Raw genomic sequence first — 266690 nt, 5'->3', positions numbered from 1 at the left:
AAAGGCATCGAGTACGATGAAGTGGTATAATACTGTTGTATATTTTAATTTGTTTAAGTCTCTATGAGTGAGTTAAGTACACAGTAATCAAATATATTTGTTTTGTTTTTTTTGTTATTGCGCCACTTTGACGCGATTGACTTTGATCAGACATCAAATGATGCATTATCTCTGTGGTATCTCGTCTTATACATCTGCCGCAAGAAATGTCGATGGATGTTATATTCTAAGGACAGCGAAGACATGACGATAGCTACAAGTATAGATGGATATTCCGCGGTTGCGTTGGCAGGTACGACCGTATTTTAGAAATATAGTTATATGCGTTGTATGGTTTATCTCTTTCCCTTCAGATTCTCCACTAGAGTTCAGTATTTCGGTGATGGCCAATTGATTAGGTCAAAGATATTTAACACCAATTGTAATTAGTTGAGAGTCCGGGGCATGTGAAAAGGGTTTCGTCCCGTCCAAGGCAAGGAACTGGTTCACTTGGTACTCGCTAAAAATGAAACATTCAAATTGATGTCGACGAATGAAAATTAGTAATAAGGTAATTGGTGAATTACCCCAGAATTTGATAATCCAAAACGTCGTTACAAATTTGCTGAAAAAAAAATCAAAACGCAGTGAGATCAATTAGTTAAAAATTTTGTTTGCGGATGAAATTTGTTGAAAGATTTACTTGGGTCAGAGGACTCGAATTGGAGGTAAAAATACAGTGGAAACCGTTGGACTTGGCAAGTGCCAGGGTTTCTCGTTCGACGCATTGAACCAGCGCCACATTTTCGGCCGGAGTGAGCAGGGCGCTGTCTGTTACCACCTTTATTGGTTTCCCGCAGTTCAATAAACAAATAAAAAAAGTTCCGGCATCATTTGAACCATCACTTCGTTAAATAACTTTAAATTTAATTTTTTCTATCCAAATCTAAAATCGATGAGCATAGCACTTGACATAATTATTTCATGAAGTGTACGTATGTGTATAACGAATTACCAGAAAATTTTGTAGAACGTGGCCCTTTTTTCCATTCACCAGAGCCTCCCTATTTTTACAATTGCGTAATGTAGGAAATGATTGCAACTAAATTAAATTGCTATAATAAATCAATAAAGTATAATAACGCAGGTATTTTTTTTACAGATCACCACCACCGAGCACCATGCAGCTAGAGTCATCCCGCCGAGGCTTTTACCAGCTGATATGATAGATATAGATATTATAGTGCTGGGACGGTCCAGCAGTCAGCTCAAAAACCCGCTGTGTATACAATACAGAATCAAGTCCAAGGTCAAGAGTGCTTCTCTCATTCCACACGAGCGCTCAAGGGCGATCTGGTTTTGGCCGCTGTGCACACATGTCGTGAGGGGAGGAAAAAAAAAGTGACGATCGCGGGAGCAGGAGTTTGTGGACGACACGGCACGCGCGTGTCCAACCAAATGGATTGGCGCCTTGCCCGCTTGGCAAAGCTGTTGATGTTGTGGCTACAGTACCCGCGTTCATTCCTGCACCGCAGCAGCACTTTTTTGTTTATAAATATTCGGCCGGGGGTTATACGTGGAACGTGGCCCAAAAAACTGGCCCGTCAGCATGGAGATGGGAAAAACGAATGGCGCGTTATTCAAGTCTCTATAGATGCCATATATAAGATTAACGACAGATATCTTATATGATCTTTTTTAACAACTATGTGGTGCTGGTGGAGTGTGACAGGTATATATATATGTACGATAACATCTCGATGGACTTACCTAGCTGGACCTTTGGCGTGCTCAAGCACTTCGAAAACGTAGCCCAGCGCTTTGGCTCTAGGGTTTAACTTCGGCACGTCGAATGCATCACAGTTCATACCGCAAGCAACTGTCCGTCCTTGAATATTTTTAACCGTGAAACTTTGTCCGTTATGTACAAAATACAGAAATTAAAAGATACTCTAATAATGGACTCACTCTGTGAAATTATAAGTGTAATATACCTGAGGTTAACGTCTAAAAAGTGTTGCCACACGTCGTCAAGGAGAGGTTCGTAATCTTCGTATTTGACTCCGGTTAGCAATTCCAAGTCCCCCTTTTGCGAAAAGCACTCACAAGTTATGCTAAACGTTTGAAACGATGCCATCATAGTTAATTTGATTGAGAGTATAGCTGTACTTTAGGGTCGCAAACCGTTTGACTTCTTCTTTGACGGATGGATTCAACATTTCGATCTTGTAATCGGAGACGGACGGATTCTGTAATTGCTTTGCGCACGACGGGAAAGAGTCTCGACATTTGGATGAAGCCTCCATCTTGATGACTACCTGATGAAAGTTATCAGCCTCCAGAAAATCGCCGAGTTCTACCAGATAATTAGGTGGCAATGACTTGTATGCTTATTATGGCTGTATTAATTTGATTTTCGTTATGTATTACCTAGATAGAATCCTTGATCTCTCAGTTTAGTGACGACTGAGACGGCGTTGAGCGAGTTCCCACCAACGTAAAAGTAGTTGTCCGTCAACGACAGCGGCTTGTGCAGCGATCCGCCCAGCACGGACAAAACGGTTTTGAGAAGGGCGCTGGCCACGTTGCGCTCTCTCTCATCCAAGCGGTTCAGCTCGTTTTCATTCCACCTGCAGATGATCGGCTTGCCTTTTGTGTCGAAACCGAAAGCACAGCAGACAAGTGCGAAAAATTGAATCCCGATTAACGACGTGATGAATTCCTTCATCATCAAATCAGGTCAATTATACTTTTGAAATTCTTGGCGTAGTCTCTCAGCAACAGTTGTCGGTCGATCTTGCCGTTGACCAACAGCGGAATCTCACCAACGACGACAACCTAATCGTTAACAGTTTCGAGTTAACAGCGCAGCTATTAATCATCAGCCAACGAAAGCTATTATATGCTTCTCGCATAGGTAGCGAAGTGTACCCTCGGCATTGCGTAAGAGACCAGTTTCTTCTTCAAGCACTGGTGGATGGACGAAGGGTTGGAGTTTGTCACAACAAAGGCGATGATTTCCTGTCAATGGTTTGCCAAATAAATGTTCAATACATTGATATTGATTAATAGGTTGGCAATAAATGAATAAGAAACCTGTTCCGGCTGTCCTGGTTTGTAGCAAAGGACAACACCTTTAATCACTTGATCTAATTGAAGAACGGCCGCGTTGATCTCCGTCAAGTCAATGCGATGTCCACGAACTTTGATCTGCGAATCAGCCCGACCCTCGTAATAGAGTTGGCCGTTGACGATCCGGCCGTAGTCACCCGTCCGGTACATTGTTTCGTGTCCTAATTGTTTACGTTCATACCGGCGCTGATCTCTCACAACATCAACAAGCATTGGTCAGATGAAATATATGTGTTCGTACCTTTTCTCTCGTCGGCAGCGTTAGCGACGAATGACGCTGTGTTGCCCGTCTTGGTTCCGTTGATATAACCTTCGGCTACGTGCGCTCCGGAAACAAACACCTCGCCAATCTGTCCAAGATCCACCACCTCGCCCAGAGGGCTCAGGATGTAAATAGCGCAGTTATCTAAAGCTGACCCTGTTTTAATGTTTTAATGTGTCCAAAAATTATTTGAGTTGAATTATCAACATTGCAGACGGTTGGGTTCAGAGATGTACCCAGTGGAACTCGATTGTCGACCAGTAAATTCTCCACATCTTCGCTGTTGCCAAAGGTGACGCAAGTCACATCGCCCGTCACTTCAGTGCTGCCGTAGAAATTGCAGACCCGGCCGTCGAGGTAGTGAAAGAATTGACGCAAGAGTTGAGGTGACAGCACTTCGCCGGAGCAGACCCAGAGTCGCAGTTGCTGCAGAGAGCGGCTGCTGGCTGACGTCTTGTTGTTGCCGCTGAAATGAGCCAGAATGGCCGACATGAGCGACGGAACCAACACAAGCCGAGTGACACAGTGCGACTCGAGAGTGGCAATAAAGACCTCGGGATTTTGGGTGATGATCTTTGGAATAATGACGATCGGAACGGCTCTCAACAGCGGGGCCCAGATTTCGGCGATGGAATCCACAAACGTCAGAGCCGTTTTGAAACAGCACACTTCGCCGGCGATGAAAGGAAAGGTGCGCCACTGCCAGTTGAGACGGTGGTAAATATTGCGGTGGGTCAAGCGCACCCCTTTGGGTGTTCCCGTGCTGCCGGATGTGTACAAAACCACCGCCAAATCCTGATGCCTGGCCGGTTGGACGGGCGCGAGTTGCTGCTGGCCAGCAGGCTGTTCGTTCTGATCATCGCGATCGTAACGATACACGGCCAAATCTTGAAAGAGGTGGCCAAAATGGACCTCGTTCAGGACGGCAGTGGAAGTGATGAGCAAGGCCGGCTTGGCGTCGTCAAGGATGTGGGCCACTCTGTTGGATGGGAAAGCAGGATCCAGGGGAAGGTAGGCGGCCCCGAGCTTGAAGATGGCCAAAAGTGAAACAATCAGCTCGGTGCTGGGTGGCAAACAGACGGCCATAATCCAATCGTCTTGACAACCGCTCAGAGTCGAGTCAACTCCTCTGCTGGCCCACAGTTTTTGGGCTAGCGCCGCGGCTCGTTGTTCCAGCTGGCCGAAAGTAACGTGGGCCTGTTTCCGTCCAGGAACAATGAGCGCAGGAGAGTCTCGGACAGTGTCAACTGGCAACTCGGCCGTCGTTAGCAGCAGACGCTGCCACACTTGATGAATGCCGAACGGCTCGCTGAGTTCGTACTCGCAGCCGGCCAGGATCGATTTGTTGTTGTTGCCATCCGCTTCCATCCCTTCCATCATGAACTCTGATGCGGCGATGTGAAGTCGACTTTTTTAAAACACCGCACCTGCTGAGAGATGGACGACGACTACGGTCTCCGCAAGACTCCGGCGAGTAAAGTGAGGACTGTTGCCGGTTGTTGGAACAGCGCGTGAGAGAGGTATGTTCCTTGGCCAGAAAACAAGATTACTTGAAACGCGGCCAACAACTCGCCAAACTCTCTGTGATCCTTTGCCACCCGATCTAATAGCTAGTAGTATAAATATAACGCGCGCACGGAGCAGTGCGTAAATACGCGCTGCCGTAAGGTACGGAAGAGATCGTCAGATCGCATCTAAATCAACGGATTTTGTCCTGGAATTCGAAACATAAAGTGAAAGAAAATTTGCCGCTCTTTTCAATTGATTTTAGAACTTGAAAAAAATAAAATAATAAAATATTTGAATGATGCATGGCTTATTCTTTTTCCCGCGACGCGTTTGAGCTCTGTATAGTAACCGAGTGTACTATTTTTATCCCGTAAAATGACGACAGAATATATAGCGTGTACTATTTCTAATCCTCCGGCTGAGAGTTAGAAACTTGACATAAACTCAATCTCGGATTGCGCACTTAACGCCATTGTTTAGAACTGAACGCTGGAATAAGCTTAAAGCTGATATTTGTAGATGTCCGGCATCAGTCATTTCCAATAACCATCGGAGTGTGTGTCTTGTGTCGAGAATGGCAATAGAATCACGAAATTATTTTTGTTTTTTTAAATATTTGTTTACAGTTGTAATCAAGGACAACCCCTATTGCCCTATCTTTACGCTACAAAAATCTTCGAGAATTATGCACAAACTTTGGCATTGCCATACCCATTCCTCTCTATAAATATATACAGTTCTGCTGAAGCAAAAGTATACGGTGTGGATATACATTGAGTGGGTACATTTATTTGCCGGCTGCCTGCGTCTCTCTAACTATACACACATTATACATCCAAACTATTTTTGAAACCGATGGTGTACGTTTTTTGGCCGTCGAGCGTGTTGACGGGATACAGTTTTATTATACCCGGCGACAAGATTGATTGTACCTATTGTCCAAGATTACTAAAATGATATACTTGTACATAATAACGACAACGCTAATCTATAACTATGACTATATTAGATTTGCATACGTACTGTTGCGCTTATAGATTTTCAGTCGCAACCCCGTGTTGCATATACAATTACAAATATATTTAACTAAATGCAGAAAGACGATAATGGTGTTCTGATGTTCTCGTTACTACAATTGTGATGATTGCATGTGAAAATGATTGCCCGCATCAGGGAGATGAGAGCGCCGCACCCCTTCGGACAACATGCAGCAGTAATAATCACTAGTGGGCCTAAATCTGCCCCCATAGTTAATATACTCTCACAATACTTAGCCGCCAATGATTTCAATTGATTTTTCTAGTCGCGTTTTTCTATTTTCCAGATTTCCCCAGGGGAGTCCTCATCTCAGCCGCATGCGGGTTGCAGAACTCGTTGTTATGGGATTATTGGAAGTTGTGCTTTTTCTTCCAGTTACATCATAGGATGTGTGAAATTGCTAAAGTTCGTTAGCGGTTCGTTCGGATAAAATAAACTGGACTTTAAAGTTAACCCCGGTTTTATTTCCAAAAGAAGGTTACCTTATATAGGCCACGTGTTTGTTTATCTCATTATCTGAGACCCTAAACCAATGTATAAAACCATAGTTTTACCATACGGTGATTAAGTTATTAGTAACACAATCGCATTAAAGGATCAAACATGTAGAAATGATGGAATAAGATACAAAGTAACGCGAAGGATCGAAGAAATAGAGAATGAAGAGCCATCAAGTCCTTCCGGATCGACCAGGTCTCCTCCCGGAACCCGTAAACAAGAGAAAACGTATGAGAAAAGGAAAAGAGGCGGATGTCAAACAAGCTCAATGGTGGATACATATTCTCTGGGTAATTTGATCGGCCGACTTGCTAAAAAGGAAATACTGGGCCCATAACACAGTCGGAAATTAGTGCAACCCTAAAGTACATGTATTTATATTGAGAGTGAGGCGAGAGGGGCGAGGCTTTGTATGTCACACTTGTTGCCCTCATCCAGGCTTCCCAATCCTCCCTATAGCTGTTGTAGCTGTTGCTAACTTGCTACTATATGTACTCGTCGCTCCACTTGAGACGATTAAGCCATGGCAACGTCCTCTCCCCCTTTTTTTTCTCTCGTCACGTATTGGCCGTCTCGTTGATCTGGTCTTGTGTATAAAAGGCGCCGGATGGATCCAGCAGAGCATAACAGTTGTCTTCTCTCATGAGAAGGACGGACCTTGGATCGCTCCTTTTCTCTCAGTAAAAAACCCCGGACAACTTGTGTTTTTTACTACGCTAGCTGGAAGGTAAGTTGGTACCATTTGTTTGCTGAAACTAACTTAAATACTAGTAGGCAGTGTCAGACTGTCAGTGTACTATATTTGAAATTTTGCGCAATCAAGCCTTAGCCTTGCATTTTGTCAGTAGTTGAAAACGTATTAATTGCGCTTTTAGCACATTTAAAGATGATTCCTACCCCGTTCCTAAGTACTCGTGCCGCAGGAGAGATGTATTAATCTGCAAGTTCCTCCTGCTGCTCAAGTTCTTAACCAATGGGTGGGAGAAACCTCCAAATTGTAATGTGTTGATTATAATCATGTTCCTCTTCTGGTTAGTACAACGTGAAGATGAAAAAGGATATCCTCATTTACTTTCTCTGATTCCCTGGTCAATTACCCTCTTCCTGTTTGAAGCAATCATAGCTTGTTTCCTTTCATCTCCACTCCATTTATTCTTTCATTCAAAAACCATCAAGAGCTTCCAAGTTTTATCAAATATATTGGATGTTGCGGCTATAGATGGTGATTAATGACCGCTAATCAAGCGGGTACGTAACTTGAAAATCATATTCTAAAGAATGTAGCACCGCCGATGAGAGCTAGCACTGTCATCGCCAGATAATTTGGGTTGATTGCCGCCGAACTAGACGTAATCTTTTGTTTTTTCAACCAAGTAATGACTTCGGAGTAGTGCTGTTCCACCCACAGTACGTTGGATTGAGCCAGTTCCACTCCTTGTTTGACTGACTTGGAAGACCCCAAGACGTCGAAATGGTCATCGCGTAATTTGATCAACTGTTTTGCGAATGTAAATCAATTGGTTAATATTATAATTACAGCCTCTGATTGTAATAAGCGCACCTTAGTTAATTGCTCGTTGGTATTGACTCGATCGCAGAGAGAACGGAATAAACCGGGCATGCTAGATCCTCCTCCAAATCCTACATACCCGCTGAAGCTGAATTGTAAATATGACATAAAGGGTTTAAATTGATAATTGTTAAATTTCTTCCTGTTATGTTTTTATCAGAACTTACTAAGAATTGACTTCATCCCATCTAGTTATCAGAAAATCCAGAGCCACTCCGTGACCAATTGGATTCGACGCAATGCTACTGAATAAGGTATTGGCATCTTGCAAGCGTATTCCAGAAGTATCGTCAATCATAAGTTCCAGCATGTGGTAAATGATGTCGGGGTCTTTGGCGCAGGTCATGGCTTTAAGTAATTCCAGTTTTTCATTGGCAAGCGTTGAAGCGAGGTACTTTTGGTAGCCGAAATTCCACTCTGGATCGCCTCCGTTAGAGATGGCCGTACACGAGATCAGTCTCAGTAGATTAGGTGAAATATCGCTAATTTTGAATGTCAAAAGAAAAGGTTGTTGTTGAACAGCATTGTCGAATTGACATTTTTAAAAAGAAAGAAGTCATTTACTTTTCAGTGATAATACTACTCATCCAGGAAGAGTAAACATCGTCGGCGTGTTGAACGCAGTCGGCATTGTCAAGCTTGAAGCAAGCCCAATGAATTGCGTGGGTGCGCGTGTAGACGAATAAATGAGTGTCTTGTGCACCTTCATCGAAGCCAACATACTGATACAGTGGGATGACTAAGCCACTCATGTAATCCTATGCGTAACAAGGTATATGCCGGTCGGTTAATTCCGCAAAGTTGTCAAAAGCGGATCAGTTATTATTTTGGCAATAGTTACTTACTTTCCATTCATTGAAGTCTGCGAAACCGTAAAGCATAATGTCAATAAAGTCGAGGGCGTTTGCGGCAGCTGTCCAAGGTGCGTAATCACGTTCCAGGGCTAGATATTTGGTCAAATCCATGGCTTTTTCGTAAGAAACAATGTTGGCACGAGCAATCGTCAGTGTGTCGTCCAACAACTGGGCTCGATTTTTAGGTGGGATCGCCGTGTAGTCTTCTGAAAGTTGCTTTAGAATCAAACCGTAGTTTGTGTCGTCATAAGACACCCGGTAGTATCCTAGAAATAACCGAGTTTAACTATATAGTTTTTATGAAATTTTAATCGATCCTACCAACTTGACCGACGTTAAACACGACCCATTGGTCATCTGCGGCAAATAGGTTTGCTACTGACATGCTGTCTTCGGTGTCAGATATCCAAATTGATCGATGGGGTAGAGTAAAATCGTTCGTGAAAGTTAGTGGAACAAACCAACGATAAACCGTCGTGTCTTCAGTTGAATTGGCGCTCTTCCGCAAGAGGAATCGACCCTATCGGAAAGACTGAACCCTTTATAACGATGCATCAAATTAGAATTTAAGTGTCTTGCTATACCTGAGTGATTTTACCACCGACAGACCCACCGTAATTCCTCGCAACAGTTATTAAAGGGTAGCCCATTTTAATAGTCCATGGATCCATGATGGCTTTCACAGTTGCAGGCAGTGTGAGACCATCAATGTCGGCTTGTTCTTGAATGGCTTGCCATAAATCATCTTGTACGGCATTTCCATAAGCTCTTTATTCAAGAATTCACATCATTAAAAGCAAATTCTATTTCACGGAATAGTAACAGAATAATTATTTTGTTTTTACCTACTATGGAGGTAGCGAGTCATTGAGTGTCGGAAAGACTCGTGCCCCAAAAAGTTGGCCATCATCCGAACAATAGAAGCGCCTACAATCAAGAGAATATTGTATGAAACAAAGGTAACATGGGGTTTTTTAAGTTAAATATCTATTGTTTCACCTTTATCATAAACGACGACATCAAACAGTGTATTTAAAGAGGCGGAGTTGTTGACTCCGAAATCCAGCGGACGCGAGGACTCCAAACTGTCAACCCGAAATACTGACTGCAGAGTAGCCACACCAAATTGCTCGTTCATTAGGAAACCAGGCTCCACCTTGAATAACCATCAAGAAATGATTGACATTTTACACATATAAGAATAAGTTCAACAATAAAATACCGAATCTGCTCCAATGTACTGAAAATACCGACTGAATCCTTCCTTTTAAAGTACGAATTTCCAAAATTTAATATTCAAAGTTCAGCCGACATTCAATATTTTTTACCTTTAACCAAACCAAATTCCAGAAATCGTGCGTGACCAAATTACCAAACCAAAAATGGGCCAACTCGTGACCAGTAACTTCAGCCACTCGTTGTTTGGCCACTTCAGATGACCTCTGTTCGTCGATGAGAAGATCTGCTTCCCTATGTGTGTCGATGGCGAAAAAAAGATTTCCAACCATTAATAAAAGGCAATTTGAAAAACATTTATATTGCAATTCAATCTCATACTTGAAATTAATGTGACCCCAGTTTTCCATCGCACCTGTTAAATAATACGTGGAAAATGAGATACAGTCAAATCTACCCTTTAACCATCAACGGAAGTATATACCAGCGGCAAAGTCAGGAATAGCGGCCATATCAACTTTTGGCAATGGATAATCGATCTGTGTGTAATACTCCAAGTATTTCATTATCTGAGGTCCAATATTCCCAGCATATCTGTCAGTAGATGCGAAAGTAAAAAAACACCTTACATTGTATACGGATAACAATAATAATCACTCTAATACAGTCTCAAGAAAATACTTAGTTAGTTTAGTTAGACTAGGTCGAGTCCAAATGGTAAACGGGACACGACTAAGCTCTGATTCCGACGGGGTGCCAGCAAATTCCGACACCATCATTCCAACCAAGTAAGAAGACATTTTCACCGTTGTCTGATAGAAATCCCAAACGTAATCCTCCATGTCTTGCCTTATTATATTTTTAAAAGAATTTTCAATTTTCGCAAAGTCAAAGAGGAAATGTGAAATAACATTCCGGTACTTACATGGGCTCAGTTTTTATTCTGGGCATGTTGCTGTTGGACGACATGGTTTTCTTGCGTCCGAGTGTAATGGTGAATTCGGCTTTCATGTTTGGTTCGTCGAAACATGGAAAGGAGCGACGCGCATCGGGAGCCGAGAATTGCGTGACGGCCAAATACCTAGAAATAATTCACACGATACGCATTACGAGACTTTTACTTAGACTTCCGTTGAATTTTTTTTTCTGATAATTACTTTGTTACACCTTCTTCTTCGTATGTTGATCGATAAAATCCTCGCAATTCGTTGTTGAGCACCGCCACAAAATTCATGGAGATCTTGTACTGCTGACCGGACAAGATTTGAGTAGCAAGTTGGATTGTAACTATTTGCCGATCAGGTTCGAGAATCAAACCCGCTACTTCAACGATATCTTGCGAGAATAAGTTTGTGACCTGTACGGAGAAATTGCGTACAGATTTATTGCGCTGGCCTATATTAATTAGAAATATAATAGTTACCAATATTGAAGGCTGGTTGATGGTGATATCAGCACTATTCATCGATATGTTGGACGTGGTTTCCAAACAGTCCACCAAAATCTCTATGTATCCGATTGTGGTAAAGTTGCCTTCTTCAATAATTGGAATCAGTTTAATGTCGTAAGAAATTGGAAGGAAATTCTTCGGCAGACGCATGTCGCCTTCGTCCGCCGTCAAAGCCGTGCCCCAATTTTGAAAAAAGATGAGGAGGAAGATAACGAAGGAAATAACACAGTCACGTTTAAACAGGAAATCCCACGGCTGCATGTTGATCTAGAGCCGTTCCTAATAATAAGTGATCGCGAAAACGCAGTTCGTAATAATGAATACGTCTATAAAAGCACTGGACGATAACTTCATTGAATGTTCAGTTAAACCGTACAACTATAAGCTAGAAGGAAAAAAAACTTGAGCTACCGTACTTATTGGATGTTACTTTTAATTATGAAGTCTTAACAAGCAGAAATCTATCTCGAGCCAGGAATCTACTTCAAGTATGCGTTCACTTGTTGCCACAGTGGTCGCTTACAGGTTGTTTGCCAAAGACAATGGGGTTGTGCCTGTGCGTGCCGTTCCCCTGAATTCCTAACAATCAGATTTCATTAAATTGATTTCCAAATATTAAAGAGGTTGCAGGTACATTTGGTACATTACAAAAAAAGGATATGGACATAGGCCTACTTGCAAGCTGCGACTCAGGCACTTATAGCGACATTGAAATCTCTCCCGTTGTGAAAACGCATTCATTTTTAAAAACAACATCTCAAAGCAATACAAACATACATTTAACTAGATAAGGGGTGATTGTGCCTTGGCCCTTGAGACAAAACCTTTCGCAAGATAAGATTACTTTTGGTTTAAAAAAAACAGACAATACAATTATCATCTCTATTCATAATAGTCATGCACACAATGTATTTAGTTGAGTTGTGCACCGTGAACCCTACAGACACGTAGCCTTTTACTAAAACTTAATAAGGACAATGGCTTTGTACCTATTCTCAACCTTTCTTTCTCTTATAAATGAGACTTTTAAAAGGAGCGGTACGAAAGCGCTTCGTTTCATACAAGTAGTACTTCAAAATACGCCCCTTGCCGTACGTGCTTAAGAAAAATATTTTTTTTTTATCCTTAGGTTTCCACGAATGATTTTTTTGTGCTTTAACATAATATGAATTGAAGGAAGCTGTTTTAGAAATCGTGCCCTTCCCGCTGCCGAAAGTTAGTTAAAAGAATTGACTAAGTTTTTTTTTCCGTTTAATTATTTTTTTCTTTTTTACACTTTCGCCTTTCGTCTTATACTTTATTACGATTAAAAGAACACAAAAATACAGATTCGTGGAGCAGTAACAAGTTTCTACCCCCTAAGGGAATGTTCTTAGTCGAGATAAGTAGAAATCCCCGCATCTAAAAAAAAACAACAAACAACCTTGTTATTCGTCTACATCTTTCAAGGACTTTATGACGTAAGAACAGAAAGGGATATACATTTGACACCATTTTTAATTTCGCTAAGGAAGCGGTACGTTCACAAGTCCGTCCGACAAGTTCCACGAGAAATTTCTCCCGCGAAAGCCCGGCTCTTCGGGTAGTAACGTCAAGTCAAGTGCAGATGGAGTCTTATCCATTTCCACGTCCAGGGAAATGGTTGAAATGGTCACTTCTGGCAGCCTTTTGTTAAGGTCTTTCTCCTTATTTCCTAAACTTTTTTAAAAGAAATTTAAATAATTACGATCTCGATTTCTCTTTGCACTTTCGTCGCTCTGCATTTTAAAAGACTTACTTGGTTCTGGCAAATTTTGGCATGAACACTCTCCTATTCCGCGGTTGCGTCTTTTGGGAGGATTGGGGAGTTTGAATTCCATTTCCTCCGTGGAGATGCTCGTCTTCCATAGGAGGGCACATTCCGTCAGTGAAGATATTCGTTCCAATATTGATCACCTTTGCGTGTCGGTTGAGCAAGAAACTCAAGTTAAAGTCTTCGTCATCTTCACCGTGCGGATTGATCATATGTTCGGCCACCTTTAGAAATTAGGCAACCATTTAAAGTGCGCATGGCAACAGGGTGTGGTGTATCTTTGACCGTTTCACCTTGAGCAATCCCAGATAAAAGAGAATTTGCAGCACAGTCCAAACAGGGAAATAAACGTCGATCAAGATCTCCTTGCTCCCATTGTCTAAGCACTGTCGAGCGAATATACAGGCAAAACAGAAAGTATAGGTCGATACCGTTACAACCTGTTAAAATCAGGATAAATCGTTAAGTATACTTTCTTTTACATATTATTTATAGTGCGCTTCATTACCTGTGTGTAAACTGCAAAAATATATGTAAAAATATTCAAGGGACGCTTGTTAATTTCTAGATTAGTACTGAAAATATTATTAATAAAACAAAAATACCGAGTGGAATTGAGACCCAGTCGTAAAGCCAAAGAATGCCGCATTTGGAACGAAATTCCAAAAATTCCTGTAATTGATTCAACGGCATATTTAAAAAATTAATTGCCATAGCGTCGCCTGATGAAAACTAAGATATAACCTTCATGATAAGTTGTGCACCAAACGAATCGAGGATACGGCCTTGAAGTTGAGCTTCTCGAAGTCGTTGAGTGAACCATAGTCCGGGTAACCAAAACAAGTTTACGTCCGCTTTTACAGCCTTGAAACACTCCATTTCCGCACGGGTCATGAAACCTTTATTGGGGAAATGAATAATTAATATGTAATCAGATATCAATGTGATAAATAAGAATTAAAAAAGATACGAAATAAGAAACCTGGACTTTTAATTCGTACCTGCACGAACTACGTCCTCCAGAGTTCTGAGACGATACTCGACCGACTCTGAAATCGATCGGAAGACGAGAACTGCCATTAATTCACAGTTCTGCACAAGTGTTTTACGCAACATCTTTGATTCCGTATCAGAACCGGGAATGTACATGGTGATCGCCAGCATTAATCTCCAAAAAAAAAAGAAATTTAATTAAACTCAAACTAAAATTTATTAAATTATTATTGAGCAATTAAAACCTGTCGGGCCAGGGAAGTGCCAAACACTGCGACCACCATCTTGAAGCTGTTGGATGAGAAACACTCATTTCAAATAAACCAAAGACAAATTTCCTCGTTTCATTGAAAAATACATACCAACGGTTTTGACGTAAAATCCAAGAATGAAAGATAGTGGAACCATGTTCAGATATTTATCACAGTAGCGTACAATTTTTCCAAATAATCTAAACACGACAATCCCGGCAAATAAATTCAGTTCAATAATAAAAACTTAATCAAAATTTACTCTTTCTGTTCAGTGTTAAGCGCCGCCTACAACGATCGGGGAATTTTTGGAATGTTTAATTGTGATGTAAAAAAATACGCAAATGACAGTGCTTACCTGACGATAAATGGTGCTGACAGTCCAGAAAAGGACAAGAAAGCAGGCCAGTTCCCTGAAACATAATTTGTACAAAGAGCCTCTCCATTTCCATAGAAGGGATAAAAAGCTCCCCGATAAATCCAATCCTGGAGTCTTCTTAAGATTCATGTAGCGTTGATGAAATTATAAGCGGATTACACGAGACTCTACTATAAGCGCACAGCAAATATTATAATGGCGGCTCGCCTAAATATGCTAAACGATCATAACAATAATTTGCGGTACAGCACGTCAATGTCCTAGACAAGTCGCAATTACTACTGGAAAACAAACTAACAAAAGATGCGACTAAATTTGAGCAGGTCGCTTAGAAAATGTAGCGACCAACAAAGGTGTTGTCAGTTTGTCAAGTAACTTCCTCACTCAAATGGACGCAACTAGTCTGGGTTTGTGGATTTTAATTCCTTTCCCCCCGGAGCTAACGTGACACGATATTACCTTCGTGAAACAGGTTTACTTTCAAATTAAAAGAAAAAAACATATTGCCTCCGGGGCCAACGCTTTACAAATGACTTTTATAAAAACGTATATCCGAGTCACGTATCACTTGTGATTATTTCCACTCAACGGGAGCATTGCCAGGAGAAAGAAGAATCGAAGCTGATGCGGTACCGCCGTACCGGTAGATAAGAAAAAGGAAACACATTAAAAGCAGGGAGAGACATTGGACAAATCCAAATGACGACGGTGGACGACGGGTCTTTTCAATTAAAAAATTAAAATTTCTAAATTCTTTAGTAAGCGATGAATTCCTTCTCGATACAAACGGAAAAGGTATATGCCTCGGGTACACTATAAGTATGAGGAACAATATAGCTCAAACGTGACAGCAAGGAAAAGAGGAAGAATTAAGTTTCAGACAGTTTGATAATCATCTTAACCTTTATCCACGCAACAAGTTCCAAGGTGGTGCCGGAGACATTCGTACCCATTGGTTGCATATTTTAATTCAGCATTTGTTTTACTATTTTTTAAATAATTGGGCATTCCGATTCTCAGCTGCTAACAACAGCTATTATTTTTATCCAAGATTAACATTTGAGCATCGGCGTTACCCTATATAAGATGTAGAACAATGTATAGCGTTAAGTTATACCTTCATTTGAAAATTAGTTTTCTTATTTAGCGAGAAGAAATTATTATGTTTGGGACTTGTCAGTTGTCACGCTCTCTTCAATACAGTTTTCATAGTTTAGTTCTGATTTAATCCATATTGTTACGCGGCAGTATGTAGTGAGATAAAATAGAAATTCCGCGTTTGATTTTGCTGTCGTCTTCGGAGCATTTTGGAACTCTGAACTTCGACTGATGATAATTTCCTGGATAAGTGATGCTCGCCAAACTACCTTGATCTTGTTAATGCGCATGTTACATGACATGTTACATAATTATGAGGTTAAAAAAGCGATAAGAAAAGGGGAAAAGTAAAAAAAAGAAGTAAAGATTGAGTAACCAACAATTTTGTCGACAGCATATTAACTATAATAACGAGAAAAAACGTTTGTTTACTTCCATCATTTTAACGAAGCATTTAAGTATTCCAAAAAGTAGAGCAAATTATCATGGGATAGTTGAATAAAAATTAAATGACTGAAACCCACTTCACTAAGAGAAAAGAGCTTACATGTTTGTTGCGGTATTATGGAAAATATAATATCCCATGAGGCATTTTGAAATTCTACAGAACTACGCATAGCTCGGCATAGCTACAAGTCAAATAATAAATTCTTAATTTTCATTAGAACTAAACGCAAGTGTTACCATTCGTATAATTTAAGTCTAAGTCGAAATAGACGTGCAATGCATAAAACGCAGTCAGGAAATATTGTTTAGGTGATACCCTTTAGCGAATCCCAATTCCTCGAACGACTAGACACGTATAGAGAGCGGCCCGCGTCATAGATGGGTGCTTGGAACTTTGAGTATTCGTAAGACCTCAAAGAAGATGGTCGGAACTTAGGCCCGTCTCTCTTGAAGTCACTACTGTCACTCAAATAGCTGAAAATGAAAAACAAATAAATAAATAATAATTAATATTTCAAATGACATTGACTTAAAAATTATATTTATTTTGGCTGTCCATTAATGGATTCGGTAAATTTACCGAGACGGGTTGTAACGAGTCAACTTCACGTTGGACGCCTTAACGGGAGTCAAGCGGTTAAGGACTGACGAAGCCGCATAGCGCCAATTTCGTATATCGTCTTCGATGTCCTAATAAATCAAAGTGAATATGAAATTTCAAATAAGTGAACACACACATTCGGTAATGAATGAAGCAAAAAAAGGTCAAACTCACTTGTATAGTGTTGGAGAAGGTATCCTTCAAGGATGAAACCGCATTGTATTTTTGCCCCTGAGTCATGATGCGCTCTAGATCGTCTTCGTCGTCATAGAGAGCCGAGTATCTTAACAGTCGCTCACGGGTTGAAGCAGTCGGTGACGCATTCAAATTCCACCAACGCCGATGTGCGGTCCTGGGTATGGCCGTATGATACGTCAGTATCTATACATATCAAGATAATAGTTTGCAGCAGCATGAACGAGTTTAAATGAGGAATAACTAATTTACCCGAGGAGTTGGCGTGACTGAATAGATTGAGACGCGTGGGTACGAAGAATAAATAGACGGATGATACGTGTTCCAATAAGTCGTCTGAAAATGAAATGAAAACGGCACATATCATTTTCAGTTATTAAAGATCACAGTTTCTCTATTGCCAACTAAATTGAACATGCGTGATCATTTTGGAGAAACTTTGTGAGACTGCTTCCTCTTTCTTGCACATGCATATTGCGAATGATGGCAAATGGAAGGCGGGACCGCTATTACCCCAAAGTAAACAAGCTCAAAAGCCAAGTTCTACACAGCAGATATCCAAAAAAAGCCAAGAGGAAGTTTCAACTGAAGGCAACTAAAACAAATAAGACGGAAAAAGGGGAAAAAAGGAAAAGAAAGATCAAACGATGGTCCCGTCCAAAATTAGATTCCGGGAGTGCTGGGAACAGGATATATACTTTGTAGCTATTAGCTATAAGGAGTTGCCGTAAAAACAGCTAGCTCACGCCTTTGCTCTCTTTTGGTCTTTTGCGATTTACAATACGTATATTTATACGCATAGCTATAGCGTGTGTACGGGAGTGCGACACTTGAATTATTCATCCTCCTGGTACCGAAGGAGATCGGTGAGAATATAATAAACAAGAAACCTGAGTAGTACACAGTTTTAGGCAACAGAACACGTATAGCCAACAGAACTTTACTGGCATGTAGATGCTCCGAAGTGATGACGTGTAAGGCGATAGAGAAGTATCCGTGCAACCGTAAGAACTGTCATAAGAACTCAAGTATCCTCGGTGACTGATGGGTCGATCGTAGTAAACATGACCTGTCATTGTAATCTCTTCTTCGTGCCTAAATTAGTATGAGGCTATATATAAACAAATCAATGAAAATGCTCTTACCTGGTTTCTTTTTCCAGCTGAAACGGTGAATCCAAAGTATGAGGTAATTATATTCCAAGAACTGCACGAGGAGCAATAAATATATCGGGGAACAAATTTGGTTTTTGAAGGTTAAAGTTTTTCTTCTCGTTCGGCTACTGAGTCTACAGAGTGCGTTAGGGAGTGTGCGTCGTGGGCTGCGTTTGTATCGTGACTAAACTGAACTAAATGGCAAAATGTTTCGAGTCCTCAACCACCAAAACAAAACTCATCCCTCGAGCGTTCGCAAGCGAGAACTTGAACGGACGAAACGGATGCAACTCGTGGATTGCATATCTTCCAAACTTTGACGATGACCAACGGTGGCTGGGTAATGGGAAAGTTATTTCAGTTGCTTAGTTGCCACTTCGAATTAGACTTGAAAAATCCGTTGATCATTTGATCAACCTACGGATTTCCATTGAATAAGGAACTGAAATACTTAAGCAGATTACAGTCGATAAGTTTGAATTTCAACACAAAGCCAGACTTTAGTTGTATAATCAGGGAAATGACAAAGACAATCTCCACGCGAAAAATGTAATTATTAAATCTGTGTTTTCCCCGTTTTCTATAACCAGCGACATCAAGATGTTGTGTAAGATTACTTCAGTAGGAAACTGCAAATAGAAAATTAATTGTGAAAATAAACGCCATCTATGTAATGTGTTCGTTAGTCGTTACCTATAGGGGTAGCCACCGGCTTTGGAACGGAAAACAGAGAGAATCAAGCTGAAGAAGAAAGCCATAAGGCCCAGACCGACAATGGACATAATCCTTCTCTTGCGAATGTCACCCTTTCCTGAGGCTGCTTCAATTATAAGAATCATGCCTAGCACGGTTACGGCAGCTAGATTAATACAAACAAAAAGAAAACAGAGAAAGTCGGCAAAGAGGAGAGAAACGGTAACAATTTAAAAGAATATACTTATTCCCATCACGATATATGTTTCCAAAACGAATTGTCCTTGTGAAGATCCATGGACATATGCGATATTGCCAGCATTGGTACGGTGGACGAAAGGCGGACCACGGATGTGATTCCACATTTGTCCAGATGTCATGGTAAATACAAAAAACTGCAAAGCAATATACACATTCATTAAATTAACAGACAAGAAATATTGCAGTTGTACGAGTGTTACCAGCGACATGACAGCCCACATGGTTTTGTTGTACAAGAATTCCAAGTTATTCCGCCTAAGGTACAGTAATCCTCCAATGACTGCAAAAAGTGCGACAAGAGCAATAGTAGCGGAATAGTTTGGTGGTCTAAGGACACGGATCTATGAATTGATGCAAGTATATGTGATTAAAACCAGCTACAGGAATCAAAATCTTTTTAAATTTTACTTGGATTTCTGTTTGTTCTCCAACCCAACGAGCCACTGCTTCAGCAGCAAAACCTACTCTTTGGATATCCATAGTATCTGTCTTCTTGGGCTTCCCTTTGGCTGGGAAATGCATGATTACAGGAGCAGTGTTTAACTTAAGCTAAAAATACATTTATATTTCATTAGTCAAATAGAATATCAGGTCAAATATCCTTCAGACCGCAATTCTGGAAATAAAAAACTAACTTGTTGAAAAACATCTTGAGCTTCATCAAAGTCAACTAAGGCAAAGAAGAGTTGATTAGTGAACATTTGCTGGTAACGGAATGAATTTGCCACTATGGTGTACTCATCTAACGCATGTCTGAAAAAAATTATTAAAATTTGTTTTAATTTCATTTGGGAAGAAATGGTTATCATTTAACATACTTGCAGATAGCACATTGGCGTTTTGGTGACAAAGCTGTAAACATCACTGCAACAGAATAATTTCTTGGTGATGTTCTGACTAGCTCACGATATCTGTTTGCATTCAATTTAATTACGGTTCGTTTCGAACTCATATCCATTATTTGTTGGTAACGGTCGTTCAAACCCGATGCCTGAAAGCCAACACGAAAGAAGCGAGCATTATAGTATTGTATTTTAAACCAATTGATTTACACGATCCAACTTACATCTTGCTTCTTCTTTTGACCCTCCGAAACACTAGCAATAGTTAAAAGGAGGAAAATGAGGGCTAGCCCTAATGTCGTAGGCTTAAAACTCATTGTTTATCGTTATTGCCGGCTGTCAAAAAATCTTTACTTGGATCGACTGTCAGTCTACGATCCTGCGTCTGCCACCTCAACAACAGTTCTCGTAAACATTGACGACAAATTACATTCTACATTGCAAGATCAGTGCCACCTACAAACATTTCCGGTTTTCACAGATATATGTGTGAAAACCGGAAATTTTTGTTTCTGAAAGATAAAACATTTGGCCGAAAATTTGATTATTTTCTAAAAATGAATAGAGATGATGTAAATTACTTATTGCAATTTTTTATTTTATTTTAAAATACCAAGTTTTAATAGGCTCCAGGTGGCGGTAATTTCTTGCGAAGAACTTGATTTAACGTAAGCAGCAGAACACGAGAGAAAAAAAAAATCGACATAAAAGAGCTAGGCGGGAAACACTTGGTCTTGACTCTTGATAGCTAGATCGTTTTTCTATATATATTTTCAGAAGTCGTTGCTTTTAGAAATCATCATGCCTTCTTTGGATAATTGGATTGAAAAACCTCAAGAGATCATTCAGAAAATCTATGGTAAGTTTTTTTTGTTAAATTATACCATAATATTATGGTTATTGAATATTAAGATGTTTCAACAGAGAAACATAGTGGCAGTTCACCTTGGGAAAAAGAAGTAGATGACTACTTCACATCAAGATTGACCAATACAGAAACTTGGACTTCTATTCCATCGCTGAATGAAGTTTTAATTAAAGATCTCAGACATGGACAGTTGGTCAGATTTCGTGGCATGTTTCAAGATCAACTTGGTCCTGAGATGTATGGCTCTGGTGCTCTTGTAAAGAACACAACTTCAGGAAGTCAGAAAAATGTTACTGGAAAATTCAAGGATGAACTTTGTCTTGGAGTAAGAAATATTCAAAGTTGTGACAGTTTGCAGTTTCTGATTACTTAAATTAATGTTATTAGCTTGATGAAGAAGTTGTCAACTGGAACACCACAGAAAGCAGATCTTGCTATTACTGTGTACCAATACCTGGTGAAACTCCTTGGGTCAAACAAATATCCTTTTTCCTATACCAGTTTTTGCTGTCTTGGTCTATTGAAAATATTTCCCCTTTTTTTCCTTAACTAAATGTTATACATCTTCAGAGAGAAAAATAGTTTGTCTGGCCTGCAGCCTTCTAGACCTGTATCGATTGGGAAAAAGCGGCCCTTGGAAGAAGAAGATGACAATGAGATGATGGATCTAGGTGAATCCAATAAGCGGCCTTGTCCTTTAACAAACGCCAACCCATCAATGAGTGTTACCAATGGAAATTTGGACAAAATTCTAAATTTTCCTCTTCCGTCATCCGAATCTGTAGGCTGTATAGTTAAAATATACAGCGAAGATGAGGTGCCACTAAACGATGTTCTAGAAGTGGTAGGTGTCCTTTCCTTTAATACCCCAGGCGTCTCTGATGATGAAGAACGCGAAGATTTCCAGCCTCCTTCGTCGATTGTCCCACGAATTCACTGCATTGGTTCTCAAAAATGGCAACATAATAACCCATACATCATCTCATACAGCGGCCAGAAATGGAATGAAGGTTTGCAATCATTATGAAACTATTTTTTTTTCTTTAAATAAATCATTAATATTTTCCCAGAATCAGCGGCTGTGGTCGAGTTGTCCGCTACCATTCGAGATGAATTGCATGGTTTGTTTACTGAGTTCTTCTTGGGGGACAGTCTCGCTGCTGATTATTTGCTGTGTCATTTGATGTCACGCGTGTAAGTTGACCCTTGTTTTCTTAGATATTTATTATTCTGGCTCAGTATTGCAGCTACCGACTGACTATGCCGTTCATTTGCAATACTATAGCCTAGACTAAAACTTGTCTAATCAGGTGGAGGTCAAACGAAAGAATAATTTGCCTCTGTATGCTTGGACAAACAATCCAAAGATCTTACATTTATTCAACATACCATTACTAGACCGAAAGATTAATTTAGTTCTTGTAACAGGTACAACCGGAAAGATTCGTTAGCGCTTGGCAAATTGTCATTGAATTTAACAAACGTCCCCATAGACAATGCGGTTTTACAAGAAAGCTTTCCTCGTTTTTTGTTCAGTTTGTTAGAACGCTTAGTTACCAAAGCGCATTATTTGCCCATGTCTCTTGAAAATCTGAATACTCTGCGTATGATCCCTAAGAAAGATTACCAGGAAAATCGACTGATTGCCGGTTGTCTTCAACTGAGTTCACAAACGCACTTAGTTCTCGATGAGACAGCAATGACAGAAGGTAGTCCTAGTTTGAAAACAAATTATTATTAGCTTTCATTAATTCTCGGATTGCACTGTATTTTCTTCAGGTCAACTGATAGCAGATGGAGTGCGTAATGTAACTGCGATTGGAAACATATCTTCATGGCAGAAAATCGAATATGATTTCAATTATCATCAAGTGGAATTTCACACCGATATCCCCGTCCTGATACTATCCGAACGTCGCTCTATTGTTGCCACAGATGTAAACCTACCGCTAAGGTTGAACATGTCACGTGGCCGTCCGTTCGCTGAACTCATTGAGAAATTGGAAACTAATGCTGAACTGCTCATGCAAATGAGAAATTATCTCACCGTAACCAGACTTTTGCCTTTCAAACTTAATGACGCCATTCAGGAGGCGGTTCAACAAGATTTTATTCAGAGTCGTGCTCCAGGTCAAGCTAATCCTATGTCCACTGAAGATTTCCACTTGTTGCTTGTTTTGTCTCGGTTGTTGGCCCTTACGTACGGTAAAACGGAGCTGCTGGACGTGTCTCTTTGGCAAAGAGCGAAGGCAATGGAAGCGGAACGTAAATCTCGCTTATCAAATTCCAGTCGTTGATATGCTATTATGTTGTGTATTTTTGTGATTTCTCATTTGTCTTAAAGGATTAAAAAATGGATGGATTTTTCATATGAGTCTAAAGTAAATTGCGCAAAGGCTACAAAAGTTTTATAATAGAAGTTACAGATCCTAAATTTTATCCGGCAACTATGCTCACACTAGCTTAAAGCGTCTGCTGTCTAGTGTCTAGTTTAGTTTCAACTACCTCCTACACGTGTGCGATCATTAGACATTAGTACACGAAGTAATAGTTGACAGTTGGCACCCTACTCCAATATTGGAAATGGTTTTTTTCGTTTGCAATGGATGTGGTACATCTGTAAAAAAAAACCAAGTGGAAAAGCATCAATATCAGTGTAGAAGGTCTCAACATCTGTCATGTGTAGATTGTTCTAAAGATTTTATGTAAGTAAAAACCAAATACAGTTAACAATTAGTGTCACAATTTCATTTAAAATATTTGAATTGCTTCAAAATTCTAGAGGAGAAGAATATAAATCACATATCAAGTGTGTGTCAGAAGAAGAAAAGTATTCAGCCAAAGGTTTTGTTCCTAAACCAAATCAGAACAAAAATGAAAGAAAACAAACTGAATGGGTGGAAATGGTAGATTCTGACTGTTTTTTAGTAAATATTAAAATGTATTATAATTTATGATTTACTAGGTGCAAAATTTGGTTGAGACTGTCGGAAACACAAATGATGAACTGAGCAGTGCTCTTCAACGCATTAGCCAATATGAAAATATCCCAAGGAAAAAGCCCAAGTTTATTGTAAGCAAATGTTGAGTTTTAAACCAATTGCAAAATGTTTATAATGTTATTCCTTTTCAGAATTTTTTGAAAAATGTTTTGGGAAATAGAGTACATCCAAGAACAATTGGTATAAACAAAGAAAAATTATTCATTATTGTTCATGTCAAAACTAATTTAATTTATAAATATATTTAGAACAATTGTGGGATGTAATTTCCAAAGCCCTCGAGGAACTACGTTTAAGCAAAGTGGTACCACCGAATACCAATATCAAAGCGAAAGCATTGGAAGAAACGGGAAAGACCTCTACTGAAGAAAATGGAATCAAAAGGAAGAATGATATTGAAAATGAAATCCCTGCCAATGGAAACAAGAAAAGAAAGAAGGAAGCTGTGCAATCGCAAGAGGATGAAATTCGCAAACAAGCGAACGATACTATAAATTCCGTTGGGGAAGCCGAGCAATCTGCTAAAGTTAAATGGTGTACGATTGGCAAGATTATTCTGCGCGCCCAGGATGACAAGGAATTGTCGTTGAAGAAGTTTCAGAAAAAAATCATTGGAGAATATTTACAGCGAATGGCGGATGCACTAAGTGCTGATGAGTCTGTTGAGGTCTTGTGGTCTAAGTGTCAAAAGAAACTTTCAAAAAATCCAAAATTTAAGATTCACAAAGACAAAATAAAGCTTGTCTCATGATGCAGTTGTCTGTGATGACGAGATCGACTTACCAATTAAACGATCTATTTACTTGTTAGCCAATATCTTTTTTTTCGTGGTAAAGTCCTTATAACATTTAATCTTTCTTATTCTCTTATCTTGTCTAATACTTCGAGATCGATTAACCTCATTGGTTCCCCGAAACCGAAAAGGCCGAAACAAAAAAAAATCTCCTGTAGAAAAAAAAAGGCGGAATGCAAAAACTTATCATAATCTTGTTTTTCTTTCAGCCTCGTCAAATATTTCGAATTTCGAAAGGATGCTGAAATAAAAAAAAAAAGATAAAGGATTTTATACTTGCGTTGCGGTTTTTGGTTTTTGGCATACAGCAAGATAAACTTTCTGTATTGCAATGACTAGGGCAGCTAGGCCGTAGGCCCATTAATTCAACGATCGAAAATTGACGAATAGAAATTTATAAATTTAAGGATTTATCCTACTCTCTTCGTCTCATCACAGATAAAGACCACTTCTCTTTTCTTCTTTATTCCTTCTTTATCCTTCTTTATTCTTTACACCACTTGTCTTCTTTACCTATGGTCTCATCTCATGCTCATGACTGAATCAGTCGCAACCTCTGGTCGCACCGTATTTCTTTATAACTAATTAACTATATTGCATTTACATGAGTTATACCATAGCTCTGTCTCTGATCACTTGCACTGTTTTTTTAAATCATTATTTAATCACTTGGAATCACTTCAAATAAAAATAAAATGATAGGCCTAAATCATTAGTGGTTCGAATATGGCAACTTCGCATACTAGAAAATTCTGATGTAAAGTTGTCTGCTGTTCTTTGGCATTACCACGTGCATTTAACGTCAAGTTTGGTTCTTGTTCTTGGCTTAGTCTTGCAAGTTGTACCGGAGTCCAGAGGTAGGAGATAAAATATTATATTACAATGTGATGTTTCTTACGCTTTTATATTAACTAGTCTTTGAATATACACGTTCTATTGATTCAGAATTCTACATAGTTCATCATGGTTCGTCATGGAAAACACTCACACGCAAAACCTGACCAAAGCGCCGAAGAAAGAAAAGAAGTATGGGTTTCTATGGTTGAAAAATTAATCAAATCAGTTGGTGATTCTGATGAAGATTTGACAATCGCCCTCGAAAAAATTTCTCGAGCGAAAAAAGTTCCAAGGAGGTGGTTAAACTTAAACAAACCAAAGTTTGTGGTAAAAGAAAAGTGCTTTTTATAGTTTGGGAAATAAGTTCCTAACCAAAAGATTTTATGGGTTTTGATTTCTAGAGCTTTTTGAAGTATCTCCGATATAAAATTACTCCAAGTGTTGTTGACCAGCTGTGGGAATTGTTTTCCAAATCCATAGATGTGGAAAGGAAAAAAGAAATCAAGAGAAACACTAAACCAATTAAAACAGGAAATACAGATGGGAAAATTGATGAAAAAGAAGTTACGATTGAAGAAAAAATGGAAAATTGATACAACACAAAATTTCATAAGAAATGATTGAATAATGTCCGAACTCTGAAATGGAATTTTTTTATGATTTGGTATGACAATATCATGCTTGTCTCACGTCTCACGATGCTCTCGTCTGTACTGATGAGATCGGATTATCTAGTAAACGACCAATTTACTTGTATTTGTTTTTTGTTTATTACTCCAATAGATTTTTGCGATTATCCACCTGAATATCTTAGCAAACTCACGGGGTTTCTTGCTCAAAATAGTTGAATTTTACATACAGTTGATTGGCAATTCTAAAATGGGTGTCCCTAAACTATGGACTTGGACAGTCCATTTTGGACTACTAAACTATGGACTTCGATCGAAAACTATGGACTTCACCAGATGGCGCTGCCTGTCCGAAACTATGGACTTAGGGACCTAAAATATGGACTTTAACCTGCAGAAACTATGGACTCCATCAGATGGCGTTATATCCGAAACACTGGACTTGGCGTCTAAAGTATGGACTTTAAATGTATAAACTTGGCTTAGATCCGAATATTTTCGCTTAAGTTTTAAACGGTTCAATGAATATATCTTTTAATTAAATTTAAGCAAACCACAAATTCATTCTGAATGGTGTATTGCGAGTATTGATACACGATTTACAAGGTACATTTTGAACATTTCAAAAAAGGTTTTATTATTCTTGAATTGACATTTGAGAAAAGAAATAAAACAAAGTCATTTAACGTTTAAATGCAAGATGAGCAATACCAGAGCACTTTTTTGCACTTGATGGCAGATTCGGGTATGTTCTCGCATTCCGGATGGAAATTTTATTTGCAAATGTTGCACTGTACCATAACGTGAAATTTTTTAGGAAGGAGTTTATGAAATCCAAAGTCGGGCATCCGACACACACAGAAGAGGGGAATGGAAATTTGTTTCTTTGGTCTCCAATTTGAACGCGTTCGGAGTCCTTTGGTTGGAAAAGGAATGATTGCGCCGTCGGAAATGCATTTCATTAGATGGGAGCGCATTTGTGACCCATCAAACCTCAATTCAGATGGATTAAATGAAAATGCCAAGGCTGTCGCAAATGCGATGGCATATAGTCCGCAACTTCCGCTTTCTTTTTGGCTTTCGCATTACCCATTATACCCATTATTTTTATCCCTTTATTTTTTTAAGATATGGTAGTGGTTTTGTTAATAATGGAGCTATTGATCTTTTAGGTACACAGTATGAACACATTTCTCAAAAGAGGGAATTAATTTTAAATGTGCTGCAGAACCGCTTATGTCTCTAAAGACTGCTCTTGCCCTATACGTTGTTTTATATAAAAGCAAAAGTCAATTTTAAAAAAATGAGATCTTAAGTATGAATCGAAGATATAAAAAGCATAGCTCATCATCTGATAGAAAGCTTAAACCTATTAATTAAGCACAAAAGATATGTAGCTCATGCTTCTCTTGCAGTTGGTGCTTTACTTGGACAACCCGAATTTTCAATTTTATCTTTAGAACCGGGTAAACTTAGTGAAAGTAATGTGGATATAGCCATATAGGAGGAAGGAATATTAGTTAAATTCGCAAATAGAAGCTTAAAAATGTATAAGAGATTTTGCCTTTAATTAACTCGGAAAAACATCTTGTATTTAAACCGTTTTATAGATCGGATAAAGCAAGACAGCGAATTAATAAAAAATAATACTTTAGAAGAAATTAACAAAATAATAGAATATTTTACAAAAATATATCCTACCGCCGACGGAATTCTACCAAGCAGTGTTTTGGCATTTGATACCAAACAAATTTTGGCTTTAAAAAAGTAAGTGTCCCGCCAGCTCTAGAAAGCTCGTGGCTTCTTGCAGTTTATTGAACGGACGTTAAATATATAAAACAAAAAAATGATAGAACGATTCGTAGTTTATGTTTTATGTTGAATTTGGATAAAGTCCATACTTTTCAGGAAAAGTCCATAGTTTAGTATGGTCATTGGTGGAGCGTTCAGGTTCTAAAATATGGACTTTGACAGGCAGCGCCATCTGGTGAAGTCCATAGTTTTCGATCGAAGTCCATAGTTTAGTAGTCCAAAATGGACTGTCCAAGTCCATAGTTTAGGGACACCCTTCTAAAATGGTATTTATAAAAGCAGTGAGGTGCTGGCTGAGATGAATTGCAAATTCTCTTTGCAATACAAATGATAAGAATCAAAAGAAATGCGTGGTGTAGAAATTAATCAAATTATGTAGAAAAAATTGAATGATTCAGAAAATAATTCCATTTCATTAGATTAATTCAGATTTTTCCGGCAACTACGCTAATGTGTTAGTCTGCTATGTTATTTCTGTAGAGTACACAACCACGTGAATTATTTGGTCACAAGCAAGCTACGATGGTTTCTTTAAGTTTTGATAAGTGTGAGTCGCCTTTAATAAAAAAGGAAATGGAAAATACTTTGACTAAGAAAAAATTAGCCCAACCTAATTTGAATAAAAGGCGAGCATGGACGTCGATCGTTGAAAATGCGGTTAAATCTGTAGATAGTAACGAGGAATTGAAGACTTCACTCCATAGAATTGGCCAAGCTGAAAAAATCCCCATTAAATGGAATAGAATGAAAAAATCTGAATTCTTGGTATGCAACTTGTATACTGTGCTAACTTGATGAAATAATCATATATAACAAAATTATTGACATTTTCAGACATTTTTGGACAACATCAGTGGTTATCAAGTAAACCCAAAGATCGATGGTATGCTTCATTAAATTAAAACTTTTATAAATACCTAGTTAACGTTTTTTTTTTGTATGTATACATAGAACAATCATGGGAACTCGTGTCTAAAGCTTTGGAAGAACAGCGTAATAATAGAGCTAAGAATGACAAGAACCACATTGAAGTAACCAAGAGTGTAGTTGCAGTTGGAAATGAAAACAAAAGAAAAAGTGATGACAAGTTAGTTGGTGGAAATAAGAAAATTAAAATTGAGACAGAAGTAAGGGAACCACAAAAAAAGGAAAAAGGTACATTTGAAGAAAACGAAAAGGCAAAAAAGTTAAAAATCAAGCTGAATAAATCCAGAAATGAAAAAATTAGAAAAATGGAAAAAGCACAGTGGCAGAAAATTATTCAAAGTATGATACCAGAAGCAGGAAACAATGATGAATTAGTACAGAACCTTCAGAGAGTAAGCAATGCTAGCAATTTTCCACAGAAAACAAAATGGGGTTTATTAAATAGAAAATATTTCATGGTAAATAGTTGAGCAATTTTTATATTTAGTAAAAATAATTATGATTCATTTCTCTTTCAGTCTTTTTTGATGAACATGCCTGGTTACACTATGAACCCAACAATAACTGATCAACTTTGGACTATGGTTTCAAAAGCCTTGAAAAAAATTCAAGAAAAAAATCATGGTGGAACATCAGTTGAGTCAAATAAGGTCCCTAAAATATTTAGCAGAAAGGAAGCCTGGGCTGCTTTGTTGAAAAACATCATTATGGAAAACACAGATAGTGATCTGACAAGTAATCTTGAGCGAATAAGCAACGCCGAAAAGTTCCCAAAAGATCCGAATAAACTTAACCAGAAGAAATTTATGGTAAGAGTTTATATAAGTGAATAAAGAAAGTTTCATTACAGTAATGTGTATAAAAAAATTATTTAGAATTTTTTGAACTGCCTTCCTTCTTATCCAACAAATCTTGCAAAAGATGAGAAATTGTGGAATTTGTTTTCAAAGGCTTTAAAAGAGCGAAAGGAAAGCAACGCTCTGAATACTAACGCGATCAAAGATGAAGATAACGGAACCCAAGGAGATATTCCAAATGAAAATAGAAGCAAGAAGAAAAGGAAGCAACAAACTGAAGAAAGCAAGTCTCAGGTTAAAGGATCAACTAATCAAGCTGACGATAAACTGAATCCTCCCGAACAATCCATCAAAGTGAAATGGTGCACGATTGGAAAGAAAATTTTGCGCGCCCAAAATGACAACGAGCTACCCTTGAAGAAGTTTCAGAAAAAGATTGTCGCAGAATATTTAAAACAAACTGGCGGCAATAGTGATAATGAATCTGTTGAAGCCTTGTGGTCCAAGTGCCAAAAGAAACTGTCTAAAAATTCAAAATTTCAGATTGTTGATGACAAAATCAAAATGATTTCACGATGATGACGTCTGCCTGTAATGACGAGACCGATGAATCCATTAAACGATCCATTTCCTTGTTAGCAACATATTTGCCCTTTCCAACAGGTGGTTAATCTACTCCGGTTCCCTTGCGTGGACGATTTTCGAAAGAAGGTATGAGCCCAATTTAAATTCTTAGTAGCAATTAAAAATCTTAGTACAACTACGTAAAGTTTACTCGCTTTGCAGCACCGTAGATGCTTTTCAATATTATTTAGCCGACAAACGAAGGAAAAAGTTCTCGTAGGGAAGCCCAGATTATTAAATACGATTATTATTACGCCTTCGCCCCGTCTTAAACCGATGAATTTATTTCTTTCTTTTAAAGAAATGTCGCAGTCTACAAGGATTACGTGGCTGATTTACAAAGCTCTGATTGGCTAGTTTGGTCTGTCGTATTTTGTGTTTACTTAGCCCTGTTGCACTTGATTATTGTGTGTTAGTCCCCACAGCTGTTTATTGAAACGTGGAGCCACCAGATCGCAGCAGAAAAATAAGGGGGGATCTACGTGGCGTTTGGTGAGGTGGCCGTTCGTGATAGGTCGAGTATTTTTTCCGAGCTACGGGACTTGAACGAGAGTTGGTGGGATGAAATGGAACGGACGATAAGCTGCCGCCGGGACGAACAAGCGGAGAGAGGGAGAAAACAAATCAAGTTTTATAAGAACAAGTGATTCTCTGATAAACTGAAGGGAGAACCAGTAAGGGCGAACAACCGAAAAGAAAGGCAATGGGAAGAAGAAAATAGTTATATAGCAAGTTCTTGTGGGTTGGAAGAAGGGAGAGAGAAGCTAGAGGTTCTGTCCTAACGGTACATTTCAGCTGTTAGCTGGCGGCAGTGAAGCTTTCGTGCCGAGATAGGGTATAACGTATACTATACACAAGGGCAGAAACGGTGACACGGGAGGAAAGCCGAGAAAACTTAGTCTTATCTCAACAGGGCAGACATTTTTGTTGTTGTGTTCACTCCCTTGTTGGTTGTTTGTCTCTCTCTCTCTCTGCCGAGTGTGTGGCAGCGTTTGGAATCGACGGGTTTAGGTTAGCACAGTTGCGGTTCTACACAGTCTGACGGCCGCAGTGCCAGGAGAGAAGGAGACGGGCCCCACACACACACACAACACTCGACAGGAGAAAAGAATAACAAGTGTCTTATTTTGCTATCCCGGCAGATCGACACGTCCCACAAACTCACGCAGTAGGTACGTTTTTCCATTTTGATTGTATTCGTTTGTATAGTGTGCATAGTATATCGAATGTGGTTTCCCCATTTCTTTGCCACGATAACCAACTCGACAAGTGTTGCTTCACCGTATTGTGTCCAGCTTTTTTGAAACCAGCATTGCCTTTTTTCTCTCGTTCACTCTCGTTCGGCTGCTGCTCAAGGAGCTGCAACTTTGACGCGACGCTCGATCAATATATTATATAGTGAGAGCAAGTTTGCTTCGTGCCTGCGCCACACACTGCAACAAGCGAGAGGCACAAGAGATCTGGTCACATACTATTTTTTGTTATTCGTTATTTTTCAGAGTTGTGCATTGGTTTTACTGCCGGACACACACACAAAAAGTGATGGATATTTTTTGATTGTTTGTTTGTTTGCTATTTGGTTTAACACCCTTGTTTTATGTTTTGTTTGTTTAACTCGTTATTTATTTTTATTTTCTTCTTTCTCATATATCTGTCCGCCTCATTTCTTGGTCGGACCAGCTCGCCGCAATCATGTCGGATCCCACCACAGCTGAGGAAGCGGCGGCCAAAGCCGCTCTCGACAGTGCCCAATCGAGTTTCTTCCTTTCGTCCAAATTGATTTTCCTGCTGGCTCTGATGGTTCCGGTCGCCCTGTTAGGTAATCCACATCTTGACAAGACTTATTCTCTGCTATACAGGCCGCCGGACATGGACGTCCAGTCTAAGCCAAACAATGCCCGTCTTGGACTAGAGACATAGAGCGTGAGACTTTAGAAGAGTGACAAAACGCCACTCCATCTCTTAGCAATATATAAGACGATATAGCATTTAGAATAGCGTATAGAGAATGCGCTATAAACCATCCATCTATTTGGCTTCGGCCCGTTTAATTACGTTGTGGCCAGCTATTACTTGCTGGAGGTCTCACCGTCGCCTTCGCTTGTATAATCCAAACGCAATTAAGCCGTTATGACGTCAATGCCATTCTATTAGTTTGAATGTGTAGTACAGTATAGTGCGGTGCCGGATGGGTTGGCTGCGCTATTATTATTGTTAATTCTGTAATGGTATGGAATGAACGCATTCATTAATTTCGACATTTTCTTTTCTTCCGTTGCCGATCCATCCACCGTGGATATACGTATGCAGGACTATTTGCCCGGAAATTGTTGATGTCCGAGAAGGAGAAGGAAATTCGACGGATGGAGAAGAAGAAAGCCAAAGAGCAACGAAAGAAGAAATGAATAATCCCCATCAGGAGCAACTGACGAGAGAACACGAAGAGAAGAAGAGCATATAGAAAAACGAAAGGGATGATGATGAGAGAGCGACTCTATAGTTGAAAAAAGATCTTTGCCCGAACACTCCACCCCGGGAACAACAAAACCAAAAAAAAACGTCCAGGCTGCTGCTGCTGCTAGCGAAGGGTTGCTATACGTACGTCTCTCTTTTTTCTTTCGTTCCATTTTCTTGATCTTTTTTTTCTTCTTCGTTCTATCACAAGAAATAAAAAAATAAATCCCAACATGGTCGTGGCTCATACTATATTCAACACCACCCCTTAAAAACAAAATGGATTTTTTCGCTTGCTTCCCAAGAAATCCTCCGGTTTTTGATGATCGTCCACCACTTGTAATAAAGCGAGCGATCCGTGCTCTCGTGACGCGACTGATTAACCACGTAGCTGCTTCTCTCTCCCTTCTTTATTTTTATTTTTATTTTGAGTTCTTTTTTCTCTTTGATATACATTCGTTACGTGTGCAAGAGCTCCAGCCAGAAACCCGTCTATTTATTAGCCCGGAGCAACAGAGCAGAGCCCAGGGACGGAAGAAGACGACGATAAAGCTAAAAAGTTAAAAAAAGGGAGAAAAAAGAAAAACAAATGAGATAGGAGAGAGAGAGAGCTTGACGTCTAATCATTGAAGCTAATCGTGAAATGGGAGTAGCCTTTTACAGCGATAATGCGAAAGGACAGCACATGCACCAAGTTGGAAATAAGGAAAGAAAAAAAGAAAAGACTCGTGAACTTTTGAGCTTGCCGTCGTAAATATAAAGTGGCGCACTACTGTACAACTTAACTTGCAAACCGTTGCAGTGCAGCGTTTGTTTCTTGTACTTTTACTTTTCCGGTTTAGAGTGAACGCGGGAGGGTAAGTAAGATTTAATCTCTCTGAAAACGCTATCGTGACATTTTCTGCCATCAAACAGTAACACTCTATACGCGCTCAGTCACTCTGTATTCTGATTGGGCGCTCACGTAAAAGACCTTATACTCTTTTATACCGCCGCTTTTTCTCTCTCTCTTGAACGCTCCTCTTCTTCCCGTTTTTCGCTGTCTTTCTGCCGTTCAATTGGATTGCCACCACTACCGAAAGTGTTGGTCGATTTGTTGGGTGGAAAAATAAAAAAGGTAAAAAGGGAAAACGAGTCGTCGCGCAGAGTTACTTTTGATGCTGCTGCTGCAGATAATTCCAGCGGCGAATCAAAAAGAAACATCGACTGTATAAACGGGAGCAGCGCGCTCCATTAAACTCGGTTCCGAGATGGAACAAGACAGGAGAAAAAGCTGATGTACTTTTTGGTCCGTCTCAATCTATTCCTCCCGTTTCTGACTTGAATTATCGCGTATATGGCTGGGATGGAAGCTATTACATCCCCCCTGCTGATGACGTTCGAATGCAGGGAGCTGTCTAGCTAGTGGAAAGGAAATAATATCACCAAGCGACTGCACCAGCAGCGTCCCGGGAATAATCAGCGGTTTCACCAATTTTTGCACATGACAAGAACCCGCCACGGATGGCTCGGACGGTCCCAGGACGATCTGTTCGGACTGTGCATTCGGCTCTCGACGCTATGACGTAAGCCAGGACCGAACTAGATACCCTCAATGAACGGAATACGCAGAACTATCCACGGTTACATTTTGTATAGATGCTGTGTGTACATAAAAGAAGAAGAGTTGGCATTCGTTTTCACTATACTGTCTGATTCAGCGTCAAGTTTACCATATCGTTGTGTCTTTTGTGGGGCCGACCGCAGAATTTGAATTTGAGTTACATAATCCCCGCTGGATATATCTACGATTTTCGTCATACTGGCACAGATGTGTGTGTGTATAGGCTATTTCCAGGAACGCCAGTTTTTGGGCAAAAGTCTCTTTGATCAACCTAACGTTCCCTTTCATCACCGATTCATTGGCCACTGCTCCCTCCCTCAATTCCCCCCCCCTTTTTTTTAGAAATAAAACGAGCGGGAGATTTAAAAAAGTGAACAACATTGATGAAAGAGCGCACTCACGTAGGCTTGTCACGATTCGACATGGACGCAATCCTTCTAACATTTTTAGCTCGGGAACAAAAAGATAACGGCAGCACAAAAGAAAATATATGTGTGGATGGATCTCTAGTAGAGTCAGCAATTATGAAATAATACTGAAGACTCAGCAGCTGTGTGCGCCAAGGTTTTCAGCTTCCGCCGCTGCTGATCCATTCCTGTCTAAACACATATCTTATTTAGACTTCGTCTGATGCCCAAATTAATTCTGCACCGATTGCACGATTGGCCCTTTCCTTCGTCGCTTTTTTATTTCCTCGGCATCAGTTGTTATACTCATTTTTATGCGCGACGATTCTATAATTTACGTCAGAGAAACGCGCATAAATCGCCCGAGTGGCGATCAATTCAGCTTCATAGAGACGAGAGAGTCTCATCTGGCGACGATTTTATCTAAACATTTATGCGCGTCTCGCTCATTCTGTCTGTGAACTACTGAATAATTCTTACTGTTGAGCTTATAGACTGTCCAAGTAATGGCAGCAGCCAGCAGCCCGATGATGATGGGGGAGATGTGTGGGTGCCGTTGACGAACCAGATCGGCTTATATATAGACATTAATATCTAAAGAAACAAGAGATAAAAGAGAGAACTAAAAGAGATATGGAGAACTGGGCTTGCTTTTCATCCACTGCCACAATAGAAGAAAAGGTTCCCCTCCTCCTGCCATAGACGAGCGTATCGTGCAGCTTCTGTGCAGCTGCGGGAAGGAAGGATGTGGCAACATCATATAGTCTCTAGCATTCTCTTTTCTCTTCTCCCCGCAATTCCCTTGGTCTCAATCAAGACAGACAAGGCGAGCTGGAGCTTTTAGCTCAGCACAGCAGCACACAGCGGCACGATATGTATACAGCGGGAAGAAAAGTCATTTAGGGAGCCACGCGTCTGCTATGGCACGACGGAAGACGTAATAGGCTACCACCAGCAGACTGTTGTCGGCACGGGGCGTCGGCTCTATCTGTCTATCGTGCAGGGCCACCACCACCACCAACAACAACGCCGCAGAAACTATTCATTGAAAACTCCCGAGGGCTTATGCGGGACAATGAAATAAAAGAGAAAAGAAACGCGCGCGCGCCAGTCCGCGTGCAATTTTTTGTTTTTTCGCGTTTTTCTTATATCCTGCACGAGCTGCATATTATCAAACCAAGTCGTGTCGAGTTCAAACAACACAACTCTCGTATATATCTAGTCGAATTTCGGTGAGTTGATGACATTAGCGCCAACAGCTAGCCTCGGGGTGTCATGTCTATCCATATTGAATGCTGCGCTATTCCGTAGATGTATACTGCACGCGAATAATTCTTTTCCGTGGTGTTAAGTACACGCTGGTACTACTAAAGCTTCTTATGTGATTGACTATGGGCGAATTCAATTTGGCAGTGCCACTAGATATAGTATACAAGCTATACATCATTCAATTTGAACGTAACTTAATTTTTAAAAAGGCTATAAGCATGCAGGTATTTCATCTGAAATGTTGATATTGCGCTTTGGTTTGTTTTCTGTCTTATTGCGATCGATATCATAGGATATGCAGCGGCGCAGCATAAATCTGTAATAATACAAACAGGAAACGAGGTCTACAGTATCGATAAATATATCTGTCACATTGAGAACGAGTCCAATATTATTCCACGTCAAAGTTACGCCACCAGACGGCACGTGCTATAATATAATATCTAGACGTTGTGCAATATATTGCAAATAATCCAAGAGATATTCGTTTGGCTGTCGATCCTTGTTTCCCAGTTCAGTCTGCGTTTGATTTCCTATTCCAATCCGAATCCTTCGGCATTCGATAGCGCGATGAACAGTTTCTGCTGGAGCGTCTCCCTGTCCGGGTAATCAGGTAGAACGAGTTGGTTAAAACAAGTGTGAGCTTCTGGTAGAAATACGGGTCGATCCCGAAGTCGAGTGATCTTGAAACTCTACAAAGAGACACGCACAGCAGCAGGAGCCAAAAATAACAAATGCGCAGTGACAATTGGCATATAGTATTACAAACTTAAACTAGCCTACAAGGAGGAAAAAGAAAGGCACTTTCACTATTATTTATGAAGATTCGTAACAAAATCTCCGGCGGTAATATACAATGGATAAGGTAATATAATGATGGAAAGAATATATAGGATGCTGTGTCGTACCATTTCGGCCATTCCGCCCACTGGAACTCGGTCGGTCCCGGTAACGAAGCGCAAAAATCTCTTTTGCATCTCCGGCGACAATTCAAAGAGCACGTCCCAAAAGTCCCTAATTAGTCGGTCGGCCGTGGCGGTACACCCAAGACGTCAAGTTGTTCGAAAGAGTTTTTTTTTTTTTCATTTGTTTTTGTTTGTTTTTTCAAAGTAACATTCCATGTGTACATAAGAATAAAAAATAAAAAATAAAAAGAGTCCTTATCTGTACTATTGCATCTTGGTAGGGTACAAATTACTTAACGGAATGCTTTGAACAATAAAGTAAAGCAAAGGAGGCTTGGTGCAATAGGATTTTATGCAGATTAATTATTATTATTCATGCAGGGTCGTACAAGGACAAATATTATTTACGTAATGTTGTATACAATGTTTGCCTTAGAAATGATGTTTGCAGCAGAACTGTTGTCACTCTTCTTTATAGGGGGTCATGGGTGTACGTGACTCTTTTCGTCTCAAAAGTCACCGGAATATTTGAGTGCTACTGTTTCTGCATTGTAAATCTCCGCCCATATGTTATGAAGTCATGCTGTTGTCGTACACACAAGGACCGATTTCAATGATTCCCCCTCAACCCATTTTTCTTGGACATCTTATCGTCTAACCCAACAGCTTAACAAACGCAGGCACAGAGGACGTTGCTGTGCACAGACGAATAAACAGCTTATTATTGTTATTGTTGTTGTTATCTCATGCATAGTTACACACAGGACTGCAACTATAGTACGTAATGCAATAGATGTACTATAAAGTTATACTGGGAAAATCATACTTGATGACGCGATCACCCGATTTGTAGCCGTCGTATTCCGTGTTCTTCTGCAACTCCCGCAAGTCCAGTTTTGGAGAACCGCAGACGAGAATTTCCACCTCTTCCGGCCGGAGCATCTGGCCCCCAAGATATATATATAAAATAAATAGTCTTATAGAAGACGTGGAATCGTGATGTAATTGAATAATAAAAGAAAATCGACTCGTTACGATAAGAGCATTAGAGGCGCAGACGGAGTGGAATCCCAGGTAGAAAGCGCGGAACTTTTCGTAAATGCCTTTGTTGAGAATCCAGTCGAGGTAAAGACGGACAAACTCGTTACGGTTGGCGTTAGTCACGGGCACCCGGTGGGCGTTCTCCATTAAAGGCACTGTTACCACTTCGTTGTATTCCCCAAAAGACACCTAAAACAATACACAAAGAAAATGGAACAATCCACCTTTATTTTTAAAATATAAAATTTCAGTGAAATAATTGGATAATACCTGGAAAGTTAGTGCCATATCTTCTTCGACGTTGCCCTCGTAGGCGAGCAACTCTTTCAGACCGAAAACTACTTCCTTCGCCATGTTGATATTGTATATATAGAGAGAGAGGAAAATTATGCATGGAAAATAAGAAAATGTATACGCCTGCCGGATTCTCTTATTATCTCGCAAAGAGCAAACAATTAAGGCCGGAGCGGCGCTGTTTGGCCAGCATCAGCCAAACAGCTCATATCTACACACGTCTACGCAGCAGGCTACCTTCACGAATAATTGTATGGTGGGGCGGGGGGGATCTATTTATGCGCACATAGAGAGTGTCAAATGCTAACGAGCTTTGTATAAGACGTGCCGTATATATAGAGAAGCCACTAACAACATTCGCCCCGCTATATATATGTTCCACTTGGGAGAAGGAAGTACGAGACAGCCAGAAATTGAAGTTTGCCACAGCACACAGCCAGAGAGAGAGAGAGAGAGATGGGGAAGTTGCATGAGCCAATTGCGTCTGGTATTTGCAAGTTGATGCGCAATGATGCAACTTCTGCCGTACCTATTCTAATGAGATATATAAGCCCATGTGTGCCGTTGCTAAATGGGAGTGATGATGGATTTGACCCTTTCAAAAAGACGGAAGCATCCGCCGTCTGGCACGTACTTTGACTTATTGACGGCTTACACTCGTGGGCTTCGCTCCATTCCGTGGGCGGTGGCGAGGAATAAGTTTCAAAACTATTATTATGCAAACAGGCTAGACTTATTACGTCATATACGTACGGGCATGAACTGAGCCAAGTCGTCCAAATTAAAGTTCCTCACGACACCCACCCGGGCGCTGTTGTTGGCCGGAACCACCGGTGGTGAAAGAAGTTTCCGGTAGCAAATGGACGGGAAATGTAGATCCAAGATGATACTAATAATAATACAACACGTCGACACAAAACATAAGAAATGATATCGTGTGTGTTTTTTGTTTTTAAATTGTTTCACGCACACGGCGGTTACGATCATTTGACCGACACACCCGGTAATAGTGTCTTAAGGTATTACGTGCCGGGCTCTATACCATAGAAACTAGCGTCATATTATTCATCTTTTTTATACTATAGGTTGCATGTCTTTGGTGATGTTCCCTACGATCGTCTGCATATACAACAAGAGAGGAACTGTGCGGGAGCGGACCCAGCCGGACGTTGTAGAAAAAGGAATAGCAGGATGCATATAAGCAAAAGGGAATGGGGCAGCTGCTGGACGAACGGACGGACACAGAGAAAAAGGAAATGGCGAAAGAAATGAGCCTGTGTAACAAAAGGCGAATCGACATGTGTGCACACCAAGAAATAAAACAAAAAATAACGACGAGGTGGGTGGGAGATGCAACATGACAAGGGGAAAAAAATACTCTTCCAGGGAAACTCCCAACACATCCAACCGGAAAGAAAAACGAATCCAATAAAAGGACATGGTGACTGCAGAAAAACGACGAAGAATATAAAGGCCAAACCGAAAGGGGAATCTCAACTGACGTGAATATTTGCCGATTCCTTTATTCTATTGTAATAAACTACTTTAATTTTATGAGATGATCCATTAATAAATAGCCTGACTAGCGGAATCTATATGGATTATCGGGCATTATTATTTATAGCTCGTCTCTATCCGACCGCAATATCAAAAGAAAATTATTAAATTAATAAGAAATGAATCGACGTTTTCAGACTGTATACACTCTAAAGACACTCAAGCAGCAATAAATAATTCTATTGAAGTATTTCACTGTCTGACTCACTGACCTGTTGTAGACAGCCAGTCCCATGAGAACTCCTATGCTGCACACACACATCAATATTTTCGAGCGGTTGGTTCGGTCACGCCAAAAGTCCCCGAGCCGTCGGAAGAAATTTGAAATTGGTTCATGTAAAAAAGGAAAATTAGATTCGATCACAGTGAGATTTGATGAAATCAATAGAAGCGAGAATACTATATTTCGCGGTAATGTGATAAGGAGAGGGAAGAAAGGCACACACCCAAATAGTTATCATAATAATGGAAGCTGTAGTATACAGAGAGAGAGCTAGAAATTGGGACTTACAGATTGTACTCTTTTAGATTGGTTTCCGTCGACGTGCTGAACCAATAACAGCGAGCGTTCGGATAGTAGATGAACATGCCGTAGTCAGGCTGCGATATTTAAAAAAAAAAAGCCAAAAGAATAAGGTGAAATATTTTTATCGACAAAAATGTTACTCAGATATTGAAATAAGTTTTGACGATCGGCACACAACTTTTCTCGTTTTGATTCCCATCAACGTTTAACGACAAGATCGCTGTACGCCCGATACACTGCTGTTTTATGTGCATTATTTTAGCATCTAAAGTTGTCATTGCGCACATGTACGACCCTGGTAGAGTCAGGCGAAACTTGACAACTTTGGTTGATTGAAAACTCTCAACGCCGGAAAGGACTCGGGGCGTCGGGTTATTTTCTTTTTTATATGTATGCAAAGAGCAAATAAAAGATTGGGCCGTATCTAAACGTATATGCATATAAAGTTCATTGAAGAGCGATATAGTACCAGCAAACTTTGCCCCCCCACCAGCAGAAACCGTTCCAACACAAAAAAAAACAAAATATTTACATCGTATTTACTCTTATTTCTCAAATCACAAATAATAACGCGCTTTGCTTTATATACGTTTCAAAACTTTTGCTGTCGTGCAACCCCTTCTACCCACTTTCCTTTTGGGGGGGAAAACTGCGTTCAACTTTTTTGTGTGGGTGTTGTTGTTTGTTGGCAACACTGAACTCTGCTCTTTTTTTATCTCTCTCTGAATTGTTGAGCAGTTGAACTGAAAAGTTTCCCGTCGAGGGCGGACCCTTTGATTCTCATTTATGCAGAAAATTTAATGAATGACGTTCTACCACGTTACGTGACGATGCTCAAGATGCGTTCCCAGGAACCATAGTAACCTATACTACTATTATTTTGTTTTAACTCGGTGCAAGTTGATGGGGAGTGTACATCGTTCCCTCCCTAACGTGATAGTGCATGTGTCGAAAAAAAAGTTTCCCGGAAACAATTGAGCGCTCGCACATAACACACAACACCCAATATAATGACGCCCCAGTGCAGAAGTGCTGGCAACAGCTACGTCAATTTGTTTCCCTGAACAACCTGGCCTCGTAATCAAATCTACAAACTTATTGAATTAATCATATATAGAAGCAATTTGTTATCTATTCACCTGAAAGATTTCCCGGATAAGAAGTTGGAACCACTCCTTCGTCAGCCCACCCATATCCTAGAAGAATCGGGAAATTCAATAGCTCAAATTACTTCCGGCTGAAACAGTGCAACTTATAAGGCAAAGGCTGGCAACAAGATATAGCCTCTTTTATTATTTGATATGAATTCTATAGAGGTAGTCAAACTTTGCGGTCTGGTGTGCATGTAATACCAATCCAGGTTCGCCGACGAAGGACACGCGCAGCTTCTTCTTCAAATCCCGCTGTTTGATCGATATCTGAAATGGGCATTCAATGGGGGCAAAGCAACAAAAGTCAAGTTACTGCATCGATGGGAAACTATTTACTTTAGCTACAGGCGCACGTATTCGCCGCCCACACGCATAGAAATCTGACCACTATTCTGCCTTTATTCAGCCACCAACGTCTATACACTACGTGTGTGTAAATGCACCTACAAACGGATGTGTCACTCATGCTCGATCGTCAGCAATATGAAGGGGAGAAAAAAGCGTGGATTCGGAATTGACGGTCGACTCTTTGATCAGCTTTCACTAGCACATAGGGCATTCTGCATCAGCGGCGGTGTCTTTAGCTTGCCGGCCATAATGCTTACTGCCAGTTCAGGGCTGTAATAGATGTCTGTGTGCTATACACGGGATTCTCCCTGAGCTGCAGCTGCTGGTAGCCTTGTGATAGTACATATACATTCGAAGCTACCGATACACACACAAAAGGACCTTGAGTCAGCCTACAACAGGGAAACGAAGACGAGGCACTGGAATGAGCAGACCCCCGAAGACTATAATTTATCCCGCGATTCATCATCCTGTCCCATTGATGGGCTACTGGATTATTTTCTTGTTGTGTTGTATACACTGCAGCAGCAGCAGCATTGCACATAATATCTGCGTGTGTGTGTGTGGATAGGCTGTACACAGGCCCTATACACATAGAAATGCACGACGATGCAGTAAAAAAGACTATCGATCCTTGCTGTTTTGGCTATGATATCTGCGTCCTATAGAATATTAGGCAAAAGTGATCGCTAAAATGAGATGCCAAAACGGACGTTTGCATAATTGAATTGATTGGCTAATTTCTAACTTGTTATCACAAATACGTATAGGCGTGGTTGATGAATGATCTTATTCAATATCGTCTGGCTGGCTGGGATAATTGGTGATCAAGTACTCCCCCCTTACGGCATCAAACATCTGCTGATATCTATACACTTATTGAGTTATTCTAGTCAACAGCCAACATGGAAGATAAACATGAAAAGATACATCACCTATTTATATGGACGCAGTTCGCTTTGTTTCAAGACATACCTCGTTGAGCGAGTCGAGGACAAAGTGGGAGCGACGGACGTGTATGTTGAGGAAGAAGAGTTCCAACCTCGGTGGCTGATTACGTGACATTTTCGAAACGAGAGAACGTCTGGCCGTCAGGATCATCTGCTGCTCTGAATCCTTTGCGCAAAATTGATATACATGTTACACGTGCGGAATGTTTGGTATGATTCACAAATTCCAATATGTACTTTGGTGAGGATGAAACGTTTAGCGGCGATGCTCAGGATGAACGGATACTGACAATATGAGAACTGTCCAGGCCGATCGGGACTTTGCCATGTCAGGTACTCTTTCATCAGGTCAATGTGGTCCAGCGTGCTGTTGTAGAATTCCGTGTAGGATACCAAGGGCCCCGATCCGCTCGTGTTGTTATTGCTGGCATCTAATAGATTCAGTCAGTCATCAATCGAAATCAGTCTGGTCTATTATTTTGTTGTTGTCCAATTTCATCAGCCCGGCTTCATTTCTAGTCGATGTTTGACTGATTTGTTCATTCAACGTGTCGAGGAAAAGTGAACGCCTCGCCGATCATCGATGATCGTTTATCCATTGCCCTTGACTATGTCTATCGAACGGGGATGAATAGCGGGACATTGAGGAATGACTTGACTGCTGCCGGGTTGTGCTGTGCATGTAATAAGAGGCTGGAGCTGCAGATCCGCCCGTCTTGGTGGCAGCATCTAGAGCAGCAGCAGCAGCAGCTGCGCATCGATTATTCAGCATCAGCAGCTCCGGCAAACAGCGGAGTAAAAAAAAGAAAAAAAAAGGGTGGCCGGATAGGGGAAGTAGGAAGCGGAGCCTATGGTCGGATGGATGGATGGATGGATGGTGCATGCGGATAGACAAGTGCGTACATACTAGAAGAGAGGGGAGAGGAAATCATAAGGGAAAAGGCGTCGGGAAAGCGCAGCCACCATACAAACGGAATGAAACGCGCGCGGCATTTATAGGAATTCTGAACGAAACGAGGAGAAGCAAACAAAAGAGAAATGGCTAGACACGAGGACATGAATAAGAAAAGAAAATCGGACCGGGTTCTTCTTCTTCTTTCCATTTCGCCATCCGAGAAGGAAGGATCGAGCTAGAAGAGGCTTTTCATATAACATTGACAAGAAAGAGCGTCATGTCAAAAGAGAGTGTGGAGGAGGGAACCGATCGAGTCCCAAAACTTCTTCAGCTGGAAAATGGGGTTCCATATAACGGGTTGTATAAGATAGCACTGACTGACGTGATGATATAGTGTGAAAGAAAAAGAAACGGACGGGGGAAAAAAAACCTAATATTTATACCAGAGTCTCTTGGTATTTGCGCGGGATCTACTAGTTATAACAGCGCTTAAGTGGATGGGCCTGATGATGGACGACTGTTTGCAGCGCCACAACAACAAAAGAGTTATGTGGGCTGGCGCTGACTTGACGTTGACGTCCTTCCCTGACTATCTCACACACATCCCTTGTTCCTCTGGTGGTTTCTTTTTGGTTTGTGTGCGTGTCCTACTTCCTGCCATATTGCATTATGTAAGGGAAAAAATACGAAATCGTAATACTTAGCAAGGCCAAAATCCGGACGCCTGTGGGGATCCACCAACGGGATCGGGTAGGAGCCGGAAGACCTCTCTCCCCAGCCGGAAACTGGCGGATGCTGATAAACTGTAGCAAATGGCGTACGATGTTCCGGAATCGATTGGCCTCCAACCTTCAGCAGTGATTGAATTGACGCATTTGTTAAAAATTATGCTTAGCTCTGATGAGTGAAATACGTTTTGAGCCAGTAGACAAAGAGGTGGTGATCGCTGTTGCTGAGGCCGAGGATTTGGCGCAGCAGGTGTGAGTAAACCGAGTAAGTCGACGGGCTGCTAAACAGCGGACACTGGAGCAAAACGAAAAGAGCCCGGACGTCGTCCTTTGAATACAACCTGCAATAATAATATTATTATTAAATCATGTTTCAGTTGGTCGAATTGATTAAGATTAGTAATCCAAGTTTAGGTACTTTCTGCCTTCCTCCAGCAGGGCGTGGACGATGGACCTCAAGGCCGTCTTGTGAACTGCGCCCGGCTGCCAATGAATTAATAATCACAACAAATGAAATTACGGACAGAGCTCGTGGCTCCTCGTAGCAGTAGCAGCAGCCGCACGAGATAGCCAATGAATTATCCATGTGGATGATTGTGGTGGTGCAGAGAGTACAATGCCACCGAAATGACGTCACACCCTATCCCAAGTACAATATAATTCAAGATTCTATGTAGTTCTTACCATGGTGGAGAGCGAGTCGTAGACGCAGTTGAGAAAGTCCATCCGCAATTCGGGGTCGTGCTCGTTGTCGCCGCCATTGTCGGGAAAGCGCTATAGTTGGCGGAGAACCGACCGCACACGTCATATGGTCCCGTATTATTTCGGACAATAAGTTAGACCCGGCGACCAAGGCGACAAACCGTTGCGCCCCCCCCCCCCAAAAAAAAAACAGAAAAGCGGTCGACGGAGGGAATAGACAAAAGACGCAAACAAACAAAAGGAGAGATGATTAAAACATGATGTATGTGCTGGTGACGCTAGCAGACGGCGGCGTGTGAATACGCCGCGCGCGGACAATAAAAACCGAAAAACAATTGAATCAAAATTGAAATAGCTGCTCAAAATGGGATCAAGGGTATTGGATGGAAGCCATTTCGCCCGCTCTCGAAATTTCCTAGAAATACACACCCCGCAGGTTCTATATATCCGCCTCATCATCTATTGCGTAAAAACTAAACATACAAGTCGAGCCGGCTCTCCAACCATTCTCAGCAACTCTCTTTATTATCCCGATGTTAATTCCCCTTTTACTACATTGTGTGCGAAATATCGGTAGCCGCTCTATAATCATTTGCTACAGTTAACTAACCTATCGCTATTATAACGCCCAAACGTCCGATTGGTAAGCGACAAACGGGGGGGAAAAGGCAAACGGAGAAAAGTGGTAGCGGCAAATAAAAGGGAGTGATCCTGTTCCCCATTGACGTCACGACTGCGAAGCGAACGGCAAAGTTTTTCTTAACATAACAAGGGAAAGGAAAAACGAAATTGCCTTTTTGAATTTCTGCGGCTTTGATGTCGTGCAGCACACAACCAACTACAAACGTCGCTCTTTTTTTTCTTTAGATTATTCTTTTGTGTCTGTTGTGCTGTGCATTAAAAGTGCCAAATGCGTCACATTTCATCCGGTGGCTTCCAGCATCAGCAACAACCCGCCAGGAAGTGCCTCAACAATTTTCCTTTTTTTTCTCCCTACTGTTTCGCGAGAGCGTTTAGATACAAAACCGCAACTCAATCACGAAAGGGAAACTTTTTTCTTCACTAGAGATACACACACACAATCCTGAATCTATGTGCCTGTCAGCTTGTCTATTGACGTCATCACAAATCTCCAATAACAGAGGTCTCTCTCTCCCGTAATCTGAGATTATTATTGGAGAGGAGACCGTATAGCGTAGAGTTGCTTCGGGATACAACCACAAGAATCACTATTCGCTGCCGTTAAATAAATATTTGACTTGTGGGATCGAATGATAGTTTTTCAATTGATTATTACCTTAAAGGTGGCGCAGATGGAGGCGTACGAGTGGAAACAGGTCAAGAAGAAGGTCCGCAATTGCGAGTAGTCGCCCACCTGATTGCTCCGCTGGGTTTCAGACCTTTGGAGAGAAGCATCAGGATTAATTAATTCATTAAACAAACAGAGAGCCAAACTTTTGAACGACTTATTATTCAAACAGTGGAAAGTGCTGCTGTGTGTACACGACACAACTACGTATTATTGAAATATTATCAAGCTCTTTATTGTCATACACGTTCTCGGCAGACACCACAAACGCTCCTTTGTCTTCAGTAACTTGCGCTGTGCCTTTTAATAACCAATTAGTTGAATTCCAGTTGCAGTGATGCATTAAAAGCCCATCATATTGCCGGGATCCAACGACAAAACAACTTTTATATTGTCTAGGCGAACATTTTGAAATAAATTTGCCCAATCAGCAGTGTTCGACAGAGTACTTGAATATTAAGACGAACTTTGTCCCCGTTACACGGCAATAAAGTCTAGATGTGATGAACTTACACGTAATCCTCCATGTTCATTTCGATGCTGGGATACGAAGGCTTGACGACAGTCAACGCCATCTCGCCGCTGTTGTCGAATGGCTGATGGTGCAGTAAAGTCGTCGTCGTCGGGGGATTGATGGACGAGTCATTGGAATCGGATATACCGGCACCAATGCTGCTGCTACTGATACTATGGGCGGTGGTCGGTCCGATCCGCTTGGATTGCTGGCCGTTGACGTCCACTCCCCCTGCCAGCAGCCCATCCTTCAGAGTCAAGATTCGAGTTAATCCACATCGTTCACATTATTGCAGTGTTGTTGGTTGGGAATCGGCACCCCCCTCATTCCTTTCGCCGGGTGCCGACTCTCTGTCAGTGACTGATCCGGCTGTAACCAACGCGGCGCAAAACAATATCCCATGGAAATGGCCGGAAAAGAAACAAGAGGATCCAATTCGACGTTTTGTAGACAAGCGAAAAAGATATCCCGTGCAAGTAATACATGTATAAATACTGCAGTATTATTATTAGTATTGTGATAGATATTCGGGATATATAATAGACCGATATGGTGCCCATGGGAAATTGTACAAATACAAGCGAAAAGAAGAGCCGAAAGAAACGAACACACATCTATTATTTATAGTTATATATATATCGGCTAGGGTTTTGACGAGCAATGAGCTGAAAGCTCGACAAAGACGGGCACAAAAGGCGGAGCCCCACATCCATCATCCATTCAACATCCATGGATGACTTTTGTGCTTGTTTTTATAATAATAATAAAAATAGAATCTTAGCATCAAAGATTATTGGACAGATAAATGTTCTTTTTTTTCGGCCTCGATAAGAACTTGAACAACATCACGCAATTTCGTGCCCAGCCCAAATTGTCATTGGCAACGTCACGCAATAACATGAGCAACGCGGAAAGCTCAATAGTGTTAAGCCATCCGTGATGAAAAGCAGAATTCCCGTGAAAAATGTTGTGATTTCGCAGACTTACTTGATTGATTGGTGGCAGATTGGATGTTATTGTTGTTCTTGTTGTTGCTGCTGACGGACGCAATAGGATCGAGCCCAGTCCTGGCAAACTGATGTGCAAACCACCAAATCGGCCGGCCATGTTTAATATTCGTCGATTTCGAGTTTGAATGGAAATGCAATTCGCCAAAACTCTCGACTCGTCTTCAAACGATTCGTGCAGGAAACGCTTGAGATGCGTCACTTGAGAATCACGCAGTTATATCGGCTAGTAGTTTGAGACTCATCTGAAGTTAACGGGATCACAGGGAAATCTTCAGCCACTGTCCGCGGCCCACACTCTAGTTGCGTCGTTGGTTGGTCGTCAAGGCAGCCGAGGACAAACAAATCGACCATTTCACCGTGATGCAGGTTCATCAGCCTTTCACGGCCGTAAGTTTATGGCCGCAGGTCTTTCGATCGATCTCTATACGCCAACTCCCACACATCCATGTTCCAACCTCCCACGGCCGTCAAATCCTACATATAAACGAACTTAACAAAACATTCTTTTTGGATGGGAAGGATCTGCCTCATTTTTTTACTTTTCCTGTTGCTACTCCCGCCAGCTCATTTTGGCAAAATTTGATGGAAGCAGCCGGTGCTGTTTGAACGACACAGTCAGGATCACTTATTAAAAGAGGATACGGACGAGAAAGAGAGCCTCATATGTTCATAATTTTAAAGCCTGCGAAAGCCCACGAGCTTTAATCGTCTCGGATCTTCATCAAGTCTTCCAGGAAATTAATCGGCGTTGGCCGCTGGCTGGCCGTGCAGGACCAATCGTGGGCAACTCAAATTAGATCCTAGTAATTGCTTGATGAAGGCGGTAGGCGTCTAAAGTGTACGTATATGTATAAAAGGCAATTATCATCTTTCAGACGCACTGAAAGACGGGGAAATGATGCCATAACCATTTCAGAGAAGCGATATTGAACTAACCACCAATTTGGTTTGATGGCAAGTTAGTTTGCTGCTACGATCCGCATCTGCGTCTGAGGGATTTCAAGTCAACTTTTCCCTATCGCCAGCTGCAACACGTTAGTCTCTCGAAAGGTTGGACTCATTGCCCTTGTTTATTATCTGATCAACTTCTATTTGCCTTTGGATGGGAACGCAATAGACAATTAGACATTTGACGAGCGAATGGGTTGGAATCGTACCGAAATGTTTCCAATAGAGCAGCCTACTTCTACAGATGCCTCGGCGCAATTCCTAGGAATTCTCGTCAACGCCCCTAACGTGCCATTGGCAGCAAATCTTCCGTTTGTTCCTCAATTTCCCATTAACCTTGTCTGATATGTACCGTAATAACGACTGTGGCAACCCAACGACAGGTCATTAGAACCAAAGATCAAAAGTTTTCCATGACGTTTCAACGGATTTTGGGCGAAATTCCTCGGAGGATTACCCTGACCTTAGTTTACATTAGGCATTCCCAAAACTTTGAAAAATAGCTGAGAACAAATGGCGCTTCAATTGATTCGCCGTCGTCTTGGTTACGTAACATTTTCGAAAGAATTTGACGAGGGAAGACAGTAAAAAAACAACACCCGGATACAAAAATCTGCCTTCGCAATAAGTATCACCAAGAAAAACCATTTAAAAAACGAAAGAATATAGTTACTAGGAATTGCAGGACTAGTAGAGTCACGTAAAAAAGAATTCCCCCGGCGACGACGAGCCGATGCCGGATGTCCTGCAAGATAAAAATGATGATGCAATATATTACTGAATAGATAGCTTTCTATATATACATGTGTCATCCTATTGATCCAGTTGTCCCCTCTGTTTGTCTAGTATACAGAGAGAAAGGGCAAGTCTAACAACAATAACAACAACATCAACGAGCGAGTAAGGACGCAGGAGGAATACATGATACGCATGCGGAATCGTTGGCGGGAATCAGTCAGGATCGTCCGGCTGGCAATATAGATTCGACTTTGTCTGTGTTTAACTAAGGGCATTGCTCACGTTATATTGCATCATTCCACCAGGATGATTGAACATTAAAGGAAGTAGATAGATCTGTATAGTAATCGGGGCTGAGCTATATAACTCGGGGCCTAACATATCATTTGTTGCTGCCAGCTTATAAATACGATCGCTGCTATACCGGATAGACCGGAGTCGAATCGATCTAATTGTCTTTTGTTGATAACCCCCCATGGTGACATGATGCCAACGTGTGTCAATAAGTGACGTTTAATCGCTTATCATTCCCATCAGTCTGGATTAGAAAACAACAAGTTAAAAATGCAATTTAAGATATAACTTGGGAACAAACTTAAAAGATATACAAGAAAATTGGACTTTATTTAGTAAGGAATACGTTTCCTATTACGAATGTGATACACCTTGCATACTGTTGCGTGTATGTACAGCCGTTGTCGTCTTGGGCAATCGTCTAACCATATGGAACGTAACAGAAAAGGACGTGGTTGGGGCTGGGAGACGAGGCAATCCGAGCGTGATGTAATTCCAATTAGAAACCAGGAGGGAAAAATACAACCCCACCTAGCAGCCAAACATCACGGCGTAGCTAACTCAGCTCAGCCAGCACGAAGAAAACACCCCACCAAACGCTGAGTAAAATTACATCACACTCCCTCATCAGATGCAGCCTTCGTGTAACTGTATTTCTATTTCTATTTGCCCCTGCCTATAAAACCCACCAAACTCACGGAGTATCGGGCCGTAAACGCGTGTTTCTATGTATTCGTAAGCTTAGACATGTATTAATATATGGCTTCAGGCAGGTGGAATTAATCTGATCTTTATTATACGTAACAGCCCCGCGGATGAAGCAGCAGTCGACAGCTAAAAATCGTGACATTCACGTAGCAAAGGGAAAAGCAATCTCAAACCTCCAAGACATATTCGCAAAATTTTTTACTCTTCTATTTCTTGTTTCAAATTGGCCAACGTCGACCACGACAAAGGAGGGAGGTTCACAAGTACGACGTCTTATCATTTGAAGACGAACATAATAACTTAAACAATAAAACCCACACTCAAAACGTTAAAAATGGAGAACTTACTCGAAATTGCCCGAACGATCCATCCAATTCCTCACAGTCGTGATAAAAAAACCCGCGAAAATCCTGTAAAAATCTGCAACCTGCTCCGCCGACGAACGATACAGACAATGAGAAGTCTCTGATCAACCAGAACAGTGTTGCAATTTCAACAATGATTAAAATCTATTTTTTTTTTCGAAGATGATTACCAGAAATATTTTTAAATAAAATTCTTTAATCTACTGACCATCATTTCATAACTTTTATTCAATTATTTCAAAAATTTATTTAAACCATTTTCTTTCTCAACCCCTCCGTTTCCAATTTTCAATGCCCACGAGGCCACGATGCATTGAATTTCAAAGAATTTAGAATTCATTCAGAAATTCTGGAAGGATGTTTAGTAAATTAAGGAATTTTATTTAAAAAAAAATTGGTGGCCAATTTATCTTGGAAAAAAATTATTTGAATCATTGCTGGAATTGCAACAGAGCTTCGGCTGGTCGGTGACTTTTCATTGTTTGTATCGTTCGTCGGCGGAGCAGGTTGCAGATTTTTACAGGATTTTCGCGGGTTTTTTCACGAAAGTGTGGATCTGGATGGACATTTTGAGTAAGTTCTCCATTTTTATTTTATCATGCATTATTGGTCGGATTATTCGAATGTTTTTAAGAAATGTGCACTTCAAATAAGGTATAGTGAATAGAGGTTGAAAGTATCATTAGCAATTCATTTCGCCTTCGAGATGATGAGAGTATAGTATGATGAATAAATAGTTCATTAGTTCCTTGAGTTTCATGGGCTTTTGCCTAAGCGTTTTCCATTCTATAATAGCCTTAGCCTATACATAGCAATGGCGGCGGAAGAGAAAGGTATGGCTTTTATAATTGGTCTGTCATCTTGAATCCACATGTGATTATTTCACTCGAAACACTGGCATACAAATTAGTCACATCTTTATCTTGCCTTTGTTCTTCAAATAGTTTGTGGGCTAGTAGAATCTTTGGCTGGTAGAATCCATTTCGGGAAATCCTGAATACTTTAAAACTGGGTATTAAACCGACTATCACTCACCGATGTTTGTTCTACCATCACTTTCTGGGAATGCTGGATGATCGGCACAAGTCTCATTTCTGGGAAGCTTTCTGTAACGATTTCAGTCTTATGTGCTTTCTTATTAGCTAGATTTGATGCCAATAAAGACGGACTGTTATTAGAGAGATGAGACTAGATTTGTATCAATTAGGGAGTAATGGCATTGGTGAACAACCTCTGTTTGCCGTTTTTCACTCTAAAGACTACTGCAGCATATAATACGATGCGAACGAGAATAGCAAGTTCTGGTTAGCTTATTAGTCCTATCTGTATTTTGTGGTAAGGAGAGCTGCTCTACTGAAAGCTGGGGAAACGTGAAACTATAGCGGGAGTAAAGAAGAACGGATAGATTCTCAATTTCCCGTGGGGTATCCCTGGGTATTACGTATCGCCTTTTATGTCCATGTACTTGTGTAAGTACATCCAGCAGCGAGTGCACACAACGCAACCTCGTTCGATCCTTATCCCTTTTGATGGCATGAAATGCCAATGAAGAATATCACTAGTAGATGTATACTAAAGGCCATCCGCATCACTTTCGATAGATATGCTCGATCCGGAAACAAGACCGATGGCCCATTGGAAATATTGTTGTACATGGACATTATCGACAATGGCGTTATGTAACTAACCTCACGTGGAAGTCACGTAGCAAAGACATGGTTTCATATATACTCTCGTTTGTTGTTATAACCGGATATTCATCACTGGGGGTTGTGCCATCTATCCATGGTGAAAGTACTTTATTATCAGCGATATTCTTAGTTTATATGATGTATTCGTTACATCATAATGAAGCTCCCTATAGCCAGCCACATCGAATCATTTTTCCCCCCAGAATTGACAGGTTTTTTGTTGTTGTAATAACTATATAGATAGACCCAATATAAAATAAGAAAAGGACGACCAACTTTCGGGGATTATCCGGTTGATTTACGGTCCGTGACTCGAGTCTACAAAGTCAAAGAGACGGTAGGTATAAAAAGGCTATTGTATATATTTTTGGGACACAAGTGGAGACAAGTTATTACGCCCCAGCGAATCAAGTTGAATCAAAAGGCAGCTGGGGAAAAAGGGAAAATGTATTTTTAGAAAGGCCAGCAACATTGTGATGTTATCCGCGGAATATTATAGTTGGACATGACGGTGACCTTAGATTGTCATGGCCAATGTATGACATGACAGTCGGAGATGATAATAATTTATGGCCAACCATAAGCTCGGCAAATAACTTGCGCTTATACCAACGTCATGAGCTTTATTGCGTTCCGCGAACCATTTAAATATCGAAGCAACACAAAAGACTAACCCAAAGTATTTGCTTGTTTTTCATCAAGGAGACGCAAAACAACTGGGCTCAATCCCAAATGATTCCAGGAAAAACATATTGATTGATTCCCCAGTCTGCACTGCATCGAATCGATAAACAACAGGCGGGCGATACAGTCAAGGTATACTACCACTGCATGAACTTTTTATTCTTTTGTGTATGTGCGCCTGTATAGATTCTCAACGACGCAACATACGAATAACAATCTACTTTTTGGTGATGGAATCAAACAAAGACCGACCGAGTTTAATGGTATAGTCTAGAGAGTCACGCGGTACTACTGTGTGCATTTATACTTTCCCCTCTCTATACTTTTGATGACTGCCGACTTATATGCGAGCGCCTGTGTGTCTCATCAGCTTCTCCCGTCTACTTATATATACCCGAAAAAAGCTTTTTGTGTCCCCGTCCGTATATATATTTTTGATCCGAGATACTTTTCTAGTCTGTCAGCCAGGCGCCCGCCGTGCTCTTTTGCTCCTTGTAAATTCCTGTAGACGGTACTACAATGGATGGGATGTATATTATTGCGCTGCGACTGGCAGCCGGAATATCATGACAGATATATACGCGGTGCCGGCCCTTCTTCTTCTTCTTCCCCTTTTTGCTTTGCACACACTTGAAAGGATTCGCGGCGCTGATCGGACCGGCAGCAGCAAAGTCCCGTCTTCCATCTAAGCTTATATTCCTCGTTGTGTGGTGACACACAGCTTGTGTGATTCCGCTGCGCTGTCGTCTTTTTCACAAGAACATTTCCGTTGCTGTGCACCCACATTTACAATGGAAAGGGGGTCTAGACGAACGTCTTATTGTTGTGGCCTCTCTATAGTATGGGAAGCGCAAACCTAGAGGCTGGCGCTACACCCAGATCGGATTCAATTGCTATTCCCACTTCTGGCCACTCCCCTGTTCAACTTGTATGTTGTACTATATACCTTCCCATTTTCTCCTCCAGCTCCTTTTCTCCAAGCAAATCCCAAAGTCGCGAATATCTAATGCCATCAATTCCTATATGTATTTATGGACAGTTCCTCCGTCCCACAGGAGATGGAAGGCGAATAGGTATCTTTTGGGGGGAGCCAAAAAGGATAAAGACTGGACGCCCTTTTTTCCTGTCCGGCAAAGTTATAGAGTACATGTATTAGGTTTTCAGCAGCATTGATTCCCAGAAACGACTATATCGCTTTCTCTTTTCCAATACCACGAAAATAAGTCGCGATTGTCATTTATTTTCATCGACCTTTATTTTGACCATGTCATTAGACCCGATCCGACCTCTGCCAACGTAATTGCCGCACCAACTATTTATGGCCCACTGTAATGATAACAAGCGATATAATTTTGTTACGTCACGACGAGGAAAATTTAGTGCTCCCCGGAATAACTTAGTGTTTCCGGACTCTGTTTGTTATGTGTTTAAGGACTGTGTGTGTGTTTCATCTTGTCATATTAGAACAGAATTACCTTCCGAGAATCAAATAGAAACAAATATTGACAAGATTACTTTACTGTTTATAGAGAGCGGAGACCTTTTGACCGGTGGCCAGTCATCCTTTAGTTCCAAGAGAGCCCATGGGTTCTGTTTTCGACTGCGCCCAAGCTCTTGAGATATCATCAACTCCTCCTCAAGGCCGGCTGGGATCATTGAACCTGGATCTCCTTCCAGCTGCTGGTGTGTTCTCATCGCCCCTTTATTGGTGGTAGAGATGCGTATAGTGCTGCTCCAGCTGGTGAAATGGTGACAACAATCCGCAGCAGCCAACTCTTGGTGTTGGTTAAGCCCAATTTGAAGAAAGTCAGCAACAGCAGTCACTGCCTCGCCATTTGTAGGAGCAGTTCTCCCCGGCAATAACACCAGACAATGTTTTCTGTTAGCGATGCTCTGCCTGGCCCAATCCTTTCTCGCTCCCCATTCGCCGTCCACCGATTCCTATGGCTGTTGGCCATGTCAGCTCTGCACCAGGAATTATCAGGTACTTTTTGCCATCGAACGTACATAGTACATGTACGACTCGCTGGCGTCGACTTTCTTTTTTTTTTGCCATTCACTTTGCACAGACTTTTCCTTCTTTTCTTATATAATACTTTCATGTCATCGTCTGTTCTGATAAAAGTCTGCATCCTATTATACGCTTGTATTAGCTTCCCATCTTCCCGTTTAATCTTCTTCTCCCTCCCTTCGTGATTGTAATCTCTTCCGCCGGAAGAAAAAGTCAGGAAAAAAGAGGGGGGGATACTTGTCGCTATACTGTAGGATCGGATGTACAATGTCTTCCCTTGTAAAGAGAAAAAACAAAACAACGACGACGACGAAATGAGATCGTAATATTGTTGTTGTTGTTGTATCTAAGGGCTAGGATAGGAGAAAGGGACGTAGATAATACTAATAGACTAAAAAAGAGAAAAAGGAAAGACGGGAATATTATATTTCCCCCGAAAAATAAAGTGCCACGTGTGTTCCCTACGGCGGCCAATGCAATGCAATAATAGACGGGATGCGCCACGGCGTGTCTTATATTGCGATGGCTGTGACTTGCTTGCCCAACTACTTTTTTCGAGGTGATATTTTCTTTTGCCTCTTTCTTTCTTATATTGACTTGATCTAATGCCGGACACAAACGACAAGTGGATCCTTATATCCCTCCACGATCCCTACAGTCTCGTTCGATGGCCATGTGTCGTGCGTCTTTTTTCTTCATTTCTTTTCCTCACTCCTGACCGTCGTCCGTCTCGTTTCACGCGTCCGTTTCTCCCCCTCCCAGCGGTTGTTTGACACTCTGAACCGGGCGGCGATAAAAATAAAGGCGGACACACATGACATTTGTGCGAATGACACAAGGAAATTCATCCAGTCGGCTGCTGCTGCCCGAATCAATCTGCCGGCCGGCAGAGGCCTGGTGAATGTCGGGAGGCTGATGAAAGGGGGCCTCCTCCTCACTGTGTAATGTCTGCCCATTATGTACAAGCAGAGTCGAGTGCTGGATCTCTCCAACACTCGCAACATCCCATTGAATGACTTCCGCGCGTATTAGGACGACGCCTAAAGGGCTTATTACGTTATCGGCTGTTTGTTTTCCTACCCGACGCGTATAGCAATCAAGGAGCCCGCGTTCGGCCGACTGATGTTTTATATACTATAACGGGGCGCCTGTTTATTAGCTTTGATCTAACATTTGCAGCTTTCAAGATCCGATAAAAGATCATCGCGTATTTTTTTGTTTCTCTTCATTCATCATGACATTTGCGATGAACCCGGTTATTATACGCGGAACACGGATAGTTTTTTTCTCCGACATCGGGAAGATATATCTTGATGTATAGCCTAAAGTGAGTTTGTTTTTTGCTTTTGTTGACTTTTGCCAGCAACAGCAATCTAATAATCTTCGAAATATAATTGGAAGGGCGCAAGAGAAACAGAGCCCTCCCAGCTATTTATCGTATAGCTCTTGATTTTATAGGCTATTTCTTTTTCCGTTTCTCTCCCGTCTTGTTATTGTCTCGATACATCGCCGTGGGCAGGCACTTAGGCGGACTCTGTTACCCATTTCGTTTTGCTTTTCCTCCAATTGCGTCATTGTTTTCGGCATTCTTGTACACGACAACTTTTTGTTTTTATCCCCATTTCTCTCCTTTTTATTTTGTCGGATTATTTTCCCAACTCTTAGCATCGGAGACGAGGGGGGAGAGAAAAAAAGGGTCGAGTTCATTTTTCACTTTGTTGGTTTACTTCTGCTGACCTGTTTTGGCTTTATTTGTTTGTTGACGTTTTCCCGCAAAGTCCAGTACGTGTACCATAGTCCGTCCGATCCACGTCACGGGAATAATAACATATGGACAACACGCACTAAATGTAATTGTTTCAACATGTTTATTCGGTATGGCACGATCTGCCGTGCCACAACAACAACGCAGCAGATCCGGCTGGGCTCTCTCTCTAAACATTTGGAATATCCATACCGTTTGAAAATAAACATGTTGCAGTTTTGTAAGTTATAAACATTAGGGGGTGGGAATGCCGTATTGATCAACGCTGCTGATTTTGCTGAATTTACGGAAGTTTCCGACCGGTCGTCATGGCTTTTCTCGATTCACTTGCTAATTTTCAAACTCCCTGCCAGAAGCTATTAATAACTTTTTTTTTTCCTTATTAAAAGAAAAAAAGTTTCAGTAGAAGCGGCAGGTTCGAGACTACTAATCAACTTGATGCGATTTCGCCACATGGCCCTGCGCACACATCCTCTTATTATGGCGCGCTGCTGATCGATTTGCAGATCTTTCTTCCCTCTGGCCACCTGATCACAGAGTAAAAAAGAGTGGCGGGGCTATGCAACCGAGATCATCGATTTTCGTTATCCCCCGTCCCCGCACCATGTGCTTACACAAAATCCCCACGAGGTTTTGCTTCGACATTTTCACCCAAAAGCTGCTGCTGCTGCCAGCTCTGATTGTAGTGGGAAAAATGCGGAAAACATTCCGTCTCTAATGACGCACTCCTCACATTTCGTGATGTATCACATCCGCAAGTGTTGCCTGCGGTATGTCTGGTGCTGCACCTGTTTTGTTTTCATTCAAAATACCCTAATGCGCGCTAATAGGTAGCCGGAAAGAGCGCATTGGGCGCAGTCAGGGGGGCGAACTCGAGTCTCTTTATATCTTCCAAGCTCGTAAGCGACTTATCGCTCATCCTCCGCGTCCAGTACTATATGTATGTGAGCTCTTACTCTGTCCCTTTTATTCGCATTCTCTCTCTACACTCTCATCCATCTCCGTCCAGTTTTTCTTCTTTTTCTTCTTTTTTATTCGTATTTGACGCTCAATTCTTTCTCGTCGCCAAGATCCGCTGGACCGTGGCACAGCAGCACACACGAAGGGTGTTGAAGCGAGAAATTCGTTGAAGCAGCTTGAATCAATAAAGAAACAGAAGCAGCAGCAGCAGCATTGAATGTTCTCAATTTGTTTTATTACGTTCCACATAGGAGGAGGAGGATTAGCGTGGGCGGCCATTACGGGCGTCGGATTGGCGGTGCCCAGCACTCCGCTGCAGATCCAGAAAGCCACGCTGGGCAGCGTCCAGCCGGTCAGGACGGTGGAATTGACCCAACGCCCCTGCGATCTCAACGCCCTGTCGCGCATCCCGGACGATACGTATTGCGACAAATATTACGTCTGCTCGGCGGGCAAGTACGTCGGACTCTTCTGCCCCATCGGCATGGCCTTTGACTACGGGCTGCAAGAATGTCGGCTGAAGCATCGCGTCGATTGCTCCAAACGACCCCTCATCTGTAAGTTTTAATTGGCTTTCTTATACTTGGGGGGACAAAGTTGGGAATCCCAATGGACAGCAACGTCGGTTCCTTGAGTACGCCAGACATGGGCCGCCAGCAGCTGTTGTCTAACTTGCGTTCCACCAATTATTTCACGTACTTCTTCACCAGCCAAAGAATGAACCCGATAAAGTTCCCTTGTCACAATTAAAATCTGTTGTCGCACGTGGGAGTGTTTACGTCACATTCAGGGTTGGGGGGGGGGGATTGAAATTTCTCTCTCCTGTTTTCACATCCTGCGAAAATGGAAAATTCCGGATTTCTGCTTCAATGCTCTAGTTACCCCAGTTGATTGAAATTGATTTCGAACAACGGCCGTCTGATGTGCCGACTGTAATTAGCAGCTCAATATCATTAGTGCTAGACTTTACAGGTCCGTATAGTTAACAAAACAAATCAACCAAAGGATATTTTAAAAAAGGAGGCTGTCCAACATTTATTTAAAAAGAAAAAGGTCGGATTTTTTAAATCTTGAACGCACTACCCGTGCAAGTTTATTCGTTGGAATTAAGCCTACAGTTACTGTATGCGTAGGCTAGCCATTAGCGACGTCTTATCAATCCTCATTAATTCATGACTTGTAACTTTGTTCCCCACTTAGTCGGCAATAGTGTCTTGCCGGGAGCTACAACTTCGACTGTGATGCCGGAATCAACAACAACAACAACTCCTACGCCCCACTGGACGACGAGTATGCCCGGTAGAATGACATCCCCACCGATTACCGACGCCCATCCACCTGGACACGGCCAGCAGCACACGCATGGGAGCGTTATGACTCTGCCGTTTGGTGCCAAAGTGACAATTCCCTTCGGGTCGACCCTATTCCTTCCGCCCGGAACTCAAGTCGAGATGCAACAACAGCAACAACAGTTAACACCGTCCTCATCTCCAGCCCCTTCATCGCATTCGCATCACCACCATCGGTCCAGTAGTTCGATTGATGTCATGAGCGATCCTGTTAACAAGGAAACTCGATCAGCTGTCGGCAATGTCGACTCCGACTATTACTTTGACGACGAAGGTGCCGTCGATCCTGGAGTTACCGGCGGTGCTGAGTGACGATAATCAGCCAAAAACACGCGGAATCCTTTGGGGGAAGGCGACAATCCCGTTTCACATCGAGTGATGTCCCACGTACGGTAATGATCCTGATCAAGATGTATCCTAAACGACAATAATACACTTTGTACTAAATTTACAGCTGCTGCATCCAATATTGTCAACAATTTTCCAACGTGTTTTGGGTTTAGACAGTTGACGCCGTTTGGTATAGCTCCAGCAGGGCCTATAGATGTCGGTATATAGGGCCTATCCAGCAACTTCAGGGAAAATGAAAGGGACCGTGTGTAATCGATCTGAAAATGCTGCAACCAAATTTGAAATTCCCCAATTTCATATGTATGCAGTAAGAGCGACAGAAACGTCTATATAGACAACAACATTTGATTAAACCTGTCGATTGGACCCGGTGCTGTTCCTGTTCGACTCTCCTAGACAAGAATTTATTAGATTGGCACGTCAGTCCTGCACTTGCAGACTCCACACCGAACGATATGACTAGAATCCTGTCGAGTTCTATACAACCGGAAGAAAAACTGCATTTCACGAAGAAGAAAACGGGAATGAAATTAAACATTACCCCCGTATATGCCGACGCCATTGATCAGAGTATATAGATCCCCCCCATCGTATTGGATGGCATTTGGTGACCTTTAAACATTGGGTTGAGCGTCTCATGTTATATATACCCACCACCACTATACCGTATATAATGTCTCACGTGGCTCAATCCAGGTAGTGCAGCAGGAGCGACAGCAGTCTTATATAGTTCTTTGGAAGTTCTCAAATGGCCTGGAGCCGATAGTTGCTGCGTTACGTGTGTCGTCGAGCATATTGGCCCCCGACAGACTCTGATGCGGGAGTTGACGGGGCGTGATCGGATTTCCCAATGACCCCCGTGTGTGTGTGCTGTGCACATTCATGTCGTCCTCCTAACCCCACGTGTTGGGCTGTCGCCGTTGGCATGCTCGTGTTGCCTCCCCACCCAAGATGGATCATCGACGAGTCATTTACACGGCAACACGCACATCAACTCGAATCAGATAGGATGCTGCTCTCCTTTTATATATATTTAGAAATCCCGCACTGCTCCTTTGCTGCATACCGTACAACACACACACACACACATCAAAACCCACAAGAAAAGGCGCGCGAGTGTGAGGATCAAGATTGATCTGCGGGAGTTGACTCCGTCTCATCCGTCTTCCTGCCGTTCGATCTGTGACACGATGAATGTGCCATGCTGTGTGTGTGTCAAATACATATCCAGATGGAAGAGAGCGGGGGGAGTCAAATTGCGACAGGACGAAAAAGAAGAAAAAGTTTAACAACTCCGGATGACTTTTCTTTCGGAAACTTGACGGCCCTAATGAGATGGGACTGCTGCCTCCGACGGATATGGATAGATGAATTTATAGGTAATCAGTATGACTAGCTACTATACTATTCGTTTGACGTCAAGTCACACATCAGTGGAGCGCCATCAGTATATATAGGTATACGAGGCATCCGCGTGAGTCGACAATTTGCTGATATACTGTATAGACTTTTAAATGTGATGTCGCTAGATGCCAAGTGACGTCAGCAGGCGCATCCCACCTGGTGCTGCGCAATTTCGCCGAATATGAAATATGAGGCGCTGGGTCTGTGTTATAAGAAAATGCGGAGGCAAAAGACAAGTTGATGGGGCTTCAAAAGAGTAGGTACATATAGTACACGTCGTCTTCTGTGTTGTCGCTGATGGCGTAAATAGGACAACAAAGCCAACACCGTTCATGTATCATCCGCTCCGGTGTAAAAAAAGAAAACCTTTTGATATTTAAAGAATGATTTATAGCTCACACGGCAGATTTTCGTTTGAAACGAAACGATACACACGGTAGCAGCAATTCTATACAGTAGTAGAGCATTTATACAGCTCGTGAATTTTCTAGTCTGATGTATAGAAGCCTTTATAATGTATTTTTTTTTTCTCGTTTGATTTGAAATTCGTACGTGATTTTTCACTTCGTTTACTCTAAGGCGGTGGATATGCATAGGCGCAGCATGAAGTGTATATAGCGAGCGCAAGAGCTCCAACCGCACAGGATAAATAAACTATAACGCTGCCTGGCAACCGCAGCGCAGCAGCAACACATCGCAGCTAGCACAAGAGGATCTCTGCGTGATTCCCGTGTACAGCTTCTCTCTCGATGGCTGCTGCGGTATACAATTTTCCTTATTTTCCTATATAGAGCAGGCGTCATTCATCTAGAGCGATTCTTAATGCCCCGTTTCAATCTTGCGACCTGTCGGTTTACTACAATTGTGTACAGAGCGTGTAACACCGCGCGTATTTAGAAATCAATGTAGACGCTCTAGTATTAGTATAGGCTATATCCAACTATATACATTTATAGATATTCGTTTTGTGTGGGCGGTATCATAAGCCTTTAACAACGTACGTAATAGACAGCAACTCCTCCCCGATACACGTTGTATAGAGTAGTATAGCTACATATTATTTGGGTTTCGAAAGAACGCGTTGCCGAGATGGAAGAAGATATCCCAAGAGTTACTCGTCGTCGTCTACCATGTGTATGTATATATATATCTTCCGTATATGTACATATATCAGCCTTAATGGTGGCTACGAGGCTTTATATTTGACAGATGAAAGCAGCCAATGAAATCAAAGACTCTAGGTTGTCCTAGAAACGTCGTCTTTTATGGTTTTATCTCGACGCACAAGGCCTACTATACAGCACGTATAATGTCAACCCCATTTCATTCTAATAGTCTCGCATGTATAGGCCAATAATACATAACCGCGCTCATTTCTTCTTTTTCTTTCAGAACCAGCATAGATAATCTAAGAAGATGCGTGCGAGCTATTAGGCTGGATGCCTTGTATTATTCGGTTTTTATTTCTTTTTTGGTTTGTCTCAAGATTTCTTTTGTTGTCTGACTCTCTTTGCTTCTTGTTGCTGCTGCTAGTCCGCCTGTCGTGTTTTTGTTTGTTGCTTGGCCCTAGAGCGACGAGACGGGCCGCGATCGGCGGAGCTATATTCCGCCTCTTTGTTCACGAGCTATAGCCACGTTGGCAAGAAAGAAGCCAAAGTTGTGTGCTGGATATAGTCGTGACTGCAAGAAACGACATCCAGCAGCAGCAAAAAGAACACAGTAATAAGAGTAGACGTTGGCTATTTGTTTGTTCGCCGTCACAACCAGCACGTCACACGGAATCTAACCCGAGGAATCGTTTTGTCACATCGCGGGATCAGCTGATGATGCTGTTCTCAGTCACTGACCAATCAGCAGCTTTCTCCCCCATCTCGATGCATTACCCGAGGACGACGATTCTCCCACAATTACGTAATGTACCTACTTATATATACTGTATAGAAGTTAAAGGGACGGGGAATAAAAAAAATTCCGGAATCGACTCGCGGGATCGCCGCGGCTCACTCCCGGAAAATGGGCGAGATATCATCGGATTCCGCCCAGAGACTTATAAGGTGTGTGCTAACTTACGACCATCAAAAAATGGAGTGTCAAAATATTATGACTCCCGGTGTCCTATATATACAATCAATGCAAGACAAGAGATGCAGGAAGCTGGATTGCGCAGGCAAAAGAATTATGGGCCAAAGTTAGGACTCGCGCAGTGTTATATCAAAGACTATTGAACTTGACAGTCTTTGAACTTTTCAAAAACTTTGGCCAAACTCAAGATATGCTGGAATGAGGGCAAGCGAAAAAGCAAAGTTTTTACAAGAGAGATAATTCATCTCTCTGTACATGTAATACTATATATAGACGGTCAGACCGAAACTCCGCTATATGATTTGTTCCCTTAATATAAGATATATACCACCTACATTTTTTAAGTCTCTAACTATTATTTCCTTGAGACAAAATGTTGGTGGCTCTTTCAGATGAAGAGATCAATATGAAGGGTTAATGAAGTTGTTAGCTTCGGATAAGAAAACGAATGATGCAACAAAGCGTCTGTAGGGAAAAACTTCGACAGAAAGTTTCGAGGAAATATTATATCTTTAAAATCTTTACTATGACGTAATAGTCGTATACGTGATGACGTACATCATCCACGACTTATGAATTATATATATATCAGGGCATACAAAAGATATTCGACTTGAATTGTTCTAACTGTGCCAAAACTGAATTGGCAAATTGTGAAAAACAACTGTTCGCTTTTATATTCGCAAACAATAGAAAATCGGTTGTAATAGCGTGACTTGTATACAAGGACCAAAAATGAACCTTGATGTGTACATGTTGAGGGCACACTATATATAAGATATGTTCAAGCACAGCAGAGAAAAAGCCCCCGGTCTACTTATAAATAAATGTTTTGCGACACGAATATTATAGTCCCTTATTGCCATACTGTTCTCGGAAAATTGAAACGACGACATTCCATACTATCGATGACACAGACAACAGTATCGGCCATGCAGCCGACCCGATTTGACTGCATATTCCGTTATAATATGTATAAGCCGCCGATACTATACACCTGCATCTGTCTGGAATATAAAAATTTATATAGAAACCAAAAGTCATCCAAGGTTCATTTTGCATCGAACGCGACGCCCAATTATTGACACGGAACTCTTCATCATCATTTGATCAGCGTGTACTACTCTTTATGTGTATCTGCAGTTTTGTTCAATTTTTTTTTGTTTTTCTCTTTGTTCCCGGTGCCTTTTTTTTTATTATCCGCATGTAGTATATACGTACACATATATTTGACGACTTGTCTTATAAATATTCTTTTCGCCGTCCGCTTTTCCTCCTTTTTTGTTTTGCTCCTCTCATGGAACAACAGACGAACCGGCAAGGGCTAAAAAGCAGCAGAACAAGTGCTTCTGTGTGAGTTGCTGCTGTCGTCGGTTGTGTTGATTGACAAAAGGCCGTTGGGGGAAGTAGAGAGAAGAGGCACAAACACAAAAACTCGGAGACCCCCCCCCCTCCTCAGAGGGTTTAATTTCTATTTGATGATTTCAAAAACACTTGACGATCTAATGGCGTCGCCTATATCTAAACTAAAATAAAAAGAATCAAAATTGAATCGCGCATAGTACGCGCCATCGTGAATTGTTTGTTTTTTCGGCGACGGAGATATCCCCACAGACGTTCAAAAAAAGCTTTCGGTGATGTGATTACAGTTTGATTTATATGGGGGGGAAAGAAAAATGTTGAAAAGATCGGGGTCATCATTCGACACCGCGCGGGAGAGCGAAAAACAGGAAATGGAGGGAGGAAGAAAAAGTCGCCAAGTTGTACATCCGGCCAATAACGACAGATAAAAGAAAAAGTGAATCACAGAATGATTGGGAGGTGATGCCAAAGGAAAAAAAAGCTAATAACATTTTTCGCTGTGTGCATACAACAGTCATATCGCTAGCGGTAAATATAGAGATAACCTTCGAGACCCACCAATAGGATCAAAGTGATTTCGATTATTACGCTTCTTTATATGCTGCGAATAGCAAGCTAATATTTAGATATTTAAAGCCCTCCAACTAAAGTGGCTGTATAAAGTAGCTTGTTCATACGCAGTTGAATCTGTATTATATATACTGTATAAATGCGCGCCCAGCCGAAAGGGAGATCTTTTCAATTGCTATTCCCCGAATTCGAGCCAGCGCATCAGCATCAAAACGCCGGTGAAAACCAACTTCCCACAGCATTAGACGACCCGTCTGCTGTGGGTGTCGTTGGAACTCTGGGACGGAACTTTTGGGTGAAACAATGGGCACAGCACATATAGAGTTGATACACATTTCCTTGATCTTGTCATCCAATTCTATCGAAAGAGATATACATCACAGCCCACTCGCGTCAAATAGAGTTCTAAAGCATTCTATATAGGCTAACCATTATATACCAGCATCAATCCCAGCATCCATTAACTGCCAATCGTCAAAGACGCTTTCTTCCCACGTAATATACAGAATAAAAACAAAAATTGCCCATATAAATGGTTAGGTCGATGCAGTTACAATGTCTGATGTGATGGTGAAAAGTGAAAATCGCCGATGGAGAGAGTGGCTTTTTATTGATTATACCGGCGGCACAAGTGCTGCAACACGCTAATCATAAAAATGACCGGATTCATGGCTGGCTCAATAATAGAGTCACCGGGAACGTCGCGAAGTTGTACTTTATCGAGGAATTGCATTTTATTTATTCGCGAAGACATTCGTACATATATAAAAATCCAGCTGCTGTGGTTGCCCGAGAGACTGAATGTAGCGTGCTGCTTTTAACGAAAGAGTTGCTGGTGATAATAATAAGGAAATCACTTTCTACGTCACTAGACACGTTGACGACCCTCATAGCGATGGCGGATTTATTTATTTATTAATGCGCACTCGGGTTTTTATTTTTTGAAGGACCGACCGTCACAATTATGGGATTGAACAGAAGAGCAAGTCCATGTGTGTGTGGATAAGCAGAATGGCGGTTGATGAATCCATATAATATTCCCAACGAACGGCAATCAACTCTTCGATTGATATATCAATTTTCCAACCGGGAAAAAGGAAAATTCACTTTCAATGGGATGCTGGGACGGACGACGAGCTAGGAAGAGCCCAGCAACGAAATGGGAAAAAAGGTCTTTTTTTATCTCTGTTGGGTTGCCGATGAAAAAAACGGCCCAAGTGAAAAGCCACGACGGGAAAATGCGCGACTATTCAATATCTCTTGGCGTCTAAATATTTTTAAATTTCTTTTTTTACCGTGTGATTTCAATCATGCCGATTTTTTTGCAACTCAAGAGGATGAACGCTGCTGCAGTTGCTGGTCGCGCGGCTGGTTGACGATAGATGTGCTGCCAGACCCACCCCTCGGGAGTGTTTAAAGGGGTCTCTCTTCACATTTTAATGTCGTATTATCTGATGCTCTTGATCCGCACGTCAAACCACAATGGATATATCTCACGTATATTTTTTCCGTCCCGAAACTCGATCGTATCTTTTATGACCGCGCGTATGGGTATTATACAATACAGTATAAAGCTGCACATGAGTACGGGGGGCAGCATCAGCAGGGAGGATTGATTCGCAAAGTAAACGATCCCAGCGAAAATAATCGATGCGTGAAAAAAACTGGGGAGCATTTCTAATTCTGCTGCCGTGTATATGTTTTGGCTGCTCTTTATTGATTTCTTTGTTGTGCTCCTCAAAATCTCTTTGTGGTCGTTTTCTGTCGTATTATTATCGCCCTTCGTTTCACATTATCAGCAGGCCGGAAAAGTTTGAATGTACAAAACTGTGGGAATAAGAAAGGCGCGTGTCTGCCGTGTTAGAAATTGTAAGTTGCAGCTGAAGCGCAGCAGCAGCACAGGCAGCATTTTCATAGGTATATAGTCAAAGGAATGCAACTTTACAGAATAGACAAACACCCCCCAGCAGCACACTGTTCTCTCTCTCTCTCTCTGTGCGTGTGTATTGACAGAGAAAGCTCTGCCGCTCTGTAACAAGTTGCGCCAACTCAAGGAAAAAGAAGCTGTTGTAAAAGCCTTTGGAGAACAAAAAGTTGGGCGTGTCAAAAAATAAAATCGCGGCTCACAAACAAATAAGTAAAAAGGCTGCCTGTATATGCATCTCTATATCTACTATATACTGTATACGTGGCTGGCCAACTATTTGCCCAGTAATACATAATAATACATATATTATCCGTGCGCTGCGTCTATATAGTTAGTACTATATATCATGTGTGCATACGTATGCTGCTGCTGCGGCTGGTTTGAACGCCGCGTGAAAGATATGAGGAATGTCTTGTTCGATGCTATATTCCCGCGCCTGCGTTCTGCCATAAGGCGTCGCAAGTTGAGACGGCACACGTTAGATAGGGCGACGCGGTTCCGCCCGGACGACAAGGGGGGATCCACTTCTTCTCTCTCAGTCCAACTTATACTCAGCAACAGCCAAAACCTCCCACCACCCCTTTCCGCCCTTTTCCGAGTCCCGCGTGTGTGTGCACATATTCCACCCAGTTCACCCCTCCGTGAGCGGCGGCGGCTGCTGCTGTGCGCGGACTTTTCGTCTCTCTCGCATCCGTCACGGAGCAGCTAGTGGTGAAAAGTCTCAACCGGGCGGCCGATGGCAAGTAGTTGGCAGCCAGCAACGCGGACGTGCGCTACTCTATATAGACGTGTGGGTTTTTATTGTCACCAGTAATATTAGTAGAGAATTAGAGAGTTTTAGACAGCCTACCCTACCCACCCTTATCCCTTTTTCTTCATATCAGATTTGTTGATTTTCAGCAGCAGAGCGCAGCAAAAGAGAAATCGCGTTAATGTGATTATATGCTGCTGAAATCATCTCCAGGCTGTTTATTATTGCGCCCTATTATTTATTCTTCGCTACGTCGTAGTGACGCTCGACCATTAAATTATTCGAGGCATTGTTGATTGTTAATAACGACTTTGATTAGTTGCCCATCAAAAGTGATCGACATGTTGTTCTGTGCCCAGTGTTAAAAAGAGGAAAACTCTGATCGTTCATCCGAAAGTGGCTATAAAAATAAAAGACCCGGCAATTTATTCTCGACAGTGTCGTCTATTTTGCAAAGTTATTTCTCCGAAATGGACAAACGCCAGGAATAACAACAACATAAACATGAACCCTATATATAGCCAGCATCAGTGACCGACTATCAAGCCAACAGTCAAATTGTAAGTGCAGCACCTCTATAAAAAAACAGTTTCATTATCATTTGGCTGATTGAATCATTACATAAAATAGCTTGCGCATTTAATCAACTGCTGATGTATACATATCTTATCTGAACAATTTTCACTTATTGCCATCTGCTCCTTTCAAATGGGAAAAGCGGCGGTATTATATTGTATAATACAATTTTAAAAACCCAGCACGGTGTGAAATATTGGATGGTAATGTAGATCTCTTTTTTCTTTCAACGTTTCCACCGAAGCGGAATCCGTCCTGGAAAAACCAAACAAAGGCAAACTTGCTAGGCGTCACTTCTGGAAATTATTAAATCATTCTTTCGAGCTACGAAGCCTTACACGTAATATAAGAGAAATGCGACATTTAATTAAAACGGAAAGACGATCTCCGGAATTTGCATATGTTCAGAATATTACGTGCTGTCGCCTTGGTGACGTAATTTTGTAATGTAAACCGACTGGATTGCGTTTTCCAACCAAAACGCTCCAACGGACACATACTAGTTCAATTTGCCCTGCCAATTTGCAAGCGATCAATTATTGAAGTACCAACAGAATTCAATTATACACGACTTTTACAATGTAATAAAGTTGCTTCGTTTCTTTTCACGGCAAGTTGGACGCCCAGATCAATCGGACCCTTTTGTCTTTCATCTGTCTGATATTCCCGTCATTATTGTCACTATCGTCTGACTTGCATACGAAATAAGAAAAGATGCCGATGAAAGACACTGTGTCCGTAGGTGCGTGACATTTCCACCAGTTTTTAAGAAACTGGGCGTCGGCCAAAAGTTTAAAAAAAAATTCTGCGTCTAAAATAGCCACGGTCTTCAACATTAAAAAACTAAAAAAGGAACACAAAAGTCGTTGACGGACGGCCAGGTCAACGAAAGATGACGTAAGGGCATCTAATCGATTGATCTTTTTACCTATTTTTGTTTTTTTTCTTGTTGCCATGCTACCCCTGTTTGTTATACGCCAATGTCATCAGATGCAACAAGCCTGTATAGCCTACGGTGCTAGATGTTAATCAAAGCGTCGATTTATTTCTTTATTTATTTGTTTATTTTATTTTATTTTTTTAGAGTTTGTTGGTTTTATTCAGGGATGACGTCGTCCAATCGTCGCTCCGGTTACCGTTTCCCTAATCGTCATAGATTATTTGCTGTTGTTACAACTGCTGGCCGTGTCTTGTGTCCTTTGGAGAGTAGTATCACTTCTGCCGCTAATGAACCGACTGCTGCTGTTGCCACCGCCCAGACTGGACCATCATCAGAGTCTGACGCCCCGGCGGCTCCGCATGACGTCCATGTTGACTGATGTTGACGACTGCCGTGGCAGGAGGATGAAGTCGGCTCTAGCGCTGGTGATGGTGGTGACCTTTATGGCGACTCTGGTGCTGGACGTCTCTGCTGCTGCCGCTCAGACGGCCACCGACATCAGGTCCAGCAGCCGAGGAGAAGCGCTTTGGAGCTGGTCAGACTCTGATGATGCTGCTGGCCAAGAGTTGTCCGACTCGATGGAATTGTCGCCGTCATCCGAAAACGAGTTTCTACTCCAATTGAGCTCTGACACTAATTGGACGTCGTATCTGAACGAGACGGAAGACGACGACGACGACCAAGTGGAGGAGGACCAAGACGACGAGGTAGAAGACGCCGTCATTTTCGATGAGGCCGATGGCGATGGCAACGGGACTAACTGGTGGACCAGTCCCGTCTACCCGAGCGGTTACACGCCGCTGGGTCTGGTCATCGCCTCCATTTTTGTCACCTTCATCATGATCATCATCGTTGGCGGCAACATTCTGGTCATCATCGCCATCGCCACCGAGCGCTCGCTCAAGGGCATTCAGAACTGGTTCATCGGCTCGCTGGCCGTGGCCGACTGTCTGCTGGGCGCCATCATCATGCCCTTCTCTCTGGCCAACGAGATGATGGGCTACTGGGTGTTTGGCCAGTGGTGGTGCGACGTCCACTCGGCCGTCGACGTCCTCCTCTGCACGTCCAGCATCATGAACCTCTGCCTCATCAGTTTGGATCGTTACTGGTCCATCACTCACGCCATCGAGTACCTGCGCAAGCGGACGCCCGAGCGCTGTGTCATCATGATCACCACCGTCTGGATCCTGAGCGGCCTCGTCTCCATTCCGCCTCTGCTCGGATGGAAGAAGGAAACGCCCCAGGGAGAATTCCCCAAATGCGAGGTATGTGATGCCGTCGTAATCCTAGCTGCTCCCGGTTTCAGTCATCCTCCATTTCATTTCTTTTAAATGAACTCGAATAGATCAGGCGCTATAAGACACGCGCAACAGTCGGAATCGTAATGTCTAGAAGGGTACCAGATCATTCCTTTGATATATTCATGTATTCCTTATTCCAAGTGAAATCAAGGCTGTGCGCAGCAGCAGCTTTCCAAGTCTTGCGGATTTATTAGTTCCGGTTATTTCTTTATATGATGTGCGCTTTGCTGTGCTGCACGGTCGTTTTCCTTTGCAATTCAATTCCCCAGCGCTGCTGGATGCTGGGCTCCGCCGGCAGCGCGATGGCGACAACCCGGCCATTTACTGATGCGCGGCGGTTGTGCACTTTTGGCTCTGCTGGTTTTGGCTCTTGTGTTTCATGTCGCCCGCGCGCAGAATTCAAATTATATTCCGTAGCGAATTCGACGCTATATAATACATGCCGCCGTACTATTTGCGTAATATTACGCTGCCGTGCGCTTGAACCCGACCCGCGCCCGCGTTCCTTCCCGGAGCAAGAGATATTCGCATTCTTGACGGGATTTCCTTTTTTGCCTCTTTGGAGATGGTAAAAGTCCTTCCGGTTATGGTGGGCGTTGCTGGAATTGATGGAATCAAGAAAAAAAGGGGGGGGAGACCCTCGTTTTCTTTATATTCAAACAAATCGAGGCCATACGCGAGTAAATCATGTGTCGTTTTTATTCTCTGGCCAAACGACCGTCGACTTATTGCCCATGCAAACGGCCCAAAAATGAACCGGAAAAAACAGGAAGCGCAAAAACGGCCTTGTCTAAAAATAGGAGAGGACCGTATGCAGGATGCAGGCCTACCCAAATGCTTATACACACAACCATGACGAAGTAAACAACAAAGAAAACCTTGAACCGAATCAGAAAAGAAAAAATCCTGAAAGGGTGGGGCGGAAAAAGCTGCAAGCTTTTCTGCTCGCAAATGTACATCAGGGCATTCAATAGCCTGGAGCACTATACAGTATAGTCTAGGGAGAAAGAAATAAAAAAATTTTTTTTTTTTCAAAAAATTCCACCTAATCCTCGTCTATATACGGCTGCAACCTTTCCGCCGGAGTGCGTGGCCATGCAGCACGGCGATGGGTCTTGAGTCGTGCTTCCCATCATTTCTTTAATAGATCCTTACAACGTTTTGGTAGAGTGCATACACACACTGACCAACTTCTTGCAGGTCCTTCAAATAAGTTGTACCAACCGATGACTTTAATTCCAAGTTTTTCAATCCATTGTTATTCACTTTCGCCTTGTGCCCGTTCCGCCTCAACAGAGAGTCTCTCTCCTCGCTCCTGTGATGTCAGATGGACGCACATTCAAATCGATAGGAGGCGCCAGCGTCGAGTATTTTCTTTTTTTTTTCCGATGTGATTTTGAGAAATAGGGGTACGGTTATATAGCCTACCTGCCAGTCAAGTGCGTAAAGCTGCCGACTCGGTTGACCAGCAACAGCACATGACGACCTTTGAGACTCTTTTGCTCCTGGTACAGTAAAAGGATTGACTTTTGGCCGAGGACATGTATTATATAAAAGGCGACTAGAAAAGCTATTAGAAGTTGGCAGAGTGTCTCTCTAGCAGCTCCACAGCACCAGCTCAAGAAGTGAAACTGGATCTTGTTAGACTTAATAATAGATATAGGAATCACCACTTTGGTCATGTGATATTGGCTGCGATTCTGTGACGCCAGCACGACAATACCTTGGGGTAGTACATTAAAGGTTAGGTCGGTTTTCGTACGGAGAACCATCACCGCACCCTTTGGACTATTTTTTGGTGGGGTTTTTCAATCACGTCGTCACTTGTGCTGCTGTCGCTCGACCCTTAATGCTGTTTCGGTTCAAGGGCGTCGGCCTGTCAACCCACCAGAGTGAATCGTAACTTGCCTTTTGGGCCACAGCATCACGTCTCTGACGCGCTCCCAAGTTCCTTCCAACTGGCCAGCTCCACCGCCCTATACTACATTAACACCCAAAGTCCATTTTGCTGCGGAAGAAAAAAATTGGGGGGCGGCGGAATTTCGCTCTTTGAACGCCGGCGTCAGGAAATTGAAATTTGGTGCGGGGGATCAGTTTGGGAGCAGATCGCAACCCGGCCTTTCACACACAGCACAAAAGCAACTGTATATGTGTGTATAGACTTGGGCTCATCTCTATATATCCAGCTATAGTATAGTGCTGTGGAGGGGGGTTCCCAATCGATTTGCTGTTTGGGAGGGAGACACGACGACGACTAGCATTTCCGCCCCGGCAGTGTGCAATATCCCATCATTCTCTCTTGTCTCTCCCTTCTCAGCTTCTCCGTCTTTTTTCTTATTTTCCCTTTTCCCATTCTCTTATTGTCTTCGGTCGGCGTCGCCTTTTGATTAGCTTTGGGTGTGCCCCAAACAATTAAAGCAAATCACCCAGCGCAATTGCGGCGGCACTGCACACACACACATCTATATACGCCTGCTATCCAGCTCTACTTCATGATACGCTGCAGCTGCTGGATGTACTATATAATAGAGAGGGAAAAAAATCCCCTTCCCCTCCGCTCAGATATATATCTAGTGAACTCTGTGAACTTGAAAGATGCCCTCAAAGTTTCCTGGTTGCTGGGATGTAAATTCTAAAGGCCATTTACCCCCGATGGCCAAAGGATTGCGGTGGCAGGATTTTCTCTCTCCAACTTCTTCGTCGTCGATGTAGAGTTGTATGTTTATAGGGTCGCGCCTGCTGGAAAGCCTCGATCGTATATGGGCCCCCACGTATCAAATGCATTTGACATATAGGCGCCGGGCTGTGATCTCGATCCACTTTGGGAGCCTCTAGACAGGAGCAGCAACGGGCCCAAGATGCTCTTCGATATTCTTTTCCCCCCTCTTGTTGTCAAGGGAGAAAGAGGTTCCGGTTGGAACGGGCCGAACGGTATAACAACAGACGTCTCTGGCGCACCACCACCGACCCCGGGAGTAAATCTAAAGCCCCCGGTGTGCCATTCTTCGTTTGCTGGTGCTGCTATGGTAGCTATATCGAACCGGCACTCGCAGTTAAGTTGAATGCGACACAGACCAACAAATACACTCCGTTCCACGTCGTGAATCGTTTCACGGTGAACACTCACATGCAGGACCGGCACGCATCATCGCATCCATTATGCATGGATATGTATGTATAGTACGTGTATATCTAGCAGCTTTATAGATGGCACTTATTATACCATCAGCTGGCGCTTATATTTTGCGCACCTCAAATTCTCCCACGATCGTCCCATTCCGATCTCCGTTTGGCGGAATCGGAATAGTTTCCCACTTTTCTTTCTAGTCCAACTTTTATTTTTGCCCGGAAGGCTGCTGCTGCTGCTGCTGGATGCTGTTGCTGTGCGTGACGGCTGCATCCGACGGATGGCCGAAAGATGCACACACACAGCCCCACAAGTTTATAGATATGCGCTTATATATCTCTCCGTCCGAGTTGCTGCCCAGCTCTCACATCTTTAGACATGTCGATGTATTCATTCCGCCACTCATCGTGATTCCATCACACAATGCTGGGCTGCCCACTCCCGCTGTTCCCGCTGCTCCTGCGATGTGTCATCCGCAGTTGCTGGGAGATCTAACTTTGTTTGTTGGGACATTTCCCAGCGGCCACTCACGCGGACTCTGCGGGACCGTTTGACGTGTCTCTCCCTCCTATACGCGCGCACACCAATAATGCGGCGAGTGGCTAGATCCAGGACGGATAGAGACCAGAGATAGAGAGATAGAAACTGGCAGCATCACTCAACCACCGAATGGACATTAAACCAATTTCGAGAGTTGCTGCTATTCCGGACTGCGTATGCAGTCGGAGGAGTCGTTATCAAATGCCAAAGTTTTGCTGCCGGGCAACATTATGGAGTAGCAGCAGCAGCCGACAAAGTTACTGATGTCTATGTGTCTGTTGCTCCGACTAATAGCTGACGGAGTTATTCCCATCTCTGGTGCGCACTTAGGCTACTGGCTACTATACCCCAGCACTGTACACACACACTCCTGATGCTGTTAGATCGCGCCCCAACTAGCCAATTAAGAGCCCGAGAGCTGATAGGGAAATAAACGGGGCCACCATCGCACCCAAACTGTGCCAAACTTTTCACGACGCCAATCCGACGGTGGACACACATCAGCAGCACAGCAGCCGAGGGCTTCCTCTATATGCTGGAAATATAGTTTCATTACGGTATACAGACGATGGATAGACGGACTCGGCGGCGTATTATATAGTAAGTATCATCATCGGTCAGCTCCGAAGCGCGCTTATTATGAATGCCTCCAGACTTGGACATTATTCTCTATGATATTATATCCGGTCTTGGTGCTTCCGCAATTTCGAATGCACCGCCCATTTGTGTCTAGATGCGAAATAACGCGGAGGTAATAGCAAAGCTTTACTCTATAATATTGCATCTGCTGGGGGTAATAGCAGAGCTTTACTCTATAATATTGCATCTGCTGTGGCAAGACAACTTGCTGGGATGATGGTGAGGCACCCGCTCTCTCCTGAGGAGGGCCAGCGACTAGACGCGGAGTTCTATAATATTCGGGATGGGTTTCGTACTGCTGCTGGCCAGCCATGCGTTGGCGGTTTTGCGGAAGAGTAGGGCGAGCTGGACGCGGACAAGTCATTTGGGAAAAGAGCCCAGTTTCCCCCTGCTGATTTTCGCCATCTATATCAAATGTACCCGAATGTATACCAGACTATACTGGTACTATAGTCCAGTACAACTACACATGTCTACGGTTTATAGACGCCGGAATGTATATTGAGCGTGGCGTGCGGAATACTTCTTGGAAATCGGCGGACGGACATGCACGGCCATCCCACACTAAGCGGTGGCTGCTGGATTTATCCGCGACAGGTTTGCAATTTATGGGAGGCTGAATGGAGCAGCGATATCCTAATGCTCATGTGAATTGTGTAGTATAGCTAAGTCTAAACCTTGGCTGCGTTTTGGCCAAATGTCGCTAGAGAATAATTAACCAGAGATTTATTTATATTGTATGTATTAACTGGTACAGCTCACTATAACGTGATGATAGTATGTGCTGTAGTCGTTTGTGAAAGGCTATTTTAAACCAAAAAAAAAGGATGTCGCTGGTCACTTTGACGTTTTCACGAAAATATAGATATAAGACTAATAAGAGCCAATCATCGTTGGAGATGGAAACGTAGACGGATGACTGGGAATTTCAATGACATCACGTACGTAACCTTTAAGAAAATCAATGACAATAGAGAGCAGAGACATGTATTAAGCGCGGCGTCAAGTTTCCATTTGACAAGAGAATATAATAATTTAGAAAACAAGGAAAATGAAAAGAGGCAAATGGTTGGAATGAGAGTGGAACATATAATAACAAAGGGCGCACAAGAATAAGCCAATATCTCCCGAGATGCAATTAAGTGCTGCGATGTTTCACCACCTTGCGATTTTATTATGAGGGTGAGCTTAACAGTTCAACATGGATAGCTGCTATGCAAATGAGCTGACACACATAAACACAGCACGGAAACACAAAATCTTGTCCATTCCGAAAGAATAAAATGGCCAAATTTAAAAAATCAAAACGCCATAATCGGCGCTTCGAAATCAAATTGACGATTGGATTTGAATTCTTCCCTCGTTCATCAATTTTCTTTAAAAAAAAAAGTCCGTCACATATTTTGTATTCTTTTTTTATAATAATAATATTCCCTTTGATAACTCAATTATTTCCCCATTTCTTTCGGGCTGTTAAATCCAAGACGACGTTTGTGTGTTATGTGACCAATTATGCAAGCAGATGGATTCTGAAAAATCCCTCCTTCTTTTTTTTCCAGTCTATAATAAGTAGTAAGATAAAAGAGAATATAGTCGAATAGTTTGATAGAGTAGGCTACTTTTATGGCCACTCAATGTTTAATTCAAGCCGCGACTCGTGGCACGTCTTTCCGCCTCGTTATCTTTTTTGGGGTTTTCTTTTATTCTGTGGCAACAACCCGTGGCACAACAGCTCACTGACGTCATTGCCACACATGTGTAAGAGCTATAGACATCTTCTACATATAGGAGAGCCTTTATTCGGATGTACATAAGTCCTGCGTGTGTGTCTATAAAAAGAGAATCCGACCGTGGCAGTTAGAAGACGAGAAAAGGAATCGCTGGGGACCATCAAGGGAGAAAACCGACCGAGCCCAGTATATAAGCATTTCAGACGGACAGCATCAATATTACAAAACGGGCAAAAAAAGGGAGGGGGGCGACCAGAGCGCGGTCAAGGCGATAACTGGGCGATCACAGTAGCAACATTCGAACCTATCAGAAAGAAGTAACAAGAGAAAGCGAAATAGAGAGCACATAGAGAGAGAGAAAATAACAGCCCAGCCAAGCCCAGCAGCAGCTGAGTCCCACTTCTGGGAAAACATCAGTTGATTGGCTTTTATACGCCCAACCAAGTTCCGTGCTCTCAATGCTGCCAACCTACGTGAGTTCGCAGAGTATCATCACGAAAAACAAGCCAAGTAGAAGGAACGCTGATGACGCAAACGTCCTCGTATAGTAACAGCCCGCAGCATATATAAGATTGCACATGAAAATCATATCCTACATATTATTATTACACATCAAACCTATATATATGTATATGGCCCTGGCAAGTCTGAATTAATAGACAATTCTATCTATACGGTGATGTTATGCATAGGTCATTTAATCCTATACGCCAGCACTTCCGAAATGCGGATGTATACAGATAGAGACCCGATCGGACGCGGGACAACTTTGCAGCCAAGCACTCAAGAGCTTAGGTTGAAATAACTATGCAGGAGCAGGAGTATACTCTAGACATATATAAGTCTAAAGCTTAATACAGGCTATATACGCTTATAGTTTCCTTTTCTTCGGATATGACCGCGCGTCCGTCGTCCTCCTTTGAATTAAACATGTGAACGCGTCGGGAAGGAATACAAAAAAAGAAGAAGATGTAAACGGACGTTTGGCTGCTGGCTGGTGTGCTGGACTGTGCCAGGGATTTCGATCGACTGAGGAAATATATAAACGCATTGCCCGCCACACTATTTTTTTTTTTTCCATCCACATCCGCACGGTCTCTCTAATGCTCGTCGTCTCTTTTTGCTGGCCGGAACTACACAGCAACGGAAAGGCCCACAGCAGCACAATCGATCCCGAGAGTTTTCGATCAATTTTTTGTTTTGTTTTGTTCGGAGGGGTTTTGCAGGTTTTCTTTCTATTCTTTCATTCCAACTTCCTTCCGGCTATTTTAAATTTCCCTGGATATATATCTCTCATTGCTCAGATGTGTGCTGGTATGTCATCCAATGAAGAGCGTGCGGGATTCTGTTTTTGATTTACAAGGCGGGAAAATTTTGAAATTTCGATCGTGACAAACGAAGTATGAACCAGTAAACCCCCACACATATTACTATGATTGCAAATTTGATTGTGCCAAAGCGCGAGTGCCAAAATCGCTCAAGGTCGACGGTTGGGGACGAGATCACGTTTAGACTGTCGTACACTCGAACACGTATATTCATGAATTCCCGTGAAAAATAAATAAAAAGGTTCCTGTGCGCTTAATACCTAGCGGCACTATAACCGCGTGACTCTAAAAATCAACCAATCGAGTAGATACAGTACGTACATGTACGGATAGATAGCTGGAAGGCTAACAAGTCCAGGCTGCTGGGGAGATTGCCGGCCAAACTCAATTGAATCGTCCCATTTGTTGATTCAATCCATCGTTGCTGCGACCGTCGTCGTCGTCGTCGGTTGATGATTTTCCCCGTACAACCCATACAAGACATCGCCAGCAGCAGCAAAGACACAACGACGCGTACACAAACACACAAAAAAAAAATTCAAAAGTGGCGCCCGAACAAATAAAAAAGGACATTTCAATAATTGCGTCAAATGTCAGAGAAAATAAGAATGACGCTGGGCAGAAAAGAAAAGAAAGAAATGAGATTATTCATTCTTCTTGTGCAGTTGGATAGATATTATCCTCTCGTCGCCGATCCTGCGTCTCTCGTCCGTCTTTGTCCTGTATACTTTGATGAACTTTTATATGCGCGTCCATGTGTATCCGTCGCTTGTCGAGAGTCTTGTGACTCTGCTCTGCGCTCTCTCAATCTTCATTAGGGCCGTCTGTGTGGACACTGTGGGCGCATCAGCAGCGAGGGACGAGCACAATCCAGCAAAGAAAAACGCGGGGACACATTCCGCCCAGCAGCAGCTGTAGAGAGCTGCAGCCGTTAGATTGCTTGAGATATATAGATTCTGCTGGCCGCTGACTCTATACATCTGCGTGCGTGACTGGTGATGGGACCCGCCACGGTGAAAAGTTTCATCCCCGGCACGCGCTCACCGTCCGCTGCTGGACGAGCAAATGTGATGGAGCCGAAAAAGGACAAGAAGAAGAAGAAGATGGGCGACGCGAAAGGAAAAAACGTGCCCAACTAATGTGCTCCCATACACGAACGCACGTTATACCCAACGGAGGGGGGATCCCGGAAAGGTCAACCATTCGTTTGCTGATATACAAAAAGTGTAGAAGAAAAATATAAAGGTTGAATGATATACACACAAATGCTGGGCAAATATATCAAAGAGAGAAAAAAAAGAAGAAATTCGTACCCAGGAAATGCTGGGCATAGAATAAAAAAAAGAAAAGGATATTATTGACCAACGAATTCGACGATTTAGAAACCGGCGGCCGCCAGCCAGAGGAGAGAGATTATATACTGTACTGTGCTGCTCACATGTGGCCCAGCAAATCGAAGTCGGGGACGTGCGGTGGCTTTTATTGATAACAATAAGGGCTGGGTTGTGTTTTTTGTTTTGTTTTCTTTATTTTTTAAAAATAACAACGCAGAACAATCATATCAATTTTTGAAAGTCGTATCGATTTCGGTGATGATTAGCTATGATATTCTTTGCATAGTCCTTCAGCCCAGCCACATCAGCAGTGGCTTATTAGATCCTTCTTTTTTATATTTCCCAATTGTTGTGTCACATTTTTTTTATTTTTCTGTGCCTTCGTGACAGCCAGACACCGACTGCTGGAATTGATCTTATTAGTCAATATAGCCTTCAATATTATGCCAGACGCCCGAATCAAATGAAACTCGGAATATAATATCAAGAGGAGCCGACCGGGCCATGCAGATATCTATTCGCCATTTACATGAATAATAGAAATTCCAGTCTAGACAGAATCATACAAAAAAAAAAGCTAAATAAGCCCATGGAATATATAAATAATATACAATACAAGATAATGCAATAAGTCTATATATATAGAGCCATTCTATATATAATATACAACACACCGGGAATGTTGTGTTCTATTATTACTGATGGAATGATCGGGCAGCATCCGGGGTAGGACTGTCGCCGACTGATAATTCGCTACACTGGGATATACATGGCGGTTGAGACGATGGGATTTCACTCCTCCCAGCTCATCACATATATAATACACCACGCGCTGCCTCTATATAATATATACCCACACATCATCACATTATATGTATATATATATAATCATCATCATCGCGTAGAATAATATGAGAAGGGAGAGTGGGTTGCATCCAGCAACAGCAGCAGCAGCAGCTCTTGTTCTCTAGCGAAATGAGAAAGGGCTGAACTGCTGCTGCTGTCGCTGTTGAAGCACAAAACTCTTCTTCTTTCTTTCTTTCTTTCTTTCTTTCTTTCTTTCTTTCTTCCTTCTCTCCTTTTCTTCTCTTATTCTTTCGGGCCGGTGGGGATGAAGAGGAGAGCAGAGACTGGATGAGATGATTCGCTCGGGCGGGAGGGGGGATGCTGCTGGACGTGCTGGGAGTGACGGTGCGCATCATTATCCCGTCGGATCCCGCCGGCTGGCTGAATAAATTAATAATTCTTATAGTACTACTATATACACACCCGAATATAACAGGAGCGCAAGCAAGTAGAAAGAGAGAAAGACGGGCACAGGGCCGGGTGCTCTGCTCCTATGTATGTACAGCACAGAGCGGCGGCGGTGGCAGATGGGCTGCTGCACATATCTTCACGCCTGGTGAGCGCCCGTCAGATTTCTATCGTCGTCGTCGCTGCTGCTGCTGCCCGGCCCGTCTTCCTTCCTCTCCTCTGCGAATTAGAATATTCAAGCGCAAACATCAGACATATACGGCGGCGGCCCTAAACTACATAAAGCTTTTTAATATAAGACGAATCTATACGACAGCACGCATTTCACAGTAATCGTCATCATCATCAAAGGCCCGTCAAAGACCGACACTGCTTTTTTCATAATAATAATATCTTAGACATTATAGGCCAGCAGCAAGCGGCTTCCGCTCTTTTATATTAGACTCGCTCTATATCTTATACAGTTCAACCAAGTCCTATATAGACACACAAGTTTGATATGCGGAGCCCAGCAGCAGGTCATGGGAGATGATGCCATAATTCCGGATAATCAATACTAGAGCTATTTTAAATGGTAGAATTGATTGAGGAATCAAATATGCCGCAGTTCATCCCGTTCAATCAATAACACATCAATGCTGTGTGTACAGCAACAGCGACTATATGTTTCATATGATATAGCGGGGGAAAAGGTCGACGGGTGATTATAATCCGGTGCGGGTTATTTATTAGATAGGCGCACTGATGACGTCGTCAATTCGTGATGCCCTTGAACTTTCCCATTTATAGATCCTATACGACCTACGACTTTATTTCGGGTCCATTTCGCCGCGTCACGCACGCCACCCATGCTGTGCTGGATTATTCCGACTGTGATGGCTAATTACTCTACATACTGCAGTTGGGTGCGATGATGCAACGACAGTCAACTCAAACCTTTATACTCGCATTTATGCCCAAGAAATGTAGATGTGTAAGTGGACCCCACCATCTAGTTATCTACTTTGAAAAATACGAAATTGTCACGCACGGAAAAGTCAAGTTGGCACAAACTCTACGGCGCCATTTTTGAAAAAAAGAAAAAAAAAAAGAAGATTAGAGATGACGCCGTATATGCAAAGCAGGATAAAAAAAGCACACACACACAGACAGGTGTTGCTGCCAGCTTCTCATTTCCATCACACCCAAAGTTTCTCTAATATGTCGAAAGAAGATTGTCGAAACTATTTTAGCCCGAAACTTGATTCTGCTCAGACGCGCAAACTTGTGTGCCCTAGTTAGTTTATAATCTAAGCCAATTTCAATTGCAGATAATCTAAGCGCAGTCTTATGTACAAATGGCGCCCATCAGTGGAGTAGCCAAATATTTGGGATGTCGTCATTTATTAGCCACACGTAAATGATCGTCTATAGAGTGTCAATATAATCCCTGAGCACTGCTATATCAAGTGGCCACCGTGGCCTTGCGGCTTTTCCCTTGCGCGGCTGTTAAAGTCGAGCGGATTTACGGCGTCCATTAGAGAGAGAGAGGGAGAAAGAAAAAGAGCCGACCGTAATAATAATATAATGCCAAATAAAAACAGCCGGCATATAGCACAACAAGTGCCAGCAGCTATAGACATTGATAGTGGCGCCGTTTGAATACAGTCGGCACACACTTGCGATCGTCGTTATCAATTGTTGAAAAAGGTCGTCGTCGCATTATATGACATCAAATTGGGTTCGCCGAGTGTGTGCGCGTCGTAAATATTAGGCTAGCTATACTTATCATCATCACCAGAACAGGGCCAAGAATGGAAATGGATTTCAAAAGAAAAGAAAAGAAACAGCCAGTACTTTGTGTGCCTTTTATAGGTCACAGCCGGAGTGAGCTATTACAAGTCTCAAAGGAGAGAATACATCTAGACGGAAATTTAATGCAAGTTGCTAGAGAGAATTGTAGAAAAGGTTAAAAGCTCATACGGCAGTAGAAACACACCGTGTGAGTGATAGTTATATATTGAAACAGAGTTAGGCTATATACTATACTATTATATGGGGATTATTTACTTAACTCTCTACTGTAGATCATTCGAGGTCGTTGTTTTTATTTTGGAGTATATAGACTGTACATTATAGTAGACGAAATAAAAGCCGGCGGCGGTGGCACTAAATAAATTCCGTCGTTTTTATTTGATCCTTGATCCCTTTTGCTGCCGCACAAGACCCTCGCCCTTATACGAGTATCTGGCGGATATCCCCCATGGATATCGCGCGCGTCCGTGGCATCAATTCGTCATCCATGGCTGTGGATGGCCTCGAGGATATGGCATATAGCGTGATGGGCAATATAACAACATTCGGCGGCACTCACAGACCAATAAGTTGACAATAACTCTCTCTCGCATAAAAAGGGCAAAGAAGAAGAGTCTATTATTTGATACAAGAGCCTCAAATGTGAAATATAGATGGGCCAACAAGTGCGGCGGGGCGACTGTATATAACAACGCCCGCGGGCGGCCACACCCTATATACAGTATACATATTTGAGCTTCAGAGGGTTTCTTATAATTCTTATTATTTATTTCTTTTTCGAAAGAGCACATCAGTGATAGCTTTAGATATACGAAATCGCACACCCCCCGCACCACACACTATCTATAAATAGAGTTAAATGAATAAATATTCTAGTGGCATGTTAAATGGATGATGATGCGGCTTGGACCTGCCTCTTATTCACTCTTGCATCAGGAATGTTATTATTCGGCGCATTTATTAGTTTTTCCGGGAACTAAGATGATGTGCTGGAGAAAAGAGAGAGAACCAGCGGCAGCTGCTTTATAACGACTCGACTCGATCCTTTTAAATAAGAAAACGAGATGGGAAAAAGCTGGGCTAGCACAACAGCGAATCTAGAAAGAAGAAGATGGATTGGGGCTCCAGGACTTTCCCTGCTGCTGCTGCAACAGCGTTCAGCCAAAAGGAAAAAGAAAAAGATCTAACGTGACTGAACTATATAAGCTATGCCTCCTATATGTTGACTCGGCCATCGTGCACGCCACATCGACGTCATCCGCTCGTACTGTGGCTGAGCTTTGGCTGCCATATATTATTATACAAGCCCCAGACCTTTGTTTCTTGTGGGGGCTCATCATTCTTACAAATAAATTAGTCCTGTTGTATATTTTCACTATATTCTACTGATTATGGATCTACTTATTTCTCTCATTGCGTTTTCGTTATAGAGTTGGGTCTCTATTTGTTCGACGCTATCCAGCGGTTTGTTTGATAGAATAGGCCGGTGATGGTTGGCAGCAGTAGCTTCAAGTTCGAACGAAGTGAGCTAGAGAGAGAAAATAAGGAACTTGTTTCATCCGCGGGAAACTTATATTCTCTCTCATCTCCCTTTTATTTCTCGCAGGACTGTAGATTGTAGAGCTTTTCTTCTCCTATCTCATTAAGAAATCCTCGTTTGGGTTGGATAGCGGCGCCATCCCAGTATATACATAGGGAAATCTAATAACAAGGCAACGTTGAGAATATATCTATCCAGCCAGATCGACTAAGTTGATGATAGGGAAAAAGGGGGCCCTGTTAAGCAGCAAAGAAGAAAAAATAAAACTTTATTTTTTCCCCCGGATATTATAGGCGGATAGATGTTATACGTATTGTATAGACAACCAGTTGTTTATAGCCCATAAAGGGAAGCCACTTATTCTGTAAAAAAAAAAACCCGCTGGAGTTTGTCAAACCATCCGCTTTTAACTTTCACAATCTATATACAAGATCGTTGCTGGTTAATTGGCTTTTCATTAACGGTATAGATAACAAATAGAACATTGAATATTACACAGCACAGGACCTATACTATCTTTTTTTTTTATATCCGGTCGCTGCGTGTGTGTGTGTATAGTAGATTGTCTCTATTTCATTTCCAGACAGATAGAAATCGATATTATAATGTATATAACATCGACCATCTTTTATGTTTCCCTCCTTTTTTGGGGGGGTTTGATTTCCCGCGATGTAATAAAAGTCTAGACGGACGGATAGTGAGCCACTGCGTGCAGTGTGCCATGGCTCTAGAGTATTGGACATTGAGAAGCTGATAAGGAGATGCGCGCGGGAAATTCGAACACTTCCGCGCACCGCGCCGTCCCACCATTGATGCAATACGTTGGGGGACCGGGGGGAGCGGCCGCGATACGATCCCGCGATGTTGCTGCGGGTTCAACGGGTCCTATAACACCGAAACGGACCTATCTCATAGCCATTTGCTCTGGCCATTGCCCAGCGTGTCTAGTCAGGGAAATGCGGACTATCTTACATTTGATCCCATCAAGGAATATTCAAGCGTTACGTAATTGGAAATCCTGTTTCCAACTGCAATCAAAGAATGTGTGCTAGCCGGATCTCCCAAGAATCTGGTCGTCACGCTATCAGAACTTTTATACTTTAAATATCATGTGACTCTATAATATGCATGGAAAAGTTATGGTTACGTCACGTAGGATATGCAGGTGATTTATACATCAAGAACGTGGGTGTCTATTTAAAAGAGACGAGCGCATTCGAAGAAAAAGGAGCGACAATGAGCGCTAATGCGATATTGAGAATTGGAATATGCTATGGAAGAAAAGGATGACGATAAAAGAGCTTCTCTTCTAGTATGTGTAGAATTCACGTTATAATAAGAATTTCTCATTCCCGATCGCCAGATAAAATCACGCAATAACAAAGTAGACTATATCGAAATGGTATATATTTTGGGACGTATTAATACCGAGAACTATAAATATGTACGTCAAATACTTTATTATGGAATCATAATAAAAATGTTTGAAGCTGCAACGGATAAAAAGTAAAGGCGCTGGAGTTTAAACAAACAATTCGCTAGACAATTCGTCGTTGGTATTATTGAAACAGGACAGCTTTGAAATTTTATTTCCAGGGTTGGGATCGGGAGTCTGAGTAAGACTCTCTCAAACAAATAGCGCGTCGACTTGTATTGCCTAGAGCACATAACGCGCTTCTATAGACAGAGTAATACCGGCGTGCTGCAAGAGCGCGGGAAAGTTCAAAAGTCTTTGCTGGAGAGCTCACGTGCCTAGCTGAGACCACTCGATGTCTCTGCTGTGTCAATATAACCTTTTAATATACATATAGAGGCTACGTAAAAGAATGTTCACTATTGATTGTTTGGTGGCCATTCCGGCTGTAGTATGTATAGTACTCGACCTCATATATTGGGCCTCTCGCGTCCCGCGCGATCGATTCATCACAGCTCAGTTTCAATTTCGTGATTTGCAAATTACATTACAAGGGGCAAATCCAATCAATTTTTTTGTTGCGGGGGTAGCAGCTCCGCCCATCGAATGTTTCACATTATATTAAAACATCCGCCGGAGCCGAATATCTACTATAAGCCGGGGCAAAAATCGACAAATTATACTTTTTTTTTTCAAATTTCTCATTATGTCTGAAACAACGAAGGAAATAAAAAATATAACGAGAAGAAGAAGAAGAAAAAAGAAAGTGAAAGAAAATAGGCCCGTTTCTTTGAAAAAGAATGAGAGATGGGAGGCACAATTACGTATATTCTCTCTCCTATTATTATTATAATTCATGCGCCAAGCATGATGTACAGTATATGTCTACATAGACATGGTTATAGGTGTACAGCAGCTAAGGTCGTCGTAGACATAAAAGGAGGCGTCGCTGCGTGCCGAATACATTCACAATAACGAGAGATGTGTCAAAACAAACAAACGAATCAAGGAAGAAAAATAAAAAAAAATAAAATGAGGAATTCGTCTTGTTGTGGAGGACACAACAAAGGCGCGAGCAGTTGACAAAATATCCATCCTGGAAGGAAAGACGGGGGAGAATAGAAATGAATCTCATCAACGATGACTGTGTGCTGTGTGTCCCCTTTTCAGCACTTTCCTTCCGCTCTACAGCAGCAGCACCGACGTCTATACCTACAGGGAATTTTCCATCAAACAAAAAAATATAAAAAAATTGTTTTCTTCTTCTCTTTTTGGGTGAGAGGGGCCGTCCCTCGACGTGTTCCCTCCGGTCCTTTTCTCATCAAAAAACGACGACGACGACGACGTCGGTAGGGTGAAGTATATAGCCTAGCTACTCTCGTATATGTATAGCCCACCCCCATCATACACACAACAGGCACGTGCGTGTAATATATGCAAGCTCCCCCGAAAACGGCTTCATCCCGGAGTAATACAACAACAACAACAGCTCTGCTGCTCTATATAGCTCTGCTCTCATCCATTGCGCATTGTGCCAGGCTGCCTGCAGCAAATTCTTCGAGATCCGCCAACTTTTATTCACGCGTCTGGCGTGAACATCATCGCCCAAGAAAAACAATTCAGCAATTCAGTCGCTTTATTTATTAAAAAATTTAGTTTCAAGACAGACGAATTCGTATAGACAATTTGTTAATGGATGTGCAAATGCTGCTGGGCGCACAACTGCGGAGAAAACTATATAAAACGAATAAAGCAATGTTCATAATAGTACAAATATTATTACTGCAGTATGTAGAAATTTAATAACGTCTGGGCAACAGCGCAACACACTTGAGGGCTGTGAGAATATCACGATTAAGTTTCGGCGGCCGCTGATGGCTGTGGATTATATTGCCATACTCGGTCACAAGGCGGAATGAAATGCTGCAGGTCGTTGGAGACGTGTTGTTAAATCATTGATCAGAGTCTGTGCACGCAGCTCAGCCATCCGGAAGCGACGAGAAAATATCTCTAAGGGTTTGATTGGGCACGGCAGTGAACTGTACATGGATCCGTTGACCCCGCGCGCGTGTTCGATGTTGTATAAAGGCTATATAGATATTTATATAGCGGAGATTTGTTTATTTATTAATATTCCCTTGATTTTCACGTCTAGTCAACAGATGCCGGTCACGTTCTGGCGTGAGCGGAACGTGTGAGGCTGCTGCTGCTACTACAGGGAGGCTATAGATATTCAATTATCAAGTATACTGTATGTCCGAAATTGTCGCGAATCCTCACAAGTATATCGTCCGAGCCAATTGTATGTAGGAAGAACGTCGCCTGGGGGTTTTCCAGCTGCCGGGTGAGAGGACGTTCTGTTTCGGCGCATTCGGCAGAGAATAAAATAAAAAAGTGCAAAGAGTTTGGCACGGACCGGCACGTATACTTGACCTTATTATTCGAATGTATAAGATATAGAAGCAGTCGCAATTCCGCATGTAGCCTACTAATAGCTCGTATTTTCATTTCTTATTTTAAAAAAAAAGGAATAGTCGACATTAAAGCCTTTTATAAACCACTTGGAAATGATGATTTACATCACCCGTCTCCGGCTAAATATGGAACTCTATATAACGTCGTTATTCATCACGATCGAAATACAAATATAAAAAGATCCCGCCCTATATAGATAATACAACACACTATATGTAATTGATCGGTGTGTGATGGCGACCCTGCCAAGTCTTATGCTGGCTATAGCCACCCTCCCGCGGTCTGCTCTCTCTGTCTCTATTGTTACGCAACAATATAAAAAGAAGGACGTTAGACATTGTATGTCGCGCCTTTGATAGATCCAGGTCAATCGTTGTTTATATCTATAAAAGCCGTCCTTGGCAGAGAGTATATATAATATCCAGCAGCAGCTTTGGTATAATACCTATTTTTCCCATATAGTTTTGGAGATATACGTCTAATACGTATATCCGCTGCCTGTCGCGTTACGTTATGATAGGCCAATACGATATAAACGAACCAATCCAACGTTATATATCAAAAGGTATTTATATAGATGTATAGCTATAAAACGCAACAGTCCCCTTTAATATTTCGTTGCGAACGCGTTTTCTTTTTTCTGGTTCCGCCATCTCAGCCGCGGATCGATCCAATTCCCATTCGTGTGCTTTGGCGCTCATATCAAGGGCAATCGCTGGCGATGGATTTATGACCCACATATGATTTAGCCACGGGCTCAGCAGCCACGTAGATATTATAGTTGCCATTATTCCCTATATAAGAACTATTATTATAAATAGTGGATCGGGATGCGAGCGAGAGCGCAATGTTTCCGTCTAGATGCGCCTACGTCATCATCATCATCCGGCAGCCTCTAAAGTGTCTATAAATACATACTTGATTACTGACGCGCTATAATAGCAGCGGGCGGCTCGTTATGAGCCAAAGTATCAAAAGCAATTTAGACATGAGACAGCACAGCAGCTGAGCTTTATAGCTATAGGAGCCAGGAGCCAGCCGGAGGCTCAAGGAGAGCCGTGACTAATTTAATGCCGAGCTGCCATTCTTCATTGCGTCTTTTGCTTCCACCGTTCTTCTTCACGAAACAAAAAAGAAAGAAAGAAGAAGAAGAAGAAAACAAAAGGATAACTGAGATGCCCTATACGCTAGAGCAAACACTTGACGACACAATAACATCAGCGGGAGACAGCAGAGTTCAAGTTCGTTGCTGCTGCTGCTGCTCCTGCCTGTCGCCCGTATAAATGTGCCGTATAGGATACATTCACAGCATGAAAGACACGAACGTTATTTGTTGCCCGACTGACGGCCCTATAGAAAATAGAGGGCAGCAGCTCGACGGGGAGATATGCGCGACAAATGCCGTCACCTGTTCAACCATCCGTGGCCGGCAGCAGCAGCGGGTGCGTCTTATATGTCTACGCACAGGTCCTTGATTCCAATTACGTGACAGTTCAAGGGACTGCAGCACAGCTAGCGCTTATTAGACACAGAGAAAATTGAAAGCGTCGGAGAAATAATAGTATTAACCCAGCAGTCGAAGAAATGTGTTTTCTCCTTTATTACACCCATTTGAATTTGCCGCCGTTTTTTTTGAAATGATAAGTCATTACCTGTTTTGTTTTGTATTTCCGGAAATGTATTGCAGCTGAGCGAAGATATCGGCTACGTCCTGTACTCGGCCCTGGGCTCGTTCTACATCCCCAGTTGCATCATGGTGTTTGTGTACATCCGGATTTACTACGCGGCCAGGGCCAGGGCGCGCCGGTCCCAGGAGAACAAGATCAAGCGCAAACTCTCGCAGACCAAGGAGCAACAGCTGGAACAGCAGCAGCAGAGGCGCCTCAGCAAGCAGAAGGCAGAGATGCAACAACAACAACAACAACAACAGCAAAAGGAAGAATTGGAGATGAAGCCAATCAAAGTGGCCGTGCTGGCCGGCACGGACGCCGTCGGCAAAGATCATCAACACTCGACGCAACAGTCGGTCATGGCTAATAACAACGGCAACGCCCAGGGTGACAGGAGCCTTCCTGCTCCGGTGGCTCCATCATCCCGCGGATCGCTCACCAACATCAAACCGCTGCCGGACGGCCAACACCACCAACAGCACAGGACCATCAGCGAGACGGCCGACATCAGGAGGCACAGTCTGTCGATAGGCGACGTCGGATTGAGGAATCTGACAACGAATTGGGGCCCGTCGCTGTCGGTGGACCGGCTGAGCGTCTTTGACGGATGCCGGACGACTAACAACAAGCCGAGAAACGGGTTCAAGGTCGATCAATCCTTCCGCCCGTCTCCCCAGCAAAAGGCGTCGTCCAACGCCCCCTCGGCGGCGCCCAGTCTGACGGCCATCAACGAATCCTCATCCACCGGCGACGATCAGTGCCAGAAGCAGCTGCAGCAGCCGACGGATGACATTCCGGCGGAGGGCGTGGCCCTGCCGCCGGCAGCTCAACGTCCGTCGTCGCTCAAGAACGGCGGCGATCGAACGACGACGGCGACGCTGGGAACGAGACATTGCGTCACTTTCGAGTGTCTCACGGTGGAGAGCAGCAGCGTCACTTATTCGACTGTCAAATGTTTCAGTGGCGACCACCAGCCGCCGCCGATCCTCAACAACAAAGTCGAACCGGAACCGACGGCCATGGCGACCATTTGCGAGCAGCAGGCGGCGGCCCCGGCCGCTGCTGTTGTCCCGCCGGTACCCAATAAACGGACGCCGCTGCTGGGCCAGAAGCCGCGGAGTCGGTTCGAAAAATTGGCCAGGCGGATCTTGGCCACCGGATTGGCGGAAGGGAGCGCTCCGGCCGAGACCAGCAAGATGAACTCGTCGTCGACTTACGAATGGTCGTCGGCCACCAACGACGACGACCACCACCTGGAATCTCCGTCGCCCATCAACGCTTCCGACAACGTCAGCATGATGACCGATCCGGCGCCGCCGACCTCCGGCGGCAAGACTTCCGCTTCCGTTTCGGCCTCCGCCGCCTCGGCCGCCAGCAATCACAAGACGTTGCGATCCAGCGGGAGTCACGACCTGAACAACGAGAACGACATGGCCAGCGACGGGGGACTTGATCCTTCGTCGTCAGATTCGGGCACTTTGGCCCGTTGCACCGTCGTCCGTCCCCTCAAGATCCGCTTCTGCCGGCCCAATTCCGGCAGCGTTCACAAAAAGTCTTCCAAAGCCAAACGACAGGTATAAATTTGCCACTTTAACTCACTCTATTATCTATATAACTATTTATATGATGACACCGGTTTGAATTGTTGCAATTGTTGGCTGGGCACCACCAAATGTTGATGATGGCGCGACACCCATAAGCTCCTGATATATTTCCTGCGGAATAACCAGAACCCAAAACAAAGAGGGAAGGGGATATCTTTTGCGGTAATAGGAGCTCAGCAGGAGCCAAACATATTTATTGATCGACTCAACCCAAAAGAAAAAGAAAAAAGTAAAAAGGAAGAAATCTGGATGGAAACGAAAGCCAGCGGAGCTGTTTTGTTTTATATGTTGTTCTATCGACGCCGACGAACGAAAAAGAAATGGAACGCTTATTACATTATGATATAGGCCGTCTCTATCGTTTGCCAATGGATATGCCAAACAAAAACGAGAAAAATCCTCCGTGCTCGCCGGGGGACCTCACATCGTCGGACTGACGCCTGTACCAAAGGAAACTATGCAAAACGCTAACATTTCCCATTTCGATCGTCATTCCGTTTTAATTAGAATAACGCAGGAAGCAAAAAAAGAGAGACTGCCAAAACACCATCGTTAGTGCATGCAAGTATATAGGAAATGTCGCAGAGTGCAGATCATATCGTGGAGGCGTTTATTAACTAGAACAAACGGCGAGGAAGTATAAACGGAAAGATCGGGAGTTCCGTTGTATAATGAACCGTGTCTAAGCGTGTTATATGTATGTGTTTAGCCGAAGGTGTGTGTACGGGGCACGGCCAACTCCGTGTATACATAACTCTTCGTCAATTAAGGATATATCTCCGATACATCAATATCCAGTATTTTCCCATTTGCTGAATAACTGGCGGGTGCGCAGTTGATAGCAAATGAGGACACATGTGTGAAACGGCCTGGCTGGTTTGAGTGCCGGTTGGTTTACCGCAGCCGCACACTTTCAAACTTTTTGGTTTGAATCCAGGAAAAATAAGAACAACAAATATGGCGCTTGGAAAACACCGGGCCTCGCCATATGTTTCAATATAAACACGGGCGGGCGGGTGTGCGCCATTATAAGGAAGTATATAGACATGTATAATGCTCCGCGTCAGCAGCAGTGCAAACTCTGCAAATGAAACCCAAAGTTCTGTTGGCATAAAATCCGCCGAGAGTCAACGAGAACTAGGAGAGGAACAACGAAATATTAAGTGAAAAAAGGGGAATATTACTTAGGGAAACAAAAAAAAAGGTTGAGCAATTATTATTGCAGAAAACGTTTCATCAAGGAAAAAAATCACGCTCCAATAAACTTTTTAATAAAACAACCGAAGCAGGAAGATGAAAAAGAAAAAAAGGAAATTATATATGTTTTTTTTTTCCCTTGTAGTTTAGGAGACTCTGTTGAAGCAGTATCTGTTTTAATAGATGCATACACTCTATATAATGATTGATGTTCGCATCTAGACAAACAAAGAAGAGAGTTTTCCCGCTATCATTTTCCGTTTTGAATTGATGATTGATCTCAAAATCTAGTTTTATCGGATTATCCAGTTTTATTTCCGTTTTATTTGGTTTTAGTTTTTTTTAAATTACCATATTAATTATTTGTTTTTTTTTTTAAAGACAAATTCATTAAAAAAAACTCGATAATTAAAAAATTCTCTTGAGTTAATTTTCGCAATCTGGCAATTGGCAAATCCCAAACCGGGCAATCCCAGATTGCAGACTGCAATTTAGTAAGGAGACACATGAAACGTCTTTTCTTTTTCTTTTGAACTTTTGAAAATGTTAGAAAATACTAAAATCATAGATATATCCTACAAGAGAATACTTTGTGCACAACGGCCATTCTACGATTTTGGCAGGTATGTTTGTCTTAATTTTGTAAATCTGGGTGCAAATTATTTTGTAGTGTATAAAGCTGGCAGAGGCATACCTGAGATAGCTTCCTTTTATTGTCAGCCTCAGAGGAATGGTGGAATTAGAAAAAAACTTGTTAGAACTTTATGATGAAGACATTTCAGGCATCTCAGAGTTTTCTTGTCCAACATCATACATGTGTGAACAAGTCACTCGGTGGGTCTTGTTGGTGAAGCAACTCTCAGAAAGCTACGTTCAGGATTTTTCACATTGAGGACTAGAAATTTATTTATTGATTTTTTATTTAGTTTAAAAACAAGATAAAACTGAATAACAAACCAAATATTACTTAGTTTGTGTTTAAAGCAACAAAAACGATTTTGATTTCATTTGCATTTTTCGAAAAACTAGATTATTGATTTTAGTTTTGCGTAGTTTGTTTTTAAACACAATTTGCAACGCCGATAGTTACCCAACAACTGGATAATAGCGAAACGCGATGGGCTGGTCTTAAAAGCGAAATCCTGTACTAGTACAGCAGAGCCAATATATTTCATTGTTAAGTACTATGTGTGTGTCTATATAATGGCAGTTGTCAAGCGAACTTTTTGTCTACATAAATACAAAGCGCATTGGAGGCTTTTGTGTTTAGATACAGATGGATTATAGGACGCAGGCTGCAGCCGTTTTGATTCACTGGTGTGGGAAAATGTACGCAGTAGCTAGAAGCCCTATGTAACGATTGTAAATAGCGTCTGACTCGTTTGGTGCAGAAGCAAAGTTGGGAGCAGACACAAGTTTTGCCAGCATGCTCGCTCTTTCTCTATAAAACACAGACTGTGAAACTACCGTCTACAGCACTATACTACTGGCCTGCAGAAAAATAGTTGTCTCTCAAGTTGGGAGTTGGGGATCGCCATTATACAACCAAGTTCAACGGCCGGAAGATATATATGCTATAAGCTCCAAGACTCTTGCAGAGCTGGCCAATTATGTCTAGATGGGGGGCACATCTTAATATTTTTATAATGACACTAATGGTTTAATGCCTCCCTGTCATTGGTGATGTGGATGTACGTGCGTCAATGAACGGCCACCGTATCAATGGTATCTACTGCAGTTCCGGTGAGGATTTGATTATATAAATAGACTCTTTGGTCGTCGGTATAATAGTGGACATGAAAGAAGCCGCACGTATGTATCCCGCCAAAGAATATGGGTTTTTTTTTTTTTCCTTTTATTGTCAGGGCGTGGCTGCTTAATGATAATAAGAATCGCTAATAACAAGTCAATGAACGGGACTATAACGAAGCGGGTGAAAGAAATATGAGATCGTCTCTCTCTATACTCTGCCCACACTCTATATCCTTGTGCTGTGCTTCATCCCGCAGCAGCAGCAGTTCGTTTGTGCAATTTATATTCGGCGGTTGATCATCAGCGACTGTTGGGTGGTTCGTTCATTAAACGGTCTCTCGGATTTGTCTTGTGGCAAAGCCTTTGCTATAAAAAGCCACGTTCCCCCTCATCCCACCCCATACAAAAGCTGGCTAATCTATACGCGATGGAGATCTTAGACACTGTTCATTAGTGCGGAAAACGGAACTAATTAACCGACCGGAGAGAAAGGGGGGGAGACAGAAGAGTTGGCAGATTGACGAGAGAGACGAAAAAGAAATCGGCTATATACTATATGATATAACACTCTCCGATTTTTTGATCCGACTCCGACTGTGTAGCTGGTTAGATGATTCAGAGTTGACAATCTAAACAGACGTGGCGCATCCATCTATGTAATAGGCGTTTCGAAAGAAAAGCCTCGCTCACATTAATTATTATATGCCTTTGACCGATCTGAATGGAGAAATCTATGGAAGCATAAACTCAATAATAATAATAGATACAGGCGCCGAGAGATCTGAGCTTTCACGTTCGACAACAGCAGTCTTGTTGGATCTACGTATCTTTTAATCTTCTTTGTAAAAGCAGAAGGGGAGAAAGGGAACGTGTAGACACAAACGTGGAAAAATATAAGGCCGTCGAGAGTGATGGGAACAGACAATGTTCCATCCCGCGTCCTATCGTTTCTTCGCCATCTTCTACTACACGCTGTGCGCTGCCGTGTTGCCTAGGTTCTCTTTTATGCGGCAGCCAACCTAATCACACGACTACCCGCATCCGGTTACACACGAGATGGGATTCGTGCTGGCAAGACATAAGACCCAGGCACGGGAAACTGTCACGATCCCACGAATCAAAGTCGATGAATCGCGGAGAATATGTCGCCAAATCCTCGTCCGGCAGCAGTAGCAGCAGCTCACGGGGATTTGATTCTCTTCTTCGCTCGGGCGTAAGAAACAACCAAACAACAACAACCTTGCCGGTAGTTGTATATATGGGAACATTCGATTGCAGTCGTTTCTTTGCCGTCTGCTGCTTCGTGAAAACGGCATTCATCTTATTTCTCTTCTTTGCCGCCTTGTTTTTGGGTCGGATGGGCAAAAACTAACACGGATGGTTTACCTAGAAAAGCTAACAGCATTTCTACATGCACCGCTGCCGTGGGAGGAGCCATCAGTGCACCTTTTTTCACCCAACATGTATATTCCCCAGTTGGTCTTTTTTCTTTTCTGAGGGGGTCAAATATATTTCCTTGCGAGACGTGAAGGCTTCCCTATGACGTCCGTTGTCATAATTCACGTTTTCTTTTTTGCGTTTATTGTGAGAGAGAGCTGCGGGTTTGTGGCCACGACGCGTTCGCCGTCGGAGCGCCAAAGATCAATATCGAACCCGATCCCACCACCAGCAGAAAGTCGGAGAAAGAAGAGCACAAAGGGAGAAAGAATTTCGCGTGAATTCTCATGTTTTCGACCCGTTTTTATTATTATTATTGTGGTTTTCTTGCCTGTCGTCGTGTGGTGTTGGTTGATCCCATTTCATTATTTATTCCATTAAACCAGAATCAATTCGATATGCCATCTCTCTCTCGTGGAGGAATGAAGGGTTGATATTGAAAATTCCTCCCAATTATAATATCCATTGAAGTTGCCCTCTCGGTGTCTGACTGCCTGTGAACGAGGATCTTTTTTCTAATCCATCATCTCTCGTTCATAACCCACTGATGCGACGAATCTGAAGCCAACACGTTCGAAACGAAAGAAAACTGAACGTAATTAAGTATAGTGCTGCTGGGTTACACTGTAGAAAGAAACTCCGCTAGACGTTTCCGTATCCGACGGCCAACATCGCCACAGATTTATCGCATACTAACTTTCCGGTCTTCGTATATACGTTTAGACGGTAGACTTCGGTAGACTTAAAAAAGTAAAAAAAAAAAATTCTTAATACGTTTACGTGAACTTTATGGCCGGGAAGTTTGTCTTTACGACCAGGTTGTTGTAGCAACACCTGCAGTTTATTTTACGCAGTGACACATTATGCTACATCAAGCATATTTCTTTTCTTTCTTATTATAGTTCCATTAACTTTAATAAACAAAGCGTAAAAAAAAAAACAGTTTAAATGTTAACTGACATTTCCTTTTCTTGTATATTTTTTAAATAATGCCACCGACAGGTGATCGACACTGGGAGAGTGGTTGTTCGAGAGAAAGACCCGGCCCGTGAGCGGAGGAGGATCAGCCGTCAGCGGGAGAAAAGAGCGACTCTCATCCTTGGACTGATCATGGGAGCCTTCATCGCCTGTTGGTTGCCCTTCTTTTTCCTCTACTTGCTGGCTCCTGTCTGCCCGTCGTGCAACATTCAACCCTGGGGCTTCGCCTTCGCTTTTTGGCTCGGCTACATCAATTCGGCCCTCAATCCCGTAAGCCATTCATGATGAAATAAGGGCCCAACAGTCACATGCCTCTCTCTCTGCTAACTGACAGACGCGTGTGTAGCAGCCAAATCGATAAAGGAGAAAAAGAAAAGGGCAAATTCATTGCTCTCGTGAATTCGACGAATAACTTGCAGTTGGCTTTAAGAGTAGTATTGATCGAATTGACGTACCAGGGTTTTTCACCGATCTTTCTTTTTCCCGATGATTTCAGGTCATTTACACCATTTTCAACAAAGACTTCCGGCGAGCGTTTCGTCGCATCCTCTTCCGCTGCACCATCGCTCACTACTGAGACATTTCGCTTTTGCAAACTCCAAAGCGAAAATTGGAGAAAAATAAAAATTGGCGCAGTCCGCGAAAAATAAAAAAATATGTCCGCCGTCGTCGTGGAGATGAAACGCAACAATCAGGGCGACAAATTGGAGGAAGTTTGGGATTAATGGAGCGACGATGATGAGCGACCTCTTTTTCGCGTTACGTTTTGTCCCGTTTTGATCCAATGCTTTCCTCGATTTTATTCCTACGGATAAATCCCATCCTACTCAAAATCCAATTCTGGTACAATAGTACGTAATGCATATTACATATACTATTATTCTATACATAAAAAAATATAAATATAGATGTCATAAATATTTAAAAATATCAATGTTTACGTGTGGAATCAAGAAAAAACGTGCTACGCTATTATATAACAATCCTCCTGCTGTATATCTTGTGCATAGAATTTTTGAACTTTGATCAACGGCTGCTGAATTGTTTCTGCTGAATACCCTCTTTTTCTTGTTCGATCATCATTCTATATTTTCCAGCGGACGCATTGGATCGTCACTTTCTCATCACGAATTGTGTCCAGTTTCCACACGCAACGGTTGATCCGGAGTGAGACTCGACAAAAGACATCAGAAAAGTTGAATTACATATTGGGTCACGTGAAATTTGATCCCATTTCTTTTCGAAATTTGATTTCTTCTTTTATCATAATTCTGAATGTTTTCATCACGTTGGGCGTACAACTCTTAACAATTCGTTTCCTATACATGCATATATACATACATCGTATTTGATTTCTTCTTGTTTTCAATTTTTTGGGTTTGTTTGTTATAACGAAAACAAAATATTTTTTAAAAAACGCTGCTGGACTGGAATCAAAGAATAAAAAAAAGAAAGTGCGCAACTCGTGTTCCCGTTTATTATATTTCTTCCGCGGGGCCTAGTGTACTTCGTGCTTTTGTCAAACTTTGATTCCGGGAAAATTCCGCCGAGCTAATACCTACTCCGGCCGACGGCGATCGAGAAGAAGTAGACGCCCAGGGGCTACGACAACCAAGAACAAGAAACACGCAGCAAACCTTTGATAATTATTTTAATTGGAGAAGTTAAATACACAAAGGGATGATGGCAAACCGTGAAGGCTAACATCAAAAACAAATAAAATGGAAGGAAGACGTGAGGGAATACCCACCCACCTACCCCCCCTCCCCCTAGTAGACGATGCACAATCTCCGGAATTCTCCAGAGACAGCCAAGACGGAAGGATTTTTCTGTCCTTTTCTTTTGTACATAGTTATGCACATGTCGGGATCCGGCGTGTGTGTGAATTCACTGAGACTAAAGATCGGATCGAAGGTATAAAGCACAGTAATGGAAATGGAACCATTGTCGTCTCATTTTACTTTATAACTTGTCTGTGAGTATCACAGAATTGAGAGCGACAGGGAACTCGAAATAGTAAAAGGATCGTCGCTCTTAGAATAGTTCAGCCTCTCCCCGGGAACTGGGGGGATTTCGAATCAGTAGCTAGATTGCCGGTGACAGCCAAGGTAAAACTCGCAAAACACTCTGCTATAATACATTGATTTAGGTTATAGTATCTATTTAGTTATAGAATAGTATACATCGCTTTTAAAAATATAGTGCGTCCGTGTCGACGCTGAAGACACCGGATTTCGAAACATTACCTCTTAAACTTTCAGAAATCCCTCGATGGAACTTGTAAATCAAATTTCCATAATACAAAAAATTTACTTACAAGGCAGTTTGATTAGCTTAAGAGTAGTACAGCTGCATAGCATCATGAATAGGCTACCATTTTAAAGGCGTGAAAGTCTTTTACGGAAACGACGCCAATGATTCCGGATGTCAAATTGTCGATGCATACAAACAATGTTACCCTCAAACTGGGTGACATTGGATACTAATTAATTGCATAGTTTTGATTATAGACGATAATTTCCTCAATTAATATGAATTTGGGGTAAAGAGTGGCTTGAATTAGAAACAACAGAGGAATAGTAATCGCAAAAACAAATAAGTTCAACATTCAAGCATCCTCGTGTACCCTAACCCTAGGAATACAATCAATCTTTAAAGGAGGTGAAATCACGACCAATTTTAAGAACATAATGACTTACACTCATAGTTGTTGAATAAATTTTTTAGAAGCCTCTCATGCAAATGATTTTTTTGTACTACACCCTCACTCTCAGGCTCTCAGCAGGAATTTAACATGCATCCCTCCTACAGATCCAACTATGAAGGTAGTTAGAAGCCTATTAGTTAAAAATCTTTGAACAGGCTACCTGAAATAGAAAAAGAAACTGCATTATTGAACAAAATTGTTCTTGTAAAGCTATACTAATTTTTCTATTTCAATTTTATCATTGCTTACTTCAACATAGAAGCAAAAGTTCATGGGACATGAGTGACATGAGTGTTCAACAATTAAGAATTGATTTTCCCCCAACCGACAGACCAAGAAAACAATGTCATTATCGTCATTATGTAACCCAAGTCCCAAAGTCAAAACACAAATAATAGCAGACGAACCAAATAGAGACATCTACCAATAAAAATCTGAACGTTGTGTTAATGGAAGTTGTAGCAAAGTAAAAGAAAAATTATAAATTGAATTGAAGGATGAAGGAATCTGAACTGAATTGTAATATCAAGAGTTCCAACAGAATTACGTCACCATTTATCAAATTTATTTCTAATTAGATTTTTCGCTAAAATGGATATAAACCAGTTTGCAACAGCAATGTCCAACGCCTCCTTAGCTCAGGGGCAGAGCACTAGTCTTGTAAACTAGGGGCCGTGAGTTCAATTCTCACAGGGGGCAAATATTTTTTTTCGATAATATTTATCGACAAACAGAGTCAATGTCAGTTGAAAGTAATAAATGTTATCAAATTTGGACCATGGACGTGCTTTTTTCTCAGAATCTCTTTTTCTACGGTCGATTAGACGATTACCTGTGTAATTGAATGCTAAATCATTAATCTAGGATGTGAATGTTTATGGGTATACTTCATCAAAGAAAAGGAAATCGTGCTTGTGCTTAATTACAACTGGGATAATTCAAAGACGACACCAGCCTTCCATTGCGTTTGAGTATAGTGAGTATAGTAGTATACGTGTTGCTCGGCATGCCTTCAACGTTATACATATATCCAGTATACCCACTGCTGAAAGCAACGGCCTTGTAATCTAAATTTAGCGCTCGCTTGCACTGTGAAGTTTGTGGAGACGTTTTGTTTCAGCAGTGAACGACTCGGGTTGGTTTCCGTTCCAAAGTTCTCTATAAACCAGTAGGCAACGAACTCTCCACGGTAGCCGGACGAAAGAAAAACCTTCCCAGTCCATTTGTTTCTCCACCTGAAACGAGTGCCGTTTTCATTTCTATTCGAACTCGACTACACAAAGGGAACCTGCTGGTAAGTGACATATAGAGATACTATTGCTATAATCGCCTAACCATTCGATTACCTTCTCTATTGGACGCGATGAAGATTATTACGATGGAGGGCTCAGGCTACTATTACGAACTACCAGTTCCACGAGGAAATGTCGCTAACTACGGCGGTCTCAATGGAAACATCTACGGTCCTCCTCCGCCGATGCCCTACACCAATTCCATGCAGGGCAATTACATGCAGGTACGCTCTGCTTTTAATTAAACGAATATTGGAAAATGACAAAACTGCCAACCTTAACATATTGAGATAAGAAGGCCGTTTTTCGATTCCGATGTACGTTTTTTGAATACCACTCACACAATTAGCGACAATTTGTTGTGCGAATATGTAAAGCGATTGCCGAAAAATCAGGTGACGGTTCTGCGTACAGGCCTAATGGATTTGGTAAGAGATTAGTATAAGGAGATGACCGATGAGCATAGAGAGAAATGTGTCGACAAATTTAATACGGAATGTTTATTATTCAACTCAGTCGCAAAAAAAAGGAACATCAGCTATGTTTACTTTAATTTCCTGTTGGCGTCGTCTCCTTCTCTCATACCCCCTCCTATCCAGCCAGTCTAATTTTGAACGCTCATTTTTGTGTTAGCTCCTATCGGTCAAAACCTCTCATCGTATCTTGTTCAGATCCCTTCTTTTCGGAACTTGGGCGTGTAAAACTTGGATGAGAATGCGGAACAGGTAAATTAAAGAACCAAAAATAAAAAAATAGAGATAGGGGGTGCATATGGAAAGAAGGAAATGCTGGTATAGTGGCGACTGGCCAAGTGCTAGCGCGGCTGGTGGAAAATAGAATGTGTTTAGGCTGTATGCGCGATTTATTTCCCAACCAGTTTGCTGATATTATACACGCCTAAAGCCTAGTTAGTTATTTTAATAAAAATTCCTTAAGCAAAATTCATAACGTTTTTATGATCAAATTAAAAAAAAAATTTCAATTACTTCTTCTTGTTTGTATTTCAGGCACCGGGTTGCCGAGGAGCCGTCCCGAGAGTTGCGAATCATTTTCCGCAATCGATGTTTGCTCGAGAGAGAGACGGATATCTACGAGATAGACTTGAATGTGATGAAGACGATGATGAAGACATTGAACCTGTCAATACTCAGAAAGACAGACCCCGTCGTAATCGAGCTTCGAAATTGGATGATGACGACGAAGAATTTGAACCTGTCAAAATCCCGGTTCGTTCGCGCCACACTCGTGCGTCGTACTTGGATAGTGATGACGACATTGCACCCGTCAAGACTACCGGTACCACGACCAGGGCGCGCTACAGTGCCGCTTCGTGTTTGGATGATGATGCTAACGGAGAACCCGTCATGAAACTAGAGGTAAATTTATTTGAGCGCTTTGTGAACCACCCACGTATTTTGCATAGCGTAGCATATCTTAAAAATAGTTTTATTCTATAGCTGATAGAATAAGCTCAAATTATTAGAAATTACCGTTGGGTTCTAAGTTTTGATTCTATAAGTTGACTACATTTTTGTTTGATCAATTAACAAACCATTAGCTCACTTTCAGGATATCGAAGAAGATTTACGCAAATTGCGTGAGGCGACTTCGTCAGTGCTCAATCGCTTCGCCACGAAGACCAACACCCAACCCTCTACTCGGTAACGAACAAATCAAATTTTCACGCAAATGAACCAGATGGTATTTAATGAATATCAATAGTTTGTCTCGTTTCTTTTCGAGCTATCTGAACGATGATAAGGATTACGAGAAGAGAAGCTCAAGTTACAGCTCTGATAGCTACAGTCCTAGCTACAGCAGCTCGTATGCCAGGCCGTCGTCGATAAAGCCGGTCGACTCTTCATCTTACGATCCGCCCGTCTACGATAAGCGCTACTCAATGTACTTGTCTAGCCGTTCCACTAACAAGGATTCGGATTTGGAAAAAGACGCAGCAGGTAAACCACATCCTCTACCAATTGTAATTTTTTTTGTTACCTGCAAATGAACTTCTTAATTACAGGAAAATCTGATCGAGGACCGATCCCGCAGGCAACAGCAGAACCGGAGTCGTATTCGAGACGTAGAACACCAAGGGCTTCAGCTTCAAGCGACGATAACAGCAAAATCAATTCACGAATTGCTGTCATGTCCAAATACATTCTTTCAAAGAATAAGACAAAAAATTAAATAAATGACAAAGACGAATACATTTTTTTTTTCATAGATGGTTCAGTCTCAGGATAAATGCCCCATTTATTCTCTCTCCTCCGAAAGAAATAATTTACCCATACATTACATGTCTGTAAAATGCTGACGTATTAGTTTAGTTCGGACTGTTTGATACGCCGAATATACTTCAGCTTATACCGTAAGTATCGCGCTAACATCCAAGCTAACTGTTTATATCGTGTACAGTTACTGTGTCTAACGTGTATGTGTTATTTGCCTCAGAAAAAATAGAAATATAAAAACTCAACAAATTCCTTGAAATACTATTGGAAATAGGATTTTCTTTTTTTGAGAGGAGGGTGTTTATTGGCTATCAAAATAATATTTAATTTCTTATTATTTACCTTTACCCTATAATATATGTCCGTTTGTTTTCTAGAAAAGCGGTTTCGATTTGAACTGAATTAAACTGAGAGACGGTGGCGAGACGGTGGCGACATCTTGCAGTAAATTTTAAAAATAAATAAAAGCAGACGACACTTTTCACAATAGTCATTATTTGCCAATTTTTCCCTCGTCCAGACACGTGTTAAAGCTCAACGGAAAAATGAGTAAAAGTAAAGTTAAATATTCATCAAGCAAGGAATACATTGATGAAAGTAGGAATGAACTCGTGCTGACAGAATTCGAAGTTCTTAATGTAATACTACATAACAGAAATCTTCCTAAGTTCAACCAAATTTAATAATAAAAATAACTATTTAGGCTGAAGCCACAGACTTCCCAGGAAATCATCATGGGTTTGACGACAGTTGGAGTTTTGAAAAGTTCAAAAAGGTTCTTCTAAGAAAAGTTCTACACTATAAGTAGATAAAAAGAGAGCATTACCATTTTTTCTGATTTTGTAGAGGCTCAAAATTAACATTGTCCGCATGGAAAATATGGAAATGGAGTTTGATTTGATTGGTGTTGATCCAGCCATACCAAATGCTTTTCGTCGTATTTTGCTGTCTGATATTCCCACCATGGCCTTCGACAAAGTCTTCATGTTCAACAATACCTCAATCATCCAAGATGAAGTCTTGGCCCACAGACTGGGACTGATACCATTGAAAGCTGACCCAAGATTGTTTGAATTCAGAGCTGAAGGTATACTCCAAACACCCATTCTTTTCTTTGTCACCTTACTTCATATAACTGAATCTTTGTTACCCCATCTCTCATTTTAGATGATGATACTGGGACTCCTGAAGATACACTTGAATTTGAGTTAAAAGTGAAATGTTCGTGGAATCCTCAAAGGACTAAAGATCATACAAATCCTGAACACTTGTACAGGGATTTCAGAGGTAAGAAGGGAAACTCAAACCTTTTTTTTTCGACAGAATGCTGACCTACTTTTTTCAGTTTTGACATCTCATTTGAAATGGATTCCACTGGGTGGCCAAAAAGATATCTTTACCCCTGATGCAGTTGGACCAGTTGACGATAACATTCTAATCGCAAAAATGAGACCTGGTCACGAACTTGACATCAAATTGCACGCAATGAAAGGGACCGGACGAGAACATGCAAAATTCTCACCCGTTGGTTAGTTTTATTGTTTTTTTTTATGATTAAGAATTTTTGGACCGAGATTTAAACAAAAACTATTTTTCTATTTTCTCAAGCTACCGCATTTTACCGTCTCCTACCACAAGTGAAACTTCTTAAGGAAGTGGAAGGTGAAGCTGCCCAAAGATTACAAAAGTGCTTTTCCCCTGGGGTTATTGATTTGGTCGACTCAGGTTTGCTACATACTATATTTTTTCTTCTAGCTTAATTAGTGTGAAGCACTACCTTTTTATTCTATTTCAGGTGAAAAGAAGGTTGCCAAAGTCAACGATGCCCGATATGACATCTGCAGCCGCAACGTATTCCGTCACGAAGATCTAAAAGAGGACACTGTAAAGCTGACCCGAGCACGCGACCATTTCATCTGTAAGTATTGTTATTGGATTTTTGCTTATTCCTTACTTTAGCGATGCATTTGAAAATGTGTTTAGTTTACATCGAGTCTACTGGAGCACTGGCGCCGGAGGTCCTCTTCACTGAAGCCGCCAAGATCCTGTCACAAAAATGCCGTGTATTTTTGGATGAATTGAAGAATGGACTGTAGGAATGGTATCCTAAATAGACGCGTTGATTCATGACGATTACGCATTATTAGTTCACCTGGAGGCGTTTGTGCCGTTGATATAGTTATCACCCAGGATTCCAGCCGAGTGACCCAGAACTGCATTTAGAAACCGAAACCGGAGCTTTTCAAACGGAAGGAAGGGAAGACTTATTTAAAAAATTTGAGGGGTGGAGGCGAGCAACTAATTCTTCCTGGTTTTACGGAAGGATACCTATCCTTTTTCATATGTTCCTTTCCATCGCTATTTTTATTTGCCTTCTGCAACAATGGCTTCTGTTTGTTTCGCTACTGGTTTTACGAAACGTTGGCGCTAGACTTGCTAGATAAGCTGTAGTAGCCTCTTATTGACCTTGGATCCTAAGGTTTTGATTGTTTTGGATGTGAACCGAGATGTTCCTCCTTCTAATGTTCTTCTTCCTTCCTTCTCACATTTTGTTTACACCGCCAATTCGTTTTAGCCCATTGTGGAATATGCGTAGGTGGTGCCAAGAAAGTCTAGGCAGATGAGATGAAGGAAATGGGAAGAAGAACAAGAAGTGTATTCTGTTTTGTTTTTTATCTCCTCTCCCTTTCTCTTTCCCTTCTTCTTCTTCCTATTTTCTTTTCTCTCTTTCTCTTAAGTCTATTTCTCATTGACCGTGGCATCTAAATTTAGTGCTCGTGGAAGCTTGTGGAAGCTTGCGAGCTTGTGGAAGAGTTTTGTTTCGGACGTAGAGCACTCGGGTCGCTTTCCATCTCCACGTTCACTACAAGTACAGTCGACGACGCACTCTGCTTGGTGGCCGGACGAAAGAAAAACCGTCTCCCTCAATCAAAAGACCCCTTTCCCCCATCTGGGCCGATCGTGAAGTTGTTAATTAGGGAGATCTTTTTTCTCATTTGGACTTGGCTGGACAACAGAAATTGGGTAAGAGAATGCCTCATATAAATTTATGCCTATGATTGTCTATTCATTTTTATTTCGGTTTTGAACCCCTATCGTTTCCTATTTTCATTCTTCGGATCCGGAGAAGACGATTACGCAATGGCAGGCTACTACTCCAGTCAACGAGGATATGGTGGCTCCTACGGTAGCTCCTATGGCGGTTCATCATCGTCGGCCTACACGTCATCCCTGCGTAGCAACTATATGCCGGTAAGTCTCCCATTATTGGGGCGGTTGAAATCCCCTCAACTGTTTTCTTTTCTTCGTTCATTTTTTGCTTCACAGCCAAACCAAAAACAACAAAAAAAAATTTTTGTTTTTTGCTGTGATGACAAAACTAGAACGTCGCCAACTAAAAACGAGTGAAGATATTAGGCCGTCTTTCGTGCAGCGTCAAGTTTTAGGAGCCAAGTTATTAGAAAATGCAAAAGATAGGAGGATATCTCGTAATGGGAACAATAGAAGATGCGTTTTAATGTGATTGTGTGTGTGTGTGTATACGTGAGTGCTCCTGACGCGAAGACAAAAGAAGAAGAAGGAAGTGGATCTCGGTTGAGTCTCTGGCATCGCAAATCACAGCCAAAAAAGAAAAAAAGGAACACAGCTTCATTCCTCCTTTTATTTTTGTGTTTTTCGTGTTTTCATAGCATTCACAGCTGACATTTTGCGAAATGGGTGGGCAAGCTATCAGTAAGATTCACGTTGGCACGAGGGAGAGAAGAGTGATGGGTTGATTGCTAAATGTCACAAGCACATATCCCGCGATGTACTGTAAATCGCGATCGCAAAACGAGGGAAGGATGAGCGTGGGCGGTGTTTACGCCAACTTCCTTCCTAATAGATCCTAGTAATCCTGCGCTCCCAGCACCTCCGGGGTCTAATTTTGGATGGACCAACACCACGTGATCTTATCCCGAACTTTTTTGTGTGAGTTGATTTTTCTGATTTTTTTTTTCGCGTCCAGTTTAAAAGTCTCGTGTTGTTTGTGCCAACTCATATCGGCCAAAAAGTCCCGTCGCTGTCTTATTTGGATCCCTTGCCGTACGTAGAACTTGGTCGTTGATCTTGTTTACCTTATGTTTTGCTTTTGGGGAGTTTGTTTATTCGAGTCAATGTCTTCTTCAGCACGTACGGTGATACTAGGGTCTTGGGCTAGGACTTGGAAGAGAATGCGAGTTGGGTACGTCGGAACGCCAGAGACTTCCTTCTTGGATTCGATCCTTTTGGTAACCGTTTCTTGGCAATCAGATCGAGTACGTCACGCCAAGTTCAGCCAAGAATATGTAACACACTTTCTCTCGTCAAGTTCTTTTGTTTCTTTTCTTATATTTTGCCAGAAGTCGATTCTGGTCAACAATGCACGAGTTAGGAGACTACGGCTGGATATAGAGGCTGGTGGGTTGAATGTGCGGAAATGATTTGGGGAATGGTGTCGAGTCTCGGCGACCGGGAGTCTAAGAATAACAGAACGAATCATAGAGTCCATCAAGCCTGTCAAGTGAGAAACAGCGGCTTCTTTGACTGCACACATTTCCTTTGTAATTGAATGCCTTCTCGCACAAAGAATAATACGAGTGGTTTGAATGGAAGGAGGGGGGGGATAGAGAGAACAACGATGGCTGGTGCGATAGCGGAAGGGAGACACGGAGAGAAACGGTCGGGCGTGTCAAAATGATTGCTTTTTCGGTGTCGCCAAGCAATGGCCAAGAAAGCAGGCGTTATGCTTCGCGTTCGCGCCTACCAATTGTTATCCTTCACTTCCAATGTCCGCCCTTTTCGCTAGCCGCAATCGCACGCCGTCATTCACGTTGACGTCCTTTTGCGGATTTTCACTGGCCTTAATAGGCTTTCAGAGCCCAGCTCCAGACTATTACTGGTGTCTATTGCCACATGTAGTGTCTCGACAGAGTTAGGAAGTCGACGAGTGATGGAAGAAGAAGAAGGGACGAGCGAACCAGATGAAGGCGGAAGCGAAAGAAAAAAGAGAGAAGCGAAATGACGAGTTTGAAGATATTTTCACTCGAGCGAGCTTTCTCACTTACTCACGAGCTTTGCGACATGGAGTTTATTTGGGTAGTGGCCGCCTATCCCGTGTGGTTAATGACGTTGAACCGACGTCTTATCTTATTTCTCCTCATTTTCTCCCTTGCAAACGCTTGATGACGGACACGGCAGAGTCGGTCGGGCCTGGATATTGGAAGAGAGGCTCCGTCTCCGTGACCCGTTTGCCAGGCAATACACGCGAGATTGTGGGCCGGTAAAAAAAAAAAATGGCGTTCAAAATTCTCCTCTTTCCCAAAAAGAAAAAAGGTGGGATAACAACAACAAAAAAAATCACGCGCCCGACGCTTTTGTAAAGAGTTTTGAGTTCTTTTCGGCCCCGTGCGGACGGGAATAGAAACGGACGCCGCGCACCGTAGGAGAACCGGACGGTAGCGGCGTCGGCAGCGCATTGGTAAAAACAACAACACAACAAAAGGGTGTTCTGCACGGCCACTGGCTTTTGCAGGACCAAACAAAAAGAAACGAAAAGATCCGGACTAAAATAAGCTCATGCAAGAGGAGGTAGGTAGGTGTGGGAAGGGAGAGTCTTGGATCTCGAAAAGAAATAGCCAACTGGAAAACGTATGCGAACAAGACAGGAAGGAGATGCCTGGAATTGTTAGCCTTGTTTATGGACGCTTTCGTGTAATTCAACATTCTCCTCTTCTTTTTTTTCTTCCGTCGATTTGATCGTGATTTAACAATTGCGTGAAACTTGTCCGTGAAAAGCGACGACAACAAACTAATGAATACCGTCAGCTTCTTTGGAAACAGTTTTAATGAACAGAAGAAAACTGTTGTGTGGAATTTGTCTTGTGTTTGATTATAGGCGTCGTACTGGAGCGATTATCATCCGCAAATGTATTCGTCATCGTATTCGCCTTATTCGTCTTATTCATCGGCGTATCCGCGCGCCTCAATCTATTCAGTGTCGTCGACTCCTCGGGTAAGTTGGCCGTCCGTTCGCGCCCGCCCGTCCGCTTTTTTTTTGCCTGCCCGTTGACGGCAGTAACCGAAAATAGGTTCTTGCGCCACCACTCACACACAAGCTATACTACTGGCTATACTTTTATCTCGTTTTCGCTTGGCTCTTTCCATCTCGGCTTTTTTTGTTTTGTTTCACTCATTACTTATTTCTTTCACTCTCTCTCTATCTAAACCTCGTCCGCCGGTCATTTTCGCTAACGGCTTTCTGGCTTCGCTAAAAACCCCGGATAGTTCCGGACATGTAGACCGGATGTGAGTGTGCAGATTTATCGTCTTTCCGCTTTTTCGTTTTCTTTAATACCGCTGACAAATGCCTCGCCTATGCTCGTAAATATCAACAACAGCCAAATCCCTTGGTGATATGCCGAAATATCCATTGTCGCCTTCCATAAAAAAAAAAAGAATCAAAATAAATTCAGGAGCTAGTACTACTACTACTACTAATAATAATAATAATAATCGACTAATCTTACTCACGACAATACATCGTCCCTCTCGATCGGGATTGAAAAAGTGGGGTGGAAGGGAAAGTAATGTAACGTTGGTCGAATAAAACAAAAACGATCCCACAATCCTCCAGCCAACTCCTTTATGGACTGGAGGCTATTAATAAAATCCACTCGGTCTTCTTTTTCGGCTACTACTTGTAAGAAAGTCTTGACATCCCATTTGGGCATCTTTCGAAATTTATCCGATTGCATTAGACTGTAACAACTCTGATGATTTACATCATTGAGAGGCATTTTTTTTGCACTCGTAAAATGATCACACTGTTTATTATCTTTCTGCCTCGGTTTCTTTTTGTTTCCTCCCCCACCATTTTTCTTTCTTTCTTCTGTGGAATTTTACAGAAACATGTTCATGTCGTTTGTGTGGAGCACAACGAGCGTAGATCCTGTCATTACAATGTCCCAGGATTGCCTTTGTTCTAAAGCAAAGATAGCCGAGGAGCAACGTACTCGAGCAATTCAATCCAGCTAATGCCTGGGAATGCGGAACGAGTTAATTAAGGACCCACAAATAAAATCAAAAATTGGATATGTGATGGGATTGGGTCGTGAATAGGGGAGTCTGTCGGTGGCGGCGGATTGGCGATTGGCCAGCAAGAGACGGATCTAGTGGAGGAGAAGGTTCTGCACAACGGCGTGATAATAATTAACGATAGACACGGACGTCGGTTAATCCAGATTTCGATGATCGATTTGATTGCAACTACATATTTGAAATTTTCGTCCATTTAGAGTTTGAGTATTTATTAGCCAGTCATTTTATTGATTTTTGTTGTCGTTTCCTTATTCATTCAATTATTCATGACCGATTGTTTTGAATAATTACTTGACGTAGTGATAATTTACTCCCGAGTGGCTTCGCCATTTGGCCGACCTGGACTATTGGAGGTTAGAATTGAAATCCCATTTTTTCTTATTGAGCTTGGGTTAAAGATGATTGAATTTTGTAATTTGATTGGTTTTTCATCTTTTGTCGTTTTTATTTTATTCTTAGCCTTAATTATAATCCCAACTTTGGATGATTGGAACCGCATCTTATGTATCACTAAACTAAGCTTTATCGATTGCCAGCAACTACCAGTAGGAAAGCCATGCCAATGACCCACCGAAATTGGCAAAAGAAAAAGTGGGATTTGCTGAACAGTAGTTTTGATAAGAGCCCCTGATAACGAATACCGGAATAACGAAGTGGAGTTTTGTCTAATTAATTGTTTCGTGATGGCATCACTCGCTGCGAAAGCTAATTACTGCGTGGTGGTATAAACGTGCGTCTGTCGCTCACGTGAGGGATGCCCCCGTCCACCCTCATTGTTCACGTGACCGTGAGACACAAGTTAGTTTATGTTTCACGACGTTTTTTCCCCGTTTCTTATCTGATTTGTTTCTCTTCGCGCGTCATCAACTTTTACTTTGAACTCCCGGGGCGGGCGAAATGATCCTTTCAAATCCTGCGCTCTACCGTTTCGCCGGATGCGACCACCCTCGAAGGGCGTGTTTTAGACCACCGTCGCCGCCGTCGCAATATATTGTGAATGTCTAGCAGAAGGCCTGGGCGTGTACACATAACGCGCCGTTGCCCCCAACTTGGCACGTCCACGACCACCAAGTCCACGGTCACGTCGGTCACATCTGTACACAGAGAAACGTGTCGTGCTGGGGAATCGCGTACATCCTTTTGTTTCTATATGCACCTCCTCAACTTCTTCTTAAACTATTAAAAGAAGACTCCGACAGTCTACAGACACGATAGTTACACAGACCCGCTGTGCACTTTGTATAGTCCGCGAACACGCACCGACGTCGACAAAGCTTTCACCAGCTTCGTTTATGATGTAGGAATGGATATTGTAGAAGAGGGAGGGGGTGGATACGACGAAAATCCTCATCCCGCACACATCCTTTCTGTTTTTACTAGCCTTGTAGCTACATCGCCAGCTTGTCTTTGCTGTTGTAAGGGAAAGGCAAATAGAATTGCGGTCATAAAAAGTGAAGAAGAAGAAGTCAGCACGTGCCGTCTCAGGTTAATCCTGCGAGACCTTTAGGCAATTTCTTTTTTGTTTTTCTTTGGTTTCGCCTCAACATCTTCTTTGAGTTGGAATTTTGCACTTGTATCCGCCTTGCTACGGGTTTTTTTTTGTAACGCCATCCATCAAACCTAAATCCAACGCTGTCCCAAAAGTTTCTATTTCAAATCGTTTCGCTTTCTCCCATTCACAGCGTGACCTGCATATGATTGCTGTGTGTAGAATTTCTGTCCTCAAGGACGCTGTATCTATTTGGTAGTTACAAGGCTTTCAAATCGGCTATGGCTTAATTTACCAGATCTCGTCAATTACTAATTACTCTTGCACACTAAAAAAAGTTCTAATTTAGACCTTAAGCTTATTGAGAGATACTGATTCGTTGATATTCGATAGATTTTTGTGAATAAATGATTTCCACCAGCCAACGTTTGAAGTTGGTTTTTATAAATTTATGCTAAAATCAATAAATTGCTCCGTTAATTTAGCAGTAAATAGAGTCCAATTGCAATCGACACCGATGATGGAATATTGATTTGGTCTTCCATCAACATGTCGGTCTTCATCGTCATTATTTTTCAATTAAACGAACATTTTAATTAATTAGCCAATTGGAATTCTATTTAGAAAATATAGTTTCGTTTGCTTTAGGAAATAGTTTTAATTATGGAGCTGTCTTCATTGCAACAAGACCGAAAATTGATCACCTATTGATCGCATATGTCCTTTTAATTTCGTGCGAAAGGTCACGCGTTTTTTTTGTGTGTATTTCTTTACGTTTTGGAACACGCACATAAATCGAGCAGCACTTAGTGACAAAGATGTCCTTCCACCATCTACCAGGACTAGGCAAGGTACATACACTTACTCTACGTACTCGTATTTCTGTTGGAAAGCTTTCTATCGAATTGGGTGGTGAATCTAAACCGATCGCTTGACGACTAACCGCCGTGCCAACCGTTAACGAAAATCAAACCGAAACCAGATCCGCTATTCTCAAACGCTATTTACTGCATTCCCCGAAAAGTATTCTGTACTCGGTTTCATATTTATTGGTTGCCAGGTAATGAGCGACAGTCTATTCCGATAACCTCGACTTTCAATTAACTCGCTCTGTTACCACCTCGGGGAGGAAAAAATTGTGCAGTTACATAACCAACGATAAGGAAGCAGAAACGACCGAACACTGCTGGCTTATCTAAATTTACCTGAACCTAGCCCGTTTTAGTCCTGACTCTTTTATGGCCTGTGTGCAAATATAAAGCGCGCATTAAATGGCTTTTTTTTAACCACCTGATCGACTGTTGGGTGAAGCTGTATAATAACTCTATACCGGTTTCGCCACTTTTTTCCTATTGTTATGGGAGGAAGCCTTTGTTCGGCAAACGACACACAACCTTCATTCATTTTTGAAAAATGCCAAAAAAATGTGCTGGCGCACGATCCCATTGACGTCATAATATACGTGAAGGTTCCATTTCACTCTCTTTCTCTACTCTCTTTTTTCCTTTCAACACATCCTCAATTCCTGTGGGCAAGGGTTGTCTGGCATGACCTCGAATCGATTGGCGCAATCAAGCGAAAATGATTTGGGAGGAAAGAAGGGCAATCGAATCACGGGGTTTATGGACGAAACTGATATGCCAACTCATTTCTTCTTCTATTCTTCTTTACACAAAACGCTATATTGAGGCTAACCAAAAGTTCTTTTGTACATTTCACATAGAGCTCTTTTGGTAATGATTATGCACAACCTTCTATTTTGAAATTTTATTCATCGCCAAACAATATATAATCCCCCAAACAAATTTCTTGTTTCCATTACTCAAAATGGTGAGTCGAAATAATAACAGGCGCGGCTCGTTCAAATCGCAAAACGATTGGCAGTATCAATGGCGAGAAAGAGAAATCGCCCTTTTTTTTATAATAACATGCGCGCATGGTTGTTTTCTCTTTGTTTTATTTGTGCTATTATTCTCTTTCCCGAAAGAGGAAAAAAAATCCAATCTTATTCGTTACAAGTTTTTTTCTCGAGTGCTGTTTCCTTTTTTCTCTTCCCACGAAAAACTTTGTTGTCCTCTTTGCTGTGTGTTTCTCTTAGCTTTGAATGGGCCCGTTCGGTCGTAATTTGTTGCTCCGCTGGGCGGGAGGGAAACCTTGAGTGGAAACGAAACTGTACCGCCTAAAAAGAAAGGAATGTCAATAATACAAATGCTTTTGATGCGCATACTATACATAATTTAACACGAAAATTAACAATGGCTCAACTCAAAATGATAACCAACTCCTTCTTGCCGCTGAAATGCCAAATGCTTTTCGCTAATCAGATCATGAATGTTTAATTGTTCGTCGTCGTCGTCGCTCTAATCGGCTTTTTTTCTAGGCGCAAACCTATCACGGATCCATCCCCAGGATCGCCCACCAACGCTTGACGCCCTCGGCCCCACCGCCCATGTACTCGGTGCCGATGTCTGCCCACCGGATGAGCGCTCTCTATACCGACGCCATGGAGCCCATCATGATCCAGGTCGTGCCGAAATACAATCCCGCTTCCTACTTGGAGGATACTTTTGCTTCTTCTATGCAAGTAAGTCGTTTATCGCTTTTAAATCTCTGTGCCGGGTTTAATGGCTCCAACATTGGGGGAATTTAGAAACTTGGAGGAAATAAGAAGAAGAAAAAAATCCTTGTTGAACGATGTCGTTTTCCGCCATTTACCCTTAGAGGGAAAAGGAGGACAAAAAAAGATAGGACTGATGATGATGATGATGTATTGTCAGGCTGTATGAGTCTACTAGATCTGTAAGGTCGTTGGGAATAGTCACGAAAAAATGGAGGCAACTAACCGTTCGATAATGTAATCCATCTAAAATGTTATGGGAAAAATGGTGAAGTAAGGGACGAGAAAAAAGCGGGAGCAGCTAAGGCCGGGCTGGTGCAATTTTTATCAAGAATAAACCGGGAATTGGGTTGGCGGTCGATATGGGACGCGGGATCCGCATGATGCTGAATGACGGACAGTTTTGGCAGGTCTATCCATTCACGAACGAATCAATAGTAAGGTCACGTTTTCGCCGTCGTCCGTCCAATTCAACGTTTTGTTCAAAGAATATGGAGGAGGAGGACGCATTCAATGGAGTAAAGGCGGCCGCCGTTTCGCAAAATGCGGACAAGACAATCAACTTTCCTGGGAAGCGAGAGGATTTAGCGGCGGCTATTCAACTTGTCTATTGGAATGGAGAGCTGTTTATCGCAGCGGGCCCAACGTCTGCGGCGGACTTTGTCCGGCACTCAAAAAGATCAGAGAAGAGGAGAACTCTCTATATATAGAGTTACTTGGATACATCTTCTCCATTTTCCCATTCTCGTCTGCCGGATTTCTGGTGAATTATTGTGTCTTTCAATTGACATCTACTCAAACAAATTCCCTATTGCAGGAACTTTTTTGTCTATTCTTCTTCCCAGATTTCCTAATCGAATTTTGATACGATTCACGTGCTCCTGTTTTATTCTCGTCACTAGGATATCCAAGAAGATATGCGCAATTGGCGTTACGCGGCCTCGTCCGTGCTCAACCGCTACACTCCGATTAACAATTACCACATGGAACCGTCTCAATTGGCCAGCCGCAACTCGGCTCGGTAATGAAGCAAAATGAGCAAATCTCGACGTGAAAACTAATATCATCCATCATTTGTTTCTTTTCTTTGTTTGTCTTCAGGTACCTGAGTGGCAGTAGTGACTACGACAGAGCCAGCTCTAGCTCGTACTTCCGGCCATCGTCGTTAAGGCCGTACGAGTCGTCGTCGTTCGAGTCCCCCAGTTACGACTCCCGTCACTCAATGTACTTGTCCAGCCGTTCCAGCAGGGATTCGGATTCGCACAAGGGAACGATCGGTTAGTGGTTTGGCTTTGCTTTCAATTTCAATGAACGTTACGAATTCTTTCTTTATATAATCGAAAATAGTTTAGTTACAGTCGGAAAAGAGTCAACTTAATTCTGTACACGTTTTTAAAAGACTAGAGAAAATGTGTTTCTTTAATGGCCTTGTTTGTTAAGTCCAAGCTTGACACCATCGTTCATGTCCGGGTTGGCTTCCGGTCGACATTATGGGGGAACTGAAGGGACTCTTTTGTTCAGTCTTACAACACCTTTCCAAATTTCAGGTGTCGTCGGATGTTTGTGGAGCACGTGCAGGTGCTATTGCCCCTCACGTGTAAAATTATTGATCTGTCCCGAAATCGATGTGAAAAGACGTCATTGTATTCCCTAGCTCTTGTTTGTTGTCTCACTGTTGCAAACGTCATCCTAATTGTTGTTTTTGTTCTCTCCTTTTTTGTTTTGTTTCTTTTTTCCTTTGCGTGTCGCTTATTTTTAACTCATTAATCACGTAACATGCGAATTATTAACAAGGTAAAGGTCATTTGGCCTGCATCTCCTACGCAGGGCATTACCCGCAGTCGAAGCGCAGCGTTCCAAAGTTCTCCGAGGACGACAGCAAAATCAAATGCGGAATCTCTTTCCTGTCCACTTACATCCGGAGTTCGCGACGGGCCCACAGTTCCGGACCAGGTGTGTTAACGTCTCTTCCGCCTGTCCTGATTTATGAGCGAAGGAAAACTTTCTCGTTTGATAATGAGACATTCCCAATTCCTCTGCTCGTCTTCCACATAACCTTTTCATTTCCTTCACTTTCATACCCAATAAACCTCGTCTCTTGCATTCAAGGCAAGGATGCGAAGCGTCTTACCCCCCCAAAGCGGGAAAATTTCAATTGGCCCAAATTGATTCGTTTAATTAGAACAAGTCTGAGGCAATCCGCACGAGCATGCGAATGAAATTCGGGAAATGTTATGCGCTAATGACAAAAGGCCACCCGCATTTTGCCCCGAGGGATTTCACTGTCGGGAGAGAGAGAAGCGGATCGCGCTCGGATGGTGTCTCCCCTCATCCGTAATCCCATCCTTGCCCCCGATGCTAATCTTCTCGTAGTGCCGGAGAAATTGACTGCGCGTGTCGACTAAATTCCGCACGTGTCTCCATTTCAGTTCCATTTATTTGCCTGTGTTTTGTTTTGCTGTTTTCAGTCGTCTACACGACCAAGGATCAGCGAATGGCTCGGCGAGTGGATGCCAGGAACCGCATCAACGAGAAGAGGGATCCCGAACGCATCGTCGTAAGTCCCCCCCGTCGATACACTTAAATGAGCCTAAGCTATAGATATTGTACAGACCCTTATCAATGTTTCAATGGCTATGGCTCCTGCACCTCGTCCTTATTATTTACCTCCTGGCTTGCTTGGCGGCCATTGCCAAGCAACGGATCCCCACCCACCCAGCACTCATCGATCCCGCTGGCGACGGCTTCTTCTTCCTTCCTCGACTCGTCTGTTCGTTTATTAATGACGGCGGCGCTCCTTCATGATTGACGCACCGGCATTCTTCAACCTGTCTCTCTATTGGCATACCGAAAATGCTTTGCCTATATTCTCCAGGCTCCCAAAACTCCACCCAGCCCCACCCTATGACATGCCAGACTAGACAGACAATTTATTCCATCCAAGATGGATGGACGCAACAATCGTTCACCGTTTATAAATGCGGAATGCGCGCGTCCTTTTTTTGTTTTGTTTTCCAACAACAGGATCGCGTGAATAAGAAAGTGGCCCAAGCCAACGAGGAGTTGGCCAGAATTGCGGCGGAGGATCGCAAGGCCCAGATGATCACCAAATACGAAGATGAGCCGGAGGACCCGTGGGATTTGCCGGCGGAAGAAACGAAATCTTCGACTGTTGCATTCGCCGATGACGAAGTCCAGCCGGAAGATAATTACTACGCAGCGGAAGCCGAGCCAGAGCCGGAAGCTGAGCCTGTAGAGGAAGTCAAAGAAGTCAAGAAGAAGAAGAAGAAGTCAAAGGTCAAAGAGCCAACCCCCGAGCCGGAACCAGAGCCCGAGCCGGAGCCAGAGCCGGAACCTGTTGTCGAAGAGGAGGAAAGTGCCCCAGTTGAAGAGGCACAGCCGGAACCCGAACCCGAGCCCGAAGCCGTAGGCTATTTCACATCAATTCAATTCGATTTCAGTCCATTAAGGTCATTTAACTTTTTTAAAATTTCAGGAGCCGGTGGTAGCTGATGAGGAAGTCGCCGCTCCCGAGCCGGAACCTGAGCCCGAAGTGGCCGAACCGGAACCGGAACCTGCAGCTCCAGTCGAAGAATCATCCGACGCCGTTCCCGAGGAAGTCGCAGTAAGCACCGAATAATAAAACAAAAACAATCAACACTAAATAATATTAATATTAATAATAATAATAATAACTGGTTTCGTTTAATTAAAACATCTTTTAATTAACAAAACATCACATTACAAACCAAATTTTTCAAATTCAAAACTGACACACATATGACATATGCTGAATAACCCAACGGACGAGTTTTATTTTTTTTTTTTTTTTCTCTTTTTTATTTCCTTAATTTGACTGGGCATCAGTCGTCCATTAGAGAGGGAAACAAAATTACAATCAAAACAAGTGTCTTGCTCTGATGTGTTCCTCCCTCCACTCACCGGGGCGGTCTGTCGCACAATTTCATTCAAACAAATAACCGCGCGAGCTGCTTTGAAATTTACTTAATTATTGGCACACACAAACCAACACACACACATCCATTACACAAACACTTGTTATTTCCTCACTGATTGATGAGTGCCGAATCGTTCACACGAAGACAATGCGCGCGTGTTGCAATTCATTTTTATTTAATTTCTCTTTTTTTTTTGTTTCGTTGTTGTGGCTTCTCTCTATTATATAGTATAATATTATTTCATGCTCCTTTTTCCCCCTTCATTAATATAATCCACATTCAACGGGATCGCTTCAAGAGAAAAAAATGAACAACATCAGGATCGGTTGTATTTTGATCGCTATTTGAAATAATTTTAACTATTTCACCATGTTTCCCAGCGGTAGATTTTGTTTTTTTTAGTGACGATATGATTTCTATCCCCTGGTAGTGCATCACCCCCACTATCCTCTCTAATGATCACAATCACAAAAGTTTATATAACAAAGCGCCTTCGTTTTACTATCATATTCTTCCTTGGAAATATAATTCTTTCAACTTTCACTCTCCTCTCCTACACACTGTTTTATTTTTCCCACTCGTGAAATTTTTCGCTTGGATTGGACACATCATTTATTTAACTCTCTAGGAAATATTCATAACCCCGAATGGCTTTTTCTTTTCCTTCCTAATTCTGCGAGACGTTGACGCCATCCAACACCAAACCAACAACAACAACAACAACAACGGACTGTTCAGATTTCTTTTGATCGATTTGTGTTTGGAATCGTCAAGGCTTCGGAGGACATTTGGGGCGGTGAGGAGGAATTCACCTTTAAACGAAGCAATAATCCAGAAGTTGAAGCTGCTGCAGCGGTTGAGGAGGAGGTGGTGGCGGTGGAAGAACAACCGGAAGCGGAAGTGACAGACGTAGTCGAAGAAATCGTCGAGGAAGAAGTTGTGGCGACAGAAGAAGCAGTCGTGGAAGAAGAGCCACCAGTGCCAGAACCGGAAGCGATCGAACCCGAACCGGTGGCGGAATTCACCTGGGGTGATGAGGAGGAGCCCATCCGGAGGAAAACTGAATCCGCCCCAGTGGAAGAGTCCATCGACGACGAACAGCCGACGCCAGAAAATCCTGTCGATACCATATCGCCAGCTGATGAAGTAACCAACGAAGAAGAAGAAGAAGTAACTACCAGCGTTGCTCAAACTCACGAAGAAGATGAAGAAGAAGAAGAGGAAGAAGAAGAAGAGGAGGAAGAAGAAGAAGAATAATTGCAAAAAGACCTGGCCGAGTAGTAATAATTGAGTTCAGCCTTTATCGGCCAGATACTGCAATTGGCAATATTATTTTCATCACACGTTTCTCACTTACATATTCTTTTGACTTCCAACAAAACAAAACAACCCCCCCCCAAAAAAAAATCTTATTAATATTATTATGCCGAAATTGTGAATGTTTTATTTTCTCGTTTGGTTTTCCTTTTTATTTTTTTTTTCTGAATCGGGCGTGTGAGTATTTCTATTGATGCGTTACTCGAGGCGCTAGGCGACCAGTGTGTAACAATCATTAATATTCTGTTTTGTTGTTTTGGCAGCAGACGCACATACATTCACTTTCACGCGCTGCACGCAACCTGGACCTCCACACACACACCTTCAATATTACATGTGGGTTCTTATAATGTATTCTCTCCTTTTTCTTTTCTTTTCTTTTCTTTTCTTTCTTTCTCTCTCTGCCTCTGTATTTGTTTCTTCAAGTCGTTGCCTTTTATTGCCTTATCTCATCTCTGGTTTTCCAGCACATAATATGACCGTGTTCGTGTTCCCGCCTCTACATCACTTTTTATTTTTATTTCTTTGCGTTATTTTTTGTTGTTTTTTCCTTCTCGATGACTACGCGAGAAACACCACCATCGTCAGCCAGCGACGAAAAGGGAAATGAAGAAAAAAGGAGATTAGCTTTTGCACGATCTGGTGGCTCCGTGCGAGTTGCTCTACGTTCCAGTGTCGGTCGGTTCTGGTCCGTGCGTAAGAGGGGGGCAGCTGGAACAGGGGAAAGCCGAATCTCATCGATAAATGTGTCTGTGTGTTCACCTTTTATTTGATGTCTCGGTGAAAAAGACAATAAAACAGTTGGCGAGGAAATAAAAACAAACAACCGAAAAAGGGAGGGATAAGCGAAACTTTCTGCATTTCTCGCGCGATTATTTACAACGAAGAGATGGTACGGCAGGAGGAGCGACTATTAATCAAAATAGCCAAAAGAAATAAAAGACAAAAAGAGGAAATAAGAAGTCGCCAGACGATATATACAGTCAGCAGGAGAGATAGTATAATAGTGTCGAGAGAGATCGGTGGATGGGCGGGAGTAGGCGGAATGCCAAAGACGTCATAGACGTCGTAGATTTCCCCTTTTTTTCTTCTCCCCCCTTTTGCGCTCTTTTATTATTAGACTGGCGAAGGAAGGTCGCTATATTTTATTTTATATTCGTGCGAATAAGAAAATTGAATTTCCCTTTTTTTCTTTTTTTCGTAGTAGATATGCAAAAAAAAAATAAGGTGTCTGTTCGGCCTGGCAGAAAAACCAAATTTTCACGCTCCATATAGCTCGTCCACAAGGCCGCCAATAAGGGCAACGCCCTTTTTTTTCTTTTGACTGTTCGTGTTCTCTACTGGATCCTACTAATAAAGCTACACACCTTCCAGCAGAGTTGAGTGTGGCTCGTGTGTAGTAGCGCTTTTGAGAGATGATCATCTCCTCACTAGCGACAATTTTCGCCATATGTATGATAACCGGGCACTGCTGCTGCTAATAATACGAAGAGAGACGCCAGTTGGTTCCACTATACACTCAAAGGGGGGGGGGAAATAGAATCTGGTCGCCTCTTTGTGTGTTGCGCTGTCGAGTCTTTTATCTCTCCTCGCTCCTGGATAAGGAGCTATAGAGAACGAGAGAGAGAGACTATAATATGCTGCGCTTCAATCGCATCAAATGGTCCGGTGTTTATCGATCAGCGTCACAACCGTCGGGAGAAGAAGAAAAAAAAAGGGAGGGGCGCGGCATAATAGAGACCGGGGAGCTTAGATACACACACACAACACAGAGTCCTGGAACGGAAGTTCCTTATATACATGGACAAAAGATACTTTATATTTCTCTCTTTCTTTTTTAGTAGATCTCTTTGGCTCGCGATTGAAATGGACTTGTCCACCTCCTCTTCACTCAATCCTTTTTTGGGTTGCATTTGCTCGCGATCGTCCATCTTTCTCGGTGTGTGTGTAATACGCCACCCCTAAATTCCCGCGGGAGTGAACGAGGAAAAAGAAAAAAAAAGAAAAAAAAAATCGTGTGCAGAATAGACATATATCTCTCTCCTCCGCTGGCTATATAGCCAGCCCGGTGGCGTGTGTGGTAGACCTCGGGTGAATCGAAGTGTCGATTATTCTTCGTTCTATATATCGTTCCATTCATGAGCCGGTCCCGCCCGCCACTGTGGATATGTCGCGTAACACACCCTGGGACGTGGTTTCCGTGTCTAAGGAAATCTTTGTCAACCGAGGTGACTCTGGCACTCACAGCAAATGTATAGAACTGGTGGTGGTGTTGTTGTCGTATCTAGACGTGTATGTGTGGCCCGGCAACACTTTTGTGAACAACGGGGGGCACGCAGCAATGTCATCGCTGTTGTGCTGTGTGATGTGGTTCACATAATCAAACAAGAAAAAGGTCGGAGTAATATTGGATTCCCGTTTCAATCGATTTCAGACGCGGCCAATGATTTTCTTTGCCTCCGCGCGGCAGCCGGGCGCGTCTTATTATCATCTCTTGTCCAGTATAGTATCTATTCACTCGACGTCTTAGCAACGGGCTCTGTTACTATCCTCTCTCTTATGGCTATAGACTCTCGTTTTTGTTTCTCCATGGCGACGGAGGGTTGTGTCATCATTGTCGGCTATTGTGTGTGCCAACCTCCCCCGAAAAGCTCTGCGCCATGACATATCGCCTCTTCTTCTTCCCGTAACATATAAAAGAGAAGATTCTCATAACGCAGTGATGTCCTTCAACCTTGAGGACCATCTCCGCGACGTCACCCAAATTTACCATCCGGGAAACGCGCACCGGATCCATTCTCTTATTCCAGATTGGCAATACTCGGTACCGGATATCTCCTTTGCTGTTACATGACGCGAATTGCGCACACAGCAACAACGATCGCGCCATCAAATTTGACCCGAAAACACATTTTGCGGAGGTCGTTTGACTATAGTACAGGCATTCTTACAACACCAAATATACATCTTGTTTTTAAATGCTATTATTTCAACAGTTTTCTGTTTATAAATTTGGGTTTGCTGGGCGTGTGGTTTTCATTCGATTGGTCACTCGGAAATATATTTCACTGTAGTAGTTTTTATTCACGTGTGTTGCTGTCTAGTTTTATTATTCACTTCCCGGGATGTAAAAAAAAAAGAAAAAAGAACAAAAGAAGAAAGTGAATGGAAATTTTTGAGTGGGAGGGAAAAGACGCCTTTCCCCCCGCGTCTCTTTTCATTTTGTTTTGAAACAAACAAACAACAACAACAACTGCAATAGTAATGATTCCTGTGGTTACCCTATACACGTCGCCTTTGCTAGGCTTGTTTGAGTTTTATTATTGACAAAATTTGTTGTCTTGCGGTGGGTCTCTTTTCTACATTGTGTCTCGTGTTTCGACATGTCGTCGTCGTCTCGATAGTACACATAACCCCCCCAAAAACCAAAGGTAGCAGGAGCCAAAGGTGACGCGTGTCTCTTGTGGTTATGTATATGGTGTATACAGAAACGAGCAGCAGGAGCACGCGGGACCCCGGCTGGAATATTTTATCCCATTATCGATATTCGATAATGAGTTTGAAATGCGAGCAGCACCATCGTAGACTCTCTCTATATAAGAAAGGAAACTTTTCGGTTGTTATATATATATCAGGAGCCAAGGAGTTTTGATAAGGAGACACAAGTGAACAACCGTGAACAACACTCTGTGTAAAAGAAGAAAAGTGTGAGAAAGAAAAACTGGTGGGGGGGAATCAGCAGAGAGAGAGAGTATAGACGGGAACGTCTTTTTGCTGACGTCAAAGGCGTGACGACGTCGACGACGCTCCAAAGTTTCTCCAAGGACCCAAAAGCGCTTTTAGACATATATATATATATGGTGTACACACACACAGCCGAGTTGGATGGAATTGGGTGTCTCACCACCACCTCCCCCTTTTTCTTTTCTTTCTATTTTCACTTTCTCTCTCCTGCCACCCCTCGACGCCATGGAATCGACGTCACTATATAGTTGTCTTTTTTCCTCTATAAGATATACACCATAAGAGCACATACGCTTTGGCGTCTCTTATATGTTATATTCGCCTCTTTCTTTGGCTGCTGCTGCTGTGTTGTCGTCCGCTCTAAAGTATTATGTAGTCAAGTTAAGAGGAAAGGGCCGGATAGCATATGTAGTGTGACGATACGATGACGTAAATGGGAGAGAGGGCGGTGCCACTCGACAGCAATATTAGATGCGGGCCGACAGTCTTCACTGGTAATAAGCCTCGTCGTATATTCACAGGGTTTCGAGTTTCACGGGGCACAGACAATGGGGGAGGGCAAGAATAAGGAAAAAGGCCCCATATCTTCTCTATTCGTATATTATATGCATAATAAAAATACAAAACCCCAGTCCAGCAGCAGCGGCAGCTGTACCGGAGTATAGACTACTTTTTAATATATAATTCAAGCCGAAGAGAGAAATATAGATGGATATAAGGAAACGGCACCTGCGCCCACACCCATAGATGCGAAGCCACATCCCATATTTTTTTCTCGGGTCGTATCTCGTTCACATTGAAATAAATTTCACGCGAGGGAGAAGAAGAAGTAGATCCGTTTCGCCAGCACACACGAAATAGCAATCCATATAGACTGCCAAATCCGGCGGATCAAGTTGACAAGAAACTGAGGTAGCAGCTCACCGCGAGCGAGTGGATCAGTTTCCTCCATCATTGGCAACGCATGGTTGAAGGAATAAGACGATGATGATGATGTGTGTGACCATTAATACACAATGTTGTGTAGAAATCCTTTCCTATTCGCCCTACCCTTTGTGCACCCAAAGACCTGGATGAGAGAGACCCAAAGTCGTTGATCCTTTTTCCTCCCGACTCTTGTCGAGTGGCACAGTGCTCACACGCAACAACAAGAGGGTTTTTCAGATGTGTAGCCTCGTCATATCAAGGGAAATGCAGTAGCAGTCGTAGTAGCGGCGGTGAATCTTTGGAGGAGGACTCTCATCGTACCGACCGTGCTGCCACCACCGTCATGCCACCTCCCACCTATCCTATCGTCTGCTATAGTCCCACCTCGACCCAACAGTGTAGAGTAGAGCTCACGCAACGTCTAAGCTCTATACAAGTGTGCTACTCCCTCGGCTTTCTTTGTCAATCGTTCACTAGACTCGACCGAGTCAGGATCTCTTTTCTCTCTCTCACTTATTCTGTCATTCGCTGATTTTGGAAACCTTTTTCTCTTGGTTGCCATTTCCTTGTCAACTGTCGACTTGCAACGAGTTTATTTCTATTGTTGAATCCAACTGATTTCAATCGATTCGTACGACGAGTTTTTCCAAACATCAAAAACACTTGACCGCCGCCAACAGCAGCCATCATCAAAAGACAAGGAGGAGTCTGGACATATCAGAGAAAAACGACAGACATCAGTGCCGCCGGTCTTGGCCAAACTCTTTACCCACGTCACTGACAATCATCATTTCTCGTTCCAAGTTTTGAACACAACTTTCTCGCGGGCTATTTCTCATCATGACGACCATTTACTTGACTACCGGTAAGTCCAGTCCAGCTCTCTTCACTTTTTCACGGCTGTTTTGTTGTTGTTGTTGTTGTGACGTTGGGTTTTGCAGTGGGGGCATCATAAAAGACACCGGATGTGAGACGCCCGGATGTCATTTCTCCCCCTACTTGATTGCGTATTTTCATCTCGCGCTCTGGTGGCCCCCCTCTTTTTAATAAGTGTCGTAGTTGCGTTTGACACTTAATTTGTAAGAAAAAGAAAAAAAAAGAAATGATTGGGTTCTTATATTTTGTGTTGTTTTAGTTTCGCCTTTGACGTCATTCCATTTCATTTGTCGCCCCTTTTTTTTGACATTGACATCGAAAATTGTGAGTGACTTGTCGCCAAGGGGCTTCACGTTGTTAATGTGGGCGGAAGAAAAAGGGAGGGCGAGAGAAGACCGACAAAAGAGAATATTTTATATTTTTTCATTCCTATCCTTATGAAAACAAAATTTCTCCCCGACGCCATCGCGCCAACCTCCGCGCCGTTGCTCCCCAACAGCTTTGATTCTCCAGTCAGATTTCGTGCGTTCACAATGGCCCCCGTGTCGTTTTCTTTTTCCCTGTTATAGAAAATAGGTAGTAGACATATAATGCGCGAATATTTTCGTCGTCGTTTGCAATCCAATTTCTTTCGTTTTCTTTCCATGTTGTTCGGGGCCCGTAACACTAGATACTACATTTTCTTCTTTGCGCTTCATCTGTTGTTATTTGTTATTTGATTTGTTCGTCGTTTCCTTTTGTTGCCGTCGAGTCGACCGTGACAATTGCCACAGGCTCCTGGTATTTATCTTTTGATTCCAACCCTCATTTCCTATAACTATACAGGATAATATAGGCCCGGCTGCGGATAATCATCGGGGGGAAAAGCGCTCACGACCAGTGTGTGCAACTGTCATACACTCCTTTGCGTACAGTTGGTTCTCATTTATTCTAATCGCATTAGCGACGCTCGAGAGTACGAGACGCCAAAGTATCCGGCATTTTCGTTCGTGAAATTGATTGAATCAAACAGAAAGCCCAGGAGAAATGCGCGCAAGTACTCTCCAATCCCTTTTATTCCGCACCGTAATAGCGGACATTTTTATTTCAATATTCACGATGTAGAAATAACGCTTCTCCCCGTTATATATGGCTGCCGTTTCTAATGAATTCAATCAAGCTGGAGTAATTATAAACTAGGCAACGGCGTGTGACGGAGCTATATAGGCATACACGAATCAAACCTTTTGGCGTCTGCTGCGCACATCTCAGGGAGATTAAATGCTGCGATTTGATGACGGATAGATTCCAAAAATCTGTCAGATTTTCTTAGAAAAAAAAAGATTTGTGAGCGCGTCTTGTTTTGTTTTTTCCAATGCGACTGACTGCGCACCGATTTCATCACGGAGAAGGGGAGGAGAAAAAAAAAGAAAATTTCCATATTTTTTTGGTCTCCTTGTCATCGCGTTTATCGATCATTTCGCAAACGTGTCTAGAGGGCAGAGTGCGGGGATTCATGTAGCTGGAGAGAGACAGGATTGCCAGCTATATATCGACTATATATCTCGGCTGCATTTATCTACACGTTCAAGTGATTCCCCGTATAGAATCAGGATCGGGAATAGGAATAAAACTTTTCCCTTTCACCCAGTAATGTTTTGTGTGCCATTCGACGGGGCGTTGTTTCCATATATTCGACTGATATGTAAGTTGAACAAGGATCTTGTGCACTTGCCGTTTTTTCAAGTCGTTATACAAGATCGAGGGGGGAAATCGCAGAGTGTACGGCCGAGTGCGATTATGTTGCGAGATCAATGCGCTGTTGTGTCGCCGTGAGCGGACATCATCTATAGGCCCAGTGGCGAAACTTGAGTCTGTCTGGCTGGAATCCAGGAGCAGTCAAAACTTTTTTGTTTTTTTCTGGCCGGCCAGTTTTTTACTATGACGTCACAACGTGGGATAGAGAGAGAAAAAAGAAGGTCCTTGACGTGGCTGCTGGCTCTCCCCACACTCGATCCATTAGCGATTCTATTTCTAGACCCAACGGGGGTAAAGGAGATCGAAACTCCCTCCCACAACAGTTCCCGAATGGATTTTGTGTTTTTTTTGGGGGGTCGGTTACTACCCCCGTTCGTTCCTTACAGCCCAACCGGGGCCACCGCGTCCTAGGGGTAGTAGTATGTTTCTTCTTCATCTCCCAACGACGGGCCGGGCCGCATTCCATTCCAACGTGAATGACAAACAAGTTAGACAAGAAAACCATCAAGGAGCTGGGGGAAAACAAAAATAACGTCATGCACAGTTCTTTTTTTTCCCAAAAAACTTTGCCGGCTTCTAATTGAGTTAACGTCTGATGTGGAATAATAATAATAAAAAACAAAAGACTGGTGGAATCTGGCGGGCGTAAAAATAACATAATAATTGCGCGGGGCGTTAGTGTTATATAATTGATTGGCTCCCAGAAACAATTACGAGGTGAACTGCTGGACTTGTGCGGCAAACTATAACGCTAAATAATAATAATAACGGCGTTACATGCAAACGTGAATGGTGCTGGGGGTCTGGCTGGCTGCTAAGTGACGGGTCCGGAACGGGTCCTTATATATTCCACTCGGTCAATAAATAATGAACGAACGTCAGCAGCCCAGTCCCGCGTTCTTTCGTGTATTTATTATTATTTATTTTTTACTTCCTCTCAGTTTTAAGTTTTCGTTATGTACATCTCATTTCCTCCGGGAGCCCAAAGAAAATTTGAAATCCAATCGGCCAACTGATTGATTATATAGCTATACCAGCAGTGTGCAGTATAGTCACGCAGATGGGCGGGGGGACAACAAACGTCAGGTGTATTAGACACAAGCTAATAATAATAATAATAATAATTTAAAGTCAACAGAAGCGGGAGGGGGCAACAAAAAACAGTGTAGTGATGACGCATTTTTGAGCACGTAGGTGTAGCTCTCACCTGCCTTATACATGCCTATACATAAGACGTATATTGGATTGGCTTGCCTCTTATATTGCTGCCATCATTTCTCCGTCTCGACGTTATAGTTTTTCTTCTCTTCTGTTGCTGATTGTCTTAATGCGATGGACGCGGAGGAGCCAATATCCGCCCGAGAGTTGCTGGCGTGCGGTCTCATTTGGCGCGCTGACGTCATCTTTGGCGGAAGTTTAAAGTTCTCTACTTCTTCTTCTTCTATCTTGGTCTCACCATTGGCTCTATTTACTGGCACACGCTATTTGCTCTCCTTTGGCAAGTACTGGGCTTTCGCTGATTTGCGTCATCGCAGAATTCGATCCCGCCGCCTGCACAACAACACCCCCACAAAAACGGAACAATAAGAAACACGCTCGGACCCAAAGTCCGTCGTGTTCGGACTCGATCACCCATAACCCTCTCCCCATCGAGAAATATAATCTATAAAGACCGGCCGAAGCAATTCCCAACAGCAAACATTACGTAAAAAATAAAACCGAAAAATCAACAACATCATTTTATAATTCTCGTTTGGAAATCGATCTTTTTTTTCCACTGTTTCCTTTGGTCTTTTCGTGATAACAAATCGACGTGGGTTTCCCCCAGCTCCCTTTTATATCTCTCTCTCCTTTGAGCTGTTGTAATTGTTTGAGAAACAATCGGAAATCGATTGCGTGTGTGCACATCACACACTATCTTTAGCGCATCCGCCTTTTTATATTTGGGTTCCTTGCTCTCGCACCACCAGTACTTAAATATCCAGCACTTGTACACATCTGTAACAAACAGGGAAAAAAAACACGCATATCCTGGTGGTTGATTTATATGTATCGTTGTCTGTGGACATTTTAGCCGACGTCAATCGGCTTGTCTTTTGTAGGGGGGAGGTCTGCTGTTGGGCTGTAAACGCTGACACGACAGATGCGGACAGAGTCAGAGACGGATAGTTGCCATCGGTTGAGGGCAACAACAACAACAACAACAACACGCATTCATTATACCCTCATTGACGTCACAGTCGCCGCGTTTGCATTCTGTTTGTGTGTGTGTGCGCGTCTTTTTTATTTTAATATTTTCTCTGTGTACAAACATCGCGAGTCGGTTTTCCATCATCTCCTGTAAATATTTTTAGTATGCTGCACTCCTTGCAGGACTTGTTTTTTCATTTTATTTTACAGTTACACATATAAACAACGAAAAAAAGTATCTCGAGAGAGAGATTGGCAAACGATGAAAGAGTCAACTACCGACCCCCCCATCTTTCTAAATTTATTTTATATTATTATATCAGAATTTTAAGTTTCGGTCCCCTCCATTATTATGGCAAAAACAACGTCAGTCTACATACTGTCAGACGCGTGGACAGATTTGCTGATGAGTCTTTTGGACCGATGCTAAATCGGGAGAGTGGGTCATTGCATGTTATCTCATCGCCAAAATCAATGCCATCGCTGTGCCAAGGTCCTTATTATGTAAAAAACCAACCCGAAATTTCGCCGAATCGATGACTCTATGTCTAGTTTGTTTCTTATTTTTCTCTCCAAAATGGGTTGCATACATGTATAATAACGATTTATGTTGGATTTGATGCAGGATCGGAATTGTCCATGTGCGGGATGAACGGAGCTGCCGGGACCAACGGCGACCGACCCAAACTGCAATCGTGCGTCAGGTATGTTGCGTCATAACCGTTACATTAGACATTTTGTGTCTGAAGAGTATAACAATAAACACGGGCCATTGTGCGATAAGGCATTATACGCTCGAGGTGGAGAAACAAATGTCCCGCCATTTTTGAAATAGGCAAGGATGGGCCAATAAAATCCCGCAACTGACAAATGACGCAATTTTTCAGTTTGAAATGGGAATGCGGCACGGATGAGTTTCGCTCCTATGAGCTACTCTCTCTCCTTCTCCTCCATTCCGAACGTATTTTCTTCTTATTTTGTTATTTTCCTGGTTCAAAAATAGCCGCAAAAACTCCCGACGTCGCCCGCAAACGAATAAGTCTGCATGACGTGAAAGCCGAAAGATCCCGCACAGCACACACACGCACACACAGTTGCTGGTGAGTGTTGAATAGCATAATAATAAGATGGAGCGAGGAGAGAGAAAAAAAGAAAATGAAATGCTCACGAACCCCCCAAGGCCAAAGGCGGTGGAGAACGAACGCGAGCAACGAACGACAGGCTGGAAAAAAAAAGTATGAAGGGGAGGTGAGTGGCGCAGGAAAGCGGGATCTGATGGATCGACGATCAAATCTCCGATACGGTTCGCTAACGCCGCTATGCACATCTCTATAGCGGCGGGAAATTGCACTTCTTTTTCTTTTTTGGCCCAGCAGCCGATGCTGAGACGTATAACCAAAAAAAAGCGGAATAGAATCCGGCAGGATCTTTATTGATGGGGACTATATACAGGAGCCGATAGATTATTCCTTTGGTGCGTCACAGCAGCCCAATATCATTTTTGGGTTGCAACGGATGCACCTTATTCTGTCCGTTTTTCTTTCATGGTGACCTACTAAACCACAGACAACAACATCTGACTTGTTTCTCCCGATAGTACGCCGTTCGCTAAAAACTCACGACCGTTTGTTTATTGTTGGCAACACACTCTCTGTGGGTGGTCGAATGTTTTCAATGCAGCCAACAAAATCTGATCTTCTTTTCTAATTTTTTTTTGGTGGGGAAATGTCTTGGAATGGCTGTGGTAATGGCGGATCGTTAACACGGTCGATAACGCGTCAACAGCATCGTGGTGGACGACGTGGACGGCGACTGTGACAACAACAGCGGAGGAGGGCAGCATTATTACTCGGACTCGCATCACCACCACCAGTTCTACATCCAACACCAGACGTCGGCCGAGGGCCAGCAGCAGGAGAGTAGTAATAACGAGGTGTTTGACGACAACGCAGACGCCCGCTCCGACATCAGCCAGTGCTCCCGCGGCAGCCGCGGATCCACGTCCAGGGAGGAAAGTGAGACGAGGCTTCAACAGATCAAGGCAAGTCCTCCCGACACCTTATTTTACAGTCGATTGTTATTGGTTGTCCGAGGTCCTGCTGGGCAACCATTCCGGCCAGCAGCAGCAGATAGAATGTTGACTATAAACAGCACGACACGGCGTGATGATACTACTCCGTCTGGCAAATCTCTTTTCGCACGAATCCCGCGCCCCAAAGTTTCTGTCTGTCTGGTGGTAAACCTGAGAATGGCATTGAACTGGATAGCGTTTGGATGAGGGGAAAGGGGATATTATTGAGAGACGGTCACGGTCTGCTGCTCCCAAAAATGTTCTGCTGACCCAATTGCTCCTGCAGCAGCAGCGGATCCTTGTTCGATCCGCGACTCGCTTTTATTTCTACTGTAAATATAAAAGGTGAAAAAGAAAAGCACACACACAAAAAGAAAAAAAAGGGATCCACCCATCTATTTCGGGAAAATTCTTGGAAATATTGAGCAATGGCAACAGCATGCAACTCTCGTCGCGAATGTTCTTGTTGCGAACGCGAATTTCTTGTTTGTGCATTTTTCTTTTGTTTCTTCCCGGGCGTTCGCGTAATAACCTTACGGCGTTTGTTGATATATTTTAATAGGATGAAGTCCGCCACCGACGGGATGAATTTGCTCGGCTTCTCGACGAACACGAACAAGTCGTTCGCGAATTGAGACGCATCGAAAGCTCCGGCGAACTCCACTCGCTCGTCGAGACGTCATCCAGCGGACGGACCGAAGAGGCCCCATCTCTCGGACTCAAACAGGAAGAGTGAATCGGGAAGGAAGAACAAAAAAATAAGACAAAAACAAAAAAAAACCCAACCAACATAGCTCTTTTTTTATTATTTTTCTGCAAAGTCATCGCCCATGTTTTATTCAACAACACGACTCATCCGCCGACGAAACACTTTCAAAGCAAAGTCAAAGCGGGAAAATACCAAAAAAACTCCGTCAGGAATTTCTGAAACTGAAATCAGATTATTTGAAGAAAAGAATAAAAACAAGAGCTGGAATAAGTAGGACGAGAGAAAGATGAAAATGCGGAACTCTATTTATCCGCCGTGAATTCTTTTTATCACACAGTCGGGAGACGAATAATCCATGCGAAAAATATTGAAAAAGTGGAAGAATTTCCAAAAAGAAAAGAAGAAGTAGAGTTGGGTGTGTCAGCATTTCGTCGTCGCTTCTCCTCGTTTCGTTTTGAAAATTTCATTTTGAAAAGAAAAGAAAAAAATTGGCGGTCGATTCGAAACTTTGTTTTCTTTCACACCATTGCGTTCTATTTTTTATTTTATTTTTTCGTTCGTTGTTCACCGAACTGGGACCGCGCATCATGCTGTATCATACAGTCATCGTTGCGTGACTTTCATCACTTTTTCTTTGGTGATTTGACTGTCTGGAATGAATTGATAAAAAGTCATATGTTGAGGCGACCGAAAAGAATTTTTATGATTGCCAACTGCGAATATAATAAGTGTGTATGAGAGACGCCCCTTCCAATATAATTCAGTTTGTGACGCAAGGGAAAATAAGAATTGAACCACAGGACAGAGTGAAAAAAGACAATGCTTATTGAAAAAGAGAGATACACGCGCTTGCATAGTATGTACGTCGAGTGAATGACACAAATGGTATCATGGAATTCATACCGGTTTAAGTAGCTACATCAAAATGCGTGTTATATATATATAACCATCGATATATATAATGTGTGCCTTGCTGTGTAGGTTAGTTTTGACGACGACTAAAACGACGACTGGGAAAACAAAAACATTAACATTCAGAGACCACTATATACCAATTATTATTATATCGATTATAACTGAGAAAAAAAAAGTAAAAACGTCTAATTCTATTTGCGCGTATACACAACACAGACATATGTAACGGAATATAGAGAGTTCGGACTGTGTTACCACCATTCTTATTATTATATATCCCCCACATGCCCGCGCCCGCAAACCAAATTATTATTATACCTACTCACTATACATAGCGCACCACCGGACTGCCCCCCCCCCTCCATTCTCCTCCGTTTTAGGTCATCATATCTATACTAATAAGTTTCCGTGTAATGAATACCAAGTCTTCATCTGGCCTTTGCGCTCTACGCGTCTCTATTCTTATAGATGCGTAGGTATACGTGCACCAGTGGATTTGATTCAATCAGGCAGGATCAGCAGCAATACAGTAGAATAGTTAGACAATGTAACGACCATTCGCCATAGACTTTAATGGAGTCGGTTGTCCATCGATCGAGTTGTTATAACATCGGCATCAGTATAAAACATTTCAAAACAAGAGAAAACCAAATTCAACAAATCAAACGTGGGTCCTGATTATTACACTATATCACAATATTATATGTGCGTGTGTATGTCATTTGATGCGTGAATGCCTCTGCGTGTGTGTGTGTTGTATTATATGCCCATCAAATAATTTCAAAAAATCTGCTTTGAATTTGGTTTTTCTTTAGAACTTGACGCCAAAAATTCTTTTTGGGTTTTTCTTTTCAGCCTCTTGTTGTTTTTATTCTTCCAAATGTATGCGTCCTATATGAAATGAGTTTGTGCGATTGCGTGTCTCCTGTGTGTCTCAGCATATTATATTATACATATTATACACCACATATTACATATATACCTGTATTACTATTATGGCTCATTATCGTTATTACTCCCGTGTCTTTTATTTGTCGATCATCATATCTCTCCCTTTTGTGTTTTGTTGTTCGACCCGGAAAACATCGATTATTTGGTTCCGCTGCCACCGCGTATATGATGATATGTCTCTGTATCATATCGTTATACTGTGGCGTCATTTCTTTTTGATGTGCGCGCTCTATTTGAATTTTTTTAGTTGATTTCATTATTTTCTTTTTCCCAAAAGAGAACGATGAGAGCGCTATGGAGATTGAGTTGTATTTTTCTTTTCTCTTTTTCTTTTTTGGCGCGTGCGTCACGTGAATATAACGATGATAATAAATACAGAAAAAATTTAAAAAAAAAAGGAAATACACGTCTAGACTGAAGAGAATTCTTCTTATTTTCTTATATTAGCTATTATTTCTGATTTATTTTAATATTTACGACACATTTGATACGACGGGCCGTTTTATTACGTGACCAGCCATGCAATTCAAAAAGGGGTGATATGCACTATGCAGGCAGCTCCGCTCGTCTAGGCAATTAGTTACAACGACTCTAGAATCGGTTACATAAGAGCAGCTCCGTCGTTCCTATTCGGCAGACAATATATCAACACGGCGGTGGGGCTCCTAGATAAGCAAATTCTCAACTATAGACATTAACTTTATAGGCATTCCATAGTTATTAATTCCATCCAAGACGGTCTTTGGTGCTGATGTCTGTTCCAAGGATGGTCGTAATCAAACTTGTTGAGACGAGCAATTTGATGTAAAGATAATTCCGATCTGTTCAGCGGCGAGTGATTAACCGATTAAACTGCTTTTATCGTTTTTTTGCGGTTTGGATTTATTGAAAGAAGTATCGATTTTTTGGAAGATTTCAACAAAAACTTTTCCGCTCAACTTATTCCCTTTTATCATTTATATCGATATCGTAGCCACAAAGCCACAAAGCATGCTGATTATTAGAAGAAATTTGAACAAGTGTCGTCTGCTTTCTTTATTCCAAAAATTTCGAAAAAGTCAGTGACAAAAGTTTAAGATTTATATTGTTATTTATTTATTTTCTTTTGATAACCGTCATGCTCCATGCTGTTTAGCGGGTAAATAAAATTAAGAATAGAAATAGAATGATTTTGGGAGCTATAAAGAGTTAAACCTGTTTCAAATTAGTGAAATGTTAGTTGACTAGCATTTATCATGTGATTGCCCTGTCAAAGCATGGTATAATTTGTTTGTACTATATAACCTTTTTCTTTTTTGCAGATTTGAGTCCAGAGCCATCCATCATACCCACACAATGTGCAAGTTTTTCTTGTGCAGGTGTTAACCTGTCACCAGCAACAATCTCAGGATCATCGTCTGGGGTAATGATTTCCTTTACTTTTATATTGACCTGTGACCTACTAAATATTTTAATGTTGCATTACCTGCATCAGTGCAGTGTAAACCTGTACATGTAAACCTTTCATTCTCTCATTTATTAACAATTAGGGTTTACCCAGTGTTTCGTTTTCAACTTTTCCTGACTTGTTGTTTCTGTCAATAATTTTTCGGAACCCATTTCTATTTTTATTTAGATAATAAGCATCCCATTGCTTTGGAATACAATGTCAATCGAGTTATGGATCTCTCTTCTTCCCCTTTTCACGAGTATTCGAGTATTCACGAGGACACCCTTTGTCCCTATCCCGTCTGGTGTAACTCTAATCTTCAGCGGATGGATGGAGCAACTTCGGATGCCTGGCTGTATTTCCCAGGCATAATGGTAGGACAAAATTGATCTCTATTCTTCCTTTTTGACAACTTTTGGTGGCGTTGATTATAAATAGTTACGGAATACGTTTATTCCCAAGCTAGGCGGTTGACTGCAACTGTTTTCTCTCTTTGTTTTTGTTTTTTCTCAGTAATGATTCACTAAAATTATTTGTCAAACTACTGTGCAGATTAGGCTTGTTTTGTCTTTCACAACTTTTACTGTGGGTAAACCATCACATTTGAAAATATTTGAATTTGAAACACTTGAAGCAAAGTGCATCAAGACCATTTTTTTTTTACCAAGAATTAACTGCCAACACCTCGTTCCAAATTATGTTGTTGCCAGTTTTTATCACTTTATAGATACCTACTTGAACAATGAGAAAATCCCCAATATTGTTTAAATCATTTTCGATCCGTTATACCGATTGTAACGTCCGTTAGAAAAACATGATGCGATATTCCGCCGTCAAATGTGTTATAAATGCCTGATTGAAAATTCGCTGGTGTTTCCGACATCATGTTACTCAATCTCAAAGAGTCCAATCACGAACTCGACAGATCTATTCTCGCTGGCGATGACTCTTAACAACTACTCATATACCTATCAGAGACGAACAGCCCAACTTTTCCTTGTTTCTAAATTTATATATGATGACAAGCGTTATTATAGCTTTTCCTAGAACGCTCGTGATTGTGTGGCTTAGACACACACTTGTGTGAACTTGTGAACGAGGAAAGCACTCTTGCGCCATGTCGTTTATAAATGAGAAAGAAGCGCTTGCTGTACAGAACACGGCGGGCTTATTTGTCTGATGGGCAGGAGGACAGCAGTACGTGGTTGTGTGCTGCGCGGGAGGGAAAGTGATGGACAAGTTTTGCATAAGAAAGTTGACGCTCTTCTTCTCTTGCTGCCTTCTATTCCGACTGGCAGTACCGTCCCGTGGGGGCTATTTTCAAATCTCCACCGCCGCCGCTGCTGTGCCGCTGTTATGCTATTCCGTCCGGGTGTTGATGTTTGTTACGCGTCTCGGTCGATGGCCTCGTTATAATATGCATTGCCAGCGCACAGCACTCGCTCACATCATTCACGATACAACGAGTACCGAGATGGTGTGACTAACACACACAACCGGCGGGACAACATGAATTGAATGCATCATAAGGTGAGAACTTTAGCGGTTAAAATCGTCCACTGTTGTTGACTTTGCGCCGGATATGTATAGGGACACACCGACTCGTCTAATATTCGCTGCTATATTTGTTTTGGTTTTCACGGCCCACTTTAATTCGTATTTCACGACGAAGGCTCACATCAAAATAGCGTCAGGCGATAGACAGACGTGCCAGGGTCGTCGCCGCCGTCGTCGCCTAATGACATCAAGCGACTTGCTGGCGTTATTACGTTACAGTTTATTAGACATCATCTATTACAGCGTGCGCCACTCAATTAGTCGACGACGGAACGAGACTCGCCTTTGTCTCCAAACAGTTTTCTAACAAAAAAAAAACTAAATTTGAAAATCAGAAAGTAAAAAAAAAAAGCCATAGAAATTTAAGGCGGAAATGACAGAAAAGGGGGGATGAACGAAACGCCGAGAAGCTCTTCTAGGTTTGAAGATGATCCAATTGAGCTGTCTCGACAGTATACACATTCCCATCAGCGTGAGTCTATATAGTACGAATTTGGGCGTGAGTTGGAGCGCGCTCACGAGTTTTGCGGACTGCATGGCCGCCAGCAGTCGTTATTATTATTCCCAGAATCGAATCACCATCCTCTTCTCACTCTCCTTTAGATGATGTAATACATTTTCTTGCTGGTTGGGCGCATGGAACTAACATTCGGGCGTCTCTTTTAGATTGCTAGCATAACACCCAATGGGAAGAAGATGATTCCAAATCCCCGAGCTGATTTCGATCCTCCGAAATGAGGACGACCAATAAGAGAGATGGCGCAGTGCTGCATTATGATGTAGCTTTATTTACTTTTCTTTGGCACTTCTTGTCTTCCAAATCTTTTCAATCCTTTTTTGACTCACTCCCCAATAACCCGGCACATATGTGCCGTTATTCGCTATACATAATATACTATAGGGCATCGGTAATCGGGCGCAAAGCCCCGCGACTGCTGTTGATGACATGCGCCTCCCAACAAAGTGGAGGGACCAAGTCGAGCAAACACGACGATCCATTAGAGAGAAGCAGAGCCCAGCCATGGAGAAAGTAAAGTAGATATCGAAGAGATGGGGAGATGTATACGCGCGGCCAGCAGAGGGAGGGAGTTGTTGATATGGGAAACTATGGCGCGGAAGAACGTGACCGACGCTCGTCTTACTCTCTTACGCTGATGGCTTCATATCCACCGAGAATATAGGACACACACACACACACACAGATTTTCGTGATATAATACAGCAGCAGCAGACATAGACGAGGAGGCACTTGACGTTAATTGGACTGAATCAGGCACGGGCCCCTCTTCTCCACAGGGAGAGGTGCAACTTTGGAGACGATGATGAAGCGATAATGAAACTATAACCCCCCGCACTCGAAAATCGAATGCCCACGTGCAAACGTGCTGCATGCATCTTTGGCCTGTAATCTAATGAGACTAAATACTTAACTATTTATGTGTGGATGGGAATAATACTGTTAGACGAGATTGAATGTCAAAACCGGGCCGTTCCCCCGTGTTTCCAAAAATTGATGTCCTTAATAGATTATTTAATCCGAAACAGCGTCTATAAACTCAGTTAGGATTATGTGTACTATTCACCGATTTGTTTTGAACCCGGCAGCCCAGCGTATAGTGAACGCAAAGCCGATTTCTGATATACAAAGGAAAAGATACGTATAATTCCTTTCCGGCCATTATTTCCAGATTTCATCGGAAACAACATGATTATATTATTGATTTAGACTTGAATACTGCATCGTTTGCTAGTTCAATTACAAGCTGCGTACGATCTGATATCCATTGTTAACCTTTTCATGACTGCGTACTGCTGTGTTGGGCGGCGACACTATCGGGAGGTCATTTTCTGCTGAGTTCTGTGCGAGGGGAAAATCTGAAATGTCTATTTAAATCAAACAAACGTTCCGTCAGAATATGTCGAATCTACTTTTGAAATGTTTAAAAGGGGACAAAGTTGATCCGTGACTGAAATGCTTGAGTCATGGGGCCTTTTGTTCGCTTCCATCTCGACCGACCTCTTGTGGAAAACTCGAGCCGCAATGGATGAGGGCGACATAACACGGACGACAAACAGGACAAAAATAGTCGAGGGGATTTTTTATATTCAATGGGGACTCGATAAAAGGGACGACAGACGCCATGAAAATGCAAAGCTCATCTTCAACCGACAGAAAACACAATACACGCGACAATTGTTCTTTCCTTCAACTTTGATAGACGACTTCATTTTTCTGCGAGTAATATATAACGGAGATCAAGCTCTTGACTTAATATAGCGATTACTTTCAAGTTGTATCACATCCCACGTTCTGATTAAGAACTGGGATGGGGTTTGTTGGCGCGTCTCACCCTGTTTGCTGCTCCGCGGCTCATCTTCGTGTATTACAATCTCGATGTAAATGTAATAATATCGGGCAGCAGAGGACAAAACGAAAGGGCGACTCTTTTTGTCTGCTGGATAAATAGAAAAGGAAGTAGATAAGAGATGTGACTGGATAATAGAGATTGCAAATCGAAGGACATCCTCCATATTATTTGAGTAGGAGATGAGTATACTATATAGCCGATGATATCGTATATGACAAATAGATATAGACCGGCCGTTTCTATAGATCTGGCTAGATAGGAGAATCGTCGTTGTGCACGAGACAAACACTTTGGCAATCATGCATCGAGCAAACATGACGAGAGAGAAAAAAGCGAGAAAGAGAAAAGTGGAAACAGACGAATGGGAACTCTTGCAAGGAAATAGGAGAAGATTGACGTGAAACATTCAATCGCGACGGATCCTTTATCTCTTCACAATAGCTCTACTCTGCTGCACTATTGTTTGTCGAATAACTCGCCAGTCTTTCGTAAATCGATTCCCAATACTACTATTCACCCGCATAATATCTAATGTAGGTATCCGCAAATGGGCTTGGCCAACATTTGCAACGGCGGGCCAGAAATCCCATCGCAGTCGATTTGTATTCCTGTCCATATTTGCAGAAACTCGAGTTTCACTTTCTATCTCCAACGGCATAGACTCTGTGTCCATATTTATCTCTTGCACTCCCTGTTCCTATATAGAGATAAGCCAACAAGAACTGGCTCTCTCACTTATAAAAAAGCTTTCCCACAATGGGCCATTAACCGTCAATTTTGCGCTGCTTTTAAGGAGGATTTCTTCAAAATAAATCCCCGATAACTGAACCGTCAATTACTCAAGATTGTGGCAGGAAAGCCCATTAAGTGTAGTACATCTATCCAACAGTGAAAATGACGTCTAGTGTTTTCCTCCGAGAGCCCAGGGAGGGTGTCAGATGATCTAGCTGCGGCGGCAGCAGCGCTATATAATACGACTGGCTGCTTTTTCGAGAGGAATAAGGTTTTCGCTTTTTATACGCGACATTGCGGAGGCGGCCGTCTCGAGGATTAATCCTCGGGACCTCGTTACGCATTTGATGTCGTCACAGACGTGTCAACTGCACAACTCGTTAGCGAGAAAGATGTTGGATGAGATGAGAGATATCGGAAACATTCGCCCTTCGCTCTTATCTTCTCGGCGGAAGTGTAGTAGATCCTCTTCCCGCTGGTTAACAGGAGAGAGACGACCAGATGATCTTTGATTGTAACTCGAGCACCGAATGGAATGCGTCACGTGTCGTTCATCAAGGCGATCGCATTCATCGTCTCAAAGTCTCGTGGCCGAAAAAATGTCTATCGCAGGACTTTGACCTCGCCGTAATCCTCCGCTAATATTCAACCGTCGATGTGCCGTCACATCATCCGTCTAGCAACAACAATAACAACCACGGCCAGTAGCACTAAGACCGCGCGCGTCAAATGCAGACAACGTCGACGCCGAGTGTTGTCTTGGGAATCGCATCTGTTGGGGGAGCTCGAGCGTCATCGCGCCGATATCTATGAGCGCCTTTATAGAGCCGCCAGGAGAGGGCGTGATTATGACATGTCTAACTTCTCCGGCGAATATATCTCTCTAAGCGAAGGCATTGACGTCATCCAGCCGCTTGCTTCCGGCGTCTCCCATTCCCTTACTGCTGCTGCGGTTTCTAATGTAATTATCTCTCTTGGCGGCGTCGAGTTTGGCTTGTCATCACCGCCGCGCTCTCGTCCGTCGCGGAGATATTATCGAGCAGAGATATTCACATGCGAAAGACGAGGGCCCAAATTAGTTGTGTGTGTTTCTTTTCCCTCCCACAATATCTATTTCGTTTCTTTTTTTTCTGTTTTAATTTCCATCTCATTTGATGATGATGAAGACAGGCAAATATGTTGATATGACGTCGCTGGATACGTTTCCAACGTCATTCGGCGGCGGCGTCTCTAGATGCGACTCATATAATGGAGTCCCGCCTTATTTTTCTATCGTCTGCGGCCCGGTTGACACAAGATACCGGGAATATTATTGCCATTAAGAGATGAAATAACATGTGCTGATGGGACGGAGAAGCTATTCGAATTAGAAATTGGGCAAAACAGAAAGACAACGCCGGCGGGACGACAGTGACAGTTACTCGGCAACATTGTCCGGGCTGCAGCAGCAGCTAGAGAGTAGACGAAGAAGAGATGAACTTTGTCAAATCAAATGTTGCGACGAAAAGGACGCGGGCTATTTAGCTTTGAAAACAAGGAGAAAATGAAGAGAGAGGGGGGAAATGTTGCCATGGCGACGGGAGAAGAAATATATAGATCTGCACGATGATGACGTGCGACACAAAGACGTATACAATACCGTTTGCCGTGTAGAAATAAGTTACTAATGAGGAAATCCAGGAACGAACGCCCGAAAAAGACAAAAACGAATAGAATAACGTCAAGCGAGAATCAGACATATCCTGGCTGGTTGGCGCATAATAGTCCGGGGTTCCGAAATAACTGCGACTAGCTACGTATACCGTACGGTACGTCGAACCCTCTAAATGATTATGAAGAGATGAAGGACCAGCAGCAGCACAGCAGATGCCGTGCGCAAATATTTCCCGGAGGATTTAGAACTGGAGTGCAAAGGAATCCGCCACGCAAACATGCGTCACGGAATGGAGGAGAGATGATGTCGCTCTGCCATTGTCGGGAACAAAACCCGCCCTAGATTTAATTATCTGTGAACAATGGAGAATAAGAATTCGCGGCATTATGCGCAATCTTTTTCACCACGGAGCAGCAGCGGACGAATAGATGAACGACTAGACTCTGTTGGATGCTGGGCACGCCGGAAGTAGAATAAGAAATAAGTGCAGCGTTTCGAATAAAATCATCAAATAGATAGATGTTCTCTGAAGCTGACGCGCTTCCGGCCCATGTTAGACTAGACTATACACGTATGGAGTTAACTGTGAAAGGAAGCCGATATTCTTGGAAGTCAAGGACTTTTTCCTACTCCAGCGCCAGCACGCCGGAATCAAATGATAAAAAACAGACAAAGGATTGGAAACAATAGTTTCGAGAGACACAAAATGGATCATATCCAGTCAGCTACTGTATACTCTGCGCTAAAGGGGGATAAAATAAAATAAAAATGGAGAGCGTCGTCGTCGTGATAATAATGCAACTGTAATACAGTAGTGCAGCTGTATACATTGTCGGATGTATATATATACGGAGGATTTCAAGCGGATGAAAGGAATTTTCCTCGCCTCTGCTGAGCTCTTTAATGTCGCTCGTAAATAATTCCAATCTTGTCAGGGACAATGTTTATATCTCCCATTCTGTACAGCATAAAAGTCCTATGCAGCAGGGGCTGCAGTGTGCCGTTCAGTTCAAAACTATTGCCGTTTCAAGGCTAAAATTGCCTCTATATAATACGATACGATGTAATATAGCGTTCATTTAAACCATTTCAAAACTTTTCAAGACTTTTCCTCCCTGGGCTGTAAAGCACAACAAACTGCTCTGTTAAAGAACCATCTTTTCTCTGCCTTGTGATATCCGCAGAGCATTTCTCATTTTTTAACAATCGACGCCCAACCAATTACGGGCCAGGGGAATTTGGTAATTTAAGAGACTAAAGTTTTGATGCCTCGTTTTCTGGCAGAGCTATCTTGGATTCTAAGATGTCGGGCTATATTCTAGGAAAGAGTTGTTGCGTGCTGTGTACTAATATAAGGCACTTGGCTTGCATGGCGAATACTTGGCACTCTTAAGATTCATTCTAAACTTTTCAAGAACTCTGTTGGCAAGTTGATCTTCGTCAGCGGACACGTACGGTCGTCTACGCATACAACATTCACGGGCTAAAAGTTGCCGCTGTGTGTACCGAAGGAGTAACATCAATCATCAAGTTTATTCCACCGCGAAAACGTCATTCGTCGTTGAAACTTTTACAAAAGGCGGGCGATGAATGGATGCACTGAATCTGGCGATTCAATCAATATTGCTTCGCGACACAACCAAGTGTGAGCAATTATGAATTATGATTAATTAGTACCTAGCCTTTTCCCTCATGCAGATCAAATTCACAGACTGAAGAATGTTTTTTTTAAATGATTTTGCTTTATGAATTATGTGCGCTTGAATCAAGCAGCGTAAACGCTGTTATGTTTTAGAGAAGTTTGAACTTTATAGCTCTCAAAATTTATACTATCAAAGGACGAAACGTTGAACCATCAACACTTATTTATTTTAGTCTCCTTACTCGCGAGCATTTGGGCACTCGAGATTTTATGAAAACGATCAAAGTCTTTTTGTAAAGAATCATCAATCCCTTGTCATGATCAAAGCAATTCTACCTCTCGTTAATATCGAAACGTAAAATTTTCTGAATAATATTGAAAGAGAAATGCCATTTCACTGCGACAGTTTAAGTTTATTCAATAACTTTGTATCGTAAACTTGTAATAAAAAAATGTATATGATTAGACAAAGAATGGTTCATCTTTAACCCACAACTCTTCTAGTGCTTGGTGAACAAGGGAACTCGTTTCGTAGCGTTCATTCCAAGATTGGATCATTCCCGAAACACTGGATCCATACTCCACTAGCTTCACCGTCTCCCCTATATCGTAAATATTTTTTTTAAAACGGATTTTCTTGAGAAACGGGATTTACTTCATACCTTCAAGTCGGGTGTTGGACTGGACAAAAATCTTCCTGGGCTGCTTCTTTTCAAGAATCATAGCTCGCCACTCAGCAAATGGATATGGGCCAGTTGAAGAGACTTCAGAATATTTAGCATACATGGCCCGAGCAGCTTCTACATTGCCGGTCGACTTGTAAACCTTAGATTTATTAGCGAAAAATCAAAATTATGCAAAAAGACCATCATTAAGCGAAAAAAGGACGAATAAATTACTTGAAGTTTACGAAGGAAAATGCCAAGGGCTTCTTTTCCCACGGTGCTGATTTTGGATCTGTCGAGCGAAAGCAACAAATCATCTTTGCCGTCACTTCCGATTACCTTGGCAACATTTACCAAACCCTGGCCAGCCTCCAAAAGCACTTGAAGGATAACGTATCGGGCTTGCGAATGAGCCTATAATTCAAAGAAACATTACAGAAGCAGCTCTACCTAAATACTCTGCCGAACGTTTTACAGACCTGCATCCACGACTGCGTTTTCGGGTTGTAAAACTCCATGGCTCTCGTCGAACCATTTAGAAGCAGACTGAGCCAGTTAACGTAAATAATATCCTGTGCCTTTTCACCTTCGTGACCGAAAATCCTTAATCACACAAAAAACGATCGTGTCATAAAATCAATAAGAAGAAAATAAATGTTAAAAGCTTATTACTTTAAAACGTCATCATTGAGAGACAAATAAAGGCCAACACATTCTGCTCGGCACTCTTCGTATGAAGATGAAATTGTAGAAAACTTCGAGTCGTAGGTTTCACCTTCTTCGTACCACGACAGCTACACACAAACGTAATTAAGATATTATAAAGCTCTAATCAAGAAATTTTGCAACAAACCTCTTCACCAGAGTCCAGTGATGCCTTTACGCTATCCATGTCGAAGTTGTAACTACCATCGGGATTTTTACGGAACAATTTACCGCTACCATGGCCCAGCAATTCGTGCAGACCGACTTGCAATTCAAACGACTCGGTGTTGTGACGAATCAAAAGTTGCTTGTCTGCTTCAGAGATGAAGAAAATATTTGGGTCCTTGTAGGAAGCAGGAATGACGTTGCCCAACGATACGTTCTTGAAACCTTCGTCCTGTCGGATTTCACCATCTAAAATGGCAAAACTCTGGAGTAAACGAAAGAAAACAAAATACTATTTTCAGTTATCCTTACAATTGGGGATATTGATCCCAGCGGGTATTCCACTACCACTGAAAGTCAATACATCCAAGGAAGTGAAATCTGGTTTCAGGTATTTGTCCGTCTCAAATGTTGAGGCCCACGGAAGCAGCGGCAAAAAGTTTTCGGCACCAGCCACTAATACTCCGAATTTAGCTGACATGACTTTATTAACAACGGCGACAAAACCTTCGAACTCGCCACGCATGCCGGCCGGATCACGATATGTTTCAATAAAGCCAATGTATCTGGATAAAAAAGCTATTGAGTAAGAAACTTAAATTGGGAAGTATAAAGTGCAAAAATTTACGTTTCAATGACGGGTCCCTTGTTCTTGACCCAATGACGCGACCCATTTTTATGATCATTTAGCGATCCCGTAGTAAATGAGTTGATGTACTCGGTTAGCATGGCCGCTTCAATGTCGTTAGCGGCGAATTTCTAAAATCATAAAATTGAGATAGCAAGTAATAAAGATATGTGCTGGGTTCTAATTTCACCTTAGCTTTCTGCAGTTCTTCAACAACTAACTTCAAAAGCGGAGAGTAATCTCCACGAGTTACACTAAACTGATGTCCCTCAAATGACTCCGGATCGCGAGTAATTCCAGCCATAGGACCGGTTTCAACAGAAGCCAAACGGATCTAAGAAAAATAAAATCAAAATCAATTCACGAATATTTAAAAAATAAAACCGAAATTTACCTCATAGTGTGCAACGCCATTGGCTTCGGTTTTTATTACACGATTATTGTAACCCTCCATTTGAATGGACTTGAAATACCGGTTAACAATATCGGCATCTTCACTGGTACAGTTTGATGAGAAGTATGTTGTGGTTCCTTTGTCACCAAGACCAAGGTGGCACTTTTTGGGGCTCAAGTCATATATTAAGTTCTTGATTCGGTTCCACACTTTTACTAGGTCGGCATTGCTTTGGAAAGCTTTCGACGCAATCAAAAAATTTTCAAGTTTATCAGCTGTAATGTTTGGAATTATTTTAGAGTCTCCAAAGCCTTTGTAATTGCCCATATTTGCATAGACACCACAGGTAAATACAAGAACAGCCTGGAATTAACATTCAACATTTTAAATAAAGACAGGACCTTACTACACATGAAAATGTATACTATACCTGGAATTCATCTTCTGACAATCCATTCTCTAAGGCTTGTTTCTTCAGGTCATCGACACTTTCCTGGCTAAAAACTTGGTGAAGAATGGAGAAGAGTGACCCTGATTCAACTGATGTCTATACATAACAGACTTTTAATTGTTAACATCTGAACAACTGTTGCTGTATATTAGACTTTACTAACCTGAATCAAAACAATCAATCCACCATACCATGAAGCCTTACTGAGGTGATGTGCGTAAGCTTTTTCATTAGCAGTTAAATTTTCAAATGCAGTAACACATTCCAAGGGAACCACAGGCTGTTCATTCGGGAGAACAAAATCCTTCACAGCAACTTCAGACATTTTGACGGAAAATTGGTTAGCAAATTGGGAATATCTGTAAACAAATGGAATTTACATTAGATTTTAATACAAACAAACAATAGCGTGTAAAAGCAGGCCAAAACAATATAATTAACCCGCCAAATAAACCCGAAGGATTTTTCAAAAGTGTGTTGAAAAACTTTATGGTTCCACGAGCATTGCTTTCACACCCCTTATTAGATTCATGTATCAATCGAAAAGCATGACGAGATAAGGGGCGAAAGCGAAGTGTATTCCTCGAAATATTGAACATGAGGTAAAGATTTTGAATTTGAATATAAAATCAAGAACAAACCAAAGTTACGAAAAAGTTGAGCTGGTTGTACAGCCGACGATGACAACTGCAATACTGAATGAGCCGGGCCGGAGCACAAAGTTGTCGACACTTGACAGCTGATTTGAGGTACGATGAATCATGTGTGCGTAGAAGGATATGAATAGTGATATTTAAAAATATAATTATTTAACAGAGAATGGTAAAACTTTAGTTGATGCAAATCAAAATTTAATTCACCGAAAGCTTTTCATAACTAACATCAAAACAAAGGGCCGACAACGTTGTTTTTGAAATTCGTCTGCCTCTTTTTCTTTTGAACATCAATCTTTCTTTTTACTTTCCACGTGCAATCCATTACAAAAGTACGATGGCTGATTGTGTTGATGAAAGTGGAAGTGAGAATAATCAACCTTCATCTACTGATGCTAATTTAGAAGTTATGAGTAATTCTCAAGAAGATCACAGTAAAGTAAAAAAAGAACCCACAATCCAAGGAACCCTGATAACTGAAGGAAAAGCACAAGTTTGCTTTCCTGGATCTGAGGACAATGTTTTCTATAATCCTGTTCAAGAATTTAACCGGGACCTCAGGTGATATTTTTAAGATATCAGTCTTTTTTTCATTATGTATTAATTGACAGATTCTTTATTACAGCATTGCTGTTTTGAGACAGTATTCCTTAGACCAAATGAAAAAAACTGACAAAAGTTTTGTTGGTGAAACATTCCTTAAACCAGGGGAAGTTTATGAGGTATTTTACTATCTACCAATTTAGACCAGTTTTTATTCAAAATGTATTAATGGCAAAAAAACATTTCAAACTAATTGTTTGTAACAGAATGGCTTGACTGTACTGGAAGCCTTATCTGCCTCTGGGTTGAGATCAATCAGATATGCCAAAGAAGTTGGAGGACTCAAAAACATTATTGCCAATGACTTGTCATCTTCCGCTGTTGAAAGCATAACATCAAACAGCCAAATGAATGATGTTTCCCATTTGATTACTCCTAATGAGGGAGATGCATCGTAATTTGAACTTGTACAGTATACATCATACTTTCTTAAAACATCTTATTTTTCTCTCCATTTTTTAAAGGATCCTGATGTATCAACACGGATACAAAAAACAATTTCACTGTGTTGATATTGATCCTTATGGGTCACCTTCGCCATTTGTTGATGCTGCAGTTCAGTGTGTGGCTGATGGAGGTCTTCTAATGGTTACTGCCACCGACATGGTATTATCATTACTTACAACACAAGTTTTAGTTAGTAAAAGTTTCTTAGTAATAAAGGAAAACAAATTTTAGGCTATACTCTGTGGCAATGTCCCAGAAACATGCTACGCAAAGTACGCAAGCGTTTCGATCAAAACCAAAGCTTGTCACGAAATGGTAAAAACCTTTGAAGTTTAATCGGATTCAGATTGATAGTGCTGTGTTTCTTTGATTAGGCATTGCGGATTATTCTTCAGTTTCTTCAGACCTCTGCTGCAAGATATGGACGATACATTCAACCACTTCTTTCTGTTTCTGTTGATTTCTACGTGCGTATTTTCGTGATTGTGCACACTGGAAAAAATCAGTGCAAAGCATCAGCAAGTAAACTTTCTATGGTGGGTCTATTAATCATTAAGATGGCTACTGATATTCAAACTTTATTCTACTTTTACTATTGTCAGGTTTATCAATGTGTTGGATGTCACAACATATCCTGGCAACCTTTGATGAAAACAGAGGATAGGAAATGTCCAAAAGGAGCTGGTGGATCACCACCAAAAACACTGGGAAAGATATTTTCAAGGGCTTCTGGACCACCTACAGATGCAAAATGTGAATTTTGTCACTCTCGCTTAAATTTTGGTGGCCCTCTTTATTCGCAACCAATTCATGACTTGGATTTTGTTCAGTCACTGCTTACAAGTTTGGATAATCCTGAACTCGGAGAACTAAAAACTGAGAAACGGATCCGTGGCATTTTAAGCGTGATATCTGAAGAACTGCCAAATTATCCTTTGTATTTAAGCCTCGACGCGACAGCATCCTTGTTGAAGCTAAGTGTTCCTTCGTTAGTCATGTTCCGATCAGCAATTCTCAATGCTGGATACTGCGTGTCCCTCTCTCATTGTTACCCGCTCTCCATTAAAACGGATGCTCCTATGTCGGTCATTTGGGATTTATTTCAAGGTAAATATCTTTTCATTTGAGTCAAACAATTAACTTTATACAAGCTTCTTTTACTCTCAGGCTTTGCCAAAAAACAGTATCCAGATAAGACATGGCCACGACCGCTGTCAGATAAACCAACCCCTGCTGACTATATTTTGAGCCGACCTGTTACAATTCAAGCCGATTTTACGACTCACCCAAAAGGAAATCCGTCGTCGAGGATGCAGAAACTTGTTCGGTTTCAAGAGAACCCTGAAAAAAATTGGGGACCGAAATGTCGAGCGAAAGCCAAGTAAATCTACACATTTTTCAATCTCGTTGGTTTCTAATTCCTAATTTTTAATATTCCAGTGTTAGGCAGAATAAAACGGATCGACAATCAGAGAAAAAAAAACCACGCTTGGACGACTAATGTAATGAAGGAAATTGAATTTGAAAATGGTTTTTTGAACTTTTGACGGATTTGCAAACTACATCGACTTTCGATGATAAATACATGAGTGTGTTTGCTACCAAAAGCTGTTTTGTCCTAGGGGGTTAATCGCACGACTATTATAGACGTTTAGACAGACGTCATTTGTACCAATAGGACGACTAGGATCGGGAGGTGAGTTGTTAATTTGAATATTATTAGATTATATTTTATCATTCCGTCTGTTGTCAGACCCATAAATATTGTATTAGATTGTAGAAATAATTTAATTTGTGTATTTTAAAATCTTCACCGTTCAAATACCTATGTTTATTAACACACACCCAATTCATTGTTCGATTAAAAATTGTGTTGTTGGTAATTCAATATTTTTTTTTGTTTAATATGTCAGACGAGGGCAGCTTAAGTAAAGTTCAGTGCAATTCGCACCAGATCGGCCCATCAGTGATGCATCGACATACGAACTGAATCCACCAGAATGGCGAGTGTGCAACAGGTAGCTCAAAGGCAAACTAAATCAAATTAATATTAGAACAAAAAAAAAAAAAATAAAAAAAAAAAATGCACACAATATACAACCTTGAAAGTGAAACTGCCCATCCTGCTTGTCCGGGTGCGGCCATAGCTAAGCGATTCATCCGGCATAAAGTTTCTTGAGTGCAGGCGGTGTTTCCAAGTGCAGCGTCTTGCTCCCACAATTCATGGACCATGCTCAACCAAGTTGGACCATCTAGCAGCACTGTAAAGGAGCAATATAGAAGCTATTTAAATGTTTCACATAAGAGGGTAATTTACTGCCGAATAACTTGGTGCTAACCCTTAAAGATTTACCATCAGAGAGATCGTTTTCATCCATGCTACGCCGACCCGCAACTGTGGTCGATCGGATGTAGAGGAAAAAGGCCAACAAACCCAACAATCCCACCAACAGAATCGGTAATAATTTATTCTTGCAACAAGAATCGTCATATCCGCCATAACCCCCTCCTCCTCCATACCCATAGCTGCTGCCTCCGCCGTAACTGCTTCCGCCTCCATAGCCCCCACCTCCTCCATAACTGCTTCCGCCTCCCCCGTAGCCACCACCCTTCTGTCCCCCTCCACTACTGCTATCATCATCATCATCCCTTCCGTAATTATTGTATAATTTAGTCTTTCCCCGAGTATCCGGATATCCATCATCTTCGCCATACTTTACTCCGCCCGGAACTCCATACTTCTTCTCTTTAAGAATGCCGTTTGAATCTGAACTGGTCGACGCGTGATAAGAGTCGGGATCATTGTACCGAACGTTGAGCCGATTTTTATCGTGCCTTTGAGTAATCTGCTCGTTGTTGTCGAAGTAATCGTCGCGACTAGTTAACGAATGAATATCAAACAAGCTTGAATCGTCAATGGCGCGGGCCGCCGAGACTTTTTCGCCTTCGCCACCAACATTAGTGCTGGCGTGTTCGGTATCGCCGTAATCCAGAATGGATTCGTCCTCGCTTACGTAAGCTTCAACGTTATAACCGTCATCTTCCCAGTAGATGCCAGGTGAATCCCAACCGTCCGATGCTCCGTAACAATTCACCGTCGTGTCCACCTTCACCACCGACGCTCTTTCCTCAGAAGAAGTATCATCGGAAGCTTTTTTATCTTCATCTTTCATCTTTTGATCGTTGTTTTCGCCGTTTTCCTCATCACTTCGACGAGTGTTACTGATTCGACGTTTTTTAGACGAACTGATTTTGCGGCCAGCTTGGAAGTCATCTGGTTCACTGGCCGTCCGAAGACCAAGGATCCGTGGATCGCTTAGAATGCGCTTGGCTAATTTGCTGACAACTTTGAGGACATCGCCGTTAATGCAATCGCCATTCAAACAAAAATCAGAGAATTCGCTACGCGCTACTCTGAAATGTCGGCTGTTGGGTTCTTTGCCGGTCCCTGTATCAGACATGGCGAGGAAATCGCCACTTTCAGGTTGGTTCTCTGCAGGATGATCACTGTTGAATGTCGGCCGAGAAGTGGCCGTTAGACTGTCAGCCATGATCAGCATCCGAGCTGAAAGCATGACTATAAATACTGTAGCCACCCACCGATGGCGGCTCTTTCTTCGTTGTTTCGACGGCACTGTCAATGGTCGATGCATCACAATCTGATCGATTGCACCAGCGAATTCTATCAAATAATGAAGACTGAAAGATATTACAATCAAACAAACCCCTTTTAAAAATATAGAAGCGCACTGTTGAAATTGATTGGAAGACGGGCTGGACATCGACCGATCAACCGGACAGCTCAATGCAAACTGACGATCCTTGTGATTGAAAAACAAACACAGGTATATGTTCAAACACTTAAAAGATGCTGTGGGCATAGCTAATTTTGAATGAATTTGCCTCCTAGTGTCTGAGAGGCGTTACCTTTAAACTCTATGACATAGAGGAGGAGTCTAGCCTGTTCTCGCCAGCCCTCCGGAAGAGGTCGATGACCACTATTCACGCATGAACTTATCATCCAGTAATTGGTAAAAAAATACAGACCACATCTACGACCATCTCGTCAGGTACAAAAAAGTTAATTTGATCCAAGTCATTGACATTGAGCTATGCGAGACTACAAAAACATATGAACGATCATATCCCAACTCAGATGACCGTTTCATGTTCCAATTTTTTTAAAGACAAAATTGCATGCTAATCATTAAATGGGTGTAGAAAAGGCGTTCCGTATAGCTCAATGTAACTATTTCGGGAGATTGACTTCAAGCTTGAGAATCCGTTCTTTTCAAGGAACAGTTTCCATTAGTGCGCAAATGTAAACGTTTACACCATCCGCTGGAGGCCATAATCCGATCACGAAAAACATTTTTCCGCATTACCTACGTCCTGCTCGGAGAGAAGCTCTTCGAGAGAGAGAAGATCGTCGTCGTTGTCATCATCCGATCTCTTTTTACGACGTCCTGCTATTGTGGTGCTGAGCATTTTGACCAAGAAGAGAAACAGGAGGCCTAGTGCGATGAGGGAGATGATGGACAAGTAATCCTTTTGATGTCCACAGCAAGTGTCGTAGCCGTAATTGGAGTATCCTCCTCCGCCGCCGTATCCTCCTCCGCCGCCGTAACCTCCGTAATCTCCACCTCCACCATAGCCGTAGTCATCTCGTGGTCTTCCCGCAATGGCGCGAGATGATGACATCCATCCAGTTTCCATCACATCGGTCGAGCGTTTGACGACCGGATCGCTTCGCAAGATTCCCATCAGTGGCCGGACAAATGTCAACATCCGCTTCAACTCGTACTCAGAGTCCATCAGACTCTCTTGGTCGTCGGCATCGGCCTGATGGCCCAACGGTCCCAACACGAACAAGACACAAGTGCCGAACCCCAAAAAGGTACTCAATTTTGTCATTGTTTTAAAAACAAAATCGCACAGAATGTACGTAAGCGAAAACTCGACTGAGGTGAATGGGTACAGAGTGTTAGATCTTAGACTGAACACTGGCACTACGGACAATGCAGACGGAGCGTGAAAGGGAATCTCTTCGAACGACTGCACGTTTGAAACCAGTTGCTTCAAAGACGTTCAGAGGCAAAATGCAAAAGGGAAGCTCCTCCTTAATCGCATTCAAGACTTTGCTCCTCCCCTATAGTGAGCCTGTGTTAATAAGTTGACCCTCAAAGGTAATTCATCCACTTTCGTCCGTCCCGTTAGTTGAAAACACCATGGGCCCAACCCAACGATGGAGCAGGCCCACCAGCAAACAGCAATTTAGCTGCGCAAATTTGAATTCGGGAGTTTGCAATTTATGGCAGGCGAATTACAATTGAACGCGACCGAAGCTTAGTGCCAAACGAGTTATACAGGTAAAGTTTTAGTTCTTAATAGACAAGACAATTTTTTTTCGGATTTGATATGCATAAATGACCTTACCAATATTGTAATCGTCGGTTAAGATCCAGTTGTTTTCGTCTAGGCTGTTTCCAACCGATCGTTTGTTGCTTCGACGACCCGCGACCGTGGTGCTGGCGATCGCGATCAAATAGAGTAACAACCCCGCAAGACCAAGAAGAGCCAACAATGGAAGAAGATCGTCTTTCTTATCGCAACATCCGCCGCCGTAACCGCCCCCGTAACTACTTCCGCCGTAGCCGTAACTATCACGATCGACGTAGTCATTGCGATTGAATCTGTTATTGCGATTGAAATCGCCGAACGAGAGATCGTAATAATTTCTTTTGTAGGATCGAGCAGAGCGGCCAGATGATCTTGTTGCATTGCTCCTCCTCAGGATCGCCATCAACGGTGTGACGTAATTCAACATCCACTTGAGTTCACGTTCCGATTCAAGCCCAATGTCAACTGTTGATTTCTCTTCCGGCTGGGCACCGGCCTCGGCAGCCCCGACCATTCCATTCTGGGGGCTCGAATGAGAAATGATGGCCACCGAACAAATCAACGCAGTTAAAACAACAACTAATTTCCTCATTATGTAATTGGAAACTATAAGCGAACACGATCTATAAACTTTGATCTTATTTTGACAGAGATTCTGAGAACCGACGCCGCAATCGTCCCACTAGCGAGTGAAGACCAGAACCATTTCCAACCCCGGCCAGCCTTTCTACACGCCCTACATCAATTATAGGATCGGACACTGTAACGGTTTTTCTGACGCCAATTCTATTCCTTGACTCCGCCTTTTCCTCCTAGGAATGGTTCCATCGCTTCACCTCGAATTATCTTATACCAACGGTCATTGTTTTAATATAACACCGGACATTTTTTTTTGTAAGATTTAAAACTTTTGGCGAAATATTGACTTACTTTCTTCTTCTTCGTTGGACGATGTGACCATCCGTCGGCGTCGACCGCTTGTGACGGTGGCGTTGAGCAGGAAAAACAGGAAGTACGAGACGGCCAGCAGGACGAATCCAGGCACGAAAGTGTGAAAGTCCAATTTGCTGCAACATCCACCTTCTTCGTAACCTCCCGACGAAGAATAGTCGCCCCCTCCGCCGTAAGAACTTCGGGTGTAGTCACTGTCGATCATGGATCGCAAATTTTGAATGCCGAGCATGATTTCCTCTCCCATCCGGCTGAATGGATCCATTGCGGAGGGCTGTCGCTGAGGTCTTGGACCTAAACCTGGCCTGATTCCATTATCATACAAACTTTTTTAAAAACTATTTCTGACATAAGATTTAATCCCTCCACAATTTTACCTTAGGATAAACTCGTTGCCATTGTATTGCTCGAATTCATCCATGTCGGGTCCTGCCTGGCCTTGTCCGTCGATGACAATAACCGTCAAAAACCACCAAATCAGCACGTTTCTACGACCACTGTTGAAATTCATCTTTTCTTTGGCGAGTTACTTGGCCGTTAAGTGTTCAGATGGAAAACAGTTGTCACTATGACTGACGTCAACAATTCGAAACTTGGCCCCGACTGCCTTTGCAATTAAAAAAACGCAAAAAAATAAGAGAAAATGAGAGAAACGGTAAAATCAACTGGTCGCGAGAGAGCGCATGTTTCAGTGCACCGGGCCTCGTTCCAGTAGAGACTGGCGGGATGTTTCCATCTTTCAGTGTTGGCCTGCACGAACAGCTCGTACCCGCCCAAAAATAATACATTTTTTTCTTTTTTACTACAATTTAAATTCATAAAAAAAAAGAACCGCTATATTTTAGGCATTAGATGCGCAACAACTTTTCTCCCGCCTTATTTCTATCTCGTTTCGAATTTTTGATGTAGAGATGCATTACAAGAGAGTTAAAGGCGATTCGCTTCTCGTTCGTAAAATAAAGCAGAAAATACGAAATGTTGTATACTAGGATACTGCCTAACAATTGTATGCCTGGAGTGTCGGCCTGTAAACGAGCCATCGGGCGTGTTTTGATGACTCGTCGCTCGCCACAGCCCAAAGATTCTCATCGTTCATGTTGCTTTCTTCATCATCCATCAATCATTGTACCACTAATAATTATTAATTCGTGCTGAGTGATTTTTTGGTTGATACTACTGTTACATCCGCCATTCAGAGGTCGTAGTACGTATATAACAGTGAAATGGAAAATCTGAGATGCAAAAAAATCCTGCTGAAACTTGGAACGGTTGTATATGCAAAGGTGGACATAGACTTCAGTTATTTCGACATTGATTTTTATTTTTTTTTTGTTTTTTAATTCTTAGGTATTCTCACATTAGATGTGTAATAAAGTTTTGAATAACTGCCATTTGTCGAGCGCAATTTACGAATTACGTACACTTTTTGGGGAATATACGTATCGTCCTCTCTTATTATCTTCAGGCTGAATTGTTTTTCAACTTTGTACTTTGTATATTTTGGGCAATAATGGTACAGACCATCATAGTCCACCGTAACTAAAATTTCCTCTTGGCTTCCAAGAGGGGGGGGGGGGTGTTATTAGGGCGGGTTTTGTGTAAATTTGTTCTTACCATTCTTACCGGGGAATTATATACCAAACAGAAATGGATTACATTTCAACTAAAACTTATTCCCTTATCGTTTTTAGCGGTTTGGATTTTGAGGGGGGGAGTTTGATTTTTTATCATTTTTATTTCTATCGATATCGATATCGTATCATCGATTAGAATAGAATTCGACAAGTGTCGTCTGCCATCGTTTAGTTTAAAATTTCGAAAAACTCAGTCAGAGAACAAGAATTATATTGCTATAGATTTATTTGTCTTCGATCCGTTATACTGCATGCTTTTTAGCGGGTAAATAAAACTAGGAATCGAAATAGAATGATTGTGGGAGCTATAGAAGAGTTAAACCTGTTCCAAATTTGTGAAATGTTAGTTGACTAGCATCGATGATTGTGATTTCCCTGTGCCCCTGTCGTTGCATGGTATAGTTTGTTTGTACTATGTACTAACCCTTTATTTTTTGCAGATTTGAGGCCAGAGCCATCCATCGTACCCACACAATGTGCAAGTTTTTCTTGTGCAGGTGTTAACCTGTCACCAGCAACAATCTCAGGATCATCGTTTTGGGTAATGATTTCCTTTACTTTTATTGACCTCTGACCTACTAGATATTTTAATGTTGCATTACCTGCATCAGTGCAGTGTAAACCTGTACATGTAAACCTTCCATTCTCTCATTTATTAACAATTAGGGTTTACCTAGTGTTTCGTTTTCAACTTTTCCTGACTTGTTGTTTCTGTCAACATTTTTTCGTAACCCATTTTCTATTTTTATTTAGATAATAAGCATCCCATTGCTTTGGAATACAATGTCAATCGAGTTATGGATCTCTCTTCTTCCCCTTTTCTTTAAATTTCCTCGTGTACGCCCATGTGAATGTGGGTGTATTCACGAGGACAACCTTTGTCCCTATCCCGTCTGGTGTCATTTTTCAGCGGATGGATGGAGCAACTGTAGATGCCTGGCTGTATTTCCCAGGCATATAAAGGTAGGACAAAATAGATCACCATATTCTTCCTTTTGGACAACTTTTGGTGGCGTTGATTATAAATCGTTACGGAATACGTTTATTCCCAAGCTAGGCGGTTGACTGCAACTGTTTTCTCTCTCCGTTTTCGTTTTCTCAGTAATGATTCACTAAAAATCTCATTTGTCAAACGACTCCAGATTATCAGGCTTGTTTTTATTTCCCCCTCATAACATTTTCTGTGGGTAAGCGATCACATTTGAAAATGTTGAACATTAAACACTTGAAGCAAAGTGCAATTCTTTGACCAAGAGGGACCTGCCACCACACCGGCACCTCCTCGTTTTTGATAGCTTATTGGCTTATTATACTGCAAGGAAAACATTTCAACGAATTTTGACCCAACGCATCAGTATGTATTTCTCTTTTATAAATCCACACATCCGTGATACTAATATTTCCTACACAAGAACACACACATTTCAGTCCCACGCCAACAAAACCCGCAACTTTAAATATTTGAAAACGACAGAGTAATATCAATTTGCTATTCATAGTAACTTAGCGCTTCTAGGATTTTGTGTGTTTTTTAATCAGGTCTGCATTATGCCATCAACACAATTACGACAAAACATACTTGGACATTTGTAGAGCATTTTAGTTATGCAAAAGGTAGTATAACATCAGAGATAAATAAAATAATTGAACTCCTATTAATTGAGGCGAGTGCAGCTACTGAAGATGGTAGTACAATTCTCTCCATAGCGACCCATCAAAGAAGCGTCCAGGTAACTCAGGAAGCCTTTCTGGTGTCTATGATGAAGCAGGTAGCTGAGTGGCACGCTGGACAGCGAAACTGCTAAGCCCGTCGTGCCCGGCGAGTCCAGGGCCAGTCGATTCATGCGGCAAAGGGCCTTGAGAGTGCAAGCGTCGCTAGATTCATCCTCGCCAGAGTTCCATAGTTCATCTACCATCGAAATCCAGGTTGGAGCGTCCATCAGTTCTGCAAAGAGAAATTCAGAAAAGTTTCAATTTTTCAGATCTCCGAGTCCGGTGACTTTCGGCTATTTCCCCGTACAATTTTCCTCATTGCTTCCATACAAACACCGTCTCAAGGTGAAAAAGCATATCACGAACATTTAATTACGAAGGTCAGTGCTCTGCGCCGGGCCCTGTAGGGTCTGCGCTTTAATTTTCCATCCCTTTAAATTACGAACGTATGCCTAGTAGCTAGTTGTTGTATATATAAATAAGCACATATCTTGATTTGAGAGCATACTTAAGGTCACGTTATTCACGCTAACGGGAACATTGCATAACAAGAGCGCACGTCAATCATTTCCTACAGGCTATTTACAAACTTGATTAATGATATTTTTTTAAACAAGAAAACAATGCCTTTTAGGATCATTTTAGAATGCGATGTGATGCCAAAAGAAAATGAATTATTCATACAAATAACCAGGCAATCAATCCGCATCATGTGAAGGCATAATTCTTAAATAGACAATGATGATGTATATACCTATATCGGACTGAATATCTTCATCAAGTAGATCGTTGTTATTGGGATCTGTCGCCAGACGACGTCGACGCCGACCGGCGACAGTCGTCGTTGCAATTGCAATCAAATACAGAAGAAGTAGAGAGAGTGCTAAGAGAGCTAATATCGGCAGCAGATCGTCTTTTTTATCGCAACAGCCATAACTGCTGCCGCCGCCGTAACTGCTGCCTCCGCCGTAACTCGACGAAGAAGAGTAGCCCCCGTAACTCCCGCTCCGATCCGGCTGCTGCATCTCTTCCGAATATTTATTGTACATCATCGGAGGAGGGCGCCGGCCTGCACCCCGCTTCCGGCCTTGGTAAAACAGCTCTTTGGCCGATCGCTTACTCAGCTGTCGTCCCGACTTTTTCCTCTGGAAGATACCCATTAACGGTGTGACGTAGAGTAGCATTCTTTTCAAATCGAGTTCAGATTCGAGTTGCTCTTCTACTTCTTCGACCGCACCATTGCCCGAATAATCACTGCGAGTATTAGACGCTGCCACATTTCGGTCAGCCGCTGATGATTCGTGTCCATTCTCCGGCAATTGGTCGGCTGTTTGACCAGCAGCGATGAGAATCACTAATAGACTGGACGCAGTGTAAGCAGCAACAAACTTCATTCTTATTCTCGACTAAAAGTATGGGCAACCAGAAAATAGCTAAAAATTATACAACTTAGATCAAAGCAACATTTATAAAATCATACCGTGTTTATAATATTGGCTTTGATTCAGTCGAAACAGGAATGAAAACAGACACACTGCGTTTGCCGCCGGATGGCAAGAAACTGACTGACATTGTGTGTCTGTGAAAGATTCATTACCATAAAATGTTTACGGCTACATTCACTTTTTTCCCCATCCATTTTTGAACTCCCCTTTTCTATTTTACTCTTCACTTTCACACAGCTAGGTGTACAGGTTAGAAGTTAAGACTGGACAGTGTTGTAGGAGCTCCGCCTTCGTCCATCCCCAAACCGTCTGGCCCAGCAGGCAAAGGCCGGAGTTCAATTGTTTTTCTTCAAAGTACAATGTAACAATCTAACGGTATCCGTAGTTTGCGACCGTAGAAAATCTTCTTTCATGGAATTAGAAATTAAAATGAGAGCTCATGTCAGACCTCCAATTCAAATCGGGAGCGGATGATTCCGTGTTCGCAACCGCAGGGACGAGATAGCAAGTTCACGCGGGAGAAACAGATAACTTAGGTAGCCATGAATGAAGCGACACAATCCGTTGAATTTGCCTAGCCACACTTTTGGAACGCATCGTTAAATATTGTCTCTATGTAATATCTCTATAAATGCATTTTAGGCTTGAACAAGTTCTAAATCGTGCTGCGTCCCGCTCCCGCGCGGTCTTTCGGTAATGACGCATTCTACGTATACGTTGTAGAACTTTTAATTTTGCGCAATTTTATTTATACAGAGAAGACTTATTTAAGTTTATTGTGCTGTAGTCCCCACAACAATTCCGCAAATTGAAATATTACTGTCGAGTAGATTAGGGATTATCACATTAAATATTAGAGACAAATGTTTATCGTCAGCACAATGAACTTACGACAAGTCAAATATTTTGGTCAAGTAAATACTAAATTTGTCTGAAATATCATTTCACATGCCAACACCGTATTACCAAAGTTAAAGAGATAGTGAGGAATCTGTAATCATTGCCAGAGAAGTTAACCGAAGCGTTTAATACAGGCTAGTGTAAATAACAAGGACTAGGCAATGTATGGCTAAAATCGAATTTTTGAAATTGCTGTCATTAGTACATTCAAAGGCGAGTGCGCTCTGGTGAAACGAAAGGAACATTGTACATCACGGGATATATTTCGCAGGATGGTATATCGTGTTCTTAAAATCATAGTATACCTAATACCTTCATACTCTAGAATTACTCGATCGCAAGTCGCAAGTGGCCAATTGATATATAGTTTTCTGCTCCACCGAAATGCGGGAGGTTATTGTTCTCAAACTTTTCTTTTTACTTGAAAAGGCAAAAAAGCCAAAAAGCGAAAGAGCTTTTCAACGGTACATTTTGGTTAGAGGAACAATTATTCTTCAGGAAGAAACGTACTAGCATTTTTAAAAGAACCTGTTTAAGCAGCATTATGATTTGTTATATTTGTTTTGCTAACATACCAACGTGTCAATCATGTTAAGTATTAACAAGGATACATCAACAAAGAAAGTAGTTTTCGTCAATCGTGTTAATAGGCAGCTTTTGATCTATTCGGAACATATTGGTGCAATAAAGGTTCATTACTAAATACCTTCCGATTGTTGAACCACCTGCTGAATGTGAAAATTTTGTTTGGTCGCAAACGTTCATTTGTCTGTAAAGAAACTTCAATGAATGGAGACAGGAGCCCCAAAAAACCCCAAGGGATGTAAGTTGTACCTCTTCATCCGAAAAGAAACGGACGAAGACAAACTATGAAAGTCTTAGTCAATGCCCCAGGAGTCTACTGGCCATGGGAAAATTTTTTCAAAGAAAATTTCCCATCTTAACTCAGTACACAACGCATCAAATGACTTTGAAATTTTGACCGAGCCTTCAATCTTAATTTTAACTCGTTCAGTCCTCGGTGTAATCTCCGATGAACCGTTAACATTGAATTTCTTTTCAGAGGTCCCCCAAAATCAGACACCGGGTGAAATTAAATCTGATTGCTGCACGGGAACGTATAACGTTATGAATAATTCATCCTAGCGTTATAAGACAAGTCTATTTTATTCAAAGCTGTAGGTCATCACGTTATACGCTAAACTGCTCGCATTTTATTCCCGTTGTCAGACCAAGGCAATGACGTCAAATTGAAAGGCTTGCAACTTTCGATTTAAAAGATTCCTCGGTGTGCCTACGGGAATCACGCTCAAACTCTATTCCTGTCTATTCCGTGTTGAACCTGCGAACATTAGTCTGCTCGTCAAACTCTCATCAATCTTATTGTTAAAGGTACAGTTGCCTCTCTTTTGGTATGTGTGCACTGTGAGTAAATACGAGACCATCAATTATCTAGATAGTGTGACGAATAAAAAACGGGGTTATCGTTCGCAAAGTTTACGCAGCGTCTAGAGCGATTGAACACGATAAGAAAATGTCAATTCCCTAAAGTTATAGTATCTATAACATCACGATTGAATTGAATGCTCCAAGTAAATGCCCTTATAGAAGCTATTAATGTTTTCTTACATATCTATAATAGCTTTAGTAATTAATAAAGAATTACTTGTAAAACTTGTTGAATCCATATCTGATGAAATTAGTTCTCTTTTCCGTCGCCGACCGCTACTAACAGTAGCTGCAAAGAGAAGGTAAGTCAGAAGAGCACTAACGAGCAGCAATAAACCGATGACGACGATATCGGCGTCATCCGGTCCGCAGCAATTGTCTTCGTAATCAGAACGTTCAAGTTTGACCATGTTGTTGTATGCCAATGTGGATTTGTATCTTGCCAAATAATTCCGTAAACTCATGTTAAGCAAAGCGGAAATATCTTTAAATGAAATGGTATTCAAAACTATACTGAAACACGGAGGAGAACGAAGCGTTTACGACGAAAGACGGCAAACGTACTAAATCTAACTGAGATACCACACAAGTAAAAATGCAATAGCTAAATAGTAGCCTGTGTGCAACATACACAGCAGTTAGCACCATGTGCCTCGTCATCACAAAATCCGCTGTCGCAACTGCTTCCCATTGGTGCTTGACCATGTGGAAGTAAAGGTAATTGGCATAAAGCTGACAGGAAACAGTACGCTCGCTTACCGCAATAACTTGTCGCTATATTTACCCCGCAAAGTGTGCGACTAACACGGATCAAAAACAGTTAACGTTAAGGTCTTGCAGCTGCTCCGTGCTCCGAGGACAGAGAAGTCAAACTAAAAGAAACTGCGTGAATGACCTTAGGCTACTGGGTCATGCAAAGTTAAGCAAATAAAAGTATACAAAGTGTACTTACAAAAATTCCAGGTTATAAGTATAACGAATTAAATTTTAAACATTTACACGACGGCATTCGACATTATCTCAGTCGCGAAAAATACGTGAAAATAAATAAGTTTCCGGAACAGCAAAATGGAAGTAAAGGTGTAGCGACGCCTAATACATTTAATTATGTATCGTTCTATAACAATTATGGATACAAATCATGTACAGAAGAGTATAAACACATCATCTGGACAAGTCAGGCACATTATAAGGCAATGGAAACATTTATTAATGGAGCGATTGTCTCGTTGTGAGTAGAAGCTCTTGTCGATTTATGTAGATTCAATTCCAAATAGAGAAAATATAGGAGGGGGCAGGCTAGTAGCACCAATAGTGCCATCCCTTGAAATTTGTAAAACAATCAGAATCGTCATTTTAAATTCATTGAAGTTGTGTTTACCGAGGATGTGTGACCAAGAAAGTCCGCAATCGTCTCCTTGGCAGTCGGTGCGGTTCAGCCGACCTGTTCGTCTCAGGCGATCTGCATCCGGAAACGCCGAAGTCGAATGATCGTTACTATCAATGTCATACACTCTGGCCTTTTCTTTTAATCTTTGCAAGTCTTGGTCCACTTGTTTTAAAAATTCTATTGAGTTTGAAGGACTGAGATTCTCTGTATCAGCATCTCCAAATGAAAGAGTATCTGCTTTATCATTGGGGAGTTTTTCTGTCAGGGAAGAATGCTGACGAACAGGAATTTTTATGGTTCTCCTAGCAAAGAACTCTGTCTCTTTCTGGATGTTATTGGCTAGTTTTAGGTCAAAAACCTACATGGAAGTATAATAAATAAAGTATTATACAACATTTCAAAATGCTGAATGTTAAGTTTTGATTCATACCGTGCAGCGATATTGAAGAGCCAACCCCTGCAGAGTCTCCTTTGGTTTGATTAAATGCTCTCTATATTCCCACTGAATATCTGAAAGACTGGGGGATAAGTGGGAAGCTGAGCCAGGCCAGCGATCTCTTTTCTGGTCAATAACATTTAGTCTCCTCAACTTGGTGCTGGATGGGGAATCATTGTCATCATCAGTGCTAGAAACAATAATCCAGACAAGAAAGTGGTTAAAAAATTAGTTCATAAACATTGAATTAAGAAGTCAAATAATAAAAACCTTGAATCTTTTCGACTGGTCGTATTTTCTTCATGGCTGATTAACCGGGAATATCCGTAAGGTCGGTTTGTCATGTTCTAAAATTATTTCCATGCAGGAATATTTACAAAGTTCGCTAACGAAACAGCTCACATTCACTGAAATTTTTTATTAATCAAACGGAAATTTTTTCCATGTTGGCATGAAATGTTGAAATATCGATGTGACTTACATGATCGATATTTAATCATTTGACTTATTTACGTTTACTTTAAATCATTAAATGGATTATTCGGGAATAATATACTTTCTTTCCTATAGTTCAATTTCAATCAATTTATGTAGATTTATACATTAAAATTTGTATTTAATTTTCGAATAGTTACATTTGACAAGTAATAAGCCCCGCCCACCAGTGAGCTGTCATTCGTATTGTATAGACATAGGCTAGGATAGGATAGCGTGTGTTCCCGGTTCCTCTGTACAACAACTTAAACAAAACTAGCCACTAAAAAAAAAAGCATGGGTGAGAAAGAAATATTGGGCCTATTTTAGTTTTTAGTTAATTATTTTTGTTTACCTAGCAATTTCGAGCAGCCAATCCTTTCTCTTGGCGTCTGTGTTATCATTATTGGTTTTTTCCGGGATGCAAATGTATAAACATTTGCTAGTGACATCTCAGCCCTTAACACTTTTTGGTGGATTCTTGGGATCAGTTCTATTTACTTTCATATTGACTGTAACTCATACATATTTTACTTGACAAAGTATCCCCATTAATGTACATCATTTTGATTATTTTAGGCTGTTGGAAACCTTGAAGCTACTCTTTTTGGCAAGGGTTTCCAGATGAAACTTTTTCCTGAAGTTCTTATTTGCTTAGGCATTGCATTAACAGCATCTGGAATGGTTCATCGTATATGCACCACTGTTTGGTAAAGTTACAAAAACTTGAAATTTACATCTTCCCATTTTCTGTAATTTTGTTTTTATCATTATAGTTTGGTGCTTTCACTAGTCCACTTGTATCACATAAACCTACTGTCTCAAAAGATGTATGGACAAAGTGCTACTGTTCAAACTTTTGCTACCAAGAAAAGGAAGTAGACCTGTGCACAATAATCAAATACATTTTCTAAACCCTTTGTATATTTCACTCCACTTTAATTTGCTGTACAAGTTTTTGATGAAATCTGGTAATTCTTTTAAGGTTCTCATCCATCAGCATGTTAGCTTTAGTAACAATGTGGTCAACATACTGTAAAACATAATTTTCCTACTAAATTTTCATACTGCATTATAAGTTTTCTCAAATTAATTACCTCTGAGGTAACAAGTAATTTGCCACCTGTTGATAGGGGAGCCTCAATGCCATGAGTTGATCTAATGGCTACAATGATTTTTGGCCATTCTTGATTTGAATTCTTCCTTGACTTGAGAGAAATGCCAGAATTCCTGAATCCTGCTTGAACTCCACAGCTTAGCTGTTAAAAAAAAAAAAAAGGATGTTAAAATCAGTATTTGTCACTAGGAAATTGTGATATGGACATGCAGTACCATCAATTGTGCATCATCAAGTGTTCTGCACTGAACATGCAGGACAAAAGCCTCAAATTTAAAACTAAGATCTCCAATTGAAGGATCAAGTTTGGTAAATATTTCTTCACAAGTACATTTGATGTGCGAGACATGTACCCATTTGCAGCCATCCTTTTGAATAGATGGTTCCTATGGCCAAGTTTAAATTTCGATAAAAGCAATCGGTAGAATGTGGAATAAAAAATTTATTTTACCTCTTCTGGGGTATCTGCTAACACAACAATTCTTCCAGAGCAAGAACTAGTTGTGAAGTAACTCTCCAAAGAATTGATAAAATCAACTAATTCCTTGATTGGTTCATCAACAGACCCTTTTCGGCTTAAATCTTGTCCTGCGAAAGCAGCCTGTTTTTGATTTGAGAATATCTTATTCGTCGACATTTCTCTTGATTTTTTAGTGAGTGACAGTTGTTTACTTTCAAAAGCCGATGTTACGAACAGTGAAATATTCTTGCTGCCAATTCAACACTTAAAATATTAGTTACACCAATTATTAAAACATTCACGTTTTTTTAAATGTTGAGTTGTACCGTATAATAAATAATAATAAGTTGCTGTCCCGGCTTCGTGTTTATATATTTTACCATGGGTACTAAGTATCGATTAAAACGCCATTCAAGATAAAAACGTTAACTACAAAGTTAACCATCCCCCCCCCCCCCCCCCAATAGTTGAAGGCCGGCAGGCGGCAGACATTTCTTTACAAGAAAGCAGGCACGGAGGCACGGATGGCTTGTTAGAAAATAACAAGTTTCAAGTGTTTCATGTGGTGGAGCATGGAACTCATGAGGGAGATGTTTTGTGATTAAGACAGTTTCTTTGAATCTATTAGTTGCAATCCCAATTTTAGTAAGAGAATGTCAGAAACCGAAGTGTTAAAAAACATGGTGATGAGCTTTCGTGTATCTGAATTAACGATGTTGTTGAGTTTTGCTGGCCGTAGTCGTTCAGGTCGAAAAACGGAATTGCAGATGCGAGCTCTTGAACTAATCAAACTAAGATCGTCTCCAATCAACGCCAAAGTACGTGAACTGTATCGTTCTATTCAACAGCAAACAGTGGCAATGGGACAAAGTGCTGCTGAAACTACACCACCTTACATTGGTGCCTCTACACGATCAAGTTCTTCTCTGTCCCCATCGAAATCCAGCAATTATTCAGATATGGAGAGAGCTGCTCTTCAAGGAAGAAACCCTTACATTCATACGAGTAGTGCACCTTACTCAACTGGTTACACTTCGAAACAAGCCATATCTGCTAGTGCTTCACAACCTTCATTTCCTGTTCATCCTGATGTACGTCTGAAGAAATTACCATTTTTTGATTCAATAGCAGAACTGCTCCGACCTTCCAGCTTGGTACCAACTGGTAATTCCAGATATCATGACACAAATTTTGTCTTTCATCTTACACCTCAACAAGCAACAGACATTGCAAGTTCACGAGATGCCAGACCTGGTTCCAAAATAGACTTTTTAAATCAAATTCAGATGAGGTTTTGTCTTTTGGAGACATCCTGTGAACAAGAAGACAACTTTCCATCCAACTTGTCAGTCAAAGTAAATGGCAAACTTGTGACTTTGCCTAATCCTATTCCAACCAACAAACCAGGGGTAGAACCGAAGCGACCTCCCAGACCTGTAAACATAACTTCACTTTGTAGGCTATCGCCCACTGTGGCAAATCAAATCAATGTCACATGGTCGTCGGATATCGGAGGAAGAGGATACGTCTTGGCCGTCTATGTTGTTCGGCGTCTTGCCTCCACTGATCTTCTTCAGCGATTACGAACTAAAGGTGTAAGGGCAGCCGAATATACTCGCGGTCTCATCAGAGATAAACTGGAAGATGCCGATGCCGAAATTGCCACAACATCCCTCAAAGTATCTCTTGTGTGTCCGCTGGGGAAAATGCGAATGCAGCTGCCTTGCCGAGCAACATCCTGCTCCCATCTTCAGTGTTTCGATGCTTCTCTTTTCCTTCAGATGAACGAACGAAAGCCCACCTGGGTTTGCCCTGTCTGTGACAAACCCATTCTCTACGATCAACTGGCAATTGATGGCTATTTCTCCGACATACTTAACTCTCCTCTTCTTCCCGTCGATATTATGGAAGTTCAGCTCAACGTAGATGGAACGTGGACCGTGGTAACAACTAAAAAAGAAACAAAGAGTAACTATAATTTTTCATTTTTAGGTTGTACAAGTAGTAACTAAATTTTATATGATTAATTCATAGAAAATGCAAATGCAGATAGCTCTGTTAACCTGGACTTTGTCGAGGAATTGCCATCAAATCAAACGAATCCAAAAGTGGAGACTATTGATGAAGGGGATTTGGAACTAGTTTGTGAAGGTCCACCACCCAAGAAAAAAGCTCCTATGGTTGTCGACCTGACACTAAGTAGTGACAGTGAAGAGGACAGTGATACTTTAATGAGCATCAAGGAACGTATGCTTAGTCGCCAACGCAGCTCAGGCAGCCAGTCTAGTTGCCCCGCCGATTCCGCCGACGAAAGCACAACTGTTACTAATGGTATTTCGAGATTGTACTTTTTACCAGACGATTTGTTTAACTCATTTCTTTATTAGCACCTGTTAACCTAAGCAGCAATGTGAATACGGTAACTGGCAGCAGTAACAGCAGTTTGAGTTCCTCTACGTCGAATACCTCCGCTAGACCAGCTCAAAGCTTTGAATCCGCGTCAGGGTTAGTCTATTCCCCACCTTGCATTGATTTGGATGATGATACTCTTTAAATTATAAACAATAACTCGCTATTCTTATCGCTTAGATGTTGATGTGAAGAGAATTGTTATGTCCTTGTGCTTCAGAAACGTTCGCAAGGCATGCTTCTATTTCAGTTTATCTGTGTTTGATCCGCAATATTTGCTGGTCCACCTTCAATTCAATAATTATAAAGTTGTGATTCATTCCTTCGCTAATCTAGAGATTGAGAAACATGGTTTTTGTGATTCATTTCTACGCTCCAATAGTTCTTTTTACAGGTTTCAATAAAATCGTCTTCTCTGTTTTGCTTTTATGTTTTCGTTTATCTTTTTTTCGCAATTTCCTTCGTATTGTCTGACATTTATAGCATGATTTCCTGTGGTTTGATGTACTATTACTCATTTTCACACTTTTGCCGTCTAATAATTTTGTTGTTGTTCTGGTAGTGGGCTTTCTCAATAACTTTTTCCAGCTTACTTGCATGAAGTTTTCCGGTTCATTCTTGTCAATTGCCAACTTGAATGAATGGCATCTAGGTATTCATTTTTATCTTTCAAACTTCAAAAGCAAACATCTGCAACTTTTTAAATACGTGATTATGAAAACACATTCGACAAATCTAGTGCCTATGTAATTTCCAAGCAAACGGGAACCAAATTGAATTTTTTTCAGAGTAAGCAGTCCACACGCATATAGCTATATGGCCGGCAGCAGTTATGGAAGTCCTACTTACTTTCCATTCAGTTCGTCAACAACTAACGGGCAAAATCCATACGGACCGTATTCTAGTTACATGTCCTATCCATACGGAGGTATGTTTAATGATGGTAATTTTCTTTTTTAATGTAATATGATCATTTTAGATTTCCTCACAAACATCATGTTTTAATTCCTAATAGCTTCAAATGAACTACACACTATATTAGGGGATGGACTAAATGGACGTCCGCTTCCGAGCGCTGCATCTCAGCATCAACCATCAAATAGCTCTACTCCACCCAGCAGAAATAATTATAGACGATCGCAGTCTCCACCTGATGTTATATCACTCGACTAATTGACTTAGACTGCGAACAAAAAAAAGAGCCTGTGCTGTCAACTTTTCAGTTGTTTTATTGTCTATTTAAAGAAATGTGTATTGCATAACTGTGTAACCAAAAGATCATTCTTGATGAATGTCTAGTTCAAAATACAACTTTTTTTTATCATACGCAATACCTGTATTACAATTAGATTATTGGAATGTTGATGGTTTGGTAAATTATTCATCATGACATACGGTCTTCGCCCTAGAATATTTTAGTTCAATTGCTCTAGAAAAGACATTTTAACTTAATGAAATCGCCAGTGTTCTGCCGAATAAGGTAAAAATTTATTTAAATATGAATATGAATAAAATGAAAGTTGGATCGAATAAAGAATAAGAATAAAGAATAAAAATAAAAAATGAAGAATAAAGAATAAAAAATAAAAATAAAATTTATTTTTATTCGAAATTTGAATAAATTTTCGAATAAATTTTCGAATAAAAGAAATGCTCATAATTTGCTAAATTTAAGGATGATATTTGGATTTTTGAATCAAAAAATTATTAAAAAAACATTAATAGTAAATAATTAAGCAGCCTTGTTCAAGTGATTACTTTTTTTATCTGACACATCACCAGTGACCAGTCCAATCAAATCAAACAACTTCAAAAGTAAAAACCACTGAATCCAGATTCATGGAAACAAACAGAAAAAATTAAAATATTGATACAAGACCGAATCAAATTAAACTCTTTTGTGGATTGATTGATTGATTTGATCTGAACAGCTCACACCTGTCTTACACTCACAGTCACACCTATCGAAAATGGAGCAGTCTAACATCCTGCGTTGGCCATCAAATTTGTGTCCAAAATGGCCAATCAGCGTACAGCGTTTTAAAGATGCTGTACGCTGATTGAGCCTCATGACTATTTTCAATGGCTGAACGGAAAAAATAACTCCAAACAAAAGAGCAACGGCCAGCGGAAATATGAAATTTTAAACTTTATTTTTTATTCGCTTTTTTCATTTAAATTTTGGATAATCGAATAAAGAATAAGAATAAAATAAGGCTAAGAATTATTCGAGAATAAAGAATAAAAATAAATTGGATAAAAATTTATTCGAAATAAAGAATAAGATTTTATTCGTATTCTTATTCAAAATACGTTTTTTATTCGAAAGAACTTTATTCGGCAGAACACTGGAAATCGCCGATTCAAACTTGGTTGCGGACTTGCGGTTGGCCGGTTGCTTATATCCAAGTCAGAGTCCAAGGTTGCCAAATATGTAGAAACCACCGACTGTTATAAAAAAAAAGGCAATCTGGCAACAAACTGTAGACCGCGTTTTTCATTCCTCCATTGCTATTCCTGTCTGTTAGTAACCCACGTGTTTCCTCCTTTCACAGAACATTCTCAGCAAATTTTGGTAAGATTTTAATTAATATTCAAGTTTTATTTATACACTGAGACGTTACGAAACCGCTGTTTTGTTGTTGATAATCAGTCAGCGCAATAATGACTCGTTACGCAAGAGCAAATGGTTCTAAATCATGTAATGCTCGTGTGAGTGCAGATCCAACACCGTGGTCTGAAATGGTATCCCCGAAGAAACGCGCAGCGGACAGTATTGAGAATGAGGACGTTACGACCCCCAAAAAAGAGAAGAAAACGCCAAAGAAAACTCCAAAGGTTGTCAAGCTGGAGCCTGGAACCCCTAAATCTCTCGCTGTTCTTAAAAGCCCAGTCCACGAGACATCACCACTGGTGGCCACAACATCTGCTAAGAAAGCCAAGAAGACACCACTCAAGCAAAAAGCAATGGAAACCCCTAAAAATGCTAACACTCCACAAGGTACAGTTCATTCTTGCTAATATCTGCTAATATGTGATTATTTAAATAATTATTCCTTTTTCTTTATTTTACAGCTGGAAAACTTTCACAACCAAGCCCTGTTCTAACCAGGTCTGCTAGAAAGAAGAAAGTAGAAGCTAATGCTTTGCTTGGAACACCTAGTAGTAAGGTGATTACTCCTACCAAAGCTGTCAAAGGAACAAATTTGAATGCCAAGACAACACCGAAATCACAAAAAAATACTAAAGGAAAGAAGGAGTTCAAACTTGAACTTGACGAAGATGAAGATGAAGAAATGGATATGGATTCTGATGATTTGGATTCTGATGACAACATGGGTGGCAATGATTCTGATGACATTGTCTCTGATGATGAAAACCTAGGTACTAATTTGCTTGTTAATTCTTGACTACTTTGAAAGAGAATTCACTCCATTCCATTTTTATTTATCTGAAACAGATCAAGAGCAAGTAGAAAGACTGAAAGCAGAGCTCCAGTCAATCATTAACAAACCTGTCAGTGGCAAATCTATCTTGAAGACTACCAAAACTCCCATCAAGGTTGCAAAAACTGAGGCTACCAAAACCCCACAACCTGCTCAGAAGGAAAAGAAGGTTGTCGAAAAATTGGTTACTCCTAAGAAGATAATTGCCGCGGAAGTTGTTGACGAAGATGTATCCGAAAAATTAACCAAATCCCCTCAAGCGGAAAAAACTCCAAAGAAGAAAGCTAAAGAGCAGGCGAACGCCTCTCCGATTAAGTCCCCAGCGAACATTGCTAACATTCCAGCGAAAACCCCAGTTAAGGTTAAAGGAGAAGATGCTTCTGCTAAAACGCCAGCAAAAGAAGCTATTCCAGTTAAAACACCTTCCAAGGAAACTACTGCTCCTGTAAAGACTCCAGCTAAGGAAGTTGCTGCTCCAGTCAAGACTCCAGCCAAGCAAGCTGCTGCTCCAGTCAAGACTCCAGCCAAGCAAGCTGCTGCTCCAGTCAAGACTCCAGCTAAGGAAGCTTCTCCTGCTCCAGTCAAGACTCCAGCTAAGGAAGCTGCTCCTGCTCCAGTCAAGACTCCAGCTAAGGAAGCTGCTCCTGCTCCAGTCAAAACTCCAGCCAAGGAAGCTGCTCCTGCTCCAGTCAAAACTCCAGCTAAGGCTGCTCCTGCTCCAGTCAAGACTCCAGCTAAGGAAACTGTTCCAGTCCAGACTCCAGCTAAGGAAGCTGCTCCTGCTCCAGTCAAGACTCCAGCTAAGGCTGCTCCTGCTCCAGTCAAGACTCCAGCTAAGGAAGCTGCTCCTGCTCCAGTCAAGACTCCAGCTAAGGCTGCTCCTGCTCCAGTCAAGACTCCAGCTAAGGAAGCTGCTCCTGCTCCAGTCAAGACTCCAGCTAAGGGAGCTGCTGCTGCCCCTATTAAGACTCCAGCTAAGATTAAGGATGCTCCTGCTCCGGTTGGGACGCCGTCTAAAACTTCAACCAATGAAAATGAAGCATCCGTAAAGCAACCTGGAGACATACCAGTTGATGAGAAAAAAGCCATAACTTTATCCAAGAAGTTGGAAAAAAAGAAAGCAGCTCAATCCAAGGAAAATCAAGCACCAAAGGAAGAGACAGAAAGTAAAGAAGTTAAGGAAACTGTGATCGAAGATTCGGCAGTTGACGCCAAAGCCGCGAAAGCTCTTGCTAAGAGACTGAAGTGGGCACAAAAGAAAGCTCTGAAGAAAGGGGTGAAAACAGCCGAGTCTAATGGAGTTGAAACAGATGACAATGAAATCAGTGATTCCCAATTGGTTAAGAAAGAATCCAATGAAGGATTAAGCAAATCTGTCGTGCATGACATGATGAAACATCTCAGTACTAGACAAGTCGACCGTTCTCCCAAAAAGAAATCTTATGCCGCCATCTCCGAAGAAGAGCGATCCGTTGAAGTTCGCAAGAAACTTGTTGACAGTGGTAAAACGAACGAAGAAATCGAGCGAGAATTGCCAAGGGTAAGTTTTTTGTTGAAATTAAATTAATACGAATTTGCGTTTACTTATATAATTTTTTGTTAAATTATAGATAATGATAGCTATACAGAGGCGCCTGAAAGACACTCGTTGTCTTAGATGTCGCCAAAAGGGTCATATGCAAAGGGACTGCCCTGTTTCTAAAGGAAGGACTCCCAACAAATGTTATAAATGCGGAGACACGACTCACAACGTTAGAGAGTAAGTCTGGATTATCTCTATGTAAACTAACATTTATTTTATTCAACATTTTTCTTTTAGTTGTTCCATCAAGGAAGATGTGTACACGTATGCGGACTGCTTCATCTGCCATCAGACTGGTCATCTCACTCGAACTTGCCCTAGCAACGCAAAAGGAATTTATCCACATGGTGGCGGATGCTTTAAATGTGGTGACAAAACTCACTTGGCTAAACTCTGTCCTGGTGCTAAACGAGCACAAGATGATAATGAAGCACCAGAAAAGATGAATAAAAAAGCTGTTGTTGGTGTACTGAATAGCAAGCAATCGGCTGATGCAGATATCACAGACGTGGTCGTTGAAAAAGCACCAATTAAAAAAGCATTAAAACAAGGGAATAAGAAGCAAGTCGTAAAATTTTGAAACCTGGACTAGTGGTGTTTTAAATCTTTAAGCATTTATACTATGCTTTCGGGTTCTTGTGAATTGACTTAAGAGAAATACACGGTTCTCAAAGATATACTAATGCTGTTTATAATCTAAATATTATGCTATAAATTAATAACTGAAATGAACAACTTGATATTAAGTTGGTGATCAATTATCTTTTTTCTTTTTTATGTTATATAAAATTAATGCAAATCTTCCTTGAATCACCTATTGTTCAATCCTTAACTGTTGTAAAATGGTTATAAAATCCTTTGTAATGGTTGTGTCACGTAAAGAATTCGTAGTAATTCATAGATTGCATCTGCTGATTGGCCTTCAGTCCAAAAATAATTTCTTATTCAAGTCTTAAGTGAAGTGTTTCTTATATCGGGTTTGTTCATTACACGGTTGAATACTTGAATGATACATTTTTTAAAAGGGAGAAAATAGCGTTTAGTAGACTATTAAAATCATTAGTCCAATTAATAGCGTGAAAATGACCCCCACAATAAAGAAATCTGCATGGGATCGAAGTTCCGGCCGACAAACAAACGGCACATCCCAATATTATTAACCTCTCGAATATACTTATTACTTAATACTGTACCCTAAAGTTAACCACAATTATTGATTTTTACATTTTCCAAGTACCGGTATGTTGTAGCCTAGCCTACAACGAATTTTAAAATTAATTTTGATGCATTTGAAATTTTGTTTTTTGATTCATTTATTTACCCAGCGTTGCCAGTGTTACTAAAATCGTCCGAGACGCACCTTTTTCTTCTTGGCAACGTCGCTTATCAACTACAGTCTTTCTCATCGAGTCGACTCCACTTCGACTCCTTCTCAGTCTTCGTCGTTCTATTTCGTGAAATACCATGGTGAGTACTTGAACTTCATATCATTCTCTTTACTTGTTAATATCTCGTAAAATCAAAGCCATCCTCATGTGCCCATTCAAGTTTTGTGTCGTGTTGTGTCTTTACTAAATGTGTGCCCTTTATTTTATTCACGAATAGTCGACCAACAGGAAGAAGACCAGGAAACTTCGTGGGCATGTCAGCCATGGCCACGGCCGTATCGGTATGTCCAAATTTGTTGATAAGTGTCTTGAAACCTCTGTTAATGATACTTTTCTTGTGCAATTTAAAGGAAAGCACCGTAAGCATCCCGGAGGTCGTGGTAATGCCGGTGGTATGCACCACCACCGAATCAATTTCGACAAATACCATCCTGGTTACTTCGGCAAGGTAACTTACTTGCGTTCTATTAATTTGTATTTATGTCTTCTCGCACACTAAGTGTCACTATGTAATCTGAATTCTCCTTCTGGGGAACAAAGATTGTGCCATTGTTGACTGTGCAAGAGAAGTAAATTAACAATTGGGATGATGTGTTATCATGCTGGACCTCTTTCTTAATGTCCTCTAGTATGATGCTACAAAGTTCCTTGACAAAATATTGCTTACTAAAAAGAAATCTGATTATAGGTTGGTATGAGGAACTTCCACTTGCGCAAGAATCAACACCACATGCCAGCCATCAACCTTGACAAGCTGTGGACCTTAGTGTCAGAGCAAACCAAGGAGAAATACAAGGACCACCCAGAAAAGAAAGTGCCCATCATCGATTGTGTGCGAGCTGTAAGTTCATGGAAAAATTTTCTGAATTGTTCTTCCTGCATTCAAGTGCCATTCTGTAACTTGTTGCAACTTTCTAAGTTGTCGTAAGTAAGGCCAGAATTGGCTGTGCATTAGGAAGTAGATTAAAAGCCACTCACATCACATCTTTTCGGACCTCTTTCTTAATGTCCTCTGTTGAGATGAATTGAGAATGATGAACATCTTACTAAAATAATTTTGTTTTTGATAGGGTTACTACAAAGTTTTGGGCAAGGGAATCCTCCCCAAGCAGCCCATGATTGTCAAGGCCAAGTTCTTCTCCAGGATTGCTGAGACCAAGATTAAGTCTGTTGGTGGAGCCTGTATCTTGACTGCTTAAGATGTGTAATATGTCTACAGCATTAATACAGCGTCTTTATCAAAAATTCTGTTTTATTGATTTGCACTTCAGGATGTTAGTTGTGTAATGCACACACATTTTGGCCCTTAATTTTATCTAACATAATGAATTGCAATTCCCCTGATCACCAAGGCAAGCTTTATTGTCCAAGATCATTACTTTGATATTTTCTTTATGGTACTCCTGTAAAGTAAGGTAATTTAATCAATTTAAGATTATAAAAGGTAGGTTTCACTAAATTACCTTTTCAGCACTTTTTTCTCCAGGCGGGATCTTGATGTGTTGCTCAGTGCCTTGACATCTGTCAAATTAGGAAATTGGGTTTTCTTTAAACGCTTGCCTTTCGTTGGGATGGTTAAATCAACACCTGTAGCAGCCTAATTTAAAATATGAAAGTCACCATAAGTGATGTGTTGTTGAATAATCTCAATTACCTTAATTTCAGCAAGTAAAGCTGGCTCTTGCCAATCAGGAATAGATGGTTTCTTGGATGAACGCACTGACGAAGGGTCTTTAGGCTGACCCAGTTCATCTCGAGCTACGATAGGCCCATGCAGTGGACATTTTTTTCGGTCGTTTCTTGGACAAAGTTTTCCACTGGGTAATGGAGCCCGGCAAGACCATTTGACTGGACAGAAAGCTTCGCCTAACTCTACCGGGTGAGTAACCAAGTCCACTGTTGCTGCAAGTCCGCTTTCTGGATCTTGAACCCAGTAGCTTTCAACCGGATTTCTAAATATTTATCCAGACACAACTAATTTAAAACGAGTAAAATTTGTATGTAGGCAAAATTACAGCTACCGTGAGAATGTTGGTACCGGTATATTAGATTGAGAACTTGCATAAGAATCAATATCAAGAGGTAGTCTCCTTTCGTTGTCTACTTTTTTCTTTTTTTTTGCTGGACTTCTAATTGATCTCGGTGTGCTGTCTTCAAGTTCATCACTATTGTCACTAATTACTTCGGTAACTTCGTTTTCAAAATTGTCCAAATCAGCTACAGTTTCTAAATCCGACTCCGAAGAACTGTCCAGTTCAGTACTGCAACTTGAAAGATTAAGCTCTTGATACTTTTTTATTGCCAACTCAACTTTCAGTTTTAAATCAAGAATTTTTTTCTGTAATCTTTCGTCGGCTCCAAGTTTTGCTGCTGTAATATTCCACTTGAAAACTGCGGGTAAAAACCGGCTAGTGAGTAATCGATATTGATCTTGCACACATTTGATAATTTCACGATTATCTTCGGTGACGTGGATGGTTTGAGTAGTTTGGACTTCAATTACAAGGTTGAAAGTAGCATTATTGGTTATTCCATGAGCCCTGAAATCAAGAGTGTCCGAATCGCTGGGACCTGCGCATTTGCTGGGTTCCTTGAGAGAAAATTCATCAGGGAAGAGCAATTCAAACCCATTTTCAATTTGTGTGATACAGTCTATCAAGTCATCCTCTTCACTGGACAATTCTTCCATTAATGTTTTTAATTTAATTTGCTTCAATGCCAACACTCGTTCTTCTTTTTCTTGAATTCTTCTTCTCTCTTGTGCTGATCTAGCTTCCATATCTTCAAAGTCAACAGCTTTACTTTTTTTTAAATACAGGTATCCAATTTTTAACTTTTTGTAAGCTTCTCCATACACTTCATACCACTCTTTGATTGTTTTCATTGCAGTTACTTTCAGTTGCTTTAATGCTGCTGGTGGAGGTGGTAGAGGATACCTGGCATCTATATCCAACACTAACTTTGAGAAGTCCTGGAAATCTGCAACTAATAGTTCTCTAAAGTAATGTGACCTTTGAAATAATTCCTTGAAAATAAGCAAACATGCTAATCGAACTTCTGAATGTTTCTGATTAAGTTGGTGCATTGTAATTTGGTAGGCCTCTTTGACATAATTGTCTGATATTCTGCAAATATTTAAGAGACCAACACTTTAATTTGTAAAGTATAAGGCAATCAAAGTTTAACATTTAGTTACCGACAAATCTTTTTTATATCTTTCATCTTTGACTCATCAGGCTGTTTTAGTCCACAGCCAACAATGCTCTCAATTGCCTGTGTTAATTTTTCAACCAAGCTATTGTCAGTTAGATCCATTCTTCAATTATTATGATGAGTCTGAGAGTAGCCTACTGGTAAAGTAAGAAAGTATAAAACTAAAATTAACACCAACTTATTTTGAGCTTAGTAATTTGAAAATCATCAAACACTTTCGATCACTTTTGCTTCGGTCAATGTAGAATGTAGATGTCACGATTCACGAATCTATTATTTGAAATTCGTGTTAGTGCATGCACTTCCAGTTGCTTGACACTACCTGCAAATGTGATACGTCTTCTGCTAACAACAACAATCATGATGTGACTTCCAACATTTCACGCTAGATGGGTAAAATAGTCCCGAAGAGTAACCGACCACTTCGTTGCACGACCCCTGCACGCGCGAGTTTCCGTCTAGGATTGGCCGATTGGTACGTATTAACAAAATTCAAGTTAATTTTTTGGAAATTATTTTTCTATTTTACCGCACAGCCTGTGATTTTTGTTTTTGTTCACAAAAAAAAACACAAAAAAACTTTGAATGTTAAGTCTTACATCTGACCACTAGAGGCGCTTTGTTGTAGGGTAGACCACTAGACCTTGTTGTAGTAGCATAACCAAAAGCCAATACTGACAAAAATTCTCTTGCTTGAATTATATTTGATCTTTGTTAAATATATAGACTTGTAAGTTGTAAGGTTGTTGGATTTCCCAGATTAATTTGAGGTAAGTGGTTGTCTTAAAACGGGTGAAGCATATTTCGAGAAAATCGTTACAACTACCAAACCAAACTTAGTAATCAAATCCATCACTACTTGGCTGGTGTTTGCATGCTGGTAGGTTTTGAAAACGAACGAAAATGCCAGTGGCTCACAATGATGCCCATGGTCGGGACAAAGACGACAGTGAAGGAGAAGGTGAGCACGAAGAAATGGATCATTTATCTATTCCTCACGACAGCGATAAAGGAGGAACTTCAGATGGAGATTCCAGTGAAGATTCTGGGTCTGAGGACAGTTCTGAAATGGACGAAGATGAATGTGAAAATAGGAGAAGCGAATGCCTTGATGATATGATTGATCTTGAAAAACAATTCTCCTTTCTCAAAGAACAGTAAGTCATAATTATTTGTCTGGAACACGGTATGAGTTTACTATAACACTTTGTATTTGAATTAGGCTGTATCGAGAAAGAATTACTCAAATTGAAAATAAACTACAAGAAGTTATGGCAGAGCAAGCTGCAGAATATCTTGGTCCTTTAGCTGATCTTAGAGAGGCTGTGGCAGTGAGAACTCAAGTTGCTGGCATCTTGAGACAACTTCGATTAGAGAACATAAAAAATAAAGCAGTGGCTGAAGAAGTAGCTGCAACACAAGATTTTGAGGTATCACTGCTGTTTTTCCATTATCTTTATCCTCATGATCATTATTTATGTATTTATTCTGGGATCAAAAATTTCAATGATTTTTCTTTTATTAGTCCAGGAAAGCACTTTTAATGGATGCGATCAAAGAATCTTTGAATGAAAAAATTCGTCGTTTGGAAGAAGACAGAAATCAGGTTGGACTGCTCGAGTGCGACTCCTTCTTGAAATCCCGATCACTTCACAGTTTTGGATCAAGCCCGTTCCGCAGCGATGATAAGGAATCAAAAGAAAAAGACAAGAGAAGAAAACCAATCACTGTGACAGGACCTTACATAGTTTACATGCTGAGTGATGCCGATATAATGGAAGACTGGACAATGATCCGTAAAGCTCTAACGGCAACCAAACGCAAAGATTGTAAGTACATGCATTAATTAAATAATCATCTAAAACAAAGTACGTCGGGAAAATAATATTGACTTGATTTATTAATTGCAGATCCACTCTGACGCGTAAAGATATGGTGGTACACTTGTAAATAATCAAAATCCATTTTCTCATCCTCATTGTCGAACGTCATTTCAACAAGTACTGGTTACAAATACACGGCAAGTACATTGTTTATTCAAGTCGTAAAAAATCGACACAAGATTGATCTACGCGAATGTAACCAAGCCAACATAAAGTCTTAGTTCAGTAACTAGTTGTGATTCTAAAAATGAAGAAAAAAATTTAAATGTTGAAACCAATTGACGCGAGACAATGGCCTCGAAGACTACGGACAGTTACAGCTGATTGATGAGGATTAAAGAAAGAGTAAGTTTCCCATGCGGCAATTTCACTATTTAGAGGCGGCTGGGGCGCTGACAGCGACAGATTTGGAGCTAGATTTTTGAGGAGTTGTCCCAGACATGACCGGTGAACCTCTACCAGTAGGCGTGACCGATTCACTACCTGACGACATTTCCAATTCCATCTAAATACCATATTTATTAGCTTTCTAATTAAATCTACGAAAGTAGAATTTTGAATACCTTTTCATCTTCGGGAATGGGTCCGTTTTCTTCTTCGTATTCTTTAAGAACAGCATCAAGATTGTAGCGCTTACGATAGGATATAAAAAACAAGCGCACGTGCGCTTCATTCTTGGTACCTATGACATCAGCAATTGCTTTGAAATCTTTACCGTACTTGCGGACACCTAATTTTACAAAATTCCAATTATTTATGAAATTATCCTGTTTGAAATCGTAACTTAACTAATCGTAACATAACTAATCGTAACAACACCAACCTTGAACTGCAATCAAAAGTTCTTCACTTGTCCATCGAGCGTTAATCCGGCCGCTGTTGTCGGGTGGTTTCCATGAGGACAGCCCGTCACTCACTCTTTTCGTCAGAACACTCAATACTTGTTTATTTTTCTGCACCTGTGCAATTAAGACATTTTTAAAATTTCCCTTCCTAACAATCAAAATTTGGATTATTACTAACCAGGCGCTTGAGGGCAACTATTTCACCATTCATTCCTTTCAGCACAGCATCACTTTGGATTTCAGACTCTCCACAAAATGTAACTAAATCTTCGTGATCTAAATACATTCCCCTAGGAGGCTTTCTTTTGTGACGTCCTGTTTTAAGGTAATAAATAAGGTAAACTGACGCATAATAACTCTTAACTTAAAAAAATCTAACCTGATGAAGCAAGTCCTGCAGGCTTGTCGCGGCGAATTGGCCCAGTTGTGGGACGCATCGTACCAGTACGCCTTGAATTCAAAAATAATTAATTTTTCTCCCAACTAAATCATTAAAAAAAATACATACTTGAGGTGATTAGCACAGGTGGAACAAAGTGCTCCTTTGGCAGTAGCTTGAAGTTGACTACAGTTTATCCCACAGTTTAAGCATAGACTCTTGGCAGAATCTCCATCTTTCTGTAAACGAAAATATTAATGATAACAAAACTTTGCATTAGATGAAGAAAACTTTTTAGAAATTACGTTATCATTTTTGTCTTCATCGCTATCACTTGGAACAACGACGGCTACGACTGGTTCAACAGCCTCAACAGTATTCGATTCTTCTCCAGTTCTTTGGGTAACCATACGGCGGACTTGACGATCCATCAAACTGCTTCGCGCTCTTGTTTTTTTCCAAGAGTAATAATAACGAACTAGAGCAGCGATAGACTTGTCTGGTAACTAAAACGGAGAAGAAACAGGAAATGAGAGTTGTAATGTAATAGATCAATAAGAGTTGTATCAAGAAAATTTACCATTTGTCTAATTCTGTGGAAACTTTTGCCATGGAATTGAAATGCTTGCTCAAAGAGCACTTTATCTTCAACTGACCACTCATCAGGGAAGGGAGTAAAATTGGAAAGATCAATCAAGGCTTTTTCCAAATCATGCTTATGCCAAAACAGCATGCCCAATGCTTGTTCAGAATTGTATCCATACTTTTCTTTAGCCACACTGATGTAGTCTTCCACTAATAAATCAATCAATACAAGTTTTAACAAAAGGATTGTAAAAATATTTTATGGTAAAAAACTTACACTTTGCATCCAGTATGTCATTGGTTGGAGACCACACCAGAAGGGCTCTTTCAGCATATTGATCAGGTTTGCGATCTACACATCAAGTTCACAATAATTATTACGTTAACAAAATTTATACCAGTAATACACCAAAACATTTACCTGCTAATGGTGTCAAGAGTGGTATCTGGGCTTGATAATCTCTACCAACACGCATCCCTCCATCTGTCAAATTAAATTTTACAATTAGGTGAATTTTTGCAACATTCGGTATTACAACTAGGAAGTTACTAAGAATGAATGGATTAATGCAGAGGATGATTTTTGAATAAGAACATTAAATTAAAGTATATTACTTCCTCCTTCGCGTTCGTCTTCTTCGCTATCTCCCGAATAGTGTCCGTTATTAGGACTGGCTCCTCTAGATCGCTTGTTGCCAATAGTTCGCCCCTCTGTCTCGGCCGACACCTTTGAATAATCCGATATTAACTGATTCTCTAAATGTATCACAAAACACACAACTAACTCTTACCATCTTCAATTTCCTTGCAGATTGGACGACTAATGACGCGAAATATTCAAACTTGGTTTCTAGCCCCTTTCAAAAATATTTCGACACTACAGCGCGTCGTCTGTTAGGGTCTGGTAGGACACGAATGAATCAACATGGAAAATAAGAGAAGGAATGAATGCACATGAAAAGAGTAGAAGTTGATAAGGCGGAGTCGAATGTGCCTACACGGAATTCAAAAGGTTCCTATTGGCTAGAATTCTAACATTCAATCCAGTGGGTGGGGACGGTTGGCTAACAACTCAGCACATCCGCTTTGTTGAAAATCTCATAACGAGTAGACCCTTGTTTCTTCTCTATGAAAGTGACTAAATGTTGCTTCACTTGCTGTTAACATAAATTGTTTATTTCACAGTAAAACCATTCCTTGTGTACAAAATTGAACAAATGGCATCGAAAACCCTATTCCTCATGCATTATTTACTACTTTTATGACATTAAAAAATAATTTGAAGGCTTCAAAGTCCGGGATCCAACTCGATAAAATGATACATCCGACAACACAGCAATTTTTTGCACTTAATTTGTTTTCAGATTGGGTTGGGACTTGGGAGCTTGGGACTTGGGATTCGTCTCTTTAATTTGGCAGATAATTTATTGGAAAAACTATTTTCAACAAACGAAGTTAGGCAATTTCGTGAATTCCAATTTAAATACTTGGATGGATGAGAACGACAGGAAAATGTATAATCTTCGTTTAAAAAATAAAATAAAAATGTAAATAAATTAAAAAAAAAAAAAACGTTTGAAGGACCTTGCTACACTAAAATGATGTATTTTGTTAAAGACACTATAATTAAAAAAAAAAAAATAGGTCATAGCTAAATGATAGCCTCTGTTTCCTCCTTTCCGTTTCTAAAACTGTCGTCTGCATATTTATTTCAGTGGCATTCGGCATTGACTGTTGACTTGAGTTAGTTAATTATCTTGTTGTGAACCAACTTTGAAGTAAGACCGAAAATTGTCTTAGTTCTGGAATCATGCGCACGGTCGCATTAATAAGTGGAGGGAAAGATAGCTGTTACAATATATTGCAATGTATAGCTGCTGGTCATGAAATTGTGGCACTAGCCAATCTCCATCCACCAATAAGTTCCAATGAATCTAAAATTTCCACACTTGATGAAATGGACAGCTACATGTATCAAACTGTAGGGCATGATGCCATAGACCTTTATTCAGAAGCAACTGGTTTACCACTGTACCGAGAAGCCATCATAGGGACAAGTCTACAACAAGGTTCAGATTACACACATGAAAGTCATGAAGATGAAGTGGAAGATTTATACAGACTTCTTTCCCATGTGAAAGAAATGGAAGCAATTGAAGCTGTTTCTGTTGGTGCCATCTTGTCAAATTATCAAAGAGTGCGAGTAGAAAACGTGTAAATGAATTTCACAGATTATTTCATTTCTTACCATTTTAATAATAATGGATTTTCTCTATAACAGGTGCAATAGGCTTTGTTTAACATCTCTGAGCTATTTGTGGCAGCGTGATCAAGAAGAGCTTCTAAATGAGATGATTTTGAGTGGAATGAATTCAATTCTCATTAAAGTTGCTGCACTTGGTCTTGATCCTAAAAAACATCTTGGTAAATCACTCCAAGAATGTCAACATGATCTACTCAAACTGGTATTGCACTTCAAATTACCTATAAAATTTTATCAAAATAACAGTAACATAAACACAAATTTCTCATAATGATTTTATTAGAAGGCTAAATTTGGTTTGAATGTATGTGGCGAAGGAGGCGAATACGAAACTTTGACATTAGATTGCCCACTTTTCAAAAAAAGTATTGTTGTGTGAGTTTATTCTAAATGTTGCGTTGGGCCTTCGCCTACCGTTGTATTCTCAGTTAATTGTTTTTTTTTTGTTTCAGAATAGAATCGGAAACTGTTCCACATTCTAAGGATCCATTCGCTCCTGTAGCTTATCTAAAGTTCCCCAAGCTCTCACTTGCCCACAAAGTATTTTGAAAATCTCAAGTTTTAATGGATAAGCAAACGCAAATATTGTTGATTAAAAATGATAATTCTAGGAATCCACCGTTCCAAGTGATGTTGAACCGATAAGAAAACCCGAGGATTTCTGCCGAAATGAATTGGATAGCTACTGTTTTGACGAAACATCTCAAGACATTTCTTCTCGTTATGTATTTGAAAAAGCCGATGTGGTTTCATTTATCGGAAGCAGTAAAACCAATTCTGGTATTATCTTCGTCGGGGGAATAATCGCTAATTCAGAAGCTGATTTAACAATCATGATGAATACCCTTAAAGGTTTAAAACATTTCTACTTTTGCAGTTGACAGTAATTAAAGCAAAAACTTTATTTTCCCCAAAAAATTCTAGGAATTCTTGAAAACCATGGCTCTTGTATGAAAGCACTATTATCTGTTTGTCTCTATATCAGAGACATGGCAGATTATCCTCGAATTAATAATATTTACAGTCAATATTTTGATTTAAATCCACCTACGCGAGTTTGCGTCCAAGCTCCTATTACTTGCTACGCAATAATTGAAGCCATAGCCACTTTGTCAATTGATCGCAAGCGTTCAATGCATGTTCAAAGTATATCCCATTGGGCACCGGCTAATATTGGTCCATACAGCCAATGTGTCCAAGTATGTGTAGTATCCTTGCCGATTAAATATCATTCATCACATTTATGAATTTTATTTGTTATTAGATAGGAAATCTTCTTATGGTTTCGGGACAGATCGGTTTGATCCCTGGATCAATGACTTTGCCAAATCCTATCAACTTTCTTGCAGAGTGTCGCCTTGCACTTCGTCATGCTGCTCGTGTTCTCAGCGCAATGGATACGGAAATTTCTCTTAGCCATGCCCTACAAGTATGCATTACAGGATAATTACTATTTCTAAAAAATTTAAATTTCCAACACAATTTTTCTAAGGTCGTGTGCTTTGTGCGTAGTGAGGTTCATATACCTGTAGCTAAAGCGACATGGAGAGAGTATGGTGGTGATTCGGATCAACCAATTGCTTTTGTCGTCGTTAGCAATTTGCCAAGAAATGCATTGGTAGAATGGCAAATTTGGGCTCACCGGACTGAAGGATCAAGCGAAAAATTCTCGGCAATAGTGTCACCATCAAAACAAGTTGGCCATATGTACGTGACCAAATGTGAAGACGCAACAGCTTTAATTTGTCAGTTATGTACGTATATACGTTAATCCATTTTTCTGTTGCAATATTTATTTAATAATGCTTTTACCTTTTAGTGGATATTCCTAATGATGTGAATGAATGGACTACTCTTTACCAAAGGCTTGCGCAACACTTGGGTCAAAATCATGCTCTAAGAATCTTTTACAAGATTGATCAAAATGGTTATAATTGGGAAATGTTAAGAGATGTAATTCCGAAATCTATTGCATTAACTTTGATCCCAGTTTGTGGATTTGAACCGGGACAAGCTGTTATTGTTTGTGGCATACACTTTTGAATTTTTGAAAAAATGACAGTATATTTTATTTCAAAAATCAATTTTTATAAGACGACACGTGCAATATTTTCGTTTGATATTTCTCACTTTTTCCTTAATTTGGCCTGGGCTTTGTCAGTACAGGAACGAAATGGACAATTCCACCGCCCTTCTGGTATGCTGCGCAATCCGACACAATATGTGTGATATCCTCGATCACAAAAATCGCAGAACAACATTTTCTCTTCGTCAGCTGGATCATGGCATTGATCGCAAGTCTTGCAATCTGAAAAAGATTTAAAAAATATCACCCAATCTTGATGTGAAACTCTTCTTCAACATACCGTTACATTCCCACGAATAGGCGGCTACTTGAGGCATCATACTTATGTCCAAATTCCAGCAAGTTAAATGACCTAAAACAAATCAGTGCTGTAATTGTTTACAGGTATTACAAAATTCAATAACACACCATCAGCTTGGCATTTGGCGCAACGGACGAGAGGCTCGGGATGTCCTGTTTTGTTCCGCCGTCTATCACCTCGACAAATTTTACACATGCCGGGCTGCCCAAGGTACTGAGGGCGATCTTCATCGTCTGAATCGTCGTCATCATCTTCGCTGGAACTTGAGGTATCATCGTCACTGGAATCAGAGCTGAAATTGATAATAACATGTTAAGAGGATTCCCTTGATAGAGTGGAATTCATAATACCTGGAATCATCTGACGAGGAACTAGAATCATCTGATTCCGTCTGACTTGCAGCAGCGGAATCGGCTCTGGTGGAAGACCCGTTCGTCGGCCGCCTTTTCCGCCTCTGAGAAATGTCTGGCTGACCAACCAGTGGTCCTCTCATAACTGTACCAATTGGTAAACAATTGAGCTGGTAAGGGCTATAAGTCTTAAAGAAAGAGGAAAATTGCCCAGGAATCACTGCTACTGGATAAGGATCCGAAGGAGCATTGACTGGCTTGAGCGCAGCCGCCCTCCTTGGAATTTGAACTGTAAAGGTCTGTAAGTCGAGACAATGCAATCGTTCTTCAACACGCTCCTTGTTGAACATAACATTCCACTTAGCCGCAGCTTTTATAGCCCGCTGACGTGGATCGAATGACTTTTTCTCGGCTGGTGCAGCCGGAGTGGCCACTGGAGTAGTTCCTTTCGTCTTTGACTTGTAAGCTTGTTCCTTCTTTTCGCTTTGAGCAGCTAAATATTCTTCGTATTTTTCAGGGAAAAAGTTGAAAAAGAGATCAAGCACCTCACAACTCAACAATGCAGTAAGTCCGAGATTAGCTTGCGTTTCACTAACTACGTTTCGTTCCCGAAGCCAATCCCGTTCCACCATTTCCACTGCTCGACGCTTCATATCTGGATATTTTCTTTTGAAATTTCCTTTAATTGACAAATAGTTAACTACTTGCTCTTGGACCATCCACAGTTCGGCATTCGTATCCTCACACGGCCAAGCGTATTCCACTAGTTGTGCAGCGGTAATTGGTGTTTGCGAACTGGCATCAAAGATTTCACGAGTGCCCAGTTTCTTTTTTGCGCTTGAGGTACTCAATGCTTTCCACGGAGATTCATTTGCACTCTGAACGGGAGAACTGAACGTTGCTGATCCACTAAAAGAGTTTTCTACACTCATTCTAGTATCTTCTTCTAAAACTTGGAACTTTGGGAGTCTTGGTCGGGCAGCCCCACGTGGAGTTTTGGGAGTTCGTCCACGTCCACGTCCTCTACCGGTAGAGGTAGACGGACGACCGCGTCCCCTTGTCGGAGTGTTGAATACAGGCTCAATATTCTCTCCAACTGATTGTGCACTGGTGTCAAGCAACTCGGGAACCGGTAGTTTTTTTCGACCACGACCTCTGCCTCTCCCTCTGCTTTGCTGAGCTGGTGGGGGTACTTTAACAAAATCTGGATCAGCTTCAAATGGAATATCTTTGGCACGACGTGGGAGCTTTTCTCTGGTGGCATTTAAATCATAAACTTTTCGTTTGTATTTCCGTCTACCACCCACAGCACCATCAAGATTTTCTTCTTCATCTGCTCCTGGAGTGTTCGAGGCTGTGGACCTGTCTAATATATTTGAATATGCAACACTTGAATCATTTGCACATTCATGTGAACTTTGGCTGGCTAGAGAGAGGTCTTGTGACACCTCATTGTCATCTAGTTGACTGTCTTCTAAGGTTTGATCTTCTTCATTTATTTCTTCAAAACTTTGTTCATGTTCCGCTGCTGTTGCATCTTCAACCTCATCTTGAGGAAGCATTTCATCATCAACTTCCATTGTAAATAGTCAAATTTAAAGTGAGTCTTGGGATCTGAAACATACCAATGAGACAAGTTAACACACATTCACATTCCTAAAACATTTGAAATTGTAATTGCAACAACATTGATTTTTATAGAGAAACAAAGGAATTACTTCGTAAATTATCAGTCAGTAAGGTTGTAAATTTAAAAAAGTCCGAAGACGATATCTTGTGCTATATAGATGGGATTTTGAATTCCTGAGTACACTTTTAAAGTTTTTAAGAAATAAAGAGTCTGTTGATACATATAAACATTGGATGACACACTACAAGCCACCGGTTTTAGCCTTTGGCTATACTCGTTTCCGTTGAGCATTTACGTATCGATTCTATCACAATCGATTTATAAGAACATTCCGAATAATCTTTTCAATTTATTTTTTTTCTAAAAGTAGGAGAAAATAAAGAGTTTCAATTGACGAATGATAATGAATTTGTAAAATTTTGTAAGATATTAAAACAATTCCAAGAAACTATTGAGGTAATAAAATGAATAACTGGTTTTTCAAGAAACAAAAGATTGCCGCATTTTTAGCAGCATGCGGCAGTGACGCCACCAACGATAGGATGGGGGACTATTCGGAACGAGGGAACTATTTATTCTTATGCGTCTGCGCTCTGAAGAACCATTGGACAGATCATGGAGTTGGATCACAGCAACTTGTTGAATGAGTTTGAAGATTTTGGTTTAACACCCAATCTCAAAGTCTTGATTAAATGTAAGTGTGTTTTTTTAATCTTTCTTGATGGTTCATTATGATTTTAGATTTGTCTGTCGTGGAGGTTATTTCGTTTGAGTGAATTATGCCATAGTACAGTGTGACAATTTTGAGCATTTTATGTATGATTACGAATGCAAAAGGGCAGAGCGTGGTCAGTAAAGAGACGCCTTATTTAACGTCGTAGAGAATTTTCGTAGTTTTACTATTTTTGTGGATGCAAAATTTCATTTTTATATAGTGTTGATTGAAACTTTTTTACAGGTTCAGAGCTGTTGAAAAAGTACGATATCACTGCTGATACCCTAGTCAATCACTGGATTGGTTTTGCTGCCACAAAATTAAATAATGAAGCTCCTTCGCTGGAAAATTTGGGGGCATTTGAAAATGACCTCTCCAAAGAACTATCCGCCAAAACCAAAATTAAAAGTGAACCTCTGAGCGAGTCTCCAGTCATTCACAACATCACCACCATCAATCAGTTGTAATGTCGAGCTTGATTTTTCCCAAAGCAGTCTTAATATTAAATGTTTTATCTTTTATTCCTTTCAGAGCTGAAGATGATGAGCTTCTAGTAGGCTATGGAACACCTGCCAGGAAGGTAAAAAAAGTTCCTTTTCTTTGTATACTGTAAGGGTCTTGGGAGATGGATTGTGTACAGAGTACAAGGTTGAAAAAAAGCGCCTTTCAAAAATCTACCTGGCTCACAAAGCATCGTGGCGCCTTTTTCAAGGTCAAATATTCCCCTCCACCGTTCGTGTGTCGCCGTGGGCTACACTCGGAACCTCCGCACACACATCTACCTGCTGACACAACTGCGGCCATTTCTTTTTGTTGAGTTCTCTCAATTTCCAAATCGGTTGTCGAGGAAAACTAATCAGAAAGGGATGGAAGAAGTTAACCGATATAAGAAGGTACCGTCCCCATCCTGATGAGGTTTCATGCAAATAGCAGTTGGAAAAAGTTTAAAAAGAGAGAAACACGAAAAAGAATCTGAAATGGGTGGAGATGATTTGTCCCTCGACTGTTGCTGCTGCTGCTGCTCAAGAGTAGGGGAGGTAGAGAACTCTCTTTCTATTGGTAGATAGGAATTTTATAGGTAAGAAGAGGCTTCTTTACCTTTGTGCGTGCGTGTTGAGTATAGCCTTTGGTGTGTAACGAACCCCTCCACCTCATTCACCCACCTCCCCCACGAGCGCACACACGTTCTTCGCTCTCTTGTGTCGACGTGTTTTTGTTCCCAGAAAGAAAGTTAGTGCGCAGTCTTAGCCTTTGAATCACTGCCATCTTCGCTCCCAACAATCCCAACGAAAAACGTCGATTCGTTCTGTGTGTTTGTTAATCCGTTTTAGCCAGGTGAAAACATCAGAAAGTCTAGACGATCAACAGTTTCTTTCGTTTTAACGAATTTTCCATTGTTGGCGAGTGTTGCTTAGCTTGGCCCCTCCCTTTTTCTTGCGCTTTCCCAGGGACTTTGCCTCGAGCTACAACGGTCGTTTTCCCATTCCACTCCACCTCTCTCTTTGACTCGATCTCTCTCCCTCACCTGTACCTGCAGGGAGGGAAGCATTTTCTTTTCTTTTGGAGACGCGCGTCTCTCAGTCGCCATTACCTGGTGTCGCTCGATTAATCTCCTTCTTTTCCATTTTTCCCATCAAGTGTAGAGTTATTTGCTTTATTCAACAATCCAGTCGCGTTCGGTGGATATGGTTCTCGTGACATGGCTTTTCATCGGCTTTGTATTCCGAGTGTACATGACTAGATCCATACTCACCAGACGAGGCTGGACCAATCACCCAAAGCTCTTGACTTAACATTTTTTTGATTTGTTGATTCTTTTTAATGCTCTTTTGTCGTCATTGTTTGCCCCGTCGTCCAGGGGGGATGATGATGGAATTTTTTTCCGCGCGGGAAATCGTCCCCCCCCCCACAATTGTGAACAATTGGAAGTTTTACTCGGCAACGTAAAAATAAAAACCGGAACCGGAAATGTGAGCGAATGTCCCCTGTATGTAACGATGATTGTCATTTCTTTTTCCATGTAATTCTGCAGCAATGACGGTTTATTTGATCGATCGGAAATTCCATGGCGAAGGTTGGGCGCTCTCTAGGTGGGTCTGTTTCTAGTGCATGTGTTTTCTCAGCGCGTCATTCATGACTAGATCCATACTCATCTAAAGGGACCCAGCCATTCTACAATTTAAATTTAATCGAATTTATGCATGTGACAATAAAATTATGTCGAAATAAAATAAAAAATCTCGTGTTCATTTGGATAATTCGTTGTTGTATTCTAAAATTTTGACAGTCGTCGGTGGGAGCCAAAAGGACAAGCGGATTGGAAGGAACCCCGCAGAACAAGCGTCTAGCAGGGTTGGGTCAGGCGTACCCTGTGCACAGTCCCTCTGTATTCTCTCCTTCCACGTAATTAAGGTTTTATTGTCTTCTCATGAGCCCAGTATAAAAGAAACAGTTCTTCACTGGTCGGAAAGAATAGGATCATTGACCGAACGCTACATATTAGTAGACGAAATAGTGTAGACTTGTCTTTGCAATGTTCTGTGTATTTCAACAGGCCTGGCACATCCAGCAAGTTTTCGACACGTAACAACTCTGGTGAGGTTGTTGCCAAGTATCCAGCTGACGCGGTCCTCGACTGGACAAGAACCAACGAAAGATGGCAACCGAAAATTCAACTTCATGGCACGGTCGAAACGAAATTAACCACCAAATATAATTACATGTTCAGTCGAATGAGAGATAAGTTCGACATTTTAGAAGAACAGATCAATGTTATTGGAGATTTAATTAAAGGAAAACTTGGAATCGAAGAATTCGAATCCAACAATGTTCTCAAATCGGTAGTTATAATTTTAACTAGCTTTGGGTGATTTAATGAATAATTAATTTTCAGGATGCTTTCCAAACGATCGGCCGAATCTGTTGTGATGCGACCAGCGGCTCTCGATTGAATACAGCTTCATTATTGCTTGAAGGAACCCGAATGATATCTTCCGGGCAGAGTGTTCCGCTTGATGTCTCGCAGCTCAAGGAGTTTTCTTTTTTTCCGGGTCAAGTAGTAGCTGTTGAGGGTAGTAATCCGACTGGAAAAAAGATGGTAGTTACTTCTATAACCACTCCACCAATAAATCCTGTCTTCAAAACCGACGTTTCATTGGAAGGTGGCCATTAATCATATCTCCCGTGTTTTTACATGTCAATATTAGATATTTTCGTGTTTAGGTCCCCTAAATGTGATGGTAGCGTGTGGGCCCTTCACGCTATCCGACGATTTGGAATTTGCGCCACTTGTTGAATTCATCCAGCAGATTAACACAATCCTTCCGCACTTGGTTATCATTATGGGACCATTTTTAGATGTCAAGAACAAAAAAGTGGAGAGTGGAGAACTTGATCATACCTACCAAGAACAATTTGAAATAGTCATGAAAGAACTTCAGACAAAGATCTCAAAGTATTTTAATTATATTTAAAATCATGAGTTAATTAGACTTAATTTTTTTTTTTTTTTTTTTTCAAGTCATGTACAGGTTTGTGTCATTCCGTCGTGGAGAGATGTTCACTACAGGGCAGTCTATCCGACTCCCCCATTTCAGCAAGAGAATAAATTACCGAATTTCCACTTTTTCTCAGACCCATGTGTCTTGAATGTAGAAGGTGTTTTTATCGCCTTGACTTCAACTGATATTCTCTTTCATCTTAGCAAAGAAGAAATTTCGGTGTAAGATAAAATCAGACCAGGAATTTTACATTGAAATTTACCCGCTTTTGTTAACAGTGCACCACCTGGTTCCGATAGGATGGGCCGACTGGTCTCCCACCTATTCAGCCAACAGTCTTTTTATCCTTTGAATCCACCAGCCGAAGAAATGAGTGTCGATATGGAACATGCTGATGATTACTGCAAGCTAACATTCACACCACATTTATTGGTGGTTCCCTCTGATCTACGCTTTTTTATCAAGGTAATTTAAACTTCAGTAATATGAAATTTCTGTGGTCCTTCTTTTACATTGTACATTTTATATAGAATGTCAACGGTTGCGTAGTAATCAACTCGGAAAGAGCAGTCAAAGGTATTTCTGGTGGAACTTATTCTCGACTCCAGATCACTGGTGAAGGCTCGTCTGTTCAAGTTAAGGCCGAAGTTGTTCGAATCTAAGTCTACGTAATTCAGCACATATCCTAACTCGTTCATATTTTAAGTTCATTCTCCGGTATTCACCAACATATCAAATGAAAAGCACAAGCCAAGTAAACAATAAATACGAAAAACAGTAATTAACAGTTTTGTTTCATTTCTCATTGTTTTGAATATGGGTACTCTTTAACAGTGTCTTGTATAAATGTTGTTTGTTTAAAAAGAGGAGAGAGGAATTTGTTTCAAATGTATTTAACTTAATAAATTGACCAAGCAATTTACTAGGTACATTTAAAAAAAAGTGATTTGCCAATTTTCGGAAATTAAAGATCGAATATCAAAATTGGCAACACCGTTTTCTAGTTCTCACGGAAGTTCGTCTGTAGCCGAAAAGTCGGCACTCGGCACATAGCCACATAGACAAAGGTCGGACTCGGGAGTTTAGCAAGGCTGTCTGGTTTTCCGTCACGTTTTATTTTGTTATTCGAGTGCTCAACTGTTGTATCTGTGTTACGCTTGACTGTCCTGCCACCCTACACGTAGTTGAAACAAAGCAGTCAAATTAGGAAGCAATTGAAACAGCCCAGGATTCCCAGATCACGTCAGTGCAAGAAGTGAGGCATAGGCTGTTTTGCCTGCATTGGATATTTAATCCAAGTTTGAAAAAGAAGGAATTTCTTCCATGAAATTTTATTTTGTGCATCTTTATTGGATCAGATATGGAACTAGAGTGAGCGTGTGAGACTGTGTGCATGCTGTGTACCTGATGAAGTGAATGAGAATGTTCACTTATTCAAGGTAAACGTTACGAACGTTGCAATTAGTGGGATCATACATTAAATTCGCCCACAAAAAGGAACCCTAATGGATTTGGTGAATTGTATCCTTTTTCATATGTGTTAATGAAGTAATCGTATAAAAAACCTGGGATTAATTCAATATATTTGGAAAACGAATCGATCCGGCTTCATTTCGACTCAGCAAATTTTTTGCCGAAGAGCTTTAATGAATTTGAATTTTTTTTTTAACATTTCAGGTTGCTAAATCGTTATATTATTTTCAACGAATCCAACGCTTCACACCCCTTTTCCTATCCAAGGGAAAGTCCTGAAATCCCTCACGAGGTGCCACTGCAGTTTAATAACAACAATGACTGCCATGGTTAGTGCACGGTTAGTTGCTGTCTTTCACGTTTCGATGCAGTATAAAGTGAACTATTAAACATTTCAAAAAGTTTGTTAAATAGCATAATGTGGTAAAGCAGATTAAGGTTGAAACCAACGTTATAGGTATTCTGCGTAGTTGATTTAACAATTAGTATTTTTTTATTTCCTTGACTTGCAATCTCACCCTTATCAATTCTTTTGGTGTCTGATTTTTTGAAACAGTGAGATCCTTGTGAAAGGAAAATAGCATGATCCAGGTTGTTCTTCAATTGCAAAGAAAGAGAATTATGATTGAAACAAATGCAAAATATCCAACTGAATTCTCTCCATATTTGTGGTGTAAGTTTTACTGTAAGTTGTACTATAAAGTTTATACTAATTCCTTTACTTCTTTTTTTTATTATGATCAGAATTTTGGAAAATATTCTTTCCAGAGAATAACACTTTAAAATAAATAACTGGTTGTGATAATGTAGCAGTATTGCGTGAGTATTAGGTTTATTATTACCCGTTTTTGTTTGTTATGATTTTTTCTTACTTTAGTATGTCTCGATTTAGCTAGAGCAGGGATCCTTTTCATTTTCAGTTTTCGGCAGTTAACGTTAGATAATTTTGTGTGATAACTGACCGTAAGCCACAAAGCTCACTTGTTGGACTTTGGTAATTTGCTTGTCTACTTTCAGATTTTAAAGGAGTTAGTACTTCATTTAGTACTGATTAGACGCCCAAAAGAATGATTTTTTCCTGAACTATAGGATATGGCATATGACAACAATTAGTGCATATTCGTGATTTGCTGATTTGATTCCATATTTTTGAAGTGCTCATCTCCATTGTTTTTTGTTGACTTGTTTCTCTACGCCTCGTTATTGATAAAATCTTACTTAAATCTCTTTTCAGTTGAATCCGTCGCCACCTTTCCATAGACTGACCCATTGAATGGTGAAACTGACGAGAGCATGCTGTTATTCAAGACTGCTAAATTGTTTAGTTGTTAGATAAATTACAAGTGCATATCTGGGCTCCCTTCTTTTCTGTGGCCCCGTTTCCCTAACTAACCACTAACCAACGCCCGCCGGTGGTCACTCACCCGCTGTGAAACCAGGAGGAGGGGAGGGCTCTGGTCGAACGGGGACTTGGAAGGCGCATGATCCGACGAAAACTTTTAGAGGGTCATGAGTCTAACCCGGAAGCCTAGTAGTGACTAATCGCTCCCCAGTAAAACTTGCCTCGCACTCTTCTCTCTTCTTCCATTTCCAGGTAATCTCCCTGGATCTACGCCGACACTGCATGTGCGAGTTTTAGCAAGCAATCCGCCTCCCAATTTGACCAAAAGTGATAGTTTGTTTTCACGGAAATTGCGTCATACGGTAAACAAATTTCTAGTTCAACAATCTCATGTAGAAATTTGCATCTAGTCTACTGGTGCACTTTGAGATTCTTTAAGCTTGATTAATTTAGGTGATGTGTTAAAAGCAATTGTGGGTAGCTAAAAAATAGAACTAACTTTTTCTGAATATTTTGGTTTTAGATCACTGTTGTTTTTAGATTTTCTTGTGATCTATCTTCAAAATATTCTGAAAAAGCGAATTAGTTCAATTTATTGGCTACTCACAATTGCTTTTAACACATCTCCTAAATAATCAAGCTTTAAGAATCGCAATTTACACCAGTAGACTAGATGCAAATTTCTACATAAGATTGTTTAACTAGAAATTTTTTAACCGTCTGACGCAAGTTCCGTGAAAACAAACTATCACTTTTTGTCAAATTGGGTGGCGGATTGCTTGCTAAAAAGCCTCGCACAAAAAAAAAATTGTTCTGAACCGGACGCTCTGTTAAGTAAATTGTTTATTTTGTAGGTGTTCCAGAATAAATATAGTTGACACAATTTATAAAGCATGATATTATATTTATTTTAAATATAAATATATTTATAGATATATTACAATTTTGTGAATTTGATGTTGGTGATTGTAGGGTTTGAGGAATGGATGTGGAATTTAATATTGAGGCTTATAAGGTTTGAGGAATGGATGTGTAAGTGGGGAAGGTTATATGGGTTGACAACAGATTTTATCAGCGAGTTCTGCATATTCATTAAAAAATATATACCTCACTTCTTTTAGTAAATCTTAACCAAATATCCCACCCCAACTTCCTCCTCATTCCCCCATCGCGGACATGTTTATTATTTGTTTGACATAAACTTCCCATATTACTTTTTTGATTCCTTCTCAATATTTAAAAGGTAAACTGCAGACACAAATAGCAATTTAACACAATACTGGATGTCACTTTTGTAGCACAAAACCAGCACCATGGATGCACAAGGAACAGCAACTTGATGCAGGTATCTTTCACCACCATAGGCTGCAACAACACGCCACATTGGACAGCAACACCACTGCTATGTAAACATGAACCTATAATCAAAGTAAAATTAATCTTCAGCATCATTGGAAATGCTGTATGAAATTTTTAAAAAATATGCTACATTATATCACTTGAAATATTCAACCCAAATATTATATCGCAACATTATCTTATCTATTGTTGAAACTTAAATTAATAAATTTACATGAAACTAGATGATTCATTTAAGATTTAAATACAAATTCATTTAAACTTTAAAGAATACTCTACAGTGGAACAGTTAAACAAAACTTCTTTTGGTATCTGCCTTTCTTGCTTACAACAAACTCCCCTTTAAAAAATCCATAACAGAACACATGACTGAAGGAAATAGCTGTTGACTTGACAAAATCCCAAAATGTTAAAACTAACCAATGGATGCAAAGCTTAATCACATTTTAATTGTAAAATCTAAACTGGATAAGATTGTCACCTTCAAATAGTGTCTGTGTTCATGATGCTCACGCAAAGGTAAATGAGACTTCCATGCAGCCTGCACGATTGGATGCAAGTCCTAGATTGGATGGCTGAAGTTCCTAACATTAAGAGGTGCCTGCAATAAAAAATTACAAATGTTATGATAACAAATATTATTCAATCAGTTTAGTCAATAATTTTACCATTCACAACATTGTACATGCAGAATGTTACTCAGCTTCTCGACATGGTGAACAGCATAGTTTCCAAGTTTTTCAGCATCAAAATTCGTCTACAAATAACAAACGAAATTAAACACTTTAAGGCCACTCTCACTGCACATGCAATAGAATTTAATTAAATCAACCAAGAATAGTAGCAATTTAATGTGATTTAATCGAATCAATTATATTAAGATAATGGCAAGCTCAAGAATCGCCAACCCTAACGAACTTAAGTCTAAAACCCATCAGGAGTTCTCAGAAATGCCTAACAAGTAGCAGTCAAGCTAATTCAAACCCCAAACAAATGATAATGGCGACTCTTTCTGAACCAGGAGGAAGGTAGGGGAACAATGGCTACCTACTCGCAAAACCCACGCTTCAACGAAGACTAACATAAAAACCAAGAACTTATGCATCCGCCAAGCAACCCAGCTAATAACAGAAAAACCCCCAACGAGGAACAATGGCGACCTTACTCTCTAAACCCACGCCTTAACTAACAGAGAACCAAGAAGGTAGGGGCTAAAGGGCTAGCCTTAGCCCCAGAATTGAAAACAAATCTGGTCGCCAGATGTCCTAAGTGTCCAAGCAATAACAATTGAAATATTTTTAAATAATTACGACGAAATCCATAAGGATTTGGAGCTTCACATTACTTCAGTTAACTAGGCCAATTTGGTGGATTGAACAGCAGGACTATGAGAACATAATAAAACTTAAAAAAAAATTAATGCTACCTTATGTTGTTTCATATAGAGTTAACCCAAACATTCTACTGCAACATTATCTGATACCTGTCATTGAAACACAAATTTACATGAAACTAGACAACTCTTTCCTTTTTAAATACAAATTCTTTCAACTCTACAGTGACAAATATTCTTTCTGTCAACCTATCTTGGAAAAAACAAATTTCCCTTTTACAACCCAAAAAGAAAATTCAATTGAAAAAAAAAAGTTCTTAACTTGATGAAACTCCAAAATGTCAAAACTAAACCGAAGCAAAGCTTTGTTACTGAAAACTTAAGTTTTTCTTGCAACTCAACACATTTCATTTTTTAGATAAACTGAAAATATTCACCTTACTAGCCTTCAAGAGTGTACATCCAATTGACATTCACAGCAAAGGTAAATGAGAATTCCACGCAGCCTGCACAATTAGATACAAGTCCTAGATTGGAAGGCTGAAGTGAAGTTTCATATTTTAAAGGTGCCTGCAATCAAACATTACAAATGTCCTTATCAGAATTTTAATCAGTTTAATCAGTAATTTTACCAGTCACTCAGCTTCTGGACATGTGGAACAGCACGGTTTTCAAATCCTTTAGCTTCAAGATCCGTCTACAAATTAAAAAAAAAGGCACTTAACACTCTCGAGGTTACTCTGCCTCTGCGTCAAAACCAAAATTAATCACGCTCACCATCATCACAGGTAGAAATACATCCATCAAGCAATGTAGCTAACATAAAAACCCACAAGCCCCAACCAACGACAATACGTCCCTTTTCCCTTACTCTCGAAACATACGCTTCAACTAACAGGGAACCAAGAAGAAGGTAGGGGCTAGAGTCTACGCGCCAACAATTGAAGACAAATCTTGCCGCCAGATGTCTTCTTCAGTGCCCCACCCATAAACATAAAAAATAAAAATAAATAAATGTCTACGACCAAATCCATCAGGACTTCCCTTTTCTAGGCCAATTTGATGGATGAACCGATTGACCAGATTTCCCAACAATTCAATCTGAATTTACTCCAGATGTTTACTTCCAGATCCCAAAGTCCCTAAAAGTCTGCCCTTAAGTCGAGAAAGATGAGGTGGCCTTACTAGCAGCAGCTTTTGCGTTCCTCTCGTGAAAAAATACTTAGTAGTAACCTGAAGTTCCAAAATCCAAACTATCTTCAGTCCTCTGTGACCATCCATGCCCATGTTGCCAGCTTCGGAAGACATTTCTTCTCAGCTGGACATGCGGGGGGTTTGAACTTGCAAAGCGAATTCGCTCAACAATTTGGGGCCGTTTCTGCGGGAAAACGAGACATTCACTCAGCCAGAAACAGAGAATTACTTTAGTCAATGGGTAGAACCGGTAGATCGCAGCAGGCGAGTTATTCTTGGGGTCGTGATGACAATTTGTGATGAAAATCTTGAACGACATCTGGATAGATGCTTCACTTCGTGATACAGTCGAACTCAATTGACCGTAATTAGTAATTACATCACCTTTCTCCTTTCTGTTTCTATATCTGTTGAAACTTGAAACAAATAAAATTCTCATTAGCTATGGTTGGAGAGAAATAAAAATGTTCCCTTTTACCTGGTGCTTTAGTCCATTGATATATAAGTGATAAAAGGTTTGATAATGGTAGAGGTAGTAGGAGAAGATATTTCGGCAACAGTGGAATTCCAAAACAAAATCATTACAATCAGGAAGCCTAAGTAGATTTAAAAGAAAGAAATATTATAGCATTTATTATAGGTAGCTTCATAATCAATGAAACTAACTAACAACACATTGACTTGCTTACGAGAACTGGATTGTATATCACTTACTTGTTCATTTAACTTTCAATATAATTCACTCTTTTGAACATGAATTTTGATAAAAGATATCATAAAATTAAAACAATGTTTAAGGAATGTTTAAGGAATGGTTGGAATGTTGGAATCGACAAGTAAAGTTATGAAATTGTGCCCACACGACCCCTCCAACCAAATTGACAAAAATTAAGATATGCTCTGGTCTTATGAATGATAGATTTCTTAAAATCCATAATAATGTTGGGACTTTCAATGTAGTAAAAAAAAGGAGGGATACTCTGCATTATGAAGAAATTCACAAAGGAAGACATACCGAATGATCAACCACCATCAAGGCCATAGCCTTCTACAGTTACGGCCACGGAGCTGTGATTCACCCTGTGTGAATTATTGATTAATTAAATAATTAAAATTATTGATTCACCCTAGTGAATAACGTAGGCCCAATCCTTTGTTCGACAAGCAGACGGTTGTCGAACAAAAGATTGGGCCTACGTTTGGTGTCAAGCGTAATACAAAGTTTAGTTTCTGCTATCGGCCGCAGTGGTGCGCATCGGCATAAACTGCGCACGACTTTTTGCTCAACTACTACTTTTTCATTGGAATTATGGTCAAAATCTTTATCATATGCGTCATATATCAACAGGACGCCCAGTAGATGATTATCGGGAATTTTAAAGAATTTTTTTTGCGGATTTTACGTTGTCTATTCGCCGATTCGTATATTATATATGGTGTTCTGTGTTTCCGGCTATTCGCCATCTCTAGAGGAAAAAATGCACTGTTTGAAATATAATTTAAAAAAATGAAAAACAAAATGAAAAATAATTTAAGTATTACTTTTAAAAAATACATTCTCTTCTTAAGAATGACAAATTACCTCTCAATTGAACATACGAAAAATTTAAATTATGAATGTGAGGTGACAATTCAAATTGCGCTTAGAAGAGGCTTCTAAATCCCATATTCTAACGAAAAAACTGTCGACTAACGAATTAGAGACTTCTGATTTCTGAGGATTGCAAAGTTCATTTTCGTAGCCGGTCGTAATATTCTAATTCTTCTGTAATATTATATTTTGGGAGATTTTGTCGAAAGTGTCTGTGGTTTAAAATGCCAGCTGAAAATTTGGAACATGAAGGCCTTGCCAAGAACCCTAACCTAGAGCTTGCTCAATACAAGTTCTACTTGACACTAGATCAGCATAAGAATGATGCTTCTGTTAAACAAAAGCTTATGGAAGCAATCTGTTCTGATGGTAAGTTAGTTGCCCTTAGCTATTGCTTTCTTAGTAAAAGTCTGTTGAAATGGTTTTTCTTATTCTGTTTATGCAGATATGGCACCATTTTACGAAGAAGTCTGCAAAGATTTAAACTGGCCTGTTGATCCTATCCTGCTAAGCGGAATGAAAGAAAGAAATGAAGCTAAACTTAAAGAATTAGATGCTGCTATTGAAGATGCTGAACAAAACCTTGGCGAAATGGAAGTTAGAGAGTCTAATTTAAAGAAAGCTGAATTTCTCTGCCGAATAGGAAACAAAGATGCAGCTCTCTTTGCTTTCCGCAAAACTTATGACAAAACAGTCTCTCTTGGCCATAGATTGGATATCATTTTTCACAACATCAGGATTGGATTATTCTATGTGGATCATGACTTAGTAACCAGGAATATAGATCGTGCAAAGTCGCTTATTGAAGAAGGAGGAGATTGGGACAGACGCAATCGACTAAAGGTCTATCAAGGGCTGTATTGTATGGTCATCAGAGATTTCAAAGCTGCGTCTGGTTTCTTTTTGGATACTGTCTCAACCTTCACTTCTTATGAGCTCATGGAATATTCAACCTTTGTTCGCTACACAGTCTACATGGGAATGATTGCTTTGCCCAGAAATCAACTACGTGATAAGGTATCTAAGATGTTAAACATTTTGTGGAAATTACAACTAAACTAACTTTACACTTTAGATTGTTAGAGGCTCGGAAATCTTAGAAGTTCTTCACAGTCTTCCTGATGTCAAGGACTATTTGTTCTCGATGTACAACTGTCATTACGCCGATTTTTTCGTTAACTTGGCCAAAGTGGAACAGATTATGAGAGAAGACCGTTACCTTGCCGCTCATTACCGATTCTATGTCAGAGAGATGCGGATTCAAGGCTACACTCAACTTCTCGAATCATATCGTAGCCTTACCTTAACTTACATGGCACAAGCTTTCGGAGTTTCCGAAGAATATATCGACAAGTAATTATTAATTTATCTGCATTGTCACACATTGAATTTAAATCATCTTGAATTTCAACAGGGAACTTGCCCGTTTCATTGCTGCTGGTCGGCTGCACTGCCGAATCGACAAAGTGGGTGGGATTGTCGAAACCAACCGTCCCGATTCGAAAAACTACCAATACCAGTCTACTATTAAACAAGGAGATGTGTTGCTTAACCGCGTCCAGAAACTTTCGCGCGTTATCAATATTTGAACGATTTGCTTTCCGTTCCCAAAATACTTCTTATCTTTTTGTTTTTGTAATAAGTTGAAATGCAATTCCAGCGTTCACTTCTTTGTTTTTTCCTTGGGTTACTAAGTAAGCAGCTAGGCCTTTATGGAAATAACTTGCTGAATTCATTATCCATATTTGGCTACACACCAGAACTATCCCTCAGGGCATCTTAAAAAGAAAGCAACGATAAAATGTATTTCTTTGAAATTTATTTAGCGAAAATATCAAAACTGTACATGGATATAGGGCGGTATGCGATCGATTTAATTTAGCATACATTTTGATATCCAAATTTGGATACCCATAAAAATACTTCGATTAGGATATTAAAAGACTGTTAGAAGATAAATGTGTGCTTTTAATTGAGGAGTGAGACACATTATTTAAGGCAAACAACTGTTAGATCCACATCAATCTATAATGGTCAACTTAGTTCAGAAAGCGACGATCTTTTGCCCATTGAAACGTTTGTGAGAAGGGACTAGCATCACCATTATTGGTGATCCAAATAAAAGTATTGCATAGGTAACACACAATGGACATATCACCCACAGTATTGCAAAGGAAAAAAGAATCTGAATGCTCAAATTGTTACAACTTGACATGTTTTCACAACAATAAGTTTCACAGTCAACAAAAAACAAAATCTTACTGTCAAATTGTAGTGCTTAGAACTGATTTGTAAGCATAATTTGACAGCCACAGTTTATGTGTTCCATGACCTGTTCTTTGAGACCACACACTTGCTGTCTCAATTTAACCACAACGGTGCCCAGTTCACTATTATCATTCTTTAATATTTTCACTTTATCTTCTAATTTGGCGATTCTCTCCAGCTTCCTTCTACGACACTTAGAGGCAGCAATTCTGTTCCTTTGTCTTTTTCTTTCTAATTTTATTCTTTCTTGGTCTTCCATATCAATGGGAGACATGGGAGGGGAGCTACTGAGAGATGTTCCACACCGAGGCTCCTCCTTCACAGGAATCTACAAAAATTTGAAAAAAGAATAAGTTAAATTGCATTTCAACAACAGGAAAACAGGTCTAGTATTAAAAAGAAAACTTGATGATACAGCAAGCACGAAATAGGATTCTCTCATTTGCTGCTGTTTCATCGTCCTAAGAGTGATTGATTCGAATTGCACTCCTGAACGAACGAAACCCCAAATACGAGAAACAACAACCGTTATATACGTCGCCATAACAGGCGTGATTGTTATCATGGTACATCCCTTAAAAAAAAGGGGTGGGAAATAACGTTGGCATGGTTACCTGATGCATGGCAGTGTTGGGATAGGGCGAGAGGGAGGTGGGTGGTCGGGCGGCGGCTGCAGCGAAGGGCGCAGCAGCCTGGGCGTTGTTGCTGCTGATACTGGAACCGGTTTCTAAAAGCGAATGGTGGTTTGGTTGTTGCTGGCCACCAGACAAGATCTGGACTTGCTGCTGTTGCTGTTGTTGAGCTCCAGCTTGTTGGTGTAGCTCGGCCAAGGCATCGTCGAATCCCCTCACGTACATTTCTTGGTCGCGCGTAACGGCGCGTGGGTTGTTATTATTATTACTACTACTGCTGCTGTTGGTATTACCGGTGCTGGTAGGTGTGGGGTAGACAAAACCGCCGGGCGTCGGTGTGGCTGATAAGAGTCCATTTTGCTGCATAATCAATTTTTCCAGCTCTGGGGAAGGCAGTTTCAGCATGTTCAGGTCGGGAGATGAGAGAAGCACGTCGAATCGGGGTTTTTTCAGACGTGGACTATTCAGATCTAGGGTCAGTCGTTTGCGTACTTCTTCCTTATTATTACTGGACGAGACGTAAGAACGTCCGTCATCGAAGAAGGCCGTATCCATGTTGTTTACAATACCGAATGAAGAAGCTAAGGTGACCTTGGAAGCCAGCTTTTTTCTGAAACAGTAGACAAGCAAACTGTACAAGTCGAACGTGCACTCGAAATATAAATAACTCAAAAAGTCTCGAGAACGTCTCGTTCTGTCAGAAACTCCACAACGAATGAGTCATTCTCTGCTGGGAGAATCAGATAGTATATGGGGCCATATACAAAGAAAGTATTCTAGGAAGTGACGTTATTTTCTCGGGCGCTTAATGGTTAAAACTGACGTCAGTGGGCGTGGTCAGTCCTCTGTCGGCAATACCTGAAACCAGACTAACTAGAATATACACATTCAGGCCAGACAAGTGTGTAGACATGCTTAGTACCGCTTCATATCTCTGCATCCATTAACAATCATTGAAAATTGCAGAATCATACAGTTCCGTCACATAATTGTAAATTGTTTCTAGAAATTCAATTAAAATTTCAGAAAATACCTACTTTGAACTGTCTATTACTGGATCAACATTTTCCGGCCGCTAGGGTGCAGTTATTCACAGAAGAGAAAATCGCACAATAACACAAACGGGCCAGGATGTTTAATGTAACGACACGACCGCTCAACGAATCAAATTAGTGAAAGGAATCACGTGATATTTTTGGCGTTAATTAATATGAATGGAATTTTCTGTACCAATTACCAAAACATAATTTATTATTACGGTCACGGAGTCATGGAATTATATTCAACCAAGATAATATTTGTTCACTGTTTAATTTTATTACATTATTCCGTGTCGATAAATCGATTGGAAATTAAACGATATCTAGGTCAAATTGCATTGATTCACCGTTGGGGGGAGCAGACGTTGCAATCTTTTTGCTTACACAAGTTCAACCTTATTAACATGTGGACTGCTGATTTCGTTACTTCAACACTTTCTCTCTTTAAAAGCTATTCAGCAAATTTGTTGTGGTTATCAACTTCCCAATTTAGGTCTTGATCAACCATCTTGAGTTCAAATCTAATTGTTTTCAATTAGCTGTAAAAAAATGCCTAAGAAAGGCAACAGCTCCAAGAGGAGCAGCTCGTCGCACGCCAGTGCGGGAGCTTCGTCGTCCAAATCTGCGAGTAATCAAGGTAATTAAATTTGCGTCTTGTTTGGTCGTCTATTTACAAATTTCTTATATTATTTTAACTTTCTCATAGGGAAACCATCTGGAAGAGGTAGAGCTGAACCACTGATTGGCTCTGATGAAGACTCACAACATGATACAGCTAGTATTATTAGTTCCGTATCTGAAAATCGCAGTGTTTTAGATGAAGGTAAGTTCAAATGACGTAGCAGTATCTCTAGTAGCAGATTTTTATTGAATACTTTTTTGGAAAAATAGGTGGTGAAGCAGATGAAAGGACACAAGTTGAAATACTGGAAGATAAACTAAAGGAGTTCATTGATTTGACAACTCAAAAGTCTTCGCAGGGACGTGTCAATTCCTTTGATGCTCTTTGCAAAGCATTCAGTGCCAAATACATGCCGGATTTTGTAGCTGGTCGGCGCATGACTCTACTTGATTGTGCAGAGAGGGGTATGAAAAAAGGAAGAGGAGCAGAACAAGAATCAGCTGCTAAACTAATGGCTCTATTGTGCCTTCAACTGGGATCTGTTGCTGATAGTGAGTCCATTTATAGAGACTACAAAACTTACCTTCTCTCTTTAATGGCTGATAATAGTGCCAGTCCTTCTGCTCGAGCCCAGGTATTTTTCTTGCTGTTTTCTTTTTTATATTGTTATTGTTATTCTATTCTCTTAGGTCAGCTCTACTTTAGGCCTCTGTACTTTTTTGGCTGATTGCGACCTAGCCGAAATTGTTCAAGTCATGCTAGCCCTCGAATGCGTCTTCAGCTCCAGTCTTCGGACTCCTGAAAATGCGGTTATTTCAGCTGATGTTCTTCGTCTCTACTCGGCTGCACTTAGCGCATGGTCTTTGTTGCTGACACTTTTGCCTCCACGTCACATTTATGACCTCAGTCAAACGTAATTAAAAATAGTGAGAAACTTTGAATTTTATTTAACACTGATTTTATTTAGCCACATTCGACGTCTAGTCCAATTACTCGACTCAACTGATGTTGATCTGCGAATCGGCTCTGGAGAAGCAATTGCCCTTATTTATGAAGGCGCTCGTATGTTCGATGAAGATTTTGGCTTTGACATATCCACTGAAGAAGAAGCTGATGATAATGATGGCATTCAGGAAAGAGATTCTGCTTCACGACAAACTACTGAAATGGATGAATTATGTACCAAACTACGCCAGTTGGCTACCGATTCTCATAAATATAGAGCAAAGAAAGATCGAAAACAACAACGCTCTAGTTTTCGTGACATTCTACACGCTATTGAGGTAATGTTCTAAGACTAGTATTCACAAAAACTGACAAATCAGATTGAATGTTCAATAGGAAAATGAGGCGCCTGACATCCGGGTTAAATTTGGCAAGGAAACCCTTGACATAGATTCGTGGGGTTGTAAACACCAATATGATTCCTTCTGCCAGGTATCATCGCGTGATTCTATTTTATTATGTCCTTGCTATATTGAATTTTTCCGCTTGCAGCTACTTGGATCAGGAATGAACTTGCATTTGGCGCAGAACGATTTGCTTCGAGAGATTTTCAATTTAGGAAGCCCATTATTGGACAACGCTTCCACTGTCGTGAAGATCAAGAAACTTGAGCGTCATCATATGAATATGGCGGCTTTCAAAGCTCGTTCGCTTACTCGTGGGAAAAATCGCGACAAGCGAACAGCTGTTTTTTAGAAACTAAATGAATCGCTGTCTTAGAAGGTTGAAAGTTAAAGGGAGTATCAAACCGGTTTGGCCTGAGATTTATACCATTTTTGTTCATTTCTCATCATGACATTGGCTTTCGATTTATTTCATTTTCGAGAGGAGTTGTGATGTACGTCTTATTTTGTTTTGAGTGACATACTTTGCGCTTGGGTTAAATAACGTGGAAGAAGGATTTGTTCGGTGAGGCCGTTCTAGTAAGATCTTTGCACTTTGATCTTCATGCGAGATCAAACGTTATCATCAATCGAAACTGATTATATGTCTCACTAAAGATTTTGTGTTGAGATAAGGTTTTTTTTATAGGAAGTAATGTGGGAATTGACACTACAAACTGATTGGTTTAAAACATTTGCGAATGTTTTTCGGGATAACAAGGAAAAAATAGCTATTATTCGAATTATGACAGTTAGCTAGTATTACTTGCTCCCTTTAAATGGAAATAAAAACATTTATAAACTGAATTTTTCTTGCATGTTAGAAATTTATATATTATGCAGTAGATATTTATCTATTTCAAAAGAAATAAATGTTGGTACGCCTATAAGATGCTACACTAAGGGTAGCATTTCAGGAAATGTATTTTTGAGTTTTCGAGTATATTGCATGCATTGGCTGTGAAATGGTGTGGAATGAATGGTTCTGCAATATGGGTAACAACTACATATTACCAGTAATCCATTAACCGTAATTAAAATGAAACAAATAACCCCACATTTTTATCTGATAACTGATGTCTAAAGTTGGTGTGCAGCAAAGTTTTGCTTTCAGTTGCCCTGATTAGAGTTATAAAATCTGTAGCCCATTGAAGCCACAAATGCCAGAGACATTGGAATAAGCCAAGACGCCCATGAAGCAGACTTCGTTTCTTCGTCCTTCTTGGCCCAGTTTGCTGGATTCTTCTCATTAACCTTCTTTGCTTCATTCTAGAAATATGTTAATTACCTATTAATTAGTATATTTCATTAAATATGAAGAAGCAAAACCTAACCTCAGGTAAACTTCCAATTAAGTATTCTTTTAAAAGGTCCCGGGCATCAGTGGAATGTCCAACATCTTCAAATGGTTCTGTTGCGTCTTTCCCAGCTTGCTCCATCAGAACTTCTTCACCACCTGGATGCTTTGTTCATACAAGCACTTGTGTTAAATATATTTAAAAAAATTTACAAGTCATCGTTTTCGTCACTTACTTCTTCAAGAAACTTGGTGACATTATACACATGGCCATGGATGGTTATCCACACACCTGATTTGGAATCTTTGTGCTTACCAACTTCTTCCAATGTAATGATTTTTTCAGCCATTTCAAGATAAAATTGCTGATAACAAACTAAACACAGTAAAATAGGTGCTCAAAGAAAAATTTGAGGAGAAGTTTCAACTGAAACCCGGTCTTGCAACAGGACAAACCCCTTGTAACAGTCGACGTGAGAATTCCTTAATGCTAATGAAAATGAAACGCGCCATCTAGCCTCTTTTCTCCAAGCATAGATATATTATATAGCACTAGCGTCAAGGTTCATTCGCTATCTAGGCTTCATCAATTTTCTGTCGCGTCATTCATGTATATATTTAAAATGTAATTTTTTACATTTACAACAGCCAGAAGCCTAGAAATCCTTCAACTTCACCTGTTGAATGAGTATCAAGGTTGCCGCCGCTCTTCAAGGGTAGTACTTTTTTAAAAGAAACAAGGGCTTAAGAATGCAAGACTTTCAGTTTTGAAGTATGCCTTAACAGAAGCTTTTAATACAAGAAAAAAATTTTAAAAAAGATGTCACTGCCCTATTTATTTTCAATACACATTTTTATTTATAATGATGAAAGTTGAAAGGTTGAAACAGCAAAAAGAAATTTTAATGTACATAGTTCATACAACACGATCGCCATGTTTATTTTCAACTCCGCAAATGATCATCATGTCGTCTGGGCATTTTCATTCCTGTCGATCCTGTGATTGTAGTTGACAAGTCGGCGCCCCACCAAATACCTGTTAAGCATACAGTCGAATGAACATTTGTTATTTCATGACTCATTTATACTGTTTTCGCCTAAGCACACACAACTTTCATGAACTATAAATGTGGCAAAGTTTAAATACTTACTTGTCATTTTTTATGTGTTCATACAGCCGTTTAAACTGTTTCAACTGCCAGACTGAGAATACCATCAAAAGAATAACGACCAGAAATGACGGATATACTCTTCGAGCGATAAGAGCTCTAAGTTGTCGACTTGGAACTATAAAAAGAAGTTAAAAAGAATAAACAAAAGTTTCAAGACGTAATGATGCCCTCAAGATGATCTTACCAAAAAATGGAACGATCGAATGAGCTACGACGTATGGAAGGGCTAACGCCAAACCAAGAGTTACTATAGCAGGGATGGCAAGTTCGCAGAGAACAAAGGTCAAGTTCATTCGGCGAATTCCGTCCTGGTATAACTATTGAAAAGACGGAAAAATAAGAACCGAATTGTTGTTATTCTACGGAACAAATACCTTTTCTAACGAATGTTTCAACCACCAATCCGGTGACATCATTGTCAGCCCGCAAACTATTTTGGTATATAGAACTCCAAGACTCCAATCCTTTACAGTTCATCAAAATAAACAGAAGTAAATATTATTTTAAAGTTCTAGAAAAAAACGTATAAGAAATTTAAAATACAACTTGAGAAAGCGAAAAAATGGGCGATTGGTTGACAGCAACGCGTAGAGGAACTACGACAACGAGATCTAGTAGAAGCCCGAAGAGTAAGGGAATAACGCCAAGCAGTAGAGAAAATGCCACAGTACACTTCAATACCTAAAATATCCAGAATTTATAAATATTATTGGATACGCATATAAAGCAAGTAAAAACAAAACTTTCAACTAACCAAAATGGTATAGGATTTGATTCGAACAAACACGTTTGACCATCCTCGTGGAACCAAATGAGAAAACACGTGAATCCCACGAAGTACTAGCCAGCAAAAATATAGTCCGGCGAATGCCGTATATAATTCATGATGAGGACCAGCTCCATAAAACGTTTCCATTAAAAATCGACCGATCCAAACTAGCAGTTAATTATAAAATAAAAATCTCTTTATCAAATATACTTTAGTTTTTTTTTTTTAGTTTCATACCAGGAAGCGTGAGGAAAATTGTGCTCGCAACAGACAAGCTAATGCACATGATGAAAAGGAGAAGGATGATCCTAATAAAAAAGACCGGGGGTCGTAAATAGGGAACGTATCCTGCGGGACCTTCACGTTGCAAAAGCGCTTGATGAGCAGCTCCTAATCCTCCATTACGAAAAGGTATTCCTCCAAGGAGAATGTTTTCTTCTTGAGCAGGAGGTGCAGCAACAGGTTCTGCTGGTGCGGCAGGTTGATCCATTTGGTGATGTTGAACATCATTTTGCTCATTGTCATCATCTTCTTCTTCTTCTTCACCATTCTCACCAATTACTACTCCTTGGTTGTTGTGATGGGGTTGTCCTTCTCCCGACTGTAGGAAACAGAGCCATAGAATGATAAATGTCGAAAAAAAAATTGCAATTTATACAACCAACTTACCTCGCTTGAGCTAGACACGTCTCCCAACAAGTAAGAACGTAAGCCCAACAGCCAGGACACAGCTAGACACCACATTCTCAACCCATAAAGTAACCATTGACGAGCATGGTTTTGCTCCAACAGGCAAGGCATAATAACCTGCAACAACAGCAACTCCAACGAATATTCCGACACTTGGGTGTCCCTATTTATTTGAAAAATAAATGAGTAACAATCGTCTGAAACTTCTGCTGAAACTTTTGAGAACTTACGTCGAATTGACAATATAATAGGGCAAGAAATTTGGCATGCCCTTCTGCAAAATTCGTATGGGAACCCAAAGCATCAAAAACACGATTGTGCCGAATATCACTAGAGAAGCAGCAAACTGTCTCAAATGACGGACAATTGGAAGATGAATCATCTGTTAAAGGATCACAATTCGTTAGTGGTTTGTTCGGTAAAAAAAAAATAAAATAAAATAAGATTGTTGAAAATATACCTCCTGTACTGGATTAAAGTCTGGATCGTTCAGATTACGCAAAAACCACAAAACTCCTGGTCGTAAAACTTCACGTAATAGCAACACAAAAGAAGCAAAATAAAAAGCACATAGAATGCCCACTAGCCAATGAAGAAACATTGAAGTTCCCGGAGCTTGACTAAAGTTATGCAATCGATCCTGAAATAGGGGAAAATTGTTAGGTTTTCATTTTGGAAGACTTAATATATTTAACACTTACTTTAAAGGTAGCGTCAACAAGTGGTAGGCTACATATATCAAGCCACCAACCACAGACAATCGGAAACACACCAATTTCGGCGACAGTTAACAACGAGACTTTTACGACAACATAACAAAGCCCTAAAATCCGTTTCGGCCTATACAAATTACATGATTAATTTTGTACTGACATTTAATTATTTTTCTTATTTCTTACCTTCGCAATCGAAGAAGTGAAGTGACGCCATGGAGAAGTACGAGAAAAAGCCCAATGACAACATATCCACAAAGGGTCGTCAACAGCCCCTCAAAATGGCACGCTGACACCCAATCTTTCATCTTGAAACCAACGATCGTGAAGTGTCCGATGTGATAAGGACAAAATGCTTAAAATAAAATATGAAACTCAATAAGTTTCTCAACATTCGTAAAACATCAATAAGTCTTCTTACCAAAAACAAGAATAAAGAGTGTGTTAAGAGAAGCAACCCAAAATACGTGTTCCAGGAACACCAATGATCCATCCAGACCGAGAAGACGTTCCCAAGTCAGCTCCTCTGCTCTATCCCATTCCATCAAGTTCCAGTTGACATCGTCTTGAGCTTGGCCTTGAGCCTGCCCTTGTTGGCCTACATTATTAGGAGCTGGAACATTGGCTTCCCCAACACCTTCAGCATTTACATCTGCCCGAGCGTTATTCTGTACCGGAACATCTGCATCAACCCCAGGAGCTTCAGCTGGCTGTTCCATTTCAACATGTTCCTGCTAAAAAAAAATCATTATATAACAAAATAAAATTAAGAACACATAAAGACTGCAAGCTTTTTACCTCATTTTGAATATCTTGTTCTAACCAATCAGGTCCTCCACCATGAAGAATCTGCTCACGCAGCCATACCAATCCAATAAAAGCGCACAAGGTGCATAACACTACCACACAGCCATGCAAAATATCTGTGGCCACATGTTCGCTAACAAAGACAAACAAAAGTGAGAAATAGTAGATTATTTCACTTCAAAATGAACTCACGATGATAGCATATCCAATGGAAGAGTCAAAACAGAAGAGACAGATCCAGTAAAGAGACAGCGATAGATTCTGCAGGCTGTCAAAGGAACAATACCCAGCCAAGCCATGGCAACAAGTGTGTAATGGAGCCAAAATCTAATGGCCCTAGCAAGGCTGGAGACCAGACCAGAAAGTATGTCTTTAAGAGGCAGTCTTTTAGGCATGTCAGGAGAGTAAACTGCAGAAAATATTTTGTCATTTAAGGCTATGGTTCATTTGTTGTCACAGAAATCACTATTCATACTTGGAGTGAAGGAAAATCTATGTGTGCACAGCTCACAATATTCTTTTCTAGAATAACGTAACCATTGGACTAAACCTGCATAGGAGTGAATGATAAGTAAACCAACCAACATATTGATAAATAGATATGAAAAAGGCAAACTTACATTCTTGATGAATGAATTTTATACTTCCTGTACAAATACATGGATGAAATAATGGTCTGTCGGGTGTTCCTTCACACCGACAAACTCGACAAATGTCTGTAGCAAAGCAATATAATAATGAACAATATTGCTCAATCTTCAAAAATCGGGTCGGAATAAGAGTAAGAGAAAACTTACCTGATTGAAGAGATTCATCCATTTTCGTTTATTTAGGGCATCACAGTCCAAGAGCGACAAAAATATGTAGCAAATAAATATGCTATTTATTTTTTTGTTTGTGTTGTTAGAAGAACATTTGTCCCCTTTTAGAAAGGAGGTTGAGACGCAGGCAAAGGAAAAAGGTCAACTCGGGCTACTCGGCTCCGCTCGCTCAACGTAGTGCTCGCTCTCGCTCAACTATCTCAAAGCCAGCTGACTAGAGAACGAAGACTGACGAAAAAAATGTCTAGATTAAAAAAAGCAAATTGGTATTAGTCATCCAAATAAATTGTATGATTTTATAATTTATCAACGCAAAAGTGTTTTTAATTTAGTTATAATTACCGTTTGAAATTTTTCCGCAGTAATTAAAATGGTTAATTTTGTTTAAACAAGCAAAGAATAAAGCAGTCGCGGTGGCGCTGCTGGCTTTCCTGTTCAATTTCGATTTCACTAGCCGCTTTTGCTTCTCCTGATGTAAGTCATACAGTGTACTATCCACTAATCCAGCCGGAAATTAGAATTACGGATTTCTGAACACCAAAATCTATAAAAAAATTTAACGTTTAGGCGTTAACCCCAGTGGAAAAGAAGTTCACCCTCCAAAACTAAAGACCCACCTTGCCCAGTAATCAGTAGGCTACATTCGCGGTCAGTCTTGCATTTGCTATGTATAAATACTGGACTTTTTGCGCTTTAAATTATCCTCTCAGTGATTACAAGTAAAATTTTTCTGGCATTTCACCGAAGTACAAAATAACATCGATAAAAAATATCAGGATCGGCAATTACGAATGTGGAACGATTAATTAAATTAAATCGATCGATCGAATTAAATCGATTAATCGGATTAACGGGAGATGTATGTTGTCGTCTGCGACTCTGCGGCAATGTTTTGATGGAAATGTCATTTTTTTAGGTTGTTTTGTATAAATTAGAAATTCATCGTAGGAAAGCATCGAGCTGATTGATTCAAATCAGTATATAGTCGAATTCTTTGTTATGAAGTAAGAAGATTATAAAAATTAAATTGCACCTCAAAAAGGTAAACAACAATTGGTTATGCATTCCTCCAAACCTGAGAATTTGGAGCTAATAACTAAATTCCTTTTGCAATACATTGATTTTATACTTACTTTGCCAATTTTCTAGGCAGTGCACATCATAATGCTTCCTGGAATAGGAATATTCATTAGTGCTGGTACTATCATGAAGGTTTTAGTGCCTTATTTGCGAGCAAAAGGCTTTAAAGTGGATTCTGTATGGGCTCAGACACAAGAGGCAGCCAGAGAGGCAGCTGAAGAACTTGAAATTCCATTTTTTACAAGCAAAGTGGATGATGTCCTACTGAAGCGTGAAGTTGATTTGATTATCATCATGTGTCCACCAATTCTTCATGCTCAGATTGCAGTAAAAGCCCTAGGAATTGGCAAGCATGTGCTGTGTGACAAACCTGGGGGTTTAAGTCAAAGTGAAACACTCAAAATGGTTCATGCTGCTCAGTATTATCCATCACTTATCTCTGTAATGGCATATAGCCTCAGATTTTTGCCCTCTTTTCAGTATGTGAGAAATGTTATCAATGATCAGCTTATTGGAGAAGTAAATTACTGTGATATCCATGTACAACTTGGATCCCTCATCAATCCAAAAAAGTATGTTCATATCAGTTTAATGAATGCAATCAAAATTTAATTAATTTGTGGATGTAGCTATGATTGGACTTGTGAAGAAGGAATGGGAGGAGGTGTGCTGACCATGATCGGATCCCATGTTATTGACGTCGTTAGCGCGGTGATCCGGCAACGAGCTACTCGTGTTCATGGCGTTACTCGAAGAGGACTGGCTGTTAGGGGAGAAACGAGCATTCGTCGGATCACGAGTGATCGTTTTACTTCTTTTAATATGGAAATGAACGGCGGAGCTTTAGTTGCCGTTACACTTAACAGCCAAGAAGGTTTGAACAACTTTGACATTAGCTTCTCTGTAACTGGTTCACAGGGATTTATCACTTACCGCAGCGATCCTTCTGGTAACAAATAAGATACTAATTTGAAACTGATTAAAAAAATTCAAAGTTGTTTTTACTCTAGGTGGAACAGTAACTGGTCAGAGCAAGGCGAATCCCAGTGCCGAAATTTTCCATACCGACACAGACGAGCTATCATTTCTTCCATCTTCGATTGTAAACAATGCTCCGATTCAACCGCATCAAAGGCCGTACATTAATGGGCTTTTTCGTATGGTATGTAGCAATATGGCACAAGTGAATTCTACCAATCTACGTGTAATCAAATGTACGATTGTTAAACAGGTGTCGGCTCTTAGGGATGCGTTTTCCCGCGTTGAGGATCGTAGTGGATGGATTAAAGACGCTGTTTCTTCCGCTGCTACTTTTGAAGACGGACAGTATGTTATGGCAGTCATCGACGCCGTTAAAAGATCCAGCAAGATGCGAGAGTGGTCGGAAGTGTCTATCATCCACGAAGAACCAGATCCTAATCCGGTGTTAAGTGCCGCTGTTCGCAGGTCCACTATTTCCGCTGTATGAACACAACCAATGCAATAATTTTCTGTTAACGTATTTCAAGAACAAATTTTTTTTCTCTTCTTCTCACATCATTCAAGATTTCTTCAAATAACCTTGCTAAGAAAAATGTTTCATACGACTCTTTAGTTTATGTACCATTTTGACAGTTTTTTCTTTCGTCGTGTCGTCTCGTTCCCTCCTTATGCTTACACACGACTTTAAAATGGAACAACATACAATTATTTATTGTATTTCTATGAATAGATGACAAGTGTCTACGGAAACATCGAATGATTAGTTTTTTTTTCGAAACGTGACCAGTCAATGAAATAGCATTCAGAAAAATGTGCTAATAACTTATTAACTGACCTCGTACCGAAACCTTTTTCGCCCCATACGATACAAAAACTTGATAGGACTAAATTCGTTACTGCGGTAGCGACAAAAGCGTCTGCTGGCCATTTGGCAGGTAGACAACATTTCGAGATTTGGACAATTGGTAAGCAATATCTTCGCCAGCTTCAATTCGTCGAAGTTCGACGAGACCTTCACCAGCATCACCAAAGGCTTTGGCCAAAAGAGAAGCGGCTTGGGAGTCACCTTCTGCTGAAATGACTGCAGCTTTCTTTAATTGTTCGGCCTAAAAAAAAAATACGTGATTATATGATTCAGAAATTTAACATAATTAGTAAAACTTACTTTTTCTACAAGGAAACGAGCTCGTTCAGCTTCTTGTTGTGCAACTTGTTTTAACTCAACAGCTTGGGTAAATTCTTTGCCAAAAGTCAAGTGCGTCTGTTGTCAAAGGAATAACGAATTATACTAAGTGATCGTAGCATATAACTGAAATAACATTACAATGGAGATATCGTCCAAGATTAAGCCAAACTGTCCAGCTCTTTCCGTTAGAGCTTCGCTAACTTTCTGGGATACGACTTCACGCTGAGTGATCAATTCTCCAGCATCAAACTGGGCCTAGAAAACATTTAAAAATCATTTATAATGCTTAGGATGAAAAAAAAAAAAATAATATATAATCTTACAACAACAGCTTTCAGGATTTCATTTGTAATAGAGGGGAGCACACGCTCATCATAATCAATGCCCAAGGTGCTGTAGATATTAGGGAGAGAAGTTGGGACAGGTCTGAACAGGACACGCAAAGTAATGTTTACATTTTGAAGATCTAAAATAAAAACCCTTAATGATGTTAGCTGTACAATTTTTTAAAATTTCATTTACCTTTGCTGCCAGTGATAACTGGTACATTCCTTGGTCGGGACCTAATGTCATAGATGATTGGCTTCTGCACCCAAGGAACAAAAAAATGTGTGCCTTCTCCTACTACTTCATTTTTCACACCAGAGAAACGATCAAAAATAACAGCTCTGTGGCCTCCCTCAACTAGAATGTAGAATAATATGAATGTGAAAAATATAAAAATAATAAAAAAGAAAACTACAGAAGATCTACTAATAAAAACAGTAAAACAACCCACCATTGTACAATGCGGAATTAATAACTCCAGCAGTTAAGGCAACTCCAACACCCAGTTGACTAATTCGATTAAAAAATTGAGCAGCCATGATCTTTATGAATTAATGTGAGTAACAATCTGAAAAGTGTATAATAAAAAAAAAAACACACATATTTAACATGTATGATGTAACAATGTGTGGCAGCCAGCTTAACTTTATTGAGCATTAGGATATAGGCACAATTTTTTTAAATTTCTACTTTTCTTGAAACGTTAGGCATAATAGAACTTTGACAAAAATTTTTAGAATTTTAACTAAATTGCGAAATTGCGCAATGTTTTCTACTTACATACCAAATTTGATTGAAAAAATAAAGCAAAAATGCCGAGAACGAAGAACGTTACACACTTCAGCCACACGTGCAGCAGAAGATCGCAGAAGAATGCGACCCTAGTGGTGAGCAATTAAACTTACATACGACATCTAGAGAACAAAGATAATATTAGAAACAGGATTTTTCGACACTTCAACAACAGCTGATGTTGTTATCTTGTAAAAAAAAAACAAAAAAATACACATGAAGCCGTGGCAATCCAAACTGTGGCACTCTATACTGAGACGCTCGTCCACCAAGTACGCGTTTTCACGAATTTTCAAACGTGCTGACGCGGCATATTGTAAACTCTTGTCGGTTTACATATGCAGTGTTATACGTGGCATTTCTTTGGTGGAAAATTGTTAAGAGACGTACTTTTGAATGGAGATTTCTTCTTGAAGCAAATTGAAGAGTTTATGTTGTTTAGGGATAACTAGGGAAGTTGAGAAGAATAGACAAACATCACAGATCACACTAGAGCTGTGTTAACTGGTACAGCAGATCCAGTACAAATAGTACTGACTATTTAATTGCAGGTAAAATATTTTCATTCTGTTTTATGTTTCATTTTTTAAATACAAAATCTATTCTTTACATGTACCTCCTTATCGAAATTCAGGCATCACATATTCCAGTCCAGAATGAAGGAATTTGTTGTCACAATTTTGGGATCATTGGTCCTTGTTTGTTTTGTTGCCCAATGGATTGCTTCTAGAACAAAATCACAACTGGTAGCTTCGCTCAACCCAGAGTTCCAAAAGTTCCAAAGAATTTTTTTTGCACCATATCTCTTGGCACTTTTCTCTGATTGGCTTCAAGGTCCATATGTCTACAGGCTTTACAGTCAGTATGGATATGCTCCTAAAGAGATTGCATTGCTGTAAGTATTTTTATTCACTTCCTGTGATATGTATTATCTATTCAAATTTTATTTCCATATTGTTTTGTGTTTCAATGTATATGAAATATTCTTTTTGGTTTTGTGTATTTGTGTTATTTTAGATATATTGTTGGATTTGCTGCAAGTTCTACGGTTGGAACTTTTACTGGGCCCTTGGCTGACATGTTCGGTCGTAGACGTCTCTGTTTAGCTTTTTGCTTTATTTATACATTTTGTTGCCTCACAAAGATGAGTCCGAATTTCTGGTGGTTGTTCGCTGGTCGCTTGTTCGGTAATTACTTTTTACCGCCAATATGTTGGCATACTTAAAACGGCAACTTCTAATATGTTTTTAACAGGTGGTGTTGCCACGTCCATTCTATTTTCCACTTTCGAGGCATGGTATGTGTGTGAACACACGGAAAGAAATGTGTTTCCCGCCGACTGGATCTCTTCAACATTTTCAATATCTACATTTTGGAACGGAATTTTAGCAATCCTTTCTGGTGTTGTTGCCGATATTGGAGCTGATTGGCTTAATTTTGGTCCTGTAGCTCCGTTCATGACTGCCATCCCCTTTCTAATAGCTAGCGCTGTATTAATTTCTCTCAGCTGGCCAGAAAATCACGGTAACTTATCTTTTATTGTAATTGACACAACACTTACTAATTTATAGCATTGTTGAAAAAATAGGGAGCCGTCAATTTGGCCTCGGTCGTTCTTTTGTTGAAGGCCTTCGGACGATCTTCAATGATTACACAATCCTGCTTTTAGGACTAGTGCAATCCATGTTTGAATCAATCATGTACATTTTCGTTTTCTTGTGGACTCCCATCCTTGATTCTTCTCAATCCGCAAACGCCTGGCCATTGGGATTGGTCTTTTCCTGCTTCATGGTTTGCATTATGATTGGATCGTCTTTGAATACGCTTCTTCTTAATCGCAACATTCGTCCTTCTACCATCCTTCTAATAAGGTAATCTTAAACTAATCACCAAAATATCAGGATGTTTTTAATCTATTTTTTTATGCGCTAGTGTAACCTGTTCTGCGGTTTCGATGATTACGTGTGCTTGGTCAACCAACATTCAACATCGCCTGCCCATCCTTAGTTTTTTAGCATTCCTTTTATTGGAAGTTTCTGTTGGTATGTCTTCAGATTACTTTATCCGTTGTTTCACGTGCAAAGAATTAATTAAGCGTCTATTTCAATCAACAATTAGGCATGTACTTTCCAGCAATAGGCTATCTACGCAGTCAAGTGATTCCAGAATCCCAAAGGGCAAGCATCAACAATGTTTTTAGGGTAAAGAAACATAACGCAAAATCTTTATTCTTACTAAATGGAAACTAATTTCTTCGTTAATTCAGGTACCGCTCAATTTGATCACATGCACCGTCCTTTACTGTTTACATAGAAACGATGATGCTGGAGGCAACCACGCGTCGGGTGGCGATCAAAACGCATTTCTCTTTAATGTTGCGCTTAGTCTGGTGGGCTTCATTTCTGCTTTGGCATTTAGCAAAAGATTTGAGGAAAAAACCAAGACAATTGACGAGAAGAATGAGCCCTTGATATAATTGTTATAAGGTATTAAACTAAAGGTATTATTAAGCAAGGCAGGGGATTGACACAAAGTTAGCAAAGGTTCACTCTGCTTTTTTTTACCGATTCATAATTTGACGAGGTCTGTTTTACTGATTTTGTATTCCAATTGATTGAGGCAATCATTGTTTTTCTTTTTACTTTTGGCACTTTATTTCTCGTACTCCCAAACCAAAATCAAAAGTACTGAATGGTGCTTCCTCGTAACCAAATGTGACATAACCAATCACTGCAATATTTATACACGTGAGTTAAGGGATTTACGTGTCCTCTACTTTTTTCCTCGTTTGTCTTACTTATATCAGTTTATAACAATTATGGATTGAATAGTTAAAAAGTCATCACCTCCTTATTTTCGAGGTCTTGTATTGTTATCGGAGTTACACAAAATTCCACATACGACACAGGTGGTCAAATCGTTTAGAAGGGCCTTCCCGGTGGACCTGACAGAAAACGATTTTTAAATAGTTCGATTTATTAGGAAAAATTTTCAGAATTTACCTCCTCTCATCATGCCAGGAGGTGGTGGACGCATGCCTGGTGGTGCGCCGGGAGGAGCACCTCGGCCCATCATTCCTGGTGGCATTCCCATCATACCGGGAGGTGGACCGCCCATCATACCAGGAGGAGGAGCCATACCCATCGGAGGCATACCAGGACGAGCACCCATCGGAGGAGCAGGAACCTTAATAAGACAAAAGAAAACAAACCTTTGTCATTAAGCACATAAACTAATAACAAGACTCGGTATTATCTGTTACACACCTGAGGTCTCATTTGTGGTGGTGCTGATACTGCTGGACCACCAGCACCTCTGCCACCTGGAACCATCATTTGAGGAGCAGGGCCACCAACTCCTCTAACTGGACCTTGAAGTCCTGAAAGTCAAATAAATTAGCAATGTAACATGTTGGATTTTAATCACACCTAAACTGATCAAGTCAGATTATTGTAGAAAATGCTACCTGCAGGAGCGCCCATGGGTGCATTGACTGGTACTCCTCGCCCAGCAGCTCTGCCAACACCGGGTCCTGGAACAACTCCTGGCATAGGGACTCTGGGCATACTTTCTTCTGTGGGTGGAGGACCTTCAACAGTCATCGACACAATATTCTCTCCTCTGAGCAACACTAAGCCAAGCACTCTCTTCTCTTCTCGCTCTGTGGCACCAACACCTGACTTGTTAATCTTGGCTTTGATTTTACGAAACTCTTCACAGTCTCCCAAAATCAGATTCATGTGTTTGTCGAATGCTGAAAAGGGAAAAGTTGTCAGTAATAATCCTGGAGCAAAATAATGGAGATTTAATGTACTACCTTTGAATGTCCCAATAAATGTTCTGGAATCTTGAAGTGTCACTCGCACTCGATAGTTCAAGTGCTGAACCATTTTGTTGTTTTTGCTAATCGTCTAAAATAAGAAAGATTTGGTGTAAAAACAAACATTTTAATATTGGCGGATGGGAATCCATTTTTTGCACAGATAAAAAGCTATGTACGTTCGTTAATAAATTAACGTTGTTTACCATTTTGACGAGTTTTTAGGGCCCGATGTACTTGGATAAAATATTTATTATCCCAACTCCAGACGCCGGCTTCTCTTTCTGAATTGTTTGGATCCCGCCAGACGCTAAACTTCGTATACGTTCGTTTTTGATGTTTCAAACTAACAAGTTGATTAGAAAATGGTAGATGGCGTTGATGTGCACTCTCGACGATGAAATCGCACCGATTTCGACGACAGCGACCACTTGTTAAATAATAAAGCGGAACAAATAATAGTACATTTTTCGTATGCAGTCTGAAATAATATTGAATAACGTTAAATCTAAAATTAACTATCGATATATTTTCACTAGACCGAAGCACTTTAATACACATCAAAACTTTCAAAAACGTAACGATGTCGAGACAAACTATTTTGATTAGCATATTGGCCTTGTTGACACGAAAGCCCATACATTCAAGACATCGTATAATAGACGGAGGCCTATCTTGTTTATAGCTTTCTCTCTACAGGCTCTATTTTCTTTTCTTATGTAACAAAACTCCCAGGAAAAGGAGAGAGTAATACGACATTTCCTCTCGATGTGAAACTGTCGCTCTGTGACCTGGAAATTTTACCTCTCTTAAAAGAGTTCCACACCCATAACATTTAACTATTTACCTTACATTTTTTCTTTTTGTCGCAGAGGAAATTCAACTCGATGCGCGACACACTCGAATCACAGCCGCAAGTCTCTTGGCCTCTCGAATATTTCTCTCTCCATATTTTCTTTTACTGTTATTACACGGGGCGTAATGCAAAGTTTTACCTCGTCCCTAAACGGCCATTGGTAACGATTGCTGTTGGACTTGAGGACAGCACACAGTCTGGGACTCAGAGGAATTCATTTGAAATTCAAAAGGTGATGCTGGGCTCAGAGTCGAAAGGAGAAAAGATATCACGGAATATATGGCAATAGCCAAACATTTCGTTTCTTTTTTTACTGGCATAGAACTATATATTATACGCATGACCGTTTTTGTGTGTGAAAGAGTTATGATTCTATACTAGCCCGATAGTAAAAGTCGGCCATTTCAAAAAGATGCGCTGTCCAAAACGTCGAACATCTTTTTACGGCGTCTGCCGATTGGCATAGAGAAAAACACAACGAAGAGATCCCATTCATCTTTCCTATACGGATAGTAGATGGATGGCTATTGGAAACTCATCCATCAAACATTTTTTGTGTGTGTGTGTGTCGGATGTTCTCTGCCTTTCGTCGAGAAACTTTTAACGGGTGAATAATTAAAGGTTGCGCACACGCGTTCAAACCCTTAAAAAAAAATGAAAAGAGGTGATTAAATCGACGTTGAGATTCTGAACGATTTCAACCGATGAAGAAGAGGAGCCATTTATAACGAGAGGAGGCCCCGTGATTCCCCCAAGTTGGAACAATCCGCCGTTAAAATAACAAAGTATGGGCCATTTGAAAGAAAACGATCGCCAAGTATAATTCAATGGCCAAGAGAAAATCCCAAATGGAATGATAATGCCGCCATTTACATGTTTTTGTTGTCTATACATATACCCACCAAAAAGTCCCATAACAACCAATTGCGAGTTGATTTTGGTTTATGGCGATCCCGGTACTTCGTCAGAGAAATCCCGCCCTGGCTTTTTTTTTATCCCCCACCGACTCCACCCACCTGCGATATCTCGGCGTCCATGTTAAAAAAAAGGTAAAATAGAGAGGTGTACTGGATTATTATTCCTTAAGAGGTTGATCAATCTCCCCGCGATGTATACCGTTCTACAACAATGCAATCATTCCGTGGGAGGGGGAACTGACTCAAAAGACAAACAAAAATACCGATCGGTATTTCATGCTAATAGTAAAAATAAAGGTCACGCGACGAGCCCGGATAGCTTTATATCAATTCGAACGTCATAAAATTCAAACAAGTGGGCATTCATTATTGTATATTATTTTCCAAAAAAAAAAAGTTGTCGTGATGAATGGACTTGTGTTGGATGTAGACACATGCTCATGTTGCATTGAAATAAGAAGAAGGAGGGCGGTGGGGTCTCTGCTGATGGAGTCGGAGTCTATTTTTCATAGATCTCATCATCGCTGGTGGGCTTCGCAGCTCACACAATGGCCGACTTGATGTTTTCTAGCTGGGATTCCTTTCGTCAATCCTTTTATGATTCAGACCGCGCGAGTCATTATCGCCTACAACCTGATGGTGAAGAAGAAGGAGGAGGTGTGTGTGTACACGGAATCGAATGCGATAAGAAAAGGGGGAATGATGAAGAAAAACCAACGAGTCACGCGCAGTCAGGTCTTCCATTTCACCCCAGCATAGCCAACCAAAATATACATAGGAAATTATTTAATAACGAAGGAGGAAAGAAATAAACCATCATCGAGAAAACATACCGAGAAAACCCAAATGAAAGGAATCCTTCTCAATTTTCTCGGCTGATAACCCTAAAGATATGATGATCAGATAACTTGTTGATGACCCTATGGACTCGTCACATCATCACAGTGATCTCCTCGTTTGACTCTATAGCACACACATAACCGCACGAGTAAAATTCTTTAGCGTGGGTATCAGTTTACTTCCCCCTTTTTGAGGAAATGAAATGAAACACCTGATACTCTACACCACACCATGCAACTCGCTTATAATAAAGGGCTTGATTTGACTTAGATTTAATTGCACGTACAAGAACATTTGATACAGCAACAAATTTTCATTTTTCAGAATGTTGATACCAAGATGAATGCGAATACTGGAATTAAAACATAGTTATTAATTTATTGGAAGTCTGTACATGGCCTAAATTTATGAAAAGGCTATGGAGATTCACAACATTTTGGGTCGCAGAAGATATTTCACAAGACCAAAGAAGGCAAATAATTATGCCACGAGAAAAGTTTTAATTAACAAAAAAATTATTTGAGAAATGTGAAAAGCAACTGTTATTTATTGAAGTAAATTAAATTAAGTCGTGTAGTTTTATTTTTCCAATAGAATCATGTTGGGCGTGTGATTGTTATTAAAATACCCGTATATGACCAAAAGAGGTTCGTGAATTTCTCCATAGCAGAAAAACAGACACACCTGGAGCCCATAGATCACCATTGCTGTTCCGAAATGTTACAAGGGAAACCAGGCAGATGATCTCTAAAGAAAGATGAGAGCTGCTGGACACAGCAGCAGCCAAGATTTTATATCCAGCTCTCACGCAAACAGAAAATAGAGGAGAGAGTTTGCTTATAATATCCGGCGAATATCTCGTGTTAGATTCGCACACACAGATATTGTTCGTTGCGGTGGAAAAGAAAAAAAAGGTCTTTGAGTTCATCTTTTTTAGAAAGGGAATAATAAGAAGTTTCTTTTATAAATTTTTATAAAAAGTTGTCTTCCCATTACATCTCAGTCTCATTTTTATTCTTCCTCAGTGTGTCCTCATATATAACTGCACCGGGAGTTGATTTACGAGTCGTCCCTTTCTTTCTTCTTCTTTTTTTGTTTAGTTGAGTCGTGCCGGGCACAGCTCGCAAGATATCGATACATACACGTATATATAATATACCTGTATAAAAGGAGAAATAATCCCGGGGTTGGGCCGATCCCTCATAAATCACCGAAACTATGGTGTTTGCATCTGTAACGTCTTTTTCTATTTTCTCCCCGTCCATTGTCGGGAATTTTTCAATGACGTCACACACAACACGGCAGACTTGTCCCTACGTGTCTGCCCTGTTGCTGCTCTTTTTCATAAAGCCCTCCATATTTCCCGGTCGTACGTGTGTGTGTGTGTAGCTGTGATTTACGGCCCACTTCTGTCTGGCGCGCATCCGCTCGCATTAGCATATCAATTTGGTCATTTGATGATAGACGCAAAGGAGGAGGAGGGAGAACAATAATAAAAAAAAGGGAAAAAAATATATAACAAAACAGCTAACGCTTCCCCCCTTTTAGGTTTCCATATTTTTTCGCCGTTTACGTATAGAGATGAGATGAGATGAGAGAGAAGGGGAGATTATGGCTTTTGCTATTTCCCATCATCAGCCGATGTTCCGTCGTAAAAAAATCAACTTAACAAAAGCTTTAACGTCGGCGAGCGTGCGCCAAGTCAACGCTGATTTATTGAGGTTGCCACAAGAAGATAGTCCGGCCGATATGTGTGTATGCACAAACACACTGACTTCTTATATAAGCACACATAAATATAGATATAATTTCCTTTCAGTTTTTCTTTTTTTCTTTTTTTTTCGGCTATATGTTGTTGTTGTTGTTTAAATCATTTTTTGGGGTTGTTGGGTGAGTCCAAAAAGCTCCGCAGGGCTCTTTAGTTTTTCATTGATTTATGTTTTATCAGCGACTTGAATCGCGGGCAGCAGCAGGCGGGGGAGAGAAGCTATAAGGTAAAGACGTAATACGAGAGGTGTTGTCTCTGACAACGGCCCCAGCCATCTTCATTCCCCGTAACCCGCAATTATCTACACGTGGGAAATGATGATTATACGCATGCCTGGCTTGCTTGCCCTGCTACAGTCACTATGATTCGGCCATAACACGACACGAGAGGGAAATTGGGCTCACACAGGGGGAAAAAATATCATAAATTCAAAAGAGACAACGCGAAACCCCGATATAATCATTATACGTTTATAATACAGTTCGGGAATAAAGAGGAGGACGCAGATTGAATTGAGAGGGGGGTTAAATCGTGGCGGGAGACTTTCGACGCACACAGCCCTGCCAAAAAATAAAATAATAAAAAAGGACGAATATTATATTCAATCGCGGCGGACGCGTTATCGCAACCGTCGTAAAATTTGATGTCGATTGAATTAAAGCGATATACTATGATATGCGCGGAACGGTTTTTATATGTCAGCCGTCAACCGAGAAAAATATATGCGAGGCAAGCGCATCGCTATAGACCATCTCAATGATGATCTCCGGTCACGTTTGCTCCATTCAAAAGGAGGTAAAAAAGAAGAAGAAGAAATGGAAATGTGTTTTTGTGTGTGTGTCTGTCCCCCCCCCCCCTTCTTCTTCTTCTTCGACACATATAACCCAGCAACTCGTAAAAACGGTATTTAAGTATCAAACTGGATAGTCCATTCAAATCCCCCCAAAAAATAAATCCCAAAATGGAAAATAAGAAGTTTGTTCTGCGTTTATTTTTCCTCAAATTCTATCAAAGCAGAAATGATTTAATATCCCGCTATATAATAGATAGGTCTGTGTGTATTATAGATACTAAGATTTCTTATCTCAAAATAATTTACTCAACTACTTCTTGTGTGGCGATTCAATTGCTATGCAAATATACGCTATATTAGCTCGTTTCTCTTTTATTCCACTGAATATGTTTACTTGAACCTAATGATTTTATGGCGAGCTTAGATGTACATATAGGAAAAAAAAGATCTTTCCTTTTCAGAGAAAACGAGGGGTCTCATCATTTACTCCGCCAAGATTTAAATTGCTCTGTTGTACTTTGTACGCTGTGTTGAGGTCAGCGCCAGATAAATGGCGGATATGGAATTAAGAGAAAAGACATAAAAATAGATAGACGTGCGCATATAGATCTATATATAGGCCTATATACATGTACATATATGTATGAACGAGTACGCATATGTGTTGTACACACGGCGCTTTGTCCTTTTTTTCGAGCAAATTTCTCTATGCACTTTGAAGTTTGTGCCTGTTTTTGGGGTCATGCGCTATATGATTTACGATCGTGTACCTTCTTCTTATATACCTTTTATTCATTTCCTTATTATGTTTCCCCTCCAATTCGCCGGCTATATACGCGTGGATATATATGCTATTATAGTATTCCTCAACCATTTCTCATTTTCAACATCTTCTCACTGGGCTGTCCGTTTCTTTTCAACTTTTTTTCGCGACCTGGCGTGAACCGCTGGAACAAAAAATACACAACAACAGCCGCTTTTGCCTTTTGTGTTTATTTGTTTTTTTTGACAGGAAGTTGTTGATTTCCTGATCCAATTTCACTCGAACGGGTTTTCAGCCGGCCTTGGATTGATTGGCGGATCGACGTTTGACGCTGCCCAGCTGGGCTATATGTATACATTTATGCGTGTGCCAAAACTTGTTTTGTTTTCATTTCAGTCACGTTCCACTGAATTGAGAAAAGTTGAAACAAAACCAAAACAAAGTCCCCAAAAAGAGAATTTGTTATTATTATTTTTCCTCTTTGCAGAAAAAGGAAGAAGGGGGGAAAAGAAAGAAAAAGGGACGACATTGACGAGCCAAACCAAATACCTGGATTTACCTGGATAATGTCAATAGAGAGCGGAGCGGGGGGCGTGGAATTCTCCAAAGTAAAGTAAAAGTTAAAAAAGCCAAAATCCCCCCCAAAAAGAAGTTGAGGTCAATTTGCCATGTTTTCAACATTTTTCGCCCTACCATACATGTAAAGCCCCTAGCTTTTTCCCCCCCTATATATACCTGAGAAGAAATCCCTGGGCTGATCTGGTTCAAATACTGGAAATAACATTTCTATACTCTCCCCTCGCAGGGCAGCTCAGCCTCTGATGGTGTTGCTGTTCTCCTGACGAGACAAAATTTGAAGGTAAAAAAGCCAAAGCCACTAGACGACGACCCCATTGGAGGGGGGTCTGCATCACAACAGACAGCCGAGAGAAAAATGAAAAATAAAAAAACCGTAATTCGAGAGTTGGTGATGATGGCGCGCTAAGTCGTCCACTAAGAAGCATTTTCTTTTTATCATTCTTCACCCCATTGTATTATTTGCTCGCTGCGTACCTCATATAGAGATGGATGTTTGAAGAAGAGAAAATCCATTATAGTTTTCTTATTGTTCCATCTTGTCGTCGGAGAAGTTTGTGTGAAGTGGAAGAGGACACATCAAAAGCCAAAAGAAAAGGCCAATCAGCTTGACGAGATCAGCCAGCTAGCTCGCGCGCGCGCTTCAACAACTAACGGGAATTTCTCTCTCTTATTCTTGATTCTTTTTCTGATTTTTCTGCGCTGTGCCATCTTCTTCTTCTGTTTGTTTCCTTCGACCGTGATGATGATGATGACTTGGCTGCCATAAGCTCTTCTCTTCATCGCCTTGACTCTATTTTCATCTTCTTCTTCTTTGAGCCGGAGAGACTTAACTATACGACAAGACCAAAAAAGAGTCGAACAGATCGAATATCACCATCTGTCGTAATCTCTTCCATCACTCGTCGTACCTTTTTTCCCCCATCTTATTTCTCTGATTTTTTCCCGAAAAATACGCGGAATGGAATACAAGACGATGGAGGGGTTTTCTTCTGGCTAAACACGGACTGGTGAATGCAGCCAAAGCGTAGAGATGCTGAAAATAATAATAACAAACAGCGACACACAATCTCGTTCGTCCATCGGGAACGTGCGATGAAGCGGCAGCAGATGAGAGAAACTTACCCTCATTTGATTGTAATGTTTATTATATTGTGTAGGGTTGATGCGTAGTGTATGTCCAGCGCGGCAGCACCATTATGGCATCATCGTCCTCCGTTATTGAAAAGAGACAACCCGAAATTTTTTTTTCCCGCGGTGAATGTCGACTCTAATGAATCGACATCGGGTTACAGCATCTCGGCGCGTCAGCCGAAAGCCACAAAAGTGTGGCAAGTGCCAAGTCATTTCTCCGCTCTTTTGAACATCAGTTTATAGTATACATAGTGATGGTTTATGAATGATGGCACTATTAGCTTTTACACACACAGATAGTGTGTGTCACAAGAGGGCCAATCGCCAAAGAAAAAGAGGGACCTAATCGAGAGACTTCTTCTTCTTCTTCTTCTTTTAAACACTTTCCATCTAATAATAATACGACGATCTTTCCAAATCACAGCACGCGGGTATAAGAAACGGCCAACAATATAACACACACAGAATGTTTTGATCAAAAGTTTTCTATTCCAGACACTACCGTCCGCCTTGCGAAACGAACCCAGGCGAAAAAACACCAAAATTCCTTCACGAAATCTGCGCTGCTGCTGAGGTACGGCGACGAGTTCTTTTTGGGCAACAAGTTTTTCTTGGCCAAGTATGGGGGGGTGCCAGCACAACTAATTATAGACTAGCGAATAACTGATATGATCTAAAGATAGAAAATAAAAATAAAATAAAAAAAAAGAGCTAAGAGAGAATAAGGAGAGACTCTATAACCGACAGGTTGCACGACAGCCGGGGGACGATATATATATAGATATAGATGGGCAGGAAAGCAGCTGATTGTCAGCGCGTCAGGTTCCCTTATTCATAGTGTTGTCGCCCATGTTGTTGTTGTTGTTGTTGGATGAGGACGAAGAGAGATCTGTTGGAAGGATGTCGCAACACGCAGCATAGTCTCTTTGGGACTATACATTTTATACAAGAATGTCCCATTGTGACGGGACGGGTCTTCTCCCTTATTTCTTTTTTTTTTTTTGGGGGGGGGGGGGGGCTGCTGCTTTAGTCCCGCAGTTTTGAATTTTTTTATTATGGGACACAAGGAGACTGAGCGGGACAAGCGGATGACACGGTGGAAAAATGAGCCAACTACAAAGATCGAGTGCGGGAGTGGCGTGCTCGTAGTTTCCCCACTTTTTGTTACGCGCACAAATTTCAAATTGTAATACAACAACAACAACAAAAATTGGGATTTTTTCTTCTTTCGGTGTTGAACGCGCCACACACATCACGGCTCTATACATGGAAGTACGATGGCGAGCACCGAGCAGCGTGTTGTTGTCATTGACATTATTCAAATGAGATGCGTTTGTTATACACCAAAAAAACGGCGGAGGGGCCCCGGCCTGGTTATCTCTGCTGTGTGTGTGTTGTGTGTTGGAGTGTGTCGGATGTATTTATATAATAAAGGAGATAGACGGGCAGCAAGATTTTTCTTTTTTTCTTTTTTTTTTTTTCAGGGTGAAAATGATGCCCAAAATGGCTGAAGACACGATTCATCAGCACAGGTGAGGTGGTCTGTGGAGCAACCAAATGCATTTTGGATGTACAAAGAGAGAAGGGACGGTGTTGAGGACGAGAGAAGAAACTCTGGTATATGTACATATATGCCTTGAATGGCCGTGTTACAATATGTATACTTTTAAACTGTGTACACAATTCCCGGTGCTCCAACTTGTGCTGCGAAAAACCCAAAATAAACAAACAAGTTTTTGGGATTGAAACAGTAGTCCAAGAGACCCGAGAATAAATTAGTTGACACTCTGGTGCCATCTATATAACCCAAACATTCGTGTCCTTGTACACGAATAAACTTGAAAAGCCATTTTCGTTCGTTACTATTTTAGTCCCGTTGTTTAAAATAATTTGTTGTTCATTTTTCTGTGTATCGGCGATACCGTTTATGTTTCCTTTTTCTTTTCAATTATAATAATTAAGAAAGAGTATGTAATACATGTAGATCTAGATGGCTTTCCTTTCACGTGGCACTTGTGAATTTTTCGTGAGGGAACTGGGAGGGATATAAAGGTACACACAGCACAATGGGACATAATAGGCAACCGTGCAAGACCGTGACTTGACAGGATCGTTCAAGTCGTCCCTCCTGATGAAACGGCCAATTATGCAAGTCAAAGAACTTGGTTAGAAAAGAGGCCCCCCACCACACAACATCGACAGAGGAGGTTATATACGTCTGCACCGGGAGAAATTGAGAAGGAAGATGAACAACCTGCGCTGCTGCTGCCTTCGATTTATGTTGCGCATTTCTTCTTCATCTCTATCGTCCTCGATGACCGAAAAAGGACAAAACGATTCAAATTGAATTGAAAAAAAAAAATCAATTCTTGAGCGGTGCCGATCTTTTTTTTCCCGCGTGAAAATGTCGCGATTAGAGAGCGTCGTCATTGCGGTCCGCAAAATTGACACGCCAGCGTCACTTCTCTTTTATTTCTCTTCAGTTTGGTGTGATTGTGTATGTGAAGAAAAAAGACGACGACGGCTACACATAGGAATATGAGCGTCAACTCTTTTATTACACAATCATGGGAAATGGGCGATGAACCGTGTCGTCGTCGTCCATATCATCCCGAAATTTTGTTTCCCTTGACACGACGCGCATTCCTCTACATGCATACAGTAAGAGCCATTCGACAACATTTCAATTCACCCGTGTTGCCATGAGAGTTTCTTCTCTCTCTTTTATCTATATAAATGTGTGTGTGTCTATAATTACCGCGCGCTGGTTGTCTTCATCGCACGCGGAGGAGGATCCGTCATGACTCGGTGGATTCCGCAGACGACACGCCAGTTTACGGCCATGTCGTACAATTTTAACAACCGTTACCGGCGTGTTGCAGTATATCGCATAATAAATATAGCTCGAGAGAGAGATGCACGTATAGTTAGATATAGAGAGAGAGAAAGGATTTGATGAGCAAACCAGATTGTTCCGAGTCATGTATCAATGGAAATGAGTTTCGACATTAATTCCTCCATTCTCTCTGGCCGCTTCTTTCCTTCTACAAATGACTGGCGAGATGTTCATACACATGCCATTACGACATCACACAACCCTACAGACATTACGTGTGGTACACAACAATTGTACAGTCTTTGATTCTCTGGTGCTCGATCGTAATAATAGACGGGCGATCCAAAAGGCGAATAAACGACAACATCACCGCGATCCGGAGAAACGTGTCGGCAATTCCCTGGAAAAAAAAAAGTCTGCACAGAAAAAAGGAATAGACCAGCAGACCGTCTATGGTATTGCACACGTCTGTTGTTTATGTCCTGGCGCAGGTTTTGAATCGTGTATATACGAAGGGGGCCAGCCGGCATGCATATTACATTGGCATACACGCACACATCGCTGCATATCGCATTGAGAGCGCGGTGCAACATGTGTGTGTTACTCTGGGCGATTTTGATTGATGCATCCAATCGATGATGGTATATGGTAATGAGACTGAAAGGTGAGCCACGTCCCAAGAACTATAGCTAGCTAGCTATAGCTGGCTGGCGCAATATGGGCTGATTATTAGTGCTGGTAGACGTGGCGTCTCTTTTTTCTTACATCTCTAAAAGGAGCCGCGCGCTCTTCTCGCTATGTGTGTGCGCGCCTCTCATTCACTGGTGCCAGTCAATAATTTTAATGGAATTCTTTTTCTCTTCTCTTTTTTTTCCAGCAGTCATCGCGCACCTTATTATATTTTCTCCCAGGAAAAGATGTGTTGCGCTCAGCCTATTGTTGCTGCGAGGTGGCGGCGGCGTCTCTATATAATAGAACGAGCGCAGCGCTAATTTTCTCAGTTGTTACATGTTATTTCCTCTTTTTAAATAATATTCGATCGATCCCGACCGCACCGATTTTTTCCTTGTACTCTATTCACAATGTCGCACGAGCAATCGATCTTTGTTTTCTCGCTCACACAGTTCCTATTATATGTACAGCGGCGGTGCGATATTCTTTTGGAAGGGGAAAAAAAGTATTGAATGATGTTTCAGCTCTTTTTTTTCTAGATTGGTATAAAAAGGAATTTTTCTCGCCGTGAAAGATGATCCATCAAAAGGCCTTTAATAAAGCTTACATAAATATACTGCTGCGGCTAGTGTATTTATATATGTACATTCCCATCCTAGATGTATGTATGCATATGGGATCTTTTCGTGGAAATGTGTAACTCTAGATGTGTGATGTGCCGCGCCACCGCGCGCTCTCTATGGTGTATACGGCGGGACCTATTAGGTGAAATATTATGTACATTTATTTCGCCCTCACCAAAGGGGGGAAATAAAAAGAAAAAGAAAAAATATATATATGAGCGTCTTTAATCCGTCATTGTAACGCGGCCCTAATTAGGCTCATCGATCACGGCTGATCGTCGAAACCCGTTCGATGAAAGCGGCTGAGCATCAATCGCTCCCCATCATATACCGGCAGCAGCTGCACGATATGATTGTCTGATGGCGTATAATCTATAAAAACGCATTCCGGCAATATAATGAAAAACGGTTGGACAAATGATGAATTATTTCCAGCAGTTCTGATGAATAGAAAGAAAAAAAAAATAATAAAAGAAATGGGAATAAGTTATATGCATAGTGTTGACAAATATTTGCATCTTTCTAGACGTCAACAGCTCATGTTATATCTCCGCGGTTGACGTTTGACTGATATGTCTAATCGGTGACAACACGTAAAGAAATGAACAAAAGTCTTTCAAAAGGCTTAGCAGACATTTTGTTTAACAGCATTAGAAGGAAATTGTTTGGCTTGGCTGGAGCGTCCTATAGAGAGGCCTCGCGCTTTTATATTATATGGGACTGGTTTTGCATGTTGCAATAAACTATAAGGGACGCGCGAGCAACAGCCAAACCATTTTTTTTTGTATTTTTCTTATATTTTTTAAGAACCGACGCGCGCGCCGCGGTGAAAGTCTTGGCGCATTTTTTTTTCTTATTTATGTGCGGCCTTTTTTTATGTCGTCCACCTCATTTGTATACGGCACATTTCTACATCATCGACCCTACCGTCAGAGAGACTGAAAAAAAGAAAAAAATGAAAAACATTTTCTTGTTTCATTTTTATATTTTTCGGTGAACATTTTTACTGCTCCTCCGTTTTTTAGAGCCGACTTCATTTCAATTAAGCCAATTAGATGTTGGCCCGCTTTTCGGGATGTATCTATACACACAGCACAAGGGCCAGCCAGCCAGCCAAGCCAGCAACTCTATAACTATCCTGCGCCGTCTCTTCATATTGCCTTAAAAAGAGCCGGGCATCAGACTTTTTGGATTGAGCTCATCAACCGTTGCTTCTCCTTTTTTTTTGTTCGGTTTACTATTTGATACGAATTATATATGTTATCCCCGCCGGTGAATCCAAAGCACCGAATTAGACTATTTAGACTCGCTTCTCTAATCATCGTGATATTACTTTGACTGCATACATGCTAGCTAGCTACTACTATATAACTCTATTATAGACCTCGAATTGTTATATCTCCCTTTTCCCGATTTTATATTTATTCTTTCGTGTTTCGGTTATTTTTAGATTTTCGTGTCTATGGCCGCTTGGACAAATGATATCTGGATTAGCAGGGCTAAATTGCTCTATTGTGTAACGAATACTATAGGCGCACAACATGTATCGCTTCAATTGCGGCGTCTAAAGGAGTCGATGGTTGGATGCGTTGGCTGCCGCTGCGTTCGTGATGGACGCGCTCGAGCAAATCCCGTGCAACTCCTGGTCGTCCCTCTCACTCTCTTTATTCTTTCATTCTTCTTATTTCTTGTGTATCGTCTGCGATATTGCCGGCTGATGATTCGACTGCTGCCCCTCTTTTTCCATGTTATTTCTTTCCCCTCGACTTGCACCTTGTTCCTTGTTCGAGATGATCTCTATTATTGTACATGTACTCGTACGACGAGATTTATGGGCTTTGATGTTTCCAGTCGGGCAGGCCGGATAATAATGATTGCGCCCCGCTCCTGCGCGCCAGCACCGCCCGCCGCTCTCGCTCACTGCTGAGAAAAACGACACGAGTTTTTCTTCCAGAGTTGTTGGAGGGAAATGGAGCTCGACAACAGCGCAACTTTTGAAAAGAAAATAAAGTCAAAGAAATTAAGTGAGAGATATACACAAATGTATTATATATATGCCGTTCGTTTGCAGCTCTCTCTGCGGGTTTTCTTCTCTCTCTTCTCTATCTCGTGTAATATGAAGTGCTAATGCTCCTCATGCTAATGAGCCGCTTATATGCGACCAGCAGCATCCTCATTACAAAGGAGATATATATATCTACGCACACACGCCGTTTTTTTACTCGAGAATGTCTAAGAAACTTTCTCTCAAGTATTTTGATTGGTTCTAATTTTTCTTTCTTTCACGGTCTCTCTCCTTTGGAGTTCCGTGATGCAAGAGTCTCCGCTGCCCTTTCGGTATCGTTTCATTCGAACGCTGAGTGTGCGCCTGTAGATGTAAACGGCCTTAGTAACAGACGGGCAACACAAAACGGGCAAAATAAGGCGACAAGCGGCTGCAGCCGCCCAAACGGTTTCACACGATTCACACACACAAGGTTCTCCTTGAAAAATCTGTTTCACACACCAAATTCTCAGTTTGAAATTTGTTTTTTTTATAACATAAAAAGAAAAGAATTAGATTAATGTCATGCGCTTTAGATTATTCAATTCAAACGTCCGCTGGCTGACACGAAAAAAGAAAAAATGTCGAGCTGGTGATTCTCCATAGAAAATCTGAAACAGCAAAAAAGTGTTTTTAGCTATTCAACTGGCGCGAAATGGTGTGCGTAGGCAGCCAAATAATCCGACAGGGCATCACCATCACCGGCCAGCAGCACCGGGTTATATAGTATATGCTCTGAAATTTATACATGTGAATCAGTTGAACGCCGCCTCTGCCGCGCGGTGTATTTATATAATAAACATCCCAATGTCGTGAAGCGGTGCAGTGTGTGAGAGAGAATATCGCGGTCGTGTTATTCTCAACGAAAATAAGATTTGACGATTTTGACAATTATTTATTTCTCCTTTTCTTTCATTCGTCATCAACCAGCAGAAGAAAGAAAGAAAGAAAAGAAAAGAAAAGAAGTATTATAACTGTGCGGGAACGGATGTGTCAACCGGCGCGGGATGTGCTTTAATTTTCCTTTTTGACTTACAGTCTCAACCACGACGACGTGTGTGTGGAGCATAAATAAATTTCTTGTTATAGAAATGATTCCGCGAAAAAAAAAGATATGTAGAGCTTGGCACCTTGAATAATAATAATAATAACATATTAAGTCGAAAAACCTCCTTTTTCCCTCTCCCCCCTCATCTGATGGCCTGTTAAGCTGCGCGTAATACCTTGAGACTCGTCGTCTATATAGTCCCGCACTGCTGGGTTATAAGATTCTCTACACACGGGGCTCTATACATACTAGAGTCGGTCGGTCGTTGCGGGGGTTTGGCGGGCTTCCCACGTTCGTTAAACAGCGTGAAACGTAGCGAGGAAATGAGTCTGACCGCAAAGGGGGGGACCATCGCACTCTCTCTCGACTCTCGGCTGATGTGTGTGCTGTGTGTGTGTGTGCACTACTATACTACGTGATTGTTTCGACGCTCATCTCGAGGTTCTTCAGAGGTTCTTTAATTTTTAATTTCCTTCACCCGTTTTTTTTTTGTTTTTTTCTTATCCTTTCCCGCCACCAAAAATGGGCCTTATCCCGAAAGAAAAACGAAGAAGGAAATCATAAAAAATCGCAACCAAGTCGGAGAAGAAGAAGAAGACCAAACTAACAAAAGAAGAAGAAGAACAGGTGGAGTCGAGCCAAGACGGATCGCTCCGGAACCATAATATACTTGGTCTATTCTATATCAAAGAAAAATCAAATGATGTACTTTAAGGGCCTATCCGCATGTTCTTTGAAAGAAAGAAAACGAAAAATAGACGCGAGGGATTTTGAAGAGCAATTGGAAAATTGTGTGTACGCATCACGGCCAATGGCTGATGGAGTTGGAGCCTACGCCTCTCCTCCTTCAGAAATCAGTAGAAGAATAATAACGAAAATGGGCGAAAAAGAGATATATATCCTTTAGTGTATACATGTAGTACGTATGGTGGAATATTCCTGGAAAGAAAAAAAGAGAAAAAGACAAGAGTCACGATTTCACTTTTCCACAGAGGTCTCATCATCATCATCATCATCATCATCATCTTTCGGGCACCGTGGTTGCTGCAATCTGCTCCGGTGAAATATACCGGACGGAGCAACAACAGCAACAACAAAGAACAAAGCAACAACAACACACACACACACAAAAAAGAAGAGTTGAAGATGGATGGATGGGCTGGGATTTTCCTCCGCCATTTCGTACGACTCTTAGACGTGTATAGTACCGTTGTTGCGCTGTGTACAAAGCTATATTTTTTTTTCGGGTTGTTGCGACATGAGTCGTCGTCGATTTTTGGACTTTTTCTTCTTCTTCTTCTTCCATAACCAAAACAAATCACAGCAACAACTTGGGAGGCGAACGAGTAAAAGACCCGACCCCTGATGGGTCGGTCCCCGATATGAATAAAAGTATACGCCCCTATATGGTGCCCCAGCGTTTATAGACGTGAGCATCTTATTCATGTCTATATAGCGGCCCAGATGTATATAATCCGCATCCGCCAGAAACGGCGCGGATATTATGAGATGTGAATTCACAACCATTTTTTATTGCTCCGACTTTTCTTCTTTCCGATTATTTTAAAAAGAAAAAATAAGAAAAATAATTTCAGGAAAAAAATTTGACACTTATATATTTCGCCAGAAAACTCCGTCGTGGGGGTGATTGGGTACACTCTCACGTTTTGATATTGACGTGATCGAACGCCGTGAATCGAGAGGGCCAGCATCGCCACCCACTTCCGTGCGAAACCCAATCGGGCGTCAAGGTGAAGTCATTTTCAAAACGAAATCCCGACGCCTGTTTATCTCTCTCTATTTTATTTTTAATATGTGAGCAGCGCTTTGCATGGAAACAGGACTACGTGACGACACTATATTTCGCGGCCAAGATCGTTGTCCGCTCTTTTCTTATATAGACCTATTACGCCTATTACAATCTATGTAAAACCGCCATCGTCCAAAGAGCTCTAGCCGAAATTTACTTGCTGTATCACTTGTAAAAAAATAAAATAAAACGTCGACCGGGAACAAACCGAGCGGATCAAATGGATATAAATAGCAATGAGGCGAGAAGAGAGAGAGAAAATGGCGGCAAGGGAATCAGATGAAAAGACAAAACAACAACAACCACGGGAAAAGAAAAAAAGTTGGAAAAGATAAACGTGCGCCATGTGTGTGTGTGTGCGTGCTGCTATATTTATACACGGACCTTGTGTGTGTGGCATATCACTGGGAGCAACAGGTGAGCGAACCGGCTCTAGACGTACGAGAATAAAAGCGGAAAGAAGAAGAAGAAGAACTTTTTCTTTTCCTTTTTTTTGTTGAAATAAATGTGGAAGAAGGGGACCCCATACATTCACGAGTTGGGGGTAATAATAATATAAGAGCCATCAGCGGGAATCTCGGCGGATCCGCTCTCGCCCGGCACCACAGCTGCTGCTACAATTCGGCTGCTGCTGCTGCTGGACTTGGCATTGGGGAAGAAAGGGAAACAGACGAAAGAAAAACGAAATAGTTTTCCAAGGAAAAGACATAAAAATATACGAAGAAGAAGAAGTTCAGGAAACAGCAGGTGCGCTAGTAATGATTGGTACTTTCAATAATAAATGGAACTGAATTAAAAATCACTGCCAGGGAAAATTCCAGGTTTTTTTTTTACGACCGCATCACATCCCATCGAATTCCAATATCGATCAAATAATCAATTAAACGACCCGCTCTCCTTCAAGGCAGCGCACCTATCCCATATGTAGTGGCCGAAAACAACTGCGCGTAACCAAATGGTTCACGCTGGGACTTTTAACGCGTAGATTCCAAGGTGGTAGACCCTAACTGGTTCTGCTGGCCAGCAGAAAAACAAGCCAAGAGGTGATTGACGTCGGTAACAATCGCAGCACACACAACCGACTTGTTATTCAACTCTCCCCCGTATTTATAACTTGTGCTTTTGTGTAAAATGTTACACAATCGCTCTTGATATGCTCCAGTCCGTCCTGTCCTGCCGCCCATACTGATTTTCCGGTCGAGATGGTGAGAGAATCAACGCGTCAGCCTCTACAAGCCAAATGCAATCACTCCAATTGGGATGTGCATTTTAAGACGCTTAAATCACATCCATGCAGCATGCACAATAGACTACGTAGCCGGTGGTCGCATTGTATATAGTTCAGTGGCGTTTTCTTACGGATGGGCAGGGTGTCCATCAGTTCACGGGAGCGAGAAGGCCACGGTCGATAAGTTGCCAGTCTGAGCCAAAGAGAAAAATACAAATAACGAACGGCATCAGCTTCCGCGCACCATCGGCTCTCTAATCCCTTTCAGCAACAAGCAACCGGCGCCTATATAACCATTACAACACGCATGTGTATATCTTATGATAAGTATATAGCGTAGTATAGTCCATTATATAGTGAGCGCATATATACAAAGTCATCCGCCTGATTTCCCCCCTCCATCCGTTTTGTCCCTGAAGTAAAAAAAGGGAGAGAACCCGCGTTATAGCTACTACTACTAGTAACTACACAATCGTTTATGGTGTTCTTACATCTATTTTTTCTCCCTCGCTTGAATTGCTCTCACTCTCTTCCCTTTCCTGCTTCCGTGTTGGAGGAGCGACCGACGGGCGGCAGCGGCAACTGATTATCAAAACCGCAGTTTCCAGCATTATTGTGCGCGGCGTTCAAAGTGAGTTTTTGACTTCACGCTACGTCGGATTTGCTGCTGCTGCTGCTGGGCAGAGCTTTATAATATGTATATGGACTTGAACGAGTCCGGTCGTCGTTTGTGCTGGCCAGCAGTTGCGGGTAGAGAATTGCGGCCCATCAATCGTTCTTTTCTTCTTCTTTGGTCGAATACAATTGATTCGATTGATACAAATGCGAATAAAAACAAAAACAAAAAAGAGCCAAGCGCGTCCTCGAGGTCAAACCTGTTGCGGACGTGCGTGCGAAATAATAAAATCAGGGGAGTGTATACACAATTAGATACGAGTTATTTCTCTGATGTCTAGTATAGACTCTCTCTCTCTCGTCTAGCTGAATATAAGGAAACAGATTGTTGGAAAGACCTGCTGTGTGTTGTAGCCATCAATCGTCGCGCAGTTGTTTGCCATGTTGAAAGTATATCGACAGCGGACAAGAGCAAACTCAGCGGCTCTGACGCAACCGATTCGTTTTTCCTCATCTCTCCCCTCTCCGTCCACTTGATGTCGTCGTTCTTCTTATTATTACTGAAGAAACGAATCAAGAGAGTCGCCATTTTTAATTCCCCTTATTTGGCTCTACACCTGGCGAATTGAATTTTTAAACAAATAAATAAAACAAAGACTATTATTCAGTGACGGACATGATTCTTCTGCGGGAAATATATATACACAAGTGGGTCTTGATTTATTCCGATGAATTTATTTATAGAACCGTCGTCGTTTGTGTTTGATTTTTTCCCAAACGCCCGCGGATTTGATTCAGAGTATACGTCGTGATGGCAGGTCCGTTTTCTCAGGTGAAACAAGCGAGTCACTTTGTTGTTATCGGACATGTTGCCATCGCCCAACAGCGCGCATAAGATCTCGTCACCGTTGAAACTCTTCAAACCAAACATTTTTTTAGCGATTATTTTTCATTTTTCAATTTCTCTCCGGTTGACGGGCGCGCACGTCCCGCTAGTTTGCGCTTTTTTGCGCAATAAAATGCCGCGGCCGAGTCTCTCGGACAAATTGAATACAGCAAAATCGTTTCAGCAGCGGCTCCTAAATTATAATACTATAGCTGCAGAAAAGGTTTCACAATTTTTGTTGTGAGGGGAAAAAAATGAGCGCCTTTCCATGTCCCGATTGAGAATAGAAGAAGAAGCGACTGCTGTGTATAATGTAATAGCGGAGAGAGAAGAAATAAATAAACCTGATTTTGTGTGTGTGTCGACTGTTGAGAGGTCGCGCGCGGTCTAGGCTCGTCTCAAAAAAACCCACGAGTGCCGCGATCGCATTTTTAACGACGGGCGATTAAACATCGAGCAGGAGCATCAGCAGCATCTAGTATATACTATACGATCTAACCTTCTTCTTTTGTACCCAAACGAGCGCCAGATAGTTGCTGTACATATCCCAGCAGAGACGAGAGAGAGAAAGGAGCAGAAGAAGAAGAATCATAAATTGTGAAGGATGATGAGCCATCAAAGTCTCCTTTTGTTTTTCTCTCTTTTTCTTGTTGGTTTTCTTTCAGAGAGAAGAAGAAGAAGAAGGTTGAGTGGGGGGGGGGTTATAACGAGGAGGATGCCAGTCAAAAAGGACGCCCAAACATTCCCCGAAATGAAAGTGTAGCAAAGTCGTTCGTTTATATCTCTTCCCGCGTCTCTATATTTTTGTGAATGTCTGAGCACTTTTGGCATTTTTGAAAGACATGCGCACTCCACTTGTTGATCTCCTCTTCAAAAAAAAAATACTCACCTTCTGATGGTCCCCCCGCTTTTATCTAACATAAACTCGTTTTAAATAGATCACGTTCGCGCGCACTCGTTGGCGTCGTTATAACAGGGCGCCGCTCCGGCGCAAAATTCACTCACGACCGCTGCTCGCTCGCTCGTCGTCGGGAGATCCTCACAGTCGAGGGCGCGTTGGCAAGTGGAGTGAAATGGGAGGGAGGGATATACGTCATCATCATCATCATCATTTCATTTCTTTCCCCTCTGCTCTTCTTCTTCCGTCATCCACCGCCTGTGTGTGTCTAGAGTAAGACGTGTGGGTGGATCGGGAAAATGAGAACTAGGGGGGGAAACCAACAGCAACACACCCACACGTATACATGTATATATACATAAGAGAAAAAGAGCATCTCTCTCTCGGCAGAAGACCCCAAAAAGAAGAAGAAGAAGAACTTTAAATGGTTTCATGTTCGAGAATATATAAAATGTGAAAGCGAGCGAGAGAAGAACCTTCGCAATATAAGAAGTGGGGGGGAGCCGGGCCGGTCGCGCGCATCTTATTATTATTTCATTTTATTTTTGCTCCTTTTTTTCTTTTTTTGGTTGAGTTTTTAAGGAGAAAACGGCGCGGTTCTTCTTCTTCTTCTTTTTGTGTTTTTATTCATTTTTCACGCCCATCAAAGTCGATGATGATCATCCTTGGCGGGGACCTTTCTGCAGTGCATCGCGGGCGCCACGAACGAACGAACGAACGAAGGTTCACGTCAATAAAAAAGGACCTAAGAAGACAACCGCAACAACAATGAAAAATCCACAAAAGAACAACAACAACAATAACAACCAGCAACACAAATAGTCTCATAATAATAATCATCATAATCATATAATGCGCTGCTGCTGCTGCCAGCAGCAGAGCTCGGCTAGTAGGGGGATATATATCGATGTCGTAACGCCAGGGTCTCCCTCATTGATTGACTGATTTATGAATACACGTTAACTTGCAATCAAATAAATAAAAGGAAAAAAATGGTAGTCCCCCCCCTCTTTTTGCGGGATTCTATCTCACACAAACAAGGAACCGCTAGAGAAATAAGAGCCCCCAACAACTTTTGGTCGGTAGATTTCGGCTCCTGGGATCTCCTAGTCAGCGCCGTGGTCAAAATAATAAATCCAGGGCGGCAGCAGAGGGTCCGGGGATGTTCTTATAATGAGCCTCTCGTTTTCTTCTTTCTTCTTTCGTTCGTTCGTGGGTTCACTATTGCAGCAGACAAGATCGGCGCGGACGTTAAACGGGCGGTTCTTTATTGCACATCTCGGATGTATAATTGGAATGGAATGGACCAGTGTGTACATACGTCTCTAGGAAGAAAAGGCCTTGCAGCAAATGTATCTGTTGCCGTTTCTTTTCTCTTTTTTCTTTTGGGTTTTTTTGGGTTGTTGGTTTGGTTTGTTTCGTTGCGTGCCAAAACCGAGAGAAGAAATGACGTGAAACAGGGAAAATGTGTAAACGAGGCAAAGTATAACGACTAGACGAACAACAAGGGAGAAGCAGATGATGAAGACCAGCACACACACACACACACAAATGAAATGTGTGTGTGGAAGAGATGAGAGACTTTCACTCTTTGCTCGTCCTCGACGTGCCATCTCTTTCGCGCTCACGTCTTTAGATCCAGAAAGGCGGGAGGCCCACCGCCCTCACCTTCACCTCGACTCATCCGTGAACGTCACCAACCGTCACCGCGGGAGGGGGATAAGTTCAATCGCTTGCGTAATTCTTTCTATTTTTTTGTTTTCTTTTGGCCCATTATTATTGTTATGCAATGGGCCCAATGTGAACGACCCGTTTCACGCTCGTTCATTTTGACACGCTCTCGTCAGCAGTCGGCCCATTAAAACATTTGGAACATTCTCCGCCTTAGATTGCGTTAGATTTCTTTGGTCGTGTTTCGACGGTTGAGAGAGAGCAGCTCATCATCTGCTCTGGATATTCCTCGAGAGAACTCAACTGCTCAAAAGCCAACTGCTTCTGCTTTCCTTTCACGCTGGATTGTTGATGGGAGCCGGACAGGACAGGCCAGGCCAGTAGTGCGGCTGGTCGACGTCGAGGGCCATTGAGAAAAAGAAGAAGAAGAAGAAGAAGCGAAGGACGATGATGAAACTCGGCATACGACCGCCCAATTTATTACGGCCACAAAAATTCCGATTTTACGACGACCGAACGCTGGCGCGGAACAAAAGGCAGTAGGAGAGAGAAGAGATACTTGTCGTCGTTGGCCTTTATTTTTTCTCTCTCTCTCATCGCCTTTAACTTGCCCTGACTCATCCAACTACCGTATCAATAATCTTGATGGAAAAATGACTTTGGCAACTGCTGACGGCTTTTTTTTTGGGCGCTCTCTCGCCTTGAAAACATCTTCTCTCTTCTTCTTCTTCTTGATGGCATACCAGCGCGGCTGCTGGCCCGATTGGCATGGAATCGGGACGACGGTGCGCTCTTCTTCTTTCAAATTTTCTTTCCTTTCTTTTTTTTTTCTTTTTTGGTTACATTGTATATGGTCGTGCGGTTTTCGGCGGTTCATTCAAATGTCAGCCCCCCCATCTCTCTTTCTCTTTCAAGTCGCTCGTCTTTTTTTTTTCTTACTTTTTTGTGAACGATTTGGTGCTGCTTTGACGGAGGCGTGGCCGCCCTTTTTTCTTGCGGTCGGCGGTAGTTGCGCGGCTGTTGCGTGTGGCGACGGCGCCCTATTCTATCAGAGATCCATCGGCAAGGGTGGGCGCTCCTGTGAAATAGACTGTCGTCGCGGCTCCCGACCGAATTCTTGTCTTTTTCTTCATCGCTATTTAAGGAACGGAATTTAATGAATTCATCCCTCCTCCTCCAAATAAAGAACGACATATTATCAAATATTCGTCTATAGAGATGCGCATTATAAATATGTCGACTGGACGAAAGTGGCTACATCTCTATGGGGGTTTACAAATGGGTCCTTTTTTCAAATATATGTTAACCGGATGGTGACTCACACGTCACATCTCTCTCCGGGAAAATGTAGCGATAGTTTTCAATTGTCAGAAAACGAGTTGCTCTCACGTCAAAAGATCGTTGAGAGCTGAGCGACAGAGACAAATGTCAAAAAGGAAAATGAAATAAATTCGCGGTGATCCAGGAGAGAACTGAATTATTTCCATGCAGTTCCCTAAAGAGAAAAAAACAAAAACAAAAAAAGTATAATGGTAACGGTATTGGATATATGTCTATAGAACAGAGAGGCGTGTGGAAAAAGAAAAGAAAAGATTTGGCTGGTGAAAAGTGGAAAAGAATTTTCCATCGGTGGTGGTGGTGGTGGCCTCTTTAACCTCGTCTCTTCTCTCTCCAACCCGGTGATGTATTGTCTCTTTTTCCCTTCTTGGCGACACATTGTGTAGAGATGCGCCAGCCTACACACACTCTCTCCATTCTATGGAGAACATCACTGAGCATATTATATACAGCAGCGACTATAGGATATGCGTCGGTACACATCATAATCATAAATGTTCTATGCTAGAGAGAGAAAAAAGGGCAAGAAGAGCAGATGAACGACGACTCAATTTCAAGCAGCTACTATACTCTTTCGGGTGTAGATGATAGTGTGGCACCCCATCGCCGTTGCCATTGTCTCTCTCCTCTTTAGCCGCACAAAGAAATGAGCCATTCTATGCGCTGATGATGAGCATAACAACATAAGAAGGAAAGTTGTTGTTGTTGTTGTTTCTTCTTCTTCTTTCCTCTATTTTGTTTTGTTGTTTTCGTCGCCGGTTATTTATTTTGTTTTCTGGCATCTCTTCTCCTTTTTATTCTTTTTCATTTCGTTCGGTTTCGTTCCGTTTCTTCTACTTGGATATTTCACCACTTGTTTATTATTTATTCCGCAAGTGTAGAGAAAAGGAAAACGACGGCACTTCTATATTATACGACTCCCGCACTCGTCGTCGAAACGAGCCGTCGTCAAAGCCAGTTGCAAATGAAGCTACTAAAGTCTAAAGAGTAAAGTAGGTCTGTGCTCGGTTGCTTTACTTCTTAATTGCCACCGCCGTGCCGCTCTTCCTGCAGAGAACCAAAGGGGTGGTGTGCTTATAGAGACTATGCCAGTTTTGGCTCTGCATCACGGCCCAGCAGCGCGGGCCGGCTCCCTTATGGATAAAAGAAAAGAAAAAAAGACATAATAAGAGAAGCAGCAGCACGCCAGCAGCCATAGAGGGGGGTATATGCGCGTTTTGGTCCATCCGTCGAGTTGGTTCATTCGTTTGAAAATGAAAGAAGAAAAAAGGCTCCCCGAAAAAAAACACAACAAACAACAGCAGATGGTCCAACAGGTCCGTCCAACAGGTCCGCATCCGCCAGCATTCGGCAATACAAATAGAATCGGAATTATTTGTGGCCGGCACTGAATCATTTGGTCTCCTTGAGCGGTGACCATCAGCAGCCCCCTTCACTCTATACGTAATACACGCAAAGAAAGACATTCTCTCTCTCCGAGTTCTAGCTGTCCCTTTTTATTTTGTTCAAGAACAACACGCACATATTTTCGTTACTAGAAAAATCTTTTGACGCTACATTTAAAAATTTAAAGTTGCAATCTAGATTCTAAATTCTCCGGTGTGCCATGTGTACAGAACGGTGTAGGTTATCCCACATCAATTACGATTGAAAAATTCGACAGAGGAAACACAAAAATATAAATATAAAAGAATGTTGCAGTGTCACCGCGGCGGGGTGAGAACGTGAGAAACACCTCACCTATTGATGAGAGATAGGAAGTTCAGGGAGGAATAAGGTGTTCTTAGACTAGGGCTATAGATGTATAGTAGTGTGTTACATGTAACAATTGTAACACCTTTGGCGTCGTTCCTCGAAAATCCAAGGAGGGCCTATCATACAAGGCACACACATGTGTAGTGTAGGGCGCAATGGCAAGAATAAGAGGTGTCGGAGAGAAGAAAAAAGGCGGAAGGACGTTTTTACTGTAACACAAAGTTCTCGAGAAGAATAATAAGGTTTTGGCTGGGTGGGAACTTGAAAATGACAACTGCAGCTGGGGGGGTGATGAAGCCACAATAGCGCCATAAATCCAGCAGCTCCAAGATGGTGATTACATTTTTTGGTTTGTATATCTCTTGTACCTTTCCTTTTGACTTTATCCAAGAGACGAAGAAATGTCGAGCAGGCTGCCATATTTTTCCTAGTTGGGAAACAAATGGAAAAAGAGTCGAAATAGACGCGCCCCAATATCATCATCGTGTGTACAAGTCTGTCCGTCGAAGATGTCCGCCCTCCTTATAGTCTGCACTGTTTACTGATGTTCTATAAGGGCTCTCTTTTCTACACACAGCAGCCCCGTAGAAGAAGCTCAACTCTTGAAAAAGAAGAAGCTCTCCAGCCAAAATATGAAAAAGGATGACCTCATTTTTCCCCATGACTACAACCGAGAAAGAAAACCCTCCTTTTCATCTCATTGATATGTCTGTGTGTGTCTGCTTTTTCTTTCGCCACTATAGACATAATATCATATCTGGTTATATCATATGGAAGAAGAGGAAAAAAAAAGGAATAGAGATAAGGATAGAATAAGAGCCATCTCATAGCAGCAGCTCGTCGGATGTATAGACAATCATGGCCATGCCATATTCAGACGAGAAGTTTGCTCAGCAGCTTCTGACGCCCGCGCCAGACTATGCGCTGGGAAAAACGTCAAGAACCGAAGGGCAAGATCTTCTTTGCAGCAGAGAGAAAAAAGAGAAGAGGGGGTGGATATAAGGAGATCTGAAGATGAGACATGGAAGAAAAAAGAGAAAATCTAGTCCAAAAGTTATGTCTGCGGTGTATAGAGAGATATGTTAGATTTTTCTTTTTTTAAAAAGAAATGGAAAACGGACTCAAGAGAGAGAGTGTCATAGAGTCATTGCTTATATACGCCCGTCTCCCTCAATCCTCCCCCCTCATACTCTCAGGTAAATGTGTAGCGAGAAAGATGGGGAGCCTGGAAAAGATGTGTGTGTGCCTTTTTGTCAAGAAGCTAACTGAAAGAGACCAAAGGAGGTGGAGCGCTATTACAACACTCGGACACACAGAGAAGAGAAGAAGAAAAAGTTGCCGAGGTTAAACGACACACACAAACGCCGGCCACACACGAGAGTTTCTATATGGGCTGTTGTATATTTACACAACGCGAGGATATGAATGTGATATCTTGCTGTTGCTTCAAAAGAACTATTTCACTTTGAAACATTTCCCATAGCCCAGCAGTCGAAAAATCGCTTTTCCCTTTTAGGAGTTTTCAGAGGATACTATAAGAAGCTTTGCTCTAATCGGCTCTCAGGCCTATATATATATGTATTTAACTCGGGTGGTCGCCGTCCCAATTCGTTAAAATACATTTTCAACCGATATACATAATAGCGCTAGACGTAATAATAATCTGTCTTGTGTATAATTACTAAAAGGAGAGACTAGAGAGAAAAGTGTGTGTGTGTGTGTGGTAGCGCAGTTTATGTCGAGTTGAACTGCAACTTTTTTTGTGTTTTATTTTCCTTTTTTCTTTTTCAATTATTCGAATATTAATACGTCTGCGCCGAGGAGGTGATGGCTGTTACGTGTGTTTTCGTTTTACGTGGCGGGTTGTGAAGTTGAAGAATTCGTTCCACGCAACACCCGAACACAGTTGAGATTTGAGTTTTAACCGACGAGAAAACGCCGAGGAAATAATAACAATAATAATAATCATCTAAGAAGCGCAGAAATATCATTGCCCCCGCGCTCACCAGCCAAAGCCAAAAATGAAAATGTACACATACATATGCCAAGATGGAGGAGGACTATGCGCATCGCGCAAAAATGTGAAACAGAAGAAAAAGATAAGAAAAACGATCCATAGACGTCGGCGTGTGAGACGTGCAAGTGTTTTCCCATCATCGTCCGCATTATTGCGGGACCATATATAATTTTCCACGTCGTCTATTCATTTGGCGATTGCAGCCCAAAGAGTTTTGAAAAAGAAAAGAAGATACAAATTCCTATTGTTCCTTTTCATATTCTTCTATCCCCCCCACCAAAGAAAAAAACCATTTTGAGTTTGTTTTCGTTTTTTATTGTCATGGGCGAATGGTCTCTTGCCTTTTTCACCTCTCTGCTGCTGGACCCAAATGGACGGACCAACCGCGCACCTGTAAGAGGCTGGGCTGCCCTCATCAGCTCACGCACGTTGCATTATCGAGCGATGATACTTTTTCTCTCTCCGCTGCTGCTGGACTCTCTCTCTCAAAGCAATCGGTTTGGAGAGATGTTCGTTTTTTAATGTTTCTCCTTCGTTTCTTTTGGTTATCGCTCTCCACACACAACTACACTTTGCACACCATATATTTAGGTCCGTATGGATTCACTCTCCACTCCATTTTCTTCCGAGACCCGTCGTCCGTCCGACATCCATCGAGACAATATAACGTGAAAGAAAGAAAGAAAAAAGGTAATTGCGTGTGGCTGTGACCATTCAGGTCGGACCCCGCAACGCATATAGAAAGAGAAAGAAAAAGGTTCTCGGTTTCAGTGATGCCCGTTTTTTGTTGCGCTTCTTTGGTGGCGCTGGCTCGGCGGTCATTATGCAATAGACACATCTCTTGATGATTTCGTTTTCTCGTCCAGTCGTTTTTGTGGTGCCTCTATATGCGCTGGACGGGGCTGTTGTGTTTGGAGCCATTTCAACAGGTTTATATTGTGATGACGTCTTTGGCCCTTTTTTCTTTTCTTTTTCTTAGATTCCATAGTTTTCACCTTTGGATATATCGGTTATTATATTCTCTCTCTCTCCGGACTGCGTTGTGGACGGGCCCGTTTATATGGCTCCGGCGTTTATTATTATTATACAATAGGCGATGTATATAGCTCGCTCGGACATCGGTACTATTACGTTGGTGTTTTTGGACGAGGGTTTCGGACTTGTAGCACATGAAAATTGATTGGTTCGAAAACTTTTAAACAGGAACAACAACCAGCACCAAGAAAATGTGATTTCAAACTTTTTCAACTTTGTTGTTGTTCTTCTTCTTCTGGTTTTTATCGTGATGAGCGTTCAAACACGTCGTTTTTACGGGACCCAAGGAGGAGAGAGAGCGCATTTTCTGACTTTGATGACGGTTATTTATTATTTCTTTCTCCTCGATTTTCTTCGTCGTCTCTTTCAAAGATTATAGCGCCAGCAGTCTGTTTATAAATATAAAGCAGCAGAGCCCAGTCTCTCTCTCTTCCTCGGAGACTATAAGGGCAACCAGCGTATACACGAAAACGAAACAACAACAACAACAACACAAGACAGAAAAAAGAGCTAAAAGCAAAAAGATAAAGATCATTCGATGTTCTTGGATGGCCTGATTTATCCCGAACGAGAAATAGAGAGAGAGAGAGAAGGGGGGAATATTCTGATATCACCCCCTTGCATCTATCTGGCAAAAGAATCTAAAGGAAGTTAGAAGAAGAAGAGCCATGCAGCTGTGCTGCTGGGGGGAAAAAGAAAAAGGTTCAACCAGCACAACAGCATCTATAACCTTAGAAAAAAGGGGGTAGATATATATATTAAATAGGTGTGTGTGTGTGTTGCATCGGAAAAAAGAATTGGGAGAAGATGACGATGGTCTTGGTTGTATAGGAATTTAGAGAACCTGCGACGACGACGATGGGAAAAAAAAGCTCAAAGAGTTAAATTCACCCGATTTACGAGACGGGGGGTTTCTCCTCTGTGTAGAACTATATTTCCTTGTATATATTCCACCAGATATATACACGCGTTCGTTCAAGTCTCTCTCTCTCTAGCTATCCCCCCTCGACTTGGATCTATTCAGTTGCAAGTGGCGGGGGGTAAACTGTTTAAATGGGAGAGAAAACTATGCGCACGCAATTCGTTTTTTATTACATATTATATAGAGTTGGTGTAGTACATCTCCATCAGGTGTTTCTCTTCTCGATGCAATGCGCGTTATTATTATTATATAGCCTTGCTGGGGTTGACGGTCACTTGGGTTGAATTTGGGCTGTTAATGTCCTTTTATTCTTCCAGGTATATGTGTGTGCTGTGCGGAGCCCTTGGCAGCGCAGAGGCCATCATCACGTGATGGGTATTTCTTATTTTGAACAAATGACATTTTCATTTTCCCTTCAGCGCAAACTGCCAAAGATGATGGAATGAACTATGCGCTTATGTATTTTTTTTGGGGGGAGAGGGGTTGTTATTTTCCGTTTCCCTTTTTTCTGAGTATAACCCGCGGAATGAATTGCAATTGAATGAGGATGTACATGGAGAGATAAGGTCACAGGAGCGCATATATGTATGTGGCCAGTCAGATAGGGCCGGGCAATACATACGGAAATCAAAGCGAAGGTCGAGTTGATTGGAACTTGAGATACATCAGAGGACTCTGAAGAACATTTTAAGGCAAGGTTACAAGTCCAGGTGGGGTAGAGCTAAGCAAAGGGGGGAGATTGAAAAAAGGGTTTATTCTTTTTCTTTTCCGAATATATATATAACGTTTGAAAAAAAAACAACACAATAACAACACGGCCACTCGTTCCTCCTAGTCGGGGGGTGAACGACGACGTGGTGCGTTTAAGAAAGAAAAAGGGGAAAAATGAGGCGAGTTTTGGGTGGAAAAAAAAGAAAAGGGGTTCCCACATCAGGTTTGGTTTCTACCTTATCACGAAGCTTTGCTTATTTATTATTAGACATTTTTTTGGTTTTTTCCGGGTAAAAAAATAAAATAAATATGTGTATCAGCTTGTGTTCTTGGAAAAGAAGAAGAACAAGTCCAGGGTTGCCGGTGGAGAGACCTCTCTTTTATTTTGGAAAGGAGAGGGGGGGGGATGGCCCAGTTTTGTTTTGGTTATTTTGATTTCTTCCTCCCTCTCTCTCCCACTACTATATGCTATCTAACAGGACCCACTGGCCTACCACACACACCACTGCAGTGCATCGTATTATAAGCACGTGGATGACCTTCGTCCAGTTTCTTTAGACGTTGTAGCCGCAGAGCGGAGCAGCGAGTTGTAGCCTATAGTGGCGTATAGTAGTAGGCCTAGCACCGGTTATGCGCGCGATGTTCGACTTCTTCTTCTTCTATTGCGTATGTATGTTGGCCGTGAAAGAGGGAGGGCTGGGGAGGGGCGTGCACCTTATATCAAGGGTAGGAATGTTATTTCTTAGAGCACGGCCCCCCCTTCAGCCCCGCTACATATTAAATACATGAAGGAATAAGAAGAAATGAGAACTTGGTCGATAAAAATCCTTCAGATTTTCTCGGGAAAAAGAAAAAGAAATTCCCAAAAAATAAAAGGCCAACATATATAAAAGAAAACACCCCCCTAGAAAGAAAAAAAAAAGAGTTCTAGGAATTCCCCTCATCTTTTTCTATCCTTTCGTGTATTAGCATCGATTGTGTTAGCGATCATTTCAACCTTCGGGGCTCCAAATTTTTTTTTTTTTTCTTGTACATTTTCCCTTTTCAATGTTTGATGTATTTTAATGACGTCGTTACTGTAAATCACTTTTGTGGCAGGTAAAACAGTTTGGGAAAGAAGATTGGGGGGTTAGAAAAAAAGAAAACTAAAAAGAGGAGAGAGAATGGGGTGTTTGATCCATCAGAAACCGGGGCACACCCATCACCTTAGTTTATCTTTTACACATTTTCAAGGATTGGATAAGAAAGGAAAAAGATTTCGAGCGCTTACGTGTGGACTCTTTTTTTTTAATATTTAAACGCGTGATCTACATAGCACGAGAGAGAGAGATAGAGTAAAAGTGTCGATCTCTTTCCGTGTCTGGGTAATAACTATATCTCGTTTTATCCGTCCGTCTGCCATTCTCTACAACTTCGCCGATAGGATAAAGGCGGGAATGAAGGCGCTCGCGCCCAGGGTTTTCTTTGATTCACAAGGTGGGCAATAATAGCGTAATAATAATGTAATAATGTCGGAACAGTTTGGGTCCACCACTAAAAAAGAAGAAGAAATGTGTTACTCTCAAACGGTTATTCAGCCAAAGGTGAGAGAGAGAGAGGGGCGACCACCACGCGAAATGGAAGAAGAACGTCTATCTCCTATTGGCATTTCTCTCGAATATGACAGACCCGCTATATAATAAAATCGAGTCAAAGTCGTCTGGCATATTCACGAAATCGATTTTCCGAGATGTCATTTCTCATCTATAAAAAATAAAATAAACCAAAGAAGAAAAGAAAGAAAGAATAGGGAATTTAGAATGAGCGAAAGAATGACGAAACGTGTCGGACATGATTGATCCGGCTAGCGAATACCTGTTTTCACAAATGTTATGTTAAGGGGGGGGGGGGATATATCTATTTTTTTTTCTCTTCCATTTTTAAAATCCGCAATCCGTGACTGTCGTTCTTCTTCTTCTTCTTACAGGTAACCCACACACACACACAAGTTGGGGAGGAATGAAGGAGGAGGGACGTGGGGTGGTACAGGTAAAGCACCTTCTTCTTGGTATGGGGAGGAGGAGGGGGGTAGGAGGAGGAGGGACGAAGACGAGTCTCACAGGTAAAGGAAAGACACACACGAGCGAATGAGCTAGCGAGTGAGAGCCCCTCTGGTGAGGTGCGGATGCTCTGCTTTCCCACATTCTGCTCTCAGGTTCGGTGCTAAGCGGATGCCCCTCTTCATCGCTCCTCCGTCAACCGACCCGCACACACCATTTCAAAATAACAGAAAAAATAACAGAGACCTTGGCGTTTGATCGCGCTCAGTTTGACGCTCTTTTGAATCATTTGTCCGGGTTTATTGCCGTGCGATTGCAATCGAAAAAAAGAAAAAAACGTTGGCCAAAAGTTTACTGTTTCGCGGGAGAACCTCTGCAGTGATAGTGTCGGCTGCCAAATCTCCAAGGACTCGGAGTCGAAATAACATTTTTTGGAAACGACGACGTACATACAGAAAGTGCCGACTCTTTTGAAAACGAGTTGTCAGTTGCGTTGGCTTTCGGATCCGATGACCCTGTCGGTCACCTACTGCTTCAATTAACTCCCGTCGCGAGAGAGAAACGTGTGCAACTAAAAACTCTGATCGAGAGGGACTCGATCGCACCGACGTGTGTCCTCCCGCCGCCCACTGCTCCACAACACGCACGGTAAGCAAAATTGATTTCATCAAAATTCATGTTGGTTTTTTTCGTCTATAAATCCACACTCAATCTGTCTGTGACGTTGGAGATTTTTTGTGCGTTTTTTACGTAACGGATCGAAATGGGACGACCATGTCATTTGTGCTGACCAGCGGAATTGGTATTCTAACCGGGTGCGCGTTTTGTTGAGTAGACAACACAAGAGATCAAGTCCGACAAGGCAATAAGAGTAAAGTGCTCGTCTGAATCGACAATGAAGCCTATCGTGTCATCCCTGGAAAATTAAATAAAACCCACGCACACTCTCCTCTACAGGACGTTGTATAGGTATCTGTCGTGCGAGGGGAAAGAGAACGAAAAATACATAATCAGGAGTGAAAATAAGGAAGTAGCTATAGTGAATCTTTTATAGGGAATTAAAAGCTGCCGGATTGACTACAAAAATAAAAATGGCAGGCGAAAACGGAAAACCGCAAAATGTCTATTTATTATCTTTTGGGGGGTTCGATATAGCTGTGATCGCATTTCATTATCAAATGCATCGGAGCGATTCTGTTTTTAGACTGTATACAGTCTCTTATTTTAACGATGTTTCCCTTTTCATATTTCGCACAAAATATCACCTTTTGGTATATACAACACAGTACATCTGTTATCTGGAATATTTATATACGGACGATAAAATAATGGCGCAACAGTTCATTCATGACTTTATTAGCCCCTTTTTGTCTCGTGGGAAAAGATTCGATGAGCAATGCATTAGAAATATAATTGCGCACCTCTATCCGCCGCGTGTGAAAACGAGGAAAGGAAAAAACATATACGGAGTTGGTTGGCGTTGAGAAAGAAGAAGAAGAGGACGTGTAGCTCGTTGACCTGCAGCACCAATACAATATGAGCCTCATAAGTTTGCCCATCATTTTGAGGCTTATTCCTATTTGACGTCAGTGCGGTGGAATGGTCTACATGGTGCGGTGAATATCCGCGTATTAGTCTCTAAATCACCCGTGTTGAGCAGTACACATAGGACATGGGCTCTAAACAGCTCTATAGGATGAGGTCAGAGTGTAACCGCTCTATTGTCGCTCGCTATTCGCTTTTGTGTCGATCCCCGTCTGCCCCGGTCTGCCCCTATTTAACCATTGGGATTTCCCATTCCGTATTATTATCGACTCGAGTTCCTACCGGATTTATTTATTCCGCGGTTCTGCCATTATTCAGTCGGATGAGCGCAATATATCTCAGCTCTACAGCCAATTGCGGGGTGCTGGGCAGATTATTTCGATGCATCTAGGGAAAGTTTATTACGCCGATGTGTCTAAGTAGAAGTAATAGACGTCTATATAGATAGATGAGGCAAGAGCGGATGGAAGGAATGAAGGCAGTTCATCCATCCATCCGTGTCTCCAACAGAAAAAAAAAGAAAAAAGAGACGAATGGAAGAAGAGACTCTTGCATGCACTTTCACTCTTCTTAACTACGACGACTCTCTTTTTTCCCTTTTTCTTTTCTTTCTTTCTCATATTCCCATCAGCCCGCGCGATTTAAATACATCCACGACGCTTGCTGTCTATTCTCTCTGCCTTGTTAACGCTCTGGTGTGGTGCCTCGTTAACGGAAGTGGAATATCTATTAGTTGTAGTAGTGGCACACACACACACAGACACGCTACACACAGCCGAGAGAGAGAATAGAGGGGGGAAGCGGCGAATAGGAACGACAAAATACCTTTGACGGTCCTTTGCTGCTGCGCTGTTGCTACGATTACACGGCGATCTAGAGCGGAACTCTCCGGTGCCTCTCTCTTCTCTTTTTATTTTTTTATTTTTTTCCATTGCGTTCGAGTGAGTGTAAGATATGGCAGCCGCGTATATATCCCCTCTCGGCGGAGAACCGAGAACCTATAACTATTTACTCTCTTCCACGCTGCGAGGAAAAAACCTACTAAAGCGCTAGACCGTGTTTCCTCTTCTCTTCCATCCACCTTTTTCTTACTTATATTCTCTTTGCTATTGCTGCTGCTGCCGATCTGACGTGTGTGTTTGTCGCTGTCTGTTATATGCGCCTATACAATCGCTTTTGGGAAATAGAAGAGTGAGAGAGAGAGAGCCTCTATGGAGAGTGTAGATATAGCACCTTTTTTCCCAGGTGGGAGCTATAGGCTGCTGCTGCCATTGTCCTGCGTGTGTCTATATGCGAATACTAAAAAAGAAGAGATGGAAAGTTGGGCAATCTTCCGTCGTCATCGCGGCCCCGAAAAAATATATCTGTTTTATTATATTTCTTTTCTTTCTCTCCTCCTGAATATCTGTTCCCACCTTGTTTCCCACCTTAAGAAGCGAATCCAATCAACACAGTTCGGCTCTATATGGCTGCGGCGTTGATTGAATCTATTTCCAACTCTGCGCGCGGTCCGCACCCATTAAACAAAATAAAATACAAAAGGGCCAGCAAAAAGAAAAAAAAAGAAAGAAAAGAAAGAAAAGAATCTATAAAGGAAAAGAGGAGAGAAGGTTTGGCGCATCAACTATTTAAAAAAAGCAAATGAAACAAGACAAAAGACTTTTGACTTGACACTTAACGCCGTTTCATTGCTTTCAATCCGTTCGCTTTTTTCCGCGATCGTTATACTACACTACAAATGCTGGCTGGCTGCTTTGTGTACATCGTTACGCTGTTTTCTGTCTGTCCGCCTGTCTGCTCTACACAGCAGCCGGCCCACTGGGCCGCCGGAAAAAAAAATATTATTAACAACGCGGAGAAAAATATAAAAAGCCATTTCTCCACGCAGCCACCGCGGAATGGGTTTGCCGCGATAAATCACACACTACGGCAGCACACACGGAAATATTTTAACCCCCTCCAACCTGACCCACCAAAACGAACTTCCATTTCCAAACCTGGAGAACCGGTTATGGTTGCGCTCATCTCTCGCCCTCTCTCGTCCTCGCATCTTTTTAACAAAAATGATTTTTTTTTTTTCAAAAAGAAACAAGTGAATATTTATATATAACGCGCCGAGGAACAAAAGACGAACCGACAGTCTATCGCTTCTTTGTTATATTGGAGAAAGAAGTTTTTTTTTTCTTTTTTAAAAAATTTTATTGCGAGGAAGAAAGAAAAAGAAGCGGGGCGTGCAATACCGGAGCCCCCAAACTGAGAATATATGCAAGCGAAAAAGCAATAAACCCAAATATAAGCGCCATGTCCGTCGCATTGGCTCCTGCAGATATTTCTTGCGGCAATAATATATATAGGGGAAAATGTCTAGAACCCCCCGCTCCGGCTGCTCTCTATAATACACAGCAAGACCAGTTCGGTCATCAAAGTCGCCCAGTGTTATATATTATTATTATTAGTAGTCGTAGTAGTATTATTATTACCATTATTTTCTTCGTCCCTCAATTCTCTCCGGCGAGGGTAGCAAATAGTTTCAATGGAAGACTTTTGAACGGCTCGCGCAACTTTTTATTTCGCCGAAAGAAAAAGAAAAGAAAAAAGTTTTGCTCTCAAAGAGAAAGTGACGCCGTGTTCCAGCGCATTTGCCCCATCACTATATAGTAGTATGTGTATGTATATCTAAGGCCATTACGGAATAATGTAGGGGATAGATCTGGAACGCTTTCCTCGCGTCGTCCACACAGTTTAAAAGCAAGACGCAGAAGAAATCTCGAAAAGCCTTGAAGCAGAATTTAAAACCCACACGAAAAAATCCATCCCATTTACCATGAAACGAAATGGACCACATATGAAATCTGAAAAAAGAAAAAAAAAACACATTCGAGAGACGCGCGTCGTCGTTTTGTACAGTGATTTACACATGTTGATAAGAATGAATCGTTTAATAAGAGCCTTCATTTCATTTCATTCTTTGCTGGTCTCTACATCTAATTTGTTTTTGTTCAAACAGATGAATCAAAAGTGTAAGGTGTGCGGCGAACCGGCTGCCGGCTTCCACTTTGGCGCTTTTACCTGCGAGGGATGCAAAGTAAGTTCACGTTTTCTTTATTTTATTTTTTAAATGCTACCAATAATTGTGTGTCATATCTTTCGCTCGAGTCGAAATCATTTCGAGGTCTCTCCAAATTTCGATATAGAAAGTTACTTAATATTCCGAGATGGCATTCCTATCATCAGAGAGTCTCTATCGACAGCCAGCATGCATTCAGAGTCCCCATTCATTTTTAATATTTTTCCAAGAGAAAACGCGGGCGACAAAACGAAACCAATCCCACCCGAAAGACTTCCGTCATGGGGTCCGCCTTTATTCTATTTTATTATGAAAGACTCGCGTTCTGTCCTCGCGTGGTATTTTTAAAAAAAACGGCAATATAAAAAAAAAAGTGTCGGAGGAATCATATAATCTTTTCGAGTTTTTTGGTGCCGAACGTATAAAGTCCGCAAAGACGTTCGGCGGGAGCTGTCAGATGTTGTCGGTCGTGAAAATTGGCCCGACTTTTCAATCCCGTTTCTTTTCTTTTAATCTCCTATTTACTGTACAGCCTTTACACACACACATACACACACAGTCGGATGATATAATTCAGGTCCCTTTTTCTCTTTACACAATAAATACACTTCTCCCATAGTACTGTGTATTAAAAAAGAAAAAAAACTATATAGACTCGACGCAATCTGTCGACTGGAAGATATTAGAACCGTTTTTCTTTTCTTTTTCCAGATTATACTATATATATTTTTGGCAGTGGACGACTAACAGTACATTTTATTTTTTTTGTGAACCCCCTCACCACTACCACCAAAGAAAAAATAAGCGAAACAACAGTCGGTGCCATCAAGATATTTCTCTGCTGCGCTGATCTCAATTTCATCGCAGACTTTAATCGCCCTTCCACTTTAATCTTTGACGCATCGCTGAAATACGTCAGCAGTGACGCAATCTCCTTGTTGGATATTTATAAGACTCGGTGTTCTTTTATTATATTATATGGTAAAGCTTTGGACTTTTTTTGTCGACCGAAATTGCGAATAGGATGTGTCTCTCTTTTTTTTTTCTCCAAAAAGCCCCGGGAGCCCCGTCCGTCCGTCTCTCTTGTTGCAATCGTCACTATATCAAACGACGTAATTACCCGAACACATTCCACCTCAGTCAACATGGGAGAGCGAGGGACGCCTAGCTCTCCCGGCCGCCCGTCTGACATAGAAGAAGAAGAAGAGAGAGTTTTCTAAACTGGCAACGACATAAGAGAAAAGAAAAAGAACTTCAATAAACCTCAGAGTCATTTCCGGCACAAATCTGTTTCAAGCTCTAAAGTCTAGTCGATCAAATAAACGATCAAATCCTGTTTGCCGGATTGTCGATCCGTTTCCTCTGTGGCAATGCGCGGCGTCCTAAATATAAGACTAACGGCCAGACTTTTCTTTTATCTGCATAAAACTCGTCAATTAAAACAATTGATTTATTTTCGAATTTTATTTTATTTTTTCCAGTCGTTTTTTGGCCGGACGTACAGCAATGTGTCGGCCATCGGCGACTGCAAGAACGGCGGCCAGTGCGTCATCAACAAGAAGAACCGGACGACTTGCAAGGCCTGCCGATTGCGCAAATGCCTCCTGGTGGGCATGTCCAAAAGCGGCTCCCGTTACGGCCGCCGCTCCAACTGGTTCAAAATCCATTGCCTCCTCCAGGAGCAGACGGGACTGGAGGCGCCGCTGGGCAGCTCCGGACTGGGCGGCGGCGGTAGCGGCAACCATTCGGACCTCTCCATGTTCAAACATCATCACGCCCTGGCCACCAGTAGCAGAAGCCCCGACGGATGCAGCAATTCCGACACGGCCGGCGACAAGGAGAAATCAGGTCACAACAACAACAACAACAACAACATGTCCTCCTCCTCGTCGGTGGCATCCGGGCGCAGTGATTCGCCCATGGACGACAACGACGACTGCGCCGCATCCAAGGAAAACCTGCGGATGCTCTTGACTGGAAGTCCGTCCGAGTCGTTCAACATCTTCCACCACCACTACCACAACCACATGCGGAAGAGTTCCAGTTCCACGTCGCCCATCAGAGGAGGAGGAGGGGGACTCTTGGCCATCGCCGGAATGCCTTTCGGTCATCTCCATCACTCGACTGCGTCATCGCCGCTTGTCGATCCCGTCCGGACGAGTAGCCCCAAACTGCCGGGCGAATCCAGCGGCGGATCGGCTAGCGGACATCGATCTCTGGTTCACCCGAGTAGTCATCTCCTTTACCCGCTAATAGCCCGCCATCACCAGGCCGCCCTGCATCCGTACCACCGGACACCGCCGACTAGCGACATGCGGAGGTCGAGAAGTCCGGCCTCCGCCGTCCCCAGTCCGGTGGATTCTGACGTTCCGGAACAAGACGGTCCCATCGATTTGTCCTGCAAGGCTTCGTCCTCTTCGTCGTCGTCGTCGCCGTTCGGCCACCAGCAATCCATGTGCCACATCCGGGCGGAGATCCTGACGGAATTGGACGACGACGAGGACCATCACCATTTGATGACGAGTGAAACGGGAGGAGCCCCGCTGGATCTCACCACCAAAGGATGAGCCCGAAAAGAAGGTGGTCCGTCTTCATAGGCCTCTGCACTTGTCAATTTGTGTTGTACAATTCAATGGAAAGAAGAAAAAGAAGAAGAAGAAGACAAATTTCACGAAGCCAGAAAGTGCCAAACAGGAAGAAATGGACGGGCGGTTGGAGAGGGGATGAACCGGTGCAGCATCGGAATGGACGTCATTTTAAGTCGGAACGGTTGTTTCTTTTTTCTTTTACCGGCAGCGCCTCCGTTTCTTTTTTTCTCCCGAGAAAAGAAGAAGAAGAAGCACCTGATGTTCGGTAACGGCCCCCGTGTATTGGGGGCGACGATGGAGAAGAATTTGCATCACAATAGGCCGCGGCGCTATAGACATTTGCATCGAAAGTTCAGCCATTCGTTTCGCTTCTGCCAACATCAACGCTCTTTTTCTTTTGTTTTTCTTTCTCTTTCTTTCTTTCTTCCGTTATTATTGTTTTTTTTTTCACCTATTCCGACCCTGTTCCGTGTGTGTTTCAATCGGTGACCACTTTTGTTGTTCCATCAGTTCTTGCCCCCACCCCCTCCTTTTTCTCACGAATGCGATTCGAGGTCTATACACCCGCCCGCTTGTTCCTCAGACAACATTTGAAATCACGAGTCTTCCCGCCAATTGGTTTCTTATTTTTTGTTTCGTTCGTTTTTCGCTATGATCGACATACGAGCTGCAGGTCAGAGATCAATTTCCACTACATTATTATTATTATTTTTGTTTTTGTTTCGAGTAATTATTTTACTCCCTTCCTTCCTATTGTACATATCGAATCAAAAAAAAAAAAAGAAAAAAAGTGAAAATCCTAAATCATAATCATAATAATAATAATAATATTATCTACACCGGTACACACACGCCAGAAAAACTCCCCAAATGGCTGAGAGGCAAACCCCGAACGCCCACGCCCCGCACACACAGCACACACACTCACTTATGTGTGCAGCAGCGGGCGCGTTCGCAGAGTGAGACGATAAATTTTCAAAGATAACAACAAATTTTTTTTCCCGAACAAAATTTTAATAAAAAAAGCAAAAAAACAAAAAACAACTATTAAAAAATATTAAAAAACCATTTTGTGTTTGTGAAGATCACTATCTGTCCACCTTTTCTGTATAAATATTTCCACATTATTATAATCCCATCCCCACCCAAGAAAAAATCTATTGTTTCCCTCGAAAAATTAATAGCGACCCCACAAGAGATTTGTTCTTCCTTTTCTTATTTGTGTGTGTTTGTTTGTCTGTTCCATTTCAAACTTTAAAAAAAGAAAAAAAAAAAGAAAAGAAATCAAATCGCACGAGTACAAGGAACAATAAAAGAGAAATTTACCGAAACAAAAAAAAAACTATTCTAAATCAATAGAACCTAATTGTTATATAGTAGTGTCTTAATTTAATTTTTTCCCTCTCTTTCTAAAAAGGGATATGTCTCCCTCTAGAAGAAAAAAAAAATTGTTGCGCACAGGTATAATAATCCAATAAATTTACCTTTCCATTCTCTCTCTCTCTCTCTCCCCCCATCAGTTTATCTCGCCGTTCTATAACAGTAGGGGTACTGTTTATAGTATGGGTTATGGGTGGCATGCTCTCTTACATATATAGAGAAAAAGAATAATGTTGCAGCGCATTATTATACAATATAGCGTGTGCAATGTTGTGGAATGATCAACTTGGCGTGTAACGAGGTCAGAGGTCGTTGCGATGTGGAGGACTTTTTTCTTTCTTCTTACTCCAGACCATTTTTTTTTCCTCCTCTTCTTCTTGTTGTGTTAGGGAATGATAACCAACCCAGAGAGATAGAGACTCTGTTGGGGGTAAATATAGTAAAAGGGCCCCTGGGCCTGCCATCGCATATACACACGCCGGCCAATTGGATGGAAGAAGATGGAGTGTTATGTGGAGCGAGCGCTGCTCTATTCTTCTTTTTTCTCTTCGGTTGTGTTGTTGGTTACGTCTATACCCACCCCCTCTCACCCCCCCTCCCCTCCTTGGGAAAAAAAAAACGGCGGGCCCGCGCGTCACATAAATTCAAAAAAAGGCAAAAAGTCAGAGAGGCCCTTAAAACAAATTTTTTGGGTATAAATAAAAATTTTGGGAGAAAAAAAAAAACGAACTGGAAAGGTTTAAATAAAAAAAAAGAAGGGGGGATAGAAGAGCGTGATTCCCTGCTGTTTTATGGTCTTTTTTCTCCTTTCTTCTTCTTCTTTACCTATTTATGTAATATGTATATATGTTGTGTGTTAGTACGAAAATAGTGAATTATTGTAACGCTCTTCTACCACCGTGGAAATGCGCGTCATCCATCACGGAGAGATTGGGTGACTTTTCTTTCTCTTTTTTTCGTCCAGCAGCAGCTCTAACGCGGAATTATTTATCGTTTTCCACTGAACAAGAAAAAAGAAAAGAAATTCCCATCTCTCCGTAACAATTACAGGCTCCATATTTTCTGAATTTGCGATGGCCATTGCACAACGCACGGTGCGGTCATTTCAAAAGGGATAGACGTATAGTACGGGCGGCCAGCAAATTTGTCCATTTGAACTTTTCCCCGTTTTCAATATGGCGAAAGGCGGAGGTCTGATTCTAATCGTTTTCTTTCACCTGTGTGTACGCGTGTGTGTGGCCAGCACAGTCGCCACCAGTGAAACGAAAATGATTATATATTATATGTATAGTTATAATCTGCCTTTATTTTCCCTCTTGCCAAGCTGCCGGCTTAGCAGAGAGAGGACATACATGCCTGCGGCTGGGCCTTTTATTACATATATCGTGCGCGTTCGCTTTAGATTTTTTTGGTTTTTGGTTTTTGTCCGAGGGACGATTGCGAGCAAATGGCGATTGCACGTCTTTTTCTTGTTGTTTTCCACAAGGGTCCGGGGCAATCAACAGGGTGTATAGAAGAAGGATGTTGTTGTTCTTCCTATTGGTTATATGAGGTAGCAGACGAGATGAGAGTGTGCCTGCCTTGTGCTTGTTGTGTGTGTGTGTGTGTGTCTGACGCCGGACGACGAGATGATTATAGTCCACTAGTCCCCATTATTGGTAGTATATTATACCATTTTTTTCTTTTCTTTTCTTTTTCTTTCATTTTATTTCTAAGGAAAAAATAGGCACGGCAGCCTCCTCCTCCTTCTTCTTTCTGAAGGAAATTGAGCCCGAAAGCGTTGACGTGCCCCAATGCCCCGGCATGTCAGAAACGGCAGCAGCAGCTCAAATTCAAATGACCAGCATCCACACACCCCAAAGCCGCTCAAGTCTGTGTACGTCTGCCGGTCAAACGGGCCCCGGCCAGCAGCACAGGACTATAGTAATAGTAGTACGTAGTACGTGCTGCCTTCTTGAAATAATTGGGGTTAATGGCGCGGCAGCATGAACGCTAAAAAGAAAAAAAAAAATACAGATTTTTTCTCCATTCCGTTTCATCTCAGAAGAAAAACAAAAATGTCTAAACGACGTGCCAGCATCAGTCTACTATGTACGTCCAGTCCATTACATCGCACTATCTCTGATTTGAATCAAAGAATATCAGCACCTTTCGTCTCTCTCTCTCTTCAGCTCTTTTCTGATTTTTCACGATGATGGCAGCAGCCGGCAGCGCAGCCGAAACAAAACAACAAAAAAAGGACGTGGCGTGAGCGATTCCAATCAAGATACAAACAATTAACGATCGACCGCTCGCCATCTCACAGCTCTCTTCTTCTTCTTTCCGCTTCTTTTGTGTTTCTTTTGCTGGTTAAAGACTCGCTGCTGCCCGTCCACCGAGTGTGCTGCCGAGTCGATGTGCAGTTCGATCGGAATCTGCTCCCGCTGATGGCCTATATGGCGGCGGTTCACGCCATTACTCCCGACGCTTCTTTGTTTTTTAAGGAAGAAGGAAATTCCTTTTTTCTTTCTTCCAACCAGCTGATCGAAATCAGTGTGTGGCCGACTTCATTTTTTCCCGTTCGTTTTTTTGGTTGTTCTTCTTAACTCTTTTAACAGGTTGATAAAATATGCTGATGAGTCGCCGGCCGAGACTCTAGACGCAACCAACCCAAAAAGCAGAAGAAGAAGAAGAAGAAGAAGAAAAAGGGAAAATTTATTTATTTCTAAAGTTTTCCTCGCTCGAAGTCAGGCTAATGATTCTCAGCGGGGTCTTTCTAGATATATAGATATATATACTGCGCACCTATATAGTATTCATATGCTTGCTGCTGCTGTTGCTGCACAACTTTTTCCGTCCTCCAAACTAAAACCGTACGGACTTGTTCTTCTCTTTTCTCACATCACACACGTTCCCTTCTTGGCTATATAGTATAGAACTACAGTATATACACGTATTAATCAATAGCCCTCGGTAGAGTTTCCTCTCTTGTATACATCTACTTTCTCGGAATATATACATGTTACACACCTTCAGCATCAGAACACAAGTCGGGCTTAGTTGCATTTTATACATTTCTTTGTGTTATTATTATTATTATTATTGTTACGATTATTATTATTTTTCTTTACAACAACAACCCCAAAAAGAAAAAAAAAAAAAGAAAGAAACAAAAAATGGATGTATAAATTCAACAAAACGAGAGAGAGTGTTATTGGAGCGTTTTGAGCATTCCGGCGGACATTGATAATTTACCGCGATCATAAATCATCCGGGAATTTTTTTGAAATAAAAAATCCCGAGCGCTCGTTTTCTTTTTCTCTTCTCAACTTTTTTGAAACTTGAATTTTTTTTTTCTTTCTTTCCCAGAATTTTATCCAGGATGATTTATGTCGCCAATTAAGATCTCCGGTATCATCAGATGGCAGGAGAAGGAGAGAGAGAGATTGGATTATACGCGCTTAGATATATATATATGTATTGCGTTTGAATCCGCGTCTAGTTGGAGTTTCGTTCGGGAGGGGCGGGAGTTTAAAGACGGCCAGGATACAGACAGATGGAGAGGCAAGAAAAATATGTAAAAATCTACGCAGACACAATGGGTCCTCAATTACGTACACGACTTTTGCGCGACGGGCCCGTGAATGTTGTTGTACTACACACAGAAATATCAGAGGCAAATAAGGCGGTCCCGGATCTTTTTGAGATAGGGCGCGATTAAAATATCTCAAGTCTCAAGGTTGTGTTCCCTTTTATTGCTCCTGCGTCCATTCCTCAACTTCCGTCCGATATCGCCCCGTAATATTTTCTGATACTATAGACGCTGTTGTCCAGCAGTCTTTGACAGTCACTTATTTCTTCCCACGATGATGAATCTGTTTGGCCTTTTTTCTTCGATTGCCTTGTCAAAAGCCCTGATTGGACGACTAATTGGTCGGTCAGATTTTCAAATGAAAGCTATAGTTGACGGGAGGGGAGGGGAGGGGGATTATATGTATATACCTGAAGATGAAAGATGGTCACGAATTTCTAGATCGATCAAATAATAATACAGAAAACCGTGCCGCTTTAGATATCCAGGGACGGGCGATAGTCTGAAGGGAAATGAGGTTCTAGGAATTAAATTCCATCCGCTCTTGACACACACACAGCACCGCCATCGCTGACCAGAATTTGATTTTTTCCTTCTTCTTTTCAATTTTTTTACGATCATTTTCTTATTCTGTTTGGCATGAAAGAGAGAGAGCCCACCGTGAAACACGGTCCTCTCTCTCTCCACGGCATGTCTAAATACATAAAGAGACTTGATACAATAAACATAATAATAAAAGTAAAGCGGGGAAAAGAAAAATCTCCCCGTTGTTGCTGAGCATCGCTACTGGCGAATAACATATAACCAAACTTATGATGTAACGTGTTTTTTCTCTACCAGAGATTTCTTGTCGAGAGTCTCCGTGCAGAATCATATCGTCATTATCGTTCGGTATGTAACGGCTGCTCCTCTTTTTTTCTTTTTTTTTTTCTTCTTTTTATTGGAGATTTGGAGCATCATCATCGTTGCTCCAGGCCACGTAGACTCGCCTACCTCTGCTCGATATGTACCTCGACAGGTAAGACCCCCCCTCACCTTGTTCTTTTGCTGCCCAGATCATTAGCCGGGCGCTAGCTCGCTTCGCTTCTTCTTCTTCCATCTCTATAGTATACCACCAGACCAAATTATTACACACACATGTGTGGCCTCCTTCTTTTCTCTTTTTTTTACGTATTTTGATGTCGAAATACATTCCATCATATACATTTTTCGTGTTCGGGATTTTCCTTGGGCCAGCAACCAACGATCGGGGCGCAATCAAGGCATCGGCGGCGCTTCTGTTTTCTTGTCTTTTACGACTTTTGCCGCAGCAACCGATCGACTTCGTTAGTTCTGAGAGAGAGTTCGTCTAGTCTTCGTCTATCAAACCAAAAGTCTAACCCCCCCCAAAAAAAACAGACCAAATAGGAAATAATGAATCGAAATTTAGAAGAAGAAGAAGAAATGCCAACCTTGGGTTGAGATGTGCTCGGCCATCTGTACACATATGTTATTATATATAGACGCCGATGTGTGTATACATAGTCAAACGAACATTTAGTACATGTAAGGCAGCTATAGCGGTCTCGTATAATGTATACCGGATCGACCAGCAGCAGCCGGTCTGGCTTTTGTGATTTTGTTACCCAACTGTCTGCTGCTGGAAGCTACATGGCGGATTTCTATCGCCGGTCGTCCGCCGGAATGTGTGCTGTGTTCGCATATCTTTTTTTATTCAAAGCGTGGCCAGCTCGACTTTGTTCATCTTTTTCGAGTCATATGTAATAATATATATACGTATTGTGCCCGTGTGTTTTACATGAAGATCAAAAATGAATAAATTTGAATATTTCGCCCATCATTTTTGATTCGTGAATTTCGCTCGTCCTTCTCTCTGTGAGATTGTGCCGCCCTTCGCTCAGTCGTTCGACCACCGCCGTATCGTAACTGCAATCGAAATCAAAGAGGAAAAAAGAAGACGAGAGTTTGTCTTTTGTTTTTATGCTGACGTATTATCGCCCTCCCTGTGTGTTATCATGTCCTTGTTGATTTAAAGCAACGGTCGAGCGAAATTATAGTAGAATTTTGGTTGTCATTTCTCTCAGCTTTGGCGTTGGCTTTTGGTTTTTATTTGGCCTTCGATTCGAGCCACTTATATATTTAGTCCATCGCTGTGCTGCGTATGACAATCGACTAAACGTCTACGTGGTTGAATCAGCAGAGACAAAATTTCAAAAAGAAGCGATTCCTCTTTTTCTTGATTAGTTATAGTCGAACATAAAACCCGTTTATTTCGGGCGAAACTAAAAATATATACTATACGCGTATCGACATTTTATATTCGAAAGAAGAATAAACGAGATATCTTATTCACCGGTTTGCATATTTTTTTTCCCCCCGCGTCCAGTTTGTTGGATATAAAAAAAATAAAAAAAAAGGGACGACGACGTCGAGAGAGAGTCT

At 41.4% G+C, this 266690-nt stretch overlaps 41 protein-coding genes, 5 long non-coding RNA genes and 1 other non-coding gene across 98 annotated transcripts; 26 read left to right on the top strand and 21 right to left on the bottom strand.

Moving 5' to 3' along the window:
- Positions 1 to 22: 22 nt before the first annotated feature.
- LOC124193194 (dimodular nonribosomal peptide synthase-like) lies at positions 23 to 5814 on the bottom strand. 2 transcript variants are annotated; one of them, XM_046586900.1, is made up of 13 exons: positions 3610 to 5814; positions 3353 to 3529; positions 3076 to 3272; positions 2911 to 3000; positions 2730 to 2817; positions 2410 to 2628; positions 2164 to 2335; positions 1974 to 2093; positions 1750 to 1890; positions 995 to 1043; positions 683 to 820; positions 567 to 604; positions 23 to 499 (listed from the first exon to the last, which is right to left on the bottom strand). In XM_046586900.1, exons 1-13 carry the CDS (start codon positions 4751 to 4753, stop codon positions 400 to 402), a joined length of 2673 nt encoding a protein of 890 aa, XP_046442856.1. In that variant the 5' UTR covers positions 4754 to 5814; the 3' UTR covers positions 23 to 399. The 2 variants fall into 2 exon arrangements, with proteins under 2 accessions (XP_046442856.1, XP_046442857.1); XM_046586901.1 differs by lacking the exons at positions 23 to 499; positions 567 to 604; positions 995 to 1043 and having other exon boundaries at positions 689 to 820; positions 3610 to 5075.
- A 1736-nt stretch (positions 5815 to 7550) lies between these two features.
- On the bottom strand, positions 7551 to 12239 carry LOC124192407 (aminopeptidase Ey-like). Of its 3 annotated transcripts, none has more exons than XM_046585653.1 (19): positions 12144 to 12239; positions 11885 to 12047; positions 11442 to 11747; positions 11176 to 11375; positions 10944 to 11099; positions 10700 to 10867; positions 10503 to 10612; positions 10400 to 10433; positions 10171 to 10312; positions 10065 to 10106; positions 9842 to 9998; positions 9688 to 9769; positions 9427 to 9610; positions 9164 to 9362; positions 8834 to 9108; positions 8553 to 8746; positions 8156 to 8470; positions 7980 to 8076; positions 7551 to 7913 (listed from the first exon to the last, which is right to left on the bottom strand). In XM_046585653.1, exons 3-19 carry the CDS (start codon positions 11727 to 11729, stop codon positions 7683 to 7685), a joined length of 2874 nt encoding a protein of 957 aa, XP_046441609.1. In that variant the 5' UTR covers positions 11730 to 11747; positions 11885 to 12047; positions 12144 to 12239; the 3' UTR covers positions 7551 to 7682. The 3 variants fall into 3 exon arrangements, with proteins under 3 accessions (XP_046441609.1, XP_046441610.1, XP_046441611.1); XM_046585654.1 differs by having other exon boundaries at positions 11899 to 12047; XM_046585655.1 differs by having other exon boundaries at positions 11992 to 12047; positions 12144 to 12201.
- A 479-nt stretch (positions 12240 to 12718) lies between these two features.
- On the bottom strand, positions 12719 to 15199 carry LOC124192412 (bestrophin-1-like). Its single transcript, XM_046585671.1, has 12 exons — positions 14863 to 15199; positions 14767 to 14792; positions 14616 to 14704; positions 14499 to 14544; positions 14262 to 14428; positions 14005 to 14159; positions 13866 to 13932; positions 13769 to 13779; positions 13554 to 13700; positions 13246 to 13484; positions 12951 to 13166; positions 12719 to 12869 (listed from the first exon to the last, which is right to left on the bottom strand). Exons 1-11 carry the CDS (start codon positions 15010 to 15012, stop codon positions 12974 to 12976), a joined length of 1290 nt encoding a protein of 429 aa, XP_046441627.1. The 5' UTR covers positions 15013 to 15199; the 3' UTR covers positions 12719 to 12869; positions 12951 to 12973.
- A 139-nt stretch (positions 15200 to 15338) lies between these two features.
- Positions 15339 to 18716, bottom strand: LOC124192416. 4 transcript variants are annotated; one of them, XM_046585679.1, is made up of 7 exons: positions 18370 to 18716; positions 18169 to 18311; positions 17477 to 17560; positions 17204 to 17410; positions 17009 to 17118; positions 16745 to 16902; positions 15339 to 16256 (listed from the first exon to the last, which is right to left on the bottom strand). In XM_046585679.1, exons 2-7 carry the CDS (start codon positions 18298 to 18300, stop codon positions 16108 to 16110), a joined length of 840 nt encoding a protein of 279 aa, XP_046441635.1. In that variant the 5' UTR covers positions 18301 to 18311; positions 18370 to 18716; the 3' UTR covers positions 15339 to 16107. The 4 variants fall into 4 exon arrangements, with proteins under 4 accessions (XP_046441635.1, XP_046441634.1, XP_046441631.1 ...); XM_046585678.1 differs by having other exon boundaries at positions 15635 to 16256; positions 18169 to 18335; XM_046585675.1 differs by having other exon boundaries at positions 15635 to 16256; positions 18169 to 18319.
- A 156-nt stretch (positions 18717 to 18872) lies between these two features.
- Positions 18873 to 20801, bottom strand: LOC124192413 (tumor suppressor candidate 3-like). The gene is made up of 8 exons (XM_046585672.1): positions 20399 to 20801; positions 20151 to 20323; positions 19968 to 20085; positions 19741 to 19881; positions 19533 to 19673; positions 19316 to 19466; positions 19072 to 19237; positions 18873 to 19007 (listed from the first exon to the last, which is right to left on the bottom strand). The coding sequence occupies exons 1-8, from the start codon at positions 20489 to 20491 to the stop codon at positions 18992 to 18994; spliced, it is 999 nt and encodes a 332-aa protein (XP_046441628.1). The 5' UTR covers positions 20492 to 20801; the 3' UTR covers positions 18873 to 18991.
- Positions 20802 to 20859: 58 nt separating this feature from the next.
- On the top strand, positions 20860 to 23411 carry LOC124192410 (mini-chromosome maintenance complex-binding protein-like). The gene is made up of 7 exons (XM_046585665.1): positions 20860 to 21033; positions 21099 to 21367; positions 21430 to 21522; positions 21605 to 22052; positions 22113 to 22236; positions 22471 to 22751; positions 22822 to 23411. Exons 1-7 carry the CDS (start codon positions 20976 to 20978, stop codon positions 23337 to 23339), a joined length of 1791 nt encoding a protein of 596 aa, XP_046441621.1. The 5' UTR covers positions 20860 to 20975; the 3' UTR covers positions 23340 to 23411.
- Positions 23412 to 23528: 117 nt separating this feature from the next.
- Positions 23529 to 26430, top strand: LOC124192415 (cell growth-regulating nucleolar protein-like). 2 transcript variants are annotated; one of them, XM_046585673.1, is made up of 7 exons: positions 23529 to 23747; positions 23825 to 23948; positions 24008 to 24115; positions 24176 to 24224; positions 24293 to 25694; positions 25783 to 26001; positions 26076 to 26430. In XM_046585673.1, the coding sequence occupies exons 1-5, from the start codon at positions 23626 to 23628 to the stop codon at positions 24793 to 24795; spliced, it is 906 nt and encodes a 301-aa protein (XP_046441629.1). In that variant the 5' UTR covers positions 23529 to 23625; the 3' UTR covers positions 24796 to 25694; positions 25783 to 26001; positions 26076 to 26430. The 2 variants fall into 2 exon arrangements, with proteins under 2 accessions (XP_046441629.1, XP_046441630.1); XM_046585674.1 differs by having other exon boundaries at positions 25753 to 26001.
- A 2130-nt stretch (positions 26431 to 28560) lies between these two features.
- Positions 28561 to 32906, top strand: LOC124192411 (cell growth-regulating nucleolar protein-like). 5 transcript variants are annotated; one of them, XM_046585667.1, is made up of 8 exons: positions 28570 to 28880; positions 28950 to 28998; positions 29067 to 29500; positions 29561 to 29851; positions 29918 to 31631; positions 31963 to 32002; positions 32144 to 32282; positions 32774 to 32906. In XM_046585667.1, the coding sequence occupies exons 1-5, from the start codon at positions 28638 to 28640 to the stop codon at positions 30416 to 30418; spliced, it is 1518 nt and encodes a 505-aa protein (XP_046441623.1). In that variant the 5' UTR covers positions 28570 to 28637; the 3' UTR covers positions 30419 to 31631; positions 31963 to 32002; positions 32144 to 32282; positions 32774 to 32906. The 5 variants fall into 5 exon arrangements, with proteins under 5 accessions (XP_046441626.1, XP_046441623.1, XP_046441624.1 ...); XM_046585668.1 differs by lacking the exon at positions 31963 to 32002 and adding an exon at positions 31820 to 31926; XM_046585669.1 differs by lacking the exon at positions 31963 to 32002 and adding an exon at positions 31820 to 31926 and having other exon boundaries at positions 29918 to 31635.
- Positions 32907 to 36498: 3592 nt separating this feature from the next.
- On the bottom strand, positions 36499 to 51278 carry LOC124192408 (probable E3 ubiquitin-protein ligase HECTD2). 7 transcript variants are annotated; one of them, XM_046585659.1, is made up of 22 exons: positions 51162 to 51269; positions 49748 to 49819; positions 48666 to 48724; positions 48104 to 48600; positions 47116 to 47363; positions 46591 to 46693; positions 45276 to 45365; positions 45010 to 45074; positions 44777 to 44932; positions 44564 to 44712; positions 43206 to 43399; positions 42994 to 43134; positions 41872 to 41937; positions 41659 to 41715; positions 40505 to 40593; positions 40206 to 40241; positions 39190 to 39325; positions 38413 to 38487; positions 38137 to 38331; positions 37928 to 38043; positions 37105 to 37210; positions 36499 to 36888 (listed from the first exon to the last, which is right to left on the bottom strand). In XM_046585659.1, exons 4-22 carry the CDS (start codon positions 48221 to 48223, stop codon positions 36730 to 36732), a joined length of 2301 nt encoding a protein of 766 aa, XP_046441615.1. In that variant the 5' UTR covers positions 48224 to 48600; positions 48666 to 48724; positions 49748 to 49819; positions 51162 to 51269; the 3' UTR covers positions 36499 to 36729. The 7 variants fall into 7 exon arrangements, with proteins under 7 accessions (XP_046441615.1, XP_046441613.1, XP_046441616.1 ...); XM_046585657.1 differs by having other exon boundaries at positions 36499 to 36793; XM_046585660.1 differs by lacking the exon at positions 41872 to 41937 and having other exon boundaries at positions 36499 to 36793.
- Positions 51279 to 51668: 390 nt separating this feature from the next.
- LOC124192259 lies at positions 51669 to 60090 on the top strand. Of its 2 annotated transcripts, none has more exons than XM_046585476.1 (5): positions 51669 to 51752; positions 53573 to 53686; positions 55084 to 55538; positions 58542 to 58847; positions 59491 to 60090. In XM_046585476.1, exons 3-5 carry the CDS (start codon positions 55427 to 55429, stop codon positions 59949 to 59951), a joined length of 879 nt encoding a protein of 292 aa, XP_046441432.1. In that variant the 5' UTR covers positions 51669 to 51752; positions 53573 to 53686; positions 55084 to 55426; the 3' UTR covers positions 59952 to 60090. The 2 variants fall into 2 exon arrangements, with proteins under 2 accessions (XP_046441432.1, XP_046441434.1); XM_046585478.1 differs by lacking the exon at positions 51669 to 51752 and adding an exon at positions 53111 to 53207.
- A 7886-nt stretch (positions 60091 to 67976) lies between these two features.
- On the top strand, positions 67977 to 97370 carry LOC124192142. Of its 2 annotated transcripts, none has more exons than XM_046585320.1 (5): positions 67977 to 68646; positions 69747 to 70867; positions 89766 to 91322; positions 96741 to 96986; positions 97051 to 97158. In XM_046585320.1, the coding sequence occupies exons 2-5, from the start codon at positions 69890 to 69892 to the stop codon at positions 97060 to 97062; spliced, it is 2793 nt and encodes a 930-aa protein (XP_046441276.1). In that variant the 5' UTR covers positions 67977 to 68646; positions 69747 to 69889; the 3' UTR covers positions 97063 to 97158. The 2 variants fall into 2 exon arrangements, with proteins under 2 accessions (XP_046441276.1, XP_046441275.1); XM_046585319.1 differs by lacking the exon at positions 97051 to 97158 and adding an exon at positions 97213 to 97370 and having other exon boundaries at positions 67991 to 68646.
- Positions 97371 to 98860: 1490 nt separating this feature from the next.
- On the bottom strand, positions 98861 to 99812 carry LOC124192143. The gene is made up of 3 exons (XR_006873592.1): positions 99673 to 99812; positions 99416 to 99583; positions 98861 to 99349 (listed from the first exon to the last, which is right to left on the bottom strand). It is a non-coding gene; the product is annotated as an uncharacterized LOC124192143 (long non-coding RNA).
- A 238-nt stretch (positions 99813 to 100050) lies between these two features.
- On the top strand, positions 100051 to 100122 carry Trnat-ugu. The gene has a single exon. It is a non-coding gene; the product is annotated as a tRNA-Thr (tRNA).
- Positions 100123 to 100551: 429 nt separating this feature from the next.
- Positions 100552 to 103198, top strand: LOC124192222. Its single transcript, XM_046585423.1, has 6 exons — positions 100552 to 100717; positions 100793 to 100939; positions 101723 to 102091; positions 102285 to 102376; positions 102438 to 102673; positions 102739 to 103198. Exons 2-6 carry the CDS (start codon positions 100802 to 100804, stop codon positions 102903 to 102905), a joined length of 1002 nt encoding a protein of 333 aa, XP_046441379.1. The 5' UTR covers positions 100552 to 100717; positions 100793 to 100801; the 3' UTR covers positions 102906 to 103198.
- A 232-nt stretch (positions 103199 to 103430) lies between these two features.
- Positions 103431 to 105963, top strand: LOC124192863 (DNA-directed RNA polymerases I and III subunit RPAC1-like). Of its 2 annotated transcripts, XM_046586377.1 has the most exons (9): positions 103431 to 103587; positions 103653 to 103724; positions 103796 to 104036; positions 104117 to 104236; positions 104295 to 104477; positions 104558 to 104674; positions 104745 to 104867; positions 104933 to 105050; positions 105129 to 105963. In XM_046586377.1, the coding sequence occupies exons 1-8, from the start codon at positions 103495 to 103497 to the stop codon at positions 105043 to 105045; spliced, it is 1062 nt and encodes a 353-aa protein (XP_046442333.1). In that variant the 5' UTR covers positions 103431 to 103494; the 3' UTR covers positions 105046 to 105050; positions 105129 to 105963. The 2 variants fall into 2 exon arrangements, with proteins under 2 accessions (XP_046442333.1, XP_046442332.1); XM_046586376.1 differs by lacking the exon at positions 105129 to 105963 and having other exon boundaries at positions 104933 to 105079.
- Positions 105830 to 119949, top strand: LOC124192862 (sodium/potassium/calcium exchanger 1-like). 8 transcript variants are annotated; one of them, XM_046586369.1, is made up of 12 exons: positions 105830 to 105973; positions 106080 to 106201; positions 108864 to 108980; positions 112358 to 112405; positions 113935 to 114138; positions 115074 to 115192; positions 115273 to 115448; positions 115999 to 116124; positions 116640 to 116728; positions 117196 to 117597; positions 117668 to 117796; positions 118905 to 119949. In XM_046586369.1, the coding sequence occupies exons 2-12, from the start codon at positions 106091 to 106093 to the stop codon at positions 119385 to 119387; spliced, it is 2004 nt and encodes a 667-aa protein (XP_046442325.1). In that variant the 5' UTR covers positions 105830 to 105973; positions 106080 to 106090; the 3' UTR covers positions 119388 to 119949. The 8 variants fall into 8 exon arrangements, with proteins under 8 accessions (XP_046442325.1, XP_046442324.1, XP_046442323.1 ...); XM_046586368.1 differs by having other exon boundaries at positions 115972 to 116124; XM_046586367.1 differs by having other exon boundaries at positions 115966 to 116124.
- Positions 119950 to 124176: 4227 nt separating this feature from the next.
- On the top strand, positions 124177 to 133986 carry LOC124192864. The gene is made up of 4 exons (XM_046586378.1): positions 124177 to 124983; positions 129547 to 129625; positions 130707 to 130962; positions 131555 to 133986. Exons 1-4 carry the CDS (start codon positions 124959 to 124961, stop codon positions 131726 to 131728), a joined length of 534 nt encoding a protein of 177 aa, XP_046442334.1. The 5' UTR covers positions 124177 to 124958; the 3' UTR covers positions 131729 to 133986.
- A 598-nt stretch (positions 133987 to 134584) lies between these two features.
- Positions 134585 to 144638, top strand: LOC124192137. The gene is made up of 3 exons (XR_006873591.1): positions 134585 to 134705; positions 134869 to 134969; positions 135183 to 144638. It is a non-coding gene; the product is annotated as an uncharacterized LOC124192137 (long non-coding RNA).
- On the bottom strand, positions 143343 to 146741 carry LOC124192132 (dipeptidyl peptidase 3-like). 2 transcript variants are annotated; one of them, XM_046585312.1, is made up of 13 exons: positions 146600 to 146741; positions 146122 to 146317; positions 145938 to 146054; positions 145508 to 145870; positions 145304 to 145447; positions 145114 to 145244; positions 144798 to 145051; positions 144469 to 144734; positions 144288 to 144409; positions 144095 to 144218; positions 143850 to 144029; positions 143613 to 143775; positions 143343 to 143552 (listed from the first exon to the last, which is right to left on the bottom strand). In XM_046585312.1, the coding sequence occupies exons 2-13, from the start codon at positions 146281 to 146283 to the stop codon at positions 143413 to 143415; spliced, it is 2166 nt and encodes a 721-aa protein (XP_046441268.1). In that variant the 5' UTR covers positions 146284 to 146317; positions 146600 to 146741; the 3' UTR covers positions 143343 to 143412. The 2 variants fall into 2 exon arrangements, with proteins under 2 accessions (XP_046441268.1, XP_046441267.1); XM_046585311.1 differs by having other exon boundaries at positions 146400 to 146654.
- A 141-nt stretch (positions 146742 to 146882) lies between these two features.
- On the top strand, positions 146883 to 149268 carry LOC124192135 (tRNA (guanine(26)-N(2))-dimethyltransferase-like). The gene is made up of 9 exons (XM_046585314.1): positions 146883 to 147172; positions 147237 to 147333; positions 147421 to 147608; positions 147679 to 147820; positions 147893 to 147976; positions 148036 to 148197; positions 148264 to 148768; positions 148829 to 149042; positions 149102 to 149268. The coding sequence occupies exons 1-9, from the start codon at positions 146949 to 146951 to the stop codon at positions 149160 to 149162; spliced, it is 1677 nt and encodes a 558-aa protein (XP_046441270.1). The 5' UTR covers positions 146883 to 146948; the 3' UTR covers positions 149163 to 149268.
- A 174-nt stretch (positions 149269 to 149442) lies between these two features.
- On the bottom strand, positions 149443 to 151558 carry LOC124192134. The gene is made up of 3 exons (XM_046585313.1): positions 150015 to 151558; positions 149763 to 149922; positions 149443 to 149695 (listed from the first exon to the last, which is right to left on the bottom strand). Exons 1-3 carry the CDS (start codon positions 151540 to 151542, stop codon positions 149563 to 149565), a joined length of 1821 nt encoding a protein of 606 aa, XP_046441269.1. The 5' UTR covers positions 151543 to 151558; the 3' UTR covers positions 149443 to 149562.
- On the top strand, positions 149585 to 155391 carry LOC124192136. Its single transcript, XR_006873590.1, has 7 exons — positions 149585 to 149679; positions 149771 to 150119; positions 150336 to 151506; positions 151572 to 151731; positions 151964 to 153030; positions 153141 to 153656; positions 153712 to 155391. It is a non-coding gene; the product is annotated as an uncharacterized LOC124192136 (long non-coding RNA).
- Positions 155392 to 155596: 205 nt separating this feature from the next.
- On the top strand, positions 155597 to 156534 carry LOC124192131. The gene is made up of 3 exons (XR_006873589.1): positions 155597 to 155911; positions 156087 to 156187; positions 156400 to 156534. It is a non-coding gene; the product is annotated as an uncharacterized LOC124192131 (long non-coding RNA).
- Positions 156535 to 156992: 458 nt separating this feature from the next.
- Positions 156993 to 159117, bottom strand: LOC124192129. 2 transcript variants are annotated; one of them, XM_046585308.1, is made up of 3 exons: positions 158840 to 159117; positions 158114 to 158765; positions 156993 to 157591 (listed from the first exon to the last, which is right to left on the bottom strand). In XM_046585308.1, exons 2-3 carry the CDS (start codon positions 158751 to 158753, stop codon positions 157302 to 157304), a joined length of 930 nt encoding a protein of 309 aa, XP_046441264.1. In that variant the 5' UTR covers positions 158754 to 158765; positions 158840 to 159117; the 3' UTR covers positions 156993 to 157301. The 2 variants fall into 2 exon arrangements, with proteins under 2 accessions (XP_046441264.1, XP_046441265.1); XM_046585309.1 differs by lacking the exon at positions 158840 to 159117 and having other exon boundaries at positions 158114 to 158793.
- Positions 159118 to 162249: 3132 nt separating this feature from the next.
- Positions 162250 to 163458, bottom strand: LOC124192130 (lysM and putative peptidoglycan-binding domain-containing protein 3-like). Its single transcript, XM_046585310.1, has 4 exons — positions 163250 to 163458; positions 162974 to 163169; positions 162535 to 162901; positions 162250 to 162476 (listed from the first exon to the last, which is right to left on the bottom strand). Exons 1-4 carry the CDS (start codon positions 163321 to 163323, stop codon positions 162340 to 162342), a joined length of 774 nt encoding a protein of 257 aa, XP_046441266.1. The 5' UTR covers positions 163324 to 163458; the 3' UTR covers positions 162250 to 162339.
- A 174-nt stretch (positions 163459 to 163632) lies between these two features.
- LOC124192128 (protein KRTCAP2 homolog) lies at positions 163633 to 164373 on the top strand. Its single transcript, XM_046585307.1, has 4 exons — positions 163633 to 163754; positions 163813 to 163967; positions 164033 to 164163; positions 164230 to 164373. The coding sequence occupies exons 1-4, from the start codon at positions 163751 to 163753 to the stop codon at positions 164333 to 164335; spliced, it is 396 nt and encodes a 131-aa protein (XP_046441263.1). The 5' UTR covers positions 163633 to 163750; the 3' UTR covers positions 164336 to 164373.
- LOC124192126 (tRNA wybutosine-synthesizing protein 3 homolog) lies at positions 164356 to 165468 on the bottom strand. Of its 3 annotated transcripts, none has more exons than XM_046585303.1 (5): positions 165357 to 165468; positions 165022 to 165294; positions 164786 to 164956; positions 164551 to 164712; positions 164356 to 164486 (listed from the first exon to the last, which is right to left on the bottom strand). In XM_046585303.1, the coding sequence occupies exons 2-5, from the start codon at positions 165205 to 165207 to the stop codon at positions 164382 to 164384; spliced, it is 624 nt and encodes a 207-aa protein (XP_046441259.1). In that variant the 5' UTR covers positions 165208 to 165294; positions 165357 to 165468; the 3' UTR covers positions 164356 to 164381. The 3 variants fall into 3 exon arrangements, with proteins under 3 accessions (XP_046441259.1, XP_046441260.1, XP_046441258.1); XM_046585304.1 differs by having other exon boundaries at positions 165022 to 165280; positions 165357 to 165428; XM_046585302.1 differs by having other exon boundaries at positions 165022 to 165419.
- A 25-nt stretch (positions 165469 to 165493) lies between these two features.
- Positions 165494 to 168765, top strand: LOC124192118 (E3 SUMO-protein ligase PIAS2-like). Of its 3 annotated transcripts, none has more exons than XM_046585290.1 (5): positions 165494 to 166998; positions 167065 to 167361; positions 167418 to 167535; positions 168228 to 168367; positions 168482 to 168765. In XM_046585290.1, the coding sequence occupies exons 1-5, from the start codon at positions 165684 to 165686 to the stop codon at positions 168610 to 168612; spliced, it is 2001 nt and encodes a 666-aa protein (XP_046441246.1). In that variant the 5' UTR covers positions 165494 to 165683; the 3' UTR covers positions 168613 to 168765. The 3 variants fall into 3 exon arrangements, with proteins under 3 accessions (XP_046441246.1, XP_046441245.1, XP_046441244.1); XM_046585289.1 differs by having other exon boundaries at positions 168455 to 168765; XM_046585288.1 differs by having other exon boundaries at positions 168228 to 168382; positions 168455 to 168765.
- A 1117-nt stretch (positions 168766 to 169882) lies between these two features.
- LOC124192116 (neurofilament heavy polypeptide-like) lies at positions 169883 to 173144 on the top strand. Of its 7 annotated transcripts, XM_046585287.1 has the most exons (8): positions 169902 to 170014; positions 170093 to 170440; positions 170515 to 170823; positions 170900 to 171591; positions 171655 to 171759; positions 171829 to 172425; positions 172496 to 172644; positions 172705 to 173144. In XM_046585287.1, the coding sequence occupies exons 2-8, from the start codon at positions 170104 to 170106 to the stop codon at positions 173045 to 173047; spliced, it is 2532 nt and encodes an 843-aa protein (XP_046441243.1). In that variant the 5' UTR covers positions 169902 to 170014; positions 170093 to 170103; the 3' UTR covers positions 173048 to 173144. The 7 variants fall into 7 exon arrangements, with proteins under 7 accessions (XP_046441242.1, XP_046441243.1, XP_046441240.1 ...); XM_046585284.1 differs by having other exon boundaries at positions 171655 to 172425; XM_046585283.1 differs by having other exon boundaries at positions 170900 to 171624; positions 171655 to 172425.
- A 639-nt stretch (positions 173145 to 173783) lies between these two features.
- Positions 173784 to 175100, top strand: LOC124192127 (60S ribosomal protein L27a-like). Its single transcript, XM_046585306.1, has 5 exons — positions 173784 to 173934; positions 174073 to 174136; positions 174206 to 174303; positions 174544 to 174696; positions 174926 to 175100. The coding sequence occupies exons 1-5, from the start codon at positions 173932 to 173934 to the stop codon at positions 175052 to 175054; spliced, it is 447 nt and encodes a 148-aa protein (XP_046441262.1). The 5' UTR covers positions 173784 to 173931; the 3' UTR covers positions 175055 to 175100.
- LOC124192122 (UV-stimulated scaffold protein A-like) lies at positions 174952 to 177454 on the bottom strand. The gene is made up of 5 exons (XM_046585296.1): positions 177052 to 177454; positions 175877 to 176980; positions 175510 to 175807; positions 175319 to 175452; positions 174952 to 175258 (listed from the first exon to the last, which is right to left on the bottom strand). Exons 1-5 carry the CDS (start codon positions 177168 to 177170, stop codon positions 175231 to 175233), a joined length of 1683 nt encoding a protein of 560 aa, XP_046441252.1. The 5' UTR covers positions 177171 to 177454; the 3' UTR covers positions 174952 to 175230.
- On the top strand, positions 176741 to 179104 carry LOC124192124 (breast cancer metastasis-suppressor 1-like protein). Of its 4 annotated transcripts, none has more exons than XM_046585300.1 (5): positions 176741 to 176856; positions 177458 to 177543; positions 177953 to 178225; positions 178291 to 178498; positions 178594 to 178914. In XM_046585300.1, the coding sequence occupies exons 3-5, from the start codon at positions 177972 to 177974 to the stop codon at positions 178912 to 178914; spliced, it is 783 nt and encodes a 260-aa protein (XP_046441256.1). In that variant the 5' UTR covers positions 176741 to 176856; positions 177458 to 177543; positions 177953 to 177971. The 4 variants fall into 4 exon arrangements, with proteins under 4 accessions (XP_046441256.1, XP_046441257.1, XP_046441254.1 ...); XM_046585301.1 differs by lacking the exons at positions 176741 to 176856; positions 177458 to 177543 and adding exons at positions 177677 to 177838; positions 178979 to 179104 and having other exon boundaries at positions 178594 to 178897; XM_046585298.1 differs by lacking the exons at positions 176741 to 176856; positions 177458 to 177543 and adding an exon at positions 177677 to 177838.
- Positions 179083 to 181711, bottom strand: LOC124192123 (REST corepressor 1-like). Its single transcript, XM_046585297.1, has 12 exons — positions 181552 to 181711; positions 181376 to 181487; positions 181182 to 181244; positions 181038 to 181112; positions 180756 to 180970; positions 180481 to 180681; positions 180305 to 180414; positions 180176 to 180246; positions 179975 to 180111; positions 179775 to 179910; positions 179515 to 179681; positions 179083 to 179456 (listed from the first exon to the last, which is right to left on the bottom strand). Exons 1-12 carry the CDS (start codon positions 181552 to 181554, stop codon positions 179322 to 179324), a joined length of 1425 nt encoding a protein of 474 aa, XP_046441253.1. The 5' UTR covers positions 181555 to 181711; the 3' UTR covers positions 179083 to 179321.
- Positions 181712 to 182123: 412 nt separating this feature from the next.
- LOC124192120 (diphthine--ammonia ligase-like) lies at positions 182124 to 185066 on the top strand. The gene is made up of 9 exons (XM_046585294.1): positions 182124 to 182974; positions 183042 to 183225; positions 183307 to 183398; positions 183476 to 183563; positions 183635 to 183875; positions 183948 to 184222; positions 184288 to 184452; positions 184516 to 184777; positions 184843 to 185066. Exons 1-9 carry the CDS (start codon positions 182571 to 182573, stop codon positions 185064 to 185066), a joined length of 1935 nt encoding a protein of 644 aa, XP_046441250.1. The 5' UTR covers positions 182124 to 182570.
- Position 185067: 1 nt separating this feature from the next.
- On the bottom strand, positions 185068 to 189472 carry LOC124192119 (PHD finger protein 10-like). Of its 2 annotated transcripts, none has more exons than XM_046585293.1 (5): positions 189204 to 189472; positions 185761 to 187374; positions 185518 to 185702; positions 185390 to 185461; positions 185068 to 185331 (listed from the first exon to the last, which is right to left on the bottom strand). In XM_046585293.1, exons 2-5 carry the CDS (start codon positions 187338 to 187340, stop codon positions 185150 to 185152), a joined length of 2019 nt encoding a protein of 672 aa, XP_046441249.1. In that variant the 5' UTR covers positions 187341 to 187374; positions 189204 to 189472; the 3' UTR covers positions 185068 to 185149. The 2 variants fall into 2 exon arrangements, with proteins under 2 accessions (XP_046441249.1, XP_046441247.1); XM_046585291.1 differs by lacking the exon at positions 189204 to 189472 and adding an exon at positions 187479 to 187855.
- On the top strand, positions 187945 to 192386 carry LOC124192121 (DNA polymerase alpha subunit B-like). The gene is made up of 10 exons (XM_046585295.1): positions 187945 to 188084; positions 188349 to 188568; positions 188637 to 188685; positions 190393 to 190508; positions 190660 to 190945; positions 190999 to 191266; positions 191328 to 191559; positions 191626 to 191826; positions 191884 to 192070; positions 192136 to 192386. The coding sequence occupies exons 1-10, from the start codon at positions 188006 to 188008 to the stop codon at positions 192265 to 192267; spliced, it is 1770 nt and encodes a 589-aa protein (XP_046441251.1). The 5' UTR covers positions 187945 to 188005; the 3' UTR covers positions 192268 to 192386.
- A 3006-nt stretch (positions 192387 to 195392) lies between these two features.
- Positions 195393 to 199484, bottom strand: LOC124192328. 5 transcript variants are annotated; one of them, XR_006873687.1, is made up of 10 exons: positions 199322 to 199484; positions 198785 to 198902; positions 198555 to 198722; positions 198335 to 198490; positions 197890 to 198267; positions 197745 to 197809; positions 197550 to 197682; positions 196448 to 196536; positions 196261 to 196380; positions 195393 to 195838 (listed from the first exon to the last, which is right to left on the bottom strand). It is a non-coding gene; the product is annotated as an uncharacterized LOC124192328 (long non-coding RNA). The 5 variants fall into 5 exon arrangements; XR_006873685.1 differs by having other exon boundaries at positions 197890 to 198490; XR_006873688.1 differs by lacking the exon at positions 197890 to 198267 and having other exon boundaries at positions 198346 to 198490; positions 199322 to 199479.
- A 485-nt stretch (positions 199485 to 199969) lies between these two features.
- On the top strand, positions 199970 to 201563 carry LOC124192323 (26S proteasome non-ATPase regulatory subunit 6-like). Its single transcript, XM_046585539.1, has 4 exons — positions 199970 to 200266; positions 200343 to 200914; positions 200973 to 201250; positions 201312 to 201563. Exons 1-4 carry the CDS (start codon positions 200122 to 200124, stop codon positions 201484 to 201486), a joined length of 1170 nt encoding a protein of 389 aa, XP_046441495.1. The 5' UTR covers positions 199970 to 200121; the 3' UTR covers positions 201487 to 201563.
- Positions 201564 to 201699: 136 nt separating this feature from the next.
- On the bottom strand, positions 201700 to 203528 carry LOC124192324 (transcription factor AP-1-like). Its single transcript, XM_046585541.1, has 2 exons — positions 202780 to 203528; positions 201700 to 202493 (listed from the first exon to the last, which is right to left on the bottom strand). The coding sequence occupies exons 1-2, from the start codon at positions 203350 to 203352 to the stop codon at positions 202176 to 202178; spliced, it is 891 nt and encodes a 296-aa protein (XP_046441497.1). The 5' UTR covers positions 203353 to 203528; the 3' UTR covers positions 201700 to 202175.
- Positions 203529 to 204172: 644 nt separating this feature from the next.
- Positions 204173 to 206654, top strand: LOC124192320 (interferon-related developmental regulator 1-like). The gene is made up of 7 exons (XM_046585536.1): positions 204173 to 204474; positions 204544 to 204660; positions 204729 to 205093; positions 205149 to 205372; positions 205427 to 205742; positions 205801 to 205896; positions 205957 to 206654. The coding sequence occupies exons 1-7, from the start codon at positions 204387 to 204389 to the stop codon at positions 206158 to 206160; spliced, it is 1410 nt and encodes a 469-aa protein (XP_046441492.1). The 5' UTR covers positions 204173 to 204386; the 3' UTR covers positions 206161 to 206654.
- An 80-nt stretch (positions 206655 to 206734) lies between these two features.
- LOC124192327 (cytochrome b5-like) lies at positions 206735 to 207645 on the bottom strand. Its single transcript, XM_046585545.1, has 3 exons — positions 207381 to 207645; positions 207182 to 207310; positions 206735 to 207116 (listed from the first exon to the last, which is right to left on the bottom strand). The coding sequence occupies exons 1-3, from the start codon at positions 207492 to 207494 to the stop codon at positions 206958 to 206960; spliced, it is 402 nt and encodes a 133-aa protein (XP_046441501.1). The 5' UTR covers positions 207495 to 207645; the 3' UTR covers positions 206735 to 206957.
- A 315-nt stretch (positions 207646 to 207960) lies between these two features.
- LOC124192319 (E3 ubiquitin-protein ligase MARCHF6-like) lies at positions 207961 to 212872 on the bottom strand. 4 transcript variants are annotated; one of them, XM_046585535.1, is made up of 20 exons: positions 212734 to 212872; positions 212459 to 212660; positions 212093 to 212360; positions 211916 to 212011; positions 211771 to 211845; positions 211488 to 211704; positions 211287 to 211428; positions 210910 to 211219; positions 210675 to 210843; positions 210477 to 210615; positions 210236 to 210415; positions 210006 to 210157; positions 209755 to 209938; positions 209323 to 209686; positions 209071 to 209252; positions 208863 to 208997; positions 208691 to 208780; positions 208501 to 208633; positions 208296 to 208431; positions 207961 to 208180 (listed from the first exon to the last, which is right to left on the bottom strand). In XM_046585535.1, the coding sequence occupies exons 3-20, from the start codon at positions 212112 to 212114 to the stop codon at positions 208108 to 208110; spliced, it is 2799 nt and encodes a 932-aa protein (XP_046441491.1). In that variant the 5' UTR covers positions 212115 to 212360; positions 212459 to 212660; positions 212734 to 212872; the 3' UTR covers positions 207961 to 208107. The 4 variants fall into 4 exon arrangements, with proteins under 4 accessions (XP_046441491.1, XP_046441490.1, XP_046441489.1 ...); XM_046585534.1 differs by having other exon boundaries at positions 210910 to 211222; positions 212734 to 212848; XM_046585533.1 differs by lacking the exons at positions 212459 to 212660; positions 212734 to 212872 and having other exon boundaries at positions 207961 to 208189; positions 212093 to 212319.
- An 80-nt stretch (positions 212873 to 212952) lies between these two features.
- LOC124192322 (glucose-fructose oxidoreductase domain-containing protein 2-like) lies at positions 212953 to 214927 on the top strand. The gene is made up of 5 exons (XM_046585538.1): positions 212953 to 213158; positions 213266 to 213768; positions 213826 to 214145; positions 214207 to 214358; positions 214428 to 214927. Exons 2-5 carry the CDS (start codon positions 213281 to 213283, stop codon positions 214662 to 214664), a joined length of 1197 nt encoding a protein of 398 aa, XP_046441494.1. The 5' UTR covers positions 212953 to 213158; positions 213266 to 213280; the 3' UTR covers positions 214665 to 214927.
- LOC124192325 (protein l(2)37Cc-like) lies at positions 214878 to 216612 on the bottom strand. 2 transcript variants are annotated; one of them, XM_046585542.1, is made up of 7 exons: positions 216475 to 216612; positions 216142 to 216258; positions 215886 to 216047; positions 215687 to 215829; positions 215502 to 215618; positions 215343 to 215438; positions 214878 to 215283 (listed from the first exon to the last, which is right to left on the bottom strand). In XM_046585542.1, exons 2-7 carry the CDS (start codon positions 216227 to 216229, stop codon positions 215071 to 215073), a joined length of 819 nt encoding a protein of 272 aa, XP_046441498.1. In that variant the 5' UTR covers positions 216230 to 216258; positions 216475 to 216612; the 3' UTR covers positions 214878 to 215070. The 2 variants fall into 2 exon arrangements, with proteins under 2 accessions (XP_046441498.1, XP_046441499.1); XM_046585543.1 differs by having other exon boundaries at positions 216471 to 216562.
- A 61-nt stretch (positions 216613 to 216673) lies between these two features.
- Positions 216674 to 219242, top strand: LOC124192321 (molybdate-anion transporter-like). Its single transcript, XM_046585537.1, has 8 exons — positions 216674 to 217033; positions 217117 to 217377; positions 217500 to 217669; positions 217737 to 218006; positions 218071 to 218353; positions 218415 to 218524; positions 218601 to 218683; positions 218749 to 219242. Exons 2-8 carry the CDS (start codon positions 217139 to 217141, stop codon positions 218956 to 218958), a joined length of 1365 nt encoding a protein of 454 aa, XP_046441493.1. The 5' UTR covers positions 216674 to 217033; positions 217117 to 217138; the 3' UTR covers positions 218959 to 219242.
- A 71-nt stretch (positions 219243 to 219313) lies between these two features.
- On the bottom strand, positions 219314 to 220667 carry LOC124192326 (small nuclear ribonucleoprotein-associated protein B-like). The gene is made up of 6 exons (XM_046585544.1): positions 220509 to 220667; positions 220300 to 220393; positions 219949 to 220236; positions 219749 to 219861; positions 219485 to 219668; positions 219314 to 219426 (listed from the first exon to the last, which is right to left on the bottom strand). Exons 1-6 carry the CDS (start codon positions 220509 to 220511, stop codon positions 219404 to 219406), a joined length of 705 nt encoding a protein of 234 aa, XP_046441500.1. The 5' UTR covers positions 220512 to 220667; the 3' UTR covers positions 219314 to 219403.
- Positions 220668 to 252191: 31524 nt separating this feature from the next.
- On the top strand, positions 252192 to 260337 carry LOC124192158 (protein embryonic gonad-like). The gene is made up of 3 exons (XM_046585340.1): positions 252192 to 252745; positions 256650 to 256727; positions 258191 to 260337. Exons 2-3 carry the CDS (start codon positions 256650 to 256652, stop codon positions 259274 to 259276), a joined length of 1164 nt encoding a protein of 387 aa, XP_046441296.1. The 5' UTR covers positions 252192 to 252745; the 3' UTR covers positions 259277 to 260337.
- Positions 260338 to 266690: the final 6353 nt, after the last annotated feature.

The sequence above is a fragment of the Daphnia pulex genome, chromosome 4 (assembly GCF_021134715.1).
Source record: "Daphnia pulex isolate KAP4 chromosome 4, ASM2113471v1".
NCBI classification, from domain to species: Eukaryota; Metazoa; Arthropoda; class Branchiopoda; order Diplostraca; family Daphniidae; genus Daphnia; species Daphnia pulex.
The sequence above is the reverse complement of the archived record's forward strand: the minus strand, read 5'-3'. Positions and strand labels throughout refer to the sequence as shown.

Bases quoted from the DNA above. Each gene is read 5' to 3' on its own strand.
- LOC124192326 (XM_046585544.1), bottom strand. The intron at 219,862-219,948 runs GTAGCATTTTCT...TTTGACTTTCAG, and splicing joins ACCCATGGGCGCTCCTGCAG to GACTTCAAGGTCCAGTTAGA. The intron at 219,427-219,484 runs GTAAATTCTGAA...GTTTTCTGTCAG, and splicing joins TCCTGGCATGATGAGAGGAG to GTCCACCGGGAAGGCCCTTC.
- LOC124192158 (XM_046585340.1), top strand. From the start codon at position 256,650: ATGAATCAAAAGTGTAAGGTGTGCGGCGAACCGGCTGCCGGCTTCCAC. The intron at 256,728-258,190 runs GTAAGTTCACGT...TATTTTTTCCAG, and splicing joins TTACCTGCGAGGGATGCAAA to TCGTTTTTTGGCCGGACGTA.
- LOC124192324 (XM_046585541.1), bottom strand. From the start codon at position 203,352: ATGGATACGGCCTTCTTCGATGACGGACGTTCTTACGTCTCGTCCAGT. The intron at 202,494-202,779 runs GTAACCATGCCA...AAATTTTTGTAG, and splicing joins CCAACACTGCCATGCATCAG to ATTCCTGTGAAGGAGGAGCC.
- LOC124192320 (XM_046585536.1), top strand. From the start codon at position 204,387: ATGCCTAAGAAAGGCAACAGCTCCAAGAGGAGCAGCTCGTCGCACGCC. The intron at 205,373-205,426 runs GTAATTAAAAAT...GATTTTATTTAG, and splicing joins ATTTATGACCTCAGTCAAAC to CCACATTCGACGTCTAGTCC. The intron at 205,897-205,956 runs GTATCATCGCGT...TTCCGCTTGCAG, and splicing joins AATATGATTCCTTCTGCCAG to CTACTTGGATCAGGAATGAA.
- LOC124192128 (XM_046585307.1), top strand. The intron at 163,968-164,032 runs GTAACTCATACA...TGATTATTTTAG, and splicing joins TATTTACTTTCATATTGACT to GCTGTTGGAAACCTTGAAGC. The intron at 164,164-164,229 runs GTAAAGTTACAA...TTATCATTATAG, and splicing joins CGTATATGCACCACTGTTTG to TTTGGTGCTTTCACTAGTCC.
- LOC124192416 (XM_046585679.1), bottom strand. From the start codon at position 18,300: ATGACAGGTCATGTTTACTACGATCGACCCATCAGTCACCGAGGATAC. The intron at 17,561-18,168 runs GTAAAGTTCTGT...TTTCATTTTCAG, and splicing joins TTCGGAGCATCTACATGCCA to ACGACTTATTGGAACACGTA. The intron at 17,119-17,203 runs GTGAGTTTGACC...TTGATTTATTAG, and splicing joins CCTTCTCCAACACTATACAA to GACATCGAAGACGATATACG.
- LOC124192132 (XM_046585311.1), bottom strand. From the start codon at position 146,557: ATGTTCAATATTTCGAGGAATACACTTCGCTTTCGCCCCTTATCTCGT. The intron at 145,448-145,507 runs GTAAATTTCGGT...TATTTTTCTTAG, and splicing joins ATGGCGTTGCACACTATGAG to ATCCGTTTGGCTTCTGTTGA. The intron at 145,245-145,303 runs GTGAAATTAGAA...TTATGATTTTAG, and splicing joins AAGAACTGCAGAAAGCTAAG to AAATTCGCCGCTAACGACAT.
- LOC124192121 (XM_046585295.1), top strand. From the start codon at position 188,006: ATGGAGTTGGATCACAGCAACTTGTTGAATGAGTTTGAAGATTTTGGT. The intron at 190,946-190,998 runs GTAGTTATAATT...ATTAATTTTCAG, and splicing joins CCAACAATGTTCTCAAATCG to GATGCTTTCCAAACGATCGG. The intron at 191,267-191,327 runs GTGGCCATTAAT...TTTCGTGTTTAG, and splicing joins AACCGACGTTTCATTGGAAG to GTCCCCTAAATGTGATGGTA.
- LOC124192415 (XM_046585673.1), top strand. From the start codon at position 23,626: ATGGTTTTTTTCGTTTGCAATGGATGTGGTACATCTGTAAAAAAAAAC. The intron at 23,748-23,824 runs GTAAGTAAAAAC...TCAAAATTCTAG, and splicing joins GATTGTTCTAAAGATTTTAT to AGGAGAAGAATATAAATCAC. The intron at 23,949-24,007 runs GTAGATTCTGAC...ATGATTTACTAG, and splicing joins AAACTGAATGGGTGGAAATG to GTGCAAAATTTGGTTGAGAC.
- LOC124192408 (XM_046585657.1), bottom strand. From the start codon at position 48,223: ATGGCCGGCCGATTTGGTGGTTTGCACATCAGTTTGCCAGGACTGGGC. The intron at 40,594-41,658 runs GTGAATAGATAA...TAAATATCGCAG, and splicing joins TTATCCGGGAAATCTTTCAG to CCTGACTACGGCATGTTCAT. The intron at 38,332-38,412 runs GTATTATCCAAT...GTATTGTTTTAG, and splicing joins ATATGGCACTAACTTTCCAG to GTGTCTTTTGGGGAATACAA.
- LOC124192222 (XM_046585423.1), top strand. From the start codon at position 100,802: ATGGAGGGCTCAGGCTACTATTACGAACTACCAGTTCCACGAGGAAAT. The intron at 100,940-101,722 runs GTACGCTCTGCT...TTTGTATTTCAG, and splicing joins TGCAGGGCAATTACATGCAG to GCACCGGGTTGCCGAGGAGC. The intron at 102,092-102,284 runs GTAAATTTATTT...GCTCACTTTCAG, and splicing joins AACCCGTCATGAAACTAGAG to GATATCGAAGAAGATTTACG.
- LOC124192130 (XM_046585310.1), bottom strand. From the start codon at position 163,323: ATGACAAACCGACCTTACGGATATTCCCGGTTAATCAGCCATGAAGAA. The intron at 162,902-162,973 runs GTATGAATCAAA...ACTTCCATGTAG, and splicing joins CTCTTCAATATCGCTGCACG to GTTTTTGACCTAAAACTAGC. The intron at 162,477-162,534 runs GTAAACACAACT...ACAAATTTCAAG, and splicing joins TTCTTGGTCACACATCCTCG to GGATGGCACTATTGGTGCTA.
- LOC124192412 (XM_046585671.1), bottom strand. From the start codon at position 15,012: ATGAATCTTAAGAAGACTCCAGGATTGGATTTATCGGGGAGCTTTTTA. The intron at 14,793-14,862 runs GTAAGCACTGTC...CGATCGTTGTAG, and splicing joins TCAGCACCATTTATCGTCAG to GCGGCGCTTAACACTGAACA. The intron at 13,485-13,553 runs GTGAAACGGTCA...TAATTTCTAAAG, and splicing joins TTTATCTGGGATTGCTCAAG to GTGGCCGAACATATGATCAA.
- LOC124192862 (XM_046586367.1), top strand. From the start codon at position 106,091: ATGGCAGGCTACTACTCCAGTCAACGAGGATATGGTGGCTCCTACGGT. The intron at 108,981-112,357 runs GTAAGTTGGCCG...TAAATCGAGCAG, and splicing joins CAGTGTCGTCGACTCCTCGG to CACTTAGTGACAAAGATGTC. The intron at 117,797-118,904 runs GTAAGCACCGAA...GGAATCGTCAAG, and splicing joins CCGTTCCCGAGGAAGTCGCA to GCTTCGGAGGACATTTGGGG.
- LOC124192118 (XM_046585288.1), top strand. From the start codon at position 165,684: ATGTCAGAAACCGAAGTGTTAAAAAACATGGTGATGAGCTTTCGTGTA. The intron at 167,536-168,227 runs GTTAGTCTATTC...AATTTTTTTCAG, and splicing joins AGCTTTGAATCCGCGTCAGG to AGTAAGCAGTCCACACGCAT. The intron at 168,383-168,454 runs GTAATTTTCTTT...AATTCCTAATAG, and splicing joins CGGAGGTATGTTTAATGATG to CTTCAAATGAACTACACACT.
- LOC124193194 (XM_046586900.1), bottom strand. From the start codon at position 4,753: ATGATGGAAGGGATGGAAGCGGATGGCAACAACAACAAATCGATCCTG. The intron at 3,530-3,609 runs GTACATCTCTGA...ACATTAAAACAG, and splicing joins CGACAATCGAGTTCCACTGG to GGTCAGCTTTAGATAACTGC. The intron at 2,094-2,163 runs GTTTGCGACCCT...TCAAACGTTTAG, and splicing joins GTCAAAGAAGAAGTCAAACG to CATAACTTGTGAGTGCTTTT.
- LOC124192129 (XM_046585308.1), bottom strand. From the start codon at position 158,753: ATGAAGTTTGTTGCTGCTTACACTGCGTCCAGTCTATTAGTGATTCTC. The intron at 157,592-158,113 runs GTATATACATCA...TTCTCTTTGCAG, and splicing joins AGATATTCAGTCCGATATAG to AACTGATGGACGCTCCAACC.
- LOC124192142 (XM_046585319.1), top strand. From the start codon at position 69,890: ATGAACCGACTGCTGCTGTTGCCACCGCCCAGACTGGACCATCATCAG. The intron at 70,868-89,765 runs GTATGTGATGCC...AATGTATTGCAG, and splicing joins GAGAATTCCCCAAATGCGAG to CTGAGCGAAGATATCGGCTA. The intron at 96,987-97,212 runs GTAAGCCATTCA...CGATGATTTCAG, and splicing joins TCAATTCGGCCCTCAATCCC to GTCATTTACACCATTTTCAA.
- LOC124192322 (XM_046585538.1), top strand. From the start codon at position 213,281: ATGCTTCCTGGAATAGGAATATTCATTAGTGCTGGTACTATCATGAAG. The intron at 213,769-213,825 runs GTATGTTCATAT...TTGTGGATGTAG, and splicing joins TCCCTCATCAATCCAAAAAA to CTATGATTGGACTTGTGAAG. The intron at 214,359-214,427 runs GTATGTAGCAAT...ATTGTTAAACAG, and splicing joins TTAATGGGCTTTTTCGTATG to GTGTCGGCTCTTAGGGATGC.
- LOC124192120 (XM_046585294.1), top strand. From the start codon at position 182,571: ATGCGCACGGTCGCATTAATAAGTGGAGGGAAAGATAGCTGTTACAAT. The intron at 184,453-184,515 runs GTATGCATTACA...AATTTTTCTAAG, and splicing joins CTCTTAGCCATGCCCTACAA to GTCGTGTGCTTTGTGCGTAG. The intron at 184,778-184,842 runs GTACGTATATAC...TTTACCTTTTAG, and splicing joins AGCTTTAATTTGTCAGTTAT to TGGATATTCCTAATGATGTG.
- LOC124192127 (XM_046585306.1), top strand. The intron at 174,304-174,543 runs GTAACTTACTTG...ATCTGATTATAG, and splicing joins ATCCTGGTTACTTCGGCAAG to GTTGGTATGAGGAACTTCCA. The intron at 174,697-174,925 runs GTAAGTTCATGG...TGTTTTTGATAG, and splicing joins TCATCGATTGTGTGCGAGCT to GGTTACTACAAAGTTTTGGG.
- LOC124192864 (XM_046586378.1), top strand. From the start codon at position 124,959: ATGACGACCATTTACTTGACTACCG. The intron at 124,984-129,546 runs GTAAGTCCAGTC...GATTTGATGCAG, and splicing joins GACCATTTACTTGACTACCG to GATCGGAATTGTCCATGTGC. The intron at 130,963-131,554 runs GCAAGTCCTCCC...ATATTTTAATAG, and splicing joins CGAGGCTTCAACAGATCAAG to GATGAAGTCCGCCACCGACG.
- LOC124192122 (XM_046585296.1), bottom strand. From the start codon at position 177,170: ATGGATCTAACTGACAATAGCTTGGTTGAAAAATTAACACAGGCAATT. The intron at 176,981-177,051 runs GTAACTAAATGT...AAATATTTGCAG, and splicing joins GATATAAAAAAGATTTGTCG to AATATCAGACAATTATGTCA. The intron at 175,259-175,318 runs GTAATTTAGTGA...CTTACTTTACAG, and splicing joins GAGAAAAAAGTGCTGAAAAG to GAGTACCATAAAGAAAATAT.
- LOC124192119 (XM_046585293.1), bottom strand. From the start codon at position 187,340: ATGGAAGTTGATGATGAAATGCTTCCTCAAGATGAGGTTGAAGATGCA. The intron at 185,703-185,760 runs GTATTATGAATT...TATCAATTTCAG, and splicing joins TCCTCGTCAGATGATTCCAG to CTCTGATTCCAGTGACGATG. The intron at 185,462-185,517 runs GTGTGTTATTGA...GATTTGTTTTAG, and splicing joins CGCCAAATGCCAAGCTGATG to GTCATTTAACTTGCTGGAAT.
- LOC124192134 (XM_046585313.1), bottom strand. From the start codon at position 151,542: ATGCCCACAGCATCTTTTAAGTGTTTGAACATATACCTGTGTTTGTTT. The intron at 149,923-150,014 runs GTAAATCTTTAA...GCTCCTTTACAG, and splicing joins TGAAAACGATCTCTCTGATG to TGCTGCTAGATGGTCCAACT. The intron at 149,696-149,762 runs GTTGTATATTGT...AATTTGATTTAG, and splicing joins TGGGCAGTTTCACTTTCAAG to TTTGCCTTTGAGCTACCTGT.
- LOC124192410 (XM_046585665.1), top strand. From the start codon at position 20,976: ATGCCTTCTTTGGATAATTGGATTGAAAAACCTCAAGAGATCATTCAG. The intron at 21,368-21,429 runs GTAAGAAATATT...TAATGTTATTAG, and splicing joins AGGATGAACTTTGTCTTGGA to CTTGATGAAGAAGTTGTCAA. The intron at 22,237-22,470 runs GTAAGTTGACCC...TTCTTGTAACAG, and splicing joins TGTCATTTGATGTCACGCGT to GTACAACCGGAAAGATTCGT.
- LOC124192863 (XM_046586377.1), top strand. From the start codon at position 103,495: ATGAGTAAAAGTAAAGTTAAATATTCATCAAGCAAGGAATACATTGAT. The intron at 104,675-104,744 runs GTTTGCTACATA...ATTCTATTTCAG, and splicing joins TATTGATTTGGTCGACTCAG to GTGAAAAGAAGGTTGCCAAA. The intron at 104,868-104,932 runs GTAAGTATTGTT...AAATGTGTTTAG, and splicing joins AGCACGCGACCATTTCATCT to TTTACATCGAGTCTACTGGA.
- LOC124192407 (XM_046585653.1), bottom strand. From the start codon at position 11,729: ATGCAGCCGTGGGATTTCCTGTTTAAACGTGACTGTGTTATTTCCTTC. The intron at 10,107-10,170 runs GTAAAAAATATT...GTACTTTAAAAG, and splicing joins GGAATTTGGTTTGGTTAAAG to GAAGGATTCAGTCGGTATTT. The intron at 8,747-8,833 runs GTAAGTAACTAT...TGTTACGCATAG, and splicing joins CAGACTTCAATGAATGGAAA to GATTACATGAGTGGCTTAGT.
- LOC124192126 (XM_046585303.1), bottom strand. From the start codon at position 165,207: ATGTCGACGAATAAGATATTCTCAAATCAAAAACAGGCTGCTTTCGCA. The intron at 164,957-165,021 runs GTAAAATAAATT...ACTTGGCCATAG, and splicing joins TAGCAGATACCCCAGAAGAG to GAACCATCTATTCAAAAGGA. The intron at 164,713-164,785 runs GTACTGCATGTC...TTTTTTTAACAG, and splicing joins TTGATGATGCACAATTGATG to CTAAGCTGTGGAGTTCAAGC.
- LOC124192325 (XM_046585542.1), bottom strand. From the start codon at position 216,229: ATGGCTGCTCAATTTTTTAATCGAATTAGTCAACTGGGTGTTGGAGTT. The intron at 216,048-216,141 runs GTGGGTTGTTTT...TCTACATTCTAG, and splicing joins TAATTCCGCATTGTACAATG to TTGAGGGAGGCCACAGAGCT. The intron at 215,830-215,885 runs GTAAATGAAATT...TTTTTATTTTAG, and splicing joins AGTTATCACTGGCAGCAAAG to ATCTTCAAAATGTAAACATT.
- LOC124192259 (XM_046585476.1), top strand. From the start codon at position 55,427: ATGTTTTCTGTTAGCGATGCTCTGCCTGGCCCAATCCTTTCTCGCTCC. The intron at 55,539-58,541 runs GTACTTTTTGCC...CGTTCCACATAG, and splicing joins TCTGCACCAGGAATTATCAG to GAGGAGGAGGATTAGCGTGG. The intron at 58,848-59,490 runs GTAAGTTTTAAT...TTCCCCACTTAG, and splicing joins CTCCAAACGACCCCTCATCT to TCGGCAATAGTGTCTTGCCG.
- LOC124192411 (XM_046585670.1), top strand. From the start codon at position 28,638: ATGGTTTCTTTAAGTTTTGATAAGTGTGAGTCGCCTTTAATAAAAAAG. The intron at 28,881-28,949 runs GTATGCAACTTG...TGACATTTTCAG, and splicing joins TGAAAAAATCTGAATTCTTG to ACATTTTTGGACAACATCAG. The intron at 29,501-29,560 runs GTAAATAGTTGA...TTTCTCTTTCAG, and splicing joins TAAATAGAAAATATTTCATG to TCTTTTTTGATGAACATGCC.
- LOC124192413 (XM_046585672.1), bottom strand. From the start codon at position 20,491: ATGAGTTTTAAGCCTACGACATTAGGGCTAGCCCTCATTTTCCTCCTT. The intron at 19,882-19,967 runs GTTAGTTTTTTA...ATGTATTTTTAG, and splicing joins CTCAAGATGTTTTTCAACAA to CTTAAGTTAAACACTGCTCC. The intron at 19,467-19,532 runs GTAACACTCGTA...ATTGCTTTGCAG, and splicing joins TGTGGGCTGTCATGTCGCTG to TTTTTTGTATTTACCATGAC.
- LOC124192327 (XM_046585545.1), bottom strand. From the start codon at position 207,494: ATGGCTGAAAAAATCATTACATTGGAAGAAGTTGGTAAGCACAAAGAT. The intron at 207,311-207,380 runs GTAAGTGACGAA...GTATGAACAAAG, and splicing joins TCACCAAGTTTCTTGAAGAA to CATCCAGGTGGTGAAGAAGT. The intron at 207,117-207,181 runs GTTAGGTTTTGC...ACATATTTCTAG, and splicing joins TAATTGGAAGTTTACCTGAG to AATGAAGCAAAGAAGGTTAA.
- LOC124192319 (XM_046585532.1), bottom strand. From the start codon at position 212,114: ATGGATGAATCTCTTCAATCAG. The intron at 211,429-211,487 runs GTGAGTTCATTT...TGTCTTTGTTAG, and splicing joins CCATTGGATATGCTATCATC to CGAACATGTGGCCACAGATA. The intron at 210,844-210,909 runs GTAAGAAGACTT...TTTTATTTTAAG, and splicing joins ACTCTTTATTCTTGTTTTTG to CATTTTGTCCTTATCACATC.
- LOC124192123 (XM_046585297.1), bottom strand. The intron at 181,113-181,181 runs GTAAATGTTTTG...CTTGATGTGTAG, and splicing joins ACTCTTGACACCATTAGCAG to ATCGCAAACCTGATCAATAT. The intron at 179,682-179,774 runs GTTGGTGTTGTT...TTGTAAAATTAG, and splicing joins ACTTTTGATTGCAGTTCAAG to GTGTCCGCAAGTACGGTAAA.
- LOC124192116 (XM_046585281.1), top strand. From the start codon at position 170,104: ATGACTCGTTACGCAAGAGCAAATGGTTCTAAATCATGTAATGCTCGT. The intron at 170,441-170,514 runs GTACAGTTCATT...TTTATTTTACAG, and splicing joins AAATGCTAACACTCCACAAG to CTGGAAAACTTTCACAACCA. The intron at 172,645-172,704 runs GTAAGTCTGGAT...TTTTTCTTTTAG, and splicing joins ACGACTCACAACGTTAGAGA to TTGTTCCATCAAGGAAGATG.
- LOC124192135 (XM_046585314.1), top strand. From the start codon at position 146,949: ATGGCTGATTGTGTTGATGAAAGTGGAAGTGAGAATAATCAACCTTCA. The intron at 147,821-147,892 runs GTATTATCATTA...AACAAATTTTAG, and splicing joins TGGTTACTGCCACCGACATG to GCTATACTCTGTGGCAATGT. The intron at 148,198-148,263 runs GTGGGTCTATTA...TACTATTGTCAG, and splicing joins CAGCAAGTAAACTTTCTATG to GTTTATCAATGTGTTGGATG.
- LOC124192321 (XM_046585537.1), top strand. From the start codon at position 217,139: ATGAAGGAATTTGTTGTCACAATTTTGGGATCATTGGTCCTTGTTTGT. The intron at 218,007-218,070 runs GTAACTTATCTT...TTGAAAAAATAG, and splicing joins CAGCTGGCCAGAAAATCACG to GGAGCCGTCAATTTGGCCTC. The intron at 218,684-218,748 runs GTAAAGAAACAT...TCGTTAATTCAG, and splicing joins GCATCAACAATGTTTTTAGG to GTACCGCTCAATTTGATCAC.
- LOC124192124 (XM_046585300.1), top strand. From the start codon at position 177,972: ATGCCAGTGGCTCACAATGATGCCCATGGTCGGGACAAAGACGACAGT. The intron at 178,226-178,290 runs GTAAGTCATAAT...TATTTGAATTAG, and splicing joins TTCTCCTTTCTCAAAGAACA to GCTGTATCGAGAAAGAATTA. The intron at 178,499-178,593 runs GTATCACTGCTG...TTCTTTTATTAG, and splicing joins CTGCAACACAAGATTTTGAG to TCCAGGAAAGCACTTTTAAT.
- LOC124192323 (XM_046585539.1), top strand. From the start codon at position 200,122: ATGCCAGCTGAAAATTTGGAACATGAAGGCCTTGCCAAGAACCCTAAC. The intron at 200,267-200,342 runs GTAAGTTAGTTG...CTGTTTATGCAG, and splicing joins GGAAGCAATCTGTTCTGATG to ATATGGCACCATTTTACGAA. The intron at 201,251-201,311 runs GTAATTATTAAT...GAATTTCAACAG, and splicing joins TCCGAAGAATATATCGACAA to GGAACTTGCCCGTTTCATTG.